The 269,993-nt window shown below is 35.0% G+C and overlaps 2 protein-coding genes across 2 annotated transcripts in view; both read right to left on the reverse strand.

Moving 5' to 3' along the window:
- The window catches only part of LOC145672700 (phospholipase A2-like), a 22,505-nt gene extending 16,449 nt beyond the window's left edge, over positions 1–6,056 (reverse strand). The window contains exon 1 of the mRNA XM_081741869.1: positions 5,834–6,056. Within this exon, the coding sequence (XP_081597995.1) occupies positions 5,834–6,044 (211 nt within the window). The 5' untranslated portion in view covers positions 6,045–6,056. The remainder of the gene's footprint in view (positions 1–5,833) is intronic.
- Positions 6,057–63,123: 57,067 nt separating this feature from the next.
- LOC145672701 (phospholipase A2-like) lies at positions 63,124–225,924 on the reverse strand. Its single transcript, XM_081741870.1, has 6 exons — positions 225,891–225,924; positions 224,411–224,567; positions 218,631–218,780; positions 67,267–67,326; positions 65,313–65,366; positions 63,124–63,308 (listed from the first exon to the last, which is right to left on the reverse strand). Exons 1-6 carry the CDS (start codon positions 225,922–225,924, stop codon positions 63,131–63,133), a joined length of 633 nt encoding a protein of 210 aa, XP_081597996.1. The 3' UTR covers positions 63,124–63,130.
- Positions 225,925–269,993: the final 44,069 nt, after the last annotated feature.

Genomic DNA, 269,993 nt, shown 5'->3' on the forward strand with positions numbered 1-269,993 from the left:
AGTTGTAGGAAAACTATGAAATTATATTTTATAGGAAACTTTCTGTTCTTTCAAATAAGCTCAATTCATTTTCTTTCTAAAATTAACCGTGTTTGTAAAACTAGCCGAAAACCGAATAACTGTTCCTTTTGTCCGCCAGTTTTCCAAAATGGCGACTTTAGCACAAGTCGGATCAGCAAGGCCTATTAGTATGTTAATAAGGAGGGCAATAACAAAATTCTGTGAAGAAAAAAATCATTTCTAATTATATCCTAGTTAGTACGATTAGCAATTAATTCAACTAACGTAGTATGTTGGCTCCGACATGGCCTAAACCATCACTATTTCGGATTTCCAACAAATTCAATCAATTTGTCAAATGATGTGGACCTTATAATTGGATTTCATGTAAGAATGCATGAACTGTTTATTGCTTAACACAATTTGCATTGTATTGCTATACAAGTTTACGTCTGTATTAACGATAGGTTGAGAAAGTTACGTAACTTTATAAATGCATAAACCTGGTGGAAGTTATATGAATTCCATTTCTTGCTGTCTAGTTCATTCTGATTTAAAAGTATGATCTACGGTATTCATTTAAGTTTTTTTCTGTTGTTCGACCACTAATGAAAACACGTAATATCAAAATTTCGATTTTGCAAGTTTATGGTCAATTCGCTTATAAATTGTAGATAAACCAGTGAAACATCACAAGTGTCAAGAAACACAGTGAGTTTTAAGACTCGATATTATGGCATTGAAATAAATACTTTAAGACGTTACTAAAACATTCACGAAGTGACTTTGTTTTTTTGTGAGTTAAAATTTTCGTTGGCATACAGTAAAATATCTTGTGATAAGTGATGTTTAGTATTCAGATCCTCTCTACATATATTTACAGGTTTAATTCTTTGATGGAACCATATCATTTAGAATTGGTCTAACATCGTGATTTACGTTATCAGATAGCTGAATTAAGAGATTGCAACGAAAAGCCTGTAATGCTATCAATGGAAGTGAGTGTGTTGATTATATGTATGTGCAACACGCAGCTAAAACAAAAGTCAGTTAGGTGACGAAATATTTTCTTCAGCTTTAGAGCTATTTCAATTTGCACTCTCAGAAAAACGTCTGAATTATTAACAAATATGAGGAATGTTTAGAAGAGTTGAAAAGTTCCCAAAAAATTTAGGCGTAAAACTTGCGTGTGAATCAAATTAGTTGAAACTTCCAGAAAAAATACTGTTGTTGAAATGAACTGCCATTTCAAATATTTCTACTGCATCGTTGCGTGCAGAATTCATAAAATGATAACTGAAATATTTATTTCGATTAAAATGACTTACGAGAGAACCTATCCAAGTCCAACTCTGACTTCGAGTCGAGACTATGGTCGTTGGATACCTTGTAGCAAAAGAACAACACGAAAAGTGATACATCCTCGATCGCAACCGTTGCAGAGATATAAGCGTGAAAAGTTAGAAATTGAGCTTCATACTATACATTACAAAGTCAGCTTTCGGGTCAGATTTTTCGGAAACGGTCAGGTAAGGAAACTCAGCGAATACATATCAAATTAGTGTTGGGAGCCCACCATCTTTTGAATGAAAAAATGTTGCCCCCGGGGCATTCGCAGGGTCCCAGGCGGGGTCCAACTCAAAATTGGCAAATGGAACCGGGGGTCAAGTAGCATATTGTATGAAAGCTATTGTTAAATAAAAGAAGATAGAACAAATCTCAACTCTCTATGATGACCCTGTGCAAACGGGCAACTGGTCAAAATGTCAATACAACCTACATCAGAAAATATATGGCAACTCTTCTAAATCCGTTAAGTTGTGACAATAACAAAACAGAAAAACACGTTTAAAAGTGCAAGGTATTGAAGTTAAACAAATTGTTGCAGAGTCTCTCACAGAGTTACACAACGGACCTTATCCAAGTATAAGTGTGACTTCGAATGACCAATGGACCATAGAATGACCATGATGTAGGTTGTATTGACATTTTGACCAGTTGCCCGTTTGCACAGAGTCATCATAGAGAGTTGAGATTTGTTCTATCTTCTTTTATTTAACAATAGCTTTCATACAATATGCTACTTGACCCCCGGTTCCATTTGCCAATTTTGAGTTGGACCCCGCCTGGGACCCTGCGAGTGCCCCGGGGGCAACATTTCTTCATTCAAAAGATAGTGGGCTCCCAACACTAATTTGATATGTATTCGCTGAGTTTCCTTACCTGACCGTTTCCGAAAAATCTGACCCGAAAGCTGACTTTGTAATGTATAGTATGGAGCTCAATTTCTAACTTTTCACGCTTATATCTCTGCAACGGTTGCGATCGAGGATGTATCACTTTTCGTGTTATGTCCTTTTGCTACAAGGTATCCAACGACCATAGTCTCGACTCGAAGTCAGAGTTGCACTTGGATAGGTTCTCTCGTTAGAAGTAACTTATTTTCTGTGAAGTTACACAAACTAAATTAGCTCTTATTATCTGGATATTAGCCGTGTATATATATATATATTTAAATACTGAGTAACGCATTTATATTTAAATCAACATATGTGAGGAGTAGCCTATCACAAACTTTATTGTGTAAACCAAAGTATTTCTGTGCTTTTATGTCAATTCCAATCCTAACGTTTGGCAGCTCACAGCGAGAATGAGGAAAAGCACAATAAAGTATCTTTAAGATAACTGAGAGTTACATCAACCATTTACAAATGCTGTGCCGCAAGAGGATCATTGGTGTGCCAGTATAAAGTTAGCTTTCAAGTTTCACATAAAAGTTTAAAGTTTACTCGTATATATTTCAGAAATTAATCATAGCTAAAGGTCGATAAAAGTAAAGCAGGTCAAGAATTTACCTCGTGACGAAAATTGATGCCCTGAAGAAGAAATATTTCATCTCTGGTAGGCAAAGGTATACACGGAGAGTGGATTCTGGGGGTTCCGATCCCCGAATTCCCGATTTTTCTGTACTTTTAGTCTAATTTCAGAGGTAATTTTAAAAATTTAAATATAATTTAACCTCATATTGAATTTGGATCCCCGAAATCTTTGCTTTCCCCGAAATAAATTCTTGCCTACGTTTCTGCTACTAACGATAACTTTTCCTGTCTAGATTTTGTTTCGGACGGCAATAAACATACAGAAAACTGCTTTTTATTTTGTGTAGCCAAACTAAAAAAGGTAACATTTCATTTGATTTAAAACAGTCTATGAATGAAACATCTTGCTTCTCAACCATATTTGCAGTAGTTGAAATCACACAATTATGCTTCTTGAAATATTTACCTATTCACGCGGAAAGACATTATTTTGCCAGAAGCAAGCTAAAGAGGTTTGAAAGAAGCGGAAGGGTTATCAAATATTGGATATTTAATACCTGGAAAATTACCTTTGTACGCTGTGTCACTGTGGTAACATTCACTCAAACAGGTAATGATCTAATTTCATTTAGAAGCATCTATATACTTATAATACAAAGAGAACAATAATGATAATATATATATAAGAATACTTGATTATATGTAGGGTGGCGTAGAGATTCGGGATATTTTGAAGTAACGTAATTTGCAGGAATAAACACAGGAAAAAACATCTTCTAATGACGAAAGTGCATGCATACAGTATGCCATTTATGTTTTCATTGGAAAATCTTACAAACTGTCTTTTACTTCTTAAAGATGACATCAGAAAAATGTGCTTCCTTTCGGAGTTCACATAATAGCCTGTTATGGAAACACCAGAATGCTCGGTGTGGAATGTCTCCGGGAATAACAACGATTTTCTCTTCAATCTTCTGTTTCAGTATTCATGGACGCTCGTGAAGCTCACAAGGATTTTCCTGTAGCCAATAACAGAAATTAACGTATCATTGTGGCAAACACCAGTTCACTAAATTCCCTATGCGACATAATCTCGTGCATACAATTTCTGCACGTTCTGTAACTTGTAGGGGTGGAACTTTAATTTGTGCAGTATTCTTTGTGCGCTTCGTCGTCTTATCCAAAAATGCATGCTTCAGAATCCTAAGGCACTCAAAAAGCAATTTTTAGAGGGTGTTTTGTTGTGAGCATATAATTTGAAGTACTCTCTGCTACGAGCATATAATATGAAGTACTCTCAAACTACCTCTAGAAAAATTGCAATGGAAGTACTGCAGGATTCCTAAACATGAATATTTGGATAGCGCACACGTTGGTTTCTAAGTGGTCTTGACCCTACTGCGGTAGGTCCTGGAGCTATTGACCTTTAAAGTTCGTTTTTTGGTGTTTTTGGCAGCCTATAAATCTCAAAGGAAGCATTTGTGCACTCAGGTTGGTCTATACTTTTTGTCTTATCTTGGTGTTAGGAATCATCTTCCAAACGTTGTCGGTGTTGTTTTGAAACACCCTGTATAAGAGCACAACACGTTTGACATCTGAATTCCAATGGTAAAAGCAAGGAGTACATTGTGAGCTCGAAGACAAAAGTATTGAAGTAAAGAGCATGAGATGTCCAAGTTAAGCAACGGCTAAGAAATTAGATTTGACAAGATGACTATATTTAAAAAAAAAGAAAGAAACGATGCAGTGTAGGGACAAGTCAAGACCATGAAACAGACGAGAAAGATATGAAGGTTGGAACTCGAGGCTATAACTATCAAGAGGAGCGTGCAGTAGCCCACATGTCTTCAGAGTGGAAGGCTTTATGTTTCCTAACAAACAAATAGATAGAATAACAAATAGATGTAAGTATTCATTACTAATAACATTACTAATAACATTACGAATAACATTACTAATAAACTAAAAGAAAATAATCGTGCTAATAAATATGATAGAGTCAGATTGCTTTAAGTTGAATGGTATGTGCTGAGTAGGTTCTTATCTCATACTTTTCTACAATTGCGTCAAGATTAATATCCAAATTTCTTTCGTTGCATTGAGAATCGAACTTGAATCAGGTACATCAATGGCAGTTGCGCTATCTATTTAATCAAATGTGCTGTTGATTATAACATTGATTGAAAAATACGAGAGCCGTCCAGAAAGTAAAGAACGATTGCGCATGGCGCTTGGTGCCGAATCCCCATCACTGCGATCTAGTACGCTGCACTTAGCTCCTTCCTGCACCTCAGTGTGAGTCGAGTCTCAATGCTGTGCAGCCACGTTACTTGGTTTTGTAGCGATTCAATATTGCGGCGCCAATCGAAAATCCCACCAAATATAAAGTACGGAGTGTCGTTCGTTTTTTGAACGCGCAAAAAGTTAAGTGTATTCAAATTTATAGCCAAACAAAGAATGTTTATGGTGACAGTGGAAAAAAATCAGGAAAATCGACGTTTCACATATTCCCGAAACTTAAGGACCTTTTGGGTGGAAAACATTTCGCAAACAATGAGGAACTCAAGTAAGCAGTGACAGCATGACTCGCTCCCGTCAAGTGAACTTTCTGGTGGACAAACACCGTGTGCATGGGTTTTATTGGGGTTCTTCCGTTTCCTCCCACTTACTTCATTCCACCATTTCATTCATTTCTCATCATCACCGTCTCCTTTAGCCTAGCAGGCATAACCGTGGGACGTAAAACTCAAGATTTTTTCAAATCTTTGGCGGCAGATGAGTATAACATAGGCATTGAAAACTGATCCCACGTTATAACAAGTGCCTTGACAACTATGGCGATTACATAGAACTGCTTTGTAAGTAACGTTTTGTGCTGATATCTTTTGTTTTCATTTAACCATGCCAAAAGTTCTATACTTTCTGGATGACCCTCGTATTAATGAAGAAACTTAAACTATAAAAATATGAATTCGTTTTAACGAAATGAAGTAAAATGGAATTTCCTTTCTCACCTGGGAAGTGTTCCTGAATGCCACTGTCATTAATTCTTTTCATTAGCTTGAATAACTGCCTTCCATACTTCTTGAATACTGCGGCTTCTTCTTCAGATACTCCAACCTCGTAAGGCTCTAGTTTTTCCGGATGCTTAATGGAGTTATTCATGGCAGATTGAGAGCAGAACACCCAAATCAAACTAAGGAGGATCTCCTTCCAGATCCACATTGCAAATAGTATAGGACCCTGAAGAGGTTTTGTATGAGAAATTGTTACAAAAGCATAAACACAAAACATAAACAAAATGTAAAGTTTAATATTAAAGTCAGTATATATAGACGGATTGTGTTGAGGTGGAAGCAGCCTTCTTATGGCCAGAAAATGAAAGAAAGGAAAGAAAAGAAGAAAAGAAACGAATCAACTCTGACCAATAGCAAGTATCCATTGGTGCTATTCAGCCGGTTCACACTGGTTCCGTAGAACAGGTTCTTAAAACATTTCGAGTTCGCTGAACCGGTTTATTATACCCAGACATAACAGTAAATTTTTATCCAGTTATACCCAGGAACGGTAAATTTTAGTTTAACTACTTGTATCTTTGTTTTCAGATATTCCTACAGCTACAGGCAGGGCCGGCGAGAGCGGTCGCGGGCCCCGGGGCTGAGCAATCCCGGGCCCCTTACATATTCCCTTATGACTTAACGTACTTACCACTTTGGACGGAAGTAAACTAAAATGAACATTAAGACTTATTTTGAACTCTTTATTACACCATTAATGCGTTTAATTTACATGTTAAACAGTATTGCTATAACTCCAAATAAGTGAATAATAAGAACTCTGAACCTAGCCTATGTTCACTGTTCGCTGAAAAAAAAAACTCATTAATTCACTATTTATGATTTTGTTTAGACCCCATACTTGTTGGTTCTAAGATTTTTGAAGGCTTCAAAACTAAAATGAATAAAAAATAATATATTTAATACAATAGTATCAAAATACAGAAAAAAGTAACTTATCTATTTGTAACAGCAAAAGTTCTCCCCCAATGCTCAATCAAATGCTCAAAACAAACTAATTTGTGAAGGAAATACAAAAAGAACGTATTAAATAGTTAATAAAAGTTAAGAAAGTAAAGGTTCTCAACCATCCAACCTACCCTGTACTATGAATATCTTTGCACAAATTGTTGCTATAAATAATTATATAGAAGTAAGCTATGCAGTTAGTCTTCCTTAACTAGAGACATGAGGCATTAGGCCTCATTTAGTTATTTCAATGAAATATTGCTCAAAGTAACTATAGAGTGATTAATAATATGATATTAATAGTAATTGTCTGTAGAAGAAATTTATTATATGTATTACTACTAGACAATTGTTATAGTCACAATGTATCCCTTTCTACGTATAGTTACAACATAATTTCCTTTCTGGCCTTTTTCAGGGCGAATTCATCAATGATAGCATCAAGGTTGGTATACTTGACAAGTTCTGTCTCCACTGCCAACAAGCCTAAGCTTGATAATCTGTCTTGACACATTGTAGAGGGTAAAACATTTTTTTTACTCTATTTAACACAGAGAAAGAGCGCTCTGCACTAGCAACGGTAGCAGGGATTGTGGCGAATATACCAAGGGCCACTGTCAGATTTGGAAAGAAAGTTTCTAGATTCAAAGTTTTGATGTTATTTAGGAGATCCCATGGTGAAAGCGTTTTCTCACCAAAATTGGCCGAATATATCAATTTCAGGCTATACAGTTCATCAGAAAGATCATCTCCTAAATCTTTTGGGTATCGCTGGACTAGTGCAGCTGCTTGTTCTTGGATCTGGTCATCTGTCATTTCTTAGCAAGACCACAGTACACAAAAATTGTTACACAAAGAGCGCACTGATTGGAAGTGAACTGAGTAAGAATATACAACATTTAGTAATTCTTTACCCTCGGCCGCCGGGCCCCCTTTGGGGCCCTGGGCCCCAGGGCTCTGGCCCCTCCTGCCCTCCCCTCTCGCCGGCCCTGGCTACAGGAGCAAGCATATACGACCTTATGCAGAGTCGTTCTGAGACGTGCTTGGTGCCGTACTAAAGAGTTATACTAATATATGTTTCCTGTAGTAGTCAGGTCTTTAGTATGACGCTAATCATACGTCAAACGACTCTGTATAAGGCTCATAATCTCTTAGAACAACGTATAAGCGCTTATTTCTTGATCTAAAATGCTCGGACATCAAGAATGAGGACTTGGTTCACATGAGTGTAGTAGTGAAAGTTATCTATATTTGAAATACATAAATATCATTATCAACAATTCTCAATCCATTGCTGGATTAAGATCTTTCCAATATTTTTTTGACAACCATCTATCTTGGATAATTCATTTCTAAGATATTCGCAGTGTTACCTAATTTCGTCATACTACCTTGTATTAGGATGCTGTGCATGTTACAACTTGTCACTTGAGGTATAAAGTAAAAAATTCGAATTTGTCTACCTTGAATGACTTGTTTCCTAAGAGACTTATATCTATCCATCTACTCTCCCTCCTCCTCCTCTCTCTATATATATTGCATACATATAATACATAACCGGTTGTTAAAGAATAACATTGCCAGCAAGGGAGCCGATTTCTCTGCAACTTTGTGTGTGGGGGGGCATTCATAAAAAATACATATAACAATACACATAACAAACAAAAAAACATACAAAAATACATATTCATAAAAATACAGGGGGGACCAATGAGCTTTGAGAGAGCCCGGGCTCCCCAGGATCGGAGCCCCTGATTGCCAAATATTTGACCTTGTTTTCTCCTTCTTGTTGTTCATTACGAAGTTCATCATAATGGTTGTTGGAAATCATCACAAGATTTTATTTCCTGATTGAGAAACAGCGAAAAAGGTCTTGAAATTTCCACAGGTTTCATGAAATGTCCCAATTCTAATCCCAAATTTATGAAATCGATTAACATTAGTAGCGAGACACTAGTGCACAACTTGACTTGGAACCCAAAGTAATATGACACTGGAAATTTGACATCAGGCAACCAGAAAAGGAGGCAAGAAAGTAACACTGCTATTGCCCTTAGTATTTTGGAAACCGAGGTGTGAGTCAATACAATTACGTTACTGACAGTAACACTTATTCAAGAGAGTCATGTTTTTCGTCATCTTCGCGATGCAGTTCTCAACAGACTGGAAAAGTGGTGATGAGAATGCTAGCAGATAGGCCAGAAGTACGCTCCTTCGATGATGCTATTCTCATTGAAGACATTTATGTCAAACAAAATACTGTATAATCTACCCATCAACTTCTTCCTCAAAAGATATGGCTCAATTGACTTCATACTTTCCTCTAAGTAATAGGTGATACTCGAAGGTACTTGTTTTCAAAGCAGAGAAGAAATAATGGTGAAAACAATAAGGTATGTTTTTGCGATACTGCACAAAATCTCCAAAAATTGTTAGTAACAATAAAATAGTTATAACAGGAGAGTACAGTCAAAATGAGCCTATCTCGATCAAGATTATATATATATATATATATATATATATATATATATATATATATATATATATATATATATTACATAAAAACTAGCTGAACATGCGATCTCTACACAGCGCATCATTCGTATATGAGCATAAATCTCCTTCTCATTCCTGACAATATCTGTACATATCCCTTTACACACACAAATGAAACACGTGTTGATAAAAATCAGTGTTTTCTTTCTTTTTACATAAACTATGTAATAAGCAAATACATTACGCACACAATTAATTATAATGTCAGTCATATATGGTGTTCATTGGGCGAAACACTCCAAACAATGAAGATTCATCTTAGACTGGACACTATCATTTTACGACTAAACAAATACCAGACAGATATACTAACCTTGTATACGAATGTGTGGTGTTGGAATGTATAGCTCGTAGGATATGATGCTTTACTTTTAAAATTTGAACACTTTCAGTGTGTTCCTAAAAATGTAATAAAGAAATAACGGCAATTTTTAAAAATATTCAGTTGGAACTAAACAATCTACATAAAATTTACAATCGATCAGTGGAAACAGCGTCTTTCTAGATCCTATGGTTCCCGAGTACTCACTGTCGACACTCTTACTTGACCACAAGCTAGCATTTTAATATATAGATAATAGTTCGTAGTCTTAATTCTGTGTAGAAAGAATATAGTATTTTATATTTTATTAAAATTCTTTCCCAATACCATTAAATATACACACTTTCTTTTTCTTTCTTTGTAAGACAGATATGTGCTAAAATTTACATGATACGTTTCAATAAAATGAATGTTCTTACCAGAGTTAACGTATGAGTTCCATATACTTGCCTTTGCGAATACAATTTGTCTTTGATATTTAACACGATAGATTTGTCAATATTTATATCTTTTAAAAGAAAAGAAACTCATTTAATGAGAAAAAGATGAAGAAAATTAAATGACCTGATTTTAAATGTTTCATGTATGTTTCATTTTAAATATATAATAAGAGTTATTATATTAAAGAGGATTATCAATTCTAGATAAACTGAGAAAAATAAACGAAATGAAAGATTAAATTTAACATTTGTCGATAATGCCCCTTAGTCTACAGGAGATTCGTTGCGATTACAAGTGAACGATTATGGAGAAATGCAAGAACCCAAAGAAAACACTGGAGTAGATATTCTCAAAGCCCAGAATGGAATAAAGGACCCTTTCCTTCCTATCAGATGTGAACATTCAAAAGACAAACTTTTAAAGATGCAAAGGGTATTGAAATTGTGTTCACCAATTTCGGTCACTATGTTTGAGAAGTCCTTCGCCTATACAGAACACCGAGTCAGTAAAAATATTAGGTGTCCTTTGTCCCAAGCTAGGGATTCCTAGCTGCCAAAATAAGGGGCATGAGTGGATAAGTATAGTGAAATGGCTCCAGGTGAATCTTGAAACGACAATTCGGTGGTATGTAGGTATCTCCAAGATACATTAATCCCTCACGTTTCAAACCTCAACTCTCATCGGTTCATGAGAAATGGTGCAAAATCGGAAAAGTGGGATTAATTTATTTCTCAAGAACGGATCGATCGTTTTTATTCAAACTTGGATGTATGTATAAGTGTATATAAGGGCTTTATTTGAAAAATTAACAGATCCCCCGACATTTTCCCTCCTTAAAAAATTCGATTCAATATTTTGAGCCCTTTTTGACCTATGATGGTTTGCGAGCACAATTATGAAAAATTAAATTTTTATGTAACTTTAAACCTACAATCACATATATTTTTTCCAAAATTGTATCACGGACACGTCATGGTCAAAATTAGCCAAAGCCAACCATACCACACCTATAAGGTGCAATTGCAAAAACAACAGCTATTGATGTAGCTTTAGCACATTTACTACGTGGATGAATGAGAAATCACAACTGAAAAAAGTCAAATTCACTGAGGCTCCATTTGATAACATGTAGCGTCCCCATCCACATTTTAAGCCAAAGGGAAACTGTTGAAATTGGTGTTTATTTAATATGCATCAATCAGCCTGAACATGAATATGACGTTAAAATTACCATTACACCCCCGTACGTATCCCATTTGAGGATGCCTGAAGTTTAGTGTGAGTGTTCATATATATATATATATATATATATATATATATATATATATATATATATATATATATATATATATATATATATTTGGTCTAGGAATTAATTCGTGCGGGTGGACAAGAGATGGCGCAACGAACGGAGCGTCCCACAGTTCCGTGTATCCACACATGTGTTGCAAACCCCTGTCATCGCGTATCGTTCGTAGTATAGGGCAGTGGATTAAAGCGTCAACAACACCAGTTTGTAGTTAAGTGAACATGGCGCAATTTGTGCCTGATAAAGTGTTTTTGCGGGGTGTCCTGCTGCATTACTTTAACATGCAGAAAAGTGCGACTGAAAGTCATCGTATTTTGGTGGAAGTGTATGGTGACCATGCTCTAGCTGAGCGAACGTGTCAGAAGTGGTTTGCACGGTTTAGAAGTGGTGATTTCGGCTTGGCAGACCAAGAGCGAGCTGGACAGCCAAAAAAAATTCAAGACGAAGAATTGACAGCATTGCTCGATCAGGATTCGTGTCAAACGCAGGAACAACTTGCAGCAGCATTAGGCGTTGATCAAACAACAGTCTCCAAACGCTTGAAAGCCATGGGAATGATTCAAAAGATGTCACATTGGGTTCCACATGAATTGAAAGACAGAGACGTTGAAAGACGAAAAACCATTTGCGAATTGCTGCTTCAACGACAGAGCAGAAAGGGGTTTCTGCATCGAATTATTACGGGTGATGAGAAGTGGATCCATTACGAGAACCCTAAACGAAAAAAGGCCTGGGTGAAACCAGGTGAACCAGGTCCATCACAACCAAAACGAGATATTCACTGTGCAAAGGTTATGCTGTGCATATGGTGGGATATGAAAGGTGTGGTGTACTATGAGCTGCTGCAACCGGGTGAAACTATGAATGGAGAACGTTATCGACGACAATTAATGCGTTTGAAGCAAGCTCTGGCCAGAACACGACCAGAATGGGAGAACAGACATGATAAACTTATTGTTCAACATGATAACGCTCGCCCACATGTCGCAAAACCGGTCAAAACCTATTTAGAAAATGTCGGATGGGAAGTTTTACCCCACCCGCCGTATTCACCAGACGTTGCTCCTTCGGACTACTACTTGTTCGATTGCATGAACAACGATTTGATTGGACAGCGGTTTACTTCTTCAGAAGATATCGAAACATGGGTCTCTGACTGGATCGCTTCCAAGGATGAGGACTTCTTTCGCCACGGAATCCGTACATTGCCTGACAGATGGGCGAAAGTGGTGGCTAGCGATGGACAATATTTTTCTTAAGGTATTTATGTATTTTGTGTTTGTACTACAGCTTCAATGTGTGCGTACCAACCGCACGAATTAATTCCTAGACCAATATATATATATATATATATATATATATATATATATATATATATATATTAATGTTACCTATTCCTACAGTGTCCAATCCAAGTGAAATAACCTCAGCTGGAAAGAGTATAACCATTAACAACAACATAATGTAATGCAACCTTTGTTGTAGTGTCTCCCATAGGTCCTGAGAAAGGTTATGGGTATAAGAAGTAGAGTAGTGCAAATCTGCAACGCTTGAATAAAAGGTGCATTTTATCCATGAAATAGAAGAAAATATAATGCAAACGGAAAGTACGTTACATGTAAGAACTACAAGTATTTGAATGTGTGGAACAAAAAAAGGATGAAAGGAACATTATAGTACGTACTTCTGTCCTTGTCACTGTTTACATTTATGACCACACAAATGCTGTCATGATTGTATATTTTGCTCAATATTTGTGATGGTTTTGGGATCCTTAGCAAATATCTTCCATAAATAAGGTAATAAATAATGGCTGCAACATGGAAGCAAGAGCCAACTGTTCGCAATCCATTTGCACAGTCGCAACAATACCTAATGGCACTTTTGTAACTTTCTGTATTTGGTTTTAAATGAAGCACTTGTATGTCTTTGCTTTGCGTATGTCTTGAATGAACTGTCGTTTTCAATATCTTGTCGTTATGTTTAACATATTGCATATTAATATTCTCTCTTTCATCCAACATTTCAGTCAAATAACATATTACCTGTTTATATTAGGAGGATCCACAAAACAATCCTTTCAAATATTTTTTGGTAATTCGACGAAAATCCTGAAGATCCTGTAAAGAAATATATCTAAACGGAGCGGATTCTCTTGTTAACAATTTCTTCTGTTCAACAAACGCTGCAAATGTGTTTTCGTTTCCTGAAGTTCTCGCAGATTTTATGATTGCGGTGATTGCAGATTGGTTTTCATCTGGTGTCACATGTATGGAGAATTTATTGTGTAGAGAACTAGAAATACGGGCTGATACATTTCATTGTCAAATATTTCATCCAACAGACGACACTTTTGTTTCAGCATTCCATGTATAGCTTTAACTGCCCAACGAATTTTTGTAACAAACCTGGTATCATTTGCTTCTGCAGTGGACAATTGTGATTTTTTGCCTATAAATGCAAGCATAGGAACTTCAAAACTTTTGTCCTCCTTTATAGTTTTACAGAGTCTATATTTTAACCCATTGACTACTAATTTACTAATATAAATGTACAATTTTTATGTAGATGGGGTCTAGCCCAGGACTGTACCCACAGGGGTCTAGGGGGTCTAACTTCTACCGCCAGCCTACAGTTTTGGGCTAGCTACCAGCCTGGTCCAGCCCCCCCCCCCCAAGAAAAATCGCAACAGACGCTCCTGGCTGTCAGTATTCCTTTTTTCAAGACAAATTCAAACTAGGGATGACCAGACGGATCCGGATTCTATAAGATCCGGATCCGAAGTTTTGCTTCTTCGATCCGGATCCGGAATTTCGGATCTTGGATCCGGAACCGAAATTTCGGATATTGGATCCGGATCCGGATATCCAGTTCCTTGATCCCCACCCGAAATTTCGAAGTTCAGATTCGGACTCCTGTTTTGAATATTTTAGGCCTTAGATTGAGACCCAGAACTAAAATATCCATATGTATAACATTTACTAGGTGAATTTTATCTAACTCAGTGGGAAGACAATTCAATTAAAATGACAAAAGATTACATCAAAATCTCATTTTCACATTTTTTGGGGTTAGACCACTGTTGCGCACACCCCATCATTTAGTCTTTAGTATATCTTTAAACGTACTACAAGTATGCCACTTTCATCTCAAGTCAGTAGTTGTATAGATCTGCCTTCGAGTTAGGATTAAAATTCGATTGTTTGTGAGACCTATGATAATATTTTCATAATGAGTTATAACGTTGAAAAACTGCATTGTAATGCTGCATATTTTCTTTGTGCCACATTAGAAATTAATGTAGTCTATCTTATACAGTCGGCTCTTATGATTAATCCAATGATCTGAACTCCTGCAGCATTACGCTAAAATCATGGATGTCCGAATTTTCGTCATCATTTCTATTTTTTTTATAAATATCATAATAAATATCATAAAAGGTATTTTACATAATACATATTGACGCAGATCAGTCAGTTGATTGCTTGGAGTTTATAGCAAAGCTATTACATTTCTAAGACACTGGCGGCCTTAGAACAAAATCCATGACTTACCCATAAAATCTTAAATCTCACTATATAAAAAGGGCAAAGTCCTGAGTGACTGAGTGAGTGAGTGACAGATCACCGTACAGGCCAAATCGCTTAAGCTACAAACTTGAAATTTGGACAGTTTATAGGTTTTTGACGTAGGATACCACTAAGGAAGGACTTTGGGTAATTCGACAAGGAAGGGGGAAATGGGGTGGAAAATATTGATGATTCTTGACGTTAGATACTTCAAATTTGATATTTGGGTTTCTCACTGAAAATAATTTGATACTTGTTTAAGTGTTTTTTGATATTTAAATTAGAAAGGGCAGGGAAGATGTAGAAAGTAAAACAAGGGGTGGTAATTGCAATTATTGCAATTAGTATAATAATATGCCTATATCTCGGAAACTTAAAGGGGTAGAAACATGGAATTTGGTATTTGGACTTCTCACTTAAAATAATTAGATACATATTTCAACGTTTTTTTTATATGTAGCCCAGAAGGGAAGAAAAAGGGCGGGAAGAAAATTAAGTGGGGATTACAATTATTGTATTATTATGTTCAATCCTTTAAGGTTAGAGACTTGAAATTTTGTATTTGCATTTCTCATTGAAAATAATTTGACATGTGTTTCAGTGTTTTTTGACGTTTTAGTAAAAAGGAAAAGAAAAGAGATGGAAAGGAAAGAGGGTGGGGATTGTAATTATTATAATAACATGTCGATATCTGGGAACTTTTGAAGGTTAGGAGCATAGAATTTGGTATTTGGACTTTTCATTTGAAATAATTAGGTATGTACTTAAGCGTTTTTTGATGTATGTCTTAGAAGGGTAGAAAAGGGGCGGGGAGAAAAGACTTTTATATCTCGGAATTCTGGAATGTTAGAGAAATGAAACTTGTTATTTGAACAAAAATTCGTTATGAAATGAAATCCTTGAGTTTTACGTACCACGCTTATGCCAGTTAGGCTAAAGGAGATGGTGATTATGAGAAATAAATGAAATGGTGGAATGAAGAAAGTGGGAGGAAACGGGAAAACCCCGAGAAAACCCACGAGCACTGTGTTTGTCCACCACAAAGTCCACACGGTGTGAGCTGGGATCGAAACAGGGACCCCAAGCACCGGAGGTGAACGCTCTATCACTGAGCCACCGCGATCGACTTTTCGCCCTCCCCTGGATCCGCCTATGTGTTTACATGAATGATATAGCTCCTTATACAACCTGTGCAGAGTTAATAGTAGTGGATTACTAATTACAAAGATACGTGTTACTGCTCGAGGCTCCATATGGTATTTTGTATACACATACAGTACATTAATACATTGATTTTGATACATTAATTGCCATTTAGAACTTTATCTCTACTCTAATTCTACTCTACAATTCTTAATTCTAACTGGAGTGGTACGGTCACAGAGAAACGTATTTTTAAAGAAAAAAAGAAAAAGCTCATCAAGAGCAAGAAAAGGAAGTTGTTCCTTAATTTGATTTGATCTATATTTTATGGGCTGTTCTATTAGCAATGGTTCATCATAGGTCAAAAGGTTCTCAAAATATTGAATCGAATTTTTTGAGGAGGGAAAATGGTTGGGGAGAACTGTTATTTTTTCAAACAAAGCCCTTATATACATATATATCTAAGTTTGATGAAAATCGATCAATCCATTCTTGAGAAATAAATTAACCCTACTTTTCTGATTTTGCGCCATTGCTCATAAGCCAATGAGAGTTGAGGTTTGATACATGAGGGATTAATATATCTTTGGAGTCCCTATATTCCACCCACTTGTCGTTCCAATATTCGTTTGGGGCCATTTCACTACACTTTTCCACTCATGTCCTTTTGGGAGGGTGCTATAGCTGATCTAATTTATTTTGGTAACCTGGATAATCCTATCAAATTTTAGACAGAAATCTATTGTCCCGCCTTAAATTTGGGAATTATGAAAGTAAAAAAAATGTACGAGGACTGTAGAACCAAGATACACACACTTCAAAACGTAGACGATTCATTTGATTCCCTTCGATGGGTAAACAATTGTCAAAGATACAAATTTGAAAAAAAAAAATTGTATTAAATTATTAACTAGGATGAGGTTTTATCACTACCTAGTCTCAGGGATGTATACATCAGTATTGAGCAGTATTCAAATTTGACTTCACATACGAATAATATAACCTATAAATGTTGACTCTTTACAGAAATTCTGTCTAAATAAAGTCTAGGTTTCTACCTGTTATTGAGTTAATGTGCTGAATGAAGATTAGTTTGTTGTCAAAAGTAATGCCTAGATCTATGACAGTACTTTTTTAGACAAAACAATTTCATGTACTGTGTAGATAAAGTTAATAGAACTTTCTTTCTTCCTGAAGGATACGGATATACATTTGGACACATATTCTTTGACAAAACATTTCAGGTGACGGCAAATGTGGCAGTGAGAAAAAAAAATATATTACAGATTGTTTTCATTATTTTGTGTACCCTACTTTCCATGAATATCCTTTGCATTTTGTATAGTTCCCCACATTCCCTTTATTTTTCTTATTCTTATGAACGTTAACGATATCTTTAATGACAGCGTTGGTAGGTGGTTAATTTTCTTATAGTTGAAATGTTATCACAGCAAATATTTCACGTCCAAAATTATAAATAAGTATATATATTTTAAAATTAATCGTTGTTGAACGGACGAAGGAAAACTCTCCCGCGATGAAACGAACCTAGAGTTATAGTTTCGAAAGCAATACTGCTGAGATCATATCCATGAGATTCAGTGAACATTTGCGGTAACTACATATAATTGTTCAGAAATATGAGGGCAGTCACAAGGTTCAATTGAAGTCAAGTTAGAGGGAAAATAGATGTAATTTAGCTGCTCGGGAAAGAGGTTTTTAAGTTTGGCTCGGAAATTATTCAAGGCTTTTATTCAAAATTAATATCCTGTGTAATCCCACCTAGCTTCTATGATTACTCCTAATCTCCATGGTAAAGAGTTAATTAAGCTGGCGATATATCGATGTCCTTGTGTAACAACTTCTCACGCAAAAAGAACAGCCTCCCTTAAATCGTCAGCTCTTATTGGTAGACTATCAATCCGATTGTCTTGTAGTGTTCTCGTAGCTTCTGACCATAGATTTTCTATCGGATTCAGGTCAAACGTTCTACGAACTCAGTTAAGTAATTCAACATTGGGTTCATGCTAAAACCAGGCTTGAACCAAATAGGAATCGTGAACAGAGCCATTATCTTCTTGTTCAACTTATTCAGTTACACTCATATTAGCGTATTCAACCCGAGCAGTGAATTGCTCGCGAATCGTTTCACGACGTTGTTCCATGGTTTATGAGTGTCTGACTAGTAAACGTTGTATACAGGGTGTTTCAAAACAACACCAACAACGTTTGGGAGATGATACCTGTCACTAAGATAAGACAAAAAGTATAGACCAACATGAGTGCACAAATGTTTCCTTTCGGAGTTATAGGTTGCCGAAAAATTAAAACAAAAATCAACTTTGAAGGTTACGGGCATATAATTTGAAGTACTCACCAACTGCCTTTATAAGAATGTTGCGGAAGCACTGCAGGATTCTGAAACTTAGATATTTGAATAGGTCACATACTAGTTCCTAAATAAAGTCATGACCTGACTATGGTAGGCCCCATAGTATTGGAGCTATGGACTTTTCAAGTTCAGTTTTTCAGGGTTTCGGCAGCCTATAACTCCGAAAGGAAGCGTTTGTGCACCCAGGTTGGTCTATACTTTTTGTCTTATCTTGGTGTCAGGAATCACCTTCCAAAAGTTGTCGGTGTTGTTTTGAAACACCCTGTATATGTTCTTTTCTGCTAACTAGGTATTTGTTGTGAATCGTCTGCCTTGTTTTCCCTCAGGACAGAAAGCAGAGATGATTGGGACAAAATGCTTCAAGGCTTTGGTTAAAGGCATTTGTTCGTTTGCTATCTTATCTTTGATTCACGATACTATGAAACAGATATTTACCTAGGTACAACTATTATGTTGTGACCTATTTTGTGAATTCATATTTTTTACAATTGTTATTTATTGGTTATATCATATATCATTGATTCGTGTTTTCTCAGTAGGTCCAGTCTGTGCTGGAAGGGGAACTTAAACTGTTATCCGATCGATCAATATGTCCCGTTTGAAAGAGTTTCTGCGATGAGTTATTATTATCATTAATTAATTATAAACATCCAGAAGCTTTACGAACGTATTTCGGTCAAAAATAGGACCAAGCTCTAAATATTGCAGATATGCAAAACGGAGGCATAAGAAGATGAATAAAGTAGAATGACTGACCCCGGGTAAACATAATACCTCTCGTTGAGGAAAGGTTTAACGTTCACTTACATCAAATTCTTCAACTAGCAGTTTAAAATAACAATCTGTCCGCTGTTGTTCGTCGATGTATGTATTCGTCTTCGCTTATTTTATTTGGATGGTTGGAGTTTAGTATACATTTTTAGCACCAGGACTATATGAGATGTACACCTATGGTTTTAAGAAGAACCCAACCACCGTAATAGATTCAAATTTCAAAATGTGATCAAATGTTCTAAAATGGCTCCATCGTCTACAAAACACAATTCTACAAGTCAAAATAAAGCAAAAAATAATAAATGCATATAACTGTATACCTTTCGGATCCTTACCTGGAGACTAGAATTGTACTATGTGGCAGTGTTGGAGATACATATCCAGAGAGTAGAATTTACCAATCCATCAAATAGTTACGTTGATTCTTTTTAGATAGCAGTTGAAATCGATTGACGTTAATACTAACACCACATATTAGCGTAACGATCGATGTAACTGCTTAATGGATTCGTACAGCAATGCTAATTGCTCGAAGTTAATGTACGACAATTCCACATAGTGAAATATTTGATGGGTTGACCTCCCAGAGAATCCTATTGTTTAATTTAGAGAATTTTAATGCTCAGTAGTCTTAGATATAAATGTGTATAGTGGTTAGTATGTTATTACTCAAGTTAACAACTAAATGATAAATTGGTAGCATATGAAAGAAAAGAATTTTAATGTATATGTTTATTACAAAAGATTTCTATATTATTATTACACATGTGCAGACATGATATTATTAATTATCAAATATTAAGTGAGCTCAAAGGTCTGCAAAGTATTACAATATTAATTCATTAATAAGAGCTGTTATACTTGAGGCCTTAGCAGGAGACTGCCTGAAGAAATTACTTCTTCAAAGTGACTTGATTATTCAAAAGGTATAGAACTTACATTTAACGTTAGGAGATCTCTCTCTCAGCTCGATGTTAACCATCATCGTCGAAGCTTCAAAGTCCAATTGCAAGTCGCAAGATGACGGAGTAGCGAAGACAAGACAAGACAATGATGAGATTGAGATTGAGATAAATAGTTCCAAATTTTTAAGCTTTTATACTAGTTTGAGAGAGCGAAAACAACTTGTACGTAATCAGTTCTTGTAACTTATTTTTGTTGTGGGTTTTCTTTTTGAAAGTTGTTTGTCTTATGACGTTTAACGTTATTTTCTTCCGTATAACACTGATGAAATGTTTTTTAATTGTACACTCATATACAGAAGTTTGGTTTTTTAATATTTCAATAAATTAATTAAACATGACACTATAGTATTTTGGCTTTTTTGACACATACAATAACAGTCTTTTTCCGAGGGCTCTACTTTCAGAACACCCAGAGTTGTAGTTGCCATATTTCAAAAATGAAAATCCGGGACGCTACTAGGAAAATCTTTGAAATGCTTAAAATGAAAAGAAGTGTTATATACTAATTTACTTTATTCCATTACATAGAGTAGTTTAAGTATTACGTAATCACATTTTTAATCATTTTATATAGGTAACCAAGAAAGTTCTGTCGTGTTTTGTGGGGGTCTGTGTTCAATTGGATCTAACACCGTGAGTTGAATGCGAATGGAGATATGGCTAAAGTCAGTTGTTGGTGTGAGTATATCAACAAACTACCTGGTTGTGGCAATTCAGTTACACTGCATACTTGCATAAGGACAGAGTGAACATGAGACATCTTCAGAGCATCATAAGGGTGTGTATGATGTACGAATTCTAACTGGGGTCAAACGCCGCTGCAACGAGGCGTAAAATTTTCCAGGCCTTTAGTGAGTGTGTCTTGAGTACGCGGACAGTGGTTTAACAAGTTAAAGAACGGTGACAAATCACTCGAAGACGCACTACGTGTGGAAGACCGAAACATGCACAAAATGATGATCTTCAGTCCTTAATTGAGGCGAACACTGGCCAGACATGTGAGGAACTGCGACTACTATTCAGTGTGAGAAGAGAAATGATTCGGCAGCACCTCCATCAACTTCTGAAGTACTACAACTTGGGTCGATATGTTCCACATTATTACACTCCGGGCCAAAAGGCAACGCGAGTAGATATCTGTGTTTCTTTACTCCCTCGTCTGAGAATTGAGCCATTTCTGGACAGGGTGTTTACATGTGATGAGAAGTAGGTCCTGTACGAAGCTCCACTGAGCCGTCGTCATTGGTTAGCATCCCATAAAACGATTGTAAAACAGCTGAAGCCAGCGCTACACCACAAGAAGGCCCTCCTGTGTGTTTGATGGACTGCTCATGGCATCGTGCATTGGGAACCGCTACCAGCTGGTCAGAGCATCAATGCAACTGTGTACTTTCAGCAGATGAGCCGTGTTCAAGAAAAAAAATCAAAACTTTGGAGCCAGAATTTGTGAATCGCAAAGAGTTCCTCCTGTTACAAGAAAATGCTAAGCCCCACTTGGTTAGGATTATCCGGGACACCATTCTACGCCTTGGATGGGAAATCCTATTCTATCCACCATATTCCGCGGACATTGTACCTTCCGTTTATCAATTGCTCCGTTCCTTGGACAATCACCTTGGAGGATGCTAGTTCAAATCCTTAGTAGAGGTGGAAAATTCACTTGATACTTTCTTCGCTTCACCTCTCACCAAGTTCTTCCGCGATGGAATCCACGTCCTTCCAGAACGTTGGCCGAAGGTCGTTGATGCTTATGGGAACTATTTTTGATCTTCCAGGTACGTCTTAGGTGACATATCGATGTTCGAAGGTGGTTGGTAAAAAAGTGACAGCACTTTCTCGATTACCTTTATAGTAGAAGTTCTTGTCAGTTAAGCAAAAGTAACAGCTGATTTACCCCCTTCCCTTGGTAAGGATTTTTTTTTTCTTTTTTAATTTCTCAGGAACTGTTATGTTTCGTAGCTGTTATTTTAGCTCATTCAAGGTACGGGGCTTCCTTTTACAATATATTTTTCTTCTTAAATGTTCAGCGGAAACTTACCAAAAATATAGGTCAGTAATTATTGATTTAAATATTTCAGCAGCAAAACGCAGATTGAAACAGAGTACTCAAGATAACAATAAGACTGAGCAGTAAAACATTTTTTTCCTGTTCCAATGAAATGAATACTTCGTTCAATATCCAAGTAGTCAAATGGTGCACTTAATTAAATCCATATTTTATGTATTAAAGTTTTTATTCAACTTATGAATTGACAAGCTCAGAAGTTGAAGTGAATAATTATATATCTAATCCTGTGAAAAAAAACTAGGGATATTCTAGTATCCCCTTCTTTTCTTTTTCGCTGAAATCCGGGACACTTAAGCGTTCCGAGAAATATTTCCGGGATACCGGAACGTAGATCTCGATTCCGTGACGGTCTCAGATTTACCGGGACTAGTGGTAACCGTAAGAACACCCGATATATATAATATCGGAACAAAAGCAATGTGGTAAATGTATATAGTTTGAGAAATAGAAATGTTACACTTTTATATACAAATAGTTTTCTATCATTGAAAAGGCAGTAACATTAGTATAATAATTTAACATATGTTTAGAAAATAAAAAGTATTGTGTTTATTAAATGATATAATATATTATTGGTAATGAGCAGAAATATCTAAGCACTATGGATTTGTTATGTTAGTAATTTTGAGCATAGTAATTATTTTCTTGAATAGTTGATAACAATGAAATTCCATGTCTATTTAGCGAAATGAAAACCATGTTTCAGTGTTTCGTAATGACGTTTGCTCAGTTATCGATTGTCTATCTTTGGACAGACATTTTCTCTGTTAAACATTTATACCAATAGTGCTAATTTTTAATCTCTACAATTTTTCTTTTCCCTCTCTCGTTATGGACCTCTAAACTAAGAGATTGTAAACGTGGGAAAAACGTTCAAATTCTCTTTGTCGTTTAGATATTATTTTACCTACTTTTTTAAAATATCTTTTGTCTTTTCAATGTGTCTTCATCAAGATTTTTTGATCTTAATGAAATCAATATATATGATCGTAGAGACCGAATGTGAAAAATTCTAAGTCGTTGACTTAGTACAGGCATCCTTTTAGGATATGTTGAACTATTGCTGAACATGCGTTGACTAGTTTATATACTTTGTCACATCAGAAAAATAAGCCACTCTTGTAATGTTTTTGTCACGCACGTAAATATACACTAAAAACATATGATTCTTTTGATATTTTGTTAGAGAGCAATAATATGATTCTGATGAACGAAACATTATTTTCATCGTTCAGCAAGCAAACTATTTCCGTCAAGATGTTTTATAGAATGAAGAATTATTATGATAAAAATTAGAGAGTGATAATTCCTGTATGCACTCTTCTGTAAACAGATCAAGCAGTAGTTCTTTCAGAAGAAATGTTCCAGGGGGGCACACTTAGTATTCCGGGGGGCACTGCTGGTACTATTCTATTTATTATTATAGTATAGAAGTATTATTTTGGTCGCCTCCGGGGGGCACTCTCAGAGCTCCGGGGGGCAGTGCCCCCCAATAAGCATGTCTGGAAGAAACACTGAGTTCAAGCACCAACACCAGGGATCCGTTGAAGTATGGCATGAGGCTCCATCTTGTTAAAAGTATGAGTATAATCTCTTATGGCATTTGTCGTAAAACTCATGATTAATTTCACTATTCACGATTGATTAAAGAACGTACATGCCTTTGAAACTGTGCACGAAACACCAATATTTTGCTTGTAGAGGGTGTTTCGTTCAGGATATGTAGATTCTCATCAGAATAGTGCCTCGTTTTCTGCGCAATCACCTAACCCGAAAATGGAACTATGCTTCGTTGGACAAAAATGTAACAGATGGTTTACACGTTCTTTCACAATAGTTGTTAGTAGTTCATTACAGTACGCAACAAGTTTACTTGCGAACAGCTCCCTCAAATACAGGGCGCATGTTACTCACTTACAAAAGTTAAACATACGTTGACACGTTGTTCATGACATATTGACACTGACATATCATCATAACTTTCAAGTTCATGATGTATTTTTTATTTAAAAAAAATGTTTATATAAAAACTAGGATAAAACAAATTTAGTGTATATGTCTTTGGTGTGTGTGTGTTCTCAGTCTTGATTCCTATGGAGACACAAAATAAGAGTGACTCATGATACGCAGGACTTACGTAACTAATTGAGGCCTTAAATGAAATCTTTCAGTTTACGTCTCACACTTATGCCAGAGAGGCTAAAGGAGACAGCGATGATGAGAAATCAATTAATTGACGCAATGAAGAAAGTGGGAAGAAACGGGAGAACACCGAGAAAACCCGTGCACATGGTGTTTGTCCACCACAAAGTTCACCTGGCGAGAGCTGGGATCGAACCAAGGAACCCATGCACCAGAAGCGAACGCTCTACCGCTGAGCTACCACGGTCCAGCTTAGAGTAATGTGTTAGTGACTAACCGCGATCACCCAATTAAACATACTGTACCTAGACGGTTTCACCTTAATATTTTTTGTTATTCAATGATAGCTTAACAAAGCATGTTTTCCAATAAAAGCTTAACGAATCGTTTCACATTATTTGTTAATGAACATTTTAATACCTAGATACAGTCAACTAGACCTTAGATTATGCACCATGATTCACAAAACCTGTTTTCAAAGAAGTAATGTCTTTAAATACATCAAGCCACATACGTCTTTTCAACATTAAAAATATTACTTAGGAATTCGCTACTGGATTCTAGTAAAACCAAATTCAGTTAGCTATTGCATAAATGAAATAATGGATCTCATAGTTAGAAGGTCACTATTTAACTAAGCTTTATATCAAAGAAAAATTTATTCCACTAATGTTAATTAACGTAGAGAGTATATTACTTTTAGGTGAACATCGATATAGTTTTATCGGGAGTATAAGCAGCTTTTGCCGAGAGAGAAGACTAGAGATAGTGTGATGAAACTATATTAATAGTCACGAGAAACTATCATCTCGCGGAAATAGAGAAAAATTGAATTAATTCAATTCAAAATAGTTCGCAGAAGCTATAAGTGAAGATCTCACCCCTCGCTCCAGAATCTAAGTTCAACTTCTGAACCGATGAAATGGATGCTGAAAGTTTCTTTAAATTCTTAATACACCATTTCATAACACCTAAAATCAATTCAATCCAAATTGCGGAGTCGTACTTAAGTCGCAGTACCAGCTCCCCTACACTGAGAAAAATCCATTATCCGGACAGCGGTATATTGTACAAATACAAGGATTCGTTATGTTTACTAAGGAAATCTGTACGGAGCGTACTTTATCCATATACTACATAGGTACTGCCTTTTACCCGCTTAGATATTACATCATGTCTCTGCAGGATGTCTGATATCTAACAATCTTCTGTATTTTACATACGTATACGTATGTTAAATACTTCAGCTATACGTTATATACGTCCATCTGTGTGTAAGATCCAGACCGCCTATAGACACTCTTTCTTTCGCCATGGCTGACGTCATTGAACTACCGTCTTTTGCTTGCGAAACGAGGTTGTTTACAAACGGAACAGAAGAGAGGAAGGAAACCTGGGAAGCCTGGGTAAGTACAATAGTTAACTATTACTTTAGTTAAATATTCTCATTAATTATATATTCTTTTAGTGTAACTTGCTTTAATATAGTACTAAGTAAGTAATGTAGTTTATGACTACAATTCTTACTATTGTAACTCGTAAATGATTGAGGAGAATGGAATGGGTGAATCTGAATTTTGAAAAAACTTTGAATATTAATGTTTTGAAACATATTATGTTTCAAGGTAGCAAAATGAATGTTATGTGTTTATTCATTCCATTTTATATGTGACGATTTATTACTTGGTGCAGATTTACTACAGGACTGCTTAACATAATTGCTAATAAACCGTTTTCAGCGCGGAAATTTCCTTGTGTAGTGAAGATTTAGGATTTAGATTTCTGGGCTTTCGGCATCAATGGCCTTGTTACCCCATATGAGGGATGACTTTCCTCGGCGAGTACACTATCCGGGGAAAGGAAGGGAAGAAAGGATTGGGGAAGGAAGAAAACGGCCTGGGACCTATATGTTAGGTACCACTCCGGCATTTGCCTGCTGTGAATGAGGAAAACCCAAGGAAACCTCATTCAGGATGGCTGGACTTAAAATCTTTTGATACTTTTTCGACCGAGTTCTCCCCCGGGATCGAACCCGGAACCGTTCGCACCGAAGGCGAGAGCGCTAGCGACTACCCTACGCGGGGCCACTTGTGTAGTCTAGAAAACTCATTTTTACTAGGATATTTGCAAAATTTTTTTTTTTTTTTTTTTTTTTGCTTTTAGTTTAACGCCCCATGATTGTACATCAATGTAAGAGAGAAGGTGACAATGAGATACATGATAATGGTGGAATTAAGAAAATGTAAGGAAACTGGAAAGTCTTAAGAATAACCACACCTACAGTGTTCACCAAAAGGCTATTTGTCGGGAGCAGGAATCGAACCAGGGACCTAACGCGTCAGAGGTAAGCGCTCTACTACAAAGCTTTCTTTTGTTTAAAGAACTTGTTTACATTGAAATATATATATTTTACGAAGATACTAACATATTTTACAGCCTCACTGAAATTAAAAAAAAAAAAAGTAGTCAGGGAGAGTTTACTTGTCAGATTTTTATTTTTTAATTTAATTTATTTTTATTTTTATTTATTTTTGCTTTGTTATGTTCCCTAGTTAATTAATGTTTGGGTTACTGAAAATTAAAACCTTTTTAGTATTATTGTTATGTCATCACTTTGGAACCAAAAAAGTTAGATTTTTTTCTTGTGTTTTCATATAGGAAGTTGGTAAGTTTGTGCCTTAGCATTGGTTTGGTTTCTAGAACGTAATTGAAGGTCATGTTGAGTTGAGTCTTGGCGGGTTTAGAGTTCGTGAAGTGTCAGGCACTGCTTGTGCCCCTGTCTTCTGTCTGTGATGTTTCCTGGCTTTGGGCTGTGAGGTATTTATGTTGAGGAGTACCAACGCAGGCCGCGTGATATACAGGTAGCTTCAACAGCTACGAGTGCCAGATGTTCATCTTTCGTTACGGCGTGACTAATGCAGTATAGTACTAGGTTCAAATTCTATGGGTGGTAAAAATGGTCGTGGTGTGGTAAGAAATACAACGTAATTGTTATTAGTTTATTAGTGTTTCTTCATAGTATAGTTTCACTATTTCTAGAAGGAATTAAGTATTAACGAAGTAATAAATAAGCAAAAGCACACTTTGATTGGCGTTAACTATTTCTCATACTCCATTGAGAATGTTTTGATCCTCAGTTGCGCAAACATCCAGTGTGCGTTTTTTTGTTTGCTTACACTGCCTTATAGATGAGCTCCCTCGTGGCTAAGTGGTTAGTGAACACGCCTTTGGCGTGGGACACCCGGGTTCGATTCCCGGCCGGGGGCCGCGGTGGCTCAGTGGTAGAAGGTTCACCTCTGGTGCTTGGGGTCCCGGGTTCGATCCCAGCCCCGCCAAGTGAACCTTGTGGTGGACAAACACCGTGTGCGTGGGTTTTCTCGGGGTTCTCCCGTTTCCTCCCACTTTCTTCATTCCACTATTTAATTCATTACTCATCACCGTCTCCATTAGCCTAACCATCATAACCGTAGGACATAAAACTCAAAGATTTCATTTCATTTTTTCGATTCCCGGCCGGAGCTTATGTGGTTCGGATTCCACGTTAATCTGTAGGTCCACGTCTCATACAGCCTTGCTGCTGAAAGGAACGTTAAAATCAAATCAGCACTGTTTTACAGATGCAATTGTTCGATTCCGAGTTCGAATGAAGCTTTTTACGGGCAGGGGGCGACTTTTATATATACAATCCAAGGATTTTAGTTATTAGTCAGTGATGCAATATATAGACCTATATATATTACAAAATTGAAAGTGACTATGTTTGTGACTCTTAATCTCTTAAGAGCTGCGGTGGCTCAGTGGTAGAGCGTTCACCTCCGGTACTTGGGGTCCCGGGTTCGATCCCAGCCCCCGTCAAATGAACTTTGTGATGGACAAACACCTTGTGCGTGGGTTTCCTCGGGGTTCTCCCGTTTCCTTCCACTTTCTTCATTCCACCTTTCATTCATTGCTTATCATCAGCGTCTCCTTTAGCCTAACCGGCATAACTGTGGGACGTAAAACTCAAAGGTTTCATTTCATTTTTTCTTAATCTCTTTGGAATCTTGTACTTAGGTTCACAGCGGAAGCGACGAAATAACTCGACTCATCCATTGTAGCTCTCTTCGCAACCAGTTTCCAAAATGTTGGCAATAAGTTTGCGAAACGGGATATGACGACTCCAATTTTGGGTGAAAAGTCGCTATAAAAAATAATAGAGAAATTCATTGTCTATAAGCATTGTTTTAAAGTTGTAGATGTAAACTAAACAATATGTTCTACTCACTGGCGCAAATCCGTGGGGGGGGGGATGACGGATACATGTCCCCTCCAATCTTGGAACTGAGGGGGACTTCTCCCCAATAATCCGATTTGAAATGTGTTTTTTTGGAGAAATTTGATTATTTTTGTCCGATTGCTACAAAGGAACGTGAGATAAAATAGATGTCCCCCAGAATAAGCCTCAAATCTGCAGCCTCCCAACGCTGAAAACAACTCTGATCCTCCACAACATTGTTTTTCAACTTCATAAGTATTTTGGACATCGTCAAAAAAAAAGTATGGTAACGGTCTTACCCCCCCCCCCTCCCAATGTTGAAGACAGATTTGCGCCGCTGGTTCTACTCACATCTTTGTAAATAGGGCGCAACCAATCCTTTAATTCAGGGATCATTTTTTTGTAAAAGAAAAAGTGCAGAATAATTAAAAGACCCCAAAGGACAAATATAACAAACATCTTCTTCGCCTTTATTCACGCAATCTATAGCTAATCTTGTTGCTATCGGTAATGATGTATTACGTGTGTTTCTCAACGGAAACTCTGCGAACTAAAGGACATCAAGTTTGTAGTTGTTCTTCGTTAGAGGGCAAGGGTAACATAACAATGCAGGATTGTGGGGCAGTGAGTATGCTGTATTTCCAAACTCTTCATCAGTTGCGCTGATTAAAACAAACAAACAGAAAAAAAGAACGTAAAAACTGTTTTGAACTAATAATGCTTCTCTACAGATGAACATTTTGTTTGGAGCAGAAAGTCGCTAAATGTGTAAGTAGGTAAATCGTCATTTAAAAATCACCCAAAAAAGTCTCCAATCGGAAAAAAATATTTTTTGTCGCTATCGTAGGGCGACCATACGTCCCGTTTTGACCGGGACAGTCCCGTTTTAGTGGCGTGTCCCGGCCGTCCCGTCAGTAGATGGAAAAAGTAGTATTCGTCCCGTTCTATGTAAATGAAAGAAGTAAATAACAAACCCAGTATCTTTACTCCTTTTAAAAGTATTAATAATTAATAATAACAAAGAGGCAAAAATTGAACTGAAATTCCCTATATTAAACATACTCTATAGTTCGCAGTACTGCTCGAAAGGCAGCAGAGGTTTTAGCAGTTGGTTGTGTGTTGAACAAATTTCAACGTGTCTTTCCTTTTTCATAAGTACCCGTTCTGTAACAAAGAGAGAGAGGAGGAAATCTGATATCAAGGCACTGATAAGAACAAAGGTAGATCTAAAAGTCTAGGGTTGCAAGAACCTGTCCCGTTTTTAACTGAAAATTTTATGGTCAACCTACGCTATCGTTGAGGTCGAATTCCCCTTATTTAGCGACTTTACCCAAAATTGGCAACATTGACCCCCACCGAACAACCAGGGTTGAATTCAGGGGGTAGCCCGGGGGGAATCTCCCCCCCGAAGAAAATTCATCCCCCCCGGAGAAACTCCCAAAATTTCAGTCACAAAATGTAGAAATTACTTCACCCAATTATTTGCTTTTCTGTCCGTGTACATGCAGACGAAATCCGATCTCTCAATATACATATAAATGACGCAGACCCATTCTATATAAATGTTAACATGTAACATCTAAGATAGAATACCAAATAGTGAATAAAACTTGTATTTCTTAACGCTATGACTGAGTTTGGCAGAACATGAAATTGTTAACTGTTGAAGAAAGGTTTGTATTTTAGTAGGTACTATACTCTCGCCCTATATTATATATTAGTAGGTAGCACTAGCACAGGTTGAGATACGAAAGGAAAGATAGGGAAGATCTTTCGATCATTCCATATAATCTCTCATGTCAGCAGACTTCAGTTCTTGAAAATATACAGTTCCTACATTATTTGAAATAGGGCGCCTAAATTCCATTTCTCGCATCGGAAGTAACAGACGTAAATGTGTTTTACGATTGTTAAAGTAAACACATCTTTCTTTAATTAAAAATAATTCAGTTAAAGGGTGAGATTCAGTGGGCGTCATTTAGAGGGATCAGGGAGGAACAGTTATCCCTCCTTGATTAGAGACTTATATAGAATTTATCAATATGATAATAGTATATAAGTGAAAGATTGCTATTGAAGGTGGCCAAGATCCTGCTCAGTGCCGTTCCATGGGGGAGGGGCAAGCGGGGCGACGGCCCCGGGCGCCGAAGTAAGGGGTGAAAAATTCGGGAGGGAAAAAGAAAAAAGAAGGAAAGAAAAACAGAGGAATGAAATACATGTGGACATATATAAAATGAAAGGAAAAAAGTAATGAAAAGTGCTCAAAATCAAGGAAAAGCAGGGTTTACTTTTTAAAATTTTCCCACCTTTGGCGGCTGGTCTGTCGACCTCACTCATATATACGGGGATGCCGTCGTATACTCTCGCGCCAAGCGCTGATTTTCCACGACACGGCACTAATCCTACTGAAGATTTCGTCAACTAAACTATTGATGTATATGCAGTGAAGAAACCAAGGCTAATATGTTTGATTTAGAATCAGAAGTGTGAGAAAGAATGATAACTTTTTATTAAGATATTCCTAAGTATGTTTGTTTTAGGAGAAAAAATATTTCAGTTAATTTAAATCTTTTTAAAAATTTTTACATTAGTAACAAACAGTAATTACTGAATATAGGAAATAATAAAAATAGTTACTGTAAATAGCAGTTAAAGTTTAGTCTAAACTATTTTTGCCAGTCTTTATTTAATGTTTTAGATGAAATCAAACGATTGTTTTCTTAAAATTATAATCTCATTGAATATTTATCAGCAATTAGTCTCAATATTAGGTAAGATGTGTATGTGAATGGAATTGTTAAATATGCTGCTTTCTTGAAAAAAATACAGAAAAATAACCCTCCCCCGAGCAGTTGACATTCCCCCCCCCCGGGTGTAAATGTCTGAATTCAACACTGCGAACAACACCCCGTTATCTTTAGCCTAGCCAGCATAATAGTGGGACGTAAAACTTAAAGATTTCATTTCGAACAACACTCCCAGAAACCTATTGTTATACCATTCCCAAAACACCCTTTTGTACAGTTCTCCCTATTCGAAAAAAAAATTGTAAATAGCAGTGTTCATATATAAATATGGAACTCAATTTCCCTGAATTTTCCAGGTTTTCCAGGTATTAATTTTTCAATTTCCAGGTCTAGTGGAAGAAACTAATAGTACGAGAACACATAAATTTTAAGAATACTATATTTATATATTTGAGAATGGCCACCCTTCTCCCCAATGAACGATTGCAATTAAATATTGAGTCACAAGAAAATAAATAATTAAAATAAATAAAATTTAAGTTGAAAAATATGAAGTTGAGAAACCTACTAAGGGAATTATATAATACTTTTGTTCCATACTTGAATACATTCAAAATATACAAAAATATTGGCTTGGGGAAGAAAAAAGGGCCCGCGAGATTTTAACTGATTCTTATAGTACTCGACAACAGAAATAAATTACTGAAAGAATTTTCAAAATCGGCGCAGGTAAACATGCAGAAAATCGCATTTTCATGTACCGGTTCAAAATGGGGAAGAAAAGACGACCGCGAGATTTTAATTGATTCTTGTAGTACTCGTCGAGAGAAATCGATTAGTGAAGGAATTTTCAAAATCGGCGCAGGCAAACATAGAGAAAATCTCATTTTCATTTTCCGGTTAAAAGTGGGGAAGAAAAAAGGGCCGCAAGATTTTAACTGATTCTTGTAATACTCGACGAGAGAAATCGATTAGTGAAGGAATTTTCAAAATCGGCGCAGGCAAACATGGAGAAAATGGCATTTTCATGTACCCGTTCAAAATGGGGAAGGAAAAAGGTTCCGCGAGATTTTAACTGATTCTTGTAGTACTCGTCGAGAGAAATCGATTAGTGAAGGAATTTTCAAAATCGGCGCAGGCAAACATAGAGAAAATCTCATTTTCATTTTCCGGTTCAAAGTGGGGAAGAAAAAAGGGCCGCAAGATTTTAACTGATTCTTGTAATACTCGACGAGAGAAATCGACTAGTGAAGGAATTGTCAAAATCGGCGCAGGCAAGCATGAAGAAAATGGCATTTTCATGTATCAGTTCAAAATGGGGAAGAAAAAAGGGCCCGCGAGATTTTAACTGATTCTTGTAGTACTCGACGAGAGAAATCGATTAGTGAAGGAATTTTCAAAATCGGCGCAGGCAAACATGGAGAAAATGGCATTTTCATGTACCGGTTCAAAATGGGGAAGGAAAAAGGTTCCGCGAGTTTGAACCGCTACGATGTATGTTCACGAATGTCCCCGTCTTCTCAAATTTAGTTAATTACTGTGACACTGAAACATGTGACACAGAGTCACATTGTGGATGACTGCAATCGGCAACCACTGCACATATACTCCTCCCGCCCCACAGTTTGATTATTTCGATCCATTCCTCACGTGCTAACGGCATGGTTCAACATCTGCAAGAAAGAGGTAAATGTAACGTTCAATTGGCAATAGCTTTTCACCAAATTAAGCTGCATGAAATCTGATTGCATATTTGACATACTGAGAAAATTCTAGTCCGTGGCCATATGTATCACATATCCCATCAATTCATAAAAATTTTGAACACAAAATTACGGTCGTCCGTGTGACGTACTCCCAAAAGGCCTAATGTGTATCACCCACCTCACATTCAATGAAACCACATCCGTGTAGAATTTAGAAAGGAACTTCTTATGATGTATACAGGATGTCTCAAACGTTCCCTGACATAGGATAACTCTGTTATTGTCAGAGTTACAACAAAATGTAAGAGGAAAAACATCTCGAAATATGACGTTTTCAATCTAAAGTGAACACTTTTTAAAAAAAATCGGACGAGATGTTTGTGCTGTATACTCTTTATGCACCCAATTTTAAATGAAAATGCAACGTTGTCATTTACCTGGACCCACAACATAAGTGAATGAAGTTACTGTTTGAAACGGGGGCTGGCCATCGACATGTTAGCGTAAAAGACAGTAACTTCACTCACTTACGTTGTGGGTCCAGGTAAATGGCAATGTTGCATTTTCATTTCACATTGGACGCATAGCGAGTGTACAGCGCAAACGGGTCATCCGATTTTAAAAATTCCTTCACTTTAGAATGAAAACATTATATTTGGAGACGCTTTCCAAAGTAGTATAATTTAGTTTGTTTAAATTTACAATTTAATACAAGTAGATTCGGATTTATATGCGTAGGATTTTGTATGCATCTAACTAATGAATTCTTTATTTTCATGCTTAACTTAGTGACTTGGCTTTGGACTGCAACTGATTATTGTAACCCATTATTGCTTGAGAAGAAACAAGATATCCGAATCTTCATTTGGAGAAATCAAACGTCTATTGGAAAGCTGGGGATTACAATCATTAATTTCTACATTTCAAGGTGCGTAAATTATATATTCTGTGTTTGTTGTTAAATTACTATTACTATTATTGGGTTTAGAATCAATCAAGCACTTCATGATATTTTATGGGGATCAAGATGGGTGCCGGATAGATAAGTATTTGAGCGTCAGGCTCTTATTTCTTTTCAATTTAATATTTAATCAATGATTATTTTTCTCCCTCATTATTCCACCAAATCGTATTCCAAGATCATATATCCATTTTTGATCGATATATCCATATTTTTGATCTCTTTCATATTTCTATATTTTCGATTTTTGATATTGTTTATATTTCGATATTGCTGTATTTTTCGATATTTCGAACAAGTTTCGATAGTTTGTCAATATCGATTATCTATATCTAAATTCGGATATCCCAAAGCCCTATCGAACCCCCTCCGAAATGAAGTTTTTGGCTATGGACCTGATTAGGGATGCGCACGAGACAAGACGAGACAGAATTTTTGTTACGAAATTCGAGACGAGATAGAGCTCTTCCAATAGAAACGGATCCAGTTTTCGAGACGAGACATAACTTTCGCGGCACCTTTTCGAGAGGAGACAATCTCAAATCTTTTCTCTTGCGCATCCCTACACTTGATCATGAGGTATCAAAAAAAAAAAAAAGTTAATGAGAAATACCGGTAACATGTAAATACAATATAGGTAGCTAAAACATTTTTGTTTTCATTCTTCAGTAATGCATTATTATTAATCTCAGGGGGGCGCGGTGGCTCAGTGGTAGAGTGTTAACCTCCGGTGTTTGGGGTCCCTGGTTCGATCCCAACTCGCGCCGTGTGGACTTTGTAGTGGACAAACACCGTGCTCGTGGGTTTTCTCGGGGTTCTCCCGTTTCCTCCCACTTTCTTCATTCCACCATTTCACTCATTTCTCATTATCTCCGTCTCCTGTAGCCTAACCGGCATAATCGTGGGACGTTAAACTTAAAGATTTCATTTTTTATTAATCTCTGTATTTTATAGTGTATTCTCAAGCTTAAGGTGATGTATAATTAAATTTTGAATTCAGTTAACTTATTTTGTTTCTCAGATTGTTTTTAAAATGTATGTACAAACGTTTATTTTCATTCTTGAGAGTTTAAAGTGACGTATAGTTATTAAACATAGTATTTAATATTGTACTCTTAACGTGGAAGTGATATACAGTTAACTTGAATTCAGTTAACATTTTTCTCTCTGAAATTGCTTTAAAAAGTATGTAAAAACGTTTTTATTTTATTTCTTGAGTGCTAAAAGTGATGCAAAGTTATTAAGCTTACTACTTTATATTGTATTCTTAACCCTAAACTGATACACAGTGCGTTTTTGAATAAATTATGTCAAGTTATTTGAGTGACGAACACTGGTAGAAAATCCTGACTACTACTGGAACATTTTGATTTTAAGGTGACGACTACTGGTGCAAGGATTTTAAAATATTGTTTTTCCTCCAACGGCTACTCCTTTTTTAATTCTAACTACATGGTCATTATAGGAAGGATCAGTGAGTCTTTCCAACTATGGTACAGCTCCGACAGATTCACGATGCTCAGAGAAGAGACAAAATAGTATGTTTTCAACCTTAAAGTGAGAACCACTGGCGTTTTTACCCTGCTATGCAAAAGTAAGTGAGTACTCCAATGGAGTTCCAATGCGGTACTTAATTTCTGCGTTTTAGATATATGGAAATACATGTCTCTAAAATGTAAAGAACTGATTTTTTTTTTTTTTACTGAAAACTGCAACTCGGTAAGCCTTATGGATACCGAGGTATGGGAAAATAAACTATAGGTATGTGGGGCTTGCATACTTGACGCTACAATTCGGAAATTGAATTAAAATATGACTAACGGCTATCAAGATGTTGTCAAATAAAGGGAGGACCAACACAGTTAAGGGGTTTTCGTGTTAGATGCTAAAATTTCCGAAATCGGTCATGGAAAGTTAATAAACACCAGTAGCAATTTCATCTTAAAGTAATTAGATATCTTCATGGGGTGTTAGAACATCATGGAGTCTACCAAAATTAAATTTTAAAAGCTTTTGAAAATATAATCTGACATTTGTAAACAGTATTTGAAATATGTATTTACCCAAAACTTCCAGCTAGTACATCTAACATCTGGAGAAACACTGTGAAATAAAAGCTTGAAATTTCGGAAACAATTATTGGTCGCAACAAAATTAAATAAGATGGTACTTCTATGGGTTAAATCAGTACCTCAGTACAATTTCGATCGAAAGATTAGTTCAGTCCTAGGTTTTCTTCAGGCAATTCCAAGGGTTCATCGAGCTGTGCAAAAGAATGAAAATTCGCTGTCAATATCTAAGATAGTAAATAAGATATAAGGAATTATATATTTTATGACGTGAAAATAGAGATCTTTATGGATTTGTACTTTTGGGTCTTTCCTAAAAGAAAAAAATTCAGAAAACTACTGTATATACCTTAATAGACAATTCAGTGGGCGGGGACACAGTAGCTTAGTGGTAGGGTATTTAACTAATCTTTTTTTTTTTTTGCAGAAACTATTGGAGTATTCACTTAACCCATAGAAATACGATCATACTTAACTCCCTATTTAATTTTAAAATTAAATAAAAGGAAATATTTCATTGTAGCGACCCACGATTATGCATTTTAGTCTCAGGGAGATTATGATTAAAGCAAGTGAATGTTGTTGACAGAATTGATGGAATGCAAAGGTGGGAGGAGAGTACCCCGAGAAAACCCACGAATACGATGTCCACTACAAACTGACTTGGCCGTGGATCGAACCAAGAACCCAATACACCAGAGGTAAGCACTCTACCACTAAGCCACTGTGCCCCCGCCCATTTAATTGTCTATTAAGGTATATACGGTTGTTTTCTGAAATTTCTTCTTCTTACAGCAAATACTCAAAAGTACAAATCCATGTGGGTCTCTATTTTTACGACGTCATAAAATACATAATTCCTTATATCTCGCTTGCTATATTAGATATTGACAAAAAATGTTCACTTTATTTCAGAGCCCGATGAACGCTTGGAATTGTCCAAAGAAAATTTAGAGCTGAATTAATCTTTCGATCGAAATTGTACTGACGAGTCTGAGGTTCTCACTTAACCCATATAAGTACCATCTTATTTAACTTTTGTTAGAATCAATAATTGTTTTCTGAAATTTCAAGATCTAATACGCTTTTATTGTATGGTGTCTCTCTAGCTGCTAGATGTACTAGCTGGAACTTTTAGGTAAATACATATTTCTAATACTCTTTACAAATGTCAAAATATATTTTACAAAACTTTTAAAATTTAATCTTGGTAGACCCCATGATGTTCTTAAACTCCATGGAAATACCTAATTATTTTAAGATGAAATTGCTACTGATGCTTATTAACTTTACATGACCGGTTTCGGAAATTTTACCACCTAACACGAAAACCCCATAACTATATGGATCCTCCCTTTATTTGACAATATCTTGATAGTCATATTTTAATTAATTTTCTAAATTGTACTGTCTAATATGCAAGCTCCACGTACCTATGGTGTCGCTTTTTATTTCACCATATTTCGGTAACTGTTAGGCGTACCGACTTGCGGTTTCGGTAAACACACACCTCTAACGTTCTTTAAAACGTTATTAAGACATATTTTAGAATATTTAGAAATGAGAGTTCTGGGAATATCATGGTACCCGAAAACCCCCATCAGGGCGTGTGTGTAGTGTATTTAATTGAAACTACTTTTGAGGTTGTTGTAAGCCCTCGTAATTACGTTTCCGAAACTGCACCATCTAGTACGCAAACTCCACAGTTCTGTAGTGTCGCTCTTTATTTTCCCATATCTCGATATCCATAAGGCTTACCGAGTTGAGGTTTTCGGTAAACAGATGTCAGTTCCTTACATTTTAGAGACGTATATTTTCATATATCTAAAAAATACAGACATTAGGTACCCCATGGTAGCCCGAACACCATTGAGGTACCCACTTACTTTTGAATGGTAATACATTTTGAGTTGTTGTTCAGCATCAATAAACACTTCATAGTTTTTCTACGTGCAACCCAAAAGTCCATACCTGACCTAACAGATTTTCTCCATTTAATCTCAAAAATGTTAAGATACTTTGTATTGTTAAGTACAACCAAATTAAGCACACTGAATATAACATTTTAAATATTTTCTGATTTTTGTTGCAGGTATTTCGTGCATCAAACCAGGATTCTGCTTGAAAGACAGTCAAAAGAAGCAGTGTAGGTTGTGGCTAAAAGTACGCCCTTTCTGAAGACAGACTCAGTTGTACTTACATTATTTTGTACGAATATATAACCCTAATAAAGATTCTGTACTACAAATTATTTCTTTCTTCCATAAATTATAATAAAATATTATCTCTGTTTAAAGAAAATGATTGTTAATGTTAAGTCATTTTAATTCTTTTTCTCTCTAATAAGAACATTATCCCTAGCAATATTTTTTATCTTTGTGCTATTGCGATTGGATGAAGTAAAATTCTATACGAAGCACTATTATTTCAGACATGCATTAATAACTAATGTATTGTTCTGTATGTAAGACAATGTGTATACTGAACATGTCTAGCGAAGGTGTTGTTTTAATACAGAATCTATAACTCAGCTTTTCAGTAGTCAACTTTATTGGGAATCCGAAGAAAGAAGTTAAAAAAAAAAAAAAAATGTTGGACTTACCAGCGTGTGTGTGTTCGAATTCTGGACTAATCCAAATTATCCAGAGAAATCATTATATATTTCTTTGTTGCTATTTCAGATGTATCCTTTATCCAAGTCGTATGAAACGGAGACTTCATACATCGCTATACTTTGTATGAACTATGTTCCGTATTTACTTAATCACTTTGTAACTTTCTCTAGTGTTGACAAGGCCGCAGGTGTCAATCGAATAGTTTAGTGTTTCACTCATGTCACCTTGTGACTAAGGTACGTCCTGTCGGTATATATATGGTACTGGGTTCAATTAGCGATAAAATACATTTCTAGCGTTAAACAAATGCAAAAATCTATACGAAATGAGATACCGTGATCTCTGACTTACGGATAACACCAAGCAACTAATGGTACTGAGTGTGATTGAGTTTACTAATTACTATTTGGCTAAAATCAGTGTTCCTTTATCTATAGTTCTTTTCGTGCTTTGAATTGCAAAGTTTGAAATAACCGTTTTAAATTATTGTGTATATATATCTTCCGAGTAATTCTGAGAATCATTGCTCTTTCTTTAAGCAATGTATGAGACTGTTAAATTGCTCTTTCCTTAAAATGTTGCACTAAGAAGGATGCATCCAGGAAAGTCCAAATTTGCAGAATGTCTATAGCAGGGAAGAATAAATATGTTTAGTCGATGGCTGCACAACGCCTCCGCTGTCACCACGTTGTCACACAGCGAATACAGCGAACGTTTAAGAGTATTCTGCACTTACTATTAGGTATCGGCCTGGGAACTTTGGCGCATCTACCCAGTCTCCTTCTTGGTGTTTCATTTTTAATGGCGAGTACTGAGTAGGAATAATATTGTAAGCGAATGCGTTTCCGGCTGACACCACACTTTTAATTATTGCGACATTTAAAAAAAAAAAAAAAAAAACCTGTTAATTAAAATGTACAGAGAAGTTATTTCTGGAAAATTCTATTCAGGCCTCTTGTGGTAACAACTGCACTTTAGTAGAAGATACTATTAAGGAAAAGAATGAGGTAAAATAATCTTTATATCGTACAAGCAATGGATGATAACAGCTTAATAAATGATTGTACGTAAATCTTGTTTGAGTTTGAATATAGGATTGTATAAGGCTGTGCATTTTGCATTATTATTGAGGTGCTGCAACTAACTAACTGCAAACCATATGATAAATTCTTACAGTAATATATCACATATTGATTTACTCTGTATGGAAACGAAAATAGTTTAATATATGGTTAACCTCCTTTGTGCCAGGGGCGGATCCAGAGGGGGGCGATCGCCCCCCCCCACAAGAGGAAACTTTCTTATTTTATATATAAATAAACCCATCCATAACAAGTTTGGAGCTCTTAAAAGTAGCAGTATTACCGCCGACCGCCCCCCCCCAGAAGTCCGTCCTGGATCCGCCCCTGCTTTGTGCCCATAATTTTAAAATTAACGCTTGTGTCACTTTTCAACACTTGACTTTGCAGTAGCTTTCCAACGAATTAGCAGGAAGCCCAAACTTATAGGACACCCTGCAGGTAAATACATTTCTTTGGACAGTTTCACTGCTCCAAACTAAGATTTGAAAAGTGTAGTATTGTTAATTTTATTATTATTGGCACAAAGGAGATCAACCATATTTTAAGCTATTTTTGTTTTCATACAGAGTAAAACAATATTTGACAACATTACAGTAAGAATGTATCATGCACTTTGCAGTATGTTGCAGCACTTTAATAATGGTGCACTATACGTACACTCTAGATCCTGCATATGTCCGATCCATACATTACAAGAAGGCAATACGTATTCGATACAGGTAAAATCTGTATATTTCATATGGACAACCTATTAGCTATATACATCCAATCTATACATTACATATGGCCAACCTGTACGCGACATACGTATAATCTATATGCTGCATGCAGACAGTCTGTAAGCTACATATATGCACTCTGTATGGTGCATACGGATATTCTGTATGCTGTATCTGGACAAGCTGTGTGCGACATGAGGAAAATCTGTATAATACATACGTACAATACGTATACTGTATCTAGTCGTACGTATGGGGCACAAGTACAATATAGATGCTGTCTCGGGGTTGAACGCAAGAAACATACGTACAGAACGTATATTGCATACTTCTTGAAATCATGCTCCGTCCTGATAGTCAGTGTATGTCGTCATTATTAACCCACATGCTACATACGACCCTGACGTCACAAAGCTAGATATTACCTCCGTATATACTTGTTACTGCAGATAACGTCACACGAATGACGTCATTGCACTTGTGCAGACAGTACGTATAATACATACTTTTTCAGCTATACGTTTGCTGCAGGATGTTATATACGGTTGTACGTTAAGTCCAGAAACTACAGGAATTACGAATGTAACCTACGTTTTTAAGTATGCCACCTACATTTTTTTTTCTCAGTGTAGGATAACAGTTCTTCTACTTTTCGATTTTTCCTTAGATGCTAAAAAAGGAGAAACCATTGCACGAGATACTCTCGCATTTTGTAAAGGCGATTGTATGAGATGTTGCTACACATGATTGATTTTGTCTCCTCAAAATGCCTTGATGTATATTTAAACATCAGACAAAAACATGAAAATATTAAAAAGAAAGCCATGCTTGCAGCTCTGTCTTGGCCAAACCATTAACCAGAACACGAGAAGGGGGTCGCAATAGCAAAGTGGTCCACCTTTGGTGCATGAGGTTCTTGATTCGATCCCTACTTGCGACAATTGACCCTTGTGGTGTACAAACAATGTGTACGTGACTTTTCTCGGGGTTCTCCCATTTCCTACCACTTTTTTCATTTCACGATTTCATTCATTTCTCATCATCACCGTCTCCATTAGCCTAGCCAGCATAACCGCGGGACGTAAAACAAAGATTTCCCTTTCATTTCATTTCAGATACCAGAAACGTGATCAGAATATAGTGTATACATCACAGATTCCAGCAATCTGGTCTAGAATCTATATCTTCAACAAGAGTGGTCATAGTTAATTATTTAATTAGAAATTCCCTTCCTGATTCCATCATGAAGTTGTTATTCTCATAAAAACTACATTATCTCTATGTACTTTTATAGTCTTAGATTCAACTCAGAACACTGATTTATCTTTCTGCAGGAATTTCCTTTTAGCCAAGGAAAACGATAAAAAAAAAGCTTTGAAGGCAATTACGCCTGTGCTAGAGGCCTTCCTCGAGTTTGTACACGCTACACTCTTAACAAGGCTCGGTGCAAATTTAATTGTTAGCTAGAGGTCTTTTAAGACAATCACGCTAGCCTTAGAAGGTACTTAACATTGTGTCAGAGGCTTAAGCTTTACACATGCTGCCCAGACCATTGTCGAAAAGACTAGTTTATCAAGGAGTGCACTGTATTTGAGTCGTAGAGCGCTTACTTCTGGTGCATGCGTCCATGGTTTTGATCGTCGGTCAAATAGGTTTGTGGTGAACAACACCGTGTCCGTGGGTTTTCTCGGGGTACTTTTATTTCCTCTCCTTTCCCATTCCACCAACTCTTGCATCATCATTCATTTGATTTTAATCGTCTGTCTCTCTTAGACAGACCAAAGAGGCATAATCGTGAGACATGAACCCTCGTCCAGGCGCGCAAAAAGTGCGGAAAATATTATTCTTAAAAAAACATGCAGCTCTTTCACCAGTTTGAATGAAACATGGTTTCTTTCTATTCCTCACGGGATTCTTCAGTTACATATTCTAATAGTTATTTTTATTATCTCACGCGTCTATTTTTGTTTATTAGATGTTATTGAAGGGAAGTGGCTTGTATCGTACAAAATGCGCTTCGTGCCCGCTCCTGTTATTGTTTTCGGTCTTAGGTAAATGCGTTTTTACGATGGCGGAAGAAATTTACAGGCCACTGATGTGTGACAGGTTCTTAAGGTAATGTGAGATGATGACATAGAACTTGAAATTGATATAGATAGTGACCTAAGTGATGAAAACATATAAATAAATCAATATGATAGTAATTCAGATTAAGAAATGTCTGATACTGAATATGAGATTTTGTCATCTATAGATTTTGCACGCTGCCAGCGACCTGAGATCTATAACAATGAAATGTAGTATCTGCTCTCTCACCTGCAAAGTCACTGATTAAGAATTATTGTTTGCGTTGAATGCAATGCAAATGATTTTGATTGTGCATAAATACCGGACATTCAAGAGAACGTAAGTCACAATCTGAGAGGTATGTGGAATAGGTTAGATGTCTTCGAGTAAAAAAAAGAAGTACTGTATATTAAATCAACTGTGTCTTTATCATATTATAACATCTTCTAAGCAGAATATTCAGTGAAAATATTTTTCTGTTTTATAAAACGTAACTCCATTCAAAATATAATATTCTATCAAATACTTATTAATATATTTTGTGTTTTAATTTTCAATGTCATGTGTAATGTTTCTGTGCTAATATTGTGAAGAAACATATAAATAATTGAAACCTACACGGAAAACACACTTTTCAATTAAAATTAATGGATACTGTCAGTATTACTCTATATCGCACAAAGTACTCAACGCGCCCGGGAATTTAGCTGCCAGTCTGCTGTTGCAGTCGTCTGTAAGGAAAATGTTATTTCCTTATAAAGGCTAAATTGCTATTGTTTTGCATCAACGGTCCTTGATTCGACATCTTGATAATGATATGCAATTTTTACATGTAAGAATATAACGTTCCACGATTATGCCATTTATGATAAGCGAGACATATGATTAAGGCAAGTGAATGATAATGGAAAAGATAATGAAATGAGAATATTTGAGAGACCATGGACAATCGAATGTTTCTAAGAAAATAAAAGGTGAAACAATAATCCATAAGCCTGAACGGGATCTGAAAACACACTGGACAAGTCTCGTGATAATTAGCCTAAGTTGTGATTTCACGGGATGGCTGGGAGCACAATTTTCCTCCCAAAACAATAAAATTCCCCTTAACCGGAACATATATCCAATGAATCACAAGTTGGATTACTTATATTATCACATAAATACTTTTGCTTCTGTATATTGAATTTTCCCCTGGGTAAAATTTTTTTGAAATCAGCACTGATTGGCCTGTCTTACACTGCTCGGCTTTCTCAACGGATCGGGTTCCATCGTGTTTAACATATACACGTTACATGTATATGTTATTTAAGTACTGAATGTAGTACACTCAACAGTCTATAAGGACGATTTAGTTATGTGGTATTTATTAAAACATCAACTTTACAACTGGAAAGACTAAACTAGAAATAACACTAAAGGTAATAGCGGATTTAAGTGAAAATAGGTTTATCAGTAAGCAGAACGAAAACAGATTTATTGTTCAATTTTTTGACTTTATGTTCTATGATTATGCTCTGTCTGGAAAAGAAGGAGCTTAGAAAAATAAATGTCAGAGAACGAAATGATGAAAGAAAAGTAAAATATTCATATTCAATAGAAGAGAGAGAAAAGGACAGGACAAATACATATATATCAAAATAGGAAGAAAATCTTGAAGGACTTCAACATATATCTAGAAGAGTATACAAGGGTAAGATGAAGAAGGTTACGAAAATTAAATATTCAATATTAAATGTATTGTGAAATAACAGAATGTGACGTCCTTTTTCTACTCGGAGGTTTAATAAGGTGATGCTTTCTTAGTGACACTCATTTTGTAATAATCTGAATAAGTATCCCATTCATTCATACCGGATAAAACATAAAATAGTTAATAGATTAATTTATAATGCACTCTTAGACGGATTTTGTTGAAAGTTGCAGGGATTATACTGTAACTAAGAAAAAAGTCCATTAAACTCGTGACTCAATTTTTTACCCGTTAAAATAATCAATCGTAGCTCTGTATTTTTGTCAGAATTTAAAAGTTAAGTTCATTCTCTGATTAACTAAAAATTTTAAAAGGTGTGGACGAGCTCTCTTATTGAAGTTACAAACTCATCGAATTGTTATTATTATAAAAGAATATTACAATAAAAAATATTCTTCAGGTGGATTGTTCTTTCTACCTACACATTTTTTTACAGAAAATATGACAGTATCGATTTGGGGATGACTTACCGTCTACTTGCATTGTATCGGCACTAATGGCCGCCTATTAATCACTTCATGATCGGTGAAGGTCACCATATAAGTTATTACTGAATAATGAAAGGGCAAAATGTTTATTTGTCATCTAAAATATGTGGTAATGCTTTTTCTTATATATATTTTTAAGTAGAGGAAACGTGCTTTGGCATTCATATTTTGGCATAGTTAATCTTCGAAAGTATTTGATTTTCAATATGATACACTTGTTATTTGTTAATATTTTCAGATCTACAGTAGAACGAACAACTGCTTAAATCCAATTTAATTTCTAAAGCTTCCATCCAGATTAACATTATTGTCATTTTTAGTTTCTCTTTCTAAATTTAAGCTTCTTGTTGTTTTCATTGTTTTCACTAGCTTGTAGGTCAAAATCGTAGATTTCATCAAATTCTCATGCCATGTAGCGTAGACATAAAGAGTCATCTCACTTGGAGTAAGGATTGAACCTGGGACCACTCACATAGGAGTACGCGCACTAGCCATTTGTACACTATGACCGAACTAGTATAGATATTTGATGTTCAGTGACTCGAAAAAGTATTCGTACAATCCCAGATTTCGCATAATTTAAATGGTACTATTCATATCAAGGATGTAAATAGGGTGACAAAATTGCGCGTATTAGTGTATATAGCTGATTTTAAAGTAGAAGCTATTTTTACTCTGTATCAAAAACTAAAAACAAAATAATTCTAAAATTATACGTGAAAAAAGTATTCGTACGGGTGACATATTCAACAAAATAATAGAGATAGTAACATCACTTTTCAACTGATTACTACTTCGTAGGATTCCTATTCGCAGCTATAATTGCATGAAGACTTCTGTAAATGGGAACGACTAAGTTCGCTGTATTTTTAGGTGAAATATTGTCAAGTTCTTTCAATAAAGAATTTAAGTGACCTACTGTGCTAGAAATAACCCTGTAGCTTATTTCTTGGTCAGAAACTTCCCATAAATACTCTTTGAAATTGATGTGTGGTTACTACGTATGTGTGCGAACTTGACTGGACACACTATTAGACCCACATCCTATTATTATGTGGGGTATATTTTGGATCCTTATCGTGCAAAAATACGAAGTAATAATTGGGACAGATTTTAGCAGTTCTTTGCCTAACATTGCTATTTAAAATACTGATGTAGTTTCTTTGGTTCATCATTCCTTCTACAAAACACAAATTCAGCACTTATTGACTGCCAAACAAGCATACATCATTCAAAATGTTTCACTATGGGAGTACGATTTTTGGGATCAATCTCTATTTTCTTCAGTCCTTGCATAGTTTTTCTTTCATTTGACTCAAACAAATTGTACTTAACTCTTGACAATGAAAGTAACTTTGTTTCAAATATCAAAGGGCTTATTTACGCCGTTCAGAGAGAATTCTAGGCCCTTCCTGCAAATACTGTTAATTCCCCAAGTTTATTTTTTGAGATACGGCAATCCTAGCATGTTGTTTTCAACGCAGTCATCACTGTAGCCAATTATATATTTACTAATCATTTCTGCAACTCATTTGCAATTTGAGGGTCACTTATCTTTGGACTAATTTCTAAAGTATGCACTATTACGTTCTTGTATCTATTTCATAGTTCTGGGAGACTACACCTACGTTCGTTTTTAATTGTCTTCGTAATGCTGAAACTATTTAATATGAACTATTTCATTGAGGACATAAGATATTTGATATATCGGTTTAGTCTACTTGCGAACCCTGAGAAGATTTTTCTTTCATCCTCCGTGGTTTTTTTTTTATCCTTTGTGCCCATATTAATATTTACTAAATGTTTGTGGTGAACGGCGATGGGTAATCACACTAACAGTGCTTGGCAGGTATCTTTATGACGAACAAATCTACGATGTACGAATACTTTTTGACGCGAATAAGACGTGAAAGCAGCAAACTACACTGAATAGGTGACGCAACAGGTGAACTAATGGTACAAAAATGGTGGACGCAAATGCGTAGGGTTCATATATATGATACATATCACCTTAATTCATTCGTTAAACGTAAGCAGGCGTTAATTCTTTAAAAAAAAATAGTAACTGTACGAATATATTTTCGAGTCACTGTATGTGGTATTTTAAGGAGCCCCTACCAAGTATCTTCGTTTATTATAAGTTCCTTTATTTTTAATTAAAGAATATATATATATCTGTGGCTTGGGTCTAAAAGGGCCAATGTCACTTTTTGGCAAAAACGAAATACTATTCAATTTTAACCTCTATAAATTAATGCTTTATTGTGCAAGAAGAGCAAATGCCAACACGAAATTGTCTGGAATATATACCATTCATATTAACATTTGCTGTTCTTGCACAAGAAAATATCCGTTTATAGATTTTAAAATTTGACGACCATCTCATTTTTCTGCAAAAGTGACATTGGCCCTTTAAGACCCAAGCCACAGATATATATTCATTATCTCTCCAATGGAATTTTGTTTGTATAAGATGCAAATACAATAGAATATCGACTAACTGGCTCGCGCCTATCTATCTCCATCCCATCCGGCCTTACTCCTATTAAAAAGAAACTTTGTAATAAAATTAGGAATAATTTTTGGAACCATCTACTCGACCTGTAACTCATCGGCATATCCGTGGGACGTAAAACTCAAAGATTTCTTTCGACCTGTAACTCCTCCATAAAAATGTGGTAATGCCAGCAAAAAGCAGTCACGTACCAAAGACTTTTTAAAGATTAAGAGCTGTAAGTTAAGACTTTTTAGGGCTATTCTTTAATATTTGAGTAATCATTTATCAATGTACAATGCAGAAAAATATTCAACAATTTATTCAACTATTAGGCATACATCTTACATTAATATTTTATTTATTGTGAAATTGTATGCATATACAGTGAACATCGTATTATGTTTCGCGCAATAAGTTAGATATCGTAAAGTACCACTTTGCACCTACTGCAAATGAAGGAAGAGAAATGTCACCGTGAAGGAGGAATGGATCAGAGTACTAGTAACATTCAGGAAATCAGAAAAAAATGGAACGAACAAAAGTAGAAGAGTCGTTGATAAACAAAAAATATGCTGATAGGCTAAAGTTCAAGTAGCTATGAAGAAGAAAAAGGGACATTACAAAAGTGGCAGAACTCTCGCTATCAACAAGTCTTGAAAGGTTGCAAGGAATCGAAGAATAACGATAAAAAATTCACTCTGTGTAGCGAGAAAGAAAGGCTTAAGATGAGTTATCTAAACAGGAACAAATGTTGTTAACGTTGGATGAAATAAGTTTCGTAAAGAACTTCAAAATGTAAGAACAATTTAAGTACAGTTTTCAGTAAATTAAAAGAATATCAGAATTGTATGTTACCAGCACCGTTACTCCCAAAATACCAGACATGCCACCTTTATTTCCAAAATAAGTTTCACCAAACGGAAGAACTTTTGCTACTGACTGTACAAAAATTTGGAAACAAAAAAGGAATGAAGGTTGATTTATATGCTTTCGGAAGTGATAGAGAGCCAAAATAATTACATTTCCTGTGTGATCTGCATCAAGAATAAAAATAACATTGTTCTGATAGACGAGAGGGCAAAGAGGTGGTGGGAGGAGTACATCCAGAAATTTCTCAATGAAGAAAATCCGAATGAAACTTGAGAAAATCTATCCATGAATCAGAGACTTGCTTGGCCTATAATTACGGTAGAGGTGGAAAATGCCATGACAAAGGTGAAAAGTGGCAAAATCTCAGGATCAGATAACATCCCTATCAAAGCATGGACAGGTTTAGATAAAGAGGGAATACCGATTTCTATAGGATATTGGTGGAAAGGAAATATGTCGAAAGAATGGAGATGCAGTTACATTGTGCTGGATTTTAAAATCACAGGAGGTGCGTAAGAATGTGACAACTATAGGTGAATGAAACTTACGAGTCATGCAATGGGAGTGAGTAATGATTGAAGTAATAGGTAAAGGACAGAGAACCAATTTGGTTTCATTCCAGGACGTTCGACAATGGATGCAGCATTTGCAATTGAGGGGGTGAGCGCTACAGTGGTCTAACCAGAATTTTTAAAAATGGAGAAAAATCAAGTTAAACTTAAACACATGTGGTTTTTTTTGTATATACAATATATATACGTACAATGTATGACACATTCAACCAGTTGTGCTTACTTTTGTTATATTCTACAAAAAAACACATGTGTTTAAGTTTAACTTGATTTTTCTCCATTTATAAAATTGTGGGTTAGACCACTGTTGCGCTAACCCCCTCAATTGGAATACTAATGGAAAAGTACAGAGAATTCCAGAAATACATTCATATGGTTTTCGTCAACCTAGAGAAAGCATATGAAAGAGTCTTACGGGATCTATTTCTGTGGAGATTGACGAAAATCGTGTTCCGGACACATATATGTAATTCCAGATACGTATGACGGACCTAGACAAGAGTTAGGAGTGCGTATGGAGTTACAGAGAAGCTCACCGTTAAGTTGGACTTCATCAGGGATTTAGCTTAACCTCATACGTCTTTGTAGTTGTGTTGAATGAGCTTACAAATAATATTCAAAACTTAATTAATACTTTGTAATATACATTTTTGTGGGTGACATCGTACTGGTAAAGGAAACCAAGAGAGCACTGCGTGGAAATTAGCTTGGGATCCCTGGTTCGATCCCAATCCCCGCCAAGTGAACTTTGTGGTGGACAAACACCGTGTGCGTGGGTTTCCTCGGGGTTCTCCCGTTTCCTCCCACTTTCTTTATTCCACCATTTCATTCATTACTCATCATTACCGTCTCTTTTAGCCTAACCGGTATAACTGTGGGACGTAAAACTCAAAGATTTCATTTCATTTGATTTGCGTGGAAATTAGATACCTCGAGATGAACATGGAAGAACAAAGAGCTTAGAAATAGTAAAATGAAGGCAAAAGTTTTACCTTTAGCATTCAAAAAATCAAAAATAGAAGAATGCGACCGTACAAGGAAGAGGTGTAATGGTGAATGACTTTAAGCATTTGGAATTAATACTACAGGTAAACGTAAGAATAGAAGATGTAAACAACAAAATTAGCATCGGATAAGAAGCAGCGGCAGGAGTATTGTGTCACAGTAGAGTACCAATACGCCTTAAAGGAAACGTTTATAAAACTTTAGAAAAGTCCTCCATATTACACGGAGCAGAATGTTGGACTAGAAGAAGAAGACATAGGAACACAATTTGTATGTTGCGGAGATGAAAATGCTGCATGGAGAGATAAATTTAAGAGTGAAGTGATGCTTGGAACAGTAAAGGTGAGACCAGTAGTAGAAAAATTGCAGGGAAGTAGACTTCGGTACATGTAAGAACACCTTCGGAGTACGTAGTTCTCTGAGTGGATGCTATAGAACCTAGTGGTAAACAAACCAAAAAACAAATGGGGAAATTGTGTGAAGGACGATATGATGCAATGTGTTGTCACAATTGATATGACAAAAGATAGAAACAGATAGAGGAAAGTGATTCAAAAATTGATCTCAATGAACTGGGAAAAGGTGAAGAAAAAGAAATTAGTAACTGTAAAAATTATCTTAATATGTGTAAAATATTTATATTCTTCGACGTTCTAGTTCTGTCATATTTTTTAAAGTGTAAAGTACATTACATAAAAAAACATTTATAAAGTACTGTCCTGTGCTAAGCGGCCAGATAGCATGAATAAGAGAGGATTTTAGTATAAAAGGCGTGGTATAGTAAGTGTTACTGGTACGGGTGGGGCAAGAAGTGTGTATTTATAGAACTCTAGGCTATTCATATTCGTTCTTTTATTATCCAGCCTGCCCTTGCGTCACATTAGACAGGAGAGTCGTGAGTCTACTGTATTTCATTATTATTTCTTTTTGTATTTCCAGAGACCTGTTGTCATATCACGCCACAAATAAAACATGTAGACGTAGTTATGGCGGTAGCAATGTATAAGCCTAATCACAGTATTATGAGTACTACACTTTCTAGCTCATTGGGCACAACGATCAAGATGTAATCATTCAAAGAAGGATGATTTATCAAGATGACAGAAGTAATTATTTCTGCCTTGACAGTAACTATCGTTTCGGTCAGAAATATTGAATGTTACAATATCCTCGTTTGCTATTTTAAAGAGACGAGTATAGTGGCCCCGCGTAGTGTAGTCGCTAATGCTCTCGTCTTCGAAGCAAGACTTATCGGATTCGATTCCCGGTGGGGGCACTCGGTCGAAAAAGTGTAAAAAGCTTTATCAGGCCAGTCATACTGAATGAGGTTTTTCTAATTCACATCAGGTAAATGCCGGGGTGGTACCTAACTTATAAGTCCCAGACAGCTTCCTTCCTTCCCCAATCCTTTCTTCGTTTCATTTCCCCGGATAGTGTGTACGCCGAGGAACGCCATCCCTCAAATATGACGGCCTAAATGGCCATGGATGCCGACAGCTCAGAAATCCAAATCCTAAATCGCCTATAGTATACTATAGTCGGTCAATTACATCAATAATTTTAATTTTTGTCATTATTTTATAATTAGAAAATGTATAATACAATAGTTTTAATAATTACCTACCTTAAAATATGTATTAGTATCACAAAATCCACACTTCTACTAGAAATAAGACTTTGAATATAGAAGAAATCCAGTTCGGTTGACGAAATACGCATTGTAGCTCTTTTTATTGTTCATTAAGTGTATTTATCAACGTGAAACTTCTTATTGTTTAAACGACTAAAAAACAAGAATGTCATAATTTTCTGTTTGCAGCGGTAAACACAACAGATGGAGAAGAATTCGAAATAGTTTCTTATTCTCTGCCAAGAACAATAGGAGATTAGCGTTTTAGTACAAGGACACCATGAAACTAATTAGTTAATGATATATTTATCTCTGGCAATCTCTTATTTCAATGGACAATGAAAAGTGGTTATTGATAGAGCTAGAATGCACTTTATTAGACTAATAAACGTTTGAGTGTATTGTAGCGCCAGCACCGATCTCCATTAGAAAGCATAAAAGCTATTGAAACAATAGTTAGCTATTATTATCTTGAAATGTCAATTGGACTTTTTGAAACGAGAGAATTCATTGCATTTAACGAGATATCATCCGCTTTTGACCAGGGGCGTCATTTAGGGAGGGCAGGAGGGGCAATTGCCTCCCCCCAAAGAGTTTGAGGAATACATATACTTTAATTTATTGTCTACTAATACACTAGTACAAAACTTGAAAGTTTTATGTCGGTGGCACTTTGCACCCCGCAAGCGAAGTCTGAAATTACGCCCCTGTTTTTGACATATTATTAGTGAAAGAACTTATGACAGCAAGAGCGCAGATCCTGGGAGGGCCAAGGAGGCCCGCCCCCCTCCCAAAGCTCATGTGGGCTCTCCTACTGTATTTGTGAATATACAACATTTGGCATAATCTGAGTGCAATTTGTCTTAAAATCTTCATATACTATATATATACCTTTTGCATCTGAATGCATCCCCCCCCCCAATTTACAGAGCAATCGGCGCCCTTGTATGACAGTTGCTGTATATCTTTGCAATTGGGATAAGAAACAATGTACACTTTAATGTAGTAATATTTAACCAATAATAATAACAATAAAGCATTGATAGTACACAGTAAAAATGGTTGTGTTAATTCAACTCAATTTTAACACAGGGCAGTGGTTCCAGTGTGACTACCACTATGCGGTGTTAGTTCAACACATAACCCGCGGTGTTGGCGTTTAACACAGGAGGTGTGTTACGTCTTTAACACACAACCGGTGTTGAGCCATGCCGTAAGCGTTAATAAACCACAAAATTACTCCCCCAAAATATGTTAAATTGCCTATATGCGTTATGTGTTTACATTATGCTGAGTCTAAAAATACACTTTAAACAAAAAAAAAAAAAAAAAAAAAAAAAAAAAAAAAAAAAAAAAAAAAAAAAAAACCTTCCAGTGCGGGAGTACGAACGATCAACCTTTCAATTACTAGCCGCGTCCTCTTCCGACTTGGCCACGGAGGCGATGAAGAAAACGTCGCTTGTAGAGGGATAAATTATTGAGGTCTTTTGAATTTGGCTAATCAGAGTGCTCCTTTAAGCCGCATATATTGGACGATAACCGTTCGGGATAACATAAATTCTGCTCGCCATGTAGACCTAATTTTATAACAAAATGATGACTGTCTATTTACTTTATTTTATAGATAGTTCTTCCATATTCACCTTCAAATGATCGGCGACAGTTGCCATCTAGTAAAGTTGATGCGTTTGTTGGTTCTAGTACACAATCGCTTAGAAAAAGAAGCAATAAATGCATCAAATGTGGGAGATGAATTTAGAACACCTAAATGTCACATGTCTAGCACATTTTGTGCTGTTAGGGTTTCTTCAGAAACATTATGTAAAACAATTGAAAACACATCGCGCGGTTTGGATGTTGAAATTTTGCGTATACCTGGATTTGTTTAAGCATTTCTTTCTACTGTGTTTCTCTGTAGCTTCAAATAATAAGCCTTTATAGTTAGATGCCCAACATATTTGGCAATCACGCAGAAAACAACACCGAAGATTCTACACTTGTGTTAATTTAACACACAGGCTATGTGTCATTTCAACTACCGGCATTTGACACACAACTCCAAATGGAGAGTGAGTTATTCTAACCACTTGTTTGTGTTATATATTAACACAATCGTGTTAACACATAAGCATGTCGTTGAAATAACACAACGATTTTTTACAGTGCATTAGGAATCAGCACTGTGTAAAACTAAGAATTATATGCATGCACTTGAACATCGTAAATAATAAAATCCTTTGGGAACCGCAGTAAATTCTCTCTCTCCAATTTCTAAAACTATGCCATGTTATGTTGCAGGTATTAATGAAATATTCTCTTGTGAAATGCGATGAAAATTTTTGCTCGTTTCCGGAAAATATTGCCTGACGAGAACTCATACTTGGTATAAAAATTGAAATATGTGTTTTTAAAATATTAACAAAATTGCGTAAGTCCCATTACAGGAAATTGTGAAAATAAGAACATTACCCCTAAGACTAAACTATTACCTGACCAGGATAGCAGTGCAGTTTTGGGAAGATGGCGCTGCTGTTGTGTTTACATCAGTTTCTTGGCAAGCGCGGCGGGACAGGGGAGCGGAGAGTTTCAATCTGCAGTGTATCCAACGGTTTTTAAAAGTTGCAGTTTGGATGTTATGCATAGCCTAATCTCTTTTCGCTTAATAAAGAACGCCGTAAGTTATATGGTTGTAGTGAACTATTCCTGCAGTAATGCAGATGTATTGTGAATAGTGATATATGAATGGAAATTACCAATTTAAGAACAACATAGCACAATTGACAATTCAGTGAGCTACTACCGTGTATTAAGCAGATTGTATAAAAATTGATTACGTTTTATTCAGTGTCATTATAAAACAGGAGCACCCTGTAAAACGCTGCTCGCTAGTTTGTTCGCAAGTTAATATGGAGGGTGTTTTTTTTTTTTTTTTTTTTTTGCTTGTTACTTAAGATGTTCTGCAAATAACTTTAATAACTTTTGAAACTGTTTGTCTTAACTTGAGCCAGGGGCGGATTTAGGCTGAATGTTTCGAAGTTAAATCAAGGTAAGAGTGTATTGCAAAAAAAAAAAAAATAAATAAAAAAATAAAAAAATAAAATAAAATAAAAAATAAAAAATAAAAAAAAGTAAAGCAACTTTAGAAAAGGAGAAGTAGCTATTGTCTGCAATTTCTAGAACAGAAATGGCCACCTGCGATTCCAAAGGTGGACATTTTTTTGAGCAAAAACGCCATGTAAGTAATTTCTTGCAATTTATTGCTTTATTTGACTTCTGCAACGTAAAACGAAAAATGTAAGGCCTACCTATTTTAGGTTTTATCTTACATTTATAATACAAAGATAAAAATTCTTAGGTTTTATTTTTAAAATAAAAAAAATATCCCATTCGGGGGGAGGGGCAATCGCCCCGCCCCATGGATCTGCCCCTGACTTGAGTATATACGTGAAGTGGTTTATTACGAACAGGACAAAAAAAAACTATGATAGATTGATTACAAGTAATCCGGTTAGAAACACTGCTGCTTGCATTTTAGTTTCAAAACCGGCCGCCTGCACTCGTTCGCTGGTCAGGTAATACACGTAGTGGATATTTTTGTGGTAGTGAATCACGCCATGATTCAAGATTATTGATGAAATATTTATTTATGAAAATGATCAAAATGATCACCTCAGTTACTTTTGAGAAAATCGCCTGGTAAAACTTTCCAAGAACAAACCAAACGTTGTGGATTATTTCATAAGAAATAACCTGTCGTATGGTGTAGTGATATCAATGTAACGTTTGAGTATGAAATATGAACAAAACTGCCTGAGTCTTTTGGAAAACGATTCTACGTAGCGTTCCGTAATTATGCCATTTAGGCTAGAGGAGACGATGGTTAAAGCAAGTGAATGATGATAGAAGAATTAGTGGAATGCGAAAGTGGGAGGAAATGAGATATTGTCCACGGATACGATATTGTCCATCAGAAACTTACTTTACCGGGGATCAAACCAAAGACATCAAACAAACACTACAAATAAGCTCTCTGCCACTGTGCCACTGGGCCCTCTGAGTCGTTTCCGAGCAAATCACCCGCAAAACTCAATCCAAGGAAAGCCTACTTCTCATAGATTTTCTTCAGGATGAAGGAGTTACAACATATTGTTAGGATAAGTTAGCAATGAAATGTTTATTTAGGGATAGCGGTAAAGTGCCTACCTTTGGGGTGTCGTTTGTCTGGTTGAATCCCCGGCCAAGTAAGATTGTTGTGGACAACATATTATCTGTTAGTGTTCTCGGAATATTCCCGCTACCTCCCAGATTCTTATTCCACCACCACTTCAATGATCATTAACTTGCCTTAGTCATCGTTACTCTTATCCAACATAACGGTGGGAAGTTAAACTGAAATATTTCATTTTGTTTTTCAAATATTAACCCATAACTAGGGATGCGCACGAGACGAGTCGAGACAGGATTTTCCTGACAAAATTCGAGTCGAGACACGGTTCTTCCAATAGAGAAATATACATATTTCGAGTCGAGACAACACTTTTACAGCACATTTTTGAGACTAGACAACCACAAATCTTGTCTCGTGCTCATCCCTACCCATAACTGCCCGAATTATTTTTTTTTTTCGGATTTTATAATATTTTCAGTTACGTTTGTTCCATATGATCGTAGTAAATGTGAAAATAACGAAATGTTTGTTGTTATTGTTGTAATGTGTTCACTGTGAGCCATGTCACAAAATTCCACACACAAAATCTCGCAGGCATAAAAAGTTATCCCTATTTGCGTGTTCATATGAACACGCTAGGAAATTATGGGTTAACTCATTAAATTTGAATAAAATCACCTAAGTTATTTTTGAGGAAATTGTCCTAAAAACTCACTCAGAAGGATAAACAAACCCTCGCAAAATTTTCAGAACAAATGAAATGTCATATTTTCAGGACAAAATAGTTATGCCATACGGTATTAGGGACATACCATCTGGCCTCTTACCGTCTGCACGACTGCATCCCAACGGTTCGCGTATAGAAGGAACGCCTGCTGAAATTAGTGCCCTCATGATAATGTTGTTGACGCTGGAATGGCGTGAATGTCTGCCTGCACTGTTGACACAGGAGAGGGCAAATTTTATTATCCGTAATATCTGATCACGAATTTGAGAGCCTTTGTACACCAGAAACATTAATTGACGTTCACAAGTGGTTATCGCTCTAGTGAAGCTATAAAGTTCTGTATGTATGGTCTCAATAATTAAAATTTTAAACGTAATTGTCTACTCTTATTCAAGTTTCCACTTTTTTCTGTTGTAGTACAAAAGGAAAGAAGTACCTCTGTACAATACTAAGTTGGTAGAATAGTTTACTTACAGAAACTCACCGCGTGGGAACCTGCGTGAGGACACAACCTAATAAGATAAGATCTTTTATTGTAGAGTATAGAATAAAAAATAGAATTAATTGTGACATCTACAATCCTTGATTTTATTAGAGCGTAGGCAGACGCATTTCTATCGTTACTGGAGATGTTTGTTCAACAACACTCCTCATTCAACATATAGCTTTGCTATACAACGTGGCAACGTGTCGTCGGTTCTTGGCATCTTACCACATGGAAAAGAACTAGATGAGGTTTTTCTTCTCTAACATAAAGGACAACACTGGACACTTATCCAACTGGACTACATACTGTACAATTAAGATCAATTACATCAATGAAACCGAAGAATATCAGAGGAACTCTTGCGAAGGGAGAAGTCTGATTATCTAATTTACTAATAAAATTTATTAAGTAATTATCGCACGTCCTGCTGAGATATTGTTTTTCAGTCGTATTGTGACATATTGTTAAATTATTTTTAACTAGTAACGGAAAAATTGTATATTAAGGCTGCAGACTACTAAATATTTTTGAAAAACTAATAATTTTTCTTTTGCCCGTTTCTCGTAAGTGGAAAGAGGTAATAAAATGTAACTTACCACAATAATAGATAATGTTATTCTACTCCTGAAAATACAAATCGGAAGAATTTTCAGTGTTGCCATCCATAGAAATTACAGTGTGACCAGAATTTGAATTACTCAAAAATCTAGGTAAAGGCAGCGACTAGAAAAATGAATTCAACGGTAATTGATGACTTATCATTCTGTCTATCCTTCTTGTTTACTACTTTTTAAATAATGTTTCTATTTATTTTGTAATGACTTATTTATTTTATAAGAATTTATGTAAGGTTTATAAAATAAATAGAAATATTAAAAAAGTAGTAAACAAGAAGGATAGACAGCATGATAAGTCATCAATTACCGTTGAATTCATTTTTCTAGTCGCTGCCTTTACCTAGATTTTTGAGTAATTCAAATTCTGGTCACACTTTTATTTCTATGGATGGAAACACTGAAAATTCTTTCGATCCGTATTTTCGGGTGTAAAATAGTATTATCTATTATTTTGGTAAGTTACATTTTATTACCTCTTTCCACTTACGAAAAACGGACAAAAGAAAAATTATTAGTTTTTCAAAAATATTCAGTAGTCTGCCCCCTTAAGAGCTTTGTTAAATATGCAAACTATCATTATTTTGAGCGGTAAGAATAAATTGTTGTTGCAGATAAGTTATATTCAAATTTCTATTTAAAAGTTATAAATATCTTATTGTTACATATAATAAATACACATTTGAAACTGAACAAAATAATTGTTGCATTTATCTTCACACTTATCATCAACTAATAACCCAGATGACAAAGCCAGGCTGTTAGCTGTCTCCTCCTCCAAAAACGGAGCATGGCTTCAAGCCCTACCTTCTCACACACTCGACCTACACCTTTCTAATGAGAGCTTTCGTATTGCTACAGCTCTGCGCTTAGGTGCTAATATTTGTGAGCCTCACTTTTGTCCTGCTTGCAACGCATGTGTTGATAATAAAGGATTACACGGTCTTTCATAAAAAAAATGCGGGAAGACAATCTCGACATCATATTGTAAACAAGATTGTTTGTAGAGCCCTCGTTTCAGCGGGAGTTCTTCAATAAAAGAACCAAATGGTTGTTGCCGCTCTGATAGTAAAAGGCCTGATGGTATGACCTTGGTACTGTGGAAAGATTTCACATGTTCCGATACGTTTGCTTCTTCCAACTTACCCTATTCTTCAATTCAGTCAGGTCTCGTCACCGCTCACAGAGAATCAGACAAAAAGCTAAAATACTCAAACCTATTGGACAAATATTGGTTTGTAACAGTAGCAATAGAAACCAGTGGGTCATGGGGTCACGAAGGATCTAATTTCATTAATGAAGTTGGTCATCGAATAGCAATCAAAACTGGTGGTCCCAGAGCTACTGCATTCCTTTTCCAACGTATCAGCATTGCCATCCAGCGCGGGAATGTATCATCGATCTTAGGCAGATTACCTCCTGGTATAAAACTGGACGAGATTTTTCCTCTATAACACACAATAAGGCAGAAGTAGAAACATCCCAGAAGGCTGACTACCACTTTGACTATGTTCATGAAGAATGTTTTGAATCCAGTTCGGATAAATATAAATTCTTGGAAGTCATGGCTAATACCGGTAAATTTGGGAGTGGTGGCAACATTATCTACAGATTTTACTTTGTTGCTCAAAATCGTTCAAGACCGAAAGAAATTGTTGTCTAGCTGTCCGATGTTTATTTTGTAACAAATATGATGGCTACAGATAATCTATGTATTTTTAGATGTGCTTATAAGGAAGTAATAATGTCCGCATTGTTATTGTAACAAATAAAATTGTTCCATTTTACAATTTGAAATTATTAACATGAAAGAATCAGGTATTGTTATAAATTACTGTTTATTTTAAATTTATAATATAATTGTTTCTTTTTTTTCTTGATATTAAAGTTTAATGTAAAAATTATTAACGTACAACAACTTCCCACTTTGGAAACTTTGGTTTCACAATAAATATATTTATTTTCACAACAAAAACTGCTAATTTTAATGTCATTTCAAAAAACATACTTATTTTGTCATTTTGCCTGATATTTTTGGAGTTTTTTTTTTTTTTTTTTGAAATGAACAAATTTATTTCAACTTATTTGTCTAGGATTTATACATACAAATTCACATATGCTATTCTGATTTTAGATATAAATTGTCAACTCTACATGAACAAGAACTATTTCATATTTTTTCTTTTTCTTCTAACAATTTACTTCCTAAGACTATCATAAATGAGAGGAGAGTGATTACAAAAGGAAAATTTCGTCCAAAGCTTTTCCCGGAGGGAGAGTTCCTAGCATCGCTGCTACGTTCCCTCTTTGCACCGCCATACTTATTCTTTGTATAAGATAGCTTGAAGCTCGGGTGTCTCCTGTGTTAATAGTTATGCGATGTCCAATTTCCTTAATGAAGTTTAGACCTTCCTGACCCCAGGACCCACAAGTTTCGATGGCTATGGTGACGAAGTGGTATTTGTCAAAGAGGTTGTTATATTTTCGTCTCTTTTCTTGTTCCTTGCGAGTTGCAACCGTCCCAGCTTTTGTGGAAGATGAAGGAAGATTAGAGGGGGCTAGGGTATCTGTACAAGTAAAATCCCATATTAAAGCCTTCCCTCGTTTCCAAGGCACCAAAGACATTCCGTCAGGTCTCTTGCCATCAGAGCGACTACATCCCATTGGCTCTCTCACGGAAGGTGTTCCCGAGGAGATGAGGGCTCTCATAATGAGATCGTTAACAGTGGAGTGTCGAGAGTATCTGCCAGCACTGTGAACACATGATAGGCCATGTATACCTTTCTTATCCACTAAACTTCTGCAAGCAGGGCACTGGTGTTGTTCACCGACATCTGCTCCCAAACGTAATGCACAAGCGATTCGAAAACTTTCGTCGGGAAGATGTAGCCCTAGGGATGAAGATGGGGTAGCTTGTAACCAGGCCCCTGCTTCAGGAGAAGAAGTAGCAAGAAGACGTGCCTTATCTTCAGGATTGTTGGAGGACTGAAGAATAGAAGATAATCGAGTATATAAGACGAGCGTCCCATGAAGTTTGAAAACTTCTCTTATGAAATTCAGGTAGATCGAGTCCGCCGCACGATATCCACTGGGAGATACAATCATTTATCTCAGCTTCTGAATCCTGATTAATATCCTGGCGAAGAAGAGAAGTGATCAAAGGCATAGAGCTATACATGGATGAAAGGAAAGATGGAGTGGCCAATTGTTTCTTAATCATTATTATTTTCACATTTCTCTTTTCTTATTATTATTCTAATAAATTAAATATTAAATGTGCTATTAAAATGTTTTACAACGATGTTAAAAGCAATACAACCATGAGTAGTTAAACAAATCTCTTCTGTGGCTTAGGCTCTTACTCTTCTATATTTCCACACCGTTAACATCAGCTGATTTAAATTATGATTCATAGCATATTCATAAAATCAAAATTCTTGCAGTTTGTTATCAAAATTTTCTAGATAAAAGCACTTCCAAGGGATACTTAAATTGGGTTCTCATAATTATATGTTTAAAATACGTTCAATCAGTCAATAGTTAATAGTTTATGAAAAGGCTGTTCACGTTAACTTTAGTGAGTTCTGCGTTAAAGACAACCCTACAAAGTGTACAGAAGGTTTAACTATTCAAACCAGCACTTCAAACTTATTAATTTAAATACGCTATCATATTTCGCAAATCAAAACTGATGTTGATATAGTTAAAGATTTTATTTATAAAAGAAGCAATCATATTATAAATATGAAGAAGATAAGTTTATAAGCTACAATAATTAAATGATATATTTAATAAATAGTAGAGCTATGATATATTAAATGGCTTTACTGAATCGTCAGACCTTGGCTGAAGTGGAAGGTACTCGTATATAGGCTAACCTTCTTCACAACGTAGAATTGTCCATTGATGCTGGTGCTAGAAGCAAACCTATTTTATGGCCTACATCCACAGAATAATATGTCATATTTGACAATTATGCAGTGTACTCGATTAATTGTTATCTGTTCCTTTTGAAGATAAATGTTTTCTATATGATAGGAACTGCGTTAATAAAATATGGTATGGTTTGCTTCACGAGAGACGATTGATATCCACACATATCTTAACGTATGAATATTCACTTCTGTATCTTATTTACTACATCAATTACATTTGTTTCATTTACATCTATATGTTTAATGTGCAGACAATACATAATCGGTGTGTTTCAAATCTGTGTCATTGATATTTATTTGCTCTGAAAGTTAACTTACTTCAATAGAATAGCTATAATTATTGTTTTAAAATTCAGTTAGTCACGGTTTTCTTTATACCGCTACCACGCAGTGTGATCAAAGAAACTTCATGGTTTTCTTTATTGCATCCAGAAGAACTTGGAACCATAGACAAAATTTTCCAAAATTTTCCACGTTTCTAGAGTAAATGTGGTGTGTCTCAAAATTGATGCGTTACGAAAAATTATAATAAACAAATACCGTTACTGCGTTAACGTCCGTTGTTCCACTTGGGTAGGTCACATTATACAACTATTTTAGTTACAGTTTGTACCTGCAACTTGTAGTAACTTTTTTTATTATATTATTCGCAAGTGAATGAATTTAACTTTTCACAATGCCTAACGTCCAAAATACGAATACATTTCAATTTTGCATGCAAGATTTCTTGGAAGGTGACTCTCCAATACCAGCAAGGTGTGAACTCTTAATGCGATGCAAATTTGGCAAAGTAAGGGTATAAATTAAATTGGATTTGTGTTTAGCGTCTCGTTAAGCAGCATGATACGTGGACCTATAGTTTAACATGGAATCTGAGCGAAATGATCTCCCGCTGGGAATCGAATCTAGTCTCCTACACCAAAGGTGTGAACATTATCAACAAAACTAGGATTAATTGTGATGTGGAATAATAGATACCGAAAGCCGAGAGATCTAAAATCCCAATTCTATTTTAAAATGACATTTCGGTTTTCCCCAAAACCGGTTCGCTTTTTTCACCGAAACCGGTTTCGGCTTTCTTCTCTTTTGGAAAACACTTAAAATTATTTCTGTCGAAGCCGAATCGGTTTCCGGAGAACAACGAAGCACTATTGTGGTCAGAAATGGAAGCAGTTTTGGAAAAACTGAAATCGGTTTTGGGGGAAACCGGAACTGGTATTGAAGAAAACCGAACGGGATCCGGTGAGAAACCGAACTGGTTTTTGAAGAAAACAGAAAAATGTTTCGCTGAAAAATCGGTTTTTGAAAATTTTGAAAACTCGGTTTCGGTTTTTCTAAAAACGGAAACCGAAAAACAGATTTTTGTGCCCACTTCTAATATATATATATATATATATATATATATATATATATATGAAAGCACTACGTGGATTTTTGCAAACACTGATTGCGTTCTGTTGACGCAGATCCTTACAGAACAAGCAGTGTAATATCTGCAAAAGTTTAAAAATTTTTCTTTTCTATTTCTTTTTTTTCTTTTTTTTTAGTTTTGATCAGTAAGAAATTACGTAATTCTATTAACATAAAGGAAACATGTTTTCTTTCAATGGATCATGAAAATATTTGTTTAATAGTTTATCATAATTGATTTACAACATTTGAATGAAATATTATGTTGCTGAAATCCCGCAAGAGTTTAAGATAAACCAATGAAGATATATTGGTGGGCGGGAAGTAGTAATTCTCAAACCATTGATATTTCCGATTGCTTTTGACGTCAAATCTCAGTTCTCTGCATTTCCCTAAAACGGACAACCTGGAAAAGAGAAACTTTAATTTAAACTTTTAAAAACCATTAATATTATTATTATTTACTATTTGTAGTACTTCGTTCTAACTTATTATAATTTCGGTTTCAACAATAAAGTAAATTATAGAATAGAACACTTTATAGAATTTGAAGTGCAATCTGTCTCCTGTCATCATAATTGTCTTTTCAAAATAATATATAAACTTACAACCATTAAGTCAGTTTGTTTGTTGTGTTATTTAACTAGTTATTTCCTAACATGCATTTTCTCTTACCGTAGATGCAGAAATCGTTTAAACTCAATAAAATATTGACGTTCCTTGTAAGCCATTAAGTAAGTAATAAAATAATTATAATTTATGGGAACATAAATCAGAAATCAGAATGGCAGAAGAATTAAGATTAATCACATTAACCCAAAATAAAATCAACTATACAGAGTGCTTTGTATTATTTCCCATAAGCGCCACAGCGATAAATACTGTGGAAGGATTTTCAAATCTTTGTTTTCTCAAACTTAAAGCGTAACTACAGAAACAGAACCATTCAGCAGAGGAACAACCAAGTTTCTTAACCCATATAATATAAATACAATACATTCTGAGTCTCCGGCCTAACGTAGTGGAAGGGCAGGTCGGATAACAGAAAAGCCGGATAGGCTGGAATTCTTTGTACCAACCATACCAGAAGACGAAGTTTTTGTATCTAAACTCACTGTTATAGCACACTGTTACATTCAAATGCTCACTGTAGTACATTTAAAAGAACACTGAGCATACCCCAAGAACAATTTACGAATAAGGTGATCGTACTATACAGTTATAATCAGGAACAGCGGCAAGTGTATTGCGTTGAGGTCCGTTACACACTGTTCAAAAATTGAACTAAAAGCAGAACGCTGCACTTTTCGTCCCACAGCTTATAGATTGCACACGATACGTAGGAGGATTGTAGCAGACGCCCGCTTCCAATGCCCTGGCAATGTTGCCATTGCAACTCCTTGCTTTCATTATTTAGTTACGATAAAGGAAAACTATGCTGGATAGTCGCGAGCCGGATACTTGGGTGTCTACTGTTAACTATATATACTTAGTTAAATATTACTTTGGTATGAATTGCTTTTCAAAAGTAATAAATTCTAGTAAACAGAATAGAGAGGATCACTCAAAATATATGTACAGGATGTGGATAGCAACCGTTAATAAATACGTTAACGAATTGACTCTATTAAGGAACTCGGTCGATTTAATCGCTCTATCTATCTATTGAAAAATCAGAATTCAAAAATTAACTTATATGTATGGGATATGAGTTACAAATATCCTCCGTTAAAATCATCGTATCTATTAATATATTATCTATTAATATATTAACGGATTGACTTCAGTAATTTACTCTCGGAGATAATAACAGCTATCTATTGCAAAACATAATCCAAAAATGCCTTAAATATATAGGAATCGATCTCTATGTCCACCATCTTATCAATTTCGCATTCGAAAAGACAGTAGTTCTTCGGAAGATCTAGAACTGCGTTTGGGTATGGAGAACATTTCTGACTCACGTAGTTCAAACCTTCGCATTTAATCTTTTATGCCACAAACAGTAATTATTTGTAAAACATTAAGAGACAAGTCATGTTGTGCAATACAATCTCATTATTTGATCTACTCTTACGGAATAACAGAAAATTAATATCGAGAATACTTACAAATTCTTTGACATTCTTTCAAACTGGTTTAGTAGCTACATGAGATCACTAAACATTGTGTATTGTAGTTTAGTATTTATTGATTACAAAGACATGTGTTTATGATGTTCAACACATCGGTTGAAGGACATGAATCCTCAAAGGTTATGTACCAGGGTGAGGCATTTTTTGAGGTATGCAACACTCTATGGAATATGTGTATCAGTTTGATGCACATGGCCTGACAAGGAAGTCTCCTTGTTTATGAATTCTATACACATGGTAGCTAATGTGTTTTAAGAAACATCTAATATACTTACTTTCTTGCTACTGCTAGGGGAGCTTCACCAAGTTCAACGAAACTTGCGTTTGATCTAAATTCAAAGTAAAGAAGAATTTTATATTATTTTTGTTTTCTTATACATTGAACACAACAGGTTTATCTTATCGATAGTGTTCTGCAATATATAGTACATACATAATTATAATTCATAATTTTTTCTTCCATACTTAATTTTGTGATCAAAGTATTGTTTTACACGTACATCAAATAAGGACTCCTTATTTAAACAGGATTATACATAATACAAACTATTTAACTGGTAATATACGTCCACATTTGTATGCAGTGATACTTTATATGAAATGTTTGTAACTCCAAGCACATTTTCCTGTTCGGAACACGATAAAAATTTTTGGTACTGATGTTGGTGAATCTAACTCAGTATCTGTAAGTTTGTTTTAAAATCCCAAACGAAGATCCTTTCTCTTTGTTTCAAGAGAATGCAATAAACAAATCTGGTAGAAGTGCAACATATAATTTTCATATCGAGGACGTATTCCTGACTACTTGTATATTAAATAACTCATAAATTCGACTGAATTTGCTCTTGATTATCCACATATTTTTGTGCAGTAGGGTTTCAAAGGATCGATATGTATTTTAGTTTGGGATGTGCATATCCGTTATATAAAATCTTAAACATATAAGCGTTCCTAAGCTTATTTCTCATTCTTGGAACAAACCTGACATTTCTGTAACACTTATTTACAATCCCATTCAGATGAATATCGAACAAGAGTTTTGATCTTATTAATGCACCAAATTTGTTACACGGTATCTCTTTGTAGTTGTGTACAATTTATATATTAATTTTCCAAGCAGATTTCCTTTTTTATATAAGAAACTGCACTGTACTTCTCAGTTTTTAACCCTTAAGCCAGCGTGTGAAGAACATCATATCACATTAGTTTATTTTCATGTAGCTACCAATCACATGCTGACAATCATTATAGATTTATATTTATCAAATAAGCTTGATATTTTAGCTAAAATTCTAAAAAAACAAATTTTCAAAACAAAATATTTAATACAAAAATTTTCAAACCAAAATTTCCAAACTGAAAATTAAAAAAAAAAACTTTTGAAAAGTTCTCAAGAATGATTTGAAAGTGATCTCTCAACCAGAATGCATCAAAAATTACTTTCTTCAAAAAATTATTTTATATAACTATACTCAACAAAGCACTAACTTCTTGACTGTCTAGATACGACAGCCTATTCATTTGACGTGTACTGAATTTGTGACGTTAGAGAGATGATCCCAGTTCATTTCTCTGTTTTGTTGCTAAGGTGATATTTTCACCAGACATTAATTTGTTCGTATCAACTTAACATAATTTGGATTTTCCTTAAACATCAGGATCAATTTTCCATTCATAAATATGTGATATTATCTATCTTGATTAAATATCTAAGGCATCGTATGGAATAGTCATCTGCAGTGAAAATCGATTAATGTTACTTTCAATAAACTAAGAAGATAGGAAGGTTGACGGGGTATTTTGAATTTAAGATCCATTTCCATCAGAGAAGGTTATGGTACAAAACTTGCTTTTTGAAGTGAGATCGGATGGGTCATATAATTAACTCAGAAGTCACTATTAGTTGTAATGTGGATACAAATACTAATATGATTATTTTTCCAATAGATTTGACATGAAACTTCAGCTGAAAATTTTCAGACTTTTAATTTCTGAGACTCAAGTATTACTAAAATTCATTGAGATATTGAAAAGCTAATAATTGTTATCACGTACTGTGAACGCAATGGCTAATAAATAATAGCATACTGCGAATGTATTTAAAGTACAGTGCCAAGATTCAAATTTCCTGCTCTTTTGTTAAATACATAATGCCTGTTTCGTTCTGATTTTCAACTTTGCCTAAAAAGATAAGTAAAGAAACATTCCATTCTAAATATATATACTTACTCTCCTGCAGTAAGTATGCCTTGTCTGATTCTATCGATGAAATCTTCTTTTACTTGTGATCTATAGAGAAAGATAAAATATTTAAACAAAATAATTACCATTTTCAACCAGCTATTCTTATAAAATAAGAGTAATCCAGAATATAACTCTTATATTTGAAATGTGCCATACGTAGAAATGTGGTCACTACCAAAAAGTTTCATTTTATCGTTGTTTTCATAACACACTCACTTATCAAATGGTGAAGACGTATAAGAATGAAAAATTAAAACTGGAAGTAACCTCACAGCTTAAAAACGACTAAAATCTTTTTAAATGTGGATGTAAAGGAGGGAACATCAAATGGAAAGCCAACCAAGAAATCTTAGAACCAGCAACAGGAAAAATAACGTTGTTGTAATAGGAAAAAAAATAAACTTAATACAACCTTTGTTCTTCCGGAAAAATGTTTTAACTGGCGTGATAGAGGTATGATGAAAGAGAATGAATAAATAAATGACTGTTTGGTGTTCGATATGCAAACACATAACTACTCAACAAATAAAGACACTTGTTCTAATGATTACTGCGGATGGAAAAAGAAACCAACGTGATAACCGTGCTCGGGAATTGAACTTGGAATCTGTTCAGCACTCGTACATTAACAGCTTCATTAATATCAACCTGAACGCGTACAAATCTGTCTGTACACAAATGTTGTTTCCCTACAAATTCTGATGCGATTCAAACAAAATGAAATTTTGATCTAACCTCACCACAAACAAACGCAAAATACTACTATATTAGAAGTTATGGATTCTGCAGTTATAGACAAATTATAGTACGACCAACTATACGCGTAAGAAGCACAGAGAAACAATCCTGAATTAAATGCACACATGATCTAATTTATACATGTATTACTCATATTCTTAGCTTTTACATACTTACAGAAAGGTTTAAAAAGGATTAACTGATAAAATTAAACACATAACATTTATTTTTTTTATTCATTTCGTCTACACATGTACTCTCATTGACTGGAGCATTATCATGATGTATAACAAGGGTATGTGAGAATACGTTATCCGAATTATTCAACGAGTGAGGTTGAAACGTGAACAAAGAACGCATTACGTAAAATGAAAGAAAACACAGAAATGAAACGAAATGCACTTCTTTAAGTCCAACACAAATTAAAATGAATATTCTCAAAATAAGATCATAATAAAGATCACAATGTGATGAGTATCAGTGTTTATGGAACCTTTCTAACTTTCCTCAAGTAGGATGTCTCTGACTGACTTATATTTACTACAAAAATGATATTTTTATGAAGAGTTTTAGAACTGAACTTCTTCAAGTTAATAAAGTAAAAAGCTTAGAATCTTATACTATAAAACCAACTGCTTCAAGTTTTAATGAGAGCAAAAGGGTACTTAGACATTGTCAGGCAATACGCATCGGAGGATTGAATATCATGAATCTAAGCATAGCAAGTAAGTTAGAAAGTACAAAGAAAGAGCAAGAGTGCATATAATTGGGACTAGTAAAATAAAATGGAGGAAACGATATTGTTTGTAGTAAGATCGGTGTTGAACTATTAACTTCAGAACAGAAAACAAATTCAGTACAGTGTGATTCGTAGGCGAAAAGTTACATCATAGGATGTGATAGAATCACAGAAGTGAAAGCAACTCTCAAACCAAAGGATACCTCTAATGTAACAATTTATACCAATAACAACACAAGAACAAGTATATGAAGCGATTTTGGATTCGCTAGTTACGTCAAAGGGGAAAGAAATCTCAATCTGATAAAAGACTGGAATACAATAGTAGAAGGGAAAACAGTTAGATGATACAGAAGAGGAAAGTGTAACGAAGGAAGACAGAAATGAATAATTTTTTACACAAAGAATAAGGTAATGATAGCAAATACTATATTGAAGAAACATAAGTGCAGATCTTATACTTGAAAATAACAGAATACCCATGAAAATAAAAAGAGGTGACATAGTTGTTAAGGAAAAGTTCAGAAACCGAATTAAAAACTGTGAAATTTAGTCAGAAAAGGATGAAATAAAGATTTTCTGAATTTTGAAAAGTTAGGAAGAAAAATAAATATTGAAGATATGATGTAACAAGCTATAGAGCAAAGAAATCCAGAAAGATTTCGGAAGAGAGAGAGTAGATAAGATAGCAAAAGAAACAACAAAAGGAGAAATTAACAAGAAATGGTAAAACGTAAAGACTCACTCAGGGCCATCGCGTGTGTTGTAAGCGCCTGGGGCGAGAATTCTTAGTCGTCTTTCCCCTAGTGTGTTATGTGAAACAACCAGAATTCATTCTGTATTCCTAGATTTAAATGTGGAATGTAAGATCATAATCTAAGATAAAATAAGTTTGTATTATGTCAATTTTTAAGAAGGAATGCCTTTTGTAGTTAAAACATAAACGTATGTGATAACAGGTTTTGAATTCTTGAAATCGAGTGCTATTCTTGTTTTTTTAAAATTTGATCCACATCAACATAGTAATAGCATAGGATAACAAATAATGATACAAATGTTAAATTCCAAGAATAAAAAAAAAACTTCTCATAGAGGGCGGAAGAGAGTTTTAGTTGAATAATCCTAGGTCTAGACGATGTTTTACATTACCGGTAATTTTCAAGTTCAATACTCTGTCGGGAAGCTCTCAAGGATCTAATCTAGGTCCCATGTTGTTTCTTGTTATTAATGATATTTCTCTGTGCATTAAAACTTATCAAGGTTTTCATTTTGCCGACAGTCTCAAATTATACTCCAAAGTAAGTTCAATTGATGATTGTTTGAAACATCAAATATGGTGAACTCTTTGTAGATAATAATAATAAATAAATTAGTCCTGAATGTGTCCAAATGTAAATCTGTATCTTTCACGAGAAAAGAAAATCCAATTAACTTTTCCTATACAATATGTGGCACTTTCTTGTCAATCACAAATATACTATCAAAGATATAGGAGTTATGTTTGATAGCAAATTAATCTTTGCTCAACAACGTTGACGTAATAACGAGTAGTGCATATAGAAACCTAGATTTAATTTATAGGATAGGGTAGGATTTCTGCAAAGAATCAACATTTATGTGAGGTCAAAATTAGAATACTGTTGTATTGCTTAGACATCAAATGTCAGTAAATATTCTGATGCAATAGAAAATATACAGTTTAAATTTTTTTAAATGGTTGCATACAAGAAAACCGGTTTCTACCCAAAGTATGTCCAATATGAAGACTAAGAATTTTAGTTTTCAAAGGATATGGATGTTTGATCTGTTGTTCTTACATAAATTATTAAACGGTAAAATTGACTGTCCAGAATTAGTTTCAGAAGTATTACATGTCCCAATAGGTAAGACTAGAATTGCAAACACTGGGATATTCTATTGAAGAAAACATATTACTTAAATTTCCTCTGTGGAGAGTGTTTGCTTCATAAAACGAAATGATTAACTTTCATGTAGTAGATGTATTTAGTATGTTCGAAAATAAGTTCAAAACAATTCTGCTTTATTAAATAACGTATATTTGGGTATGTATAATAGTGTATGTTATATAATTATGTACACGACACTATAACTGTTCATTAAGCCTGTTGTGTTGTCTTTATGATTTAAATAAATAAACAAATTTTTCTTAGTCGTGGCCTGATCATTATTAACACGTTGGTTGCCGTGTTGGGGCGATGGGTCCAAAAGCGAACTTTTCTACTTCGCAGCGTTGATCCGATGGAACTAACATTGTAATATTGAGTTTATGACTCTATTCCCAGCCGTTGGTTCACAACTAAACCTACTTATTCATGCTTTGAGACCAACACAGCTCACGAAAGTATACCGGAACTAATGGCCTGTGAAAAAAGCTTTTGCTTACTAACTTTATGGGAGAAGGATTATAGCAAGCAATGAATATTTCAGTGAGAGTTAAATACTACGGCATCAATGGCGCCTGTGACCCAACCAGCTAATTTTGGCCGGCAGTTAAACATTATTTTTTAAAAAAAGAAATCATTTATCAACAAAATCTGAATTCCTTGAATTTTGTTAATTTGTCGTCCCGGCGCCCGAACTGGACTCATCTACCACCAAGGAAGTACTAAGCCTACGAAGGGAAAATAGGAAGGAAAGAATGAATCATTTAGAAAATTCTATGTGTAATTGAAGAGAAGAAAATTAAATTGAGGAACTTGAACAACAACAAAGCTAAAAAGTAGTTCGAAAGAATATGAAATCTGGTCATTTGAAAATAAATACTTGTCAAGGTGGGCTTAATGATAATGTGAAGAAATAGAGAAGAATATTAATACAAGTATATATTGGTTGTAAGAAGATTAAGAGGAACTACAATGATCAGAGAGCCATATACTAAAATTTAAAGACGGAAGAACTACGTACAAATATAATGTGAACATATGAAAGTAATATATAGAAAGACTCTAAGGAAGCGACAGGCAACTAGAGAAACTGCCAGCTGTGTGCACCAACGAAGTTTAAAAGATCGTTCACTCACACGCGTTCAACATTAAACTTTCAAGTTTAAACTTGGTTCCAAGACCCATTGTTGCACCATTGAAAGTCGAACTTCAGTACAATTCATTTAAATAAGATTCGGTCAGTTTGTAAAATCGACTCTGATTGGTTGTCGACTTTTCTCTCTAATCTTCGTTTAACAAAGTAACAAATGAGGAAAGCATACCGCGTGCCGGTCTTTTCGACTTTCGACATTGTGTGCATAGAGTTGTGAGTAGTCTAATTTCAGTGATCGTAATTGTAATTTAAAAATATACAACTTTTGTAAAGAACGGAAGGCAAGAACATATACAGAAGGAAAAAGAGAAGCAGTAATTCAAAAAGCCGCCAGGCAAATCACCAATCTCGGTCTATTCTTTGCATCGAAGAAGCAGTAACAGAAACTAAGGACACTAATAGTATAGGACTAATTGTACCTAGTAGAAAATACATTTGCTTTTGTTGGTGAACATCGGAAAACCCAAAAATTTCAACGCTATGCCGAGTCAAAGGAATTAATATCAAGTCAGTTTGGATAGTAATCTTCTGAGACGTCAATTGCCTGGCAGACACTTCAATAATGTTTACAGATAATTCGTAGTACTACATTTTATGTTCTTGGGGGCTTTTATTAATATTATTTTCTTTTTTCTAACACTTTTCATGAAATCATATATTATTGATTTTTAAAAAGACCAAATATTTTTTTTGCATTTAACAGTGACAAAATTTTAACCATTTGTACAATGCAAATAACGATTGTTTTAAGAAAATTTAAAATTTTCCTAATATATCTCTTTTGATATTTCAAGTTGAACGCAACCGAGTTTTAAACGAACGCAATTTTTGAAAACCCGTAAAAGAGAGAGGCTGAAACTACCAGACATCAAACTGTTTTAGGAAGTAGTACATTACGAAGTCTATATATAAAATAATAATGGAGAATCTTAATTTCAGGTTAACATTTTTAAGTTCAAAAATTGCAGTTGCTTTTCCAAACTATTATTTTGAACATTTTTTAAAGGCATTTGTCCGACAGTAGGCTTGAATTTACACAGAACATGAAATGTACATTTAACTCTCCTTCAAATGGTTTTGTTTATAATCAACACTTTAAAAATAAGAGCTACAGCACTTACTGCAAATCTTTGTAAAATGCAAAATATGCTTACACAACTATATATCATGCTCGTTCGAAGAACACCCCAAAGTCTAAAAAAAATCATAGTTTTCACTCAGCAACATAGTATGATTCTTGTACAAGAATAAAAGAGCAATAAATTTAGTCAGCAATTATCATTGGTTGATTTGATATGGTTTACCACTTGTAAGCAGCTCCTACAAGCCCTTCAGCTGTAACGGTTACGGACGTACCTCTCTGCGTGCGAGTGCTATTACCAGACTCCCTGAATCTAAGGTTATTACCTTACCCACCGTTGACAGATATCTTTCCAAAAGAATATTCTTCCGGAGGATTGATCGAACCACTAATTACAAGTAATTAACTTCACCAAAGGTTGTTTAAGGCCAGATCGGTTTAAGATTCTCCTCTCTCCCTTATTTCCTTTAACTTACTCAAGGGAGGCATATAGAGAAAATGAGTTAAATATCTCTTAATCCTTTAAATACCTTTTCTGTCGACCAATTCTAAATCAACCAATTTATTCACCCTGTTTGCAAGAATTTAGGGGAGTTCTTACTACAACTAGCGTACAGACTCAAATTATAATGAAAACTCATCAAATTTCCTCTTTTAGATATCTTTATTTCAATAAAGTACGAACGATAGTTGAGAAATAATTTACGATCTCTAGATAAAATATTCATCTGACTCTATTTACCCTCCCGGAGACAGAGAGGGACATAAGTATATCTTTATCCTAATCCCTAAAGAATAGGAGATTAGTCCCTATTATAATGGATCTAAGATTCCTACTTCAGTCAATTAATACAAGATTACATAAACTAATTCTCTAAATCATCAGGGTTCACTCAGGAAACGTTCTCTTACAAGCTGAAGTGAACCAATTTGCTGTTCTAAAGGTGCCTTCACCACTTATCCAGCACATGGCCTAAACCTAAGCGAGGAAAAGTCCGGAACCAGACCTCCTCAAGAAGGATTCTATCTAAACAAAATTTACTAGGATTAGGATTAGGTTCAGTGAGGATATAGAAATAGACCCCCAATAAGAGGCCTTTCTAGATCAGCACTCAGATCTATAGGTATAGGTTAAGTTTCACCCCGTTCCAGTCCCCTAGCATTCTAGAGCGGAACAAAAATGTGTTTTTAAAAATCAATCTATCGGCCTGGCCTTATATAGCCAGACGTCGGCCGGACTCGAACCCGGAATCCTCCAATTCAAAATCAATGCGCCTATCCACTGGACCCAATCTAGGAGCCCAGGCAAACTCTAAAGTAAACTACAATCACTAAACATTCTAAATAAAATGCTTAAAGAGAAAACGCGAGCTAAAACATTATCCAAAATTAAAATATAATTATTTATTTTCTTAGATCGAGAAGTAAAACAAGTAAAGCTCTAAGCTATCCCGTGGACTCACTTGCCCACTCGCTATACTATACATGAACTTTTCAGCTTATTTCGAAGATACTCTAAGGACAGTCATCATTTAGACTGATTCTAACCAAGGAACTCCCATCCCCTGAGATGGAACCAGAGAAGGACAAAACTGCCTCTCCCGCTATTCGAAGCACTAAATGGTTCCCGGCCTCAAGAGAATGCCTTCTATATATATATGAGAGGTTCGGAAAGATATCCAACTGTTTTCTAGCAAAACTACCTATTGACTTATATAGGTGGCACAGGCGGAATAAAAGAAAGCGAAAGTAAAATAAGGTTCCCGCTCGTCTCTGTTTGTATCCTAAACGTTGCTGGTAACGGAACAATGTTTCCAACTAACATTCGTTATCTATAAGAGAGGAAGAATTTTTTTAATGCTGTAAAAGGAATGTGCTAGATTAATATATAGATTACACATAGTAAATACAAGATATCTTACATGTAATAGAATAATAATGATAATAGTATATATATCACATAGCCTTTTACCTTTGAAACCAGCGCTGGTTTATCTTATACCTATATTGTAATTACAAATATACAAGAATATATTCATGTTTATGTATATATATATTTACCTGAAAATTTATATGAATAATAATAAGCATAATAATAGAAATATATAAAAAACTAGCAAGTGGCCCTGAAGGGGTCCCTTGCATACTATACGTGGTTTAATCAAAATATATCCAACCTTAATTTATTTTTGGCGTAAACAAATGTTTTTTAGGCAGGACTCGTTTCTATTTACGAGCCTTTAGAAGCAGTAAGTCTCTGCCAAATTCTCGATGAGTAATGAAGTGTAAGTGTGCAGCGCAACGTGGGGCAAAAGTTCAAAGAAGTTATTAAAATTAAAATTTTGTCTCCATCTAGGATCATCATAACTAGAGTTTCAGAGGATTACGTTGACTGCAAGACTCAACGATGTCGCAGTATGAAAAAAGGAATGAAACTTCAAAACTGTTTAGCAAATTTCCGCGCAAAAGAAAGTATTTTGTATTATTTTCTTGAATATGAGTAGAAATATTTTGGTCTGGTAAACATGTAGTGAAATATTAAAATAAGAATTAAGAAAAAACAGAATTAAAAAATTGCTGAGATAATGAGTTACAGGATTTCCATTCCTTCTACATGTTTTCATCTCCTAGTCTTGTTTATTCGACGGTTAAATATTAACTTGAGGCATGCATGAGGAGTTCCTACCGTGACTAATTGCACAAACTTTGATATTTTGGATCCAGAACCCGAAATATTCTATAAACACGAGCTAGCTCTATAGGGTTGGCGCTGTATAAATACTTGAGCAGGGGCAGGGATTCCTCCTCCTGCTATCTATAGATAATTTTTCCTAAGGATGTGAATAATGACGGACCAGTTGTAGATGGCGGTGATGATGCTAAAGGCTTGGTAGGTGATATTGAAGAAACGATTAGAGTTCTGCTGGATTTCTTGGAAACTGATTAGTATTAAGTATTACAGTAGGTATGTTCATATTTTTATTCATAGTTTTGATAATGTTGTTTTCATTTCATATTACATTTCGTCACTTTATTTATTTTGAATATTTCTTTTATCGACACAGGAATGGTCATTTCATGTTAGCACCAAGAAGTAGGTATATGTGCCTCATTACCTACAGGAATGTGTGATTTAATTATAGTAAAATATTTATTAAACATCTGTGAGTAGGTATTTACGAATTTTAAAAGAGAAATATTTTTTTTTCTTTTTTACATAATTCTATCACCTGATATTTATTTTGTTACATGAATATATTTTTTCAAAGAGGTGTGTTGCTAGGTAGGCAATTTTTCAATTTAAATATACGTTGGAGACGTTACAACAACATGAAATATTAATTCCGAAATAGAAGATATTTCCATATTTCTAGATAATTCTATTCACACCATTGCCTTAATTGTTTAGTCATTCAATACGGTTAAATGCTTTGGTTGACTACACCATTGTCTCTGTTAATGAGACCAGATAGTTTGTCAATTTTTAAGTTTCCAGCTCAATGTTACCAAGAGCTATTTACTTTAGAGCACCTTTTACGTTTCTGCCCCACTGTGTGGCATCGGAATTCCGTTTTCGCCAAATGGCGGAAACATTTGAAAAACACTCTTGTGTTAAATTTTGTGTCAAACTTCCAGGATTCCAAGTGGAAACGATCTTCATGATTGGACTCTCTTTTAGGGATAAAGATGTCCGTGAACCTGGCCCCACCCACATCGGCACTAATTTTAAAACATATGCCAAAAATTAGTGCCCAATTAGTGCTGATGACCTGTAATGTTAAAAAAATTTGTGCCGTTACACAGACTTCAAAAAACAAAAAAAGATTCTGGGTGGGGCTAGGTTCACGCTAGCCCCACCCACTCAAACGATCGAGATGAAACCTATACCCAAGGTTAGTGTTAAATTAGTGCTGTCGATACCGCATAAAAAGAAAATTAGTGCTATTATCAGAAGGCCAAAATATATTCGAAAATGTTCAATGCCGGCATCATCAAAGAAAACCAAAGTTCCTTCATTTTTATGATAAGATATATAGCACGAATCTTCTTTTATGCAGTATCGTCAGCACTAATTTAGCACTAATTTTTGGCATAGTTTACAAAATTACTGTTCCATTACTAAAAGTGGGTGGGGCTGTCTTCACGTGAACCTGGCCCCACCCACAGCGGCACTAATTTTAAAACATATGACAAAAGTTAGGGCCGAATTAGTGCTGACGACCTGTAATGTTAAAAAAATTAGTGCTGTTACACATACGTCAAAAAACAAAAGCGATTTTGGGTGGGGCTAGGTTCACGCTAGCCCCACCCACTCAACCGATTGAGATGAAACCTATGCACAATGTTAGTGGTAAATTAGTGCTGTCGATACCCCATAAAAAGAAAATTATTGCTACTATCAGTAGGCCAAATATTTCGTAAATCTAATATGGCGGCATCATCAAAGAAAACAATCGATCCTCATTTTTATCATACTATACATAGCACTAATTTTCTTTCTATGCTTTATCGTCAGCACTAATGTAGCACTAATTTTTGGCATAGTTTTCAAAATTAGTGCTGTTACACAAACGTCAAGAAACTAAGAAGAAGTGGGTGGGGCTAGCGTAAACCTAGCCCCACCCACTCAACCGATTGAGGTGTAACATATACACAATTCTAGTGTTAAATTAGTGCTGTCGATACCGCATAAAATGAAAATTAGTGCCATTATCACTAGGCCAAAAATTACTGTTCCATTATTACTGTTTACAAAATTAATGTTCCATTATTAAAAGTGGGTGGGGCTGTCTTCACGTGAAGACAGTGGCACTAATTTTAAAACATATGACAAAAGTTAGGGCCGAATTAGTGCTGACGACCTGTAATGTTAAAAAAATTAGTGCTGTTACACAAACGTCAAAAAACAAAAGCGATTTTGGGTGGGGCTAGGTTCACGCTAGCCTCACCCACTCAACCGATTGAGATGAAACATATGCACAATGTTAGTGGTAAATTAGTGCTGTCGATACCCCATAAAAAGAAAATTAGTGCCACTATCAGTAGGCCAAATATTTCGTAAATCTAATATGGCGGCATCATCAAAGAAAACAATCGATCCTCATTTCTATCATACTATACATAGCACTAATTTTCTTTCTATGCTTTATCGTCAGCACTAATGTAGCACTAATTTTTGGCATAGTTTTCAAAATTAGTGCTGTTACACAAACGTCAAGAAACTAAGAAGAAGTGGGTGGGGCTAGCGTAAACCTAGCCCCACCCACTCAACCGATTGAGGTGTAACATATACACAATTCTAGTGTTAAATTAGTGCTGTCGATACCGCATAAAAAGAAAATTAGTGCCATTATCACTTGGCCAAATATTTCGAAAATCTAATATGGCGGCATCATCTAGGAAAACAATCGATCCTGATTTTTATCATACTATACATAGCACTAATTTTCTTTCTATGCGGCATCGTCAGCACTAATTTAGCACTAATTTTTGGCATAGTTTTCAAAATTAGTGCTGTTACACAAACGACAAAAACGGCACTAATATTTTCGTTATTTCTGCCAAGTTAACGCTGTTTTCAAAGGTTTTGTAATTACTTGTAGCATTTACATTAATAAATCAGGAACGGTAGGTTGTTGTGCATTAAGAAACACTAGCGATGCACTAACAATTGCGCTAGAAGAGATCATCAGTGCTTTTGATTTTGGTGGAAATTTAACGCAATGAAAACTTCCCCATGAATTTCTTATGGAGTTTCGTGACATGTAATTAGCCATATCTTCATCAATAGTTAAGCATTTACGAAACTATGTGCGTTTTCTAGAAGCACAAACGATGCATGAACGAATGAAACTTACTTTCCGTTAGTGCTTAAAATGGGAGCCAAATTCACGCTGGTCCCAAATGTTTTTCTACTTGTAGAGCCTACACTAATGGAGCGCTAACGTTAGTTGTCGGTGCACTAGGAAGCACTAACGAAATACACTAAGTTTTTCATTAGTACTTGAAATTTCAGGTGCAGCGTCAACTTGGCGCCACAAAAAGTTTTTATTTGTAGCTCCTATAATAATAAAGCATTAACGATAGGCGTTAATGCACTAAGAATCATTAACGATGCACTAGCGATTGACACCAAATTTATCGTTAGTGCGTGATGTGAAGGTTATGTTCAGTTAGTTCTTCTTAGTGAAGGTGTTAGAAGGAAAACCCTTCGTGGGACAATTTCTTGCTGCTACAGATACTTCAACCACTAACGGAAAAATTAGAGCCATTTGGTAGCGCATCGTTAGTGCTTCTTAATGCACCAACACGTAACGTTAGTGCTTCATTAGTATAGGTGCAACAAGTAAAATACTTTGGGAAATAGTATGAACTTAGGCCCTACTATAAGCACTTAGAAAAAAATCAGTGCAATTCGTTAGTGCATCGTTAGTGCTTTTAGAAAAAGTTTCGTTAGTGTTTATAAGAAATTTATGAGGAATTTCTCAGTATATCAAAGTTCCACCACATTTAAAAGCACTCATGACCTCTTCTAGTGCAATCGTTAGTGCAGTGTTAGTGCTTGTTAGTGTACCAACCCCTAACGTTAGTGCTTCATTAGTGTAGATGCTAAAACTAAAATATATTTGGAAGTTGGCTTGAACTTTCCCCACTTCAAGAACTAACGAGAAAGTTAGTGTCATTCATTAGTTCTAGAAGACACTAACAGCTTGTATACAATTTGATATTTCTGTAGTTTGTCCCCACCGAAAGCCTTGAAGAAATACCAAAATATGGTAGCAATGACGTTAGTGCTTAGTGCGTTTAAGTATTCTAAGAATGCACTAACGATTTGTCACTAAGCCCATGTTTCTACGTCAATTTGTATAGATTTGGATATTTCTGAAGTTGTCCTCACCAAAAATCTTGAATAAATCCCAATATGTGGTAGCACTAACGTTATTGCTTAGTGCGTTTAAGGGCACAACGATGCATTAGTGATTACCGTTGACCCTATGTTTCTACGTCAATTTATATGGAATTGGATATTTCTGAAGTTGCCTCCCCCAAAAATCTTGAATAAATCCCAAAATATGATAGCACTAACGTTAGTGTTTAGTGCGTCTAAGTGATCTAATATCGATGTACTAACGATTGCCGTTAACTCCATGTTTCTACATCAATTTGTATAGATTTGGATATTTCTGAAGTTGCCCCCACCAAAAATCTCCAGTAACTCGTAAACGCTGATACCACTAACGTTAGTGCTTAGTGCGTTTAAGTGCACTTTCCATGCACTAACGATGTGCGACGTTTGGTATAATTTGGGAGAGGTGGGGGGCCAACTTCAAGCACGTGTATACATAGCAATATTTTTATTTCTATGCGACGTGTTTGAAGTTGCCCTCTCCCTACCTCTATCAAATTACAACAAACGTCGTACATCGTTAGTGCAATCACAATTTACGAGATATTGAAGATTTTTGGTAGGGGCTAACTTCATATTTAGTTATTCTCCCCACTAAGGATGGATTAGTGATTGCCGTTAACCCCATGTTTCTACGTCCATTTGTACGGATTTTGATATTTCTGAAGCAGCCCCAATACCAAAAGTATTCAATAAATCACAAAATATGATGGCACTAACGTTAGTGCTTAGTGCGTTTAAGTGCACTAACGATGCACTAGCGACTGCCGTTAACTCCATGTTTCTACATAAATTTGTATGGAATCTGATATTTATGAAGTTCGCCCCTCACCAAAAATCTTCAATTACTCGTAAACTCAGATAGCACTACCCTTTGTGCTTAGTGCGTTTATGTGCACTAACAATGCACTAACGATGTGTGACGTTTGGTGTAATTTGGAAGAGATGGGAGCCAACTACAAGCACGTTTATACATAGCACTAATATTCTTTCTATGCGACGTGTCTGAAGTTTGGCTCCCACCTTCCAAATTACAACAAACGTCGAAATTGTTAGTGCATCATTATATCACTAATTTTTATATCACTAACGAATATCACTAATTTTTTCGCTAGTGCTTGAAGTCGGGGCAAGTTCAAGCAAACCTCGAAAGATATTTTACTTTTAGCACCTACACGAATGAAGCACTAGCGTTAGTGGTTGCTGCACTAAGAAGTACTGATGATGCACTTACGATTGCACTAGAGGAGATCATTAGTGCTTTTGAATTTGGCGGAAATTTGACGCAATGAAAAATTTAACATACATTTCTTATCTGTGTTTTCTGACATGTAATTGGACATAAATACACTAACAGTGAAGCACTAACGAAATTGTTAGTGTTTCATACAACCACTAAAGATGCACTAAGGAATGGTACTAATATTTACGTTAGTACTTGAAGTGGGGGCGCCAAGTTCACGCACGGCCTATACTAACGAAACACTAACATTAGGTGTTGGTGCACAAAGAAGAACTAAAAATATATTAACGATTTCCTTAGAAAAGATTATTAGTGCATATGAATTTGGCGGGAATCAATGCAATGAAAAATTCCCCATACATTTCTTATGTGAATTTCGTGACATGTAATTGGCCACAACTAAACTAATAGTCCAACACTATTGCAACTGTTAGTTTTTTGAAGCACTAACGATGTACTAACGAATGCCACTCATTTTTTAGTTAGTACTTGATGTGGGACAACTAACTTTACCCTAACGTTCAAACCTATTTTATTTGTAGCACCTATACTAACAAAGTATTAACTTCAGTTGTTGGTGCACTACGAAGCACTTACGAATCACTAACAATTGCGCTATTAGAGGTAATTAGTGCTTTCGAATGTGATAGGATTTGGAACAATAAAATATCCCCATGTATTTCATATGGGAGATTCATGACATATAACTAACCACCTCCAGATAAGCAATAAAGGAAACATTAGTGCGGTTTTAGCAGTTTGTGTAATAGCACTGATTTTGTAAACTATGCCAAAAATTAGTGCTACATTAGTGCTGACGATACCGCATAGAAAGAAAACTAGTGCTATGTATAGTATGATAAAAATGAGGATCGATTGTTTTCTTTGATGATGCCGCCATATTAGATTTTCGAATATATTTGGCCTAGTGATAATGGCACTAATTTTCTTTTTATGCGGTATCGACAGCACTAATTTAACACTAACCTTGGGTATAGGTTTCATCTCGATCGTTTGAGTGGGTGGGGCTAGCGTGAACCTAGCCCCACCCAGAATCTTTTTTGTTTTTTGAAGTCTGTGTAACGGCACAAATTTTTTTAACATTGCAGGTCGTCAGCACTAATTCGGCCCTAACTTTTGTCATATGTTTTAAAATTAGTGCCGCTGTGGGTGGGGCCAGGTTCACGTGAAGACAGCCTCACCCACTTTTAGTAATGGAACAGTAATTTTGTAAACTATGCCAAAAATTAGTGCTAAATTAGTGCTGACGATACTGCATAGAAAGAAGATTCGTGCTATATATCTTATCATAAAAATGAGGGATCTTTGGTTTTCTTTGATGATGCCGCCATTGAACATTTTCGAATATATTTTGGCCTTCTGATAATAGCACTAATTTTCTTTTTATGCGGTATCGACAGCACTAATTTAACACTAACCTTGGGTATAGGTTTCATCTCGATCGTTTGAGTGGGTGGGGCTAGCGTGAACCTAGCCCCACCCAGAATCTTTTTTGTTTTTTGAAGTCTGTGTAACGGCACAAATTTTTTTAACATTACAGGTCGTCAGCACTAATTGGGCACTAATTTTTGGCATATGTTTTAAAATTAGTGCCGATGTGGGTGGGGCCAGGTTCACGGACATGGGATAAAGTAATAGGCTACAAACATTCTGGAACGAAGCAATTGATACAAATTTTTGCGGATAAACAGAAGTCAGGCTCTCTAATCTGCAGATATGTCTCCATATGATTTCTGGCATTTCCCCAAATTGAAAATGCTCCTGAAAGAAACCAGACATAATTGAAGAGAAGATATCTTACAGAATGATACGGTCAGCTACACAGAATCCTGAAAGAGTTGTTTCAGAGCTACTTCTAATATTCAGAGTTCTGTTGGAAGAAGTGTGTGACAGTCCAAATGGAATACTCTAAAGATTAATGTAAGATAAAGGTATCTGAATACGAACACTTTATGAAGAAAATTGGAATACATCTCTTACGTTCACATTGGATTCAGATGAAACCTAATTATAGTATAATACCTTTTGTTTACTTCATGATCGAAAGGAAATTTGGGAATAGAATTATGGTAGAAAGTATTACTTCGATGAAATAGAAAGCGAACAAACGTTTGCTTTTATTAATTGAAGGTAGTACCTTTTATGATGTTAATTTAGAAAATCCAATGCAAGGATGTATAATTTGTAAGAAGAGTGTCACATTTCAAAGTAGAAAATGTCTTCAATTGAATGACATTTGTATCAATAGTTTTGATTTGAAGTCAAAGGAATTATACATCTTTGTATAACCTGGCTATATAAAAAGATAACGAAAAAATTGTCAGAACGAACACATCACTTATTCGATAAACATCATCTGCATGTACAAAATCCGCATAGACACATCTTCAGAATTATGAAGCAAATTACTTTAGTATATCAATGGCACTGGAAACAAAGTACCAGTGTACATTTAAGTAGTTATTGCCCAAACAACTTATTAGTCTTGAAATATTCATATATTAACTGTTTAAATGAATATTTATGTTGTAATATGTTTTATATATGTCGTATGTTCACATATTCTGGATTATTTTTCTAAATTAGGTGTTCAAGATTAAATTAGTGTATTGTTTTCTGCAAGTAAGACTTTTCTGTGTTTTCCCCTTTTAATTAATCGAAATTAAGTCTGACGCTAAAAATAATACACAATTTACAACTTTTCTTTTGCTTGTTTTTCATAAGTTAAGAGAAGTAATGAAATGCAACTCACCACAATCATATATAATATTATTTTAACAGAAAATCTGAACTTCAAGAACTTTTATTGCTTTCATCCATAGAAATTACAGTGTCCCCTGAATAATATTTCCCTCAAAATCTAATAAAAGAGCATTCCGATTTGGTATATTCAATTGCAGAAAATGACTGCTAGCACTCTATTTAGCACCAAAAGAAATATAGAAGAACAGGGTGTCTAGTGGCAGACCGTATACACGGTGGGAGATAAATGAGGGCAAAGTGAGAAGATAGAATATAGAAAGTGTCTATTAATGCCATGTTAATTTTGAACGAGTAGAGGGATTGAGGTTAAATGTTGGATATGAGGAATGCTTGTTGAGTTCCATCGAATAGGTGCAATGGGAATCACGGGGGACATCTGAAAAGCAGCCATGCTGGAATTAGAGCAAGAAGAATATACGAAAAAGGTTTGTTGACGCAACCACTTATTGAAATCAATAGTGGCCAATACAGTTTAAGACATCTGTTTAATTGCAACTGTTATGGAACATAAGAACGGTTGTGTGGTTGATACAAAAATGGAGGCAACTGCGGGCACATTTGAAAAACGATAAAGGTGGACAAACAGGCTCGTCACAGCTTTTCCGGTATTGAAATTGAAGCAGTAGTCGACAAGTGTCATGAATGCTCCAGGTGCTGTTTGCAAATACCAAGTTTTGTAGAAAGCATGTCTAATCATAGTTTGGAATCTTGGTGCTGTAAACTGAAAGTGGTTAAGTGATTGAAAGTTAATGATGTCCCGTTGTCATATTTTGAAGTCAGATGACATTAAAACGGTGTCTGTTATATATTTTACGAAATTTTTATATAGACAGCAGAAGAACACATCCAACGGATGTATGAGCAACGTGTAACTATCAGAGATAAGTAGTGGGGTAAGTTCAACCCTGTCCGGTTTTTGTATAATCTCTTCTTTTTTGTTGGTTCTCCATGAATCACGAAAAGGAGCAGTTTTATCTGCTTTATAGAAGGCCAGAAAATGTCAGTCATAAACTTTTCCAGATAGTCCTTTGTCATATTTGCACTTTTACCAGCGTATGAACATGCATTTCTCATATTCAACATTTGAATTCAATCCCTCTACTCGTTTCAAAATTAACATGGCATTTCAAGACATTTTTGAAGAGAAAACACAAGATGTCATGACTGAGAAAAGGGAAGGAGGGACCCTTCTCTTAGTAGTAGTCGCTATTTCGAACTTAATCTTCAATCGGACAATATAAAAAAATATAAATAAAAAACGAATTTGGAAATTTTGCTTTCTACGTATATCTCGTTTTCGTTAATTAGTATCGGGCTTCCTAAGAGAGAAGTCAAGTGAATCTATTGACCGTGCCTATAGCGACAACTCCCAGTCACGATTCCTGTTCTCTTCAGTTTTATTAGAAACAGGAAAAGGAAAAGTGAAAAAGTCAAGAAGAAAGTAGGAGGAAAGAAGGAAAAGAAGAAGAATCAAAGACGAAAGGAAGAAAGAACTAGAAATCAAGAATTACTGGATTATGATGGGAATATGGTAAACAAGCTTGAGTAGTTGTTGAAAAGGCGATTCATACCCGAATTTCATTACTTGAGAATCTATTGTGAATTGATTCTGAATAGACACATGCTTCCTCATACTACCCTGACCTGGATCCAGGTAACTGCACAAGTGGGATTTACTCTGACGCAGCCCAGGTGATGAGAAGAATTAATTTAGTTGTTTGTCTGTTATTTCCAAATATTAAATAACCTTTACCCAGCAGCTGAATTTCCGTAGATGAGTACGAACACACAGTTGAGTAAGCCAAGAAAAAAAATCAGTGGTTCACATATTTTCCACAAATCAGAGTTCCTGAAATTCTTAAAGACTGTCGTTATCCCGGCTTACTCTGTTGTTTTGCCTTTCTTTTCAGAGCCGATTTTGATTTAGTTAGAGTTACTTATTTTTCATGACCTCGGCCATAAACCAATACACACATAGAATAATATACACATATAGTAAGTACTGTTATCGTAAAATGAAGATGAAATGTTACCACTTAAAGCTAAAATTGTCAATCATTCACACACACATACATACAGGACAATGTATTGATATAGGGAAATCAGTTTGAAGGATACTATCATCTAATTACAGTTGGTCAACATTTATTACATCTATTAAGAGATTAAACACAAAGAAAATGTTTATGACATGCAATTGAATGCACATATGGATATACCATTATACGTAAAAAGTTAAATTACATCAGTATTCAGATAACGTTAAAAGGATAACAGTAAGAAAAAATTAGGGAAAAAATTAAAATATGGATTTAAAATTTAGTCGCATCTCGTATGAGGGTTAGAAAAATATAATCGTTAAACGAGTCTTTTCTCGTAAATTCAGATGGCCTTTTGCGTTACGTATCCGTAAGGCACTCTTTTGGCGTCCTTGCACTTAATTTCACTTTATTTAGCTATACACACATGAAACAATCTTTATAAATTTGCGAATAACACGTATTCAGTTTGTAGACTTATTCATTTATATACTTTCCCAATTCCGAGATTAAGAAAACAAAGTTTTGCCACTAATTTCAAAGTAACAACGTCACTCATTTTGTCATTCCATTTTCTATCCATTCCATTTTTGTTATATTAGTAAAATATAGAGAAAAACGAGAATTTCATAAGTTCAAGATTTTACTTTCGTATCAAGATCACAATTACTGAAGCGGAAAACACTGTTCAGATTCGAAGATTTGTATATGATGAATGAAATGGAAATGTAATTGTACAGGGAGATTTCAGGTTTATGGACCTGAGGATAAATTTAACGATAGATTAGGATTACATCGACCTGCCTTAATTACATGCCACATGCATTTAGTATAACACAGGAAATGTAAATATTTACATATATTAATTAATCGCATTACAAACATTAAAGATGATGTTTAACATGGGGCGGTATACTTTAAATTTACATTTTATATTCGTCGAATTTTTCGAAACTGTGGCAACCAACAACCGTTCGGGGTAGGTACCAAGACCCTTTACACATACTTGTCTACGTAATTCAACATTATACATTTTATTTCAACATCTCATTTATATTAAACATGTATTTATATTTCAACATACATATATTAAATTATCATTTAATGTTTCAAATGAATGACTCTCTTTAATAAAATTTTCAGTTTGCAACACTTCATACAAAAAATTTGACTATATAACTACTGATTAACCGCGCAAGATGGCAAACATCTCTATTCTCAAACAATTTCAAAAGAGTGGACATTTAGAGTGCAAGGCAGGCAAATAAACAGAAATTATACATAAAGTGGTAGAATTTAGACGCATGACAATCGTCAACTTCACAGCCAAATATACTCTTCAATATGCCGAAATAGATGTGGCCTACTAAATGCGTGGCTTGAAAATATAAATATCTCTAAGCTCACGAGCTAGTCTGTGTCCAGAATAGGATTTTCACAAAGACAGAGGCTTTATGGAAATCCTACTTCACGCCATAACCGGCTGAGCGCTTGGAGACCCCGGAAAGTGCTGGAAGGTCAGTTTGATTTCTTAATTTCTGATAAAAAAAAAAAAAAATCCGACCCCTCAAAAGCACAGAAGAGTTCAGAATAAAGTATCGAAAAACTAGAATAAAGTCAATAAAATAGAAAAAAAACAGCTAAGAGGGATTTGCCAAAATCAATAAAATAAATTGTGTACTAGTAAGTTGTGTGCCAAATTCTTACTAGTCACTACCAATAAGCAAGTGCGCTAACTTTGAGGTGTCAACTAATTTCAAACACTATTTTTAAAAGAAAGGAATTGAATAGTCGAGGACATAAGGACTTCTGGACGCCCTTGTACTAGATAACGATATTCTACTGTAATAAATTCACTATATTATTTACTCCTATCCATCCCTTCACCTCTGCGAACAGTGATGAATTCGGCTTAATCAGGTAACTTGAAAGAAATCAAAATTGCAGAGTACTATCGTAAATGTAAAGCTGGACTCGTATAGTTAAACTGTGCTAATTAGGAAAACAGCTATTTGTTCTATAATTATTTGGAAACTATCTGGAATCATTTGCTACATGAACAATATTTACATCGTCAGACCAGATGATCAGTTAGTACGCACTATTACGATTAAATGATAAGCCACGAAGTGCAAATATAGTCCGTCATTTTCACGAAACACACTTGCTCATACGAAATTCTGACGTAATGGTCAGTGCTCGAAACATTCATTTCATATAAATAATCAATATCTCGTGTCAAAGTATATTACTGGGCACATAAATTTGCTGTTTTCTCATTTAATCACTATATATATATATATATATATATATATATATATATATATATATATATATATATATATATATATATATATATAAGAGCATTACTAATCTTATTCATTCATATTGATTCACATTTATAACATATATTCGTTTTTAGACACTATGCTCTACAATTATGACCAAGACTGTTCAAAGCAGTCTTATTCTACATATATTCAAATCAATAAACCACTATATAAACTATCGCAGACTGATCAATACGTAGGAATTTGTATGAACAAATGCTAGATTCTTTCAATAAAAAACACAGTATGTTTGCACTTCACAGCTTCACATTAACTATATACGCAACGAAAATTCAATATTATTGACTGTACTCTTAACTAAATGCATTTATAGATGAGAGATGTCTCAGGAAATTTTTTTACCTGAGATCATGGTGTTTTGCGGTAATTTCGGGCATTGTGGGGATTCTTGATACAATTTCTCCCGCTCTTAGTATTCAAGATAGAAACTTGAAATTTTGCACACACATTCAGCCTACCAAGTACTATTTATTAGATTTTTCTCAGATCTCTACCTTCACACAGGGCCGTTCCAGAGGGGACCAAGATGTGAAAAAAAATTGCCTCCAAAATTTTTCCTTTGGCATCAATTCTCCCTCTTCTAGTATACGATATAGGCATGCAAGTAGTGCTATTTGAAAGCCAGCTTCATTCTGAAGAGAATGAGGTATGAACCATGATCCTAGCATAAATACTGACGATACAGTAGCTGCTTAACTGAAAGTCTAAAAAATACCCCAAAACCCCGGATCCTAAACTATGAATTGTATACTATGGAATAACGATACAGAACCATGATAACTTTACTTATGAGAACGGACCAAAAGATATGAATAGTTACGAAGCAACAATACAGTGTCCTTAAATAGATTAGTCATACTTGTTCACAGACATCACTCCTACTAACTACATACTAAATTACACATATGCATGCTATATTACATATCAACTAAAACTCCATATATCCCTATACATATTAATTACTACATATATAGTCCGTACACATTACTAAATTTACTTCATTCTAAACAGGCTCTGATGTTATAAAGGATGGAATGAAACAAATCCGGGTCAGATGGCCCTGATACACAAATTAACCCATTCTTTTCGGTTACAAAACTGTTATTTATAGCCCCAGAAGGACATATCGAAACTAATAAAGGAAAAAAGGTCCCTTCCCTGAGGGGAAAAGAATCTTTGTGAAATTATTAAACTCATTATACGTTAGAAGCTGTGGTCAATTCAGGAGTAGAGAGCCCCTGTGATAACTTACGCTAACATAATGAAATTTAACTTACCTACAAAGAAATAACATACGCTCCATGTTAAAAATATCTTATATACTACATGCACAGAACTATATGTGGACAGGCTATCGTACCCTTGATCTTGAAAAATTAAAGGAATATCCTAAATCTTTTAAAATTACCAAATATTCGTTTAATAAGATCGCACAATTCAGCAGTTAGATCACTAGCACTGTAAACCTGTCCTTAAAGTCAAACATGGCGATCCTCATACTTGAATTTTATATCCATATTTTGCTGATTTTAGTCGGTTTTCACATGAAATTTAAATATTTTTGGGACTCTGTATGCTACCAACGGATTTATTTAACTGTATAGCTTACCATTACCTGGATTGTACGGCTTTTTCCTAGACAAAATCCACGTCTCAGAGGGGCAAAATTTACAAACTCCGTTCCGGAATTTAGCACCCAAAGAACAAGGTGAAAGCGTGCTAGAATACTATGGCGGAAGATATAGTTCCCAATCAGAGCAAAGGATTTTCTCGGCGGAAAATTACAAAGCGAATGAAAAGTAGTAAAAACGGGATGAAACCGGATTTTAGAAGGATATGGGCATCTCAAAGGTACGGAGAGGGTCTAAATTATTCTACCAAATATTAGCTTGGTGGACAATTTCAAAAAATGCTGTTCAATTACTGACCTATGTTTTTATATTGCAATAAGACGTACAATCCCAGTAACTATCCATTTGAGGTGCCCATATACAGAAATTTACAATGAAATAATATATAAATAAGAATTATTCCCCAAAATATAATTTTTCGTAGGTTATTCTGAAGCTACTAAGTTAATTTTGGTTTAAATGAAGAACAGACGGATGTGATACATAAACCGAAAATTATGTTAAAAATTTACAATGCACGGTATGTTAGGAAAGTATTGGTCCTAAAAAATTTTATATTACATAAACTGTAATAGCACATTAAATTTTTTATGTTCTATCTTCGTACTTTGCTCTCACTTATCTCCCATTCTGTATACGGTCTGCCACTAAACACCCTCTTTCTCTCCATTTCTTTTGGTGCTGAACCCAGTGCTAGCAATCATTTTCAGCAATTGAATTCATCAAGTCGGAATGTTCCTTTGTAAGTTAAGGCAGCGGCTAGAGGAACGAAATCAACTGGATTTGATTAAGTATCTTTTTGTCTTGGAATCGTGTGAACTATTTTTGAAATTATGGTTGTATTTAGTTTGTAATAAGCAAAATAGATTTAACATACAGTTATAAAATTAAATAATAACGTTATATAAAAAGTAGTTCACGGGATACCAAACCAATATAATACGTAATTAAATGCAGTTGAGTTTGTTGCTCTAGTCGCTGCCTTAACTTAGATTTTGGGGAAGATGTTATTCTGGCAACACTGTAATTTATATGGATGGCAACAATGAAAATTCTTCAGGTTCTTATTTTCTGTTGCAAATAACATTATCTATGATTGTGGTAAGTTGCATTTCATTATCTCCTTTCACCTATGAGAAACAAGCAAAAGAAAAATGATAAATTTTTGTATATCATTTTAGTATATCAGGCTCTTAAGAAGTTGTGTATTGATCTAATTAAAAACCATGTATTTCCCGCTCAATAAATAGTCTGTATCTATAATTTAATCAAATGATTTCCCTTCTTTCTTACCATAGGGTTAGTAGATAAGATACTCTGTATACCACTAGTGTTTAATCTAGCTCAGAAAGAGAGAAGAGGCTAAGTGTAACTAACAACCAAAGAACTACTGGAATAACATTTTAATTGAACAGTAAAAATATTATTGTTTATTTCCAGAATAAAGTTTATTAATTATTAAAGAAATTATAGAAAATATAAAATTTGTATTAATTGATATCATTGTTGTTACAGTTTAATATTTAATAACATTAAGAATTATAATTCTTTAGATTGATTGCATCATGTTCTTTTGAAGATATATGCATTTGTTGTTCAAATTCACTATAAATTATTATAGTATTCATTCTTGTATTGAAAACAAACACTATCCTTTTTCAGGTTCTTTTCTTATCGACAGTTCAGTAATTGTTATTGCACTTTTAAATGTTATTGTGTGCTTAGGGTAGGTAATTAAAATTCTATTACTGTTACCTAAACTCTTCATTTTCCTATTATTATGCAAATTTTTATTTCTCAATATAATCTAGGAAAATTAGAAATTTTGTCGAAACGTTACGTTCCACCACTAGGGGTATAGCTAACGTAATCCTCACACACACACAATTATTAAAATTTAATTTTGGCTTTCAATTTGCAACAATTTGAATTTTATTCATTTGATAATAAAATTAATTTTAAAAATCAAATTTATATTCTAATAAATTTCAAATACTGCAAAGGCATCTGTTCACAAGCACTTTTGCTGATGAAAATTTTGACAGAAAATTCATACACTAAGAAAACTGATCTCGTGAAAGATTACAGAAAATATAATATCTTATTTCTTACTTTCTGTAAACGTTAAAATCTCATGTAAAGCTTTGCTTATAGCTTAATATAAAAAAACTCAAATTCTGAATGTCTGCTACTTAGGTATTCACGACATCTGTGCAATGCAATGTGCACGCTGAAAATTGCAGTATAGCTGTGTAGTCATTATTCTTGGTTCGTAAAAAATCTCGCTGATCGCTTACGTGCCTTTACCATGCTAGCTGGACAGAATATATTTAAAGAACTGTGGCATTGTTCTTATTTTCGCAACTTCTTTCAGTCATTTTGTTCTTTAATATTATTACGGTGTTACTTTTACAAAGCTTCGTGTGAACCCTATAATATCTAGCCTCTGTAACGGCAACATGTGGCCCTTAGTGCTGAAATAACACCCTAAAGTATTAGCCATAATTGAACCACTAGCCTGTGTTAAAAGTAAGTTGTATTAATACCATCACTTTTGCTGTGAATTATGCTAACTGCATGTCGTTTTGAGCCCTACTTTCCTGGGCACTGTTAGTGGAACCCTCTTTAACAGATGTTCAATCACATCCAACTGTGAAAATGTTGAAGATGAAAGAAACAGGATAGGTTATTTTGAGGACAAAATAGAAGATTGTCATTATTTTTTTTTTCGTTTCAGTAGCGAAATATAATGTTCCAGGATTTTTTTGTATTTTTCAGTATTCAGCGTTCTTTCCAAGGGACAAACTAAATGTTTTCCCTACGTGATTGTTAGATCCAATCTATTCAATTATTGATTTTCCTCCTCTTTCAAACACGGAAAACTAGGGATTGAAGATGTTTTATTTTTTCGGTAAGTAAATATTTACGTGAAAAGATTACGTATTTATTCATAAGGAAAGAACATGAAGACCATTTCAATCCTTCATTCCTATGATGGTGATCAGCAGGTGGAATACAAAAGTTTCTTATTTTCGATTGTGACTTTCGAAATTACTTCAGGACACGGATATTGCTATTTAAGAGAAGCCTCTCTGATAGTGCTCTGTCATCTTGAATTTCTAGCTCTGTGTGTTTCCTAATTTTCTCATCTCACTGGCAATGCCATAGTACGTTTCTATAGACGAAAATACTATAATAGATTTCTAACTATTTTAAATTTCATATCAATTGTTTTTATTGTATTATTAGCAAGTGAATGAATTTAAGTTTTCACAAATTTCAACCTCCATAATACAAAAATTATTTAAATTTTTTCAAAGAACGATATTGACACTAGTTTAACGATACTGACACACTGGCCCTTATTAGTGTGTTAATATTAATATACTTTAAAGCTTTTGTGTAGAAAAATCTAAACACATGTTTCCATAATATAGCCCTTACACTTGAGTTCGTTGATATATATCACGAAGGTCTTCCATGTCAATACGTGTTAATCGCCATTGTGCATTCATAATTGCGCTTTTCTCTGTTCTGGTGGCTAGAGTGTGGTACATTGATGAACGTGGTCTGTGGTTCCAGTTGTATGGAAAACATTAAAAATTTGAACACATTATGATGGTTCGGATTATACATTAAATTGTAAGTTCACATCTGTTAAATTGTAAGTTCATATGGCATCAGTGCTGCAAAACGATGCTAAACTTCAACAAATAAAGAAACAACACCAACACCATCCATAATGTATTAATAGCTCCGTCATTGGATACGTATTGATATCAAAATGTCCATATTCAATCTATTTGCTTTCACAACTTTTATTTTTGAGAAAGAAAACAAAAACGAATTCACATGTTCGTTGCATTCTATTTTTTACATTTCAGAAACAATGATGAGTTCACTTGTTTAGGATTCAAATTCCTACTCTAAGTTTTTCTTCAATTTCAACATGTTCACATCCAAAAGGGCGTTTTACAATGAACTTTACAAGCATGTTCTTGGCATTGACGCAGTATGGAAGGAAAATCAGAAAAGCAAGAATGGGATGACATGTCAAATGAACGTAGGCTAACAAGTGTTCAAACAAAAGCTTTTTTTTTAAAAAAAAAAGAGTGTGAAGTTCTCAGCTTGAGCAGTGATACATTCCAACTTCCAATACGACATTGCACAGTGGGCTGAAATTCCCAAGAGGGGGTCAATTTTTTTTTTAATGAGAATCTCCAGGTCTTGGTCTTGAATGTTTAGAGCATTAAATTTCGTTAAAACACCGGTCTTTTTTTTTCGTGCGGAGAAGATAGTCACTTGAGAGGTGCTGTTTGACCGAATCGGATGTAGTGAACGTTGACGGAAAAAATACTTTCATTCAAAATATCATAACTTTTTACATTTACAACACTTATTGGATTTTCAAAATGGATAAAATAGATGAACGTCGATGTAGAATTCGACGTAGAATTGACATTTAAATAATTTGAGCTCAGAAAACAATTAAAGTTATGACAAATTATTATTAAATTTAACGAAAAATGAAGAAAGAGTAACAAAAAACCAGATAAATGCAGAAAAATAATTATAAATTCCGTATAATTCCAACATATGGATATTACGATACATATTATACTATAATGTGTCCGTGAAGTTGCGCAACACTAAGTTTAATTGCGTATATCTTTGGAACCAAGAATGATAAAGACTTGATCAATGTTGGAAATTGTAACATTTTTGTGTAGTGACGAAAGAAAGTACCGAAAGTATAAAACTTAAAAAAAAAATCTATAAAATGAAGAAAATCAATATTCATTGGCGAAAATGTATCATACAGCAGTATGTACAATATGTATCAACATTTATCCATTGGTGGAAATATGTGAGAAAGTTCATGCAGTGCTGCCATGTAAAAAGGATATTTATTGCAAGTCTGTAAAATTGGTGTTTTCTGACAGAAACGCGGCAGCTGACAACACTGCTTCTTAAAAATACTGCAACAGGAGTGTTTTAGGTTAATTAATGATAAGCCACTTGGCAGCTGGCATAAAATCTCAGGTTATCAATTATGTGCAAATTCTCACTGCTTACCATTAATTCACTTAAAAAAATGCAGTAATTTTAAGACAACAGTGTTGACAGGGACCTCGTTTCTGTCAAAAAAAAAGAAAAAGAAAAACACCCATTTTACAGAATTGCAGTTATGCAGTTATATTATGTTGCATAACTCTTTTGAATGCTGAAATTCTGACTGTATACTCGTTATCAGAAACCTCAAAAATATGACAAAATTAGTTTTCAGGCCATTTTAAAATTTTTAAAAATGTTTGCCAGTCATATTAAATCTCCACTTCAATTTCTTTTTTAAATTTTAGACCTTATAATCGTAATCAGGGAGCTTGAATATATACATATTCATACTATCATGTAAACTGAACAAGGTTTTCATATTTTGACCAGCTTTTTGAGATTTCATCCCACTGTGCGTTGGTTCAATCTGTACAACGTCTTCAGATTTGGCAACCTTAATTTAATTCAATATATTTCGTTGTTACTTCTATATTTCTATATTTTTACTATCGAGCGACGAAAAGAGAGAAGTATGGTGATCATGAAAGAAATCCATTTCGAAATTTCAACGGAATTACATGTTTCATGACCTATAAATATCCAAAAAGATATTTTTCAACTTCAGTCCGTCTGTTCATCCTTATGTACGCTCTCTTGGAGACCAAATCGTTAAACCTATCTGCATCGAATTTTAAACTTAAGATTGTTGCATGATTCGCCAGAGTTCCTAAAATATTCTTTGTATCTCTAAAAATAAGGCTAGTTTACTGAAGGGTAAAAGTAAAAACAATCCGAATTTCACAGAAACGACTCCAACGAATTTGCTTAGCACCCATATATTTAATAAATCAAACAAAACAACCCTATACTATGTTATAAGTAATTTCTGTGGAAAAATTGAGAGGGTGTAGTTTACTCTTGGAGGTGAATATTCTTGGATAATTTTCTCAGAAACAACTCAGGCGATTTTGTTCATATTTCATAAATAAATATTTTATTAATAATCTGACAATATGGCCTGACTCAATTCTCCAGGAAAATAATGAACGAATGATATATAGTAAATTTATAGTAAATTTTCTTTCCGACAATCTTCTCAAAGGTGACTCGGGTGACTTCGGTCGTATTTCGTAAATAAATATTTCATTGGGAACATGGCATAACTTATTTGTTTTGAAGAAAATGCGACGGGTAGTTTATTCTTAAGTGTGAGTGTTTTTCGGATGATTGTTTCAGAAAAAAAAACTCGACTCAGAAGATTTCGTTCATATTGCAATAATAAACAACAGTACGACATAATTAATTTGACATGAAAAGAATCTGCGAAGATTATTCTTGGGGATGAGGTTTTTTTGGGACTATTTTCTGAAAAACGCTTAAGAAGGTTTTGTTCTTATTAAATATGTTATTATTATTCCTGGAACATTGTATAAATCATTTACATAAAAATATCCACAAGGAATAGTTTATTTGAGGTGTTTTGTTTCATATTTTTCAATTTCAAACCTTTCTTTTTTAATTTAAAAACTGGAGCGTGAAAGTGTAGTGATGTGCCTCTTTTCTTTCGTTACAATAAGATTTCTTCTCCTGTTTCATAGATCACCGATACTGAACTTGAACCCCTTACCCGTTTCAACATTTTGAGTTGCATCTCGTCTAATACCTTGCGAGGAAACCTGAAACATTTTCTTATTTTGAATCTTTATACTTTTGAAATAATAGCATATCCATGTATTTCTTGTTTTTACATGTAGTCCACCGTTTCAGATTTATAGGAGTGGACATAGACTTTGCAATGAAGATTGTATTGATTTTTTGCCCACCGCTATTTTGCACAGGCTTATCGTAGAGAGTCGAGATTTGATTTATCTTCTTTCATTTAACACCAACTTTCATACGATATCAAAGTTGACACCCCTTTCCATTTAAAAAATTTAAGTTGGACCCCGTCTGGGACCCTGTGGGAGACATTGGGACAATTTATTTTACTTTGATATGTTGTACTTTTGAAATGAGGAAAGGCATGTTTTTTGTTTTCATATCTGTCTCACCGTTTCAGATTCTTCATGGTTGCAACGGACTTTGTAGACAAACATAAAATTCTTAATAAAAATGGGTGAAGTGCTGTCCCCAAGAAAAATGCATGACATTTCGACCTACCAACATTTTACACAGGCTTATCGTAGAAAGTGGAGACTTGTTTTGTCTTATTTCATTCAACACCAACTTTCATACGATATGCAAATTAACACCTCTTTCCATTTAAAACTTTGAGTTGGTCCCCTTCTGGTACCCTGCGGGGGACTGTGGGACAATTTATATTACTTTGATACGTTGTACTTTTGAAATGATGAAATATATGTTTTTCTGTTTTCATATCTGTCTCACCGTTTCAGATGTTTTTGGGTTGCAACGGACTTTATAGACGGGCTTAAAGATCTTAATAAAAATGAGTGAAGTTCTGCTCTTAAGCGAAATGCATGAGACCTCCCTAATTTTGGTAACCGGTTTTGATCTTACCTTGACCCAAGCTTTCAGGAAATATATATATCACTCCTAGTTTGTGGGTTCAGGTTCAAGTACAACCCGGGTGAGAGGAGCTGATAAGAGAATTGGTGTTCAACACCAACTTTGACGGATATCAACATAACTTTAGTTATTATAGCAAAGAAATATTTACATTGTTTAGTTATAAAGAAAGGTAAATGTTTGAATTAAAGAAAATCAAGAGAGGGGGATAGGTAGTCTGGGAAATTAGATATGCCAAGAGGATGTTTCCTTTTTCTTCTATGAATATAATAAAAGGTTAGATTCACTGCTAAATTTTTGTATGTATCACATGACATAAGATTCAACTGTGTGCAATTTTTGCCCATAAAACTTCAATTTATGCATAAATTAAAATATAGTTAATTCTCAAACTTAGGTAGGTAATTGCCTCCCTCTGCTTCAAGGTGTTATGCATAACCTCCCGAAACAAAATCCTAAATCGTCACTACTAATGTTATATATTATATGATATTATACTATACAAAGCTCATAATATGACATTGTGTTATATAAAAATTTACAAAAATGTAATATTATGAATCATATACAAATTATCAAGTTATAGTATACGAGAGCGCTCCCATTACTTTTCAGTCGTATATAAATAGATTTTTAGAAGTAATTTTCTTAAAGAAAATTATTAATTGCTTATTTTTAATGGTATTTTTAAATTTTGCTTTTTATTTTTTAAAAAGGAAAACGTTCTTTTACAAATATGTTTTACTTTATTTAGGAATGTATTAACTTATTCATGACAAATAAAATTGTTCATATAATAATACTCCTTTTATAATTATTTCTGTTGGTAGATGTTAATTCCAATTTAATCTTCTTATTTCCAATGTTTTTATACAATGTATGTAAGGAGCGTGCACTTGTGCTTGTACTACGCATGTTGTATGGTTGCTTTTTCTTATTACCGAATAGAGACATTTCACTTCTTTGCTTCACATATAGCAATAAACAAGTCTGGATGAAAGTAAGGAGATGTAAGTGGAAACGAAGGAAAGAAACGTAATTGATGTCCCGATGTATGATTTGAACACTAGAGATCAAAACAAAAAAATCTTACTTTACTAGATTATCACTGGTACAAAGGCCCAGACGTCTGGCAAATAAAATATTCAATGCTTTGCCCTGTCACATAAAAATGCAGAACAATCTTAATTAAATTTAAACAAAACTTTAAAATGTAAAATGAAATGAAATCTTTGAGTTTTACGTCCCACGGTTATGCCGGTTAGGCTAAAGGAGACGGTGATAATGACTAATGAATGAAATGGTGGAATGAAGAAAGTGGGAGGAAACGGGAGAACCCCGAGAAAACCCACGCACACGGTGTTTGTCCACCACAAAGTTTACTTGGCGGGGGCTGGGATTGAACCCGGGACCCCAAGCACCAGAGGTGAACGCTCAACCACTGAGCCACCGCGGCCCCAAAACTTTAAAATGTATCTAATAGAAAAAAAAATATAGTGGAAAAGAATGCCTCGAAATATATGTGTAGCGATCTAAAATATTTTACCTATAGGTATAATCACTTCTGCAAATCACATTTAAAAAAAAAGAACAATCTTACGCATATACTATGTATTATACATGTGAACTGACTCCTCGAAATATCATGTATTGGTTAGGTGGAGTAAATAAATGAAATGAAATGAAAATAACTGTATGCACGTAGATACATAATCTAATTTATACTAAGTTTCTGAACACAGTTAGTTTACCGTAAACTGGGGTTACTTAGAAAGTTTTTTGTTTTTACCATACTACTACTTCTTATTTATTGCAATTAAATTTTCTTTTTCTTATGATATTTCTAAAGTTTAGTCCATGTTACTTTTTCATGCCCTTGTTATAACAAAATTTTTCTGAGACTCAAGCCTCCCAGGAGCCAAAATGTCCTATTTTCGAATAGCCTCAAAAGCGGGGCTACCTGGAAAATATCTGGTTTTCATAGTAGTAAGAGCTGTGTGAAAGATAGGATTATTTGCAAAGAACCACTTGCAAGATAACACTTCCCTGAGAAGATTGATATACAACATGAATATGATTCCTTCATAGTAATGTGTTCCTAAGCTGTTTTAAATAAAAAAAAGAGACTTTTGTTGCACAAATTTTTAGTTAAATAATATAAATTGTTGAATCAATCTAAGCTAACTACAGTGGTAAACTTCTCTTCCTGAAGAACCAGTAAAAAGAAATGTTTTCGGAATATCCTTTTATAAACGGTAGTTTTTTTTAACAATGCAAGTTAAATTTTGGCAAATGACAATACATGCTTAAGCACTTGAGACTTCCTTAGGACAATAAAACATGCCCTACGTACTTTTATGAAATTCATATACGTATGTATCAGATCAGTAATTCCCTTACATTAGTTTACCAAATTACCTGGTACTATTTTTACAAGTGTACATTTATATTAACTCTTTGCAAAAATATCATATGGTACTGTTATAATAATAATAATAATAATAATAATAATAATAATAATAATAATAATAATAATAATAATAATAATAATAATAATAATAATAAGTAACAGAGTGCGATAAGGACAAAAATTCAGATACCAAAATTTTCCTGCGAAATTTTTAATTTATGAATAAATTGAAGTTTTAAGGACAAGAATTGCAGACTAGCGAATCTTATGTGATATGATATACACAAAAATTTACCAGTGAATCTAACCGTCTATTCTACTCATGGAATACAAAAGGAAACATCCTCTTGACATATCTAATTTCCCAGACTACTTATTCCCCCTCTCTTGATTTTCTTTAATTGAAACATTTATTTTTCTTTATAACTAAACCATGTAAATATTTCTTTGCTATAATAAGTAAAGTTATGTTGATATCCGTCCAAGTTGGTGTAGAACACCAATTTCTCTTATCAGCTCCTCTTAGTTTTGGTTTATTGACGACGCCCCTTTGAATCACAACTAACAACGCTCCAAAGTATGATAGTAACAACTACGGAAAGGAAACAGAAGAGAAGAATGGACAAAAGAAAGAAAAAAGAACACATTTCTTATATGGAATGAAATTGGACAAACAAAGTATTATTTTTGAACAAAAAGAATAAGAGAATGGAAAGTCAATGAAATTCTTAGAAATGGTAAGAAGGATTATTGTTGTGCGTGGAATGCAATAAAACTAACAAATTTATTTCCGGGGGGATTTGAGCCCCTAAATATGCCACTGGACACTAGTATATCATTCTTTTTATTATTAATGTAAATTAAGGTTTACTTACGTATAAACGTACATTAGAATTGATAAATTTACAAAATAATTGTATATGAGACAACTTTTCATGCCTTTGTTTACAGCAAGTTAGTAAAGCTAAGCTAAAGGGTAAAGCTTGTTCCACACGAGAAGTGTGATATCAATCTATGAAACTGGAGAAAAATTTAATTGTAATAAAATGAACGAAGCATAGAACTAAACGTTCACGCTGCAGTTTCTTAATTAAAAGGAAACGAATTGAAATGGAAAAAAATGAAAAAAAAATCTCACCCCAAATAAACTATTTCTTGTTGATATTTACATGCAAATGATTTACGCAATGATCTAGAAACAACAATAAAATATTTATTTATGAAATATGAACAAAACCATCTTAAGCATTTCTCTGAAAATCGTCCGGAAAGCCATATCTCCAAGAATACACTAATCTTCGCAGATTCTTTTCATGACAAATGAGTTATGCCGTACTGTTGTTTATTATTGGAATATGAACAAAATCTCCTGAGTCGTTTTTTTTTTTTTGAAACAATCATCACACTCACCATTAAGAATAAACTACCCGTCGCACTTTCTTCAAAACAAATAAGTTATTCCATGTTCCTAATGAAATATTTATTTACGAAATACGACCGAAGTCACCCGAGTCACCTTTGAGAAGATTGTCGGAAAGAAAATTTACTATCAAAAATAAACTATCCTTCGTTCATTTTATTTCCTGGAGAAACGAGTTAGGCCATATTGTCAGATTATTAATAAAATATTTATTTATGAAATATGAACAAAATCGACTGAGTTGTTTCTGTAAAAATTATCCAAGAACATTCACCTCCAAGAGGAAACTACACCCTCTCAATTTTTCCACAGAAATTACTTATAACATAGTATAGGGTTGCTTTGTTTGATTTATTAAATATATGGGTCCTAAGCAAATTTTTGGAGCCGTTTCTGTGAAATTCGGATTGTTTTTACTTTTACCCTTCATTAAACTACCTTTATTTTTAGAGATAGAAATAATGTTCTAAAAACTCTGGGGAATCACGCAACAGTCTTAAGTTTAAAATTCGATGCAGATACGTTTAACGGTATGGTCCCTAAGAGAGCGTACATAAGGATGAACAGACGAACAGATATCGAAAAATAACTTTTTGGATATTTATAGGCCATGAAACGTAATTCCGTTGAAATTTCGTAATTGATTTCTTTCATGTTCACCATACTTTTCTCCTTTCGTCGCTCAATGGTAAAAATATGTAAATCTATAGAAATATAGAAGTAACAATGAAATGCTGTATTGTTACACGACTTATGTCGCTGTGCAAAAGTTCATCGTTACATGAGTACGGAAATGAATTAACTTAAAAGGTCGCAAAATCTGAGGACGTTGTACAGATTGAACCAACGCACAGTGGGATGACATCTCAAAAAGCTGGTCAAAATATGAAAGCCTTGTTCAGTTTACATGATATTATGAATATATAGGTATACAAGCTCCCTGATAATGATTATGAGGTCGAAAATCAGAAAAATTGAGGTGAGCTTTGTATATGACGGGCAAACATTTTTAAAAATTTTCAATTAGGCTGAAAACTAATTTCGTCATATTTTTCCGGTTTCTGATAATGACTATAGATTCAGAATATCAACTGAATGAAAATAAATGTTGTAACACTCGTAAACTAAAAAAAAAGGTATCGCACACAAAGCTTTCCAGAATTGATGAAATTGAAGATTTTATACAAGAACGTTACTGTAGTTATTCATTATGTTAACAGAGTTGCTGTTTCTAGAGCGACTTATAATCCCCAAACCGTGATCTCGTAGGTGCTTCAGGAGAGTGTACTTGGTCGTCTGCTATTTGTCCTGTATATGGAGGACCTGTAGTTACACTTATCAGCTCATCCTAGTGGCCTTCTACTTTTTGCTCACGATTGTAAATTATACAGAAAAATAGCGTGTTTTCATGATACGATTGCCCTACAGGAAGACATAAATGACCTTATAGGCTGGTGTGAAACGTGGTAATTCAAACTTAACAGCAAGAAATCTGATAGTATTACCATTACTCTAAAAAGAAAGCCTCCTGTTCTATCTACATACCATATCAACGATTACCTTATAACACCTTCTACTAGCCATATTGTTTTTGTTGTCATCTTTGATTCGAAACTCACATTCTCTAATCACATCTCCTCAATACTTAAGAATTTAATGTGCATGTTGGAGTTTCTTTATTGACCTACTGAACTACGCGCTGTGTCGTCATTAGCAACATTCTATAAAACTCTAATAGCGCCCAAGGTCGAACACTGCTCCCCATTTGGGCCATGACAGCACTTAAACATCTCTTTAGACTTGATTCGGTTTCCAATTTCTTAATTGCTATAGCACGCTTTCGTGTTCCTGCACTTCGAATATTACCTAAAGAGGAACTCTTGCGATATTTTAATATCCACACTCCGGGAGTACGCAGAAATAACTCTGACCTGAAATTTCTTCATAAGATAGTTAATGGATCTTCAAATCGACGAAACACCACTACAGGAACTATCTTCTTATGTTCCTTAGCGCATAACCCGGAATACGCACCTATTTCATCTTGTCTGCCCAAGATTGGCAATTATACAGAGATCTCTTTTTCACAGAGTACTGAACTATTGCAATTATCTAACAACTGATGAGGACATTTTCTTCGAGCAACCCCGTGTTTGGAAGAGCAATTAAACGACTTGTTACCAAATATTACTTTTGCACTCTTTGTTTACACATTTGTTTTTTTCTTATTTTTTCTTGTTTGTTAACATATTCCTATGTAAAATGACAAAGTTATGCTCTATCTGGGAATTTGTTCAATAAATAATCAAATATTAAGGAATCTCCAGGAAAATTGTGATAGCTAAGGATCTTTAAGGATTTTCCCGGTTTTTCTCTGTTGTTAGTTATGCATCCTTTCACAGTTTTAACTGCATTATATCGTTTACTCTTTTTATCAAACATTTCGTTATTTGAAAGAGGATAGAATAACAACTTGAAATGTAAAAATAAATGTCATAAGTAAACACGCGCACTTTTTAAATAAAAATAAGAAATTTGTAATAATCCATTTGCTTTCTTTACTTGAACCTTGGATGTTCTACGGCCGAATTATTATTTAAGAAATGTTTTCATCCAAACTACTTCTAGAGCTATTGTATATATGATATATATATATATATATATATATATATATATATATATATATATATATATATATATATATATATATATATATATATATATATATAGAGTAAAAATGTGATGCGTAAATTTACGTAAATATGGTTCGTGTACATAATTAAGATATTTATGTCATTTCTCCAATATCACTATTTTTGATAAACAATTTTATTCTACTTTTTTATTTCATTTTCTATGTTACATTTAATAGAATATATATCAGTTTAAATATAATACTAATATGCTGAAAATAAATAATCATTTAGTGATATAAATATACAAAATTCTAGTTCGCTTTTATAATATTATTTCACAATTATTCATTAGATCAGTATAATGTTTAATGGTTAACTGTTGGAGGCAGACTTAATTATATTTTTAAAGAAATTGCAAAAACTGCAAATTTTCATATCAGAACTTATCTAATATCCTATCTTTTCATCATGCTATTTATTGGTATGAAAATATATTTGTTTATTAAATGTATTTTAAAAAGTCTTTTATTGTATGCATGAAACTTCTATAAATTGTTTCGTATCTCACCCAACAAATCATATTCTGTACACACTGTTATATTATTAAGAATTATACTATTAAGAATTAGATTTAATCTAAATTTAATACTAAGAGCAGAATTAGAAACTGGAATACCTATAATGTATGATTGGTATCTAAGAGTTTCATATTTAATTATGACTTTACATAACCATTAAATTACGTTATTATTAAGTATATATCTATTCAGAGATAACATGTTGCTACATTACATTACTTCTTAAATTTAAAAATATTAACAGCATGTTTTTATTAGTTACTTGTTGATGAATATGCAGATTTTGTAAGTCTTTTAAAGCACTCGAAATAAAGTTTCATAGGTATGCAAGTGAAACCTGATGTGTTAGTCACATGAAAATCACTGCTAATAAATGTGCTTATTTCCTTTATACAATGTTAAAAACAGACTGTGATTAAACTTATTCACTGGAAATATTGTTTAAATTCAAATTGTTGAAAGAAGCATCTAAAAGCACCAAACAAAATTCATATAAGACACTACTTTCAATTTTATGAACCGTGGGTATTCATTTTCTTATTCACTGTCAATGGACTTAAGAGTGTAATCGTTGTTATAAGTACCTTACTTACTAGTACTAAAACCAAGTGTAGAATTTATACATGCTTGGAATATTTTCAAAATTGTGAAAATGTTTGTAAGTATATTACATTCTAGTTCCTCGATATAATATAATTGTGTGCACTTTTGTCAGCATTAGAAACGTCTTTCTGGAAGTTTACACTACGTAAAGCTTTCTTGAAACTCGGGGATGGTATGGTAATCATTAGATACCAAGTCAGGCAAGTAGAGAAAACATGAAAGTAATTCCAAACGCAAATAACTTAAAATATTCTTTGTTCTTTAGATTTTCAATTGTCTTGTTGCAGTAAATGTTTTTCACTGTAGTTTTCCAGGACGAGTTTTAACAGTGCTTGTCGTAGTAAGTGAGTCAAAAGTCTGGAATGTATTACGCATTAATCGCGCTTCCTTTGGTAGGTAAACACAATAAGATAAAAGTAACCATTGTCTTCACAGAGAAGAAACTTAGTGAGCTTTTCAAACGGATTAAGATTGACTTTTTGTTTTAGTGTTAATGTGTGGGATCTAGGTTATACTTCTTATTAACCAAACTCAAGACTGATAACCTTAAAACTTCGAAAGGTATTGAAGTTGACAATTTTCACTCTAGATTTTGTTCCTGCTCCAGCAGTTGATGCATTCGACGAATTGAATAATTACTCATCCTTAGGTAATTGTAAGAAATTTCATAAACTTTCCATGTACTAATGCTTACACTAGCACTAATGCTATGATTAATCATTCGTTTCTTGTTCCTACAGCAGTAATATTTGTGTCATTAAGTAATGTCAGCTCGTCGGCAGCATAGCGTTCTTCGGGATTTGAGACAATCAACTCAATTGAATACTGTGTTTCTGGATACTCTATGCAGATAAGCAGTCTCAAAAAAATACAGATGAACATTTAATAATTTTTTAAATGATTTAACACTCACTTTACTCAGATAGAAAATAATGTCTTTGATATTTTGTAGTATCTTTCATAGCAACAGTGTACACGCCTTAGAAATAATCCGGAATTTTGAAGCGTCAAATAACTCTAATCGCCTTCGAGTAACATTGCTAGGCAAATTTGATAACATGTTTTTATTATTAGTTTAACATTGTGTAGTTGTTTAGAAATTTTAAAAAGTTCAAAAATATCATTCGTAGATCAATTTAAATGTGTGACTAGCAAATTTATCTCCAGTATTCTGTTGAACTAAGGACATTCAATTAAAGGTTTTGTTTTTATTATGCTGGAAAATATATATTTCTTAGTGTTTGAGTATTTCCAGTTGCTGAGGAGTCGTGATGGTTCAGCATTGACCCTCGGAACAGCAAGATAAGGTCAAATTGATCCACACGTTAAATTTTCTTTCTACATATTAACTACGTATGACGCATACTCCTGGATTCATGTACTATTAGTGCATCTTTTTGTAAGACTTTTGTAGAACAAATAGCATCCATCCTTTTGATGTTTTAGAAATTAAAATATTATCGAGATTGACTCAAATTTGACTCAGTCAGTTATTTTATTTATCCACCTGTAACATCTAAACTTGATTTCATAAATAAGCTATATGCATATTTACCGTTTAAAAGACGCGTTTTAAAATTTATAATCGTTTCGGATAAATGTTCTTGCTAGTCAAAGGAATTATACGTTAGGAGTCAGCCAATGTAAATATATTGACAAATGCTAAATTTATAAATAAGTATTGTTACTTTTGGAAAACAATCTCGGGTATCAAAATAAATATGCATGAATAAAAGTGAGCCAATCTTGAATTTCGCTTGATACAAATTATCTGACGTAGAATGTCAAGGATATGACCTCTGGTGTTACACCTCATAAATTCAATGCTATGTAAAGTCAACCTTTACTGATGAGAACATTTTTGAAGTTTCTTTAAGGTTCTACTTTCCACCACAGTGAATATAAACCTTCTAACAGTTCTTCTGTCACTTTCTCTTGCATTTATATCTACCACATTTGGATCGCATACTAAGTAACTCCAATAATTAAGTCTCAATATTTAAACAATTACATTTAACCAAACCATTTTACAATTACATTTTAACAATTACATTTAACAAACAAGTAGTAACTATTATTACAATTTACTTTTTATTCTTAATGGTACAAGTCAGAGATACATAAATCAGAGGGACAATAATGGATTGTGTGCAAATAAGTGTACTTTTAACAAAGCCGTAATGCATTATTATGCACGTTGCGCCACTAATCCTAATTCTGAAGTTATTATTTTACTTCTTTTTACTAACCATTTTCCGACTAAAATGTTTTTATAACTTTTTATAAAGAAAGATACTACACTATGTCATATACGTTACGTTGTAGTTTATCTAGGATATCAGGTGAACCTTTTGATTTTTCTTGGCATCTTGAAACCAAAAGCATGCACGAAAAATTTGATGATAGATTCTGTTCTTTTTAAAAGAATATATTTGTAGTATTGTTCATACGCGTTAAAATTTGAATTCACATTAATTTAACAAGAGTTGTACAGATTTCTCTTGATCCGCGAGTTCAAAAATATTGATGATTGTGATTACTTTTTGTTAAAAGTTTTGAGTGTTCTGATTGATTTCTGCGATGATTTTATTGCATAAGTGCAATATATTTCTGTGATTTGGTGGTTGCCACCTAAGCCTAAAAGTGAAGTTAGTTTTGTCTCATCACATCACATTTTCTGACAAAATCGAGATAATCATTTTACCTATTCATTCATATGCGTCTCAAGCCAAGAGAACTAAACATCCTGATTGGCTGAAATGCTATTACTCTCATGTCTTGAAATGTTGTAGCAGTAGTTGAACAACAGCTTATCGTGTCCGCCTAGCGGTACGGTACGATAGGAACACCTAGTGGCATTGTTTTGTTTAGTATATTGCTTTTCCTGCGAATGATTCATACAGTTTCGTTGTAAACTACCTAATTGTGCTCAGTGCTTTGAAGTTCCTAATATCGTGGTGTGTGCTTAGTATTTAGTGACGAAAGTGAAGTGCTTTTTGTGGGACATTTGTGCCCATGAAACAACGACGCAACATAACTTCCTTTGTGCGAAAGGCTTATCTTGCGTATTTTGCTATAGCATTGGGAGATCATGACAAGTCATGGGCACCATATAAGGTTTGTCGAACATGCATCGAACAATTGCGGCAATGGATGAAAGGGGAGAGACGAGCATTGCCATTTGGAATCCCCACTGTGTGGCGTGAGCCTACTGACCACAGCACCAAATGCTACTTTTGTTCTGTGAATGTGAAAGGTTTCAACAGTAGGAACAGGGCTAAAGTTGCTTACCCAACTACAATTCCCTCCGTCAGTCTACCAGTATCCCATGGTCCTGACATACCTGTCCCACAGCCACCAAACCAATTAATCGAAGCCTCTTCCGAATCTCTTAGTGACAACAATGACGATTCGGACCTTTGACCCACAAGAATCAACAGAGCCTATACTTTTCGAACAGAGTGGTTTAAATGATTTAGTTCTTGACCTTGGTCTCACAAAGGAATCTGTCGAACTATTGGGATCACGACTAATGGAGAGAAACCTGTTGATGCCTGAGACTTCGTACTATTGGTACAGGCATCGTGAACAACAATTTTCTGCTTTCTTTTCTGATAGTATAGTATTTTTCAACAACATTCCGGAGTTAATACTAAAATTAGGATCGCCTGACTGTGATCGATCCTAATGGAGACTTTTCATCGATGCTTCCAAGCGGAGTTTGAAGTGTGTACTCCTACACAACGGAAACAACCTAGCATGCATTCCAGTTGCTTATTCTGTTGTCATGAGGGAAAGCTACGAAAATCTTGATTTGATATTGAGCAAGATAAAGTACCACGAACATCAATGGCAAATATGTGGGGATTTTAAAGTCATCGGCCTTCTGTTGGGTCGAAAGTCAGGCTATACCCAATTCCCATGTTTTCTGTGTGAGTGGGACAGTCAGGCAGGGGCAGTTCACTGGACTCAAAGGAATGGCCAGATAGGCAGTGGAATGTTGGTTCGAAAAACATACAACGCGCAAGTATTGTTAATGCACATGATATACTGTTACCTCCCCTTCACATTAAGCTTGATTTAATGAAGCATTTGTAAAAGCTCTAGACACTGAAGGTGAGTGCTTCAAAGATCTGTGTCAAAAATTTCCTGGCATCAGTAATGCAAAAATTAAAGATGACATCTTCAATGGTCCAGATATTAGGAAACTTTTTGGTGACGCAAATTTTGAAAATGTCATGATCCAGAACGAGCGTTCAGCATGGCATGACATTCTTTCCTGCAGAACACCTAATCAAGACAAGATCTATGGTAACTCGGTAACTGTTATCAAAAAAGGCCTATGATAACTCGGTAACTACTACCAAAACATAATTTATGATAACTTAGTAATTGTGTTATTTATTCCCACTGAAAGGTTATCAGAGAGTAATATAAACTTTAAGGCTCTAAATTTTATTAACGCTTTCTTTATCATCAGCATAAGTTTATTTTTAATATAATTAACATGGTTGTTACCACGTTAATTGGTGTCATATTGGTATCATGTCATTTACCGTTAATGTTATTTAGTATCCAGAAGTTTATTCGTATAGTATAACTGTGTAACATTAAATACCTTAATGTATAACACATTGCATATTATCATTTCCTCGTAAAATCCTCTGACTGAAAGGCTGTACTCTGGATCATATTCATAGTGTTTCCTGAAGATGATTATTCTGTTTCTTTTTGGAGCCACAAAAATCTTCTTAATATTCCCTTTCTGGAAAAGATAATATTCCAGTTGCATAGTTCACAGACAAATATTATACTGCTCACTGAAATTCCTATTAATAGAATATAGAATGCTGATTGTAAATGCTTAATTGAAAAGGCAGTTTCAGCAATGTATGAACATTCGCCATTAACGTTCAAATTCACTAACGTGTCCTCGTACCACTTTTTAATAATTCCCCCATCCTGTAGTCTTCTGATAACAACATTAAATTGATCCATATAAGGGGAGAACTTCTGAGCAGCAAACGCTAAGAATTGCACCCCAAAATCTTCCTCCATGAAATGGTATTTTGGCATTTCTGCTAAACATATCCTACCCTTTTCTGCAAAATAATGCAATGATTTTCTATCAGCTATCACAGCCACACCACCGCTATTTGAAAGCCTATTAATAAGTATATCTAAGCTTGCATTGGGGTTAAATCTGTCACGTAATTTTGACAAAACAGGATCTTGTTTTTCTAGAAATTTTAGAGCGACATCAAATCCAGTAATCTCTATGCCTGAGTCGACAAGTTCTTTGAATGTATTTATGTCATTTAGATGTTTTGGAACTGTTAGATCACTAACAAGTCTTCCTGTGTAAATTGCTACAATTATCATACTAAAGTAGACCCACGAGAAGAAAACTAGCCTCATATATGTGTCTGTGGGCTGCTTAATAGATTCGGATAAAAGAATTGAGAAATAATCAAATACGACTGAAAAAATACTTTTGGATTCATAGGCTAAGCGCCGTCTTTCTAGAAGAAATACTACAGAGCATACTACGAGAAGTTGTCCTGCTATTGCAAGCCACATTGTTTTATCATAAGCATTTAACAATGATTTCCACATAGGAAAAAGTGAGGCTTTGGGAACAATCACAGATAAAGGCTGAATTGAAACAACTTCGGAAAAATCAAAATTTTTGAATCTCTCTTCAGTGACTAAGAAAGAGCAATAACTTATATCAGCCTTATTTTGAAACAAATCGCCAAGAACACCAGACCATGATTCATTGTTTATCTTCTTTCCAAATTTAGGTCCGTGGTGGCTAATTGCAATATTTATTGTGAAATTTAAAGTGCTGCTCAAAGTTTCAAACAAGCTGATGAAAAATCCTTCAGCTTTTATAGTTCCATCGGACTTAGTCTCTTTGGAGAAAAGAGGAAGATTGTCAAATTCAAGCGCAGATGCTTTAATTTCATATCCAAAGAGATTTTCTAGTAGTTTCCCATAAAACACATGATCATAGATTTCATCAGCTGAGTGTGTTACCTTTGTTGTAAATTTGTCCATAAATGGATTATACGTAGTCACCAGAACACAAATACCTGTTATATCATCCAAATTCCTAATGTGACATGTGGTGAAATGCAATAATGTCAAGAACACAACATTCACTAATTTAAGTTTCCAAAACACCGTCACAATTTCTTCAAAGTCTTGCGTATTATTATTATTATAATGCGATAAAGACACAAAAACAAAATTACATTTATTGTTCTGTTTGAAGTAATTTAAGTTGCTAGTTGTATTCTTCATCAATGAATACTTATCTTTGTAGAACACAAATATATGTTGTTTTACAGTATATGCCATTTGTTCCAATTTATCTTTCCAAAGGTATTTGTTTTCAACTACTTGTAAAGTGCTCTCAAGTTGAAGGATCCGTGAAATAAGAATAGCTGATATTGGATCATCTATTGTATTAATGAAAGATGTTTGATGGTACCTTGACAGTTTATCAGTTCGTATGGAGACTAAGTAGGAAGAGAAATATTCAACAATTTGTTCCGTTCTTTGTAAATCAGTGAACGTCGTTGACAATGCTAGAGACGACGTCGTCACAAGATGTACACGTATCAGAAAACTAACAACTATGCAGATAAAGAAAACCATGATTCCTTCAAAATCGAGATAGCAATTATTCATTGTAAGATGACATTATTTAAGTTGTCTTTCACTCACTGAAATTAAGAAAAAGAAAATTATTTATTTTATTTATTTATGTAATCTTATTTTACATGGTGAAGTTAAGGCTAATCATGCCTTGTCTTCCACTTCATGCAATGATCATGATAATTATTACAATAATAATAATCCAATATGTATATATATAAAACACTCAAAATTACACACACACATAACATCATATACACACATAAATTACTACAAGTGACCATATGATATATTCAAATTCATTTGTTGAATAAAAGAACAAATAAAAGGTAAGAAGAATAAAAATCAGCATTTTTGTCAGATATTTCCCCTAACAGCACAAGATGTGCTAGGCACGTGACATTTAGGTTTTCCAGCTACTTTTAGGTACCCGACACTTGGCACATACGATATTCATGTGCTAAATATGTACTTCAGCTACCTACAGTTTTAGATACCTGTTATACCTAATTTATATTTGCAACTATGTACCACAAATATAGCATTTATATACCAGGCTCAGTTTTACACTCTAACAGTCATTTTTTATGTCGTCACTTCGGACAGATATCTGTCATGTTCTAGGTACGTCCTTTAGGTACAAACTGTTTCAGATAACCTAACAGCACAAGGTGGGCTAGGCACGCGCCATTTAGGTGTTCTAAATTCATTTCCCACATTTGATGCAATTGTTGCTTCTTTTTCTAAGCGATTGTGTACTAGAAGCAACAAACGCATCAACTTTATTAGATGGCAACTGTCGCCGATCATTTGAAAGTGAATATGGAAGAGCCATGAAATAAAGTAAATATACACTCGTCATTTTTTGGGGGCCGCGGTGGCTCAGTGGTAGAGCGTTCATCTCTGGTGCTTGGTGTCCCAGGTTCGATTTCAGCCGCGCCAAGTAAACTTTGTTGTGGACAAACATCATGTGCGTGGGTTTTCTCGGTTTTCTCCCGTTTCCTTCCACTTTCTTCATTCCACCATTTCATTCATTACTCATCATCACCGTCTCCTTTAGCCTAACCGGTCTAACCGTGGGACGTAAAACTCAAAGATTTCATTTAATTTTTCATTTTCGTTATTTTATTATAAAATTACATAGCGAGCAGATTTTATCTGATCCCAAACTGTTATCGTCGAATATACGCGGTTAAAGGAGCACTCTGATTAGTCAAATTCAAAAGAGGTCAATAATTTATCCCTCTACAAAAAATGTTTTCTTTATCGCCTCCGTGGCCAAGTCGTAAGAGTACGAGGGTAGAAATCCAAAGGTTGGTGGTTCGCGCCCACCCGGAGGTACATTTTTTTGCTTGTTTAAACTGTTTTTAGACTCACCTTAATGTAAATACATTACGCATATAGGCAATTTAACATATTTTGAGGGAGTAACTTTGTGGTTCATTGATGCTTACGGCATGGTGAACATAACTAGGACATACTAGGCACATTCCCCAAGTACATGTTAGGCAGATATACTGTGACTATCACTTGCCATCCACGTGATTTCTCTATCAAAGTACATAAGGCACATGCTGGACACACTCCCATGTACCTGAGGGAACATGATAGGCATATGCCTGCTATGTAATTGTGCTGTTAGGGTGTAAGCTTTGACAGACATATGGAGAGTCTGTTCAGCCTACTTCTTAAATAGATTGATTGACTGAGATTGCCATGTGCTGGGTGGGTGGAAGTAATTCCATGCACAGATAGTAGATGCAAAGGACGCATTCGAGCAAAATTTTGACTAATGTAGGGAAAGAGAAAGGAATTTATTTATACCTGATATTTCATTGTGATTGTGGTGAGCATTTTAGTCGTTTCAAACGTTGTAATAAGAAGGAAGGTTGCTAAAATGGCAAAGGCTTAAAGAGAAGCGTGAGTCGATGCAAACAATGTCTATCGGCACGTTTCGAAAGCCCCAGCTCTCTGTAGTATTGAGTTAGATGGTTTGTTCGTTTGAGGTTATAAGAAAATCGTATACATGCATTTTGGATACGTTGCAAACGATACGCTAATTCTTCATTTAAGTCTGATAGAGCTACATCACAATATTCAAGGTGAAAAAAAATGTTAGAGATTATACAAGTAGTAACTGTTTCAGTGCTTAGAATTTTCTTTAGTCTAGCGAGCGTAGTCAAAGACCACAAATCCAAAAACATTTCGATATTTTGGAAATATTTAGTTTCATAACTAGTTTTAATAATATTGAACGACACTTCATTCAGAGGAAGACAAAGGTAAATTATAGTAAAAGTGGAGAAATGACTGATATAGTATATTCATCAATAATCTCGTTCCAAGATATCGAGAAGAAAACTATATACATATAGTTTAAGATGTAGTGTTATATCTAAGAGGGATGAGTGCAATTAAAATTAATAACCAGGGTGCGAATTACCGGGGGATTTTCCCCCTGAATCGCATTTTGTTCCCCCCAAAGAAGTCAGTTGAAGTATCCCCCACCCGGGATGCTCGCTTCCCCCCCCCCTCCAAGCTATGCTCAGTATAACTCCAAATTTCACTGATTTTTCTCATTTCTTGTAAGTTTAATCTTGTAGCTGTATTTCGAAACGAGTGATGTAAACTATTCAGTTTTGATCATTTCTATCACTATTTTCAACGTTGTTTAGTTGAACTATTTTATTATGACTACGGTTGTTACTTGCAACTGTACCTTCGTACCCTTCAGTTCGTCATCGTTCGTAAACTTGAATGTACTAATTGTGCATAACAAAATCATATATGGATGCTGTTAGCGGTTCGCTAAGAAGAAGTAAACAAATAGCTTCTTCTACCATACTTGGCGAAGGTCGGACATGTCATATTCATCCTTTACATTTGTATCGATTATCATCTTATTTTAATTTTAGTTATATTTCATTTTCCAGTATATTCCTTGTTAGCGCATGGTCCTCATTCCTAGCAGTTTGCGTGTATCCAACTAAAAAATTGCATTTAATTTGTGGTAATTAGCATAGTAATCACTGTCTTTTACAGTTTACGGAAATGAATTTTTGAAACTGTACTCAAAACCTGAGATATTTTCTCGTGGTTATATGTTAACGCAGGCTTGTATCCAGGGGGGTCTAGAGGGACCGCCCCCCTAAATTTTTTCTGCCCCCTAAAATTTTCACGGTAGGCTTGCAAATGAACTATAATATGGTGATGAACTATAATTGGATCGTCCCCCATAACTTCATCCGTCCCCCCTCCCTACATTTTTGGGCTGGCTACCGGCCTGTACTTAATGTACACGCTGAGGATGCGCCCTTATTGAGCATACATATTAGTGAAGGTGGGTAAGCGCATAACTGAAAATCTTTTTCAGCATTTGCTAACACGACTAGTTCTCCGTGTCATTGTCCGTGTTGGTATAGGCACTTGAACTGGAGCGGGCTTTTTAAGTTAACCTTTCATTTTTCCATCTTTCTTTTCGCTGTACACTTTGCTGTCCATGTCAATAATATTGTGTGGGAAGCTTCAATATAATGTTATACTTTATTTGAATAAGCGAAGCAACTCATCTGTAATCTAACAGTAAAATAATTGTAAGTGTTGATTTTCTGAGCAACGTCACGGAATCGATATTTGAAAAAAAAAAAAAGAAAAGCGTGAAGAGCAAGCTCGAAATTTGAATTACGAGTTTTGAATATTTGGCCTTCGATTTGACCTTGATGCCAGAAATCGGGCTCAGCAATAATCCTTTCTCCTATGATAGAGTAGTACCTAGAATTTTTTTGAAAAGTACGCCCAGTTTAACTGGTAATTTTAGTGGTTTTGATAATACTGAAGTAGGTTTTCTTTTGCAAGTTGTTCGATGCGAGCTGTCCCTGGTTCGATTCCCGGTGGGGCCACTTGGTCGAAAGTTTTTCAGGCCAGCCACCCTGAATGGGGTTTTCCTGGATTTTCCTCATTCACACCAGGCAAATGCCGGGGTGGTACCAAAACTTTTAGGTCCCAGACCGCTTCCTTCCTTCCTCAATCCTTTCTCCCTTCCCTTTCCCCGGATATTGTGCTCGCCGAGGGACATAATCCTTCAAATAGCCATAGATGCCGAAAGCCCAGTAATCTAAATCCTAAATATTTTGCAAGATGTGTGTAATAACGCGAAGTGGAAGATTTCAATATCAGTGGAAAAATTAACATATGCTTGTGATCATGACTATCATGGTCGAATTATTTAGTAAATAAACCTTAGAGAGCTACAGGGTCAAGAGTGAGTACATTTAAACACGTTCAGAAAGATTAGGTGCAGTGTGTGCATGATGTTAGACAATATATACGTACATAGTTATCGTCCGTAGATTTTTTGAATTAATAAATCTCTTATTTATTACAGATGTCACTTATATGTATATGTACAGCCATATTACGACTCTTTGATATTTTCTATCACTGCTGCTGTTCCTTTAAAGTTGTATTTATTAAAGATATTTTATTGTCTGTCGTTTGCGCAACATATAGGCTAGATTTTCTGATAATTTTCTGTTCGTATAACCCCTTTTGTTATAATTTCATTTGTATTTCTTTACGTCACATAGATCCATAGATTCTTCATGTATACTCGTTTAAAATAAATAGTTACATTGCAAGTCTTCAAAATTCAGAAAGATTGCTGGATGCTTATCCCAACACTATTCATGAACTGGTAAATCGCAACTCTAAAAAGAAGGTAATACATTTAGAAAACATGAGCCATGCCAACAATTGCAAAGTGTCAGTTGTATCTTAAAACATGCGGTGAAAATTAGGAGTGTTGCCAATTTGAAAGATCGAATAATGGACGTTTGGTGCAAATTAGAAGCAATCCTAAAATCATACTGGTTAACTATAGAACAACAATGGTTAAGCATACCATTGGCTTTTTGGGAAAATTTGCTATTAAAATCAGGTGTCACATACTATGGTTTTCATTTTCCAAACTTAACTTTAATCAACATGGCGAATTTCAAGATGGCTGCCGTCAAGAATACCCTTACCGTATCAATTCCCTCTAGGCATAATACGTATTACCGAAGCTTTTATCCACTTATTATCATTAATACGCGTGTTAGAAGCGGAGGTAAGGGACTTTTACATGTAGTAAGCTAACAATTAAATGCCTGTAACTTTTTTCCAAATGGGTGTATCTCAAAAGTAGCTTCACCATTGTCTTTCTGATTAAATGTTTGCCCGGAATTATGTATCATATTACCATATACTTATTTAAAAAAAAACTTGACCTTAATTCAAAATGACGGATTTCAAGATGGCTGTCCTCAAGGTCATACCTACCATACAACTTCTCTCTAGCCTTATATGTATCTACATGGTTGTTCTTTCATTAACGTTCCGTTTACAAAGGTTAGTAAGGGACTTCCGCCGTAATCTCTAATAACTACATCACAACACTTAAAAATTATAAAAGAATAGAAAACATGCACCACGGTAAAAAAAAAATTCTGTCATCAAAATTAATACATATATGTCCTCTATCAGCTAGAAAAAATTCATTGAAATCGGAGCCGGACAATTGGCTGATGTCCCTTGTAAGAGGTTGTAAACTTAAAAGTTGTGGGAAGCTTTAGACTACAAGATATAAATCATGAGATACATAATACAATTGAAATCTACCGGTCATTCAAAGAACCAAAAGATTTTCAAAGTCATGCGAGTGATAAAGTATCTCTGATTATGTTCTGTCTTCGTACTCAAACTGTTGACAATTTTCACATTTTTATGTTGCTTTCATTTAATAGTAGAGAGCTCTATATTATATTTCTAACGTAAATTTCTTTATTGTTTTTGCGTGTGATATTTGTCCAAGTAGTCTTACATGCAGCTTTTCAACTGCTGGTTCAGATTATTGGAGTTAATTTAAGTGGTTTCAGGCATATCGTCGACAGCTAAACATTAGGCCAGATATTTTGCATACGATACACACATACAAATCAGATTATGACAATATAGCGCATTAGTTGATTGGGGTAAGCTGGCTAGCTGGGTAATCAAGCAGTTGTCCGGTTCATTCTCCTCTTACATCAAATGAAAATCAAATGACATCAAAATCAAATGATATCAAATCAAGTGACACCAAAAATCTATTTAATAACGAAAAATGAAATGAATTTATTTAACTTAAATGTTTACGTTATTCTTCTGGGATGATACACGAAATTATTATTAATAATTAATGGTATTGGTTGACAATGATTTTTCAAGCCGCATGTCAAGTTGCCTTACCTGAAAACACAGGAATATTGTCGGGTCGCCAAGACAGTTTCCCTCATCAAACATCTAAAACTGGAAAAAGGGGGGCCGTTGCCATAGCAACCACTGTTGCCATAACAACGAATCCTGTCACCGCTCGTCAATCTAAAACTGATTGAGGAAAAAGGAAGCTGCAACAAATGTGATGCACAGAATAAGTCGTGAGTGGGAATCCTTCACCCCTGGTGGGGATGTTCATGAAGCTATCAGCTTATGTCTAATTACGTTGGAATATATTAGCCGTTTCTTAATTTTGAACATACTAGATTCGATCGAAACGAGAAAACTTTTTATCGGACTTCTAAAGAGAATGAAATAAAATAACTAAATACATGACCGTGTTTATTATCTCTAGGATTCCCAGTCACGACCCCCTTTTCAGTTTTATTAAAAAAAAATAGAAGAAGAAGATGAAAAAGGAAAAGGAAAATAGAAGAGGAAAGAGGTAAAGTAAGAAGGTAATAAAAAGGAAACTGTTACTGCATATTTTGAAAAAATATGGTAAAGAAAGTGAATAATTATCGAATTCCAATAGCTATTGGGTTAATATTTGGTATTCAGGTGATCAAGGGTAGACACATGTTAACCCATACATCCCCGATCTAGATCCATTTAACCCCAACTACCAAATTATCCCGATATAGATCCTAGATAGATGAGAAAGTTTAAGTTTACAGTTTATTCAATATTTCCAGAAGTTCTAGACTAATATCCAATACTTGAAAAATAAAGGACGAAGTTGATGGCATGTTAGAATCGACCACAAAGAAAAAAAAATCAGAGTATTACATATTCGTAGAAGATTTTGACTTTCACAGTTCTCCCATGCTGATCATTCGTTCAGGCTACTCCAGTCCTTTTTACTTCCTTCATAGAGCCAACTTAAGTTAGTATTAATATTCAATGAGTTTAATTGATAACTACCATTAATTATAATAAGTCACACATATATGTCAAAATAATGGATGCACTTAATAATGAACCTACATTTCACTCACACACACATTCATACAGGACAATGTATACTTCGGGTTGTATTTAGTTAAATTAAACTAACCTAACTACATTACTATATACATTTATTACATTTCAATAAAAGAAAAATTAGTTGGACATAACATGGAAAAATTTAATACATGGAAAGAATGTTTCATTAACATGCATAGAAATTCGCTAATTTTATCAAGACCAAATAACACATTTCTCTTCCTATATATATATTAAAAGTTGAATTACATGAAAGAGAATTTGACAAAAAAAAAAAAAAAGAAAAAAACAAAATTAAGGAGATTCACAGATCAATACATTTAGGATTCAGTGTAATGAATATATATATATCATTGCGGAAAACGAAAGAAAAAAAATAAATTAAAAAAAAATATATATATATATATATATAATTGGTTAATCATTCTAAAAAAAAAATACTTTAATAGCATTTTATTAGGTCTCTGTCCCAAGAGGAGACATTTCGACGATTTTATGAGTCTTTGTTCTCACATCGATAATAGCTCCTTTTTCCAACTCTCTTTTGCACTGTGGTTTGTGTCCATGAGAGTGTTTAATTATTTTTGTTTTAACTATAGACAAATAGTTGCTTCATATCACATATATATGTATATTTCTCATTTCGTCACTCGACGCACTCAATATAAAATTTCAAAGTTTATCAAGGTTAAAAAATTTTGAATCCAGTCACAGACATTGAGAACATATTTCCATATTCCGGTATTCACATTAAGTTATCAACTAAATTTCTCTTCATTAAATTTAAGACCAGTAATTTTCTTTATAGTATAGATCTTGTAGTCAAAAGATTCTAGTCACTGAATAGTTAAATTTCTGATCGTAGGGGAAGGATTTGTTTCATGGTTTACTGATGGAAAAAGTCGTTGGAGGGGCGCACTGTTTTGTAGGTTATTAATTTCACTTTGATCTTGCGAATAAATTTGGATGAGGATTAGGGTTATTTTACTTATCTTACGACCTGCTACTCGTTTTACTTACATGCGGTATTTAACATTATATTCAACTTTAATAGTTACAGACATCAGTAACCACTCAACAAAATGTAATTTATTACAATATACGCGGTAACGCTATATATCACAAATAGTTGGTAAAGGTCGGGTGTCAAAAACCTATGGCAACCTAAACAAAACCAGGGTAAATACCGAGCCCATTACATGCATACTCATATATATATATATTCATATTATTCAATACAATAAATTTCACTTTAATATCCATCGTAGTATTTCGTCGACGTTTAAATTCTACATAACCGTTCATATTCGACAAGTATTCATATTTTATAAATATTTATATTTTATTGGCTCAAAGACAAAACAAAAACCCTGACTATCAAAATTCACTTTTTTCTCTCATAAGGTTGCAACATTGTATTTCATATGTATAAACCCGATAATCAATAATCATTTTCAATTTACTAAAGATCCGCGTAGATATATAAAAATTAGTTGACATAAGAGGTGGAAATGCAACAAAATGAGCAGGCACGTAACTTTTAAAACTATGTAAGCACATATATAGATGTATATAAAAAAAAATCAATGTTATTGGAAACTAGTGGGCCCAGACTACTAATACATACACACTATATGACCAATCAATAGAAATAAAAACCAGCAATTAGTAATCAATTGATATAAGTTGTATGATCAATGAATAACGAAGGTTTCTAGGAATCTGAAAGCATAGTGTACCTTCCCGTCAATTTCTCCCGTGGTGGATTGAATATCGCGAAAATGGTCCTGAGATGTGCTGCAATACCTCCACGAATTGCATCCCTCGATGTCTCAGTTAGTACATACGATCGAAATAAGTAATATGGAATATTGTACATTTTCATGAGTTTCAGAAACCGGGGGGGGGGGGAGGTTGAAATTTTTTTTTAAAAAAAATCTCGAAGTAATGAAGACAGAGAGAGATAGAGAAGAAGGAAGACGAAGAATAGTGGCGCCAAAGACTTAAGTGGGAAATAACTAACGCTACAAAGACGAAAGTCGAATTTCTATCTCAACAAATCCATAGCCAAAATATTCTTAACATGCCAAAAGGGTGGTCTACTCAAATACGTAGACTCAAGGAACGCCCTGCTGCCAAGGATGCAAGTTCTGTGTCCATCAGATCCCAATCCCACAAGAATTTGGTTGTAAGATTGAAATCCGATCCCCGTATCCGGCCCAAACCAGCAGGTTCCCGGAAATCGTCCGGAAGGTTAGAGAAGGCGCTAATTTAGAATTTCAAGAAAAAAAAAAAAAATCATCCGACCTCTTGGAAACTAGAAGATTCCAGAATAGTAATGAAATTAGAGTAATAGCTAAGATATCCCTAATGAGAATTTGCCAAAATAAAAAAAAAATTAAATAAACTGAATTTTGGATCGGTGACTTCTATTGCCAAATTTCACCGATGGCTACCCAGCGCAGACATGCCACCGTCTGGGATGTCGTTAATTTCCCTCGTCTAATTAAACTAAGAAAAGAAATGAAAATACTTAAGGGGACTAGGGGTCGACATCCGGGTACGCTAAATTTAGTAGCAGTTAATTTAATCGGATAGTCCGAACTGAGTTATATGAACACTGCACCATAAATAAATAAGGTAAGCAACAAAAAAAAAATCTCGGAGAGGCAATGAATGCTAAAGGTACAAATGACCGAAACCTGTACTTTTCGATGATCACAGGATATAGCAGTTGGTTTTCTTAATTATCATTTCTGTCAACCTTTAGAAGTAATTCCCACATGATGCTACTCTATCTATTGAAAGGCTTAAGATCTGGGGCTGTTGTTAGGAGGTACATAAATGCAAAGTAACACACAATTCCCAACTATAATTTACTATCCAAGTAGCAAACTCGGTTGGATGAATGCACCGGTGTGGAAGTCAAAACGTGAGAGATTTTTTTTTCTTTCTTTCTTCGTAAACATATTCATATTTTCACTATATAAAATTCACTAGGCCTATCCATTTAAATATAGGGGTCATCATTTCATTCATATTATATATCATATTATTATTAACATATCATTACATTCATTCATTATCTACTAATTTTCGCACGAAGTAATATTTTATAAACACCCTATTTCGTACATTTTACACGCAGGCCATACACATATTTACGTTACGCAGTAATAAATATATATATATATATATATATAACTATCACAATCTATCACGCTCAAACCACCACACGATCACATTCATCGAACCACGTACTCTTTATTTCGAAGCACCCAAATTGTATTTACCTTGCAGGTTTAAAAAAAAATCATACATGTATTTACGGAAAGTTAAATTGTCAACGATTAATCTATTTCTGATTTGTTGATAAAACTGAAGCAACAATGGAATTTTCTACAGCCACGGGAAAAGAGAATTTAATATTACATTTTTAAACAAACAGTAACAGCATATGGGTTTTACTTCTATTAAGAAAATAGGTGTTCTTTATTTCAACGGATTATTCATTAACTACTGGACCTAGCAAGCTGAAATTTTCAGTACAGTAAGATCTCATACTATTTTATACGAAGGTATACTCATCCGAACCGAAAACCATGTCCACGGGAAGTAATTTGAGAATAACTGTCCAAAATCAAACAATCTAAATCACTAAGTCATGCGATGTCGTACTGTCAACAAACAATTGACTACCGAAAACTAACGCTATAGCGCTGTAGTGGAGGCATAATTTACCGTGTACTGAAATGTATACTTGTACTCATTAATCAGAAATTTAATATTTACTCTGGTTTATTTATGTTAGAAAAATGGTACTAAATTAAAGCATATTTATACACCGTCCAAATCGAAAATTCACACACTCACACAAAACTACTAACTACATACACCACTGTTAGTACTATACATAAAGACAACTAACTAAACCAAACATGCACCATTTAGTTACATGCATGTTGACAAAATAAATACTCCCTTCTGATATATACAGTCGGCTCTATTTAATTTAAAGGGGGTCAAAAATGAGAAAAGTAACACTAGGTCCAATTGACCTGACCAATTGTTTACATAATGATTGCCAAAAATTGATGCCCGGGGGGCACCTTAACGAGGTTTATGGAGGGACCCTTCCCCTGAAAGGGGAAAAGGCCCTAAAACGAACAATAACTAACCCATTCCCCCGCTAGAACTGGTTCAATTTGGAAAAGGGGATAGGAGCCCTTTTAAGCTAACTTAAGCTGCCATTATTATTATTCACTTTACAACCATCAAACCTACGTACATGCGATTACTGAATAAATAATAAAAAGTCACTTCTACTTAACACACGAACAGCATGCACTAACAGGTCGTAATTTCCCTAATCCCTACTTGAGTTTGAAATAAAAAAAATAAAGTCACTCTTTCACTTCTGCTATTATAGCTGGGCAGCAAACATGGCTTCCTAGAAAAACAGAACTGGATGCTTCACTAACTTATTGTTTCTTTACGGAAAATGTAGCTTTTTTCACTGTTTTGGGGGCTCCTACACAGCCTTCAGTGTTCAATTATGAAATTAAATCATATTTTTACCTGAATTCTATTAAAATCCTAGTTCTTTTAACGCAGATAGGTAGGCGAAAATATAAGCTGCGTCTCGTAAGGTGTCTTCTATTATTCTAATAACATTGCGCCGAAAAAGCCAGAGGTAGGAGAATTCCTCCAATCAGAACGAAAACGTTAGCCGCGGAAATTACAAAGCAAATAGAAATTTGGCAAATCCAGATATAACCGGATATGAAAGCGACTATGGACTAGTGAGAGGGGGTGAGGGAAAGATTAGGTACCTGGCCAAAATCTACATTGGTCTGAAATTAAGGAAATTTATATCCAATAACGGAACTATGTTTCGGTATGACGTCAGAATGGTAAACCTTGTAACTATTCAAGTTATATATCCGGAAATGGGATTTACACTTAATCAAAATATAAATAAATATATTATACAGTGGGAATATGGTTACTAACGAAACCTTTGGGTTCATTATATTTAATTCGAAGTAGAGAGAGTAAATAAATTGTGTAACTAAACCGAAATTGAATTAAAAAAAATTACTAGGTACAGGGTGCGTAAAAAAAAATTGCCATTACTTTCAACTGTAATGGTATATTACAGTTTTCCCCGGCCCATTAACAAAATTTTGTTAGAATAACAAAATTTTGCTAATTGGGAATACTAACTAATGATGCTTGTTAAATTAACACACTCATTCATCCCATTCAAACGTTACCAGTCACTCTAGGACAGTGTATTATATCTACTTGGGGTATTGCGCAAGTAATTCACTACGTTTATCTTCTGTACAATTGAAAATCTTTAAATTTCGAAAATTGTGAGTTCCGATACTTTCACCTTTGAGATTATACAAAACAGCGCAGTTTTTTAATAATTTTTTCACGATAAACGGGCCAGTGAAAATTTTCATCCATTTTGCGGATTCCTGCTTTATTATTGACGATAAGTTGTGTAATTTCAGCATTACTAGTTGACCTTCCTCCAGAGTAACAGAATGTGTTGACCGTTTACTAGAATTTCGTGAATTTATATCTATCTCCGTAAATTTAAACCTATTTTCAACGGAATCTAATTGTTTTGGCCATGGGAACACCTTCCGGTAATTGTCAACAGCAGAGTAACTCAGAAAGCGTTCCGCCGGCGTGCAACCAATACTTGAGCAATAAGAATTATTAAGAAGGTCCTGTATTTTTACAAGATATCTATACCAGGTGGTTTGATCTTCATTACACCATAACCGAACTAACCTATTGAGCTCTTTATGGCTGCGCTCTGTTATGCTGTTACCCTGAGGAGAATAGCTAGCTGTTTTCTTGTGTTTAATTTTATACTTAGCACAGAAATCCTGCCACAGTTTGGACTGGAACTGTGGGCCCCTGTCACTTAAGAATTCTTGAGGATATGGTAAAAGGTGAAAGTATCTTCTCTCTAGTACCGTTATTATTTCTTTGGTATGAGCTTTTCTGAGCGGAAGAAAAGTAACAAAACGAGAGTAAATATCTATTAATGATAAAATGTAATAGTATCCCTGGCTAGGTGGTAATTTCCCGATAAGGTCCACCCCCAGAGTCTCATGGGGTACATTTGCTCTTATGTGATATTCTTGCTGAGCTATGGTTCGGTTTGCGAACTTTGTTTCCGCACATTGGATACAGTTTCGGATGAAATTTTTTATGGTAGCTTTTTGATTTTTCCAATAAAAGATTGCGCGACAAAAGCGATAACATTTTTGAACTCCAAAATGACCTGTGGAGTGAACAATACTGATAATTTGGTGAATACAAGCCTGAGGTATTACTAAAAGCCATTTTTGAACTCGCAACGGTTTTATGTACATTAACCCACAATGCATTGCGATTCTATTCTGATTACCACTATTTTCAAATTGCCTTAAGAACGTTTGACATAATTCATCAGTTTCTTGATTTTTCTTGATATGATTTAAATCGATGTCAGCATATTGTGTTTTCGTTAGGAAATGCACATAATGGGTTTCGGGTTCAAGCAATACCTCGGGCGGATACCTACTAAGTGTATCGGCGATAAGGTTCTCGCGGCCTGGACAGTGCTGAAACGTTAAGTCAAATTTTTGTAATTTAAGTAGGATCCTGGTGGTTCTTGGTTCAAGGTTCTTCTGAGTGAAAGCATGAGTAACTGCTGCATTGTCGGTATGAACATACGTGATACGACCCATAATATGTTGTTCAAAGTGCTCACATAGGAACAGAACGGACAGTAGTTCCAACTGAGAGATCGACAGAGACAATTCGTAAGGCTTTACCCGTCGACTAGCATATCCGATGACATTAGGCCGCAGTTTCCCGTCTATCACTTCCATTTAATATTGTTCTAGGCTCACCGTTACCACGCACTTGCGAATGGATTGAATTCTGGGGTCGATTTACATTATTGTTACTATTATTGTTATTATTATTGCCCTGACTATTACCGTTCTCCCTTCTTCCGTACGTCCTGTTAAAATTCCTCCTGGTGTTATCGCCCCTATCCGGGTTCGATGCCATGTTGGTACGGTCATAGGGACGATAACTCCGGCGATTGTTGAACATGGGCCGATTCCTAAACAGTCGCCGGCCATTATTGTTGTTTTCTGAGCCATACCCACTAGGATAACGAGATCCAGCTTGGGTATAACTCAGGAAATCTGTCTGGCAACTTGCCGTTACCTTCGTCTTCGTCGGTTTTAGAATCTTTGCCTGTCGGGCGAAGTATCGTTTTGGTGGACCACCAACTTCCTTGCCGCACAAGGCAGCTAAACGTGAGGTGACTTCTCGCACCGTTTGGCACAAGTGGGACGGTATGGCCCGGGACTCATCGGGTGGAAGAGCGTTAACTATAATATCTACAAGTTCAGCCTGAGAGGGATGTTCAGCTATCTGATAATATAGTTCGATAATTTTCCAAGCATAGTCCAAGAGGGATCCATACTTGGAGCGATCATACCGGAGTGATTGTAAGTTTCTTTTTTGGAGTCGTTCGATGTGCTCATTACAATATTCTTCTTTGAAAAGAATCAAAAAATCACTAAACGTCCGGATTTGGTATTTAACTGAAGCAAACCATGCGCCCGAAGCGGCGATCAAACATTTTTCAACTATCTGTAGGCGTTCCCCATCTGTAAGTTTGTACATGTCTAAATATTGCTGCAGTCTCCGCAGGAAAACTCGAGGTAACCCGTTAGTAATGTTCCCATCGAAAGTGGGAAAACGTTCAATATCCCGGAGGGAAACTTTAGAGCTCATACTATGCGGGGCAGGAAAAGAATCCAGTGGAATCAACGCGTTATCCTGAGCAGTTGGGGTTGTCACCGGATTTGCCACCGACGGAGTGGTCACTGAACTGAACGCTCCCATATGACCAAGAGAGGTTTTGTAATTTGTGTTGACCATGTAAGGTTCAAACTTAGGACCCACCACGGTAGTAACCGACGGTCCGGCACATCTCCTTTCCCCTCCTGGCAGCACGCTGTAAGATTGTACCATTCCAAAGGTAGAGTGAGCATTTACGCTAGTGACTGTTGTAGTCACAACACTCGACTGCATCGGTACATCGAAATTACTCAACCATGATTTCGAGGTTGGCTGATGCAGGGGACAATACATGGTTGTGTCCCGTGCATCAGGCAACACTTGACTCTTTCCCGGGAGGACGTTACTCGTTTCTGGGAAATTTTTCCCTATAGAATCGCTATCAGGAAAAGGATAGGAGATGTCAGACTTGACGATTTCCAATTTAGTAATCTTCCCCTTAATACTGTCTACCTCAGTTTGAATTCGACTAATTCTTTGATCAACCGACTCTAGTTTAGTTTCTATTGATAGGTCGGATATTACAACATTCAATTTACTTATTTCAGCCTGCTGCTGTTCAACCTTTCGTTCGATGTCACCAAATCTTTTGTTTGTACCCTCAAACCTTACATCTATTTCGTTTAATTTTTTATTTGTTTCGTCTCTGAGCTGCTCGGTAGACTGTTGGGCCCGGTATCTAACCTGCTCTAGTTCAGTAGACGTTTGCTCTTTCAATTTACTAATCGAAGAAGCAAAGTCTAAACAAATCTGGTCAAATTTGTTGTTTAATACCTCGAATCGAGCGTCGGTCTCTCGTTTCGAGGTATCAAACTTCTCATTTATTTCACGTCTCATTTCTGCATTCTCACGCCTCATTTCTGCATTCTCACGTCTCAGATCTGCACCATTCTGTTCTATTTTAACTTCCATGTTAGTGAATTTTTCGTTCATATTAGAAAATTTTTCATGCATCATTTCCATCATCTGGCGAATTAATGCAGACGTGTCAGACCCTCCAGATGACATTCCTTCCTTCGGGTTTGCCGTCTGATCCCGAGAATCACTGTGATTTTCATTTTTTTCCTCATCGTCGAGGTCAGATATCTCCGCTGGAGATATTTGGCCTCGGTCCTTTTCACAGTCCTCACAATATTTTTCTATTTCGCCGGTTTGCACCTTTTCTGCATTTTCCGCAGTATCATCTAAATTGGAACAAGCAAAGTGGATCCATTTTTGTCCACAACCGGTGCATCTAATTAATCTTCGCGGGGCGCGAGATCTTTTCTCTTTTTCATTTAATGTGCATTGAGTGCACGTGATTTCACACTCGCCCTGTGACACCACAACCTTTTTTGTTGCCATAGCTTTGAGACACTTTACACTTTACAAAAGACAAGATATATATATCAAAAATACACATATACTATAAAATACTTATTTACTATCCAGACAAGTATTATTCATGACTTAAAGGACTCCCATTCTCCTTCCTTCCTTGAAACCCTTCTAGCGTTTAATTCTAATTTTAGAAAAAATTTTGACACTCCTTCTCTTTTTCCCCCTTAGAAAAGGAAACAAAAATGACAAAGTAGCCAACGACTCTACTTATTTCATTTGACTATAAAATTTCTCTTATTAATTTCAATGTTATAATCAATTCAACATGCCTTCAACCTCACTCTTTGACATTCTTAACAAAAATTTCAAATCTATCGGTCGCCATTTAAACTGAGATCCGTTGCCATGGAAACAAACGTTGCCATAACAACCATTCTTATCGCGGTTCACCAATTCAAACTGATTGGCATGATAACTGGTATTATTCAATAAGCATTTTCAGATCCGTTACCACAGTAAACATGCGTTACCATGGCAACAGTCTTGTCACGTGTCGCCATTCTAAAACTGGAAAAAGGGGGGCCGTTGCCATAGCAACCACTGTTGCCATAACAACGAATCCTGTCACCGCTCGTCAATCTAAAACTGATTGAGGAAAAAGGAAGCTGCAACAAATGTGATGCACAGAATAAGTCGTGAGTGGGAATCCTTCACCCCTGGTGGGGATGTTCATGAAGCTATCAGCTTATGTCTAATTACGTTGGAATATATTAGCCGTTTCTTAATTTTGAACATACTAGATTCGATCGAAACGAGAAAACTTTTTATCGGACTTCTAAAGAGAATGAAATAAAATAACTAAATACATGACCGTGTTTATTATCTCTAGGATTCCCAGTCACGACCCCCTTTTCAGTTTTATTAAAAAAAAATAGAAGAAGAAGATGAAAAAGGAAAAGGAAAATAGAAGAGGAAAGAGGTAAAGTAAGAAGGTAATAAAAAGGAAACTGTTACTGCATATTTTGAAAAAATATGGTAAAGAAAGTGAATAATTATCGAATTCCAATAGCTATTGGGTTAATATTTGGTATTCAGGTGATCAAGGGTAGACACATGTTAACCCATACATCCCCGATCTAGATCCATTTAACCCCAACTACCAAATTATCCCGATATAGATCCTAGATAGATGAGAAAGTTTAAGTTTACAGTTTATTCAATATTTCCAGAAGTTCTAGACTAATATCCAATACTTGAAAAATAAAGGACGAAGTTGATGGCATGTTAGAATCGACCACAAAGAAAAAAAAAATCAGAGTATTACATATTCGTAGAAGATTTTGACTTTCACAGTTCTCCCATGCTGATCATTCGTTCAGGCTACTCCAGTCCTTTTTACTTCCTTCATAGAGCCAACTTAAGTTAGTATTAATATTCAATGAGTTTAATTGATAACTACCATTAATTATAATAAGTCACACATATATGTCAAAATAATGGATGCACTTAATAATGAACCTACATTTCACTCACACACACATTCATACAGGACAATGTATACTTCGGGTTGTATTTAGTTAAATTAAACTAACCTAACTACATTACTATATACATTTATTACATTTCAATAAAAGAAAAATTAGTTGGACATAACATGGAAAAATTTAATACATGGAAAGAATGTTTCATTAACATGCATAGAAATTCGCTAATTTTATCAAGACCAAATAACACATTTCTCTTCCTATATATATATTAAAAGTTGAATTACATGAAAGAGAATTTGACAAAAAAAAATGAAAAAAACAAAATTAAGGAGATTCACAGATCAATACATTTAGGATTCAGTGTAATGAATATATATATATCATTGCGGAAAACGAAAGAAAAAAAATAAATTAAAAAAAATATATATATATATATATATATAATTGGTTAATCATTCTAAAAAAAAAAATACTTTAATAGCATTTTATTAGGTCTCTGTCCCAAGAGGAGACATTTCGACGATTTTATGAGTCTTTGTTCTCACATCGATAATAGCTCCTTTTTCCAACTCTCTTTTGCACTGTGGTTTGTGTCCATGAGAGTGTTTAATTATTTTTGTTTTAACTATAGACAAATAGTTGCTTCATATCACATATATATGTATATTTCTCATTTCGTCACTCGACGCACTCAATATAAAATTTCAAAGTTTATCAAGGTTAAAAAATTTTGAATCCAGTCACAGACATTGAGAACATATTTCCATATTCCGGTATTCACATTAAGTTATCAACTAAATTTCTCTTCATTAAATTTAAGACCAGTAATTTTCTTTATAGTATAGATCTTGTAGTCAAAAGATTCTAGTCACTGAATAGTTAAATTTCTGATCGTAGGGGAAGGATTTGTTTCATGGTTTACTGATGGAAAAAGTCGTTGGAGGGGCGCACTGTTTTGTAGGTTATTAATTTCACTTTGATCTTGCGAATAAATTTGGATGAGGATTAGGGTTATTTTACTTATCTTACGACCTGCTACTCGTTTTACTTACATGCGGTATTTAACATTATATTCAACTTTAATAGTTACAGACATCAGTAACCACTCAACAAAATGTAATTTATTACAATATACGCGGTAACGCTATATATCACAAATAGTTGGTAAAGGTCGGGTGTCAAAAACCTATGGCAACCTAAACAAAACCAGGGTAAATACCGAGCCCATTACATGCATACTCATATATATATATATTCATATTATTCAATACAATAAATTTCACTTTAATATCCATCGTAGTATTTCGTCGACGTTTAAATTCTACATAACCGTTCATATTCGACAAGTATTCATATTTTATAAATATTTATATTTTATTGGCTCAAAGACAAAACAAAAACCCTGACTATCAAAATTCACTTTTTTCTCTCATAAGGTTGCAACATTGTATTTCATATGTATAAACCCGATAATCAATAATCATTTTCAATTTACTAAAGATCCGCGTAGATATATAAAAATTAGTTGACATAAGAGGTGGAAATGCAACAAAATGAGCAGGCACGTAACTTTTAAAACTATGTAAGCACATATATAGATGTATATAAAAAAAAATCAATGTTATTGGAAACTAGTGGGCCCAGACTACTAATACATACACACTATATGACCAATCAATAGAAATAAAAACCAGCAATTAGTAATCAATTGATATAAGTTGTATGATCAATGAATAACGAAGGTTTCTAGGAATCTGAAAGCATAGTGTACCTTCCCGTCAATTTCTCCCGTGGTGGATTGAATATCGCGAAAATGGTCCTGAGATGTGCTGCAATACCTCCACGAATTGCATCCCTCGATGTCTCAGTTAGTACATACGATCGAAATAAGTAATATGGAATATTGTACATTTTCATGAGTTTCAGAAACCGGGGGGGGGGGGAGGTTGAAATTTTAAAAAAAAAAATCTCGAAGTAATGAAGACAGAGAGAGATAGAGAAGAAGGAAGACGAAGAATAGTGGCGCCAAAGACTTAAGTGGGAAATAACTAACGCTACAAAGACGAAAGTCGAATTTCTATCTCAACAAATCCATAGCCAAAATATTCTTAACATGCCAAAAGGGTGGTCTACTCAAATACGTAGACTCAAGGAACGCCCTGCTGCCAAGGATGCAAGTTCTGTGTCCATCAGATCCCAATCCCACAAGAATTTGGTTGTAAGATTGAAATCCGATCCCCGTATCCGGCCCAAACCAGCAGGTTCCCGGAAATCGTCCGGAAGGTTAGAGAAGGCGCTAATTTAGAATTTCAAGAAAAAAAAAATCATCCGACCTCTTGGAAACTAGAAGATTCCAGAATAGTAATGAAATTAGAGTAATAGTTAAGATATCCCTAATGAGAATTTGCCAAAATAAAAAAAAAATTAAATAAACTGAATTTTGGATCGGTGACTTCTATTGCCAAATTTCACCGATGGCTACCCAGCGCAGACATGCCACCGTCTGGGATGTCGTTAATTTCCCTCGTCTAATTAAACTAAGAAAAGAAATGAAAATACTTAAGGGGACTAGGGGTCGACATCCGGGTACGCTAAATTTAGTAGCAGTTAATTTAATCGGATAGTCCGAACTGAGTTATATGAACACTGCACCATAAATAAATAAGGTAAGCAACAAAAAAAAATCTCGGAGAGGCAATGAATGCTAAAGGTACAAATGACCGAAACCTGTACTTTTCGATGATCACAGGATATAGCAGTTGGTTTTCTTAATTATCATTTCTGTCAACCTTTAGAAGTAATTCCCACATGATGCTACTCTATCTATTGAAAGGCTTAAGATCTGGGGCTGTTGTTAGGAGGTACATAAATGCAAAGTAACACACAATTCCCAACTATAATTTACTATCCAAGTAGCAAACTCGGTTGGATGAATGCACCGGTGTGGAAGTCAAAACGTGAGAGATTTTTTTTTCTTTCTTTCTTCGTAAACATATTCATATTTTCACTATATAAAATTCACTAGGCCTATCCATTTAAATATAGGGGTCATCATTTCATTCATATTATATATCATATTATTATTAACATATCATTACATTCATTCATTATCTACTAATTTTCGCACGAAGTAATATTTTATAAACACCCTATTTCGTACATTTTACACGCAGGCCATACACATATTTACGTTACGCAGTAATAAATATATATATATATATAACTATCACAATCTATCACGCTCAAACCACCACACGATCACATTCATCGAACCACGTACTCTTTATTTCGAAGCACCCAAATTGTATTTACCTTGCAGGTTTAAAAAAAAATCATACATGTATTTACGGAAAGTTAAATTGTCAACGATTAATCTATTTCTGATTTGTTGATAAAACTGAAGCAACAATGGAATTTTCTACAGCCACGGGAAAAGAGAATTTAATATTACATTTTTAAACAAACAGTAACAGCATATGGGTTTTACTTCTATTAAGAAAATAGGTGTTCTTTATTTCAACGGATTATTCATTAACTACTGGACCTAGCAAGCTGAAATTTTCAGTACAGTAAGATCTCATACTATTTTATACGAAGGTATACTCATCCGAACCGAAAACCATGTCCACGGGAAGTAATTTGAGAATAACTGTCCAAAATCAAACAATCTAAATCACTAAGTCATGCGATGTCGTACTGTCAACAAACAATTGACTACCGAAAACTAACGCTATAGCGCTGTAGTGGAGGCATAATTTACCGTGTACTGAAATGTATACTTGTACTCATTAATCAGAAATTTAATATTTACTCTGGTTTATTTATGTTAGAAAAATGGTACTAAATTAAAGCATATTTATACACCGTCCAAATCGAAAATTCACACACTCACACAAAACTACTAACTACATACACCACTGTTAGTACTATACATAAAGACAACTAACTAAACCAAACATGCACCATTTAGTTACATGCATGTTGACAAAATAAATACTCCCTTCTGATATATACAGTCGGCTCTATTTAATTTAAAGGGGGTCAAAAATGAGAAAAGTAACACTAGGTCCAATTGACCTGACCAATTGTTTACATAATGATTGCCAAAAATTGATGCCCGGGGGGCACCTTAACGAGGTTTATGGAGGGACCCTTCCCCTGAAAGGGGAAAAGGCCCTAAAACGAACAATAACTAACCCATTCCCCCGCTAGAACTGGTTCAATTTGGAAAAGGGGATAGGAGCCCTTTTAAGCTAACTTAAGCTGCCATTATTATTATTCACTTTACAACCATCAAACCTACGTACATGCGATTACTGAATAAATAATAAAAAGTCACTTCTACTTAACACACGAACAGCATGCACTAACAGGTCGTAATTTCCCTAATCCCTACTTGAGTTTGAAATAAAAAAAATAAAGTCACTCTTTCACTTCTGCTATTATAGCTGGGCAGCAAACATGGCTTCCTAGAAAAACAGAACTGGATGCTTCACTAACTTATTGTTTCTTTACGGAAAATGTAGCTTTTTTCACTGTTTTGGGGGCTCCTACACAGCCTTCAGTGTTCAATTATGAAATTAAATCATATTTTTACCTGAATTCTATTAAAATCCTAGTTCTTTTAACGCAGATAGGTAGGCGAAAATATAAGCTGCGTCTCGTAAGGTGTCTTCTATTATTCTAATAACATTGCGCCGAAAAAGCCAGAGGTAGGAGAATTCCTCCAATCAGAACGAAAACGTTAGCCGCGGAAATTACAAAGCAAATAGAAATTTGGCAAATCCAGATATAACCGGATATGAAAGCGACTATGGACTAGTGAGAGGGGGTGAGGGAAAGATTAGGTACCTGGCCAAAATCTACATTGGTCTGAAATTAAGGAAATTTATATCCAATAACGGAACTATGTTTCGGTATGACGTCAGAATGGTAAACCTTGTAACTATTCAAGTTATATATCCGGAAATGGGATTTACACTTAATCAAAATATAAATAAATATATTATACAGTGGGAATATGGTTACTAACGAAACCTTTGGGTTCATTATATTTAATTCGAAGTAGAGAGAGTAAATAAATTGTGTAACTAAACCGAAATTGAATTAAAAAAAATTACTAGGTACAGGGTGCGTAAAAAAAAAATTGCCATTACTTTCAACTGTAATGGTATATTACACATCGAACAAGAAGAACACTTCTATGTGAAAATTCATTATGTGAAATTTATACCTTACGTTACAGTTATAATCAAATGTGATTATAGGATAATATTAGATTCTATAACAACAGACTTTAGAAATGACATAATATGTACTCCATAATCCTTGGTCAGTTGTTCCCACCACCCTTTTCTTGACACCCTTCCAATATCTGGACTGCTGTCCCTTTCCTGTGTCCAGTTGTCTCCTGGTAGCTGATCGCAGATTTGAAAAGAGTAGGCCTATTTTGTTTGTTTAAACTACATAAACATTGAGATATTTTGCTAGAATCTAAAATTTCTATGAAGATGGTAATATTAGTGAACATATCGTTTACCAAACAAAATTATTAAGTTTGGAGTATGAAGAATATTGTGGTTGTTTCCGTTGAGAGGTAGTAAGTTGTAATGGGAAATGTAGTATAATACAGTACAAGTGCTTAGCTAGAAAGTATTGATGAAAATAAAATGTATCGATGACAAACAAGACCTTGGAATGACAGTTACATTGTATTTTGTTGGTTAGTTGTAGCATGATAGATGACAATGGAGGTTGATGAATGACTGAAATTTGAAATAAAATGGCACAAGGGTATTGTAATAAATAAAGTTGATATTGAATAATCATTTTGGTAATGCATTATACAATTATTCCTTTCACATGCCATTACTTGTAGATATATCAGAATTTATCGCTCCCTCCCGATTTTTCAATAAATTTTCACGCTATTGTTGCGATTAAAAGGATGTTATAACTTACGATACCATGTTTCCTATCTTATTTTATTTGTTTCAAACTATACTTTGAACATGTAGTTTATTAAGAATTAAAAGAAGTTGCTTTGTAATCTCTACTAATTAATATGACTGTACAGAATACATTCACAAAATATATGCCAATATTATTTTAGTAAAATAACTATTTCAGGTTCCATTTTGGACCAAATTACTCTTTTCTGATTCTTTCACTTTGAGAAGTTAACTTAGGTTTCTATTGGGTAAGTATCACGTAAATTTTGATTTTTTTGCGCAACAGATATGACTATAAATAGAACGCTGGTCCTTTCCGATATACTAGAGAGCTATCATTTTCCTAACTAATCGATTTCTATTATTTTAGCGAAGTAATTGAATTTTGTACCAATAAGTGCCTCAAGGCATTAATACAAAACTAAAGTGCTTCGTGTGGTAGAAGACTAAACCGTATTGAGTGACTACGCCTGGTCTATTGAAGCACGAAAGTTTCCTGATTTATACAATTAAGATCTAGTTTGTTTCAAAGATTTTGACCTTGAATCAAGTTTTATTTTTATTTTTCTTCACAGAATTTTACTAAATACTTTGAAACACAATATGACATTACATTTTTATCAGTACGATAGTAGTTTTGAAGCGCATCCATCACTTTGGAAACTTTACTTTTTCCTTTTAAGCATGAAGCTACCCTTTCCAGCATGGCGTACAACATTGAATACATTTGAAGAGGATGTCCATCAACTCCCATATTAAAACAAACATTTTAGAGGACCTAAGAATTATGAATAATTATGTTTATGAAGCTGACTCAATCTTCAAATGTCAGAAATGATTTCTTTACGGTTCAACTTTCAGAGAAGTATCTATCTGTGATTCTAACTATAATAATACATGGAGTAGATTGATTTTGGATGGGGGAAAGTGATTCACATTTAAATTTTCCAAAAGAAAAAATAAATAAATAAAAAAATAATAATAAAAATAAAATAAAAATAATAAATAAACTTTAGTTTCCAGAAATTCACTATTAGGATAATCCAGAACTTCAGTAATATAAGTACTCATTCGTGATAATGAAATATCTAAACTAATAGATGCTGAATAATATTTGCTTCAAAAATTCCCATGCATTTTAACTGTTTATATCCACTTTGCAACATGCCCACACATCACAGTAGTCTTGTTATCTAGTTAATTTTACACAAATAAACAAGTCTATACGTTTTAGGTATTTCAGAATTGTTATTTCTTTTCAGTATGTTTTTAGTGCTAAAAATAAATTTAACAATCGTTTTATTCTTACTATTTGCTCTACAGCTATAATAGTATTAACAGTATTTCTTCCATGCATACGTCAAGGGACCAAACTCAAAATTAATTTGTAAGGCCCCGCGTAACGTGTTAGCTAAGACTGTTGCCTTCGGTAAACGCCGTCTCGGTGGAGACATTCATTGGAATAGTGTTAAAAGCTTTTTCAAGGTTAGTAATCCTGAATGAGGTTTCCTTGGCTTCCTCATTCACACCAGGAAAATGTCTGGTTGGTACCCAACATATAGGTCCCAGGCTGCGTCCTTCTTCCCCCAATCATTTCTTTCTTTCCTTGCCCAGATAGTGTGGTCGTCGAGTGTCGTCGTCCCTCAAACGTGAAGAACTGACATGGTCACAGATACCAAAAGACCATAAATCTAAATTCTAAATCCGTAAAGCCCCTAAATCAAAATTAATTTGTATTTACATGTCACTTTTGTGCAGGACAAGTGCAGAAATAACAAATAGTGTCCCAGTACGGCCTCCTAGAATAAAAATATATGGCAAACAATAGAGCATCTTATGAACCCTTCATTATAGGAACAGAAAGTGTCGTACGAACTCATTATCAAAATGTAAATTGAAATGAAATGAAATCATTGAGTTTTACGTCGCACGCTTATGCCGATTAGGCTAAAGGAGACGGTGATTATAAGAAATGAGTGAAATGGTGGAATGAAGAAAGTGGGAGGAAACGGGAGAACCCCGAGGGAACCCACACACACGGTGTTTGTCCACCACAATTTCACTTGGCGGGGGCTGGGATCGAACCCGGGGCCCCAAGCACCAGAGGTGAACGCTCTACCACTGAGCCACCGCGGCCCCATCATTATCAAAATGTGTGTCACGTGCTGAAACGTTTTTGAAAATTCCGTTGAGAAAAAAAAATGCTTCACTATCTTAGTTTCTCATTTTCTAGTCACAAAGTGGATGACACAAGGAAACGTTTTAACTAAGTTGAATCTTGAACATAGCAATTGCATTGACATAGGCTTTTATCATTTTGGTTTGATTGAAACAAGTACTCTATTCAGGGAAATAGTTTTAAATATTTCATAAATAATATTTTAAAAACTTGCTTCTTCTCTTTGAAGAACAAGAATTTCAACTAGTTTTGCCTGGCTTTTAAAGATTTGCCAGTCAATATATTTTTTTTAAAAAATCATTTTTTCTCTTTCATGATTTGTAGAATATATTGGAGGATATTTTGACCTTATATTAGAAAACCCGAACTTAATCATGGGTCACGATGGTTCGGCGAGAGATTACCTTTTATAGTAAAATTTGAAACTTTGGTTTATTTTTGGGTTTATGTAGAAATTCAACCCTGCATAGTTTTGACATTAATTGCAACACTTCACGGATCAGATACAAATCATTTTCCGTCAATCTTATGAGTTCTCGGATTGATGAGTTGGTTAAATGAGAGTTTGATGTTCCTATCAGCACTCAGACTATATGAGACATGAGCCTACAGCTCAACGTAGGATCTCGAATTATTGTCTTTCCACTCGGTTGTAGCGCTAGATTATTGATCTTATGCTCATAAAAACTTGGACATGGATTATTTTATCAATATATTGAAAGTTGAGATAGTGTCACACGAATAAAATATAACTAATATATGTTTTAGTTCATTTTTGTCTATTCTTCTTTACAAAATTATAGTTCTCCAATATTTAGAATATAGCAATGAATAGTGAATGATATGTTATAGCGTATTACAAGAAAAAACTCATATTCCTTTGGTATAGTATATGCTTCTAAGAAAAAACATGCTTGCGTTATTAGGGAATAAATTATACAAACTCATGTTACGTGGACACAATATGATTATTTATCATATATGAAACATATGGCATGTTTCCTATTGATGCAATAGTTTTCAAGAATTATACTAACATACACTTGCGCATCTTCTTTTTATTTTCTCACGTTAACATCTTTCCATTTCCCGAACACATTGGAAACAAATAAAATAACATCAGAAAATATTCTTGTTACCTTTAATGTGTAAATCTCACATCATAATAATTATACTTTTCTTTTTCTTTTTTAAAATGAAAACCAATATAGTTTTGCTGATATAAAAATATTCTCGGAAAATAAAGATGGGAGTCAAACCATCGTACGACCTGGCATTTTTTTTATAAAGTTTCAGTAGAGATATTAAAACTTAAAACTAACAAAAGTGAAGGTAACTTTGAGACGAATAATATAAAATATTCAAGGATTTTACAAAATATTTTAACCTGTGAAATACAATGAATATTTGACCAACATTGATTTCTCTTCGTATGTCTAAGGTTAAATAAAATGATTTTCTAATTTACTCGTGATATCCATCGCTCTGTAGATACTAAACAGTGTCATATAACCTATTTTTTTATTCGTTTGCAAAGGCATGGATAATTTTCTATTTCTTTTTACAGTTTGTTACACTGACATCTTTCAAACAAACTACAGTATTTGTAAAACACTTAGCTTATTTCTCAACTTATCAACCTTAACTGGTTGTGTAACTTTGCAGGATGTGAAAAATTGGAAGTGTAAATGCACTTTTGCTCGAGGTAATACATTTTACCACAATCTTACGTCAGAGTAAAATATTCCTAATGATTACAGTACTTAACATCATTATTATTTATCACGCATTAAAAGTACTTCGAAACTATGCACAAATTTTGTAATATTTTCAATAAGTAGAAGCTTTGGTTTGTATACAATTAAATATACACTAATTATTTGCTGAGCAAAACTATATATTTTCATTAAAAATTAAACATGTGTTACAGATACTTGAAAGGGATTGGCTGCTGCCAGGAACCAATCAGAAGAAAGAGCTCTCAGTTGTTGTATGTATATAAAATTGTACAGTTATCCTATATCTTCATAGTGTTTGATGAAGCGAAAGAGTTAGTTGGTGAAACTGTAACACAAGTTTAATTTTTAATGAAAATATATAGTTTTGCTCAGCAAATAATTAGTGTGTAACAAATTCTGATAAGGTAAGAAAGAAACTATAGCATGAGTATGTTTCACGGAAATTACTTTGGTCATCTTGTAAATTTGCTAGTAATTTCCCATCATGCATATATAACTCCGAGATACTATAGTCGGAACTTTCAAATGCGTTCCTCGCGACAATAATAAGAGAAGCATTAAATGAGAAAAGAAACGAAAACAATTCTAAATATGAAAGTCGTATCCGACATCTCCTAACGTCCCGAATTTTGGATAAGGCAGGCCTGTGTGTGACATGGACTTACATCTCAGCTGAGGTTTGGAACCACACGAGCTGGAATGAATCCGAGAGTGTCGCACAGAAGGTGCACAGGTGCATACATTTTCAATTGAAACTCCCTAAACGTCTTTACATGGCAATGCCCCTGGCTTCTGGACATGAGGCAGTAAAAAGTTAATTAAAATGAGAATAATAATTTTGAATGCGAATATAATTTGACGAGTGCTTTTGACTTTTAAAATAGTCTAACTCTCTCAAAGATGCCGAATGAAGTCAGATAAATGGGCAATGTGTAGTGGAAATTACGATTTGAAATGTCACGAAGTATAAAAATATATTCGACCATTGCTCTCTTTGTTCTTGAAATAAAGACTCCATAATGGACAGAAACGCGAACGTAGAAACGGTTTTGTCTTCAGGTAGCAACTAAAATGATTTATTGTTGTTCTTCACGCTTGAGGTGTTTATCGTCCCTTTTCAGCAGCGAGACTATGAGATATGCTTACCCTAGTAGGACAGAGAGGACGCGGTGGCTCAGTAGTAGAGCTTTCACCTCCGGTGCTTGGGGCCCCTGGTTCAATCCCAGCTCGCTCCCTGTGGACTTTGTGGTGGACAAACACCGCGCTCGTGGGTTTTCTCGTGCTTCAACCGATTCCTCCCGTTTCCTTAATTCCACCATTTCATTCATTTCTCATCTTCACCGTCTCCTTTAGCTTAACCGGCATAACTGTGGAAAGTAAAAATGAAAGATCTCATTTCATTTCCTAGTAGCGGAGACAACTTGCAAAACCGCTTGCTGTAAACTTGCATTGGAAGTCGGCAAGCTTGCATCAGGCTTGATTGGAAAGCGTGCAAGCATGCCGCAAGCTGGATTCCAGTAACGAAGTTACACAGGGCAACCTTGCATTCAGTATTCCATTCAAACTTGATGCAAGTTAATAGCTAATGAACGGCTTGTTGTGCTACGACGCTCTGCGAAGGTGGTTCGCGTGCTCCCGGTTTCAATTTCCAGGTGGGGGGGGGGCAGTTGAACGCACAAAGTGGTTTTGATTCCACTATAATCACTAGGTCCACGTCTTCTTTAGCCTAGCAGGCATTACTGTGGAACGTTAAAGTAAACCAAACTAAAACCAATGCTCTGCGAAGGATCAAAAGTATCTCTTGCACGTACAACAAAAAGTAGATTGTATGAAAGCACATGTTGAAAGGGAAAGCGTGGAAACCAACAGGCAAAAACGCGCCAACTAGCAGAAAGCTTTTTTGCTGCCTGAATAGAGATTAAGGCCGAAACCGTGCCACATTAATGTGTTCAATGTTTTCAATGCTCTTCCATCAGAAATCGTACCTAGGACCACATGCACCAATGGCCCGTGTGGTAGCTACTAGACCAGTGAGGAAGCGTAGAATGAAATTTCTATATTGACATTTGTCCACAGATAGGGCCACGGTTCAGTAGTAGAGGCGTTCACCTCTAGTGCATGGGGCCTCTGATTCGATTCCAGCTCGTGTCAAGTGAACTTTGTGATTTACAAACATCGTGTGCGTGGGTTTTCTCAGTGTTCTCCCGTTTCTTCTCATTTTATTCATTCCACCATTTGATTCGTTTGTCATCATCACCGCCTCCTTTAGCTTACCTGGTATAAGTTGGGACATAAAATTCAAAGATTTCATTTCATTTCATTTGTCCATGGCTCATTTATAAATACCTCACTATAAACAGAGGCAAATATATATTTCCTGCAGTTTCCGTATTGCTTATATTATCATTAACTACTTACTTATACAATTTCTTGACTACACTGTTTTCTTATGTATTAACTATTTTCATTACTACAAATACCGTAACGTCTTCTAACTTGTGAACAATGCATTGTATTTAATTCCTTCCTTTAAATTTTTAAGATTATGTGCGCTTCAATTACCCTTCTTAGAAGTTGAAGTTGGATGATTAATGTGTACAATGCTCTTCTGAAACTCACAATCAACTGCGTATATTTTTCCATTTTCGTGTAATTTATCCGCTAGAATTAAAATTGGTATAAATTGCCTACAGTAGCACGTGAAGGTAACGTATAATGCGAAGTTATCATGCTAACCTCATTTTATCATATGTACGAAGTAGCATGCGTTAGAAAATAGAACATCTATATTATATTACTTGTTTATTCGTTCCTCTTGTGTTACATTATTCAGTTTTAACAAGGACTGAACACAACTTTATCAGTAGTACAGGTATATTTTATTCTGATGTTTGTGAACACTGCAATGGTAATATTTCACACGAAACTGAAGAACTATGCATTATAAACAAGAAACGTACAGAGAAATGAGTTATTATGTTACGTTATTGCAGTTATTAGAGATCAGTTAACAGTAGTCTTCAGGCTGCTGTCTATTTTGTTATTAACACTGTTCAAAATACAATGTCATATGATAAGGAAATTATCAGAGGTGGACATTTTTCTTTCTCTCTATCTAATATTTTTGTTTCTGTTTTGGACTGCTGTTAACGAGCTTCCTATCTGACGGTTGATATTGCAACTGGATATACTTGTAAATTATTAACTGCTATTACATTTAAAACTTTGTCTTCTGAATTCGTATAATTACCTGTTATCGCAATGCTTACGCTTACGCTCGTACAGTAAACCATAAATCAATATCACACGGGGTTCTGTATGAAGCAATTTAAACGCACATCATTTACCCATTTATTACATGAAGCTGCATGAAAACGCAAATATCCAAAGAATAACTTTACAAAATGTTATTTATTCAGATTAGCTGTATTATTTTTGTACAAGGTGTCCCAAAAGTAATGGCGAAAAAACACACATTCGAGGTACCAAAACAAGACAAAAAGTGTACATGACATATTGTCAGAAAGTGGACAGGGGCGGAGCTGGACAACTCCGAAGACGAGAGGAAAGAAACTGCGCATCTGACAACTGGAAAATGATAGGAGCTAGGATTGAGGCTCAGAGAGACATATCAACCATATCGGCTTCAGTTGTTAAACGCATGTTACATAACTGCTCCACAGGTTCTCAATACATCGTATAAAGACGCACCGAGTGTTTGTATGGCAGGAATATCTACTGAAACGGTGCAGTAAAGATGGATAACATAGAGAAACAAGGTGTTATCCATGGTATGATTGCATGCATATGTACAAAGGGAGTCAAAGCAAAGACAACTGAGCATGGACGTACACTGTCCCTGACGTTGGTACAACCATACTAGGCGCGCTTTGCTCTGACTGCCATTTTGTCGTCATCCATGGATCACAACTATGTACTGTATTTTATCCATCTTTATTATACCGCTGCATTACCCATCCCGGAAAGTCATTCCGGGAATCCCCAGACATTGTATCCGGAAATATCTTGCTCACTTATGTCAAACATTTGAACATGTGTTTAACAGGTCAAGCTGACATGATTTTTGTATGTCTGACCCGCCTTCACACTTCCTATCATTATCCCGGTAAGCAGGTAAGAAGTTCCTTTGCCTCCCATATTCAAAGTTTTCTAGCTCCGCCCTTGTCCACTTCCAGATTATATGCCATATTCATTTTTTTTTGTTTTGGTTTCAGGAATATGTGGTATCATTTTTCGCCATTACTTTTGGGACACCCTGTATAGTCAACAAAGTGCTCTTTGCGTGAAAAGCCCGGTTCGATTCCCCTGAGTTTCATGTAGTCTTGCAATTGAAAGGGATGCTGAACTCCAATCACCATCCTAACAGCACAAGATGTGCTAGGCATGTGCCATTTACATGTCTGAGCTGCGTTTTAGGTACCCGACAGTTGGTACATATGATATTCATGAGCTAAGTATGTACTTCTGCTACCTAAAATGTTAGGTGCCTGTTACACCTAATTGATATTTGTGACTCTGTACCACAAATGTAGCAATTTATATACCTAGCTCAGTTACGCACAGTGATAGTCATTTATTTGTTTTTATGTCGTCACTTGGGACATACTTGTATATTTTTCATGTTGGAGGTACTTCCTTTAGGTGCATACTTTTTCAGATACTTTTTCAGATAACACATATTTGATATCTGTAGCGACGTGCGAATGACAGTCAGCTGTTTGCATTTGCTCATGCGCAGTAACATGCAACTGTTTCTCGTTCTTTCTGCTCTACTTTCTGTCCTTCTAGTAGAAATTCGCTTAGAAAAAAGTAAGTAAGTAACAAATGCATCAAATTTGGAAGATAAATTTAGAAGAAAGAAATGGCATAACTTATGTATAAAAATTGTGATGAATCTTTCATACATATGTGAACAGTTAATTATTTACGTAGTTAGGGATAAAGAATTGTATTTTTCAGATGCTAACTGTTGCTAATCATTTTCAAGTGAATATGGAAGAAATATGAAAAAAAGTAAAGAGACGCGTGTTATGGTGTTATAAAATTACATGGCGAGCGGATTTTATCTGATCCCAAACGGTTATCGTCGAATATACAGGGTTACAAAAGCACTCTTAGTAGCCAAATTAAAAAAAAAAACTCCAAGGATTTATCCCTCTATAAGGAACATTTTCTTCATCGTCTCAGTGGCCAAGTCGGAAGAGCACACGCCAAGTACTGCAAGGGTTGGTGGTTCACGCCCATCCACGGATACCTTTTTTTACTTTTTAAAAGTGTTTTTTAGACTCACCTTAATGTAAACAAATTAAACGTGAAGGCGATTTAACTTATTTTGGGGGAATAATTTTCGGTTACGGAATGGAAAAGAACATACCTAGAACATACTAGGTATGTTCCCCAAGTACATGCCAGGCATGTGCCTATGGGCGGACATAGACTGCGACTATCACTTGCCATCCATGTGATTTCTCTCTCATAGGTAGATAAGGCTCATACTGGGCACATTCCCATGTACCTGAGGGAACATGATAGGCATATGCCTGCTATGTAATTGTGTTGTTAGAGTATTCAACCATTAATTCAGATTATCAATTATTATTATTATTATTACTATATCTATCTATCTATCTATCTATCTATCTATCTATCTATCTATCTATCTATCTATCTATATATATATATATATATATATATATATATATATATATATATATATATATATATATATATGTGTGTGTGTGTGTGTGAATATGTGGACTTACTGCCAAGCGCATGACATCCTAATGCATTCCATCATTTTATTTCCGTTATATCTTTGGTGCGTGGGGTGACTGGTTCGATCCCTGTCAAGTAAGTTTGTGGTGAACTTCATTGTGTCAGTGGTTTTTCTCGGGGTACTCCCGTTTTCTCCCACTTTATCATTGCATGACTACATCATTCATCATTCACTTGCTTCAGTCATCGTCTTCCTTAGCCGGACGAGCATAAGGTGTTACGTTGAACTGAAAGATTTCATTTCCATAATAAAGGTCGGAATCCAGTACTGCCAGTTGACAGATAATTTCTTGTCAACCAGGAACAAAACAATATTGGTATTCTTTAATTGACTTAAAACAGCAAATCTGACATTCTTAAATTAAGAGGCCTCATCACAGCGAAATTAAAATACCGCTAATTTTACAGTAATTATGTGATATCTTCAAATAGATAAAATATAATCGAAATGTGAAACAAGAGCGCCCTAGACAATATTATTCTGCATGAGTTACTGTTATCACGAGTCACCTAGTAGCTTTCCGTTTGCAGCCATGTTGAAACGTTAAAATAAATGCTGATTTTCAAAATGGCTGAGAATCGAAAGAAGATAAATGAGTCGTGATAACGGTATCTCATGTAAAATAATATTGTCTAGGGCGCTCTGGTTCCACATTTCGACTTTTATCTATTTGAAGATATCACATAATTCCTGTAAAATTAGCGGTATTTTAATTTCGTTGTGATGAGGCCTCTTAACGAACACGTATTTCCTTCATTCTTATCACCTTCACTTACTCTCACCCTAACATATAACCATACAATCTTATTCATAAGGTAGGAATTAAAAAATGAAATCTTTTAAGTTTTACGTCCCACGCTTATGCCGGTTAGGCTAAAGGAGACGGTGATGATGAGAGATGAGTGAAATGGTGGAATGAACAAAGTGGGAGGAAACGGGAGAACCCCGAGAAAACCCACGAGCACGGTATTTGTCCAGCACAAAGTCCACACGGCGCGAGCTGGGATCGAACCTGAGATCCCAAACATCGGAGGTGAACGCTCTACCACTGAGCCACCGCGGCCCCTCCATAAGGTAGACAGACTTCCCTTTTATGTAAATAGGCATAGCCAGCAACCAGCAAATGGAATAAAAAATGAGCTAACTTAAAATCCCCAAAGACAAGGGAAAACTAGAAGCGACTAGCACTGTGGTTGGGACTGTGACTTCTGAAGGGCAGGGAGCAACAGCACCCTTCCCCCAGGGAAACTTCCCGCCGTTCGATAGAGGCCCACTTTAGACATTTTTTTTTACTCCATGTACGATACGAACATGAAATATAAATGAAGTATCAAACAGGTTCACCACGTTGCATAAATAAAACAGCACACAAAAGGTAAATAAAACAAAAATAAATCGTGGGCCCATTTCAGTAAAAAGTGTCTACTATTAAGGGTCCTACAAATAATATTAATTCGTATGGCTTTGAGATTTGTCAATATTACCCCATTAATTAATTTGTCATGTATGGAACAGACCTAGGGGCGTAATTAACGGCCCCGCAGACCTTGCCGTGCGGGGAGCCCACAGGCTTCGGGGGCTCACAAAGAGTGAGAAAAAGATTGAAAAAAGTGGCCTGTTTTCGAATTTTGCGGGAGGGAGGGTTCATGAACAACTTTCTCTAGGGGGCCCAAATATTAATGGTTTCCCCCCTCCAGGAAAAATGTAAGTTACGGGGCTGACTGTGGTATCGACGGAAAGTATATCTCCGATTTAATAACAACCAGAAATATTAGTTGTAATTGACAGAAAACTTTGAACCACAGGGAAAGGTTCTGGCTTTGTTTGACAAAACTGTTTTTGCAAAACTAACAACACTATTTTAACCCCAGAAATGCGCTCCTCACTCTCTTGTTTGGTCAAATGGCTAGTTTGGTGCTTCGAGTGTCGGTTCGACTTCCGTTAAGGAAACATCGAAATTTGAACTCATTATATTATTTACGTCACATATACCTTTGTGGCTGAAAATAGATTCTTAGCTTCTACAAATAATTTGTTTTTGTTGTAAGGAGTTACAATGTTGATACTATTTTACAATGAAAAGTAATTAACAGTGTGAGAAATGGTAGTTTCATTATATTTTTCCTGTTGTAGGAGGGGCGGGTAATTTCAAAACATATGTGATAAGAACAGTACTTGCAAAATACTACTTAGACACATTAAGCATAGTAGAAAATATGCTCCGGGAGATCCATTGATTACCCACCAGGTCACTTCCTGAAATCGTAATGAGTTTTCACTTCCTACATTATTTGTATTCCCTTAGTAAGTTGATTAACATTTATAATTATTTGTTTATGCCTGTCTTTTAACTGAACTGGAATTCGAATGGTATGTTGCTGGTTTTTTCATCAACTGAACTTAAATGACTCTTGATTTGTCAAAATGAACTTGAATTGAATATTAGGCCTTAGGATTTAGATTTCTGGGCTTCGACATCTATGGTCATTTAGTCCGTCACGTTTTTGAGAGATCATTTCTATAGGCAATTACACTATCCGGTTAAAGGGAAGGAAGGAAGCGGCCTGGGACTTATAAGTTAGTTACCACCCCGGCATTTGCCTGGTGTGAATGAGGAAAAGCCAGGAAAACCTCATTCAGGGTGGCTGGCCTGGAAAAGCTTTTTACATTTTTTTGAACGAGTGCCCCCACCGGGAATCAAATCAAATGCGAGAGTGCTAGCGACTATGATACGCGTCTGATACACATTACATATTAATTTAATAGCACTAAAATTAATTTGGTCATTAAATATAACAAAGATTGTTTTAATGAAGCAATGCATTTCAAAAGCATTTTAAGAATAAACAATTAAAATATAAGTAAAAGATAAGCTAATTTCAAAGAAAACAGAAAAGAAATAATTCCTCATATAAACAAATGGGGTTAAAAACTACAGGTTTAAACCTTTCATGCCTTTGGTGAGAATTGTGCCCGAAACCCAAATACAGACTCTAACCTATTTACATAATTCATTTAGGAGCGAATATAGCAGAAGTAGGATGTTGGTTTCCCTGAAGTTTCAATAGTGGACTAAGTCCCCGTAGCGTAGTCGTTAACACTCTTGTCTTTGGTGCATCCGATCCCGAGTTCGATTGTCTGCGGGTGCACTAGATCGAAAAACATGTAATGGCTTTTTAAGACCACCCAGCCCTGAGTGAAGTTTTTCCTTGGGTTTCTTCATTCACACCAGAGAAGTGCCAGGATAGTACCTAACTTAGGTATCGCATTCAGCTTTCTTCCTATCTTACCCACTTTCCCGTATATTAAGTTCCAAGGTACTTTATTCCTAACACGTGGTGGCTTTAAGGCCATTGATACAGGTGATACCTGAAACATGCATAAATAAATAAACAACAATGTAATTACAGAAATGCAAGGAAGCGGGAAACACCAAGAAAACTAATGCATGCGATGTTTATCCACCAGAAAGTGCGCTTGGGGGAACTAGAATCGAACCACGGCCCACTAGTATTAGAGGTGAGAGCTCTATCATTAAGCACCGTGACAGCAAAAGGACAAATATAAAGCCTATGTAACATCTACAAAACAACATGTACATCAACAATCATCATATTGTGGTGGATATATTAATAATTGGTAGGTTAAATAGTATAAGTGTATAAGGATATTAACTTAAAAATTTTTTGAATTGTTTAAAAATTCCAAAATTAACCAAATTACGGTAATGTTAACATCAAATAATTAATTGCAATCATAAATCATTAACACCGAAAAAGACACCACAATATTATCCAGGTATCTGAGAGTTCAATTGTTTATCAATGCCTAGTACTCTTCCTGTTAATTTATGAAAATTTCTTGTTTTTAATTTACGTTAAGAAGTGTCCTTGAACTTTGAATGAAATAATTTGAAATTTTACATTTTGGGGAAGAGACACGGGTCTCTGGATTTTTTCTGGATAGGTCCTAATATTAACAACAGGGCCTAAGGACATTTTCAGAAGGTTTATGTTTTCATTTTAAAAAGTTAAATGAAATCATGACGGAGCAGCTTCGATAGTACAAGTTCAGTGCAGAAAGTGGGAAAAAGAACCCCCAACCAATTTAAAAAAATGTAAAAATAAACTTTCATGATAATTCCAAAAGAATTGTAACACACCAATTCACCACATTCAAAGTACTAATTCTCATGTATTTTCTAATATAATTTTCCCGAAAGTAACCGTTATTTCTGGTAACTGATGAGTATTGGAAAAATCTAAAGTCTTCGTATCATGGGAAATATTCTACTTAACAAAATTGGTGAAGTTAAATTTCTTTTGAAAATAAATTCTTTTTGGGAAGTTCACCAAAAATGAAATGACTCTTGTAGGTCATTCCAAGATGATAACGTCAGCGCAAATCGGATTAAAAAGAGCTTTTGATATGTTTATGAGTTAAACTCTTGTAAATGAAGTCTTTACAAATTATGTCAAAGACCACTATATAAACGAATTCTAATTCGACTTTCTATATGTCAGTTTGAATGATGGAAGGAAAGTAAGGAATGGGAAGAAGAAGAAGAAGATAACCGATAGATGATTTGAAAAATAGAAGAAAATAGTGGCAGTTAGAAGAGAAAGCTGAAGATCGAGAAACATGGAAAAAACATTTGCAGGGCGGAACCTAAAAAGGAAAAACATATCACTTGTCCGAGAACTGCCGAAAGCAGAGTAAACACACACACACACATACATACATACATACATACATACATACATACATACATACATACATATATACATACATACATACATACATACATACTACTACTACTATTACTACTACTAATAATAATAATAATAACAGTAAAAATTGCCATTTTTTGAAACCTTGATATTGCTACTTCTACCATATAAGACACAATTGTATTGCCACGAGCAAAAGTGTATTCACACTTCCAATTTTCCACATCACTTCCATGAATGAAATAGTGGAATGAAGAAAGTGGGAGGAAACGGGACAAACCCGTAAAAGCCCACGCATACCGTGTTTGTTCACGTCAAAGCTCACTTGGCGCCAGCTGGGATCGAACCGAGGACCCCATGCAGCACAGATGAACGCTCTACCAGTGGTCTACCGTGGTCCCTACCGACGTAACATGAAATGAAAATTATTTCCTGCCCTGCGGGAGCTCATGTGGTTTAGATCAGTTAGTCTTGTCTCATATGGCCTCACTGCTGAAAGTGAGATTAAACTCTAAATCAATTCAACAAAATTATTTCTTAAAGTACGATTAAAAGGGCGGAGCGCTTACCTCTGGAGTCTCTGGTTCGAACCCTGCTCAAGTAAATGTGTGGTGGACAACGTTGTGTCTGTAGGTTTACTCGCGGTGCTTCAGCATTCTCATTCCACCAATTCATCATTTGCCTTTTTCATCCGTCTCTTTTAACCTGAAGGGTATAATCATGGGATGTTAAAGATTCTATTTCATTTTTGAAGTAAGATTGGACACGCTAGATGAGACTTTGTCTTAGGCAAATGCGAGGGTAAATGAAAAATTATCACTTTTCTTGCTTTGTTTATCTTGACTTCTGTCCTCGTTTATTTTATTGTTATGCTGTTGTGGTCATGCTGTGAAAATTTGTTCCTAATTCCTCTATTTATCTTCCTTTTTTTGCAGATATATGACGGCCGCTCCATTATGAGTTTGCACCAAAGAGGAACAACGAGCAATGATCTGTTTTTTGTGATCGGAAGGAGTATCTGTATCAGGAACCGCAATTCATTCATGAAATTAATGATAACTTCAAAAGTTGTCTCACATGTGTTACGCACGAGGAAATAGCCGAACAACTATCTATGGCTCCTTCCTCGTGCGTAACATTTATGAAACTTTTTTTTTTTGTTTTTAATTTCTCAATCCATTCGTAGACACTCCCTTGCGACAAGACATTGTTCCCGTATTGTGTCGAAAGTCTTTGATGGATTGGGACCCCCTGATACACCTTTCGATCAGTAAAACCTGATTACTGCTCGGTGTTCCTTTTTCGTGCAAGGGGAAGCGGTGGCTCAGTGGTAGAGCGTTCACCTCCGGTGCTTGGGGACCCTGGTTCGATCCCAGCTCGCGCAGTGTGGACTTTGTGGTGGACAAATGCCGTTTTCTCGGGGTTCTCCCGTTTCCCCCACTTTCTTCATTCCACATTTCACTCATCTCTCATTATCACCGTCTCCTTTAGCCTAACAGGCATAACCGTGGGACGTAAAACTAAAGATTTCATTTCATTTTTTCTTTCGTGCAAACTTCTAATGGATCGGCTGTGATGTATCTGCAACAAAAGGTTGATTGATTTTTAGTTTAGCGTTCCTTTCAGCAGCGAGGCTATGTGAGATGTTGACCTACTGATTAACGTGGAATCCGAACCACATGAGCTCCAGCCGGGAATCAAATCCGGGTATCCCACGCCACATGCACGTACGCTAACCGCTTAGCCACAAGGGAGGTCCTTGCAGCAAAATGAAGATAATTGGAGGAACTAGAATTAAGCTTTAATGGCAAGACCACAAGCTACATTGCGGATAGTTTCTGACTTACCTTCGTACAAGCACTTTGAATCGGAGTCCGGACACTATGTGTAGAAAGCAGATGTTTTACACATTCAACTACGATCACGTATCTTTATTACCCTAAAAGAACACAAGTTTCTATTCTGAATTGTATTACCTGAATATCCTTAATTATGTTAACCCTATTGTATGGACACAATTCCTTTAATACTGATAGTTCCCCTGCTGAGTGATGGCTAGCAAACTGATCTATACGTTTATTATTTACAGAGCGTGTGCCTTGGTAATGCATTACCAAAACAAAAGCTTGAATACAACATACATCATAAAAAACATTTGGTCAATGGATTGTTGTCATACAAGACAAAGTACGTGATACAGAACATGACTCGATCATATGATATAACATTATCAGTACGATAGTAAACAAAACAGTGTAATCAAATATCCCTTACCTTTTTCTTTGGGAATTCACCTTAATGTGAATATGTTGAACAAAAATATTGTATATGAAACAATACATAAATTCTATTTACCATTACTTTTATACATATCACAAACATTGATTTTGTCTTCCCCCATTTGATATGAATTCATTTTATATGTGTACAATAAGCAGCATACTTTAAATAGACATAATTAATCAGAGACCTTTAGAACTAGGTTTTTTCTGGACTCAATAAGAATTACGAAAAATTCGCTTAAAACCCATAATATTAAAGCGAGTAATTTTGCACTTTCGTTGAACTTGCAAGGAACGGTTATGAATATATGACATGGACTTTTAAATAGACCATAGTCCATTCGGAACACGTATAAGATATGTTCAGACACAAAAAATTAAATGCCATGGACAATGGAATAACTGCAAGTGGCTCATTAGCTGTGTGAGGCAAAGCTAAAAATTGGAAAATTATTGAATTTTCGCATTAGATCTTACTTGTAGCGTAATGACTGCAGACATGAATCATATATGAATGTCTTGAAAATAATGTAGGCTGTCAAGAGGCATAAATCACAGTCTTATAATGTAGTTAAAGACAAAAACCTCCCAGTTGAGCAGGGTGGGCCAAAAGTTTTAGGAATCAAAAAAATAAACATACGTGATAGGTAGGAACGAAATGTCCCTGCACATATTATAGGTGAAGGGAAAATTTCTCAGGTCGCACTACCTTTCCGTCAGCCACCTTAACCCCTTTCTGCATGATTTTTTTTTCTTTTAGCGAAAAAAAATAATCAGTATTGCAAATTTTCATATGGGAACTTGAAAAATGAATTAAAACTTGAATTTTAGATTTTTCACTTAATTCCAACGAGAAATAAGTTAGTGCCATATATGACACACTTACAACTCACAAAGAACATGCCAGATAACACCAAAATCCCTTATTCATACACGTCCATATTTCACACAGCAGACAAAACAGTCATGTGATGCCTTTGATAAATGACAAAAAAAGCTAAAGTGAAAAAATGGTATGTGCCATATATGGCATGGCATGCGGTAAGGAGTTAGAATCCGCCATCTTGGATTCAATTTCAAATTTTCAAATGAAAATGATTGTTTGTTACACATCATTTAACAGTAAAATTCGTATCTGTGCTAGAAGATGCTCAGAAATTCGTATCTGTGATTATATTTTGTTCAGCTGTAGCGATTTTCGAGATTTGTAGTGTTTTTTCCATTATCTTTCATTTCACGTTCACTAACTGACGAAAGCTAAACCCATAGAAATTGTTCTGTTTTCAAGTGAATGAAATATGAGGGTCCTCGCATATTATTTCAACCATTACCATCCTGAAAAAAAAATCCTATCTCAACCAACACAATTGCTCCCTACCTATCCAAATTCAGGGATACAGGAGCTGTTGAAAACAGTCCTCGCTGTAGGAAACCTAAAACAGCTACAGACGAAGCGACAACAATAGCAATGTTGGCGTTCACTACCGAAAGAGTAGTCTTAAGTGAGAGGCTGCAATAATTGTAATTTGTACTTGCGTTTCTTTTGAAGATTCTCAACTCGCGACATTTTCCATGGACACAAGACGTGTTTGTCACTAACTGGTTTGGTGAAAGGACGCCAGCACTGTAATCGTTGTTGCTTTGTCCGTAGCTAGTTTAGGTTTACGCATCTTTAGCCTGCAGTCAACAGCTCATGTGTCCCTGAATTTGGATAAAAAAAAAGGTAGCGATTTTTTGTATGAGAGATGATGGCTGTAAAATGTTGATGGAGAAATCATCTGTGATGACTCTTATACTTCGTTCACACGACGACAGAACACTCTGCGTACGTTTAGTTTTCGTGACGACCATATTCAATTCGTGAAACTCAAACGAAAAATAGCGAAGATAACAAATATGAATTTCTGAGTAAATTTTAGTGTAGGTAATGTTATACATACACTCCTTCTCACTTGAAATTTTGAAGTGAATCCAAGATGACCACCGAATAGGTAATATGGTCTGTGACATTTTCTCACTCACCTATAACATAAGTAGGAGCATTTCATTTGTGTCTATCACACTTGTTTTATGTCATTCGTCTGTTCTAAGACTTTTAGCTCATTCCGTACAATCAGAGACAGAATCAGGAGACATTTTTCTATTCGATGGCTACAAAGAACTACTATACTGAACTATGCTATACTGAACAAAAATAGTATAGCTATAAAGGAAAACCATTCTATTTGTTTGAAGTATTTCCAAGGAACTTATATTTTTGCGAACGTACTCTTTAAGTTATCATACTCCTCTCTTTGTATTTTAATATACAGCATTGTTTAACTTTCGAAGTTCATAGTAGAAGTAAATTTCACATGTATTAAAATGGTATTTTCCGAAGTCAGATTTTGCGTGTATACTCCTTACAAATGTAATTTCGGCACACTAATTTCGTTACCTAACATTTCATATGTTTCTTCACGTTGTAGTATTGATACGCTTTGTATAGTTATATGTATACGTATATGTTTCAACAAAAGTCCCTTCCCATAGGCTAAGTTTGTTGTGTCTACAGATACGAAAAAGCGAAAAAAGCGCAAATTTGCTGAAAATGATACATTGTCAATGTGAAGTGTTGGAATTTATTTAATTCAAGTGGGGCCGCGGTAGCTCAGTGATAGAGCGTTCACCTCTGGTGCTTGGGGTCCTGGGTTCGATCCCAGCCTACGCGAAGTGAACTTTGTGGTGGACAAACACCGTGTGCGTGGGTTTTCTCGGGGTTCTCCCGTTTCCTCCCACTTTCTTCATTCTACCATTCCATTCACTACTCATCATCACCGTCTCCTTTAGCCTAACCGGCATAAACGTGGGACGTAAAACTCAAAGATTTCATTTCATTTTTTTAATTCAAGTGGCAGTTTTTGCTCTACACTACTATTCGCTGCAACGATAATTTAAAAAGCTACTTAGCTACTCATAGTGTTATAGGTCTAGTAGAAGCAGTAGTGCTATTGAACGGAAAGCAATCATAAATTATGCCGTAGGGAACTAACAAGCACTGGCGTTTTTAGGGGGAGAGCTATCGGGCTTAAGCCCTCCCTGAAATAAATATATTGTTATATGAAAACTTCATTGAAAGTTGTCAACACATAAAAGAAAACTATTATAAGTGCTTATTCACGTGTTGTGCATAGTCGTTCCAGAAACAAAATCCTATATAAGCCACTTCTAACAATTATAGTACAAATTGGTTGTATTCATTAGCATTGTGGGGTAAATGAACGGGCGGGAGAAGGGGAAGGGAAATCATAATTGAAAGTTGGTTGTGAACATCGTTTAAGATGTAAAAAAGATGATGCAATTAAACTACAACTTATACTGTTGTTTACAATGTTTACTGGACAAAGTGTACTTGTTACTGAGAATAAATTCACATAACTCATGCACGTACGGTACACATTTCTAGACTCTATACTCCTGGGCACTACTGCGACAAGTGTTCAATTTTTATTCTCCAGTTGGAAGCACGTCTAATATGATGTATTATACTACAACACACACGTCACAGTGGTTCAGATGTTATTTCTCAATGCACGTACCTGATATTCTCTTTCAAGGGACCCACGTTTCTGGAGCTGATTTAACACACACCTTATTTTAGATAGCTTCACAAATAAAAGTTTAGAGGTGTTAGGCCAGGTGACCTGGGTGGCCATTCTACAGGACCCGTGCGACCACTCTATTGACACGAAAACATGTCCTTGAGGCACTATCGTACTGTACGGCCGTAATATGACGGAGATCCGTGTCGCTGGAAATAAAAAATACATATCGATACCAAGGGTATGTCATCGAGATACGGCTGCAGTGTGATCTGCATATGATATATGAAGCGGTTCGATGTTAACCTATCAGGCTGGAAAATTGAATCTAATAGAACATTGATAGGTATCTCACACCGCACATTCACTCAAAGATCAGTTTTATAGTGAGCTCCCACAATGATGTGAAGGGTTGTCAATAGACCACTATACAGCTTTATATATATATATATATATATATATATATATTTTGACTTTACCGTTAAGATTGAAAGTAGCCACATCACTGAATAGAATATCAGTCTTTAGATTAGGATGCTGTATTCATAGAACATTGTTTTCTGTGTTTGTCCTCTCTATATAAGTCTTGTACACTTCTGTTCACAAAACCCTAGACTGCTTTCCCGAGACTAGGTCCGAAAAAATGACCTTGTATTCTTACGAATTACCTTTAGGTCTACATCATTGTCCCTCTGTTTTTACCACAGTGAAAGGTGGATATTGGACTGTACTATTGCTGCTTGCATACGGAAATTTCATTGTTGATAAACAAAATAGTGGCAATACAGGAGATTGAGGTAATTTGAAGTAGCAAGTCTGGTACATCATTTACATTTTTAATATAGAACAATTTAAAAGGGATGAAGTATTGGAAATATCATAACTAGAAATGGAATATAGTCGTTAACCGTCTGGTTTATGTTTTTCGTTAATGTTTGCGTTGGTAATTCAATCATCTCGAGAACAACCCTTTGTCTGGTTACCTTCCCTTGTACTGGGGGAAAATTTATAACGAAACGCCAATATTAGCACGATAAAAAGTATATTTGAATTCTTTCTTGTTCTTTTCTGGTATAGCATATGATTCATCTAACCTGTTATTCAGTTAGATGTTTTAGAGGGAACTGTTCTTTGTTTCTGAAAAGCTTGGAGCTTTAAAAAAAATCATTTACTTGCATTGTCATTATTGCAACCTTCATACCACAGTGTACCTATTTTGTAGTATATTAAAACAGAAGAAAAACTTTGAATATATTTGGCTGCCCATAAGTCGACTTATTATTCTTTCTTTCCTTTTTTACAGTAGGAGGTGGAATGATTAGGTGTAAACGGTTTGCAGATGATATGGTGCTTGCTATAGAATATGAAGAGAAAGTAAAGAAAAAAAAATGTTAGAAAACTTGAGGAATAGCTGTCAAAGATATGCGATGAAAATAAATGTTAGAAAGACAAAACTAATCATGATTGGAAAGAAGGGGTCGGTGTCAAATGTAGAAGTAGGAGATAATAGAACAGGTGACTAGTTTTCGATACCTAGGTAGCATTATTCGTATTGATATGAAATGTGAACGTGAAATAAAAGCAAGGATAGGAATGGCGAAAGAAGAATTTAGAAGGAAGAAAACACTATTTTGTGGGACCTTGAATAAAGAGTTGAGAAAAAGACTTCGTATGGAGTACGGTATTGTTCTACGGGGCAGGAAAATGGACATTGCACAAAAATGATGAAAAACGACTGGATGCGTTTGACATGTGGGTATGGAGAAGAATGGAGAGGCTTAGATGGGTAGACCAGGAAACAAATTAGAGCGTGTTAGAAATGTTGGGGAAGAAAAGAGCAATTTCAGATATTGTTAAGAATGGAAAGAGAAACTGTTTGGGACATTGGATAAGAAGAATTGTATCATGAGGAACGTTTTAAATATATGGTGGTAGAAAAAACAGGGAGTGGGCGAATAAGGCTACAATTAATGGACGATATCAAAACAAAGAAAAATGAAATAAAATCTTTAAGTTTTACGTTCCACAGTTATGCCGGTTAGGCTAAAGGAGATGGTGATGATGATAGATGAGTGAAACGGTGGAATGAAGAAAGTGGGAGGAAACGGGAGAACCCCAAGAATACCCACTATTACGGTTCAAAACAAAGTAATCGTACATGAATACCAAGAGGTTAATTTAAGACATTGGAGCATGGAAGCTCCTCAGTTGCAGCAAGTGACCTGCTAATAAGGGCAGAATATTATCATGATAATGATATCGGTAGAATTCCTGTCCGTTTTCGCATTTTTACTTTCCTTTTATTTTTAATGTAGCTCGTTATTTAAGATAATTATTGAGAAACCGAAGTATGCATGAACATGATGTGATTGTGAAAAATAACTTTATAAAGTGTTAGAAAAAATAAATTTTCATTAAGAAATTTGTGAACTTTGAATGTAAAAACTATCCAAAGGTAGTATTCCAATAAAATGGCCTACACTCAGGCAAAAATCGTATGTATATTTATTCCTTTGTAGTTCATTTTGAATGTTTTTATCAGTGAATATATTGCTTTGGTTATTAAATAAAATGCTCTGCTAATAATAAGAAATTATGTTCTCAGTTGTTTTCAAAATGATATTAGCTCTCAAGAAAGAAAGACAATACAAATAAGTAAATGTCCTTAGACTAATATTATTTTTTCATTCTGTTTCATTGAATGTGCAGGGGCTGGTAAAAGACTGTTACGTCTATAGAGTAGTGGTGGGCACAAAAACCGGTTTTTCGGTTTTCGGTTTTTAGAAAAACCGAAACCGGTTTTTGAAAATCTTCAAAAAACCGGTTTCGGTTTTTCACCGGAACTGGTTTCGGTTTTCTTCAGAACCGGTTCGGTTTTCTCCGAAACCGGTTTTGGTTTTGTTCGAAACTGGTTATCGGTTTTCTCCAAAACCGGTTCGATTTTTCACCTGCTCCGGTTTCGATTTTCTTCAAAACCGATTCCGTTTTTTTTCTTCCAAAATTTGTTCTATTTCCGACCAGAATGGTGTTTCGTTGTTCTCCAGAAACTGAATCCATTTCTACAGAAATAGTTTTATGTGTTTCCGAAAAGTTTCCACCGAAACCAGTTTCGGTGAAAACCGAACCGGTTTTGGAGAAAACCGAAATGTGGGTTTTTCGGGTTTCGGTTTTTATAGAAACCGGTTTTCGGCTTTTATAAAAACCGGTTTTGCCCATCCGTAGTATAGAGTACGTTTACGAAATACAAGAACTTCATCTGTTCTAAAGCTATGTTCCAAATCTATTTTATGTGAAGTGTGTCCAAAATGTCTTTGACTATGACTTCCTAGTGATGGAGTTCAAATTCCAAGGATCTCTCCGAAATCTAATCAAGTATAGATTTTGCTGGATCAGAATTCGAGCACCAAACTGGGACCAATAGTTAGGGTCAGTTATTCATTCCTATAACGGTACTATTCCAGAGTATTTCTACAACTGCTCATATATGTGACTTTTAGAAGTTCTAAGCCACATGACGGCTTTTTTCAGTCATGTTGATGTATTTTACGCCTCTGTCCTTTGGATACTAATGAAATTGTAACTATCTAACTGTGATACAGTGCATTCTAATATACAGGGTATTTCAAAACGAATACGATTTATTCACAATTATAAATAATACATCAAACGAAAGAGCAGCTCAAACTGTTTTGTTCACACGCATGCGCATCCACTGTTCATGCGCATGCGCAGTTAGAAAGTGCGAGTAGCACAATTGGAGATCAGTGAGCAGAAAGCTTTCAGTGTTTTACATTTTGCAAAGATTGAATATGTAGTTGCAGAGCAACCCTCTCTGTCTAAAATTTTAAGGAGAAAATAACAACTACGTCCTCACAGTTGTTACAAGCAATGACGTCTACAAACTGAGGTTTAAGTCTACAAACTCATGAAATATTGCTGCACGACGATGAAGATTTTTCTGGATCGTGTCGTCTTGTCACGAGTCGACATTTCATCTAAGTGGCGATGTGAACCAGGAACGTAACCAAGGGGGTTCCGGGGGGTCAGAACCCCCTTCGAAACCAGAAATGAAAAAAATTAAGGAAGGATGATGATGATTTGGAGTTTAACGTCCCGTTCAACAGAGAGGATATATGAGACGTGGACCTACTGATTAACGTGGAATCCGAACCACATGAGCTCCCGCCGGGAGTCGAACCCGGGTCTTCCACGCCAAAGGCGCGTACGCTAACCGCTTAGCCATGAAGGAGCTCAAAATTAAGGAAGGATGAAACAGAAAGAAACGAGAAAAAGGAACATCAGCGTTAAAAATAAAAAGCTACAGGAAGCTTTTAGTTACTCTTTCTTATGAGGAGATCTGTATTACTTGCAGTATAAGGTGGCGAATGAGCAGGATATCCTGTAAAAGTCAGGCAATTTGAAATTTCTGGAAAAATTATGAAATGCTAAGAATTTCTGCTATTAGTCAGAGAGATTTCAAGCTTTCGAAAGCATAATGCCGTTCTGTGGGACATTTTTTATCATAATTTTTAGTCATTGTTTCTCTGCAGTATCAAACATATTATTTCAGAAACAGTTTTCTACTGCTCGTTTAACGTGTCATTTGGAACAGACAGTAGTTCACATAATAATGAAAACAAAAATTTTATGTGAACAGAAAGTTCTGTTAACATTTGATTCAACAGAGAAAGGAGCACATACAAGACATTATGTACTTTTTATTATGATTATGTACTTTTTATAATAGTTGAGGTCATAATGAAAGGAAATTTGTTACATTTGAATGAACAAAGAAAAGAACGTAAATATCTTAAAATTTTCAATACTGGAGATTACTTCATAGTTTATTATTAAAATACTTACTAACATATCCTCATTTTATTGTAATAAACAAATATATGTTGCCAGTAAAATCGTTTAAATTGATCGAGCTCCTGGTGTGATAACGACAGTATTTCATGTCACGTCTACCCCCCCTCCGATTATGGAATCCTGGGTAATGTAACCAATAAATGTTGCCAGTAAAATAGTTTAGAATGATCGGAGGCCTGGTGTGATGACCACAGGATTTCATGTCATGGACCCTCCTTACGAAATCCTGGCTACTTGCCTGTGTGAACACTCATAATGTTAGCATCTTGGGGTCAGCAAATCCGCATGAAATGGTACAGTTGCAACGATACACCACGTTTGCTATATCCCGGCGAGAAGTTGAGTGTTTTATGCTATATCCCGGCGAGAAGTTGAGTGTTTTATGCTATATCCCGGCGAGAAGTTTATTTGCCTTTATCGCCTATAGATTCGATGTGTGCTTTGTGACGAAAATGTGCGCCGACTACGTGGGTGTTCCGGGGCTCCGGCACCTACAGAAATAATCTTGTGAGTGCGCCGCACCCACAAGAATTTTAGTTTGCACCCAGGTTGGAACCCGTTTCTTTTGCGTTGGAATCAGCCGTATTACCGACTGAAGTAGGGCAGCCTCAAATTATCCTTATAGTACCGGTATATTTTACTTTTTCACACCACAGCCCTTTATGACAGTATTCATAAAAGCTTTTAACTACAGGTAAAAATAAATCAATCAAATATCGAGATTTCCCTGAAAACATATAACACCCTGCCATTGATATGCACTTACATAAATTTTGGAAAGACGGCTCCGCTGGTGACAAATGTTACTCACATTGAACACTTGTAGCAAAAACTGTTTGAGTTGGTCTTTCATTTGATGTATCATCTATAATAGTATGTTAAATGTAATAAATACGTACTACAAAGCCTTAAAACCCCAATATTCATTTTGAAACACCCTGTACTATAAAAAGAACCATGTCAGTTCGGCTGTTCTAAACTTTGCAATTTTAGGAGCTATTTTAATTACAGCAGAATACGTTTCCTGTACGCTATTTCACAGCGATCCATGTTTTGGAAGCAAGTGGACTAAGCATTCATTTAGTAAAACATAATATTCATTTTAATGATCTTATTTACTTTCTTCATACGTTAACCTGCATGAGCAGAAACAGAAAACATGTGAGCTCCGTCATGGCTAAGCGGTTAGATTATGCATCTTTAATTTGGGAAATCCGGGTTCGATTCCACGTTAATCAGTAGATCCACGTTTCACATAGCATCGCTGCTGAAAGGGACCCTTAACAAAAAATCAGATTAAATCAAAATCAGAAAAGAAAACATTATTAGATCAATTTGTACCTTCGAAAAAGTGGAAGGCTAAATTCAATCATATATATGTACCACGATAGACTGTGTGTTAGGTATATTTAGTAACATTTTCATTTTCTGGATAAAAAAGAATGCTGGTGATACTTTATGTTTGTGCGAATATTATAAACGAACAATTTGTCCACTTCGCCTGACATCTAAATGTCATATATAGGTATAAGTGTATGACTACCAATGGAATAGAACGTTATATGGACAATGTGCCTGTAAAGCATCGATTTCACCGTTCTCTGCAATGTGATATTTGATAGATTATAAACGTGTTAGAAACACTCTATCTTTTCCAAGTCACCAAATCATCTAAGGAGAGCATTTACTTCACTTAATTCAAAGTGGTTTAATAGTGAATCAATAAAACAAAAGTTTATGAAGTCTAAATAGGATAATAAATAATAGAACATCGATCAATTAAGAGTTCGAATTTCAAGTATTAAAACTAATCTTTTAAGATGAAAAAAAAAGAGTTAAAATGAAGTAAAAATTAATTACTTCCATTATAGTTTTCTCTGTAAGTGTTCCTTGTAGTAGTTAATTTGAAATAGTATATTATTCACCATTATTCCAAATTAAATTCGATCTTTTTCTTCATTCATTAATAAGTAATTGCCACTAATTAATTTTTGGTCTTCATATCTAGGTATATTTTGCTTATGTATACACAGTATGGTATGTATCGCCTGCTTATGACGGTAGTATTCTGATGTTGTGTCAAATTGTAACAACTTAAATATTAAAATATTTAATTTTCTATCAATCAGCCTTAACATACTGCACTAACGGTATTTGGAGGAGACCAGGTTAAAGAAAAGAATATCCAGCGCTCACCCTTTATCTGTCATATAAAGGATGCGGATATCGAATGCTGGCTGGGGTTTCTACCTACTATCTGGCATCAAACGATGAAAAGTCAGGAACGTTGTTTCACCAAAGATAATCTTTCTAATACTCAAATCTCTTCGACAAATATATAAATCTCAGTCAGTGCGTTAAAGCGAGAAGTAAAGTACTGGATATCAAACAAACTAGTCAAACTTAAAACTCAGTTAAGTACTGAAGTTGGCACCCTGTATAAATTACGGTGGCTCAGTGGTAGAGTGTTCACCTCTGCTACATGAGGGCTGCTACTATCGCAGATTGCCCCAAGTGAGCTTTGTAGTGGACAACTACCATGCGTATGGGTTTTCTCGGAGTTCTCCTGTTTCATACCACTTTCTTCATTCCAGAATTTCATTCATGTCTCATCATCACTGTCTTCTTTAGCCTAACCGGCATAAGCGTGGGATGTAAAACCTAAAGATTTCATTTAATTTTCCCTATCTAAATTAGACATATATTTTACAAGAAGAAGGTAGACTTTGGTAAGTGAACTTCGGGGCCATTTTTTGCGAGGTGTTAGTGCACATTTAAAGAGTTAATATTACAAACTCAGAGAGCGCAATGGGGAAAATAACGGAGAAAACCCGCCTTCAAAAAGGTTTCAACTCTACACATATACCGTAGGACGAGCAAGCTTATCAAGCGATGGCGTGGCAGAGTAAAGAAAGTGTGCGACTCATATTCAAAGGGTCCCCGGTTCGATTCCCTTCGACTCAATCTTTGTTTTGTTTTTTGCTTCAACCAATAAAATATCCATTTGTAACTATAAATAAAATATTAATTCATATGTTTATAATGAATAAATCAATAGAAATTTTCAAATCATTTGTAAAATCTTTCAATGTTCCATGTTAACTAGCAAGAAAATTTAATCTATTCCGTAAACATACTGATATCACGAGCTATATTATGGTTACGACAGTCGTTGTGTAATAAATGTTCTTGACTCTTCGTGTCTACGTCTGTTGGCAATGTGAGAATTCCAAAGGAGTTGAGGGGGAAATCCCCTTTGCTAATACTGGATGTTGCTATAACCAAAGGAGATTTCCTCATTATTCCCCTTGTAATTCTCACACTGTCAACAAATGTAGACACGAAGCTTCAAAAAAATTTTTACACGAGGACTGCGGTAGCAATAATATATACGGAAGAGATTAAATTTTGTTCCTAGTTAACATGGAATATTGGAAGATTTTACAAGTGATTGAAAATTTCTATTGTTTTAATTCATTGTAAACATATGGTAAATTAATATTTTACTTATAGTTATAAATGGCTACTTTATTGGTTGAAGCAAGAAAAAAAGCTTGACTCAAACGGTCATCGAACCCGGATCCTTGGCATTTCAGTCGCAGATCCTTCTCACTCTGCCACACCGTCACTTGATAAGATTGCGCGTCGTACGATATATGTGTCGAGTTGAAAACTTTTTGAAGACGGTTTTTCTCCGTTATTTTTCCCCATTGCGCTGTTTTTAATGTTAACTCTTTAAAAGTGTACTACCACCTTGCGAAACGTAGTCCCGAAGTTCATTTATCAATGACTGCCTTCTTCTTGTTAGTTTAATTATTCTAAACATCACTTTGTTGAAAAGATAAAATGACATTTTTCAGTCTTGCGTCCCATGATTATGCCTGTTGATAATGAATATGAATAAAATTTTGGAATGAAGAAAGTAGAAGGAAACGTGAGAACTCTGAGGAAAACGACATACTATAAAGCCCACTTGGCGTGACCTGGAATCGAGCCAAGAACCCCAAGCACCGGAGGTTACCACTCTACTATTGATCCACCGTGGCTTGAATAGTTGGTTGAAATTCAAGAGGACTGCCTAAAGAAAGGAAAGTACAGTAGAATGCTTAAAACTCTACACTCGATAATCCGGCAGTCCGGATAAGTCGGCCATCCCTGACAGGGCGAAAAAAGCCCACGCGTAGACCCGTTCAAGGTCATATATAACAGGTACAGTACTGAATTTTTTGAGGAAACACTTGTAATTCATTCTTTTTTCAAACCCCATTCCCTATAATCTGGCGTTTTCACAAACTCGGCCACTTTTTGGCCCACACTAGGCCGAGTATTCCGTACTCTACTGTACTCAAATCTAATATGGAAATATGCAAATCTGGAATAACACGTCTTACCTCGAATAAACGTTAATCGTTACAGTGTTTGAAACGAATGCGGCAAAATCATTATTTTGCCTACAAAAATCCATCTTTGTATAAATGTACGAACTATAAATGTACGGGCTACCCTGGATATTTTCTTAGAGCTTCATATTTGACACTTCATCAACACTCAATCACAGCTTGTGATGTATTTTACATTACTTCTTCAATTACAGCTAAGTGCAATCAATCATAGCACATTCTACTAAACATTGGAAAAGAACAATGAATGATGGGAGCGATGTATTGAAAAGCGTTCTGATTTATGAGTACAATAATACGAAAAGCTATTTACAACTGTCAAAGCATTTCTGCACCTCAAACATGCGCATTAATAGTTTCTATTGTACACGAGTACATTGTCACAAGGCACAAAAGCATGCATGGTATTTATGATCAGAATGTCGGTGGGCACACGTGCGACAATTGTCATTTTGTCACACACATTACTCCACCACATGTAATCACACATACGTAGAATGGTATCATTAATCAAAATGCATTAGAATAAAAGGTAAGAACTCAATTTAACCTGAATGAAGTTGCTGAAACAAAGTATAATGGACAACAGTTCTATGATATCCCTGAGGTTATATATGGTTATAAATCAATGTACAGGAGGATTACCGATACTTATCCCTATTACTTATGTAACCAAACTACACTGCCGAAGCTCAAAAGTATGGGTGAAGAATACGCGGTTTGGCATAGGAATAAAAGTGGACGCGGAAAGGTAGGGGACGCATGACGTCATGCCGAGCCCCGTGCCTATATTTGCCCATTTTAATTTTTAGGAAGTGGGAGTACGCCATATATATTTTACGGAAGTGGCGTAATGGCGTCCTCATCTGTTCCCCCTCACTTTACCCTGGTTTGGCACATATGTCTAAAACGCGTCATCTACGCGTCATCATCATGGATAAAGATTTTAACGACAGTCGGATATAAATGAGATATAAACGCTACTGATTATTGTATCAACATATCGCTAGTCGATTCAGTTTTCATTCTTTCAACATTATATAATTCAGGTTACTTGGTCACTATTTTAGAAAATACGTTTGCCCTCTATAGCAGTTACTTGTGTCGTTTGAATAAGAGACGAACACTGTTTGATACACACGAGGATACTTCCTAAAATTGTAATCTCATGTACGAAACTCTTTCCTTGATTTTCGGATTAAAATATAATAATCATCACTACGTGTTCTTCCGTTATTGGCAGATCACTTGCTGCAACTGAGAAGCTTCCATGTTCGACGGTCGTCCGCTAACCTCTTCGTCCTCTGTTTCAATATCGTCCATTAGTTAATAACGCTAATATAGAGGTCGTTCAGTCTTCATTTAGCCAATTTCGACTTACCTAAAAATTTGGAAGAATCCATGGCGCCAGGTCCGTAAGTGCTCCATGTGTTTCCCTTGGTTCCTAACAATAGCCCGACAGCGTATTTTTCACTGAAATAGACTTCTCTGAAGAACTGGGAGGGGCATCTTGTCCCATTTCCTTTGCACAGCTTTCCAAAGTCCTTCCACAGTTGTCACACGCCGTTTTCCCAAAGCCCGCTTCAGCAATCCAAATTCACAATATTCCATATTACTTGCATCTGGAGATTTAGCAGGTACCTCACCTGTATACCACTTGCTTCTTCCATCTCCCTGTAGAATGCGAGGGACGATCGTGCGGTGTGATAAGGCCTTGTCCATGTGAATGCGCACCAGATTGGCGTCATTTCCATACATTGTTGTAATCTCATGCTCGTAGGTCGGCCGCATTATCTGCTCCTGAAAATACTGCGAATTTATTTTGCAGTTCTTCGCCACCCTACGAATCTTCAGTTTACCTCGGTAACAGTAGCCAGTAACAACCATGAACAATTTTGGGAAGGATCCTTTACAGACGAGGACCCATCTTCTGAAGTTCTTGGCGCCTTTCTCTCGGCACATGATGGCTTTCGATTTGCAGCAGTCGGAAAGGTAAATCCATGTTTCATCGAGCGTTACGACGTACACTCACCTTTGTTTTGCCAGATACCGTTCGTACAGTTTCCGGGCGTTAAACTTTTGTTCCTTTTGGTGGGCATCCGTGAGAAGATGACCGCGAGCTTTCCTGACTTTTTCCAGCTTGAATTGATGGTGTAACGTCCGGCTCACAGTCTCTAAAAACACGTCAAGACGATTAGCCATACACCTTTGTGTTGGCGGATATTCTTGCATTGCCGTTTTGTGAAGTTTCCCCTGCATGGTAGAGGTTGCCTTGGTGCATTTCCGCTTCCTAGGCAACTTTATTGGTGATCCAAATGGTGGAGCTTCGTTGCCATTGTACTTTTTAATAACATTTTTTATTCCACTTAAAGTGATGTTCCAACCATTCTTCTTACACTGTTTCCTAATGATAGAAACACTAAAGTGGGCGTCATGAAGAGTCGCAACATAGCCTTCCCAAAACCGGCTTAGTTTGGGCGGCATTTTGGTCACAGAGCGGAAACCCACACACTTGGAAACAAATTTAACACAACACTCAAAACAATGGTCCTGTTTTGTGCATTATTGTCTTCCGCGTGTGAAAACAACTTCATTCCCAGGAAGCCATTGCACAACACTGCAGGACGCCACGAGCCAGGTCGGGTGAGTCCATTCTGCTCAAAGGGGGAAGGAACGAAATCGGCCAAACCTAGGCTGAACGACCTCTTTATATTATCTTTTCTTTAATAAACAAATGAAAAATGAAATTTGCTCACATAACACATTTTAGAATACTAATACTATACCAATAAATATAATGATTATAATTGCACGGTCGCCAAAAAAGATCCATTTTTTTAAAAACGTATATGATGTGAAGCCTAAGTAAATGAAGTGAGATGAACATATGGTCATAACAACAGGGACTGTTTCAAAACAAGGTTGATTAAATTTAACTATTACAAGTCCATAGAAGTAAGGACAAGAGAAAAAAAAGTACTAGAAGTATTAATTTATAATTTGCAATTCAATCCCTATCGCTATTACAACATGTTCATAAATGTTTAAGATTTCACAGGTTTTTTTTTTTTTTTTTTTTTTTTGTTTCATCGGCGTCCGAGCCATTCCGAAGAGCGAAAATGGAAGAAATCTATTATACTAAAAGCTCATTAACAATTCCATCTACCTTCAAGAAACCTTACCTCTAAGATTGAAGCATGAATTAATTATAGGGTATTTTGGTACATGAATTTTAAAATATATCTACAAGGGAAACATAGGGTTGACATTTTATTCCTCAAGAGGATAATGAAACAACAAAACTTTCAACAACTATAATAAATAATTGGGTAAAAATAATTAAACATACCTTGAATAAATTTAAAGATAGTTTCGGTTAGAAAGAAAGGAAAAAAAAAACAAATACACGTGATATGTTCGCGAACAATCGATACGAGTTACTAATTAGCATTCAATTGTCAATATGTCACCGGTGAACTCATACAATCTTTCTTCATGAGCATTAACAATTACTGATGACGAACAAACGAATGACAAAGGAATTAAAGAACAGATGATGAATACAAATGGCTGACTATTGAACTGAATCGACAAAGATTATATTATTTATGAAATGAAAGAAAAATTCCGCAATCCAATAAAACATTAAATACATGCATTAGAGGTTTGCATTACATTAGAGACGCAAGCTAACCATTTGACACAGCTGCATGAAAATCAATCACAAGCTCTTTCTTTGTACTGGACGAAAGTCCACAATAGTTTTTAATTTAGATAACTGTTAGTTTAGGTTTCGAATTTGGAGAAAGGTAGGTATGATTTCCCAATTAGTTATTCAATTTTTATAGTCCAAAGAAATAAATTTCAGTTTATCAATTGAGGATAGAAAGTCTGAAACTAATTGTAACTGGCAACACTGACTCACTATAAATATTAGGCGACTGCGTTAGATCTTTATTATCCCGAATTTTATGTAGGCGTTCGAGATTCAGCAATCCATTATACAAAATTAAGATAGGAATTTCCACTTTCGCATCACGTAATAACGTCAAAGTTAATAATCAAATATATTCTTCAGATACTATAACCAAACAAAATATAGGTAAAGTCCAAACTCCAGGTTAAAATTTCCAATAGGTCCAATTAGAGAAAGGAATGGTATGCAATTTCAGGTTCAATTTCAAAATAAACAAGTTTTAATAATCCATAATTTCTGCCAATCCAAACGAAGAAAAGGTCCACTCCAACTAAGAAAATAATCGAACGGTCATAAAATTCAAATTTCATGAGTTCTTAACTAGGCTTAATCGGTTGGCTTGACAATTTCCACTATTTCTGAAAATAGTTGTTTATAGATCGAGACTATGCCTTGTATTCCATCTGATAATTACCTTATAAGGTTATTATATGTATTGGGCATAAAGGGCCTCACATATTATTCATACATTACAAAATTTCAATATTTCAATCAAACAATTTCGATTTGATTAATTGTCTTCTCGGGTATCATTATTTACATGAATAGAAAAACTCGCATAATGGTTAGTAGCGGGAAAAAATTAAATGAAATTTTTGAGTTTTACGTCCCACGATTATGCCGGTTAGGCTAAAGGAGACGGTGATGATGAGAGATTAATGAAATGAATAAAGTAGGAGGAAACGGGAGAACCCCGAGAAAACCCACGAGCACGGTGTTTGTCCACCACAAAGTTCACTTGGCGGGGGCTGGGATCGAACCCGGGATCCCAAGCACCAGAGGTGCACGCTCTACCACTGAGCCACCGCGCCCCAAGTTAGTAGCGGGAAGTAAGCTTTTAAGTTGGGAAACTTTTTCGGCTCCGTTACCTTTTAAATATATATACTCGAAGTTATCTTACTTCATATTATCCCATTAATCATTCATCATTACTTTCATTTATATTATGACCCGTCAATTCTCTAAATAAAAACGGAGCAATATCTTCTTATTACGTCACGACACGTTTATTATATCTACATAGTTTCTAAGCAATAATTACCTTCTGACAACTAATATATAAAAATTACAAATAAAATTTATTCCGCTTGCATACACATGTACATTTTACATTCAAATTGATTACCAGGTATCTTATTTCGAAACCTGTTTACATTACGCACAGAAATTACGAAAATCGGAAAATTTCGAATTATTAAATTACCAAAATTATAATTCACAAATCTCTAATCGATAATCCAAATACAAATAAACGTTAACATCAGATGAACATACATAGAATTCCAGTTATCTGAATCTATATATAGAATTCGAGTTATCTGACCCTGATATTGAATACCATTATAAAAAAGAACATTATAATTAATTTACTGGAACTTCGATAGTCATAATCTGAAATCACAATTATTTTCTTCATATTAAAATATTACACCATATGTTATTACATTACGTGAACGTAGAAGGAAAGACAAAAATCAACACGCAAAGATTTCAGAAATTCGAAATAACAGAATCAGGTCTACAGAATGCTAATTTGCAGAAATATTTGTATAATCAAGCTTTAGTATCAGGGAAATGCTTGCGTTATAAAAGATTGATTTAACCAAACGCTATCCATTTCTTAACCTACATGAATTATTTCAAACTAACGGACGGAATTTTAAAAAAAATAATTGGATATATGGTTTACTACCAAAATGAGAAAACTTTTTCTCCCTTGGTTCATATATATATATATATATATATATATATATATATATATATATATATAGATAGATAGATAGATAGAGATATAGAGATATAGATAGAGTCTATATAGATATCAATGAACAGTCATTAGAGCTGTTGCGAGAAATTGCTAATTTTATTTTTACCCTTCCATAAATGGCCGTTATTTTAAGGATAGAAAGATACGTTCCTACATAATCTTTTAAAGCACCTTTAAATTTTAGTCTCGATATATCCAACGTTATTGCCTTTAGGCGACTAAACGTATTTATACGTGGATGGACGAACAGACGGACATACATCCAAAGCCCCTTCAAAGTAACTCCTTGAATCAACACTGACTTAAATCTTAAAATGTGTTCGCATAATAAAAGGAAATCTTTATTAATTTCCTGATTATTAAGAAAACAGACAAATAACAACAATAATAATGAAATATTATTTAAGAATTGATGGAATGAATGTGTGGGAAGAAATCTTAAAACCACACACACACACACGAAAAGGAGCAAGAAACTAATGGAACAAGTCCGCGATCCTTATTGTAGGAGTAAATACGCATTCACACACTTTGACCCGCGAGTCCGTAGAAATATTCTGACCTGTGACCAACATACACATAAAACTATAAGAAAAAGGTCTCTGTTTATATTAATTTCAAACTACTTTATAATATAATACTTTTAAAGATAGGAAAGGATATATTGTGGGCATAAAGCAGTGTCGCTTTATTCAATATGTGAAGAAATAAAAAAAATAGGTAACTGGACAACCTTTACTGTATTTACAAATACTGTTCAAACTGTCTCTCACCATGAACAAAGCATAAGGTACATATCTTCAGCACTGATATGATCATCATGACAACGAAGGATTTGCATCCAATCTCTCGAATTTTTATTCTATTACAAGTTTCAACTGATCCAAATCACATTTGCTGAAAAACATATCTTTAATGTGGAAAACATTGGGAAGTCTTATGGTGTGAGGCCAATATGCCATACCATGAAGACTAATCAATTCACAAAAAGGTTGGTCAAAATTATCTCCAAAAACAATACCAAATTCACACACTGCTGCATGGTGTTGCCACGTAAACTGAATGTATTCGTAACGACGGCTATTCTCAAGTTCTGAGATGACAACTTCCTGCAATATCTCAAGGTATGTGTCACTAGTAGCAAATTCTTTTAAAATGGTTCTACGGAATCACCGCTCCACATACCACCTCTCCAAGTCTTATGTTACAATTTCGTGTGGATTTTTACCACTCAAATAAACACAATTGTGTCTTTTCCCGCTCCCGTTCATCTTGAATGACGCATTATCCGTCCACAAAATTTGTTTCCAGATGTTTCTGTTACCCTCGTTATGATCGAGAAATCACTCACAGTACTCAACACGTTGGTCGGATTTCATTGGTGCAATGCATGCAGAAGCTTTGGACAGTAACGTTTCACATTCAAATCCTGTAACATGTTTCTTGAAAAGCTACGTGTCACTCTCCGGTCATATACGGGTCTTCTGGTAGACGTCTTGGGGTTAGATACACAATTCTGAGTAACAAGTTCAGTGTTTTCCCTTCATTTCGTACACTTAGTGGTCATCCACCTTGCGATAAATCATACATACAACCTGTAGTCTCAGTTACTTGTTAAGGGTTTACATGGCTGCACGTAATGATGGTTACACACCTGGAAATCTCTTGAAGGCTATTATCTCTATATTTGTTTTTCTGTTTTGTTTCCACCAAGCATGTAGTACAAAAAGATATTGTTCCTTTGTTAATTTGCTATTTGTTTCAGCAACTTTCTGCTCGCTACAACTTCACACACAAACACTCTTAAGCAAAACAAGTGCAGAAAGACGGCTATCAGTCCTAGTCATGCCAAGAGAAACAGTAGTACATAAAACGCTTACTTGTTCTTTAATTTTTTACTTGTTTCTTTATTTCCCTTACTTGTTTTGAGAAAAGCAAGTTTTAGCCCATACCCCGCTTATTACTTTTCTTTCCTTATACTTTCTACTTGTTTTGGAGAAAGGGACTTTCTGTCCACTATACAGGGTGTTTCAGAACAACACCGATTACGTTCGGGAGATGATTCCTAACACCAAAATAAGACAAAAAGTATACACCGACCTGGTGCACAAATGCTTCTTTTCGGACTTATATTCCGCCGAAAACATGACAAAAATGAACTTTAAAGGTCCATAGCTTCAAAACTATGGGACCTCCTTAGTCGCGTGAAGACTTCACTTAAGAACTAGTATGTGCGCTATCCAAATATCCATGTTTCACAATCCTGTGGTACTTCTGCAACATTTTTTTTATAGAGATAGTTGTGAGTACTTCAAATCATATCCTCGTAACCAAACTCTCTCTATAAAACTGTTGCGGGTTGCTTAGGATTCTGAAACATGGATATTTGGATAGTGCACATATTAGTTCCTAAGTGAAGTTTTGACCCGACTACGGTAGGTTACATAGTATTGGAGCTATAGATCTTTAAAGTTCATTTTCTCATGTTTTCGGCAGCCTATAACTCCGAAAAGAAGCATTTGTACACCCAGGTTGGTTTGTACTTTTCATCTTATCTTGGTGTCAGGAATCTCCTCCCAAATGTTGTCGATGTTGTTTTGTAACACCCTGAAAAACAAATCGGTTTTCGGTTTCATAAATCGGAACCGATTTTCCGTATTGTAAACCTACACAAATTTCCACTCGGGTTCTTTACGACGAGATGTACAACCTCTGAGATAATTATGTAAAACACATTCAGCTCTGATGTCTTCATTAGCATTGAGGGGCTGACTTGCAATAGACCATAAAACACTCAAAATTTCTACATGAGAATAACCGAATTCATTTCCAACAGCTCAACATGCTCTTTTCTATCCGTAATTGAAAATTTTACCAGTTATTGTCAACTTAAGTTCCTCCCTGGTACCGACGCAGTAAATAAGTCTCCAAGGAGAATGCTTCGTCGTCTAGTATTACAAGGGGCAGGAGTTCCCAAACTACTGTCATCCAATCGCTTCTGTAAAATAGATCTTGCAAAAATGTCACAGTCGCTCAATTTGCAATAACTTCCAATATCAATAGCTAAGAACTCCTAGTTAGCATCTATAAGTGCCAGCAGAAGAACAGAGAATTTTTTAGAGCCGAAATACAGAGATCTATTTTGAAACTTGTATCTGTACATATTTACCATCAATGGGACCTAAGCAATTCGGAAATTGCCACAATGCGTAAAAAAACATCGGCTGTGTTCTTCCACTTGTCTTCCGTGAAGTTCATATAATTCCTTCGCCGATAAATATGTGCATATTGCATCACATGTTGCAAACACAATATGGTTGATTGTAGAAGAGATTTTGTAACTGAAAATCACAGATATCTGAGCCTCTCGTAGCCAAGTACCGTATCGTCAAAGCCATTTCTCTTCAGGGGAAATGGAACGTCTTCACCTTGAATTTTGCTTCTGTAGGTCACATTGCACGACGTCTAGAAATTTTTCTTAATCCTCTCTCTTTCTTGCAGAAATTGTATGGAAGTCTCCCTTCTCTTTCTTTTTATCCACGACTCATGAACGTTGTATCTCCGCTGTCGCTTTTTCTATAAAAAGATACTCTCTAAAAGGAATGACAACGTCTTCCTCCTTGGAATCCATCTTGGAAAATGGTTTAGAAATTCGTAACGGAACGGCATGATATGTATGAATGGTGTTCGTGGGCATGGGAACGGCATGCGAAAGGCACCTTATGTGAGTAAGCCTTTAGTGTCTACCAATACTATGGCAAAAAGGTAGCGATGCCTATAGTCTGCTTCACTGCACCACTTGGTCATCCTGCATCTTGGTTTTAGATGACATTGGATTCTTGTCTAAAACGCGTCTGATAAAAATTAATGGCTCACTAACCAACCCACGGTATATTGATCAAATGTTCCCGGTTATGCTCTCTTTACCACGTGTGCATTGAACGTCTTCTATAGAGCCACTTTCCAACAGACAAACGCGCAACCGCATCTCACGAAACTTCGTACCCTTACTGGATGGACACAATCATTCACTGCGCGAGCAAGTTCAACTGATTTCTCGCCGATTGAACATCTGATTCGTAATATCTAGCCATATAAATCATAGTTCATAAGCTTCGTTAACTAGTCGTATATACATCTCCTACCATACTTAGCAGAACATCCAAAGATTCATATATTTTTCTTACCTCCTCGCACAACAACGTTTCTGGATGTCCACAGTGCATACATGCTCTATTACATTTGGAATTTCTACAAAACTTTCGCTGTTATGTCACACATCACCTCGAGTAGTAAGAATTATTCCTTCATTCTTAAACAATACATTATGCTCATGGGCGCCCGAAGGGGAGGGCAGAGGAGGCCCGGTCACAAAAATGTACTAAATTTCTTAAGATTTTCTTAATACAAATAAAAGAAATACCAACATAATATAACAACCAGGGAGATGAGCCTTCTTGTAGGAAATTTTCTTCAGGAGCCCATGATTATGCTGTCCGTCATATATGGGCTGCTACTTCGCCTCTTTCTTCCTGTGGCATACTTTGTATCCAAGATATTCAATAAGCGGTACAACGTACAATCTCTGAGATCTTGAAACTGAGAATTTTAAGTACAGTACATGCATTTATGTATGACCAGTTCTTTGAATATCTATCTGCATTTTTGTATAAATGTCTAAAATGACTTTAGTGTCAAACCCAACGAAAGCTGACGTATCATAATTATTAAAATTTCTACATTTTCAAACATTTCTTTTTTGAATCAGGAAAGTGATACGACTGCACTTCATAACACAGATAGGAAATAGCTTGTATACTTTTGCAAGAGTTGCTGAAATTGTAAACGTGAACTTTTATTAATAATAAACAATCTATATTTAAGCATTTTATCTGAGAATTCACGTCAACAGCAAGAATAAAGTAAATTATTTGTTATAAAAGAAGAAAGAAAAGAAAAAGAAAACACGAGCTGAGGAAATAATCGATTTGAATTTAGTAGAATTGAAGATATGAAATTCGCTAAAATGGTTCTCTAAAAGTTAAACACACTTTTATTTTCTGAAATTCAGGTCCCGTCTGAAATTTAATCCTGTAGAACATTATATCAAAATAACTGATAACCTAATTTATACACTTGTTTGTATTAAGTGTACGAACACCTGCATATCACAAAGGCCTGTTTAATAACAATAGTTATTTTGCTATTTATAGATTCATCAATCGTTATATTGACATCATCAATCATATACTGTGTAGACTATACATAACCTAATTACTAATTCATACAAACGCTGTATATTTAGCTAGACCTTGGGCATGGTCTTGGTTAAATCATGGTCTCACACAGCTTTTATACAAATCAAGACATCACTTGTTTTCTGCTTTAAATATTTTAACTTATATTTCTTCCATCACTTTAAAATTTTAATGACGCATTCTGCGTCATGTTTTTCGTACTTTGCGCAATATAAGAAATACAAAAACTGGTGTTTCTTGTCAATAGATACGTCAACTGCAGGACGAATGACAAGACTTTGGACATTCATTTATTTCGAAATCTGAGAGGAAATTATGAAATCTATTAATGGGAGACAGTAGCAGCCGGTAGGGGCCGGGTGCAACCTCTAAGGTACATGGTTTGCATCTTACGAAGATTTAAAAATTTCAAAATCACCTACGAACTGCGCGCTACAACACGTAATCTATGTGCTAGTCTTTCTAATGTACAGCCAGCAACGAAAAGTAGTTAGACCCCTGACTGCTATAACTCCATTAGATACGGTAAAGTACTTTTGCTGATATCACAAATGCCTAGAAAGAAGTAACCAAACTTATACACGTACTTTTCCCAGTAGTTGATAAGCATATGAAGCACTGAAACAGGCTTTTGCTGAACAATTCATGAACGAAAAAAATTCTCCACTTTCAGATATTCTCTGTTGTTTGGAGCTTGTTTTCCAACGAGTGTCACGTATCAGACATTAACTCGTTGTTTGTACAGGGTGAGGCAAAAGTCTGGATACAGCCCTATAAAAGCCGAACGGTGTGAGGAATCACAATGTTTGGTATAGGGTGTCTATAGATGGAGGCACACGTTATAGGAGCTATGGCGACAGCGGCGGCCATGTTGGATTTGGGTTACTTTTTCAAGTAGCAAGGGACTCATGTCGCGCATCATTTTAGATTGGATTTTTTTAAATACAGCTGTGAATCCATTTTGCGATATCTTTATTTGTGTAGGAATAACGATCCTTTAAAGTTATGACCTCTATTGCGCTGAATACACAATCGGAGTCTTTTTTTCCAGTTCTTCTGCACATGTCGCAGGTCTCTGGGTCAACAGGGGCACACTCCTCATCGGCAGAGATGGGCTACATTGTTGATTTTATCTCATACACAATTGATTTTAAATGAATCCACAGATAAGAGTCAAGAGGTGTGAGATCACGGGACCGTGGTGGCCATTCCATAGAACCCCTTCTACTTATCCAGTGACCTGGAAACTGTTCATCCATAAACTATCTTACCTAAAAAATGTAATGGAGAGGTGCACCGTCCTGTTGGAAGAAAGTTGGGAAATCACCCTGCAGATTCAAAAACGTTGGAATCACATAATCACGGAGATATTACGTTACCTCTCCCCAATCAAGATTCCATCAATCAACACTGGGCCCACGATTATTGTGGCCCAAGTCACACACGAACAAATCACTTTTCCACCACCAGCACTTTTATAGTGATTCACGAAGGGTTTGCATCTGACCAGCAACGGTGATTCTCATTGTTTACTTCTCCTTGCACATAAAAGTTAGCTTCGTCACTGAACAACACCTGTTGTATGAAGTTTGGATTACTGTCGTACTTATCCAGAGCCCATTCTGCAAACTCTAAGTGCCGATCAGGGTCATCCTCCGAGAGTTGATGTTGCAACTGTAAGTTGTACGGGGATGGTGGTGTGTGTTCTACACACGCAGGAATGAACGCTGAGTGACACCGGATAATGCTGATAACCGATGTGTACTGCGATGTAGACTTTTCACAACCGATGCCATAATTGCTGTTGCAGTCTTCTCGTAGGTAGCTGTTCTTGGACGTCCACTGCTTGGCTTGTGCACCACAGAATTTGTTGCACGGAATTTCTCTAATAACTTGAAACTGTCATATGTGAAATGTCATTTCTCTCAGGATGCCAGGCATTGAAGTCAGCAGCAATCATTCTTTTACTTTGTCCACCACTCATGAACACAATTTGAATGCGTTCCTCCTGTGTGTGTAAGTGCCATTAATGATCACGTGCAACGATAAAGAAAATTGATGACCTGCTTGCAATTTTAAATTGTAACAGGTCAAAACTCTCACGCAAATAAAGATATCGCAAAACGAATTGCACAGGTGTATTCTTAAGAAGAAGGCAGTTTAAAATGGAATGGTCGTGACCCCCTTCCCATTTGAAAAATGTAACTCAAATCCAAGATGGCGGATTTCAAGATCGCCATCGCTGTCATCATAGCTTCTGTAAGTTGCAACCCCACCTATAGACACCCAATACCAAACGACATTATGGTTCCAAACTCCGTTCGACTTTTATAAGGGTGTATCCGCACTAATGTATTATATCAGTACAAATTGCTCATGGAAAGAAATGAAAAATTACTCGTAGTGATTGAAATAAAATGGAAATATCAAATCTGGAGCAATTGAAGGAAATACTTATAAATATTTGCCTTGATTGATGATGGTTGTACTCTAATTACCTGTCATTCTCCTCATTCCAACATCTATTTCCTTCTCCACAGAGAAAGATTTTACTGATCACACTGAGTATGGAATGAACAGCGGCGTAGCGTAAGGGAATGCCGGTATGCCCGGCACCCCCTGTTAATAAGAAAAAATACTATTTCATTGTATATAAATTGTTTACTTGTAATTATCACAATTATTTCCACTGCAATCTTCTGGATATGCTCTCTCGCCTTACTTTGACAAGCGGAACCTACGCATGCGCGTCACTCAGATACACATTTTCTATCTTTCCTCTTGTCGTATGTTATGTTCCTCGGGCATCCAGGCCTACTGCAAGCAACGGGGTTTTCGTCTGCTTTTTGTCGAATGCGCATGCGCAACTACTTGCTTTCCACTCCTCTACACCCCTTACAACTCACATTTTGCTTTAGATATACGCTGCCGTATTCAAGTATTTCCAACTCTATATATCTTGAGCTAAGTTGTAGTTTCTGTACAGAACGTACGAGCGCTAACATCAAGGAGATAGAACAAAACAGAAATGGTTACTTCAATGCCTTTTTGAAGCATGTCGGTTATGTAAATAATAGTATAAAAATAGTTATGCTTTATCGTAATTAAATGCATCGTAATTTAATTGTAATTAAAGGCAAACTATTAATCTTCATCATAAATACATAGTATGTCCAGTGGCGTGGCCAAGAACTCTTTGAGTGAGCTCACACACACAAGCATCACGGTCACCGATCTGGTAGACCAAGAGAGCCAACATTCCCCGCCCCTCGCAAAGATTGCTTGGGCCTTTCAATCATTGGAACATATCCCGGGGAGATGAGGGGGACATGTCCTCTCCATCCGATTTGAAATTGTGATGATTTGTATCCGAATGCCACAAAGGAAAGTGAGATGAAATTAAGGTCCCTTGACTTGTTCATTTTTAAAAAAGAATCGTATTCTTTAATATTTCATTGTCATTAATTATTGTTAGTCTATTTTCAACTATTTGTTTAATTCCTGTAACGATTCCTATAATGCTACTGAGATCTAATCATTTTGCTCAAATAAGAGTATTGTTGCACGATACATAGTTGATTTGTTTCATAATTTTGGGGAAGTCATTATTTATATTATTACATAACAAGTGTCGTAAAATTTTAATGTACATCATCGTGGATGCGTAAATAGAAACATATCAATTATAGATATGCATGCATTCAGATTTCAGAATGTGTTCACGGTACTGATTTGTAATATTGATACGTATCACAATTTCATCTACATCGCCTGGTATATAATATACAACAGGTTCACCTCAGAAATCAGAATCATCTACCGTAATATGACTCTCATCTCCCCTCCCCCAGAATAAGTCTCAAATATGCTCTCCTCCCTCAAATCTGCCCTCCTCCCAATGTTGAAGATCACTCTGTTCTGATCCTCCACAGCATTGTTTTTCAACTTCATGAATATTTTGAACATCGCTTTAAAAAAATGGAAACAGTCTTACCCGTTCCCCGAATGTTGAAAACAGATTTGCGCCCCTGCCTTCAGTATCAACGAAATACATACACAGAAACAGGCCCCCAGAGTTGGTTTAAGTGCTTTCTATTTGCATCTTTAAATGATATACGCATACACTACAACGAGATACTTTGTATAAATTGATAATTACTTGTATTTTTGGGCAGAAAGTGCTTCTACACAAGCACTATACCAGATATAATGTTAATTTAAAAATAACAAAAGAAGAATGTTTTTAATATATGTAAGAAACATACATTATTGTATATTTAGTTGCTATGTAGTTGTTTATAGATACCTAACTAACATGTACGATTGCAAGTCAGTTTTGTGTGAATAAACGTTAAAAGAGAATCAACGAATGAATTCTTTAATACGCCTTATCGACTTGTAAATGCAGTATAAAAGGTGAGAATACTAGTAAATGTAATCACTGAAGATATTTTAAGGTGTGAACGGTTACTACCACTAAAAATTTACTTACATTATTAGCCGAACCAGGGTTGACGACTACCTTTGGTGAGTCGTAAAAATTTTGGTTTACCTCACCCGGGATTCTTGTAAATTCATATCCCGAAGTAAAGTAAGGGTGAATTTACTTCTATAATAAAGTTAATGACTACGAACTCAACTATACTGAGAAGTGGTAGAATAATCACAAGAAAAATGAACGTTGAGGCAATAGAGAAAGAAACCAGTTACAGTGGTAATGACCAACAAAGTGCAGCACCAGGAATGACATTAGAAGACAGAATCCTGCTAGCCTTACAGCGGCAAGAACAATGCCGAAAAGACGATTCGGAAGCCATGAAGCGATTGGAACAAAATTTGGTTCAGATGTCCAACGAATCCAGCAGACAATATGAGGAATTAAGTAGACGATTGGAGCAGAAGTCAGAAGAGACGAAACAATCTATTATCCAGGCGATGAATGACATCACCTCGCAGTTCGATGAAAAGTTAAAAAGAATATCTGAGGATTGCCAGGATAACCACAACCATCTAATCCAAGAAGTCAGTGGTGTAAAAAGGGATTTGGAAGTAATAGAATCTTCTGCACTTCAACAAAAGATTCAGGTCACGGATAATTCCAACAAGATACGTGCCAATACTCAGTTGTTAGCTACCTTACAAGAGGAAATTAGAACGCTACAGATTAAGGACAACGTATACCACAATAACATGGTTAATGATCGTGTGGAATTCCCTTGTTCCCAAGAGATGACCTCGCCTTCACCCGTAGCAGATCAATGTGGACCTCATTCAAGTAATACATCCGATGAGGACATTATTTTGGAACATCCGAGGAATACAAATGCGCGGAAGAGAGATGGTGGAACTACACATCACGCCGTAGGTAGGAATTGTCACTCAACAAGTACACGGAATGATAAAAGGAAGGTAAAGTTAAGCGTAAAGATGAGTGAAATACGTGTTATGAGTAAGTTCAGTGGTAAATGTAACGAGAATGCTACTTCTTTCCTAGAAAAATTTCAGGACGAGTGCAATATCATGTGTATAGATAGATCGCAATATATGAAACTAATCCCTCATTTATTACTCCCACCATGTTCTTTATGGTTTAAAGCAGTACGAGATCATGTTAGTACGTATGAGGAATTCAAGGCAGCACTGATCGCAAATTACGAAAATGACTTTTTGCTTGCAAATAGAGATGCTACGATTAGAAACCAACATTTCAATCCTCGTTTGCACAAATCTGTTTTCGATTTTGTTGTAAATACATACAACGAATTAAAAGTCGTAAATCCATTGCAATCGGAATCTAGAATCATAGCATCAATTCGAAATTTGCTACCGTTTAAACTACAACAGATCCTGTTTTCTACCCAGTGTATGAGTTTTAATCACTTATTAATGCTTGTCCAATGTTATGAAACCCAATACCATGCTCTGAATCATCAAGCGGGAGTAGGTAAAATTAAAAACAATTCAGATCATTTTGTACCTGTTCGAAATCTAGATATCCGTAATGTGAATGATACGGAAAACAACCTAAATCGAGTAAATTCAAGCAATCAGAACGAGCAAAATAGGCAAAGATATGTTGGGAATCAACCTAACCTAACCAATCGTGACAACAATTATGTCAGATCACTTAATCGAAGTAGACTCAAAAACAGTCAAAATACATGGCGAAATTCCAGGAATACAGTAAACTAGATGGATAGACATAACCGTAGTGCAAGAGATGGCATTTCATATCAAAATCAAAGTCAGGACGCAATTCATGTACAAAATAGTACGGGACATAATCATGATTGTGCAGTACAATGTACTTTATTAGAATCATATGCAAGTACGAATTTAAGCTGACTACAGTTGATGAAGTAAGGGTTAAACCCATATCAGCTATAGATTCTTATGAACATTTATCTTCCAACTTACATGTTCATGTCAATGATGAAAACGACCTTTTACATGATATATCTGTAAATAATTATTCGGAAATAGCAGTTAATAGATGTCAGTACCAATTTATGCCTGTAGTAAATCGTTGTTGGTCCAAAGATGATACTATCAATGATGGTTTTGATGTTGAAGAAAATTTTGTATTTTTAAAATCATACAGTACAGCTAAAATACCTGTCAAAATCAATGGGTTGGGCACAGAAGCTTTACTTGACACAGGAGCAAACGCCTCTTTATTATCATATTCGTTATGGAAAGCAATTACTAGTAATTATTCGAATCCTAAGTTACAAAAGGCTGAGAATCTTATTATAGTTGATTTTACCGGTAAACATAAAAAGAGAGTAGCTGGAATTACTCGTGTGACAATAGCTATTCAAGATTTTGAAATATCAATCCCTATTCTAGTAATAAAGGAACTGAATGAAAAATTAATTATGGGTTTAGATTTATTATCTCAATTGCGTGTCATGCTCGATTTTAGAAACCAAACGTTGACTATACCTGGCATACCTCAGGAAATCGTTCAGAAACTGCTTCCAAAATTAGATGATATTGCTTGTCAATATAATAATGTTCCTAATGTATTGAATAATGTTTCTGTTAGTTCAGAAAGTGGTAAATTAAATGATCAACGAACGAAAGACACACAAAATTTGATGGATTCAAAAGACGATGTATCGTTTTCTGAGCGTGTTAAGTCACTTGAAAGTAGTCTTGATTTTACAGATAATACAGTAAAAGCTCACTTTAAGGATATCCTATATAAACATAAAAATGTCTTTTCAGAACGTCCTGGGCGTTGCAAGGATTTTGTTTATTCTTTTAAGGTTAAAACAGACAAACCCATTGTAACCAATGTCAAGTTAAAAGATTCAACAATCGTAGATTCTTCCAATTTAGTGAATATGGTAAAAATCCGAAGACATAACAAATTTTTGAAACGTAATTCTCAAGTAGAGTCTTTGCAAGAAGGAAAATATCGGATCAAGGTCAATGACTTAGTTTTTGTTAAACAACATTCACAAAGTAATGTGTTGTTAAAGAAGATTTATAAATTTTGTGACATTTTCTCAGGTCCTTATTTGTTTTAAGGAAATAAACCCTAAAGTTTTTGAAATGTTGAACGCTAAAACGGGTACGTCAATTGGACTTCGTAATATAGATGAGTTGAAGGTTTGGAGACCTACCCAGTATACAAAAGAAAAATGGATGCGTCTAGTGAAAAAGTTAGTCGCGCCTGACATTCTTGCTCAAATAAATAGGAATGAAGGAGACTAAGGAAAAAATAAAAGGGTGTCTTCTGTTTGTGTAAAAATAGATTTATTTTCTTCCTTTTGTTCGTTGGAACGTAGGTTACGTTTAATTTTTGATTTTTATTCAATTTAATTTTCTTTAATTTTCATTAACCAACGATAATTTTCAAATGATTTTAATTCTTTCTTGTTAATGTGAAGGATTATAATTTGATTCATGATTGATTAAACACAAAAGGTTGTTTACATTATATTAATCTGTGTTGAAACTTTATTGTCAAAGATACGTATTAATGGAATAAAAGATTTATTATAAATGCACTTATGTAAAGGAAACTAAATAATGTTATATATATATACGAGGGTCGATCAAAATGTATAAAACATAATTAAGGGAATGTCGTTATTATAAACGGACCAGTGGTTCTTAAATATAAAAGCCAAGTTCGCTTGTAACTTTTATATTCAGTCCCATCGTCGGGCGACATTTTATACAACGAGATACTTTGTATAAATTGATAATTACTTGTATTTTTGGGCAGAAAGTGCTTCTACACAAGCACTATACCAGATATAATGTTAATTTAAAAATAACAAAAGAAGAATGTTTTTAATATATGTAAGAAACATACATTATTGTATATTTAGTTGCTGTGTAGTTGTTTATAGATACCTAACTAACATGTACGATTGCAAGTCAGTTTTGTGTGAATAAACGTTAAAAGAGAATCAACGAATGAATTCTTTAATACGCCTTATCGACTTGTAAATGCAGTATAAAAGGTGAGAATACTAGTAAATGTAATCACTGAAGATATTTTAAGGTGTGAACGGTTACTACCACTAAAAATTTACTTACATTATTAGCCGAACCAGGGTTGACGACTACCTTTGGTGAGTCGTTGTAACACTCAGGACTATATTCACGAATGGGGGACTGAATTCCAGACCCAAGATGACAAATTTGTAGGGGCGACGTTTTCAAGAACGAGATTGAAGTATGGTATGGAGAGAAAGAAGCTGCCCATGGGAACTATGCTGGAAACAATGTTTATACAACAGTGGGGCCGAGTTTTCTCGTCACAACGGTAGTGGCAAGAAGAAGCTGAGACAATTGCTTATTGGCTTGTAACGTAATCCACCCACTTGCTTCTGTATGCCCCACTAGGCCACCAATTAGGGGGCCTACCTCCTAATTTTTTTATAATTCTATTTTTCCCATCGGTATAGCTATGTATTGCTAATTTTAGTAGTATTGTATCGTACAAGTGATTAACTTTGGCATCCCCATTTCGGAATACCACGCTACGCTACTGGGAATGAAATTGAAATTGAAGTATGTTGAAACCCAATGCATTAGCCATTCACCTACTTTAGTTTCCTTGAGTTTAAACAAAAAACTTTTAGTTAAAATCCTTCATATTAGACTAGACAAGCCACTACTTCGAAGAGACGATCATTAATTTATTTAATTTTCTTCATCAAATTTTATTGTTATGGTAATTGTTACTGCATTTCTATTATTACTTTCCTATTATCAACAATCATAGCAACCACTATCATTTGGAACAAATGTCTTGTCTTATAGCAGTTATTCAGCAGCAGTTAGAAATTGTGACTTTCATACATTGCAATAGATGCAATATCCAAATATTCGCAGTGAATTCAGTGGTATCTGACCGTGGAACAGAAAACATGGTATGGAGCAGAAAATTAATTTACCCAAGACAAATTTGGAGTAGCGTACAAAATAGATGAATGATAAAGGTAAGCAGTTTCTTAGTTGTGTGTTGATATCCTGCAATAGGTCTTAAAATTTTCTCTTTATCTATCTGGATACTGACAACACTTCTTTGAGCAATACTTTAAAAACTATTTGGATTTCAATATTCATTAGAAACAATAATATAAGAATCATAAATGTACAACTATAGCTGAAAGTAAGGCATTAAGTATCTTCACTATTCTATTATCCTTTTGAGTATGAGAGACAACGGTTCAGTTCTCGGAAGCTCATATAATTCGGATACCACGGTAGGTCCACTTGACAAAAAGGCCCGGTGGTGGAAGATACGCTAAATTCTAATTAGTTAGCTATTATTGTCTGAGTTGTATCGTAAAACCATTCATAAATGTTTCAGTATACTGTACACTGAATCACAAAAGTATCTCCCCCAACCTAAGTGCTCTAATTCCATTATTTGGGGTCCAGGTGATTTGCAGCTGTAAGAAGGTCTAGACAGATGCAACCCAACTTACACGTAACTTTTCTCGGCACTGACAGCAGTTGGTAGCACTGAGTCAGATCTTTATGCAAGTAAAATTGTGAGTAGATGACGCACGAAACATATCTCCATTCTGAGATCAATCTCTCTGGTTCAGAGCGTGTTGTCCAATGAACATCATATGTTAACCTCAATATTGCTGTGTATGTAATGTATTATTTCATAATAATACACTATATATTCAAAGAAATGAAAACACTGATCACATAAGAATCAGAAAATGCTTGAAAGTAGACGAAAACATCAAATCTAGAAAAACTGCTGGAAATAAGTTTGTAAATGACTGTCTCCATTGACAGACCTTCTCCAATTCTCCTTATTCCAACATCTTTTTCTTTCTAGGGAAGAGAAGATCTTGCTTGTCACACTGAAATTGAAATTGAAACAGGAACCCTTGAAAAAGTTTCAGCCTGGCCGGGATTGGAATCCGGGGCTACCGAATAGAAGTTCAATGCGCTGACCACTCTCCTACGCGCCACTTCATCTTCCACACAAACTAATACCTACTTACAATCCTTTCATGGAAAAATATAAACAAGATACTTATGCTTGTGAGTGTCTTAATGACTTACTCGAGATTTCTTTTACTCAAAAACAAGTTATATAGTCTCCTCAATGAGGAAAATATCACAAAACGTTCTTCAAGTTGAGGCTACGTCATCGGTTCCAGGGATGGCCTCGATTTAAATTACATTTCTTCATCACCATTACTTGTAATTTCCAAAGAAGAAAAGACGACAGAAATTATTTTAACATTCTTTGAATTGTATCAGCACATGCAGAAATAGACAGTTCTAACTTTGTGTTTCATAACTACTAGTTTATTTTCTAATATTCATATGAGAAATTTGTCTCAAATTAAGCCGGTGGCACTAGCCGAGTGATCTCGGGAGTTCTGCTTCTGATTATGAGGGGCAATCTCCTAGGAGTTTGAATTCTTCTGAAGAGTAAGGTCGGTATTTTAACTGTCCTTAATATTTCTGTGTTCGTGTCCCTGTAGTGTTTGGAATACGTCGAAGGGACATGAGGTACCAGTGGCAAACAATACTCCGGTTGGGCCGATTTATTTAATAAAAATGTGAAAGCAGAAGACTCCGTTTGCAGCTACCTGGGTTCAAATCCCGTCGTGGAAATTATTAATTTTTCTATATGGAAAGTAATGTTTATGTTATTGATATTATAATTCTGTCATTCCTTTATTATTATTATTATTATTATTATTATTATTATTATTATTATTATTATTATTATTATTATTATTACCACAGAAGGAAAGACAGAGTCACATAGCCGAAGTTCTTCATAGGAAGAGAAAAGATATACAGTATGTCAGATGTTTTATGAACGCAATAATATTATTACGTTTATGGATTTACAGATATAATTATCATTTTATGACAAGAAATGGAAAATAAATATTTGTTAGCTGATAACAGTGATGCATTTTGTTTCGGCCTTCCTCTAGGTAGAAAGGCGAGGTGACATATTAAATAGGATCATTCTCGTGACTAGAGTTGTAAGGTTCGATCACTATTTGCAATTTGTGCACAGCTAGGAACTCATTTTTCGCCCATTCTTCAGCAGTAAGGACGTGTTTAGCCCTTATCTATTCATCAACTTTTGTCCAAACACGTAAAGTTCCCAAACAGTACGAATCAAGGTTGATACGAATGATATAATTTTGTGTTGTTGGCATTTCACCTGTGAAGAGAGTCATCTCAGAGTTGAGAACTAGAGGCACTGAATACCTTTCATGTTCGTATACATCAGAAGTATCAATATTGCAAATTATAAAAATTTCCTTAATTGTGTCAGGCGGAAGGTGCTATGAAAATTTAGAAAATAATATATAAAAATGATATACTTTCCTTGGTCCGCGTTTAAACCCACAGTAAAAGCAATTATAATTACTAGCTCATTGCGCTAGTACGCTCGCAAGGAAGACCGAAAGTAAAAGGTACTTGATTTCCGCTATATTTTTGCTACGTGGCGAGAAACGAATAACTCCAACTAATCAGAACCGCGTATTTAACTTCAATGAGTATAGTCGAGCGTGATTTAAAAATATGCTTCTGAACCCTGCTGAACTTGTTTACGTTTTACTTTCAAGGCTTCCATTTCCCTTTTTCATTTGTTTCTGTTTACTTATCTCTAAGTGAAGAAAAAACTTAAGGCATTTTTGGATCAAAAGATCCAATATATTTCAGACAAAAAAATTTTTCTAGGTCTTATGTCTCGAGAACTGTATATAATGTACCCAAGCCAAAACTAACAAGTTACTCAGTATGATGTGCTTATTCCGTAAAAAATACGAAAAATTGATTTAGGGACCGTTCAAAAATTTTGTGGACCCTGATCCACAAAATTCAATATATTTCATTAAGTCAAACATTTTCTTTTACACCCCATATTTTGAGAACTACATATAGTGTAGTCAAATCAAAACTAAGAATTTACTGAGTATGATGTGCTTATTTAGTAAGAAGTATGATAACTCAATTTAGGAACCGTTCAAAAATTTTGTGACCCCTGATCCCCCCCAAAAAAAATTCAATATATTTCATTCAATCAGACATTTTGTTGTGCGACCCATATTTTGAGAACTGCATATAGTGTAGTCAAACCCAAACTATCGCTTAATTCGGTATGATATGTTTATTCCGCAAAAAAGTATGAAAACTCGATTTAGGGGCGTTCAAAAATTTTACTGTCCCTGATCCAAAAAATAATTATTGGCCAAGTTTGCAATCTTTTAATGCACTTTTGGGTCATTCCCATAATTCTTGTCCAAGATCGCAATCTTTGATCCATTTTTGGACCATTCCTAATATTCGTGTTTGGATATTGATATTTGTAATTGTAATAATAGCAATGGGACTTTTACTATTACTTGGCTTTCGAGACACACAGCCTGATAGTTTTTAGAGGAGCTAATTACTAAAAGAATACATTTTTGAATCATTGTAATATATAAATTATTATTTAAAAATTTGAACGTAACTATGTGTTCATAATCATCACGGCCAAATTCTAGTGAAATAAAATGGGCTTTTGGTATATAGTTAAGCCTTTATCCAAACTGGGATAATTTCACATTGCTTTCATTATAATAATACCTTAAGGGATAGTGGGGATCCGAATATTTACCAAAAACTTGAATATCTCACAAGCCGCTAAACTTATGGAGCCGAAATTAGGTATATTATTGAAAATGAACAGAACGTCTCCTAGCATTTTTTTACATTCTCCTTTATGGGGAGGGGTGGCACTTTCTATATATGGTAAATTGGTAGTGGGCTAGTTTGTAAAAATAACCGAAAACATTCGATATTATTTGAGAAAAAAATAGAAAGAAAAGATACAGCCGGTTTCGATTTCCGGTGGGAGTTAATGTCTCTCGGATTCCAATTTATTCCATAATCCACGCCTCATATATCCTCGCTGCTGAAAGGGACGTTAAACTCAAAATCAACTGAACTCAACAAGAAATAAAGTGCTTAGCATCATATATCCATACATGCTTACTATGCGCTTTCTACTATAATAATTTCGGAAGCTTGTTGATTATATGGAGCGCTTAGAGCGCAGGGCAATCAAACAATAAAGTTGTGAGAAAAATAGATATAAAATTTGTAATGTAAGCTTCTGTACGTTGGTCTACTTACCTAGATTTAGGACTTTAAAATTTTCATCCGTTTTTCCACTGAAAAGTATCGATAATTCAACAAGGAAATAATTAGACTGTGAAAATTGAATTTTTTCGTAATTTTGCCCGTGGCAAATACTTTACCATTTTATATCGTAAAGATCAGATCCACCATTATTGTAGCAGACCTGTCGTTGAGCGATTGACAGTAGAAATTCAAACTCCGATTAGCTAGAATTTCACAACCTGGTTTTATTACAAGTGTAAACTCTTCAGTCGGTAGAGAGAAGGCCGTGGATCATGTGTCAGAGTTGATGACGATGTGTTTTGGTGGGTCTGTTGTTCATACTGGGTGGTGGGTCGGAGTGGGCCATGGTAGGTACTGAGTCAGAGTGGGTCACGGTGGGTGGTGGGTCATGGTGGGTCATGGGTCAGAGTAGGTAATGGTGTGTGGTGGGTAATGATGAGTCGTTGGTCAGAGTGGGTCACTGTAGGTGGTTTTGTCAAGTTTTCAATGACCCACGCCCTCTGTGGTCAAATCTGTAAGTCTAAACCAACAAAGAGCAATATTAATACACAAAACGCTCAACATCCTAGTTATTCATGACATAACTATTGCATGATCCGAATAAATCTAGTATATACACAAATCATTATTTGTCACATTTTACCGAAATAAGTCATGACGTTTCCGACAACCTGATATTTTAAATGTTGTTAATACGCAAAGTTCATTGATGTCATCACTTATTCACTTACTCTCTTATGATCATCAAAACCTTTAGCGTACTTTCCGTGGATGTAGAAAGGTAAAATGTAGTATCCATACTTGATGTAGCGTGCAAGTAAACAAATAAAAAGCAACAGAATAATATTTTCCTCCCCCAAACTCCTTACGATGGATTGTGTAGCATTTTCACGGATCCTATATAGGAGAAATTTAAGACAAACTGCTGACGGCAATCGCAACTGAGCGTGCTAGCGCAACATGTTACTAATGGAAATCGATTTTGGCGTAGGTTCAAACCCTGCCCAAGGATTTTTTTTAATTTTTTTAAATTTTCATCAAACTTTTTTCCTTAAAATAGGATTTAAAATGTGTTTTTTTTACTAGAAGCAACTGCGGGGAAGTAGAAGAAGTTCATGGAGAAACATATTTTACATATAGTTTTATGATATTATTTTTAAATCGCAAATAAACATTTTTTTTATTTTTAAATGCCCAATACGTTTAGGCAACTTGATATTACCAAATTCCATTTTTGTATACTCGATATTTCTCTTATTTTTCTACAGCACACTATGCCATATTTGTTACTATGTTAGGCTCATTGATTAATAAATTAATTGAGATTTAATATCCCATTCCATTACTACTTTTTAACGTAAGAGAAAACCGTAAAGTACAATGCGATACAGTACTCAAGTTTAAATACGTGTTAAACACCTTTCTTATGTGGAATTCGGCACTATACACCGTAATTATAATAGGAAAAAGGTAAATGTTTTTATTCGTTTTTCCAGAAGTTGTTTTTGCCATTTCAAGTTCTGGAAGAAACAGGGTTAAATGTATAATAAAATATTGATGAATGATTTTATGATACAACTGAGAGAATAATATTTTTCTAATTAGAATTAAGTGCCCTTTTCAGGAGCGGGACTATTTAAGAAATGGACCTACAACTCAATGTGGGATCCAAATCACATCAACTCGTACCAAGATTTGAACCCTGGCCTCTCGCACTCGAGAGGATAATAGAACAGCGAAGATAGCTTATACCCTGCTTTCACTTATAATAGTTTACATTTATAGTTCTTATACTGTTTCATAATCGAATTTAAAAATAAAAGAGTTCATCAGAAATTACTGGAAGAAACATTCTCTGTCTCCAGATAGGCAAAGAGAAAAGCAATGTAAGACTTATTTCAGGATATAAACACACGATCAAAAAACTGCTTACCTAAACCGCTTGATTATTTCATATCCTACTCCAAATTTGTTTTGTGTACAGTAGTTTCCTGTTCCACATTATGCTTTCTGATCCATTGTCCAATAAGAATGAATTTGTGGCGAATAATTGGAAAGTACATCGCTTGCAATGTGTACACGTATTTTTTCCATGAGTCACAGTTTTTTTTATGTCACAATAAGTAGTATAAAACAAATTGAATCTTTCAAATGATAGGGTTTCTATGATCTTTAATAATAAGAAAGTAATAATAGAATCGCAATAACAATTATCAAAACAATAAAATTATGAAGAGAACTCAACTAATGATTATCTCTTCAAAGCTTTCAGTGGCTTGTCTAGACTTACATGAAAGGATTTTAACTAATAATTCAAAGTAGTTGAGTGCTTAACGAATTGGGTTTCTAGGCAGAAGATCGAGTTCCGTCAGGTCTGAACACTAACAAATTTCAATCTTAATTTCAATCCATACTCAGTATAATTAGTAAAATCTTCTCCTGTGGGGAAGGAAATAGATGTTGGAATGGAGAGAATGACAGGGAATTGGAACCATGAATCATGACATGTATAATTGTTTCCTTCAATTGCTCCTAATGTTTTTTTCGTATTTCTTATGTCGTTGAAATATAACAATAATAGGATATGAACGCTTTAAACAATAGAGATCAATCTTAAAGAGGAGATATTTTTCTTTCATCAATTGCACAGGTAAAGCGCGTCTCACTGCTCCACAGATTTACCAACTACTTGAAAAGTTATCTTTATGTTGGGTTGCATCAGTATAGGCGTTTTGTGTTACCAGCTAAAGTACTGAACACGACTTAATGGAGTTATAGCACTCACATCAGGGCTTCAACTACTTTTGTCTTTGAGTGTACAGGATTGTTTCCATTATCAATTGGACTGCACGCGAAAGAGAATTTCGGGGGAATGTGGTCATGTATGTGTTATATGCTCTTTTGTAGTTAGTTGGTTAATAACATAAGTTACCCCTTTCTTTGGACACTTAAATTATTTTAGTGAAGGCAAATGTTTTCAACAATGCATATTCCGGAATGCATTTGAATGTATTCATGAAACATTTTTAAACCGAAACAATGATTGAATTCAATAAATGTCCACGCAATGTGCAATGATGTAGCGTAAGGTAAAAACGAAATATATTTTACAAAGTCGAGGAGATTTTGTAGTTGGTTCAAATATTTTATTTGAGATCAAGAGAACGATGTATTGGACCTGATTTTCTCTAGCGATGAAGCTTGGTTCAATCTCAATAGTTACGTCAACCATCAGAAATATAGATACTAGTGAACGGACACTCCACAAGTGTTGCAAGAATAAAAGTTGCTTTTCCATAAATTTAGGTTTGTGGGTGATGTGCTACCTTACTTCGGCGAATAGTCGAATCTATTTTTCCACGTTAAAGTCGATGAGACAGTGCATCGTGAACTTATCAAGCATTTCATTTGATTGTTGGACATCTATGAACATCATCGTTGGTTTCAACAAAACGGTCGAACATGTCGTATATCAAATGAAACATTTGGTGAGCGAATAATAAATAAAAACTTATGGCTCAGTTGCTTCCCTGGTTTAACATCTTCGGATTATTTTCTGTGGAGTTACTTAAAGTAAAAGAGATATACAAGAATAACTCACGAACAAAACAAGAGCTGGAAACAAACATTCGCGTAATCATTCAAGTTTCTACTCATCCTAAAGTTGCTGCCAACTTGGTAAAGCACTGGATCAAAACGGCAAGCACGCACTTCCAGCATGTGCTGTAGGCCTGACAGCTATCATTTACATGTCCCTTTACATCATTCCAAACTGTGTGGATACTGATAAAATTCAATAATTTTTCCTTGGTTTACAAATATCTGTATGAACAAGGATTCATTTTGATATAAGTCTTATATATGGATTATTACTGGTTCGAAAGTTATGTCATTTCTAACTCCGGGTTACATTGTAAATTGAACAACCTGTGTTTGTTCTTCTGATTAATCGTTTCGCAAATAGTTTTTATTATAAACGATCTAATGGGTTGACGATATTTAAACGTTTAGTGCAGAGTTGCCAGCCTCAGAGAACATATTTATCGATTTTCGTCTTTAAAATTATCGTATATTACAAAAAAAAAATATCGCATATTCGTTCTTCACGTGATAATTGCACAAAAAATACAACACTAATAATAATAGCAAAAATATATAATAAACTTATCTAGTAATCTCCAGTTTCGAACTGCCAGTCGGCGTCAGTGTCTTAAACACTTTAAAACCCTTATTAACACGGCTCTGAAGAACATCGTTTCCACTCCCTCGAAAACATAATTGCATTGAAATTATGGATGCAGGGTTGTCATTTGCCAATTCTTAAAGCGATATTGATTTATTTTAGCGTGAATGACTGCTAAAAACTTCAGATTGTGCTTGTTTTATAATTATTTAATGCACAACCGTATATTCGTTTATTATAGGAAAGGATAATCATATGTAGCATTAAGGCTTAAATTGTCGTATATCATGATAAATTATCGTATAGTTTGCAATGCTGTTCAGTGTGAAACACTGATTGTGTAATTAATATACACTGATCAATCTAAAAGATAAATATTACAAACTTAGAAAATGTAACAATACCCAGACCCTATCAATTAGATATAAATACACTTAACATGTAAAACAACGAAATTCTAGTTGGTGAGCTTAAATACAAATGGAAAATGAAGTGATTCTATTTTATGTGCATATAAAACTTATCTACTTGTAGTTTGCAACATAGAAGACGTGTGAAGTGGTATGATTGTGGATACATGTGCAGTGCCTTACCCTTTATAGTGGTGTGTTTGGTGCAGGCAGGACAGAACGGAAGCGTATAGACTAATGCTATCCACATCGATTGTTGCAAAACTAGCAACTTCAAAAATGAATTATTACAAAAGTTGCAATTTCCAAAACCGAAATTCGGTGTCGAATTTCAAAATGGATATCTGGTTTCCAAGTTTAAAACTACAATTCGATTTTGATTTTCAAAACCAGTTTTCGGTTTCCAGTTTCCAATTCGGAATTCCACATATCTTTCTGCACCCTACGTAGGCTCCACATCGTACTGAACACACATATCGCATTTTCTCTTCAGTTATTGTATTACTTTGATACTTGTCTATGTCTCCCAAAATATGCCATTTAAAAAGAAATATTTTGACAAAAGTTATAATTTTCTGCTGCTAATAAAACAATGAATGAAGTCATACCTTCTGGTCATGCATTTATCCTTTTTCGGAATTATGTAAATACAACGGATTAATTACACTGAAATAAATGTACTGAATCATGTTAACACAACTTCATATGTAAAATCCGTGAATATATTATTCTGGATGAACGGTGAGTGTGGTATATCGTCCTTTAACTGATTGCATGTTGATCAATACAATATTATTCAAAGTAGTTTCGTAATCTTGTTAAACATTGATGACCAAACAGAAGTAATTCGATGAATTGATTACTCCAAATCATTATTCATTCCTGGCTGTTTCCCTAATTGTAATTGTGATGTAATGTAAATAATATATTGTTGTTCATAAGGACTTTGTGTAAAAGTCTCTACGCAAATATTGGAGTGAAGTGAACTAGAAAAATAAGAATCGATTTTGTAAGAAAATAATATTCACATCACTCTTTTACATAAAAGCCATATACAAAATACTGTATGTACAAAAAGTAGTGACGTGAGTATGGTTCATACACAAAGCTAAATAAATAAGTAAAAGAAAATGAAAGTAAAAATTAGAAGAACTAAAACATACATTGCATCCGTCTTTATCGTAATTGTTTGTTAGAAAGAATACAGCACCTTAGCAGCAAGGCAATAACCCTCAACACGTAAATCTATTCTTTATATGTTTTTAAAATCAAATGAGATCTTTAAGTTTTACGTCCTACAGTTATGCCGATTAAGCTAAAGGAGATGGTTATTATGAGAAATGAATGAAATGGTGGAATGAAGAAAATCGGAGGAAATGGAGCACCCCCCAAAAAAAAAACACGCACACGACGTTTTTCGAGCAAAAAGCTGACTTGGACAAGCTGGGATCGAACCAAGGACCCCATGCACCAGAGGTGAGCGCACTATCACTGAGCCATTTATATGTTTTAAATTAAGAAACAATACTCTTGATAATCACTAGAGCAACCCACATTATGCTTTATGTTTTGTTTAATTACGCCTTATTTTTTTCAAATTATGCTTTATTATGCTTTATTGTTAATTTCAATCATTGTTTTACATTAATTGTGTATAACGTATAATATTTACTGTATATTAAATATTATAAATATCTTGATCTATTTATTAATGTTTCCTGCAACCAATTTATTTCATATTTAATGAACTTTCTAATTAATGCACTGTAAAGAGATATCTGCTCGAGTCAGTTTCTCTTATCCCTTGTATTCGCCTTACAGGTGCGTATATACAGAAAGGGAAAGTAAAATATGCCACTAAAAAGTACAAAAAGTGCTCGAGTTCAAGAGGTACACATAACAATATAGTGTGGAGTTCTTGTATACTATTCATTGTTGGCGAAAAGTTTTCTTCTTCTTTTTTACTTTTTTCTCCACATCAAAGGATTACACCGAAAAGAAGTTTATAGGAATAAAAGTAAGCTTTTCATTGTTACATTGTTATGTTCTCAATGATTTTGCGTTGTAAATATTGGTTTTGAAAATATTAATACAATATGTTAAACTTGCAGTTAAACAGAATTTTTCAAGAATTGTGCTATATATTTTAAATTATGCTTTATTTTCTAAAATTATGCTTTATTATGCTTTTAAAATTAGTTTCTTCTGGACCCTTAGACAACCATACCAACCATGTGTGTAAATCGCTATTATGCTTTTTATACTTTTGGGTTGCTCTAATATTTACCTATAAGTAACGTTTTAAATGTATCTTGTGTCTTCAGGGTACCGTTTTCACACTTTTATGCACAAGTACAAAATTTATTGAAGATCGTCTAGAATTAGTTCTCTTCATGATTAAAACATATACTTTTATTACAGTTTGTGAAATCATAATTATGTAAGCAATGCTTGTACTCATAATTGCATAAATAGCCTTAGCGATTAATAATAATTCGATTACTATATTAGTAATTCTAACGTGTATCATATTCTTACGACTTTTCGTAAACCATATTGTATATTTCATAACTAGGCTCCGGATTCTTAGGTTCGAACCTATTTTATTCCTGTACAGTGAATGCAGAAAATTCGTGTTTTCTTTACATTTCAAGTTGCTATAAGTAGAACTATATTAGTTTTATACGACCTAAAATGTCCTAATTGGGGGATTAGGACCTAAAAAATCCTAAATTAGCTTTTACAACCTATAACGTCCTAAATGATTCTTTATAGTTAGTTTTAACCTGAAAAATACTTTCAAACACGTAGTCTCTTCCACTATCAGAAGCTCTTCAAATTCTTCAAGAAGTGAAAGAGAAAAAAGTACCTGGGGAAGTTGAAATAAAAATTGCGGACAAGTTGGAGGCGGTTTTGAAACGCAGTCCTGATTTCACACAGATACAACTAGTGGGCCAAATTCTTCGTGGAGACAATGTCCAAGAAAATTTGCTATGGAATCCCGAGGAATTAGCCAGTATGAAATATGCGCCTCTTACATCGTGTGATGTGGAACGCAGTTTTTCTGCATTCAAGAGAATTTTGTCAGACGACAGGAAAAAGTTCACAACAGAAAATCTTGCCAAATATTTTGTTGTTCAGTGCCATTACAGAGAGTGAAGTGACTACTTTTTTGCGCTATAGCAAACATGAAAAGTGCCGGAAAAACAATATTTGAACATTCGTATTTCCTCAGTGTATCGTTAGAAAAGTGAAGTGATATTTGTGGTGTTGTATAAAATTTCAAATATAAGAAAACTGACAAAAACTACTACTACTACTACTATAGTACGACAGGCCATACATACGTTAAACTATATTTCAGCTATCAAAAAAAGTCCAAGGTAAGAAGAGTTTTATTATTTTTATTACGCAGAAGACTGGTTAGCATAAAGCTTACTAAATTAAGGTTACCATTTAAGTATGAAATAGCTAACAAAGTGTTTAAAGTGTAGTAATATTCCGTTTTCAGTAATATAAAGCTAAAAATCCTAAACGGTGTTTTTAAAAACCTATAAAATCCTAAAATGCACTTTTTAAAATCCTAATTTGAATTTTTTGGGACCTAAAAATCCGAAGCCTATTCATAACAAAAGAAGAAAGCCTGTTTCATACAAAAGGCTGTTCCTCATACTTTATTTTCGAAATGTGATTCCTGCTGTTCACGCGCAGTACGAACTTATCTGACCTTGAGTAGGACCGAAGGGATCTTAGCAGATATCTGCAAACTTTTCTAACCAAAAAAAATCAGGGTTGACAGTACACCAAAACCAATCGTACATACAAATGAACTCAATCATGGGCAGTGCCTTCCTGCTTACACATAAAATCATAAAGCGACTTATTTCGTAGCTAATCACTAGTCTATCAGATACACTACAATAGTGTAGGGTCATTGACTGACAGTTCAAAAAAATTTACAAATGTAATTTAAAACGACAAAAAATAACAATTCTATAAACATCACTGTTGACTCCCTTAGAATACTTAGCCGAATAACCTTACATGTAGACAGAAAAAACTCTTTCACAAATATCAATGTCAGCATTAATCACACATTTTTATGAGTATCAAAGTGCGCTGGATAGTGTGTCAGGAAGAAAGAGTCATAGAATCCTAGCCATAATTTACATATATTTATTGACATTTCTTCGTGAATCTCACTCTATATCTCCGGTGACCAACCTTCGATTTTAGAACTAATAGAATTACTTCAAGGACAGACCACATATCTACCATATATATGAGTATCAAAGTGCGCTCGATAGTGCATCAGGTATAAATGGTCATAGAATCGTAGCCATAATTTACATATATTTATTAACATTTCTTCGTGAATCTCATTCTACATCTCTGGTGACCCAACTGTAATTAAAAAGTAAACGGCGTATTTCAAGGACAGAGCCCATATCTATCATATATATGAGTATCAAAGTGCGCTCGATAGTACGTCAGGTAAAAAGAATCATAGAATCGTTGTCATAATTTACATATAGTTATTACATTTCTTCGTGAATCTCATTCTATAACTCCGGTGACCCCCCTTCGATTTAAGAACTAATAGACTTATTTCAAGGACAGAGCGCATATCTACCATATATTATATGAGTATCAAAGTGCGCCCGAGAGTGCATCAGGTAGAAAGAGTCATAGAATCGTAGACATAATTTACATATATTTATTGACAATTCTTCGTGATTCTCATTCTATATCTCCGGTGACCCCCAATTCGAATTAAGAACTAATAGAATTATCAAAGACAGGGCGTATATCTACCATCTATATGAATATCAAAGTGCACTCGGTAGTGCGTCAGGTAGAAAGAGTCTTAGAACCGTAACCATATTTTACATATATTTATTGACATTTCTTCGTGAATCTCATTCTATATCTCCGTTGACCCCCCTTCGAATTAAGAACTAATAGACTTACTTCAAGGACAGAGCACATATCTACCATGAGTATCAAAGTGTGCTCGATGGTGCATCAGGTAGAAAGAGTCATAGAATCGTAGACATAATTTACATGTATTTATTAACATTTCTTGGTGAATATCATTCTATATCTCCAGTGACCCCCAATTCAAATTAAGAACTAATAGACTTATTTCAAGGAGAGGTAGAAAGAGTAATAGAATCGTAGAAATAATTTACATGTATTTTATTAACATTTCTTTGTGAATCTCATCCTATAACTCCGGTGACCCCCTTTCGAATTAAGATCTAATTGATTTATTACAAGGACAGTGCGCATATCAACCATATATATGAGTATCAAGGTGCGCTCGATAGTGCATCAGGTAGAAATGGTCATAGAATCCTAGCCATAATTTACATATATTTATTGGCATTTCTTCGTTGATTTCACTCTATATCTCCGGTGTCCCCCCTTCGATTTAAGAACTAATAGACTTACTTCAAGAACAGAGCACATATCTACCATATATATGAGTATCAAAGTGCGCTCGATAGTGCATCAGGTATAAATAGTCATAGAATCGTAGCCATAATTTACATATATTTATTAACATTTCTTCGTGAATTTCATTCTACACCTCTGGTGACCCCCCTTTAATTAAAAAGTAAACGGCGTATTCAAGGCAGAGCCCATATCTACCATATATATGAGTATCAAAGTGCGCTCGATAGTACATCAGGTAGAAAGAGTCATAGAATCGTAGACATAATTTACATATAGTTATTAACATTTCTTCGTGAATCTCATTCTATAACTCCGGTGACCCCCCTTTTATTTAAGAACTAATAAACTTTTGTCAAGGACAGAGCGCATATCTACCATATATATGAGTATCAAAATGCGCCCGATAGTGCATCAGGTAGAAAGAGTCATAGAATCGTAGACATAATTTACATATAGTTATTAACATTTCTTCGTGAATCTGATTCTATATCTCCGGTGACCCCCTTTTTGAATTAAGAACTAATAGACTTACTTCAAGGACAGAGCTCATATCTACCATATATATGAGTATCAAAGTGCGCTCGATAGTACGTCAGGTACAAAGAGTCATAGAATCGTTGCCATAATTTACATATAGTTATTAACATTTCTTCGTGAATTTCTTTCTATAACTCCGGCGAACCCCCTTCGATTTAAGAACAAATAGACTTGTTTCAAGGACAGAGCGCGTATCTACCATATATATGAGTATCAAAGTGCGCCCGATAGTGCATCAGGTAGAATGAGTTATAGAATCGTAGACATAGTTTACATGTATTTATTAACATTTCTTTGTGAATCTCATCCTATACCTCCGGTGACCCCCCTTCGAATTAAGATCTAATTGATTTGTTACAAGGACAGAGCGCATATCAACCATCTATATGAGTATCAAAGTGCGCTCGATAGTGCGTCAGGTAGAAAGAGTCTTAGAATCGTAGCCATAATTTACATATATTTATTGACATTTCTTCGTGAATCTCAATCTATATCTCCGTTGACCCTTATTCGAATTAAGAACTAATAGACTTACTTCAAGGACAGAGCACATATCTACCATATATATGAGTATCAAAGTGCGCTCGATAGTGCATCAGGTAGAAAGAGTCATAGAATCGTAGACATAATTTACATGTATTTATTAACATTTCTTGGTGAACCTCATCCTATAACTGCAGTGAACCCCCTTCGAATTAAGATCTAATTAATTTATTACAAGGACAGAGCGCATATCAATCATATATATAAGTATCAAGGTGCGCTCGATAGTGCATCAGGTAGAAATGGTCATAGAATCGTAGCCATAATTTACATATATTTATTAACATTTCTTCGTCATTCTCATTCTGTATCTCCGGTGACCCCCCTTTTAATTAAAAAGTAAACAGCGTATTTCAAGGACAGAGCGCATATCTACCACAGATATGATTATCAAAGTGATCCCGATAGCACATGAGGTAGAGCGAGTCATACAATCGTAGACATAATTTACATGTATTTGTTAACATTTCTTGGTGAATCTCATCCTATAACTTCGGTGACCCCCCTTCGAATTAAGATCTAATTGATTTATTACAAGGACAGTGCGTATATCAATCATATATGTGAGTATCAAGGTGCGCTCGATAGTGCATCAGGTAGAAAGAATTATAGAATCGTTGCCATAATTTACATATATTTATTAACATTCCTTCGTAAATCTCATTCCATATCTCCGGTGACTCCCTTTTGAATTCAAAAGTAAACGGCGTATTTCAAGGAGAGAGCGCATATCTACCATATATATGAGTATCAGAGTGCGCGCGATAGTGCATCAGGTAGAAATGGTCATAGAATCGTAGCCATAATTTACATGTATTTATTAATATTTCTTGGTGAATCTCATTCTATATCTCTGGTGACCCCCCTCTAATTAAAAAGTAAACGGCGTATTTCAAGGGCAGGGCCCATATCTACCATATATATGAGTATCAAAGTGCGCTCGACAGTGTATCAGGTAGAAAGAATCATAGATTCCTAGTAATAATTTAAATATATTTGTTAACATTTCTTCGTAAATCTCATTGTATATCTCCGGTGACCCCTTTCAATTAAAAACTAATAGACCTATTTGAATGACAGAGCGCATATCTACCATATGTATGAGTATCAAAGTGCACTCGATAGTGCGTCAGGTAGGAAGGATCATAGAATCGTAGCCATAATTTACATATATTTATTAACATTTCTTCGCGAATCTCATTCTATATCTCCAGTGGCCCCCTTCAAATTGAGATCGAAAGTACTTATTTTAAAGACAGAGCACATGTCTACTACATATATCAGTATCAAATTGCGCTCGAAATTTCTTCAGTTGAGACATGTCATGGAATTCTAGTGGGAATATACAGATATTTGAGATTCTGTTTCGAATCTATTTCATTATGAACTAGTGTTTTATAATGACGCTAATATTGTACCTAGGTATAATTGACATTCTCTCAAGCAACAAAATAAGTGTCTTATTCTATGTACAACATGCCAGTGTATGGCGTACATGAAAATCAGCCTTGGTCAACAACTTATGTTATGAAATAAGTTGTAAGAACCTTATATTTTACAGGAATTTAAGAACATTTCTTGACGAATTGTTTCTTGTATCTGCGGTGACCACTGTCAGGAAACACAACTAACTGAGTTATTGCAAATACTTTTATGTATATGAGTATCAATATGCGCTTAATAATGCATCAAGTTGGGAGCTTCATGGACTTACATCCCAGTTTCTATTTCAAATAACTATTTATTACTCTCAGAGTTGCTTAGTTTTAAATTTAAACAGAGATGTTGAAGTTCTATTTTTTCAGAAATGCAAAACAAGCAGATTGGTACGTTGAGTTATTATCGTATTAAAATTGTAATAATCTTCCATAATTATTTACTTTCCGTAATTTGTTTCATAAGTATCTTTTGCCGTACAATATAGTATACATTTGCTTTGAGTTGTGAGTACTAGTAGTATGCAGTACGTATATGTTGGGGAGGAGCAGTACATATATGTGCATAGGCCCCTTAGAAAGTACCTCTCGGTGGGCCTCTGGGTTGCAGTATGACCCTGGCTTCATCCATATTAATTGGAACTGCTGTTAAAAGAGTAATAATGGATTCAAAAATTACAATTTTTGTGGAATCTAATATTTCAAAATCTCAAAATCTTCAAAATTATATTTTAAAGAATTAGTCTGACATATTAGTCTACTTAAAAGTCTCTTGTTTTGAAAAGTCTATCTCTTGTGTCAGGAGATTTATGGACAGTAGGAAAGCTTGTACCCTCTCCCCAAAATACATTTGTTTTAGAAGCAAGAAGATACTAGGGTTTCGAAGGTCCGCCCTTTTAATCCATGCACTTTGTATGTGCTCAGATTCTAAATAACAATTAATAATGGTTTTGAAAAATACAGTAATATTTGTGCGTAACATTAACATCTGGGATCTTAATCCTGCATCTGTCTGTTTAAATTGGAATATAGGCAACATAAAATAAAGAAATTGTTGAGTTGATTTTGAGTTTAATGTCTCGTTCAGCAGCGGGCCTATATGAGACGTGGTGTGAGTCCATGATAATCAAAGGAATTTAAGATCCATGGGATTTATTTTGTAGTTGCTGGTATTAATAACTGAATAACATTAGGAATGGAAATGACAGAAAGCTACACGATTTACTTTTATTATATTTTCAGTCACGTAAAACAAACTGTCTCCTTTAACAGGTTCAACGTATATTTCAAGTAACAAGTTTTATAAACAGAATATCCACCTAAAAGGAACAAACACTATCAACTTTGTCAGGGGCGGACTGGCCACCATAGGGCCCACCCTGCTAAACTGAAATGAGGGCCCACTGTATAAAAATGTAAAAAATGTACTTGGCATTCTTCATATGTATTACATATAAAAGTCCATCTTTGAACCCATAAAATTTGGCAAGAAGAAAATGTTGTAACCCACATACACAAACTCGTCTAAATATTGCTGTATAATCTCGAGGAAGTACGCCCCGCTCATAGCAGATAACTCCCCTCTCTCAAGCGTGTAAGGTGAGACAACAGCCATGGCTTCAGTGTTGGAAACTTGAAAAAGCTGTAACTTTGTGGCTTCAATGCAACACAAAGAATGCGATTGGAGGTAAATTTGCGATAGATTTCGAAACGCAAGATTTTCCTTGATATAAGTAAGTCATAATATCATATCTTCATGTCGCAGAAAGATTAGATATCGTCTATCGTCTAGTGTAGTCCGCCCATTTCGCGACTGGCCCCAACTTCTCTTTCCATATGAATACCTACTTTGCACATCACAAATAATTTTTACATTTTACTACACTTTTATTTTAAATTAACTTTAAATAACTAAAGGGAAGTTAACATTTACACGATATACACACTGATTTGACTGACAGCATAAGTGTTCAGCACTTTTAGAAGTTATACCAACGCTTACTGAGCCCAGTGCCGGCAGCCAGTGCTCTCAAACGGGTGAGGTCAGTCTTCATCGGGTCAGGGCTCGAGTCGAACCTCCTTGGGTCACAGGTCGGGTCATGGCTGCTCTAGCCACGGGTCGGCTCGGATCAACTTTCTTATGCGTCGTTTCGGCTAAAACCTATTCGGGTCATGAGTCGGGTCGGGTCGACGTTCAACTCGACCCAAGAAGGATTTGGCCGAAGAGGCGCATAAGAAAGTTGACCCGAGCCGACCTGTGGCTACAGCAGCCCTGACCCTAGCGTAAGTGACCCTACCCGATCCGTGTCTCAAGCAGGCTTGACTCGACCCCTGATCCATGAAAGCCAGATCTGACCCGTTTCAAAGCACTACGTGGCAGCAAACAGTTCAGTTAATTTCGTATTCGCCTGTTAAAGTTGTGTAATTTCAAGTAAAAATAGTCATAAAAGATAAGCTACGATTGACTGAATTCATACAAAGACGTGGTGTAAACATTATAATTTATAAACACCTTAGAAAGAAATATTTAAAAAATACCTGACAACTGTCCTGCAGTACTCGAATGAATCACATCACGCTCATTTGTTTCTTGGGGCTTCACAGATTCAAATAGCCGACGTTGTTTTGGGTCAGATGCAGCTTTTTGTAAATCACATCTTCGTTTGTGTTCTCGCTTTTTAGCACCACTTTTATATTTTTTTTTACAGTAATCTTAGAATCACTTCTTTCATCCATACTGACACAACCACATCTGTCTTCCACGACAAACGACACGTAACTGGTGTTTTAATAATTGAATTGCTGCTATCGGATTTGCTCATCGATGTAATATACAAATGAAACACGAGCCGAGGGCAGCAACTTCATAGTAATTGTTTGAGTTTGTATAAAACAATCGTTGATAGTGGCGACTAATTTCTTTTCGCTTTATCGCACTGAAAAAAAAAAAAAAAAAAAAAAACAACGAAGCCTAATCCGATTTCTTTCTTCGAAGCTTGGTCTGAGGACAATGCAGTTCAAAAGCCTTCCGGCTCCACCTCCACTTTCCACAATAACAATATCTACGAAACTATTGTTTCTTTAAAACATCGCCACTCGCCGGCTTGTAAAAGGACCGGAGTAGGCAATGGTATCCAAACCCAATAACAGCCTGAAATCTACTGTGTTTCTTTTATTTAAAAAGTAGTAGTTAACGTGCTCGTTTTTAACAGCAGCTGTATCACAAACCCCGCAATGTTATAGGGCCTGATTGTGTCATAGATGGAACCTTTCCAAGTCGATAAACGTGAAGAAGAATAAGGTCTGTTCATGAAAGTGTAACTTTACGTCTTTTTTATGCAAAACACAAGTTTGCGGGAGTTACCCTGCCATATTTTTGATGCTGGTAGGTTTAATTGAGCACATCTTATTAAAATTGGTAAAGGGGCCCACCTGTTTGGGGGGCCCACCCTGCATTTGCAGGGTAGCAGGGTGGGCCAGTCCGCCCCTGAACTTTGTTCTTATTTTATGCAAAAACAATGAAGTTATGCTGGTGAAAATCAGTTTCCTCCCTTGAAGATAAGAAAATAAATATTACCCGTTTTAATTGTTGTATACATCAATTAACACATTAAGAAAATTTTCTTCTTTTAGATTTAATCGAGAGAACATCAATTTTTACCAATGTGATTTCTCTCACAAGCCATCTCAGGAAGAAAATAATCTTCTACACATGTCTACAAATACGACAATCTCTCCTTGTACGCTTCCTTCTGTTCGTTTCTGATTATTTCCATCTCCCTTCCAACCGGAAAAGAAAAAAAAAAAACCTTGCAATAACTTCTTTACTGATTGTAGTTTTACTACTTCAAAATAAAAGGAAGACACACTGTAGAACCATACGGAAACTCAGATTTATTCAATTTATTGACATCAATGGGTTCTGTGCAGAACAAAACAAATCATTTTGGTGTAGAAAAGAATCAAGTTGGAAAACCAAGGAATTTGGAGTAATCCAACATTGTGAAACAATAGGCCTCGATTTGAATGATTGAATCATTACTTCTGGAGTAGGTCGAAACATAAAAATGAAATGAAATCTTTACGCTTATGCGGGATACACTAAAGGAAAACAAGATGATGAGAAATGAATAAAATGGTGGAATAAAGAAAGTGAGAGGAGAATCGACTGCGAAAAGAACTAAACTAATAGAACTAGATTCACGAAGAAATCTTAATACATATACGCAAATTATAACTACGATTCTATACTTTTTCTATCTGATGCACTTTCGGATGCACCTTGATACTCATATATGTGATAGATATGTGCTATGTCTCTAAAATAAGTCATGTAGTTCTTAATTATGAAGGGGTCACTGAAGATATAGAATTAGATTCACGAAAAAAATGTTAATAAATATATGTAAATTATGGCTACTATCCTATGACCCTTTCTACCTGATGCACTATCGAGCACACTTTGATACTCATATACACGATATATATGCGCTCTCTCCTTGAAATACGCCGTTTACTTTTTAATTCAAAGCGAGGTAACCGGAGATATAGAATGAGATTCACGAAGAAATGTTAATAAATATAAATGAATTGATTAGCTACTATTCTATGACTCTTTCTACCTGATCCACTATCGAGCACAATTTGATACTCATATATACGGTAGATATGCGCTCTGTCCTTGAAATACGCCGTTTACTTTTTAATTCAAAGCTGGGTCACCGGAGATATAGAATGAGATTCACGAAGAAATGTTAATAAATATATGTAAATTATGGCTACCATTCTATCACCCATTCTACTTGATGCACTATCGAGCGTTCTTTGATATTCATATATACGGTAGATATGCGCTCTGTCCTTCAAATACGCCGTTTGCTTTTTAATTCAAAGGGGGGTCACCGGAGATATAGAACGAGATTCACGAAGAAATGTTAATAAATATATGTAAATTATGGCTACGATTCTATCACCCTTTCTACTTGATGCACTATCGAGCGCACTTTGATATTCATATATATGGTCGATATGCGCTCTCTCCTTGAAATACGCTGTTTACTTTTTAATTCAAAGGGGGGTCACCGGAGATATAGAATGAGATTCGCGAGAAAATGTTAATAAATATATGTAAATTATGGGTACGATTCTATAAGTCTATCTACCTGATGCACTATCGAGCGCACATTGATACACATATATGTGGTAGATATGCGATCTGTCCTTGAAATACGCTTTTTACATTTTTTAACCCTTTCCGGATCCTAGTTTTTGGGCTATTTTTTAGACTTTCAGTCAAGCAGCTACTGCGTCGTCACGATTTATCCTAGAATCATGGTTCATACCTCATTCTCTTCAGAATATAGCTGGCTTTCAAATGGTATCACTTGCATGCCCACACCGTATACCAGGAGAGGGAAAATTGATGTCAAAGGAAAATTTTGAGGGAATTTTTTTCTCAAACTTTGGGCCCCTCGGGACCCCCCTGTGTGAACGTAGAGACCTCAAAAAAATCTGATAAACAGTACTTTGTGAACTAAATGCGTGTACCAAACTTCAAGTTTCTATCTTGAATAGTAAGGGCAAGAGAAACTTTATTAGGAATCCCCACAATGCCCCAAATTACCGCAAAACACCATGATCTCAAGGAAAAAAATTCCCGAGTCATCCCTAATTACCCTAGGGTCTTGTTTCGACCATCATTCTCTTCAGAATAGAACTGCCTTTTTAGACGGTTTGACTCACGTGTCTCCATCATATATGTAAGGCGGGAAAATCCAGAAGAAAGGGATTTTTTGGTCTAAAAATCCCTTTTCTTAAGTTTTGCCCCTCAGGACCCTCCTGTTTTTAGACAGAAATCGGAAAAAATATGGTAAATACTACTCGGTGGACGGAATGTTCGTGCAAAATTTCTATCTTCTACGTGAAAAATTAACGCGCCAGAAAAAAAATTTACCGACCATTTGGGTCTAAAACCCCTTTTTTCAACTTTTTTCCAATCTGGACTCCCCTGTTTTAATGCAGAGATCTGAAAAAAAAAATCTGATAAATACTACTAGGCGGGCTGAATGTTTATGCACAATTTCAATCTTCTAGGTTGAAAAGTAAGCCCGCCAATATATATATATATATATATATATATATATATATATATATATATATATATATATACCGACCATGTCCCATTTTCCCTATATAGAAGTATATTTTTAAAAATTCCCTGAGACATTCCTAATTACCCTAGGATAATAATACGACCGTCATTCTCTTCAGAATGGAACTGCCTTTCAGACGGTATGAATCACGTGTCCCCATCATGTATGTGAGGCGGGAAAATCCTGAAAAACAGGACTTTTGGGTAAAAATATCCCTTTTTCAACATTTTGCCCCTGTGGTTCCTCCCCTTCCTGTTTTAACACAGAAATCGGAAAAAAAACCTGGTAAATACTACTCGGTGGACTAAATGTTTGTGCAAAATTTCAATCTTCTACGTGAGAAAATAAGCCCCCCAAAAATAATGAACATAGGCTTCATAAGGGAAAATAGATATTTCAAAATTATGACGTCATCACCTCCTATATCTGGACGCAGGACTGTCTGAAACCACACCATAATGAATGAGATTCACGAAGAAATGTTAATAACTTTATGTAAATTATGGCTACGATTTTATGACTCCTTCTACCTGATGCACTATCGAGCGCACTTTGATACACATATATGTGGTAGATATGCTATCTGTCCTTGAAATAAGTTTATTAGTTCTTAGTTCGAAGGGGGACACCGGAGAATAGAATGAGATTCACGAAGAAATGTTAATAAATATATGTAAATTATGGCTACGATTCTATGACTCTTTCTACCTGATGCACTATCGAGCGCACTTTGATACTCATATATGGGGTAGATATACGCTCTGTCCTTGAAATAAGTTTATTAGTTCTTAATTCGAAGGGGAACACCGGAGATATAGAATGAGATTCACGAAGAAATGTTAATAAATATATGTAAATTATGGCTACGATTCTATGACTCTTTCTACCTGATGCACTATCGAGCGCACTTTGATACTCATATATGGGGTAGATATGCGCTCTGTCCTTCAAATACGCCGTTTACTTTTTAATTAAAAGGGGGTCACCGGAGATATAGAATGAGATTCACGAAGAAATGTTAATAAATATATGTAAATTATGACTACGATTCTATGACTCTTTCTACCTGATGCACTATCGAGCGCACTTTGATACTCATATATTGGGTAGATATGCGATCTGTCCTTCAAATACGCCGTTTACTTTTTAATTAAAAGGGGGTCACCGGACATATAGAATGAGATTCACGAAGAAATGTTAATAAATATATGTAAATTATGACTACGATTCTATGACTCTTTCTACCTGATGCACTATCGAGCGCACTTTGATACTCATATATGGGGTAGATATGCGCTCTGTCCTTCAAATACGCCGTTTACTTTTTAATTAAAAGGGGGTCACCGGACATATAGAATGAGATTCACGAAGAAATGTTAATAAATATATGTAAATTATGACTACGATTCTATGACTCTTTCTACCTGATGCACTATCGAGCGCACTTTGATACTCATATATTGGGTAGATATGCGATCTGTCCTTCAAATACGCCGTTTACTTTTTAATTAAAAGGGGGTCACCGGACATATAGAATGAGATTCACGAAGAAATGTCAATAAATATATGTAAATTATGGCTACGATTCTATGACTCTTTCTACCTGATGCACTATCGAGCGCACTTTGATACTCATATATGGGGTAGATATGCGCTCTGTCCTTCAAATACGCCGTTTACTTTTTAATTAAAAGGGGGTCACCGGAGATATAGAATGAGATTCACGAAGAAATGTTAATAAATATATGTAAATTATGACTACGATTCTATGACTCTTTCTACCTGATGCGCTATAGAGTGCACTTTGATACTCATATATTGGGTAGATATGCGATATGTCCTTCAAATACGCCGTTTACTTTTAATTAAAAGGGGGTCACCGGAGATATAGAATGAGATTCACGAAGAAATGTTAATAAATATATGTAAATTATGACTACGATTCTATGACTCTTTCTACCTGATGCACTATCGAGCGCACTTTGATACTCATATATGGGGTAGATATGCGCTCTGTCCTATAAATACGCCGTTTACTTTTTAATTAAAAGGGGGTCACCGGACATATAGAATGAGATTCACGAAGAAATGTTAATAAATATATGTAAATTATGACTACGATTCTATGACTCTTTCTACCTGATGCACTATCGAGCGCACTTTGATACTCATATATATGGTAGATATACGCTCTGTCCTTCAAATAAGTCTATTAGTTCTTAATTCGAAGGAAGGCCACCGGAGATATAGAATGAGATTCACGAAGAAATATTAATAAGTATATGTAAATTATGGCTCCAATTCTATGACCCTTTCTACTGGATGCAGTATCGAGCGGACATTGATACTCATACATGCGACATATAAGTGGTCTTATTTTGAAGTAAATCTTTTAATTTGGAGAGGGCGCTACGGAGATATAAAAATAGACTGACGAGAAAATATTAATACATATCTGCTTTTCTATTGTCTACAGGTATGATCTATTCTACGTGTTATGCTTTTGAACGCACATTGATATCCAGATTGGCGAAAGAATTTTAGTTTTGTCTATTTACTAGGCTTTTCAGCTATGTACCCTAAGTGAGTCAATAGTTCCGTTAAGAGAATCGTTTTTTATATATATTTTTAAATACTTTTGAACTCTTAGTTCATTAGAGCCTACGCTATTGTCGTGTATCTGATAGACTTATGATCTGTCAATGAAATGATCCGCTTAATGATTTTATATGAGAGCGGAAAGGTACCGTCCATGTTTGAATTCATTTTTATGTACGATTTGTTTTTGTGTACTGTTAACCCTGACTTTATTGGTTAGAAAAGTTTGCAGACATCTGCTAAGATCCCTTCGGTTTGAGTAGGCGTGTTTGTGAGTGTAATGTCTGAATTATAAGGGTGTTTCTGTTTTGCGCTATGGCAGAAGTCCCACCTAAAGTGAACCACTTCCGGGGAGAATACATTGTAATTGTGTTTTGTCACTGGATCTACAATGTTACCACATTAGTATTTTTTTAGTGCGGATTACGTTATGTCCCTTTACGACGAACATTTAGTGTTTCAGCGATCAGGAAGCAGAGTAGGAGCAAAAGTTACGATGTTTATTTGACCTTAATTAAAAATGTGATGAGCAGATATAAGGAATCCGTAGCTCTGTCATTCAGCTTTCCAACAAAGGGAAGGTGAATACGTCAGTGCATACGAGCCACTAACAGTAGGCGAAACCTTGCATAATGAACATGCAATTTAATCTTCCGACCTAAATGCAGATTTTCAATCATCTAAATGTATTCTTGGGAACTGTCTACCGCAATTTGCGCCAATGATTGAACCTTAAATAGGCGTTGAAGGTATTGGTCATCACCGTACAGATTCCCCGTATAAGGACCAGAATATGTACAGGTGGTATCTGGCAAACCAAAAGTAGCAATTGGATGAGACAATGGTGGATAAGGCAATAATGGGTGAAGTGTGACTGTAGCTTTCCGACTACGGTCAACAAAGAACCATCACGTAGAGAGATAAATTAATCAATTTCTTTTTAAAAGGCGTATATGTAGTAAACACAATTTTCGGGAAATGAAAAGAAACTATTTTTTCACGAGTCGGTTCAGTTGGTGAAAAAAGAAAAAAATGTGTAAATATATATGGTTACTGATTGTTTATTAGCTATATAGGATGTAACTGTGAATTATGGTTTAATCTACAAAAAAAAATATTAAACTTTGGACACATACGCCCTTTAACAGAAAACATGGTGACATAAAATGTGAAACCAGGGTTTCTCTGAAATATATATAAAATTTTAGATACTTTTATATCGGCAGTATGTTAATGAAAGACAGAGATACTAATAATAGTAATTAGTAATAATAATAATAATTTGAAAGCAAACATTTTTCTCCTTAATCTCCTCTTAATCTGTCAGGATAAGTTCTGAATTAACACTTGTCGCCACTGTTTGGCTTACTCCGACTTGTAAAGTACCTTGAATCCATATCGGGAAATACTGAGGTTAATGCTGGAATATACCTTGGCCATCTACATGTTAAATAAAAATCCTGAAAACCTTAATATTGTGCCAGAATAAAAGGTGAAATTTTCTCACGGTATCTTTTACGGGATCTAAAACTGTGGCTACGAAATTGACACTGACTTTCACCTGGTGTAACGGCGCAGCAGGTAATTATAAGTTTAGGTGGATTTTATTTATGTTGGGCGACGAGACATATTTGGAAATGTAAGGAAGTAGCATTGCATAAGAAAACATTATTTTAATGGTAGGATTTGTATTTTTAACCCAAGCAAGTTTTCTGTAAGTTTTATTCCCCAAATTTCTGAGCGTTTGTCCAGATTCCAGTACAGCTGATAGACTGACCAACTGGACACAATACTATATTATAATATATCATTCTGTAATATTATAACAATATATTATATTATAATAATAGAATACAATTTCTTATATTTTCAACACGTTCCAAGAAATACACTTCCTTTTAACTCAAATCGTTGCATCTACCTCTAACATACTCAATTTAATAAAAAGTGAAAATCGTTAAAAATGCCCTTTTAACGCCCTTTTAACAGAAATCGATTCAACTATGCGAATAACTTCACAAAATCAGTCCAAACATGTAAAGAGGATTTCCAGGCTCATAGCGGTTGCCAGCTACCGTCAGTAAAGTAGAAAAACTGCTAAATCAGCTCGCAATACTAACAAGTAAAGATCATTGTACCAATCTACTAGTAGGAGCTAAAAGAAATGCACGGAAATGAGATGAACATGATCCCCATGCACAAAGACGAACCGTTATCACACCTCAAGATCGATCCTCGGATTCTGCCAGGGTATGAAAGAGACTACTGGAATATAGGTATCATATATGAACGAGACACCTGTAAAGTCTTCAAAAAAATCCAGTGTTTTTTTTTTTTTTTGGATTTGAACTGTTTAAAGATTGTTCAAAAATATCTGTGAGAACTGTAAATGGACTGTGGAAAGCTGTGGAAGCAAAATGGAGATTATTCCCCTTATAGTGCGGCTGTAATCAATGTGACATCTTATTATTCTAAACACCCTGGAACACTCTCTGTAAGTGACCGGAAAAGTTTACAAGATGAATAGTCATCTTCATTCGACGCCACAAAAAAATGGCTAGAATCTAAAAATGTACCAACATGGATGTATAAAGGGCTATTACTGCCGAATACAAAGTAAATGAAAATTCACGAGTGAAGATCATCAGACCATCGTTACTTAAACCAATGAATTACAATATGACATACACACCCTGAAAGTGGCAAATCATACATAGAGCAAACTGAACTCATCATAGAACAACAATACAAAGAGCATAACAGTTATATCAAACTTCAGCAACCCGAAAATTTAGGACAAGCATAGCATAGATTAGAGAGCTTATATATATATATATATATATATATATATATATATATATATATATATATATATATATATATATATATATATACATGGTGATTTCATAAATACAGTTATAGTAGCTAAATGCAGCTGTGGGACAGAATAATAAAGGGGTCCATAGCCATTTCATGTGAAAGCAACAATTTCAGTAGAGACAATGGGTTTCAACAACCTAGTGGCTATTTTAAGAAAGAAAAAAAAAACATACATTCAGGAATAACACTTTTCGTAACAACAACAGCCAATCAGGAGCCAGGGTCTCCCTCAGTCAATGACAGGTCGTTATTCATAGCTCCACCTGACATAGTCAAACTGTATATATATGTCAGGTGGAGCTATATATACTTGTATCGGGTCTCTTCATAACAATCTCTGAATATTAATGCAATGCCTACATTCGAAACATTGGAGCTCAATACAGTATTTTCACTTGGCTCAAAACCCGAGACAACATAATATTCATTCGTTATCTTTTATGTTTCTACCTTTAGAGACCCTGAGATACGGTCATTTTGCTATAATAATTGCCATCTCTATTTCTGTCCTTCCTCTTCAAATTTCCAAAAATCCTATAGTGGTACCTCGCATCATAAATCCGCTGCACTGTCAAAGTGTCAGGTTTCTAGATTAAGCTGTTTGGTATCAGGGGCGAATCCAGGGGAAGGGCGATCGGGGCGATGGCCCCCCAGAAGAGGAAACTTTCTTATTTTATATATATAAATAAAACTCATCCCAAAGTTTGGAGCCCTTAAAAGTAGTATGACAACCCACCGCTCCCCCCCAGAAGTCGGTCCTGGATCCGCCCCTGTTTGGTATAGGCGTTGATCATTCACTCAGAACTTCAGTCAATCAATGAATCAGAATTTCTTTTATGTATATAATACAGAGTGCCAATTTTCCTGAACAATGAATTAGTAATGAATATCTTAAAACGTAAGTGTTAGCGGGTTAAATACGCTATATAGACATGGTTTTCTCTTATTTTTGTTAGCCTATTGTTCAGAATTATAATAGCTTTGGGTCAATTGTCAATTCAAATTTAAGGGGCCTCAATAAATCCGGTTTCCGGTAAACTTGTGGAATTTTCTGCATATCTTGGCGTTCCTCGTATATATTTATATCTATATCTATCTATCTATCTATCTATCTATCTATCTATATATATATATATATATATATATATATATATATATATATATATATATATATATATATATATATATGGATAGAAAACGATTTTCGACATGGGATTTCGTGGTTCAATTCCTGATAGAAGCGAGTATGAGTCACATTCTACATTAAACAGCAGTCTTATATCTTGATGCTGTAAATGAATACAGGTAGTCGAATGAACTATTCGTTTCAGAAATGAGCGAAATCGAATACGTACTTTAATTTCAATGAATTATGTAAGTATTATCACGTCGTTCTCTTACAAGTTGATAGATCTTACACAAGAAATGAAGCTAGCTAACTTTCTACAATTAACTAGGAGTACTCAAGTTTTGTATGAATACCTTACTCTTTAAAAATATGCAATGTTAATAGGTAGGTAACCGAATAGTTTTTACACAACCGTTTAAGAAATCCTAATTGAAGTACTAGCTTGAGCAGTGTTGACAACGTCAATTGCCATCCTCTTCTTGAATAGCATGAATTTCTGTGCTGAGAAAGCATTTAAAATAAAGTTCAATAATTTTGTACGTAAGATATATACTAGATCAGGGCACAAAATTTCAAAGTCAGACGCACTCGCCAATTCACAAATGATGGTCGCCAGTATCTCTCATATACGAATTATGAGAGGTTCCCCCCTCCCCTGCCTTTGGTTTAACAAAGAAAGCATTTACATTAAAGCATAAAATTTCAAAACCAGGGATAATCAATTTTGAATTGGACAGTTCATATGCATATTAAAGATACCTTACCTTAAGACTTCACGTTTGTGTAACGCTCTCTTTCTGTCTGTACTGAAGCACCAGTTGTAAATTGCAGTTTTCGGATCAAAGTTCTTAAGTGAAGGGTCATTGACGGAAATTGTCAGCAAATCATGCACACTTATTTTGAAGCAAAAGACTTCGCCGTTTCACAATAAACTTACATGCTCATGTTGCAGGTTTTTTTGCTGCGGACTGTACCAGGTGTCTCTTTGTTCCATCCGAGGCCATGTGAGATTATGATGGACGGCGTCTTCTCCGTATGTTTTCAGGGAATTGCTCCATCTTCGGCTACTAATTCTTTCAAAATCACTCACTTTCATAAACTATCCGCCTTCTCAACTGTCAATTTAAGGGCAAAGGTCCTAATCCTTATTGAGTATGATTATTTGAATATAACTATTTGGATTTGAATTTGCATTTTCAATTTAATGATTTCAAACTGAAGCAGAGTAAATCGGCTCCCACGTTTCTTTCAATAACAAAGTTATTTTCTTAGCAGTACAAAGATAATACAAAAATCTGATGAGGTTAAAATTCGACTTTGAAGATTTCGCTCTATAACCAGGTGATACCATAGAAACATTCATGATGACAGAACTGTTGAAAAACCAAAGTTTAATTCTAAAGAGGAACAAGTTAGTTTTTTTAAGAAAGGTGAAAAATAATATTTTAAGAATAGTTAAATTACACTTATTATTTTAAAAAAATATCGAAGTGTAAGCAATCAAAAAATACATTAAATTAAACAGCCTATCATTTCCGTTCGAAAATACGAATAATTGTGCTTGTTGAATATCAGTGAGTGATTATAGCCTAACTTTTATTAGAAAACATGCATATAGAGAAAAGAATCCTGGTCATTAAAATGATTTCAATGTTGGAAAAGGTGGAAATTCTCTGCATTTATGTAACTAACCCATAAGACCAATTTCTCCGTATCTCATTAAACAGCCTAATAAGAATAGACAATATTTTGTTGTTAATTTTGGCATTTTCTGATAATAATTATGCAGCATTCTTATGGCAAGATCATCCCATCTCTGAAACGTACAACATCTTGTCTCCAGCAATGTATTTGGTATTAACTGCAATGGTTCTCCTTTTTGGATGATTGGCTTTGAGGTTAGCGACACATTCAGCAGCGAGGCTATGCGATGTGAACAACATGAACTTTTACCGGGAGTCGAACCCGAGTCTCCAGATCCAAAGAAGAGCCACGAGAGATCTCGATTTTACTTCTATCGCTAACATCGCTAATAATTTGTGCTCCTTGTAAAATTTCAATTATACAATCTATACTGCAGCATTCTGTTGCTTACTACGCTGGTGTCTAATGTATGCTACTCACTGATTACTAGTTAAAATTAACTCGTTACGTGACATGGTCAAACCAATGGCAAAATTATTCTGATGTATTTCATTCCGAATTGGAGGTGCACTTTCAATTTTGTTTTGGAAAATTTATAAGCACTAATTTGTTGAATTAAGTTAATTGTTATTAGTAAAGGACATAAACTTGTCTGTGTTCAGGACCGTAAGTGGAATTATTTTATTAACATATTTCATATTCTATATAAATTACTGTATACTTTTACGTAAATTAGCAAATATAGATTAATCTGTGATTCACTGTATATTGGTAATTACATAAATTATCTCATAAGTGAAGCGTGGTAAGGAAATGTATTGAAAGATAATCTATATAATTTTCCCAATAGACTAACAATTCGATACAAATATGTTTTCATTCACATAAAACTGTGTGGACTATTTGCTAGGAGTTCTTTTCTATGTGCAGAATAAAAGAAGAGTTACTAAAATTTTAGTTTGAGTAATAAATGCATATTTTTCATTTGATACCAAATTACCCATCGAAACCATAAAAATATTATACATTGTGTTACAAAGAATTGTCAGAATATTAAGGAATAAATTCAACTCATCAAAATAAGAATAAGTTCATATGGATTTGTAGGCGAAAATGTGTAGTTTCGTATTTATAGGGCGCCAAAACGTGGAAAAATAAAAGGTCCATAGTTCCACTACTATAAGAACCACCATAGTCGGGTCAAGATATCACCAAGGAACTAGTTTCTGAACTTTCCAAATGTCCATCTTTCAGAACCTTCGGTATTTGCACAATAATTTCTAGAGAGGCTGTTTGAGAATACTTCATCACTCTCCACCTACCTCTCTAAAAAAAAAATGATAAGCAAGTACTGGATCATTCTTAAACATGGATATTTGGATAGTTCACATACTAATTTCTCAGTGATGTCTTCACCTGACTACGATAGGTCCCATAGTAGTAAATTTTTAAAGTTCATTTTTCACGTTTTCGGCACCTTATAATTCCGAAACTATCCATTTTCGAGCACAGGTCCATAAGATCTTTATTTCTTAATTTTATGTGAGGAATTTACTTCCAAAATATTGAGAGACATTTTGTAACACCCTGTATGTAAGGAAAGTTTACTATTATTCATAATGTAAATAATAATACTTCTTATTATTTTAATATAACTTTCTTTAAGACTATATTATTGACCGACATGAAAAATTAATAGTGAGCATACATTCCTTTTAGAAAACAATAAAATTAATACAAGATACTCACTCGTATGGAACACATGTTTGAATTGGTGGAGAGTTCTTGAAACAGAATCGCTGCATAATATTAAAATATATGACACCGTAGATACTCGCCTCCTCTGTGCCAGCTTCAAGTAAACAATTTCTTAAACGCTCATCGCATTCACAATTGAATCTAGAATTGAAACGAATGTACATGTTGGAAACATGAGAAAACTATTTGAAGAACCTTCAGTTTGAATTTTGTTATTCTATAAATAAATGCTTTGAGACGCCATAATAAATAACTTGAATAAAAGCAGAAGGTTCTTAATTTATTCGACCGTTTTATATGTATGTTGTGAATTGTTTACACATAACTTCGACTAAAGTTCATTGATTTTGGTTATCCTTTTTCGTTTGAAAGAAATATACCACATATATTTAAAAAAGAGATACAGAGAATTCAGCAGGCTTAATTTACAGAGGCGTTAGTAGATCTCTGAGGGATAACTCAAAGTATCTAAGTTCGCAAAGTATTTTTCCGCAACGTCGATTCATCCGGAATTTGACTCTTACAATATTTTTCCAGGAATGAACGGTATTTGTGTACCTGAAGTTTATATTACCAATTAATATTATCAGCCGCCATTGCAGAACACATGTCTTTGAAAAATTCGTTCGTTCTGCATTTGGGTTAAAAGAAGTTGCTTTCTACTGGAGCGCAGTTCCTTGTTTCTAATATTAAGGGCTCTTCTCTTATGTTGCTCCAATTGCAATTTCATGCAGCATTCACATGTTGTACATACTACGACTTTAACATCAGTAGTAAAAGCTTGATCCATTTCAACTCGCGATTTTAATTTTGCTGCTAGTGAAGACGCGTACGGTGCCATATTATCTCCGTTAACTAACTAACTAACTAACTCTATGGCCTATGGAACCCGGAGGTTCAGTGCCGCGTTCACAAAAGCTCTCCACTGACTTCTATCCTTAGCTAATTGCATCCAGTTTCTACTTTGTATTCCTATCTCTGCGAGATTCATCTTAATATTGTCCTCCCATCTGCGCCTAGGTCTTCCTAATGGTCGTTTTCCTATGGGTCTACCAGTCAAGACTTTGAAAGCGTTTCTACTTTCTTCCATTCTAGCTACATGACCTGCCCACCTAAGCCTCCTAGACTTGACGACCCTAACAATGTTTTGTAAACCGTATAAACTATGTAGTTCCTCGTTATGAAGCTTCCGCCATTCCCCATTCTCGTTCCTCTTGGGTCCGAATATTCTTCTCAGGATCCTGTTCTCAAATAGTTTCACCGTTATCACACCAAATTCGGCACTTCACAATTCCACAGATAATTTATCATCCAATGTCTACTACGGTAAAAACAGCAAGGTACAATACGTCACTTCTGTTGCTTTATGCACGTGATTTCGGATACCTTGGTGTGTTCTATTCAACGCCAGAGAGGGAGAAGAGTCCATAGGTGATAGTTCTATCAGATCACTTATCCTATTCACTTGGGTTCTTTGAAATTAGAGCAAACGTTGTAATATCCTAATTACAATTCATTTCTTTTAATGATAGCTGTGAAAAGACAGAATATGCAATGGAATTAACATGTCCATATTCTATAATATTGTCAGAAATAGAACAAATTTCAAGGAAGAAACCGAACAAGTGGCTTTCTCAGGTCTGTTATACTATTATGTAAACTTTAGAAAGTAATTTGTTAAAAAGTTTGTTATAACGCAAAATATGTAGTATCATAAGAAATATGTAACATTGTTTGAAATATGTATTAAATAAAATATGTAAAATCAAATTTACACGTATAAAAGTAACGTTTTGATCGATGTACATCTGCATTCTTTTACAGCTTCATACAACCAATTACAATATGCAATTACAAAAAATGTTCGAGGCTTATTGATGTGTCTAATTTATAAAGCATAGTTATCTTATTTATATATACGTAAATTATCTTTATGGATGTAATAAATAAATGATTCTTTGTCCATGTATTCTAGTTGAATGTTGCTCTAGTACTTGGTGTTATTGGCACTTGTACATTTGATCGAGAACTATTGCACCTTTCTATGTAGACGTGGATAGCCTTTCCGATGGTCTCATCATATGGATTAATGAAAGATGCTCCTTATACATCATTCGGCTTTTAAGACGTGAGGATATTGTTGGTTTAATTTACTTCCATTTATCGGATACGCATTGCATATCTATATGTTACCTTCCCTCCTCCATTCGTTTACCATATACACTGCTCTTGAACATCTTGTATAATAGATATCCTTATATAAGTCAATTTTGACTTCCGTCATTTCCGTGTTTTTATTTTATTATGGGAAGCCAACCACTTTGATTGCTTAAACGAAGACAACCTATGTATCGGGGTTAAGTACTAAGCTCTGGGTCATATAAAATTGTGACATACGGTAAAGAACCACGTAATGAGCCTTAATCTCTAAGGATACAAATAGTTTTGTTTGTTTGCGATTAGTAGTTTCTCATTCACAAAAATCGTTGGAAATTTGGATTGCACATCATGCGACTCAAGTGAGCAGCATAAGCCTATCTCAAGAAGGTGCATTGAGTTTAACCCCTTTTCGATTGCATAATAATCTTCTTCTCATATATACACAGCATAGGATACCAACAAAATCCTCCTTCTGGAAGGTAATCACATATCATATCCGTTATTTATGTCAAAATTCATGTCCATATTAGAAACTTGAAACCATTAAATACTGCGGCCCCTAAATATGTGTTATTCGCAATCACATTTCAAAGATTACACTACATGGTACCACCTAGAATAGCCTGCTTGATGAACAAGTATATTAATATGTGTTATTAGATCTAAGTTTATTCCAAAATTGCATACTTCGACATTATATTCCATGATAGACTCGATAATGTGTACATAAGAGTGTGAGCTAACTCCTACATCTGTATAGAACTAGTTGCACAGCATTTCAACTCATCAACATTAAGATCTCTTCTTACAGTAAACCGTGATCATGAGAATCTTGCAATGGCAAGGTTGCCGATCCTGGTGGGGGCCGAGGAGCCCGTTCCCCAAACTTCAAGTGAGCCACCTCATTGTATTTATGAATATACAATATTTGGCATAATTTAAATGCAATTTGTCTTAAAATCTTTATATAGGCCTTCTTCATCTGAACGGGCCCTCCAAATTTACAGAGAAATCAATGCCCTTGTACAATGACGTCCTTTCAAATTCATTCCATACTTGATTTGCAAAATTATATTCTTTTCACTGCACTTACTTCCAGATGTGCATAGAATCACTTCCATTAAATTTGGAAAATTGCCAAAAATAAAAATTTGATATTGTAGTATAGAAACACGGTATGTACCTCTGTAAGTTTAGGTGCTTCATCTCGTCTTCTTTCATGGTTTCATGGGTACAAAATGCCAAAAAGTAAATTTGGGAAGCTTTGACCTATTTTATTATCTTTGATAAGGCCTTATTATCTTTTATTATTAAATGGGCAGTAGAGGGGCTCATTAAAATTTAATATGACATGGGCACATTGATGCTCCTCTCTTAAAGATTAATGAAATTAAATGTAAAAATATGTCAAGAAAACGTGCAACATTGAGTAATTGTGAAAGTTGACACAAGAAAAACAGAGACTGAGCGCCACTGTTGCCAAACTCGGAGGACAAAATTATTGATTTTTCTCTTTAAAATAATCGTATATTACAAACAATTATCGTATATTCGTTATGAACGTGATAACTGAGGAAGATGTATAACATTAAAAAAAATAGCATAAAATGTAAAAAAACGTAGCTAGTAATCTTGGGTTTCGAACTCCAAATCGGTACAAAAGTGCCAAAAAAAAATTCCTTACTTAGCGTACTTCCAAGAGAATTATCTTTTTCCATAATTGTGTTGCACCCATCGGATGCAAGTCCTACTACATTTTCAAGTGCGATATTACTACCTTTTAAAGCATTATATAGTAGCGCGTAGATACTATTTTTGCAGTGGTACCTTTATATCAAGCTTTCACATTTTTATCACAATAAATTTGTAATAGCTGCAAAACTTTTGTTAGTATTATCGCACAGTTTTCATCGAAATATCTCACAAAAACATCTCACATATTTTTTTTTGTGATCGAAATATCTGTAAACCCATCTATTATTAAATTGATTTTTTTGTTTCTATAACATATCAGTCAATTCCTTCAAATGATATATTTTTTTATCAGACCCATTCCTTAAATCTACTTAATTGAATTTTGTTAGCAACTTTAGAATCAGGGGACTTCCTTTTAATTATGTCTGTTAAGTGATCTGCCCTGTTCATAGAAATACTATGTTCGGCTAGAAAACACATAACATTATTTCAGCTTTCTTACCTTGTGTATCCAAAGTAGACATGGATGATGAAAAATCGAGTTTTCTTTGGGCAAACCCTACACGTTTCAATACTCTTAAAAGATTTTTTCTCCTTAATATGATTTTTTTAGTACAGTCAACTCAGCAGTGAACTCGGTACCGCAAACTTTACAGCGGGCTTTATACACATTATCAATAACAGGCTCGAACTAGTCTTGAACACAGTATCAATTAACCAATCTTTCCCGAAGTTTTGTTTTAAATGCGTAAGTTTCAACTCACCCCAGATCTTTAGTTTCTTTTGTGGAGTGGACTGCGCTTCAGAATCTTTATCACATTCGATAGCTATTTTACATGTTCACGTAAGTAATTAGGAAAACACACAATAAATTACGCTGTACGTAATTTTACTTTCCTCAACCAGATCCACACAACAATTCTAACTTCTTTGTTTGTTATATCTAAAGGAGCTCACACTCACGCGCGCGAATAACAAAACTTTGTATCAGACATGAACAACAATATTAGCACCTGCATTCAAATGTAATTGAGTTTAAAGAATGGATACAGGTTTGTTATTTTCCAATTCTCAATTCGTCGTTACTTTACTATTAGCGAGAATGGCTTACAAATTTTAGTGTAAGTGTGTACGTTTTACAATTCTTTAATGAACAAATACAATTCTAAATTTATCGTATATTCACATCGCAAGGGTATTATTGTATATCTTACTAAGGCTTAAATTATCGTATTTCACAATAATTATAGTATGGTTGGCTACTATTCTGGGCGCTTTCCCAAATTAAACTTCTAGAAAAGTATTTTAGTCCAAGATAGACAAAGAATCAAGTGGATTTGGAAAGGTATTCAATAGGAAACTTCAGAATAGCTACAAGGTACTGAATATTATACGGAGAGAAGCGTCGAAAAGACTAACGTTCTTGACAGGTGAAAATATTTGCTTGTGTAATATGCCTGTTGCAGTAAAATATCTTGGGGAGTCAAGGAGGAGCGGATGATACAAAGTATAAGCTAAGGTAAGGATGCAGGTTAATAAAGAGTACAGAGTAGATTCACTTAGAACAGAATAAGATTCAGCAGATAAATACTGTTTCTACGGCGAACATATTTCAGGTATCTTAAACTATCTAATTAGTTCTGTTTTACTAAAAAAAATCAAGTGTTTTTTGAAACTCAAAACTGATATCAAGTATACATGTATGTATGTTTTCACATATAAAGCTATCATCTTACATGAAGTCATCAAATTAATACCAACTAAAACTTACGTGCCGGTGTGAGGTCTAAATATAGAAATAGCATAACACTAAATATGTAACTAAGGAAATAAATGTGAACAACTCGTAAAGAACCTTGACTTCAATTCTATAAGGAAATGTAGCTCTTATTTCAATTCTTTACATTAATATTTACCTTGATATTGAGCCAGTATTATCTAGTCCATATAAACTTCTATTTGAAGGGATTATCTGTGGGCATGAAACATGGCTTTTACAACATTTATCAACAGTCACATATTCTCCATAAGGTTCTAAAGCAGGAACACTCATTTGACCACACCATTTTGTTCCTGTAAATAAGCAGTACAATATGCTTTATTTTACATATGACCTTAAAAAGAAAGTGCTCTAGGAAAATTCATGGACGAAGCTACTTATTAACAAAATATATCATTCAAATATTGTGAGTTTGGATCATTAAAACAATACAAGTACATTTACTTGACTCTATCTTAAAGAAAGCAATATTAGAATGGCAAAGAACTAGATTTGCACACACCATATACTTCTGAATATGAAAAGCAGAATTAATACTTTCGTAGCAACGCATTCGACAAGAGCATTCGTAGCTTACATTAGGTTCATTTTTCCAGCGTTCCTTCCCTCACACTTCCACAAATATATATAGTTTCTTCGACTTGATGAATAACAATGTTCGTAAATGGTGTAAATTATCCAGTTCCTCGTTATAATGTTTCCTCCATTTCCCGTTCCCGTCCCTCTCTGGTCCCAATATTCCACCCAGGAATTTATTCCCGAACATTTTTGGTCTGCCATCTATCAGAGTAAGCTACCATGCTACGGAACCATGCAGCACAACAGATACAATTATCGTTTTATGTATTTAAAGATTCAAATTCCTAGACATAATTCACGACGACAAAAGATTTTTATCTGAATAATACTACGAACTCCCTTGTTTTATTCCACATTAAATTTCTTCGCGGATATGATTTTGGTTTGTTAATATTGATCCTAGATATTTGAAAGTATTCATTTTTTGAAAGTAATATTTGATACTCTGACGCACCCTTAATTTGTCGTATTACAGTCCCGACAAACTTTCATGAGTTTAGTTTTCTCTGTAATTACTTCTAAGCCCATGACCCTGCAAGCGTTTAATAAGGCCTCTACATTTCTTTCTATTGTTCTCCTATAATTTAATATTAGATTTACGTTACCAGCATACGTTATAACCTGATGAATACCATTCAGCTCTAGGCCTTGGTTGCAACCTTTGATTTTCTTTATAGCGTACTCCAGAACAAATTTGCCATTGCCAAATATTGCATCGTCCTGGCATGAAGCCAAATTAATTCTCTGCTATTTCAGTCTCTCCTTCTATCTTGCTTCTAACTCTTGTTCAGAGTTTCATTACATGGCTAAATTTCTATTAATCTATAGTTGGCACATTATTACATATTTCTTTTGTTTTAACAGTACAAAGTAGCTGCTTCTCTATTGTTTTAACATATTTCCTGTACCAATACTCTATTAAAAACTCGAGTAAACCACTACACTCCTTCTTTACCTAAACTTTTCCATGCTTCGATAGGGAAATTATTCGGTCCTGGAGCTTTAGTATTTTTCATGTTTTGTATGGCATGTTTTACCTCTGTCCTTGTACAGTTCCTCTTTCATCGACATATTTTTTTTTTTTTTTACATTTTCCCTCGGATTTTCTTCATTAAAATGTTCCCGGAAATACTCTTTCCACTTCTTCTTCATCTCCTTCTCACTTGTCAGAAATTCATTGGTTTCGTTCTTGATACAGCGTAGACGCGATATATCTTTCTCCTGCCTACCTTTTACCTTAGAAAGCTTGTATACCCGTCTTTTGTTTTACCCGTCTTTTGTTTTCAGATTACTATGCAACTCATTGCAAATTTTGCCTTTTGCTACATTCCCTGCCATCTTGACGTCTTCTTCACTTCCTTGTATTCATGAGATCTACTTGATTGCCAGAGTTCTGTCATGATTTGTATTGTCCTTTCTTCTCTTTCTTCTTCTCTTGCTTTAATGTTTTACGCAGCTCTTGAAAGCATGCACTATCATATTTCCTCTTCAATGAACTTTCTTCTTCTGTTTCTCCCACAACTTTGCTTACTGATTTTTGGGGCCGCGGTGGTTCAGTGGTAGAGTTTTCGCGTCTGGTGCATGGGTGCCTTGGTTTCATCTCTGCTCGCGCCAGGTGAACTTTGTGGTGGACAAACACGGTGTGCCTTGGTTTTCGCGGAGATTCTCTCCTTTTCGCCCATTTTGTTCATTCCACCATTTCATTCATTTCTCATTATCACCGTTTCCTTTAGCCTAGCGAGCATAACCGTGGGATGTAAAACTTAAGGATTCCGTTTATTTATTTATTTTTGTTGTTTCTTAGAGTGCTATTGATGCTGTACTTTGGTCTACTTTTCTTCCGCAAACAAGTCTTTTCCACTTACTTGCAGTACTAGGAATTTAGTGATTTCCTTTCGAATCTTTTCTCGAATTTCCATTACTGACGGGTATAGCTCTTCTTCTTTCTCCAGATTTTCAAGAAAATTTTCAAACCAATTTTCTATTTATTTAGAATAAAATTTCCTATTTATTTATCATCGACCATTACAGATGTACAATTTTCTTTCAAAATTTGTGATAATGTAATCATCTATGTTTCTTTTTGTTGTTTCAATCGTTTTCTCTATATCTTCTAAATCTGAGTATGAGAAACACAACTCTTCCTTTTATCTTCATATTCTATTATTTCATTGATGCATGGATATTCGTTACTATCATCTTTTTTTATGACTGGATGTTCTACAAGTACTATTAACTCTCCTTTTAACCACTTTTCTGTGTAATAAACTCCTTTCTCCTGTGTCTTTTCTTCTCCTTAAAATTCTCTTTCTATCTTAGTTTCTTCCTGTTATCCTCGTTTTACGTTAACGTTTTATTTTATGATCCGTTATAATAGTTGATACATCTCTTCATCATCTTCATTACCAGTTGATAATGATCTTATTCTTCCTATTTTTGAATTGTTTCAAGCTCATAAAAATAATTATCATACGCGCTTCTTTTCCTTATCAAAAAAATTTTTTTACAGCTTTTTGTCCACTTTTCATCTTCTTCTTTTTTCTCCTTTTTATTTGTAAATTCTTCCATCTCCTCTTCTCGAATTTCCTCATTTATTTGTTTCAAAAAATCTTGTGTACGTTTACTTTCTATATTTTCCTATCTTCTTTCTCTTCTATAATTTCTCCTCTTATACTCAGATGCGTGGAGAAGTACATCCCTCCAATATTGGAAAGGGGGGACATAAAACTAAAGGATTTTATAAGGGTAGAAAAACCCAGCATAGCACATAATAAAAATTCTTTTTCATTTTCTTAATTTATTTCTACGGTGATGATACTTTCTCAAACTAATATACCCTTGCAGTTGAAAAGGCAAGACAAACTTATATAATATCAAATCAGTATAATGTGTTCTTTTATACTATACTGTACGTTATATCTTGGATAGTTTCCCCTTCTCCAGATGTGTGAGCAGGATATTCTCCCAAAAACTGAAAAGGTGCAACGAAAGACTGAGATTCCATACACGTAAGGAAACTCCAACAGAGGACATAAGACAAATTTTTCTTTTATATCTGCGATTATGAGCCTTTCTCAATCTCATATAGCCTTGCAATTTAAAAGACATAGTAATGTAATATCAAATCAGTGTATTGTGTATTTCAATACTGTACGTTCTATCAGTGATCACTTTCCTCTCCCCTCCTCAGATGTAAGGCATGAGACATTCTCTCAAAAAATCTGAATAGCTTGAATATTAAACTCTATAAATATTATATATTACCTAACACTATATATTATCTAATAAAATAATGCGTAATCACTCTACTGATCATTTCTTAAAGCATATCAACGTCACAGAATCAATCAAACAAAAGCCATTTTCTACAACGTTTTCAATAAAGTTATGACCCTACCCAAAAAAGCCCTCATAAAAGACCAGATTTTTCACTCCTCGGCCAGTGACCCCAAAAATTTCAATAAAAACAATCTGAGCAGGCCACGGCAACACCGCAAGAGCAAGAAAGTGTTGTGACCACAAGATGATGAGGACGATTAAAGGTTTCCCAAACGAGCCAGAAAACGACGTAATTTCTGTTCCAATCTCCACACTCCTCTCCTTCACCCATGAACACCAGTTTTATGGTACGAATGATGACTCAGCGGGTTAAAGGTAATGGAAATGCTGACGACGGCTGTCATGTTCCAGTATCCTGTGAAACATTGAAAGTTTGAACAACATTGATTTTTCCTTCGTATGTCTAAGGTAAGTACGATCACTTTGTAATTTTCTCATGATATCAACTGCTTGGTAAATACTGCTCGGTTGTTCTTCCCTATTGTTTGTTCGTAGCAGGGACATTTATCTTTTTGCAGTATGCTACGCTGAACTCTTTTAAATAAAGCAGAGCATTTGCAGAGCGCCTTATTTAGTTTTCATCCAAGCGGCACTCATGAAATTGCTAGTTGTCTAGTGTAAGATGGTGTGAAAAATTGTAAGTCTGAATGCGCTTTTTGATCGTGGCCATATTTTAATGTCTAATACTACGATCATAATACAATGGACTTCATAATACAATGGAACGAAATTACAAGCGATTGACATTTTTATTTTCTTAGAAGAATTTATTTAGAAAGACTCCTTTGATAAATACCTCATCCAATTACATAGATGGCTTTGATTAGATGTGAAGATTATAACATATTTTGTAGTAATTGGATCTTCCAAACAGTTTTAGAGAAATGGTATAAGTGTTGAAGTTTGCTACACTGCCTAATAATATACAATTCAAAGAACTTTCTTTAATTGAACCAACCCAAACTTCTTGTTCTAATGTGATTAAGCATCAAATTAAATTTTAAACAACATATTTTAAAAAGATCTTACAAACACATCATTTTAAGAAGTATATATATATTTTACAATTTTTGTCATATCTCCCAAATAGTTGAGATATAAAATTGCTTCAAAAAGCATTAAGATCTTTATATCTCTTGGAGAAAGTCTGCGCAGTTGAATGTGATGCTTATCTAAACTGGAAACTCTTTTTTCTGAACCAAGTCATTTGAAAACAGTAATTTTTTTAAATTCCTGTAAACTGTGTTTCTGTTTATTTGAAAGACGTTGTATGATGACCATAGTCTTCGACACCAAGGTACCGGTACTTGAACAAGGTACTTCAATGTTAAACTATATAAGTAGACTTTTAGCAGATTCGTATTCAGTTATTTTTTTCCACAACCAGTTTTATTGATATTCAAGGCAGCAAAAGCACTATATTTGTTAACGACAAAGCGAAGTTATTGCAACATGCGTTACACAGTGAATCATGCATATTACACTCGTGAGTTTTGCTATACAGAGGCTAGCCATCAAGGCACGCTGAATAACGCCTGAAGGAAGTAGGGAGACAGATAGCAATACAGTGAACGGAACAAGCAATGCATTACAGCCATTTCAAGAGAAAAAAGGAAGATCCCTCTTTCCACACTTCATGCTGTATTTCTAACTTCCATTTCCTCATCAAAGTTACATGCCTAGACTATTTTACAATTCCATTACGCTTAATCCAGAGCCCTCAAACAACTTTATTCTACGAAGGGAAACGTAGAACACTACACTCATAGATATACCATACATAGACAGTTAAGTAGTAATAGATGAATGCAATTAACCCCACATAATATCGATTGTCTAAATATACACTGGTTTCAAACAATTAGACACATAGCAAACATTCACAATACCATTATAACCTATCATATGTTAATTCCACTTCACAAGTGGTAGAATGAAAGCCGTAGACTGACCGTGGAATAAAAACGGTAGAAAATAGAATGATTAAAAAAAAATTATGAACACAAGTTAGTGAAGGAAACAATTACAGTCAATGAAAAGAAGATGATCCGAGGTTGGATTTCGTGAAATAACATGATAATGAGATGAAAACAGAATTTTATAAAAGGGATGGTTATAATCCGCTAGACACATGATTGCCTGCTTCGTCTCGTCATGTGAAAATGTCTCGTTTTAGAGAGGCGAGAAAAAGCCTGTGTTTCGTCTTGTGCAGTGGCGGATCCAGCTCGTGGGCGGGAGGCCTAGACCCCCGCACTTTCAGATTGACGAAAATAATTTCAGCTATTATTTATATAGTTTTGAAAATTTATAGTAAGGTCATGATATACTTATCATAGTCTAAATTCAGGCAGCCCCCCAGTTTTTACCTTCTAGATCCACCACTGGTTTCGTGGCTATCCCGGTGTCATCTCGTGTTTCCGAAACGAGACAAATTGTTATCTAGTCTCCTTTCGAATAATTTCCTTTCGTAAACCTCATAATAATAGAACTAAAATTGGAAGCCATGCGGCTTCGAAATGCAACGAAGTTTACAAGTTAGAATTGATAATCGGACAAGAGAGGGCTATGGAATGCTTTCAAGACATTTAAAACGCGACGACTTCAGACAAGGACCTGCCACGTCTCGTCTCGGAAAACGGGACGAGACAGACGCTTTGTCTTGTCTCGTCTAGGGATTTAACAAAGCCTATATTGTTTCGCTCATGCTGAATTGGAAGCCTCTCACTAAAGATGAAGTAGATAGTTGGCCGTGGGACAACAGGACGTGACCCACTGAAACCCACCATCCGCCGTGTCCCACCATAAACCAGCGACCCACCATAACCTACATTTTACAATTCAGATACAAACAGGATATCTTTTAAAGATTATACACGGTCTTGATATAATAATAATAATAATAATAATAATAATATTAATAGTAATAAAAATAATAATAATTATAATAATAATAATAATAATAATAATAATAATGGCATTAAAAGTTTTTTAACTTGCCCTAAGATTTGGCAAAACTTACTTAAAAGTAGAGATTTCGGGGAAAGGGTTCCTTACCTTTAAGATACACCTCTGCAACTACCAAAAATTTTAACTAGAACAAAAAATTCCATGTAGTAAGTACTCTACTGTATGTTTTAAGGAAAATAACTGTAATAAAAATAACTGAATATCACGCAACAGTAAGGCATATAATAATTTAATTTTTAGGATATGCAGAGGTAAATATAAAAGCTTTGCTACAAAAATACCTACACAGACCATAATTCAATGAGCTCTTAAATACAGTGTAACGAAATAGCCTATGAGATTCAGTCTACAGAGCAATTATTACTTAAAGAATGGACATACACTATTTCGAGAATCGAGACGGGAAATGTTTACCATATTTTCGTCTCGTCTCGATTCTCATCTCCAAAGCGAGACGAAAATTTTGAGTTAGCCTTGTCCCGTCTCGAGTGTAAAATGTTAATTCTCATGTTATTTTGTTTCTTTTAGAAACGAGATGAGAAATTCCTTTTCTCGTGGGCAACATTAAACCAAACCTAAATATTATTTAAAACTGTCACGTTTCTACTTGTAATGGTATGACCTGACCGATAATTAGCTCCTAGCTTTTAATCTTCTACGAGATAATAATAACTATTATTAGTTTATTATTATTACTATTATTGTTCCGAAGATTTGATAGTTCAAGTATTGAAATATCCGAGTACTCAAATATCTGAGTATAATAAAACGTATGTCATCGCCGATCAATCGCCATCAAAAATCCTAAACTAAAAAAAGTGCGACGTGGATTCGAACAAGCACTTTGACTACTGAACCGCGATCTATACGCGGTAAATGATTCGTCTTTAGTCTGGTTACGTTAGGTTTCTTAGTCTGAGCTTGCAAAGTTGTATGTTATATTTCTTCGATTAGAAACGTCTTTCGTATTTCTTTTGTGAACAATCTTCGCCAAACTTTATATTAATAACTTGAGTTGTTCTTAAACCCTTGGTTCACAAGTTTGTTTTTGCTCCGCACGAAACTACAAATACAGAGATTTAATTCTCATAATTTGCATTTGTTCCAAAGCAGTAGCCATTACCTGGTCAAAGACTTATGTCCGCCACGTTACAGATTAACCATCAGAAATTCATTTCTCGGAAGCGGAAGTTTCACTTTCCGGATTTCGGAAAATTATGGAATTCGGTAAAATTGAGGAATTCAGAAAAAATCCGGAACTCGGAAAGAATCCGGAATTTAGAAAATTCCGAAATCAGAAATTCCTAAATTCCGGATTTTTCCGAATTCCGGAATTTGTCCGGTTTTACTTTCGGGAGTTCGGAAAGTAAAAATTCCGGAATTGGCCATCCATAGTTTACACACAACCTTTCAGAATACTAAACTACTAGCTGTCTACAAACAAAGAAGTAATGGAAATCATTTTGTATCCTGCAATACGTCATGTATTAAAATCTGACAGCAGTTTCAGTATCTAACCAGAAATTGCATGTCTTCAGCTACTGGAAGCTGTATGCAGAATTGTATTGTGCCTTATCTTTCAGTGTCTTATACAACCCTGCAAACCACTGAATGTCTAAACGGCTTTAGTTAAATCCAAGTTGTAGTATTCACAGTTACAGAGGGTGAGTGTTGTATTACTACACATCTGCCTCTGCCGCCTCTGCCAACTCTGGTCGATCTCGCTGACGCGACATGTTTGGTTTCTATACAACCCACAGAAGTGATAGCTGGTAATACAGTGGTCTTAATACCTAACGACACAGAGGGTGAGTGGTGCCCTCCCCGCTGGTCTAGTGGCTAGCACGTGCGCCTTTGATATACGGTGTCGCGAGTTCAATTCCTGGCGGGAGAGCATGTATGATTTTTAACTGTCCTCAATGTTTCTGCGTTCGTGTCCCTGTCGTTATAAGTTATTAGAAAAAGCAAGTTAAACGAGTGAAGCAAGTAAAATTAGCAATAAGTAAGTTACTGAAACACGTTCGGTGAGTCAGTTAAGAAACAAAAATTGGGCAAAGCACTGGCTTTTCGCGCTGCTCATGTGAGTTCGAATTTATCTTGACTTGTTTTTTATCCATTTGAGAGAAAGTATTGTAACTTTTCGCTACAGGTAATCACTCTTTTCGTATTTTTCGCCGTCCTTCACAGTTAAAGTAACTGGCTATTCTTATTCTTTCTACGAATGATGGTTCTTCTCTTTGGTTTCATGTCACACATGCACAAGTAATGAAAAGACGCTGTTAATAATAATAATAATAATAATAATAATAATAATAATAATAATAATAATAATAATAATAATAATAATAATAATAATAATAATGATAATATGAAATATTACTAGCTAACTCGTGTGTGTATTTTGCACAATAAAATTTTATATTGTCATGTGGAAATAAGTAAGGCTGGCTGGGGCCCCCACCCCCAAATTTTTTCGATGCGCCTTATGTGTCCACTGTGTCTAACGTTGGTTCCATCCCACTATCACCTCTTGTTCTCTCGATATAAGTTATCAACATTTTGCCTAAAGACGGCTCTGCCGTAGCCCCATGACTCCCCGTTCTCTGGATATAAATTGCTAATATTTTGTTTGTAAGGGAGATATGGCGTTACAATCATTACGTTTGAAGCAGAATTGGGAAAGATATTGCCTTGCCACAAACAACACCTATTATTATTATTATTATTATTATTATTATTATTATTATTATTATTATTATTATTATTATTATTATTATTATTATTATTATTGTTTTACTTAGCACTAATGTTGCCTTCCACTATTTGCAATGCAATGTGTTACTAAAAAGCAAATCAAACAACACTCCTCGTCATTCACGCTCCCGAGCTCGAAATACATGATTTACAGTTCTCTGTGTTAGAGGAAAGCACATTTATTATATTATTCTTTCAAATAACAAGTTTCACAAGTTACTTCACTTTCAATGCGTAACTTTATATCCTAACTAACAATCATCTTGTTTCGATAGGAAAATAGCCCTCCCTGCAAAAGAAAATGCCTGACCGTAGTGAAAGGGAGTGAATATTCCTTAGGTTATTAATAGGGTCCAATATTTCAATAAAAGAGGATAAGTCACCTGCACAAAAATATTTCAGTAAAAGAGGAAAAGTAGCTCAAACTTTGTGAATACCCATTTATGGGCGAAATTTGGTTCTCTTCGTACTTTTAAAGCCATTTTGATCATTTTCATCTGATTATTTTGGTTAACGAAGTCAGTCAAGATATTTCAACAATAATGTTTGTACCAAGTTTCGTCTCAATGCGCTGAAAATCAAGGTGGTTATGGCATTCACAAATAGCGCCATATATATACAGACAGATAGATAGATAGACAAACATAGGGAGAGAGAAAGTGTCTTGCACCCATCTCCCTTTTCGCACCTGTGCTGCGTCAGAGCTAAACCGGGCCTCTTCGCAAAACGTATTGACCATCCTAACCTAAAGACAAGCCTCTTAGTAGTTAACTTGGAAACATGGTTGAGAGGTTTAAGGCATATAGTGATTGTATTTTTAATAACCATGAGTATGGGTTTCGAACCCCTCCACTTCCATGTTTTTTTTTATTTTTGCAACTACGTCGGAACGTTCAATTTTTATTCTTTACTAATTGCAAATGGCGTTTACATTCAAAATAAGAGGAATTTTGGTGGCATTTGTTCGGATATTATTCTCTTTCGAAACGAAGACAAGAGTAAAAGCAATACTCAATGACAAAAAGTATTATCAGTACCAAACATTACCAATAATAATTGCTACGAATGACTAAATACGACCCCTTTTACCATCTCTCGTGAGCTGTATGTATTATTAACAAAACAATTAAAAAATGTTCTTGCCGGGGATTTGAACTGGCGTTCCTTGCATTTTTAAGCAAGCACCTTAACCACTACACCAAGATCATGGTTTGGTGAACGCTGAGTTGTAGGTATATTTGTTCTATTTGTGTTTTATGTTCCCACTTCGACAATTTTTACTCTTTTTTCTCCATTTAGCAGGTGTTTCTGGCTTTCTCTTTCGGTGTCATCCTTTATTTACACTATGCACTATTCGTTTTCACAAATTGTGCACCTCTGCAATGTCTTATTCAGATTAGACTTTTCTTCTTGCTTCTGAGTAAACATTTGATTGATTTAATTCTCATACTCTCCATGGATGGAGCGCAGGAATGCCAGACTCGAAGAATAGGTGTATATTAGTTTCCTAACAGATAATACCTAGGTAAATACGTTCCTGAGTAGTGGTACATTTCAGTGCCATTAACACATACTGAAATCTGAATACAATCATATTTATAATTGATATGTTCCTACTCAAGCGTCCACAATGATCCATGTTAAAATTTTAGGACACTTGTTTTATAATATTATAAATAATGACTTCTCCAAAACTATGAAGAAAGAAAATCAATTATATATGACGCAACAATTAAATTATTTGACCAAAATGATGCTGATCTCAATAACATCATAGGATTCGTTAGAGGAATTAAACAAATAGTTGAAAATATACTAACAATAATTAATGATAAATTTAATGTTATGAAGTTTAAAACCTTTACACCATAAAGGTGAAATGGAAAAACCAAGGGAAATCGAATTCATCTCACTTTCTTTTGTGGCAGGCGGCTACAAATCATCACTCTTATCCCTAAAGAGTATTTTTCAAATAAGATTATTGGGGGGAACAGTCCCCCTAGTTCCAAGATTGAGGAAGACATCTCCCCCTTATCCCCCGGAATTTCCGCCAGTGAACATGTAAAAAATATTTGTTATGTATTCACTAAATCCATAGTTTGCTATTATGAGAATATGATATTAAACATGTAGTTGTAGCATGCTTACTTGCATGTTTACTTGCTTTAAAGTAAATAGAATAGCATGTAGTAGTATTCTATTTACTTTAAAGTAACAGAAAACAAGTGAAATTATGAAGAGATTAGTCAATTTCTGATGTCATCATTTACTGATAATTGGAAACAAGCATATGATGATGAGAAGGTATGAATTAAAATCCTCAATGAGTGGCCGGAAATCTAAAATAAAACATGTTATGATTCAATAACGCCAACATTCAAATTCAGTCTAAGTTTGTTACATTCCAACCTACTGCATCACTAAATGGGCATCTGACTGAACGTATATACACACAAAAAGTTAAGTAATGAATCAAGGAACAATAAATCCTGAGAGAAATATTCGGATATATGTGGCAGGGAAATGGAGAATGGAGGAGTTCCTAACGACGAACTGCATAAGTTGTACCGTTTACCAAACATTATTAGAGTCATCAAGTCTAGGAGGCTCAAGTTGTCAGATCATGCAGCCAGAATGGAATAAAAGTAGGATCACTTTTAAAGTCATAACTGGAAGACCAATCGGAAAACAACCCATTAGGGGAGAACAATATTAAAATGGATCTCGCTGATGTAGGAATACGAAGTAGAAACTGAATCCAGTTGGCTAACGATAAAAGTCACTGGAAAGCTTTTGTCAGTTTGGCATTGAACCTCAGAGTTCCATAGATAATTGTGTTAGTTATTTCTATGACTTACAGCTGGAAATAAAGCAAGGATAAAATTTTTCATATCTAGATCTCAGGACGTAGAAAATTAAAAATTTGGGAAATATTTCTCTGTGACTACACATAAGGGATATGAATTTACGAAGATTCGGAAGAAAGGCGCAAGTATACAATACCAGTGGAAGATAAGAAAAAAAGTAGTCAGAGAGTGGAATAATTTCTTATGAAGATAAAATATGTTAACGATATGTATCACCCTATGAATATACCGCGGAATCTAAAAGTTAGCGAAGACATGCTAGGGACTTATATAAGACTCACGATACTTCATGAATAGCTAAGGAATCCGTGTCTCAGATTAGGAATGAAGAGGTAATCAGTAGAGATAATATACTAATCGAAGTCATTAAAAGTATGCTTAAAAGAATAAGAAAAGATCGTGGCGAGTTTGTAATTGAAACCTACAAGATATTTGAGTGCACAAAGAATTTCTTGAAAACGACAATGATACATTTGGCTACTAAAAACTAAAACGCAGAGATATCCTATGATTAGGGAACTATTAATATTATATTATGTGATGAGTACTGCCCAGAAGATTGTATTGAACAATGGCGTTGAGAAAAAGTTGTTAAGATTTAGTAAATCTAAGGATATAAGCTATTCTCTAGTGGTTTTGAAAAATTGGGTTAGGATTATAGAATAGTGTAGTAAGGTTAATGATGTATTTGCTGTTCTAAAAATACTTTTGACCATTCCAAATGTGAATTTGTGATCGTTCTAAAGAAGGTATTGTTGGAACGGAAGGATAAAAGATTGATAAGAAACTTCCATGTGAACCAACAATTAAGGGTTAGAATAGACGATAAAGTGACCGAGAAGAGTGCAATTGAAACAGGAGTTCTTCTGCAACTTTGCCCATCACAAAAGAACTGGTTAGTAAAGTGAAGAAAGATATGCATAATTAAAATGATATTGCCTTAGGAAGAAAAAAGACGTTAGTTGTATGTGGTTTGCAGATGATATTGATTTGGCTGTTAAATTTGAAAAGAAAACACTAGTAAATAAAGTATCAACAACTTGAGGAAAATCTGCTTAGATTATGAGAAGAAAATGAAGGTCAGAATAGACCAAAGTATCATTGAATGTATCAAGTATGGGTATATGAGTTGAGAAAGTAACAGGCGATTAGTTTCCGATGCCTAATTGATATTAAGGGAGACAAAAACTGAAATAAGAGCAAGGATAAGAGCAAGTCTTTCGAAACGTAAATGTGAGGAGTATTAAGTAAATTCTTTTGAATGGAAGCGAAAGATAAAGAGGAAGTGTTTGGAATAGGAGGGGAGGAAAGAACAACAGCTATATGATAAAATTAAAAGGGGAATGTATTCTGATTTGAACATTCGTTAAGAAGGAAGGTGGGATGTAAGGGTAAAGGTGAAGAAGGTGAGTTTTTATTTTTCATTACTACTAAAAACATATTGTCAAGTACTATTGAAGCAATGACCTTGCTGGGCTATCTTGTCTTAACATTACTTCTCTTTGATATTTTATTTCTGTAACAACATACAGAGTTTTTCTAAGCCTGTTTGACTATCTGCACTCTGTAACCCTATTGTAGTATATACTCATGTTACACCGTCAACTATGCAATAGTTGAAGAATATAGTTAAAAAGTTTCTTATAAGTGCATATTGAATCTTATCCAGTCTTTGCTATGGAGAATTTAGCAGCAGCAACTGCCATTGTGACGTTTTATCCTAATCATGTTCATGTCACGTGTGATAATACTGCTGTAGATTATTGTCTTAAAAAGAAAATTTTACGTCTTAATATGTTGTTGTTTGTAGTGCATATTTTGTAACAATTGCACTACTATAAATCGTTTTTTGTAACAACTTTGCATAATAAAGCCTAACGTGTTCTGGATCTGATTCTTTCTATACCTTCAGTCGATCACAGCTTGCAACGTGGATCACAGATCTATAAAACCTGGGATCCGGCGATAAAAGATATAGTTGAGCTTGGTTTACGGTGCGGTGAGGATTGTGCATCGCGCGGTGGGGAGCATTGATTGATTCACACAGTAATTTTAAAATACTGTCTTAATTCACAAAGTTGCTTTAACATATAATGAGATATATAAGAATTATTTTGTTTGTTTCTAGAATAGTGTTCCCAAGTTCTAAGTGAATAAATCCGAAAACGAATACATTTATAGGTAAAGTTTCAAAAATTACCCCTCTTTTCGGGGATATTAAAGCTAAACTTATTTCGAAGAATATATCACTTATTTGCAAGTTACATTAGATAAGAACATTATTTCTAGTTTAATTGCGCCTTAAGTTATATGTGTCTGAATAAAAGTCTACAATTTCAGTAAGAGAAAATATCTTATGAAGTATTGAAATTGAAACATTTTTGAAGCAAAGCAATGACAGTCGAGCTTCGAAAATTTGCATGAACATTTACTTTAACATGCTGATTACAACCAAAGAAGTTTTGTTCTACCCTATACAAACGTCCGCTTATTAATATAGCAAAAATACACATTTTCGTTAGTCTATGTTCTCTATGTAATCCTAGTTTTAAGGCTTATATGTACTATTACATGTATACTAAAAATCTGCAAATGTCTGTCAAGTCGCTATTGATAACATTATAGCGACATAAAAATTAGACTCTTGAGTTGGTTTTTCTTTATACATAGTCAGCGTTTTATAAACAGAGGAACAGACACATAAAGCGGATTCAATATATTTCGAGAAAAATTAGTTTTCACGAAGACTCTGAAAGAATCTTCCACGAGTGGTCGTGGTATCATAATATATAAAGTTATGTCTTCATGTACATTTTCTTCAAGCATTAAAAGGGAACATTTTTTTCAAATACCTTATCTTAATGTTGCTCATAAACTGTAAATCCATGACAGACCTAAAAAATCTTAACTAAAATCCAGAACGAATGTGGGATTTACCTATATGATAAAGTAAATTGCAGTATTGCCAAAAGTTTGTTAAAATTTCACTACAAAACATTACATTAATAAGAATGAGCCTATAGAAGCTTATTTTCTGTGTAGATTGAGAGTGATACATAAGATTATGACAGATGCTACAGCATAGAATAAATAATAATAATAATAATAATAATAATAATAATAATAATAATAATAAAGATCATATCATTAACTTTACAACGGAACTTTCTCAGTAAATTACTTTGGCTTCATTTGATACCTTCCAGTGACACAAAAAAATCTTCAATCCTTAGAAGGGGTGCAAAATTGTTTCAATAAAGAGACTGTATAGAGTTGTCTCAAGCGATCCTGTTATGTTCGTCCAAACTTCCAAATCAATTTCCTCTCCTGGAAGTGAAGGTAACAATTTATCAATCTTTAATTCGTCATTTGCCCATTTACCTACGCAGCAAACTTCCCAAATTTGAAAAATTCTCCTGTAGCGTCAAATATACAATATCCTAGAAGTGTGCAACCTTTTGCCGACAGCCCCTTCTTTAAAAATGGTTTGCCACCCCAATCATTCCACACCTCGAACCAACTATCAACAAGGCAATCCACGCCACTCATTCCTGAACTTCTGTAATAATGACTGAAAATCACTTGCAACAATCCATCGCGTTTAACCAGTCAAATAACTGAACTATCATGTTCCTAGCCCGAAACGCGATGCAGAATTCACAATACAGAAAGTAGAAAGAAAGAGCTTAAAATTGTAATAACAAAGAGAGTGGAAATGGGAAACACAATGGAGAGAAGTAAATGGATCAAGAAAAAATTTAAAAAGGGTGATCAAATTTGAATGTGCTCTACGAGTTGTAATAAAGTCCATTGGTACTAGACCATGTAAAAAATGCAGAGGCTCGTCCCGGGAAAATATGCTACGAATAACTGCCGAGGAGACCAATACATCACCATCTACTACTCAGTGTAAATTCGGCCAATCCCATAGTAACTTAATTAGTATTAGAAATACACCATGACAACTCAAATTTAGTTTATGAGGAAAGTAAACTAATTAATATCCGAACAATGCATACTAGCTTAGCAGTAATAGTAGGCACTGGATCACTTCTATAATTGTGGAGAAACGATATCTACCGCAAAGCTGGGAAGTAATACAAGATCAAAAGCACATCAAAAGTATTTCAAACAAAACTACTAAACTGAAGTACATCGCTCTTATTAAATTTTAAATTGGTCATACTGTATTTTCACAAATTATATAGTCTAACATTGAAATTTTAATGCTATTTACAGCCGTGATCTGAGAAACACTCTATGCTAAGAATAATCTTTAAAAAGCACTATATATCCTAAACCTAATGAACTAATTCTTCTAGAGGAGCATTAAAACTGGCAGTTCTCTCAATCAGTGATCAACTCAATACGTCAACAAAAAGCCAACGTATTTACAGGGAGAATGATAATGATTCCAGCAGGATCATTTTTTCTTTCTACTGACATTCAGAAAAAAATCATGACCTAGCATATTTGTCAATTGCACATCTTCGGGCGTTGTAACATTCATTAGGCCTAGAATCTATGCCACACTTAACGAGCATTAACTTTATACTATATTATCCAATCCTTCAAGCTATCTTGTTACATTTGACAAAGATACCTTAATGACGTTCACTAAAACAGGAGTCAAGGAGAATTCTCTACAAATCAAAGAACAAGCAATGAAAGGCAATAACAATCAATTTCACACAGAATCGAACAGGAAATATAAGAAAGATTAAAACATATTTTTCAATCATTTAACATCAATTTATTTGATATAAATCCAAATCTGCAAAAAACGCAAAAAAAATCCACATACAGAATTTATTGCATAAATATAGTTATCTTTCTACCTATTCTTGAGAGAACATACGATACTCTTGTGATTATAGATATAAGATAAATATTAACAAAGCAGTGCACTTCCACGAACGTTCTTCACCTATTCTTCCAGCAGTTTAAGATCAGTTTGAGAGCAAACACAACAACTAATAGACGCTCAGTTCTTTGAGGTAACTAGCGATAATATATTCTCTTTCCATTTATTTGGTCTAGGAATTAATTCGTGCGGTTGGTACGCACACATTGAAGCTGTAGTACAAACACAAAATACATAAATACCTTAAGAAAAATATTGTCCATCGCTAGCCACCACTTTCGCCCATCTGTCAGGCAATGTACGGATTCGGTGGCAAAAGAAGTCCTCATCCTTGGAAGCGATCCAGTCAGAGACCCATGTTTCGATATCTTCTGAAGAAGTAAACCGCTGTCCAATCAAATCGTTGTTCATGCAATCGAACAAGTAGTAGTCCGAAGGAGCAACGTTTGGTGAATACGGCGGGTGGGGTAAAACTTCCCATCCGACATTTTCTAAATAGGTTTTGACCGGTTTTGCGACATGTGGGCGAGCGTTATCATGTTGAACAATAAGTTTATCATGTCTGTTCTCCCATTCTGGTCGTGTTCTGGCCAGAGCTTGCTTCAAACGCATTAATTGTCGTCGATAACGTTCTCCATTCATAGTTTCACCCGGTTGCAGCAGCTCATAGTACACCACACCTTTCATATCCCACCATATGCACAGCATAACCTTTGCACAGTGAATATCTCGTTTTGGTTGTGATGGACCTGGTTCACCTGGTTTCACCCAGGCCTTTTTTCGTTTAGGGTTCTCGTAATGGATCCACTTCTCATCACCCGTAATAATTCGATGCAGAAACCCCTTTCTGCTCTGTCGTTGAAGCAGCAATTCGCAAATGGTTTTTCGTCTTTCAACGTCTCTGTCTTTCAATTCATGTGGAACCCAATGTGACATCTTTTGAATCATTCCCATGGCTTTCAAGCGTTTGGAGACTGTTGTTTGATCAACGCCTAATGCTGCTGCAAGTTGTTCCTGCGTTTGACACGAATCCTGCTCGAGCAATGCTGTCAATTCTTCGTCTTGAAATTTTTTTGGCTGTCCAGCTTGCTCTTGGTCTGCCAAGCCGAAATCACCACTTCTAAACCGTGCAAACCACTTCTGACACGTTCGCTCAGCTAGAGCATGGTCACCATACACTTCCACCAAAATACGATGACTTTCAGTCGCACTTTTCTGCATGTTAAAGTAATGCAGCAGGACACCCCGCAAAAACACTTTATCAGGCACAAATTGCGCCATGTTCACTTAACTACAAACTGGTGTTGTTGACGCTTTAATCCACTGCCCTATACTACGAACGATACGCGATGACAGGGGTTTGCAACACATGTGTGGATACACGGAACTGTGGGACGCTCCGTTCGTTGCGCCATCTCTTGTCCACCCGCACGAATTAATTCCTAGACCAAATAGTAATTTAAAAAGAAACCAAAACCTTGTCGAGATTTTAGAATTGTGCTCAATTTACGAAAAGCACAAGTTCATCAAATACGCGTTCAATTTAAAGGAACCAAAGATGTGTTAAATATGTTAAAACGGAAAGAAGTAGTAGCAGACAAGTTACGTAACTGGTTTTACCTTTCTTTTGTTTCCAATCGAAGTTGATCCAATGAGAAGAAAACAAGTCGACCAAATCTACTATTGTTCGCTAGGCAGAATTATTAAAAATCATAAGAAAGAAGTATAACTAAAATTTACCTGAAAAGGGGCTAAATTAGAAAACAGAAATATGCGTGCATACCCAGACGCTCAAAGAAGAAAGCTTGAGGATTAATCTGCCACATAGTAAATTCATGGAAAGTAGACTACAATTTGTCAATGAGATTGGTTGATACTGATAGATAATACTACATGAAGAATGTTTAAAGATTGTACGAGTCTGGGAGGGCAGTATAGGTGGCAGTCAGGGGGGCAGAAGTAGCTAATAGGGGGGCGCTCGCCCCCCTTGACCCCCTCTGGCGTCATCACTGTATTGTTATATTTACTTTTTGAACTTAAGCACTTTCTGTACTTTTTGGTGGCATTTTTTACTTTCCCTTTCTGTATATATGTACCTGTAAGACTCACACAAATGATAGAAAAAATTTATTCGAGCAAAGCACATCTCTTTACAATGAATTAAGTAGAAAGTTCATTAAATATGAGAGAAACTACTTGCAAAAAAAATCAATAAATAGATCAAGATATTTAGAATATTTGATGTATAATAAATATACATTATACACGATTAATGTAAAATATTAATTGAAATTAACAATAAAGCATAATATAAAAAAAAAGAATAATTAAACAAGAAATAAAGCATAATGTGGGTTGCTCTAACAATTAAGTTGTATGAAGACGAGAAGAAAACGAAAGCTGATTCCTTAACGAATTTCGTTGATCTTCTTTGTGTCTACAAAAACGCATTCCTAGAAACCTACAAGCTAAGTATCATCTCTGTGATTATATCAGTTTCTAGTGCTACATGTGAAAGGTCATTCTCTTCTTTGAAAAGATTAAAGACTTGTATATGCAAGTCAATGACTCATGATAGGTTGAAAAACTTAGTGTTACTTTATATTGAGAAGAAAATTGCTAAATCGTTAGATCTTTAACAAGTTGTGGATATGTTTGCTGCTGCCCACACGAATAGAAAGATCCTCTTCAAGTAGAGGCATGAACCTATAAGTTATTTTCTTTACCTGTAAAAGTGTATTTGCTTCCACTTAAGTCAACCAGCTACACATATTTTAAACGCCATGATTAAATAACTATTTACTTATATTAGAAATCAATTGCATTAATGAAACCTAGTTGTTTGATGTACTAAATTCTTATATTTTCACTGTTTTCCAAAGAGTAAAATCATGAACAATAAAGATGGAAACATTCACCTTGAATACACACACACACACACACACATATATATATATATATATATTGGAGATGTCCCCCTCAAAATCCTCTTGGGCCCTTCATTGCCCCCCCCTGAAAAAACTCTAGCTACGATACTGGACACCATGCACCAGAGATGAATTCTATACCACTGAGCCACCGCGGCCCTGCTTGAGCTTGGTCGTCCATATCCAATCTCTCTTTTGGCGTTGCTTAAACAACTTCTAGTTTTGTTCTAAATCCAGACTCCATATTGGCGTAGATATTAATATTACAGTCGATTGGTAGAATCAATCTTCCACATTTAAAAATTAAAATACACACAAGTAGAAAAATAAGCATTTATCATAAAAACACTAGCTGCAAGTGTTCAAAATAGATTTATGGTTTCTATAAAATCAATTGAAAATTGCTATTTTTAATTAGGCAGCTAGTGAAAAACAGCAGCTTTCGACTCCAGCCGAGTTTAAACTCAACCTAAACTTAGTTGACCAAAGTGAACTGACCCGACCAGACAACCCGACCCGACAACCCGACCCAAGCTGACCCGATTGACCCGATCGACAACCCGACCCGACAACCCGACCCGAGCTGACCCGATTGACCCGACCCGAATAACCCGACCCGAGCTGATCCGACAACCCGACCCGATTAGCCTGATCCGACAACCGGACCCAAGCTGACCCGACTGACCCGACCCGATAACCCGACCCGAGTTGACCTGACCCGACCTGACCCGTAACCCGACCCGTTTGAAAGCACTAGCTACGACAAAATACAAATCCTCCTAAGAGAGGTAGAACGAATTTCGGATTGTTAATTTGAGCATAAACAGTGAGATCTTCTCAAACTACTCGATATGGTGTCAGAAATTTCAATGTGAAACCTGAGCTTTATTCTTCTACTGAAAGGGAAAGTATATACTTATTTCTATACAGTAATAATTATAAGTAATAGCAAGAAATATTTTTGATTTGAATTCAGCGTCAAATAAACATGTTATATGTATTTCTTTATCTTTTTAATGCAATTGAACGTTAAAGATTTGCTTCTATATTACATTCATATATTTTGGAAGTATGAACTAGTGTCATATCTGTGAAATATAACTAGCTTGTGTTACTTTCGTAGTCTGGTATGCCGAAAGTGATAAGTTTGGTATTACTGAAACTAAGATAACGTATATATTCGAATCTAAGACCTCTGGAATCTAAGACGCACCCCCAGTTGTAAACTTCAAAATGTTTATCATCTTTTTTTTTTTTTTTTTTTCAATTCTAAGTCGCATCTTGGGTATTTAATGAAATAATTCATAATCTCACAGTACAAATTAAATCATACGGTTTCTTCTTTAAACCAAACATTTAAATATGAAGATTAAAAAGAGAACAAAGGTACTATCTTACAAGTGTGATGTCAGTCAGTGACGTCACAGGCATGACCACACAGGTACGCTGTATGCGTTCCTGCAAATGAGGCGCGGCACACACTTTAGTCAACTCCATTGCCGAAGTAGTTTTGTATGCAATTCCAAGACGCAGCCCCCATTTTATAATTGAAATTTTGCAGAAAAAATAAGTCTTAGATTAGAGTATATTTGGTAACATATTTAAGGGCAGTAAGGGAGTCAGGCATATTCAGGTGGCGTTCGCTTAGTGCTGCCTCTCTGGTTTCATCACAAGTTCGAGTTCTTAATACCTATTTTTATCTTTGAAAGAGGCAGACCATGAATAAAATGTTCCACAGTGTTCAAGCAGTACCATTTCATCCTGTTATTTTCAACGTTTATACCACTGGAATTAAATTGAAAGATTAAGTGAGTGAAACAAATGTAATTTGCAAAATGGAAGACATACCTGGAAATATTACACCTTCAGCTTTCGTTAAAATACTTCTGTGTATTTGTTCGTACAGATCCTTCCAATTAGTGAAAGAGCTTCGTCTTCCGTTGTTTGAAAAGCTTGTAAGCAAGACCAGCAAGATGATTGTAACATGTTGTGTACTTCTCCATTCTTGCTTTATTTGCCTAAATAAAAGGGTGAATTATGATAGTGTATGATTCCCAAATCTCACAATTAGTGTCTAATTCTACCAGTACATCCATATACTACGAAGGAAAAGTCACTGGTAACTGATACAGGGTTCAATCATATTGTATTTTACTTCACTGAATTATCTTTTTCTATTAAGCCATTAGTGCATAGCGTCCAATAAATTCTACGCTTAAATATGACGGATTATTTAAAAGCAAAATCATAAAGAAAGGTTGCTTAACCCGATGTATAGACCCAAAGTAACTTGGTTCGCTCACATTCTGGATTTTCTGGGTACAGGTTGCTTGTAAAGAAGAAGAAGAAGAAGAGAAAATGAATTTCCGCAGTTCCGTTGAGTCGCACACGGGATAAGTAAATATCGTTTATTATAGTTACTATATCGATTTATTTCCTTATATTTACCTTATTGTAGAGTCAAATGTCCTTAGACTTCAATCAGTACTACATAACGTCCAGAATTGTAATACTATGAATTACACAATAAGAAATATTTACCTGTCCAATAAATTGGACGCTATGCACGACATGCTCTTTTGCTATAGATTCATTGGTTTGCTTGTACCGCTTGTAGCCACACAAGAGATAGCATTGTTTCCTTTTTCCAGTAGTTACCTTTTTCTTCTAAGGAAGCAAGACTAGCCTTATCTTTTGTAATTCTTGAAACATAAATAAAACTGATAAACAACATACTTTTCTGACAGTGTTGCCATAAGTTGATTAATCAAATTGTCCGATGAATTCAATATTTACTAATGGCCAAATCACATGATCACATTTTATTTAAAGAAAAGTGTTACACAAGCTATGTGTTGCCGTGTAAATTACAAGTTTTACACTTAGTGTTACATAAAAGCATATCACTTAGCTTTACGTTCGAGTATGCCACACTTTGTGTAATACGTTTATTTCAATGCTCAAGTTCAGGTTTTCTTACTGCATCCAGTATTTACACTGCAAAAGAACAGAATAGCCATTTTCAATTTGGTCTTGGATGAGATGTTTATTGTCATTTCCATTGTTCAGCAAATTTAAGATCGGAGCCGGTTTTAAGGTATTTTTTTATAATTATTGTACTAATTTAGCCCTAATGAAGGACTTCTCAGAAGAATATATCTACGCTACAGGAAAAATTGAAGAGGGAAGAATGCTAAATTGCTGTAAAGTAAGAAGTCAGTGAAGGGAAGAAGAAAGAGGACACTTAGATTATTATTGCTGCGATGATATATTGGCATGACAAAGGTGTCGTAACAGTAGCAACAAATTACGTGACTATGGCAATCGGCCAAGTTCGTAGGTGGTCGTAACCAAAAAGACAAAAATCATGGTAGACCCTAAAACAAACAGTTGTAATATCCCAGTACAAGAAGGATATTGGAGGTATCGATCAAATGGATCAAAATGTTTCCTCGTATCTTGCAATAATAAGACGACGGAAATGGTGGTGGGCAATATTTGTGGATTTTGTAGACGTAGCGGTTTCAAATGCATGGATTCTGGCGACGAAAGTCAATTCGAACCTATGTACTGAATCCCTTTTGGCATTTAGGTGGTACATAGCATTATCCCTCTTACAAAAATTTGGTACAGCTTCACTTCAGGAAAGCAGTTTCCAGTCCCCATGGTCGATGTTCGCTACGATGGACTGAAACATTAGCCAGAAATAGAAAAACGTGCGGAAGTGTGCAAATGAAAATTGCACAGGAAAAGCAAAGTTTCCGTACTCAAAGTGTAAAATCGGACTACATCCAAAGTGCTTCCTGGAACAACACGTGAAGGAGTAACCAATCACCCAAACCACAGAATCCAAGTCTAGAACTGAAAACTTTTTGTATATAACGCTTTGTTTGAAAACCAATACCAGTTGTATAGTGTGTATCACTGTATACCAAGAATATTTACTGTGTTATTCAAGAGCAAAATATACAAAATTATTAAAGTTATGAGTACGTTTCTAAAACATTTTATATAGTAATTTTGTAGTAACTGTGAGATTGATACTGAAGCAACATTGTAATTTTCATTACACAAATTAAATTATATTATTTTGTATATCTAAGTAAAATGCATTACAAAAAAAGACGACAAAAATTTACTCAAAAGTTTTCATGGTGCATGGCGTCCAATATATTGGACACCTCCTTCCCCCGCTCAGAGAGTGCGTACAATGATTATGACTTCTGATTTGCATAATTTGGACATATAATTGCCAATTTCTATCAACAAAATATTTTAGAACTTATTTATAAACTTTATGCAATAATTGGTTAATGAAACCGTTTCGGAACGTTTTCTTAAAACGAATCACCTTTGTATTACTAAGTTGTAGTAAATATTAAGTGTAATATTTTTGATTTCGCTACGGAACGACTAATTCTTACACGCAGAAACACCATATAAATATACCATAGTATTTTTACTACTAGAAGGATAAGTTGAAGATTGAACAGAGCGTATATAATCAAGAACAAAATATCCTCATTACAACATGAAGTAGAACTATGTAGGAGTAGTACAGTAAAACATGTAATTCTGCTCGATTTCTGAGCCACGTTCGAATGTTTACACGTCTTTCAACAATTTGAAATGTTGAATCTGAAAATTAATGTTGCTAAAGTTTTCCTACTCCTGTATATCTTATCCCTAGGTGGCAGTAAATATAGATCCCATATCAAAATTGCTCGTTAGTGAACATGGTTTGGGGCTCGACACTTGTGCCAAGTTTGACTTTTTGGTTCATTTCCCATCAATTTGAATAGGTGAATCAAAAACTAAATGCAACTTAATTCAGACTGCATGTTTTCAAAAATGTAGTAGATATTTCATATGACGTGGGTAACGATCTTGTCCAGAATAAAATTTTATTCGGATATCTTGGGAGATTTTTTAAACATCTTAGTTGTTTTGGAATTATTACAGGCAAATGTGCTGAACTTACGTTTCAAAGGGCTATACCAATTCCCATTGGAGGTTAGTGAGCAAATACAAAATTATAAAAATAAAAAATAAACAAAAATGGTGTAGAAATACAACAAAATTACATGTTATACCATATTAGTGTGTCTCTTCGAGAATCTCACTTTAAAAGCATCATTTTAAAATCTGATTTGCACCCTTCTTGCAGGTTCTGGCTATAGTCAGTTCTACGAACAACACTCACTTTTGTTCATTGCAAGAATATGGCCAGCTAGTCAAATAATAATCAGAATGTAGTAAACATTTGTATTATATGAAGAACCTTGCTAGTGATAGAATGAACAACTTTATAAGAATATACTTCAGTATCAACCTCAGCTTAATCGCATCCTCAGCATCATTTTATAAATTCACAAAACAATTTATTTTTTCCAATTTTCTCTTTAGTTACGGAGAAGTATTCACACTGATGGATGTAAATGTATTCTACTGAATGAGATGTATTGATTTTTACGTATGTGATCTTTGGACATTTATTTTTCGTTAAACGCTAATAACCTTGTAGCATTTCTCGTCTCGTGAGCTAAAATATCTTCATCTATGGAACGTGGTTCCGCGTGGCGTATTGGCTAACGCTCTCGCCTTTGGTGCGAGCGATCCTGGATTCAATTCCCAATGGGGACACTAGGTCGAAAAAGTGTAAAAGGTTTCTCGGTAAAGCCATCATGAGTGAGGTTTCAATGGATTTTCCTCATTCACACCTGGCAAATGCCGGGATGGTACTTAACTTAGAGCCCCCCGACAACTTTCTTCCCTCCCTAAACCTTTCTTCCTTCCCTTTCCCCGGATACTGTGCTCGTCGAGGATCGTCATCCCTCAAACATGAAGAGCTAACACGGCCTTAGATGCTGAAAGCCCATAAATCTATTTTCTAATTCTAATTCATCTATGGAACGAAGCAGGTTTATCAACGAAATTGTAATCAGTGCAATATAGGGTTCTTATCATGTAATTGTTGACTTGTGATATTGATTAGAAACTAATTTGGAAACACAAATATTTCTAAGTTAAGGAATGTTAATGATTAACGAAAAACATTAAAGAGCATCTTGTTATGCAAGGAAACCAGTTGTACTGAAAACATAATTTACATTACTCCTCACTATTATAATTTTAAAACCAACGTGAAAATCAGGAAGAACAAAACGAGGTACACAAAAGACAAAACAATAGTAATGAAGATGAAATAGGAAATCATCTCGAGGAAGGAGTCCAGACATTCTCTCCCTTAGGGAGTAAAATTACAAGCTATAATAGGTGCCAACAAAATATAAAGGTAACGAAGACAGTTCTGACGCTTTTTCACCCCCCATCTTCGAACATCGCTATGTCACCTAAGACGTACCTGGAAGATCAAAAATAGTCCTCATCTGCACCGAGGACCTTCTGTCGACGTTATGAAGGAGATCGATCAAGATAGAATTTTGTGGGCCGACAAGCGAAGAAGGTATCAGGTGCATTTGACAACTCTGCTAGAGATTTGAACTGACATCCTCTAAGGTGATTGTCCAAGGAATGGAAGATAATCGCGCTTTGCAATATCCGGAGAGTTTGGCGGATGCAATACGGTTGCCCATTCAAGGCGTAGAATGGTGTGCTGGGTCATTCTACCCAAATCGCTGTTAGCACTGTCTTGAAAGAGGAGGAACCCTTTGCGATTCAGAAGTGCTGGCTTCAGAGTTTTGAGTTTTTCTTCAACACGGCTCAATTGCTGACAGTACACAGTTGCATTGATGCTCTGACCATCTGGTAGCAATTCCCAATACACGTTGCCACGAGCAGTTCGCCAAACACATAGAGGACCTTCTTCTGGAGAAGTGCTGGTTTCGGCTGTTTTGGAACCGGATCATAGGATGTTAACGAATTATGACGGGCTCTGAAGCTTCGTACAGGACCCACTTTTCATCACATGTCAACACCCAATCTAGAAATGTCTCTTTTCCCAGAGGAGACAGACAGCAAAGAAACACAGGTGTCTGCTCGTGTTGCTTTCTGTCCCGGAGTCAAATTGTGTGGGACCCATCGACCAACTTGTAGTGCTTCCTAAGTTGATGGAGGTGATGCCGAATGAATTCTCCACTCACACTGAATTTTAGTCCCAGTTTCTCATATGTTTGGCCACTGTTCGCCTCAATTGCTGCCTGAAGATATTCATTTTGTGCATGTGCTGAATTTCCGGCACGTGGTGCGTCTTCGAGTGTTTCTTCACAGTCCTTAAACTTATTAAACCACCGCTCTGCACTGTCCTCGAAGTTGTGACACCCTTACCAAAGGCCTGGCATATCTTCTGCCCCGCTGCAGCTCCGTTTGAGGCCAGTTTGAACTCATACAACATACACGCCCTTATGACTCTCTGGAATTTCCATGAACATTCTGTCCTTATGCAAGTTCACGGGGTTACAGAAGTGCCACAACCAGGTAGTATGTTGGATATACCCGCACCAACAACTGTCCCTTACCTTAACCGCACTCGCATTCAACTCATAGTGTCAGGGCCAATTGAACACAGAGCTTTACTGGAAGCGTCAGATTATTCCTGGTTACCTTTATATAAAACGCTAAATGGTTCAAGGGAAGACGGCGCTTTAGAAAAAGCTTCTAAATGGTTAAATGCACATTAAAGTCAAGAAAAGTTTGATAAAATAAAGTATATGGGGTGTGGCATTGTATGGATATGAGGCATAAACAAGAGAAGAGCAAACACGGAGAACTAAAGCACTCGAATGTAGGACCATGCTGTAGGACCATATTCAAAATTAGTTGGGTGGATAAGTATCAAATATAAGAGAGAGATACGAGAAAAACGAAGTTTTCTGAAGATTATTTCGAAGAGGGGTGATAGAACGATTCGACTCATTATGAGACATAGAGGAATCGCCCAGTTACCTAGCTGCTTCATAAATATTATTAGAGACTGACTACTATTTGATCATGTTGGGTATGAGCGAGTGCTCCTGTTTGGGTGTTTTGAAGAAAGTCGGTTCCAGAACTATTCATACTAGGGTGAGACGCATTTCACAGGGAAATTGCAACGATGAAGTTTGGCGATTACGAGAATCGTGTTAGAGGCAGCCATGAATGGAATCTTAAAAGTAAAATGCCTACAGGAAACTGCGGTTGAAGTGTAAGATGTAGGAAAACGAATTGCATGAAAATGAAAATTCATCCTGAGGATATAAAACAGTGAATAAAGAATCTAAATAACTAACTAATACTATGGGCTATGAAACTCGAAGGTCCAATGTCGAGTTAACGAAAGCTCACCACTGATTTCTATCCTTGCCCAGCTGCATCCAGTTTCTACATTATATTCCTATTTTTGCGAGATCCATCTTAATACTGTCCTCAAATCTGTGCTTATGTCTTCCTAATGGCCGTTTCTGGATTGATGTTCCAGTTAAGACTTTGAAAGCGTGTCTACTTTCTTTCATCCTGGCTACATGGACTGTCCTCCTGAGTCTTCTAAATTTCATGACCCTAACAATGTTCGGTAAACAGTATGAATTATGTAGTTCCTTGTTATTAAGTTTCCGCCATTCCCGATTCCATTAAACTTGGCTGGGAGTATTCGTCTCAGGATCTTGCTCTTAAAACTTTCGGTCTACGTTCTTCCCTCAGAGTAAGCGGCCATATTTCGTAACCATACAGAACAACAGAGATGATTATCGTTTTACATATTTTAAAATTCAATTTCCTTGACATAATTTTCGAAGACAATAAATTTTGAACTGAATAATAACACGAATTCCCTGCTTTAATCTACATTTAGTTTCTTCGTGAATGTGTTTTTCGCCTGTTAATATTGATCCTAGATATTTGAAAGTATCCACTTTATCAAAAGTATTATTTTATATTTTAACGCAGAAAACAGTGAAAGATCGAGTTAAACAAGTTGAAAGGTTGCTGACCTGACAAGATTACAACATTCCAAAATAATATCGGTAACTCGCGATAAGAAGATTATATATGGATGTGTAACAAACGTAAATATTATGAGCCTCATGTATAATTAAAACTGGATTCTTATACTAGGTCTCCTTATAAACTAGTTTGCACTATCGGATTTAATGTGGAGATTTACAAGAATCTGTTCCCTTTTTATTACAATTTTCAAAATCTAATCTATTTTAATCTAATTTAATCTAATCTAAATTAGACAAGATCTAATTGTCTAATTGTTGTCTAATATAGATGTATGAAAATGTTTTCTCCTGTGAGAGAGGTCTTTTCTGGTAGAGTGGTTCATCTTGGAGAGCGGATTTGATGCAAGGGTGTTAATTGTGTTTTGAAGACAGTTTTAGTGAAAACCGTTTTGAAATCAGTGCAGTGGTAACAGTACTACAAGTAAAAAACAGAAATAACGGTTGGTGTTGTTTATAATTTCGAGATCTTCCAACAATGAGTGCTAGTTCAACGGAAACTTTCCAGTTATTTTTCAAATCCGAATAGATACAAGTTGAATGGTCACCAATTCATTGAAGAAATTTAAAATGGAACCTTGAAATCTGCCAAATTGCATAAACAGACTACGAGTTCTTTATCCTTTAACTCAATTTCGAAATATATCCATTCAGCAAAGATTTCACCAATGAATTCCATTTAAGTAAACGAATATTACTAGCCAAAATAATATGGACAAGTTTGACAAAAGTGACAACCCACTAATGAGGCTATGCGATGCAGCATTATATAATGAAAATCCGACCAATATTACAAATTTTGACTCTACCAACGCTACACAGCACAAAGCTTTCACGCTAATCCGAAGTACAAATACAGGCGATAGTTCAGATGTTCCAAATAGTATATCATGCTCTTACTGCAACAGACATTTTTTCAGCCAGAGAGGTTTAGCGATTCACAAAGGCAGATGCCATCATAAACTTTCTAATAACACACTATCATCCAGTAAAATAGTTCTTGATGGCATAGATTTCAATTCTGAAGACTCTATATCTCACTTTGGTGGTGTACTCGCTCATCTCAAAGCCAACATTCCAGTTCTTCGCCGAGTCCCTCGAGGAGCTAGATTGGCCGTAGCAGAATCTCTTCAAGACATAATACAAAAGGTAATGAGAACTAACAATCTTGAGTCTTGGACAGAGCTTTTCCTATACCCATATGTAGTACTCTGTATTCCACCACATTTCGAAAAAGTCACCAATCTCACATCGTGGGTAAAGCAGAGAGTCAGGACTTGGTCAGAATTGCATAGGGATGCTCTATCAGCACCCTTTATGCATGCGTACAAACCTCGTCAATCGCCAACATCCAACTCATTTATATCAAGACCATCGAACAGAAATTGGCAGAGGGAGACATACGAGGAGCAGTGAGATTATTATCTTCCGAAGATATTTTAACTACTCCGGATAAATCAGTGCTGGAGTCCCTTAGAGAAAAACATCCTGCTCACACTCATTCATTGAACTTTCCTGAACCTCCCGAGACATCCTTTACTCTTACTAAAGTATCAGCATTAGAATTCACCAAAGCTCTTAAATCGTTCCCGGCGGGTTCAGCAGGTGGAATGGATAATCTCCGTCCAGCCATTCTAAAAGATCTTATTATGATTCAAGATTCCGAGACCAAAGAGCGCTTAATCAACTCAATCTGCGAATTATTAAATCTGGTAATTTCAGGAAAATTACCAGCCGTAATAAATCCGATTTTTTCGGCGCTTCACTCATCGCGCTAAAGAAGAAAAGCTGTGGCATTCGACCAGTAGCAGTGGGAAATGTGTGGAGGCGACTCACAGCTAAAATTATATGCTCCAGAATGCGAGAATCATTAATTGATATATTATCCCCACACCAGCTAGGAGTCTGCGTGCCCTACGGAGCTGAAACTGCAGTCCATGCTGCACGAATGTATTATTCCTCTCAACATCCTCAACCTAAAGCTCTACTTAAAATAGATTTCAAAAACGCTTTCAATGAAATTAACCGAGATTCAATGCTATCTTCAGTTAAAAGCCACTTCCCTTCTTTCATTCCATATATATACCAGAGCTACTCACAACCTAGCTACCTTTTTATAGGAGATAATATTATCCTTTCACAACGTGGAGTTCAACAGGGAGATCCACTAGGTCCTGCTCTATTCGCATTAACTCTTCACCCTATAATTAGAGATATTAATACTGAGCTCAACATTTGGTATTTAGATGATGGCACTATAGCCGGAAACACTGAGTCAGTATTACATACTTTAGATCATATACGCACACAAGCAACATCGATCGGATTGTCTCTCAATTACTCGAAATGCGAAATTGGCTTTCTACGTGTAACAAATGCTGAAACTCACAATCTATATGACAGATTCAACGAGGCGGCGCCTGGAATTAAATTATTAACATCTTCTAACGCCGAACTGCTAGGAGCGGCTCTTACACCAGACACAAGGAGCAAGATATTACTGGAAAAGATTTCATCTTTAGATCATCTACTTTCACGCCTTTCCAAACTTTCTGCTCATTCAGCATTTTATCTCCTCAGAGCATCTTTCTCGATCCCAAGATTGTTGTATTTTCTACGTTGTTCCCCCTCCTGGAGGGACGATAATCTACTTGAGAAATTCGACTATGCTCTTAAAACAGGATTGGAGAATATTCTTAATTGTACCCTCAGTGATGAAGCATGGCTACAAGCATCACTACCAGTCAGAAATGGAGGTCTTGGAATACGTCGCGCCACGGATCTGGCTATCCCGTCTTTTCTGGCCTCTTTCTATAGTTCAAGACAACTGATTGGAACCCTCCTTCAGAGAGAAGATGAAGTCACTAACCCGGATGTGCAGGACTGCATAGCCAGATGGTCAAATTTAGTTGGGTCAGACCCCCCGGCTCCCGAAAGTCGAAATAATCAGTCGGTCTGAGACGAGCCTATCGTGAATTACCGTTTGGATTCATTATTGCAGACTTCTAATAACATCGAAGATAAGGCCAGATTACTTGCTGTCATTTCCCCTGAAAACGGAGCATGGCTTCAAGCGCTACCTTCACCTTCTCTCGGCCTACACCTAGACAACGAAAGCTTCCGTGTGTCCGTCGCCCTTCGACTAGGAGCAAATATATGCGAACAACACCACTGCCCAAGATGCAACGCTCTCGTAGATAAAAGAGGTTTACACGGTCTGTCATGCAAAAGCAGTGCCGGCAGACATTCACGCCATTCGAATGACATCATTTTGAGAGCCTTAACATCCGCAGGGGTGCCAGCAGTGAGAGAACCAATTGGGTGCAGCCGTTCAGACGGAAAAAGGCCGGATGGTATGACTTTAGTGCCCTGGAAGAAAGGAAAGTCGTTGATCTGGGATTTCACTTGCTCAGACACTTATGCGCCCTCCAATCTGCAATTTTCATCGACCAAAGCAGGACTTATCGCTGCACGAAGAGCAAAAGAAAAAAGAAATAAATACGTTAATCTCCTAGATAAGTATTGGTTTATTGCAATAGCAATTGAATCTAGTGGTTCCTGGGATCAAGAGGGCTCAAAATTCATTAACGAAATTGGCAAGCGTATATCCATTAAATCGGGAGACACTCGAGCTAGGTCTTTTCTGGTTCAGCGCATAAGCATTGCCGTTCAGCGAGGGAACGTGGCCGCTATTATGGGCACGTTACCCACTGGTAAAGAATTAGAAGAGATTTTTCTTTTATAATTTCTGACGGCGCTTAGTACACTAGGAGCATTGAAATTTGGAAATAAAGTTGGAGGGATCTAGAATGCATTTGAGCCCCGAGTCTTCTGGGAGTTAAAGCGCCGGTCAATGCATTATACAGAGCTATGCTAACCAGAAGAAAACTAATTCTGGTTTTCCCTTTCTCAGCAGAGAGCACAGTAGGTCAAATGCATTTACCTCCGTTTGAATCAATATTATTATTTTAAATATTTGTAAACAATCATATATTCAGCCGAGATTTTCATCTAAGAATATCGGAAAATTAATTGTTGTAAAAACGTTATATTCAAATTTCTGTTTGTTTCTGTAATTTTAAATTTTTAAATAATTATTGATTTTATTAGTATGTAAAAAATAATATGACTGTTAAAGAATTTAAACTTTGCCACAACAATTACTATATATATTTTTATATGAAATTCTTGATTGTATCTTGCACTGAGGATTTGTTTTTATCCTATAATTGATTTTTTAAACAATTGATAAACTTCCTTATTCGCAACAATATACTACAAACATGGATACGAAAAAAAAATATTAACGAATGCAAAGCAAGATAACTTGTGAGAATTTATGTGAAATATGTGCAACGGATTGTGTTTGGAACAAATAGGATGTTGAATTTTCAAATAAAACGTTATATGTGTTAACTATGTTATATACATGGTAATGTATTATTTTCGAATAAGATTTTTATATAGTTCAACTGTAATAGCTTAATGTCCAAGAAGCTGGAATCACTGAAAGCTGTTATAAGTTGGTACAACGTATTATAAACGTCAATTTCTAGGAAGTTAGTAAATAATATATAATTTCTAGCTACTGTTTCAGGCTTGTGCTATATAATTACTTGTTATACAACTTTAAGCTGCTAGTGATCAAGTCATTGTTGTTAAGCTTATAACATGATATATAAAATCTCCAAAGAGTTCGTATTATTTAAATATCGTAGTATACTCTTTACAAAAGGGATTACATACCAGATTCAATTGCTTAAAGCTCGCTATATTTTGTAATAAATGTTACTAACTTACAGTAATGCTATACACATCTGTATTACATGTAGTGATGGGCAGAAAACCAGAGAAATATTTTCGTTTTTTCCTTGGGTTCAAACCTAGTTTTTTCTTATTTTGGGGATATATGACGGATTTCTTCGTATCTTCCTTGACATGGAAGAAAATACATGTTCTTTTGGAATACAATAACGCAGTTCTTATAAATTTTACACATTTTATCAAAATTAAGAAACATTTGTCAGGAATTATCACTTACGACACTTATGAAAACAATCATAAATCTAATACAAGAAACGAATATAGTTATATATGGACGTGCCACGTGCACGAGTCAAACTATCACACGAAACAAATTAACATAAGCTAAATTTCGTTGATTTTAATAAAAAACAGCAAAAGAACCTAAACCTAAATACTTTGTTAACGTAAATACATTGTATATTTTTCATATTAGAAGAATAAATCTTAGCTGGACTTCCGATTATGGGAATTAGGTTAGGTTAGCTTGTTATGGTTAACGATGTGTAGCTAGTAAGAAGCCTATTATATTGTGAACTTTTGAAAGAATCAAGAAAACTGATCTGAAACAAATATAAAGCGATAAGAATTCTATATTTTGCTTATGTTTGGTTATGAATAAGGGGCAAAGTATCACTAAATTACATTTATCACATCATATGTAAGTGTATTTTATCATTCTTAAGAAAATTAATTTGATTTTATCTAACCTGAAATCAGTAATATGAAAAAGAAGGTGAACCAGTTCTTTAGTCTTTCTTCCTTGAACTTTGATTCTGAAAACTTTTTGTTACCGACAAAATATGCACTTACCGTTACTCTTTCAGTCATGTTATCCATAAAAGAACAAATCTCATCCTCTCTTGAGTTCGCACGTTTAACTTATCGCAAAGATATGGTTGGAGATTTTAATGATTGCCAAGGTGATTTGAGGGTACTGGTTCCAGGTGCCATAAATTTCTTCTTACCTTTGGCTCGATTATGGATAGTCATGTCACATTTTTGTCACGATATTTTGCTTCTGCCGAAAATGTAACAATGGGAGCCAAGCACCATATGTTATACTCATGGACTCACAGTAATTTGTAACAATGAGCATCATATATGATGCTCGAGAATCTGAGTAGGTTAATAATTTGTGATATGAAGCATGAACATCATATATGGTGCTCATAGCCCCCACAGAGAAATAAGTTGAGCACCACATATGATGCTCATGGCAGTCAATATGTTACATGATCTTGCTAGTTTTTTCTTTGTTGTGAGTCTAATTCAATTAACTGTGGTGTTGCTATTTTCCTCGAATTATACATTGACAATATACTAGAAGCTACGCATGGCGACCTAGTATTTTTATCTGTCCTTCGATTTTAATAGACCTACTAAAAGGAGAAGTACGTTTCCGGCTTGTTTGGAGGAGCTTCTTCACATCTTGTTGATACTCGTAACACTTTAGTATGTGGGTTGACAGTGACTAAAAGGAACAAATTTCTGCTTTAATAACAAAAACCCACTTTTTGGGTGGAAAAATACAATGTGGAGAAAAACAAGCGTTTAAACCCAAAATATATTTTAACTCGCGTTGGTTTTTCTCCCTTCGCCCATCCCAAATTAGACAACGTCTTGCAGGATTATTGTTGATAAGTACTTATAAGTAAATCTCTGGTAACAAAAACTGTTACCTTGGCAGCTGGATCACTTCATAACTACGCATCAACAAATATTTCTGGCTTCCGACAACAAAATTAACATTTACAATACAAGATTCCTCATGACATTAATTAGAGCATTTCTTCATTTTCTTCTATTATGTATCAATTCCAGGTAAAATAGAATTTTTACATTGAATATTAAAAAAGATAAAAGAAATAAATATTTTAGTAAATATATTTTAAATACACGTTATCGTTGTAAGCTTGAGTGTAAAGCAAGATGTCCTTTTTAGATTAATCGTCAAAATCTGCATTTTGGAGTTTTACTTTATATTGTTACATTATTAAAGAGTTATTTTTGATAGCGAAAGATCTATACGCGTTGCGTATTCCACTGTATAAAAATTATCGGACGCTATCGTAATCTATTTTCACTGGACGTGGAGTCTTATCCCAAAAAAGATTCCTCACTCCTTTTTTAAAGCGTTCTAAAACTCTAGAGTTCAGAGTGATGTTTTGCTAAATTAATTAATGAACTCAAATTAAATGCATTGACTTACGTGCCACGAGGAGCCAACATCATGATTATTTATTACCCTACCTCTTCGCTTTGATAACCACTCATAAATAATTCTTTTTAATATACTGTTACATTACTCATGTGTTTATAGGAAAGCACACGGTACATGCTGTACATGAAATTGAAATCTATTTCAGAGTAGAACAAAGACTTGAAGCAACATTTTTATATGTTATAACGATGTGTCGTTATATAATTTATGGGCAAATTACTTCAAGCGAATAATTTTTTACACTTTATCTGCATATTTGAAGTCTCTTATATTGTGTATACGTATTTTAACATGCGTTCAATGCTTTATTAAGCAATATTTTCCATTACATATAATATTAATTTTATAATAAACAACGTAATGCAGTCACTAATGTGAAATATATAAATGAAATATTTCTTAAACTTCAAGTTGGTTCATGGTATAGCAACGTATTTCAGCACAAAAAGTAATGTAGAATACTGTGTATAATAGGCAGTTTGACTTTTGTTTACATAGAATAAATATTTGTTATCAGCTAATATTTCGGCATTTTATGTTTTGTGGTGGCTATTCAAATTTAATCGTATTAAAAATAGTTATAAAAAGATTTATTAGAATTATAATACATACAAATTATTTTTATTAGTATTTTAAATCAAATTAGTGGATATATATGTAACTCCATCTCTACCTATGCCAATTAAATGTTTATGAACAGTAATATACAATGAAATATAGGTTGTAATTGTTTCAGGATTTAGGGGACTTCTGTAGGTATATCATTACAAGCTATACGTTTCTAAACTACGTTTCTTTTTATTTTACATTTAAGATTAATATATAAGAAACTATAAATGGGAAACATGATATTTTCAAGTTTCAGTTGCAACGTTCTACCTGATGTTGTTTCTTCTGTTCATAACCTCGGATGTTCAAATGTTCCTTCCACGCTTCCTAATATTTAGCGTCTTTGAACTTCTAATGTTTTCTTCTGTTTTTTAAACCTTCCATTCTAGTGTTTTCTTCTACCTGCTTCTCACTTTCGTTCCATCTTTCTATCTATGGCATGATGAACTATATTATTTCTTTACAAGATATGTACAATGGAATTAACTTGCCTTTAAACTCCTAAATTCAAACCATATTCTTGTACACATTTTGTACGTTCTTTTCGTAGGGTAAGTCGTGAGCATAGCCATGTAGAATTGAGTTATTTTTGAATGAATCTACGGAAAGCTTATAAAATATAATTTCTTTGAAGGATCCTATCTGTCATTAATCGGCTAGTTCTTTCTCAGCGTACAATCTCAGTAAAACATGGATGTGCAGCTTTACATGGGATCCTGATCAAGTACTGTTAGTTGCTATCGAGAATCGAAATTAGGTTTCACCAATTGAAAGTATCATAAGGTACTGAGTCGTGCAAAAAAGCGAACACCACATAGCACCTGAAAAAGTGGACATAGCCTGTATTGTATATCTACGTACTAGAAGTTCAGCAGTTAGTCTTTCTATTTATTGGAAAAATGCAGAAAACAAGTGACTTTCGTTTTACAGTATGAAACTACGATAGACTTACAAGACTTACACTTACGGTGACTCACGTTTCAGGTAGCAATAGGACACGTGGAAAGTTGTATTGCTGGTAAAGTTAAACGATATTGTCTATCTTTGTAAATACTTTCTGAGTATTGTCTATACTTACGGGCAAAAGTGGTATTTTGAAGGCACAATCACTAAAGAAAAAGAAGAAAGATAATTTAAATGTTTGAATCTTATTTAAATGTTTGTTAATTTGGTTGTTATGAAGACTTGTTTATGTTTTTGATGTCGTTGTCATGGTAATGTAAAAAAAGAGAGAAAGAAGTGGATATTGTGTAGATGATTGTCTTATTTTGTATTGTAACAAGACGATACATTTCGTAAGAGAATATATATGTTCTAAAGTGAATAACTGTGTCGAGCAATCCAGAATAATTTCGTAATCCGTATAAATATACATTAGAATCATGGAAAGTAACGTAACGAAAAATAATTAACGTCACATATTTTTATGGTGCCGAAACCCGGAAACGTTGAGATTAGTAAGAAATTTAATAATGAGCTCATTACATATTACATTTTACTGCGTAATAGAAGAAAGATTTATAGGAAAACAAAAATTAGTACCATTACAGAAGTTGCAGATGTCAATATCCCAGCAATGGAGACTTCAACGAATGTAATTGATCTTTTACGACAACTTGGATAAGAGATGAATTTCATGAGACAGCATATAGATTCCAGATTCCAAGAAGTGACACAGCAAATAGGAAAGCAAATGGATTCCAAGTTGGATACCAGATTGGAACAAGTAGCGCAACAAATAGCAAAACAGATCTGTTCCTGATTGGAATATGTAACACAGCAGATAACCACTAAATTGGAAGTAACCGGCAACAGGATGGAACAAATTATTCATTGCTTTACAGTAATGGAAAGTACTGTTGATGCAGTTGAAACGCAAGTAAACGATCATACAAACCAAATTCGAACAGTACAAAAAGAGATTCATTCCATCAAAGAGAAAATGAGTACGGCCCAATGTAATCCTGAACCTGCCCTCAACGTTGTGTATGAAGAACATGGGGGAAATTGCTGCGGAAAAGACAAGAACTCGTCAGAAATCTCTCCTGAAAGGGGAGATACCATCTCAAATCCTGAAGAAGAAGAAAGAAGACCACATCGCAGGAACCGTACACACGTAAAACCCCAAAATCCAAGGTACTTTAGTAATAATAACAGTCGTGTGAAATTCAGTGAAATAAGATCATTAACTAAATTCAGCGGCAGATCTGAAGACATTCCAGCTAGTACACTTTTAGTGAAATTTGTGGTAGAGTGTGAATTAACTGAAATAGAAAAAGCTAACTTTTTCAAAATCTTATCGCATATTTTGTTACCACCTTGTTTGGTATGGTACAAAGCAATAAAAGGTAGTCTGTGTAATTAGTCTGATTTTAAAAATGCGCTGTTATCTAATTTCGAGAACAATTTTATGTTAGCATACCGGAATGCTCAAATTAGAAATCAACGTTTAGACCCTAAAGTAGACAAAACCCTTACAGATTTTGTAGTCTTTGCGTATAATGAATTGAAGCAAATCAATCCAAATCAGCAGGAATCAAGTATTATCGCACGAATAAGAATATTATTACCCTTTAGGTTACAACAAGTATTGATTTCTTCGCAATGTATTAATTTTAATCACTTAATAATGATAGTTCAAAATTATAAGTGTCAGATTAGATTGCAAGGTAATAATAATAGAAATCAAGCTAATTATATTCCTGTTCGTAATACCAATGTTAGAAAAGACTGTAATCATAATTTGAGAAGTAATGTTAGATTTTCTCGTAATGGCAATACGATCAAACTTAATTTCAGAAGAAACATGAATAATAATCCTACCGTGTTTAGAAATAATGCAAATAATCGAGCTAATTTCTCATGAAATGTCAGATATCGTAATAATTACATAGCTGGCAGAAATTTTCGAAATAGAAACCAAAGAGATGGTGGAGTAAATAACATAGAGGACTGTACTCAAAATTGTGCCATTCAATGTAACTTAATCGAATCTTTTGGTAATGTAACTTAAGCTAAAGTTATGGCTTCCGACAAAACATATTCAATTAATTCTTGTTTTGTTTCACCTTGAATATTGTTATGATTTCATTTGTAATTCCTACTTCTTCTGAATTTTATACAATTAAATCTATGCATCAATACAAATATTATCTACCAATGATATGCTATCTATGCCCGAATAAGTGAAATAGGTTAAGTTGTATTTTAATTCACACCAACTTCATTGTTAACGAGTATAAATGGCATTGAGTTAAAAAGTCTGTTTAGGACCTAAAAATAAGTAACAAATTTGTCATATTTTGAATATGTCCTTCTCGTCGGTAATTTTATAGAATTAAAATAAAATTGACTATAGAATAAACATAAGAATGATAATGAGATAAAATGAAAATATATTATTTCATGAATTGTACTTTTTGTATGTACGAAGGCTATTGAAAAAGTAAGACAACTTTTATATGAAAATCTAATGGTCCAGGATTCTTTCTTTAATTGTAATCAATATAAAGGAGTCCCATAGTTCGGGAGCCATTATACAAAGATATTGTATACGTTTGTAAATACTTTCTGAGTATTGTTTATACTTACCAGCAAAATTTGTTATTTTGAAGGCACAAGCAGAAGAAGAAGAAGAAAGATATAAAGAAGAAGAAGAAGAAAGATATAATTTAAATGTTTGTATTTTATTAAAATATTTGTTAATTTGGTTGTTATGACGACTTGTTTATGTTTTTGATGTCATTGTCATGGCAATGTATAAAGACAGAGAGAACGAAGTGCCATATTGTGTAGATTGATTTATTATATTGTAATGTAACAATACGATATATTTTGAAAGTGAATATATATGTTCTAAAGTGAATAACTGTGTCGTGCAATCCAGAATAATTTCGTAATCCGTATAAATATACATTAGAATCAGGTAAAGTAATGTAACGAAAAATAATTAACATTACAAAGTATGACAGTCAGAATCAATGCTGGGTACGAAAGGCGGTTTTCAGGGGTTTTCGCTTTGATTTACAAAAATCTAAACGGGATTGGAATTTTAAAAACGGTTTTGAAACTGGTTTGGTTTCTATTAAATCAGTTTTGACTTTTCCGTGTACTTGCATCGTCCGATGTTGAAGAAAGCGAGTCAGTAAGTTACACCAGTGAAAGTGACTTTGACGACGGAAAAGTACGAAATGGACAGTTCTTGTAAAATGAATTGAATAATCTTATACTATAACTCAGTCTATCAAAACAGCAATAAGAATTTCTTGCATCTAGGTGGAAGGAAAAGAACTGTCTGAGCCTTTAAACTAAAATACCAATTTATCGAGTAATAGGGGCAGACTTTCTTACATATTTCATGATCACTGAAGACGTAGTGTACTGTAAGAATATTCCGCGGCTTTTTCTTCAATTCGGATTACCAGACTATCAAACAGAAGATTGATGGCTCTTCATAGACAGTTCTTCAAGAAGCTTGAAATGTGTGTTATTGCACAATGGCAACTGCTTTGAATCTGTTCTTGTTGGATACTCGACAAAACTGAAAGGAGAGTATGCAAACATGAAGTTGATCTTACAGATGCTACGCTATCATGGACATCAGTGGTATATCTGTGTGGACCTTAAAAAGGTAAATTTAAACCAAAGTGGGTACACCAAATACCCTTTCTTTATCTGAATGTGGGATAGTCGGGCTAAACATCTGCATTGGGAGCAGGACACATCGCTATTAAGAGAAAATGTGTCAGGAGGTGCAGGAAGCATCATTAACGAGCCGTTAGTTACCAAGCTGAGCAACTTGTAACTGTCATGAACTATACGGAAGAAGCTGCATATTGCTGTTTCGTTTCTGTACTAGAAAACTTCTTCGGGAAGAAGAAATCAAACAACTATGAGGAACTTGTTCGAAATATACCTACAGCTTTCAGAAAGATATGTGTTAATATAGGTATCAAGTTACATTAACCTCCATAGACAATTGGATAGATTTCTCAACAACCTTGCCGATTACAGTGGGGAACATGATAAGAGGTCCTACCAAGATGTAACAGTGCTGGTAGAAATATATGAAGGCCGGTGGGACACTCACATGATGGATGATTACTGCTGGACCTTACAGCGGGATTATTCTAGTGGTGAACACAGACGAGAATCCAGCGAAATGAGCTTTTGTATGTCTTTAATTTATTCTTGTGTTACGTGCAATCAGGTGCATATTATTTTTTGTATCACTGTATATGATATATGCACATTTCTTTGCGATTTAATGTTCTTTGACACAAATTAAATGTTATTTGATGCACAGCTACCTGTTCACATCACATGTCTCTATAGGCCTATCTAGTGTTTGCATTCCTATAGTGAGTGTTTATGCAGATTAACTTGAGCCAATGTAAGACAACTGCTGTCATATTCGTAACTAGAGTGACAAATCTAGTCTATTTTCACTAAAATTACCACGGCCGCAAAAGTGGTGTTACCAGTGTTATTAAACAATGAGTGAAGTTAGATGCTTGATATCCTAATATTTGTGGGTAGTCCTAGGAATCTCGATTGAGCGCGTAGTTGCCAAAAGTCAAACTGGGTCTCGGAATAGCATACTGAGCGTAAATACACAGTGATTTCCTTTTCAAGCAAATGTTTTCATATATATATATATATATATATATATATATATATATATATATATATATATATATATATATATATATATATATATATATATATATAACATGAGTGAGTGTATGTATGAGGGAAAATTGACTGAGGGAAAATTGCAATGATAACTTCAATTATCTTTTTAAATGCATTTATACTGGAGCGTATATTCTGTACTTGTACCAGAGTGCAAACAAGTCGTTTCTACGCACCGATGCTACATTATGCTGACTGAGTAACGATAGTAACTCCTATTTCAGTTGCCTTCATAAAGACACATCATACGTGTACTGTTTATTTAGGCCTGCTGTAAAATAATAAATTACAGTGTTTTTACGTAAAATAGTACGTTGGTAAGATAATGGAAAAGCTTATATAAAATGCAAATATTCCTGTAAGTCGTATAATTTCAAATAAACTGAAGGCTTGAAATATTTTCAACGGAACTACAATCTAAGTAACAATGAATAGACACGGAAACGATGCAGGTTAACACATTTGTGGTTTGACAGACTTTAGCAAAGTTAAACGAAATTAACTGTTCTGACCGTGGTATGCTGTTACGAACGTAACGAATTTAATGTTACCTACTGTTTTCGTTCAATAGCTTATTGTTATTAGTAAAATATAATTTTTTATTATGACCATTTATTCTATACACTTGACAAAATTAGTGTTTCTTAAGTATCATTTGATGGATTTTAGGTTCATTTAGGCTGAAGTTCTGAAATACAGTAAATTTACTTCGGTCCTACAATGAACTCTGGTTTCATATAAATTGGTTCAATTCTCCATGGGATAGGGGAATGCTGTACTTGACAAAGACATGGAAACGTGTTTTAAATTCAATTCCAGTAGTTTTCTGCTCATCAGAAATAAAATTCTGTTGCGCAATCTGTTTTCTACATATTGGGTTGTTAAGTGTTCAGTGTTTGTTTATGGTGTTCGTTAGTTATTCTTCTTCTGTCTCCCTCAGTGATATGGACTACTACGTTTCTTCATTGTGTGACTGATGAGTATAAAGGACTAACCCGTAGAGTTCAGTATAAACGGAAATCTGATACATAGTCGGCGCCCACGCCTGTTTCTCAGCCATGAGTAGGGTTGGAATATACACCTACTCATCCTAAATTCTAAATTATGTCCAACTTTCACTATTTCGGTATAAACATTTCTCGCAAAAAATATTTACTCTGATAATTTATTAACACTTTTGATCCTGGGCTATTATGACCTTGTTTATTCAAGTTTCCTGTTTTTTTTGTTGTCCTTTTTAAAAATTATAGCATATTGCTAAATAATGATAGACTCACTAAAAACTTTGCTAACGATATTTTGGGTTTTAGATTTTATTATGTATGCATGATTTGGTGACATCGGAAATGATAGGTTGCTGCAGTGCTCTTTCAAATATGTGTTTTTGAACAATCGAAAAAAAATTTCAAAGAAATATAATATTAACATATACTGATAACGTTTATATTGTGGATTTTTTGCACTCTTTTAATAATATATTTTAAATACATGCTGTTTTATTAATAACTGACTTATACTTGAATATATTGTGAGATAGGTAGAATTTTTTACAAACACGCTTTTTTTCAGGAGTAGAAATGTTTACAATGTTCTTTACTTCTTTTACATGTAGTTAGCTTTAATATGGTAGAGTTTGAAACACCCTGGAACACAAGCAGCAACTCGACAATCTTTTACTAACAAGAGGTTCCTTTTCTTCCCGGTTTACCTGTATCTTTCTTGACTTTCTCACTATACACCTTGCAGATTTTTATTGATGTGCCTTCTCTGCAGTAGATGGAATCATCAATTTCACGTTCCAAGCCGGAATCTAAAACTTTGATATTTCTTCTATATTCATTTTACTTGCTTCAAACAACACAATCTATGTAAAATTAAACACTTTTCGAAACAAAGTATTCCACCACTTGCTATGGTCCCTCTTACACACAAATCTCTCCCCCCCTCTCTCTCTTTCTTTCATCGACGGCGTAGCTCACGGTTAAATAAAGTCCACACCTTGCGACCAATTCTTCCTATTCGTACAGTACGACACCCGTACTTATCTAATGAATAAATCCACTATGTGGAGAATCGCAATTAAATCCATAACCAAAATGAAGAAGGAGATTTACTGAAAATATACCTAGTATCCAGAATTTGGTATTCTTATAAATCACCTAACTGGTCTTCTTCTCCCTCCTTTTCCTTACACAGTACTATCCCAATAGTCCTCCCTATGAGATATAAATTGAGTTACCGTCTTACCTTCTCTCTTGTGGACTTCCTTTCTCCTTCTATTAACTAATCGAGAAGGGGGTATGTATTAATACCCGTTTATATACTAAAATGTCTAGGGGAAATTATCTCTAAATTATCTTAATTTCTCGGGTACGACTTTTAGATATAGAAATCATAGAACGCTTTAAAGTATAATATGTTTATTTACTAAATAAAAGTGTTTTGTTTATGGATGTTCTAAGATGTCTCTAATTATTCCTGACTAGAATTCTTATGTTAGCTTGTATCTCTAATTTGTTTAGACACTCTAACTGGGGTGGGCCTGTGGAGTTACTAACTCGCGTTCACTTACAAGCTGTTAGTACACTCCTTAATTAGTTTCTATCAGCACTACTAGTCACTTATAGAGTGCTTCACCTAAATCCCTGTCGTAGATCTCTACTGACCTGAATTCCGTTCCACATAAGGAGACTAGCTAATTCTTTTACGTTAGGTGTAGGTTAGAGAAGAGGTACAATTTGGATCCGTACATTGCATCCCAGGTAAAATTCTTAGCTAAGGAAATTCTCTATTAGCTTCGCCTATGTTTCAAGACTAGGTTTCTATATTGTAGAACCCCGACTATAGAATTCTTACACTCAATACTACAAATCGAGCACTCGCTGTGTGCTCTACTGAACATCACTTATGTCCAATCTCCTCTATATTTTCCCAAATTCCCTCTCTTCTGGGAATTGAGAAATAAAAACAAAAAAGTTAATTATTTCTAGCTAAATTCCGTCTAAACACCTCTCGAAATTTCCCAACCTAAATCCTAACAATTCAAACATTAAGTAACTCAACAAAACAGATTAACTAAAAACTAATTATTTAGGAATAACCCAATCTAAGTTAAATTCTGCAACCCTGGTTCCCACTTAGAACCAAAAAACC

This window comes from Thermobia domestica, chromosome 16 (assembly GCF_964235325.1).
Source record: "Thermobia domestica chromosome 16, izTheDome1.hap1.1, whole genome shotgun sequence".
Taxonomy (NCBI): Eukaryota; Metazoa; Arthropoda; class Insecta; order Zygentoma; family Lepismatidae; genus Thermobia; species Thermobia domestica.

Excerpts from the sequence above, each read along its gene's own strand:
- LOC145672701 (XM_081741870.1), bottom strand. The coding sequence starts at position 225,924 with ATGTCGATGAAAGAGGAACTGTACAAGGACAGAG. Across the intron at positions 224,568-225,890 it reads GGAACTGTACAAGGACAGAG|GAACAAAATGGTGTGGTCAA; the intron begins GTAAAACATGCC and ends GCTTATTTACAG. Across the intron at positions 65,367-67,266 it reads GGCATACTTACTGCAGGAGA|ATCAAACGCAAGTTTCGTTG; the intron begins GTAAGTATATAT and ends CTTTGAATTTAG.